The sequence below is a fragment of the Varanus komodoensis genome, unplaced genomic scaffold (genome assembly GCF_004798865.1).
Source record: "Varanus komodoensis strain SLA01 unplaced genomic scaffold, ASM479886v1 scaffold58, whole genome shotgun sequence".
Taxonomy (NCBI): domain Eukaryota; kingdom Metazoa; phylum Chordata; class Lepidosauria; order Squamata; family Varanidae; genus Varanus; species Varanus komodoensis.
This window is the reverse complement of record NW_025336197.1, coordinates 3,558,719-3,847,076: the sequence shown is the minus strand read 5'-3', so window position 1 is coordinate 3,847,076 and position 288,358 is coordinate 3,558,719. Positions and strand designations below refer to the sequence as shown.

The 288,358-nt window shown below is 39.5% G+C and overlaps 4 protein-coding genes across 7 annotated transcripts; 2 read left to right on the top strand and 2 right to left on the bottom strand.

The window, feature by feature from the left end:
- Nucleotides 1–25,755: 25,755 nt before the first annotated feature.
- OXSM (3-oxoacyl-ACP synthase, mitochondrial) lies at nucleotides 25,756–35,233 on the bottom strand. Its single transcript, XM_044449403.1, has 3 exons — nucleotides 34,100–35,233; nucleotides 31,227–32,237; nucleotides 25,756–27,522 (listed from the first exon to the last, which is right to left on the bottom strand). Exons 2-3 carry the CDS (start codon nucleotides 32,210–32,212, stop codon nucleotides 27,120–27,122), a joined length of 1,389 nt encoding a protein of 462 aa, XP_044305338.1. The 5' UTR covers nucleotides 32,213–32,237; nucleotides 34,100–35,233; the 3' UTR covers nucleotides 25,756–27,119.
- NGLY1 (N-glycanase 1) lies at nucleotides 33,751–61,313 on the top strand. Its single transcript, XM_044449402.1, has 12 exons — nucleotides 33,751–34,120; nucleotides 40,669–40,783; nucleotides 41,574–41,783; nucleotides 43,304–43,466; nucleotides 47,806–48,025; nucleotides 48,577–48,698; nucleotides 51,887–52,032; nucleotides 52,555–52,665; nucleotides 54,459–54,623; nucleotides 56,855–57,040; nucleotides 58,553–58,730; nucleotides 60,213–61,313. The coding sequence occupies exons 1-12, from the start codon at nucleotides 33,993–33,995 to the stop codon at nucleotides 60,383–60,385; spliced, it is 1,917 nt and encodes a 638-aa protein (XP_044305337.1). The 5' UTR covers nucleotides 33,751–33,992; the 3' UTR covers nucleotides 60,386–61,313.
- An 11,386-nt stretch (nucleotides 61,314–72,699) lies between these two features.
- TOP2B (DNA topoisomerase II beta) lies at nucleotides 72,700–125,138 on the top strand. Of its 4 annotated transcripts, none has more exons than XM_044449426.1 (36): nucleotides 72,701–73,202; nucleotides 82,567–82,737; nucleotides 82,953–83,043; nucleotides 84,265–84,328; nucleotides 87,998–88,143; nucleotides 88,836–88,933; nucleotides 89,814–90,026; nucleotides 90,108–90,281; nucleotides 92,850–92,951; nucleotides 93,057–93,194; nucleotides 95,377–95,515; nucleotides 96,023–96,180; nucleotides 96,270–96,395; nucleotides 97,518–97,628; nucleotides 98,237–98,342; nucleotides 98,720–98,829; nucleotides 100,270–100,362; nucleotides 100,444–100,558; nucleotides 102,489–102,610; nucleotides 102,979–103,127; nucleotides 104,936–105,167; nucleotides 106,730–106,864; nucleotides 106,952–107,152; nucleotides 108,490–108,685; nucleotides 109,026–109,117; nucleotides 110,499–110,654; nucleotides 111,001–111,084; nucleotides 113,330–113,527; nucleotides 115,215–115,359; nucleotides 117,071–117,232; nucleotides 119,050–119,260; nucleotides 119,710–119,789; nucleotides 120,629–120,739; nucleotides 121,059–121,181; nucleotides 123,451–123,551; nucleotides 124,652–125,138. In XM_044449426.1, exons 1-36 carry the CDS (start codon nucleotides 73,119–73,121, stop codon nucleotides 124,811–124,813), a joined length of 4,899 nt encoding a protein of 1,632 aa, XP_044305361.1. In that variant the 5' UTR covers nucleotides 72,701–73,118; the 3' UTR covers nucleotides 124,814–125,138. The 4 variants fall into 4 exon arrangements, with proteins under 4 accessions (XP_044305363.1, XP_044305361.1, XP_044305360.1 ...); XM_044449425.1 differs by having other exon boundaries at nucleotides 121,056–121,181; XM_044449427.1 differs by lacking the exon at nucleotides 72,701–73,202 and adding an exon at nucleotides 79,414–79,431 and having other exon boundaries at nucleotides 121,056–121,181.
- Nucleotides 125,139–126,443: 1,305 nt separating this feature from the next.
- On the bottom strand, nucleotides 126,444–235,176 carry RARB (retinoic acid receptor beta). Its single transcript, XM_044449429.1, has 8 exons — nucleotides 234,561–235,176; nucleotides 202,307–202,455; nucleotides 181,544–181,685; nucleotides 151,190–151,350; nucleotides 145,539–145,715; nucleotides 136,059–136,263; nucleotides 128,868–129,026; nucleotides 126,444–126,640 (listed from the first exon to the last, which is right to left on the bottom strand). Exons 1-8 carry the CDS (start codon nucleotides 234,715–234,717, stop codon nucleotides 126,444–126,446), a joined length of 1,347 nt encoding a protein of 448 aa, XP_044305364.1. The 5' UTR covers nucleotides 234,718–235,176.
- Between the last annotated feature and the right edge of the window lie 53,182 nt (nucleotides 235,177–288,358).

The window sequence follows — 288,358 nt, the reverse complement described above, 5'->3', positions numbered from 1 at the left end:
GTATGATTCGTTCAGTTGCCCTCTTACACATTCAAGGCCATTGGTCAGGGGCAGAATCTCTGTCTTGGAAGCAGATGATCCCCATTGTCTCTAATTAAAAGCATCAGTTAGCAGTGATGAAAAAGGCCTCTGCCTGAGACCCTGGAGAATCAAAAAATGCTTCCAGGGTCAAGGGTGATGAACCCCTTTCAGCTAAATTCTTTTTCAGAGAAGGAGCTACATGCCATAGCAGACAGGGTCAAGAGCCAAAGGCCAAAGAGGACAGAGACAAAATATGTAACTGCTCTATCATACTGTAAGCTAAATCTCTTATTGTCAGAAATTAAGGAGAGGTATTTTAACCTTTTAAAATAGGAGAAAAACTGCACATAAGCCAGGAAACCACCCAAGCACCAGTGGTTTTAGGAAAGGTGCATGGGACCAGGGGAAGGGATATGGCTATCTTCAGAGCCACACAGGGTAAGATCTGGCCTCCAGGCCTGAATTTCCCCAGACCTAACCTAGATGGACCAACAGTCTGCCCTGGCAGAAAGTAGTTTCCTGATAATGCAAATGTTCTTGTTTCAAAATATCTTATAGCACAGCTTGGAAAAGAGAATACACTAGTCTGAGCATCAGCCCAGTAAACAAGATTTATTTTTGTTCTACAACTTTTTATTCTGGCTCTGAGGTAGTCTGAAGTATGCATATTCCTTTGTGATTAGTTGCTTAGCTGAAATACTGAATTAATTGCCTTTCATTCCCCTTTTTACAAGACTATTAAATAGCAAATAATATCTGAAGATGTATTTGGTCGGCTTTCCCTTAACTATAGGATGCTGCTGGAGTACCAAAAATAACAACACTGCAATCGGTTTAGTTCTGTGACATTAGAAATTGCACAGAAAAGTCAGCTTTGTTTTCCCAAATCAAAAAACCTATGCACTTAATCCAAATAGTAGAAGTAAGAGGTTGGGAGTGCTATGTGTACAGTATAATGTGATTATCTACCAGTGCAAGTCAGCTCGATCAGCTGATAAAGATAACCTTCACATTGCAGAAGGGATGAGAAACTTCAAGTAGATACTTGCATTCCACAGCAAATTTGTGTGAAGAACATCCCTCTCCCTGTTTGGAGAAGCAGCACATGTGTTAAAAATATCACCTACATTGGTTTATATGGGCAACATTGAAATAGGTTTCTGTACTTACCTAATCTGCAATTCCAAAGTAAAACTTACAGTGGCCAGGGACAGTTCAATTTCTATATATGGTCTCCTATCTTAATGTTCCCACAGAATCCAGGTATTCCAAAAGGGATGGGTCATCCTAGACACGTTAACGCCATGAGTCATGCTGATTTTGTGAGTGGAGCCTGGTTCAATTTATTTTTTGAAGAATTTTTTTTTTTTACATTCCTAGGCTATTTCACAGAAAATGCAATAATCTCTGTTAGGGGGATGCAAAGCCCACTCAAATGCATTGGATATAGCATGCATACATTGAGATACCCACTTCTGTGACTTTACTTTGGTAGTAGCGGGACTGTGGAATGTCATATGTCAGTAGCAGGACTGTGGATATACAATGAGTAGACTTGTAACATCATACTGATAGGATTGCACATATTTAACTTCAGCAGGCATGGAGAATATTTGGCCCATGAGAGAAATCTCTGTATCACCCCCTGCCTTTTATCCTTGCCTCATTTCCTGATATAGATGTGATATTGTGGCATTTTGTAGAAGGGGCTCTTCTGGAGGATCGGATACGGCCTAAAACTTAGTTCCACACTTTCAACGTAAGTGCCCATTTTTAGGTTTGACCAACTCCCCTTTCTCAGCATACAGCTATTTAAGGAGGCATGCAAGTAGTGAACAATAGATTATAGAGAGTTAACTAAACAGTGACAACAGATATTGGTATCAAGCCAGAGACACCATCATTCTAAAAGCCATTTCACATGGTAGTTTGATGTAAATATGTATTTGCCCATGTGTAAAACGCCAGTCACTGATTTGGGAAAGTATTGGCTGCCTATGCTCCCTTGCTATTCTGACTATTTCTGCATGCAGTTGCACACTGCCAAACCACCCAGAATTTCTACTTTACTACCATAGAAATGGTAGCATCCTGTGTATAAGGTAAAACTCATTTCTCATACATGGTGAGATCCTATTGGGTGCTGCATGTAGAACAGTATTTTTTGTTATACATTTAAAATTACTGCCCGTCCCGTCTGAGGGGGTATGGACAAATAAGTCCCAGAACAAAGATGGGTTACCAGTGTGTTTTGTTGCTGAAAAACAAGCCACTTGTGGGAATTAACAACCCATAATGGCTATTACCAATGATACATTGTCAGGTCATGTGAACCCAGTTTAGACTGGCAAGACATCATGGTGGGTTGGTTGTTGATAAAACAATGCACTGTGTTCCCAAAAGATGACTGGGCTCACTGTGAGTTGTCGGCCAATTCCCAGCCTCTCTTTACCCTCAGTTCTCCTGAATTACAATTACAGGAAGGTAATTAATCACAAAAGGTAATTACAAAGGACACTGCAGGAGGACTGAATTGTCCCCCCACCCCACCCCTTTTGATTACAAACCATTTTCAGCTCATTGCAGCTTTTATCCTTTTATTCCCCCCCCCTTTTTGGTAGATTGTGAAAGCTGTCTTAACAGTCAGCCTTTGCAATCCCTCTTTTGACATATCATGAACCCTATGGTATATGTCTGTGTTTGACATAACATTATGAACCCTGGGACTGTATATGTCCCAGTCAAAACCTTCTTTTTAAAGTGAACTAGCTGCCAAAACTTCTTTTCCCAAGTTAAAGTGGGTGGTGGGGGGACTATGCTTGCATCTTCCAAAGCAGGTAGAGGCACAGGAGAAAGGACAAAATGTTATCAGTCTGGGTGAGGAAGTGGCTTATCTTCCTGTGGAAGGAATGTAAATCACACTACTCCTTTTCTGTGGGCAAAGGTCTCTTATGCCTTTGGTTTCTCTTGGCAGTTCGCATTTTGGCAGCTGTCAAGAGAAATTAAAGGGGAAATTTGGAACCTTTTCTGGGAAATGTACAGGGTGGATAGCTGCTGAAGACACCTGAAGACACTGCTCCAGCAGAAGTTTCAAGACCCCACCTTTGTACAACAGTGGAGGTTCACAATTGCAGAGGTCTGGTTAAATTAGAAACAGATTAAAGTGCTTTTGAGGGTTTTTTTTTTTTTTTTTTTTTGTTTTTGTTTTTTTGCACTAAATGGAGGTTCCTAAGAGCCACTTGAGCACATTGAAGAGGCTGTCAGTGGCTCTCAAAACAGGGTTTTCAATAGATCTCTGAAAAAGAAAATGGGGGAAAGCTACAGCAATCCACATTAAACTTGGGGCATGGGGGGCAGCAGTGTCAGGCAGGAGGCCCCAGTTCCAACTTGGACATTCTTGAGGTGACTGGTCTTTGCCGTTACCTAGGTGCAGCTTGGCAAGAATAACAAAAGAAAGTTGCTGCTCTTGCCAAGCAGCTCAATATATGATTCCCTGATGGGCTGTTGTCTTGTGCTGTCCCAGTCATGTCAGACCATTGATTTTCTAGCCCAATACTGCTGACACTGACCAACAGCAGCTCTCCAAGGTTTAGGCAGGATTCTTTTCCAGCCTACTTGGAGATGGCAGTGATGGAACCTTGGACCTCTGCATTTGAATGAGCTGCTCTGCCCCTCATGATTCAGCTGTATTATTTCAGATATATGAAGTGCATAAAATGCAGGATTTCCCTCCTCCCCTCTGCAAGTTTGGGTCCACTCCAAATCTAATGCAACTCCCCACACTTCCAAACTAATCCTATTCTGTTTGCTCTGCTTGCTACATTTTTAAAAGGAATTAATCAAGGAATAATGTTAATGTGTTTAATCTATTGCAAATTACAACCAAGAAGTATTTCTTTTTAACCTGAGCATGACAGTTTCCTTATATAAAGTCTATTTTGTTGAAGCCAGCATTTAATCCCCCTGTACCCTCCAAAAATATGATAATACAGGCTTTGCAAATGAAAAGACAACATCTCATGCCAGAATGGGGCTATTATTATGCTCTATTTATTCTACAGTGTATAATGAGATGAACAGGAACCAATTAACAAGATCAATACCATAGTCAAATAATGGAATATTACTGCAACAATTCAAGCAGGAAAAATGCTTTCCTTGGTGACAAATGCCCCCTATCCAAAGCTCTTGAATATCTGTGGGAGCTGTACCATCTTCAGAATCCCATCATCCATTTTAAGTATGTTAGAGTGTTTCTGTTGTGCTCAAGCCCTGACATTGGGTTTTCCCCGAATACAGCTAGCCACTGTTGGGAACAAGATGCTCAATGGGATTTTTTTTTTTCATCCAGAAAATGGGATCCATCCTATGATCTTAAGTTCTCTGCTCCATGAGAATCTTGCAAGTCCTACTAGCAGTGCCCATACTGGCAATTTGTGTGTAATTGGAAAGCTAATCTTCCACTGTCCTGCTGGAAAAAACATACATAACCAGGGAGATATCATGGGAAGTCATCATACTTTTTATCATCTGTGCTAACACTATGATCTTCTAAGGAAGATCATCAGAGAAAACTTCATTAAATTTAAATAAATTCAGCTTTCCTTGAATCTGGTCTCCAGATTACTCAGCAGAGTAGTTTTTTAGTTTTGAGGAGATTTGCACTAAGCCATACTAGTGCTAATCTGCATAAGTTACTATGCCTTAGTGCTAATGTGCCGTGATTAATTTGCATTTGTACAAGTGTGCCTTATTGCTAATTGTCTAATGTAAATTAGTATGAATGCAAATTAGCACAATTAGAATGAAATTTTGGTTAAAATATCCAATTCTGTTTCTGAGCAGATGACAGAATGCAAGATGTCTGACCATCTGTGAAGCACAGATGGAAGGGACTTAACAAAATCCATATACCCCTACTTATATATATATTATGTATCTTTTTATCATTTTCACTAGCATTAAGAACTTATTCAGCACTGAGGCAGGACCACGACTATCGATTTCAAATAAATAAGTTACATTTAGTTCTCATTAAAAATCAGTGGGAGTTAGGCTAAGTCATGGGTACATTTTCACATTTATTTCAGTGAGACATCTGAACATTTTATGGCTAGCAAATGTTTTGGGGGAAGGGGTTGAACCCCGTTTTTGGCTTAAAGATTTGTCATCCATCTGCAAATGCTGAGGGTCCCCTCAGCCTGCTGATGCGCCTTTTTTGTTTCTTAGTCCTATTTTGGCTACAACCACTTCAGTCCTTGAACAGCTGAGATCACTATTAGAGGAAGTGGATGTTGCCCCAGTATTACTTTGCTGAAATAAATTGCTTTCACAGAAACAGGGCCATGGTGGCTTCTTGGCCAGAGAATTCGGTTTTGTAGTAGCAGTGAGGACATTTGTTAAATTCATACAATGTTAATCCCCTCATAGTGATTTATAATCCTCTTCTCATCCATTTCTGTGTCTTAGCCATGGCTCAAATGGCAACAGAGCCACTAAATCAATTAAGAGTCAGCCCTTTGCAATAATAGGCTGTTCTCTGCACAAACAATAGAAGGAGGCTGCCTTTCAGAACCAGGCAAGGCAGCAGTATAGAATCCAAGCTTCACCTGCCACATCGTTAGGCAGCTTTCGAACCTCTGCTGACTTTTCCCTCCTTGAGCATCTGTGGTTGCTGATAAGAAAAAAAGAAAATTGGAGGAAAACAGTATACTTGGAAAGCATACACATTGCTTTCATGTTCTACTGCTGTGGTGTGGACAGATTCTTCAGCGAATTTGGAAATGATGGTTAGCAAATATTGAGTCAAAATGGTAACAGAGTGCTTTATTAAGCAAATCAGACTCCAGTGAATCTCTTCAATATGATGTGCTAATCGGTTGCCCTCCAAGTGTGTTGGGCTACTACTTCCAGCCCACATGCTGGGAATTGTAGTCCAACACATCTGGATGAAATCAGATTGGGGAAAGAAGATTGCACTATTATTCCCAGTATTCCCTTTTATTTTATTAGTAGGAAAAAGTTTTGTAAAAAGACTTTTGGCATCTATTTGTAGGATTATAAATGAACTTAAGATATGGTTGGCTAAGAATCTTGGGCACAAGACACATGTGCTCAAGCCCCACTGGGGAAACTTTTTCATCCCAAGACTGAACTCAGTTTTGGAGCAGCTCTTACAGACTGGATTGCAGTTGTGGGCAGGGCAAAGTGGGGGCAAAACACCAAAAATACCAACATGTTGCAGCTTAAGTCTCTTTGTGCTAGTACCTAAGCCTTTGGAAAGGCCTTTCCAATAGGGGAAATAGACACCAAAAGCTTGCAAAATTCTCAAATGAAGGATGACTGAGGGAAGGGACTGTGACCACATGAACAATCCCTAGTCCTAGTGGATCATAATGGGAACCCGCTTAGACTGGATTTGGTCTATGAGGCTGATATGAGGGATATTTATTTTAAAATTCTGAATAAGCAGGTAAAGGAGGTAGGTTGCATTTAGAATGGCAGATAAGATGTCTTGAGGCTATCCCCATAGTTCCTCCTTTAAATACTCTTCAGAACAATTCAGAGTAAAAGATAGAAGAATCAAAATTATTCGTTGTCTTCTAAAATTAACAGTAACTGCTTTTCTTTTTTACACTTGTTTGGGCATTGTGCAAAAACCCTGAGAGAAAATGTGGAGGCAAAGAGATAACTTGTCCAATAATGAGGATAATAGGAGGGCAATCGAAGGAGCCAGAGGTTGCCAAGAGAGAGAAAATGTATACCTTCTGCACCGGGCAAGAGAGGAAGGACTCAAACATACCTTAACTACAGTTTTGCAAAGGTCTGATTTCCCATTCCTTTGATCTTCCTGAAATGTAAAATCAGGCCTATGTTATGGCAAAGCAACCAGTGAAAGCAAGGCCCCATATGCAGAAAATGTCCGGATCAAGCTGAACAGGATATTCTATTACAGAGAAGATTTTCCTCCTGAACTGTTATCAGCAAACACATTTCTGTTTGTTAATCTGTTGGTAGTTGTTGCTCTTGACAAACATCAGTGATACAATCTCTTTATTTCAAAGATAGATTGGTAGGAAGACTGCTGGTCATACAGACTCCCAAAGAAAGATTTGCCTTAAGTCTGTTTATTAACCTGAAACATTTGTTTTGTTCAGAAAATATACAGCTGGACAACTTATCTTCTGGTCTAACCATTTCCTTGATAATCTGAGTTGCTCCAGCTATCCTACCTGTGTGTGATAATACAATCTGTAAAAGAGGTTTCTAAATATATCTGCACCAGCATATCAGATTCAATTAGGTCTGTTCAGGAAAGTAATCAATACCTATTTCACTAGATTTAAGAAACCTGATATTGCCATTCAGGGAATCCAGACATAGCTTGGAAATCTCTTGATGTTTTCCATTATGTTTCCCATAAACCACCTTCTATTACCTGTCTTCTAAAGGGGGAAAAAACCTTAAAAAGTATGTGTTAGGAATGATGTTTGAATGCCTAATGTGTTTAACTGGCCATTGTGCATGTTCACCACACCTCACAGAGAATGTGCACATAATCATTATTTATGTTTTGCACTCTATATACACACTCCTAAAGGACCCTCTGAAAATGTACTTATTTCAACAATATTTTGGTAATTCTCCGGTCTCTGCGTAATTGCAAAAAAAAAAAAAAAAAGCTCGGGAACCGTACTTAGCTCAGTTGCATCTTGTTCTTTCCTGAGGAATTATGGATAATCTCAACAGGGGAACATGCATGTATCAACATAGTCTCCAGGCAATATTTCTCACCTCAAGCATAAAAGCAAGGATATGTTACCTGGAAACTGTGGGTGCATGCTACTAAGCAAATATGGTTATTGCCCATTGACATTTCTCAGTGATGGAAAACAAGTGATGCTGTGGAAAATTGCTTAACATTTTTCAAGCTCCATGGGGATACATCAGTGGTACGAAAAGTGTGAACCACCAAGGCATTCCTGATGCCAGTAAGCATACAATGTGCATAAAGTATGGCCCCTGGTGCTGACTGATATGGCCTTCTTGGCCTGACACTGGCAGAGCTAATTCCCCACCTCCAAAAACTGATGATCCACCAGGCTGGGGGAAAAAAGGCTTGTTAAACCTGTCCCCAACCTCCTACCTTGTGGGCTTTGTAGGTTATTTGCATGAAGATGATAACCCAGTCCAATAGTTTTGCTACAAGTAATGATGGAGAATAAAAAGTATTGGGTCCCAGAGCAACTTATACAGCACACTGAAATTTGAAGAACTATTTTCCAGGTTTATCCTCGCCCTCTTCTCTCAGAAAACTATTTGAATTCTATCTTGAAAATTCAGATCGTATTTTTAAATGATCTTTGAGTCAGAACCACAATTGTAAAGTATTCAACAACATATCAAGGCTAGTGGTACTGAAGGTAATTGAAATCCTGAAAAGAAGCTACATCATACTCTTGGGAACTATGTGATACCTGTAAAAAAATAGTGACAGTGAAGTCAGGAAAACTTAGTATGATAGATCATCACTGGCTGTAGTTTCAAAAAGTCTGTAGAAAAGGAAATATTTGTCCAAACTTATACGTAGCTACAGAAATCTCAATCTTCTTTTTTGACAAAGAAGGTTGAGATTGTCCAGCCAGTTTGTGCCAATGAGGTGTTGCTGGAAAACACATGGTGTATAAAATTAATTACTACTGTTTAAATCTGTAAGCCATGTGTCTGCTACCCTAAAGCAACCACCTGTGTGACATATGCTTTTCTCTGTGATCACAGACGTAGACCCCAGAGAATGAAACCAATGTCAGTCAAACTCAGAAAGTATGACATTTAGATTACCGATTGCCAGGAACAAAAACCACCTATAAAGTCAGAGTGAGGGAGCCCATAGCTCAGTGGTAGAGCGCATGCTTTGCATGCTGAAGGTCTAATCCTGGGGTTTCCAACATAATGGCCATGAGCTTCACTGTGCCAATGAACACAACTCTTGCTGCTTCCCTGTACTTGTTCAAGTTTTTTTTTTTAATTAAAAAAGTTAACTGGGTGGCTGGCATAGTGCAAAGTGAAAGGCTTATTTTCACTAAAATATTTATTTTGATTTAAAAAGCTGATTTTGTGCTTTAGAACTCAGACCCCTCTTTATTATACTTCAGAATATTACTTTTATTTTAGTTTCACCAATTTCCCCTTGAGGGTGGGGACATTGTTATGGCTGGCCATGTCCAGGCTGACAGCCATCCCCCTCGTGGCAACCATTTTTAGAGCACCCACGATGCTTTCTCAAAATTTCACCACTTTTTGGGCCCACCAACCCAAAAAGTTAAGGGGCTTCTCTGAATGCCAGTTGTCACAAGGAAATAGTGGAAGGAAACTGCTCACCCTCATGTCCATATTGGTGGCCACTCTAGAAAACTAGTTGCTGGATTATATAGGCCTTTGCTTAGATCTACTTCCTATGTTGTTAAATACCCAGGTTCAGTGTTCAGCATCTCCAGCCAAAAAGATCTGGTAGCATATGACCTTAAAAACACCTAGGAATAAAGAGCCTGACCTGGTGTAGGCAGCTTTTTCTATTGGCCTGAAATAGTGGATACACTGGTATCGGTATCACATGCTTGACACTATAAGAGAATGAGGAAGGCAATGCCTTCAGATGTAATCTCCACTAGTATCCTCCAACATGGTGCCTTCAGATTTCTTAGAGTTCAACTCCTTCCATCCAGTGGTGATAAGGATGATGGGGGCTGTAGGGTGTCCAATCTACATCCTCCCCACCTTACCACCCCACAATGTGCCATGCCAACCTTTTGTCAGTTTATACAGATAAGCATCAGATGCAATGCAATCTTTTAAAATGCAATTTTTTAAAATAAAAGCTATATGAAGAAAGTATCTTTCCAGAGCCTTATACAGCACATTATAGAAACATCATTATCCACTGCAGACACCTTTTGTGTCCCATCAGGTATGTACTGTAGAAAAGCTGGAACTAGCCTGAAGAAGTTCAGGCTTCAATAGCAACTGTCAGGATAGGCTCAGTTCAGTCAGATGATCGGCTGGTGTAACTTCAGCTGTGGAATATTCAAACTGAAGTATTCATTTGTTTAAGTGATTCTCAAACAAGAAATAGGTCCTATGTGCAAGACATCTTGTTTCTGTGTCCAGGCTACTTTATCTGATCGGAGTGTTTGAGTGCCTTAAATTGGTTTATGCTATAGCTTCTTTTCATGCATAGATTGAAATCCCCCCCCCCTACACACACACACACACTAGTTCCTGTAGTTGAATGATTGCTATTCCAACCAGGTGAGTGCAGTCAAGCCTTTGAAAAGTCCCCAAAGTCACTCAGTAGGGATTGGCTGGATAAATACATTATGACTATTTGCATACCCAATTTATATCAATAGTGCTGAGGGCTGCACTTTTGAGGGAACTTAGACAAGAAAACATCATTTGGAAGACAGGTTTCAAACAAGAAACATTTTTGTTGCAATTACAATCACCTTGTATTGTTACAAGGTGAAGGCAAAGCAGCAAATCTTACCCACAGATGCAAGTCTTTTAAAATAATTATCAGTGGGGAAAAGTCATAGCTGTCCTATGTATTAGCTGACATTTGGGCCCAAAAGAATCTAAACTTTGTTTAGATTTCCAATCCATCCAATAATCAATGTTCTCTGTGCAGTTCATGATACATGATAATTAGATATTAACTGATTCGATCCTTTGGAGTAGCTTCATGCTTACAGTGAGTTGTGTGCAATATTGGTTTAACTTAAGTCCCAATAAGATGAGATAGATTTGAGCAATACACAAAAAAACGAAAGGTCAGACCAAATGTAATGTTACATGTCTTGATGCATTTAATTTGCACATCTTAAAAACTAGAAATAGCAACTATCCCTGTTCTGCATGCTGCATTCCTGATACTTATTCCCCCATACACATGCACACACTGTACATGAAGTGCTATTTGTATTTTTAAAGCATATACAATAACGCAATAGCACAATGCTGGTTCTAGTTTGGCCCTTCATTTTCTCAGACTCATTGGGTTGGATATTTCTCAGACTCATTGGACAACTGCGTATAAGCATACCCCTAATAGCCAATATGTTTCCTAGAATGTTGTAAATTGTACCTATTTATAAATCTTTTAGATTTGCTCTGAAGAAAAAATGTCTCGGTGTAATGAAGTCTCTTGAAGCTATCGAGATCTTAGTGATCAGAAAGTGAATGACCTAAAATGCTGAAAAAATACCATTAGACAATATTTTTCTACATTTTAAAGCACACAGTTCAGACAACTTTAAAGCATTTTTCCATGATAGTCCTGTGGTTGAAAATTCAAATACTTCCATTAAAAAAATAACCACAACAGCTATTTACATATTCTCAAATATTATTCTGAATGAAACCAGCAAAAGATTTTACAAACACCATTAAAAACATTTATTCAACATTTCAGAATCTCAGAGTTGCTGTTTGAGGCTTAGATTAGAATGAAAGCTGACATTTACCTTTAAGAAATAATCCATGCATATCTTCAAAGTGCATACAGTATATTGCTAATCTAGTGTGTTTGATCCTTCTGAATGTCCCATCAGTTTCCTTCTGTTGGATGTGAGAGTTGCATATGCCATATAACCTTTCCTGACCCCCTAAACTAGCCTGTTGCCTTGGGTGTTGTGGATGACATTATCCCACCCCAGGTTTTCTTCTGGTCTCTAAGCCTCATGGGAGGTGGTTGTTGGGAGAGAGAAGGTTTGGCCATGAAAACAATTTCCCACAATGTCCCTCAGCAATACAATGTCGGGTTCTAATACCTTCAAGGGGTAACTAACCAAAAGAGAAAACTTGAGGTTGTGGTGGAGAACTTGATGAAAATGTTAGATTGATGCGCAGCTGCCGTGAAAAAGGCAAACTCCATGTCAAATATGATTTGGAAAAGAATTGAAAATCAAACTGCTAGAATCATACTTCTCTTATGCAAACCTATGGTGGGACCACTGTTAGGATACTGGTAACTATAGTTAAAAAGGAATATTGTAGAGTTACAGTACAACTCTACAACCTTCCCTTACAAGGAGAAGGTACAACATAGCTTAGGAAAAAGAGGGCATGATAGAGATGTACAAAATTGTGTATGGTGTAGAGAAAGTGGATAGGGAGACATTGTTCACTCATAATACTAGGGCATATCATGGGGTCTTATGAGCCTGGGGCCATCCCATGATCAGTGGGAGATTCAGGACAGATGAAGTAAGTATTTCTTCACACTGTGCATAGTTGAACTATGGAATTCATTTCCACAAGATATAGGGATGGCTTTAAAGGAAACTGGACAAATTAACAGAGGTTAAATCTAACAGTGACTATTAGTTCTGATGGTCATATGCTACCTCCAGTATCAGACACATAAGGCCTTTGTATACCAGTTCCTGAAAAACATGGGCAGGAAGATATTGTTGCACTCATGTCCTTCTGGTAGGTTCCCATGGGCAGTCGGTTTGCCACTGTCTGAGCAGAATCTTGCACTAGATGGATCCTTAATTTGATCCAGCATGAGTCTTCTCATGTTCTTATGTCATTATGAAAAATTAAAATGGTGGTGAGACCTAATCACTAGGCACTGCAGCAGGGGGAAGAGGGCAGATACAGGCTAGTGGTTAGTGATTTTCATGCAGGAACCACTGGAACTGGCCATTCCTATTCTCTGCCAGCTCCTGTTCTCAAGGATTTTTATCATCTTCATCATCATCAATGGCAAACACCACTAATGAATTCTGATGGGAACCATGACATTGAGAGAATGGGATTAGATCTATGTCTTAGTTTATTTGTACAGGGAGGTAACAATAAAGGTTTCCATATGGCAGTTGTATATTTTTCCCTGCATGGAACAAATACCAGTTCCAGAGCATGGGTTTCAGACGGGGAAACGATCTATGAGCAGAAAAACCCTTCCACATGTGGAATTGTACCTTTGAATATAAAGTTAAAGACTTCCCCACTCTGTAATAGATATGAAAATCCTGTAAGACACACAATACATGCAACACGGTTTTCTATTTCTAGCTTTCTGTGACACTGATCATCTAGTATCACAGCATAGGTTTTTAGAAAGGCATAGGACTCTGTTTAATAAGCAGCCCTAAGCATATTGCATCTGCATAATTGCTACACTTCCCAGGAAACAGGTTTGGTGCAAAGTATTTGAATAAATCCATACGATGCATAATGTATATTTCCACTGAGCTAGTGGGATTGCATTCTTCCCAGAAGCAATTTGGAAGCAAGAGGCTCCATGGCCTAAATAGAAGTTCACTGGAAATGCTACACATGTCAACTCTGAAGTGAGTTCAGCAGGGCTTACTCACAGGTAAGTAGGTAGTCTGTTAGAACTAGGGTAGATGTCATTTAACAGATCATATATGAGTGCAGGCTAGCTAATTCATTTCCCTGTTTGAGCATGAGTTAATAAATGAACAGATACACTGTCATTCAAGTGTTTCATGCTTCAGCATCCAATTAATTCCCTTCTGATAATTCAGCAGGCATCTCCATTAATGATCCATAATGGTTTTCTTATTACTAATGAATAACTTCATCTTGATATGAGATGTAATAGCAGAATTCCTTTAAGAGTGTATTTAAAAAAGGTCAAATCAGCCTATTTTATCTCACAGGAGTACTGAGTGTTAGATTCAGATTTAGCCATACTTAGAGTAGACCCGCTGAAATGAATCAGTATTCCATTTTCATGAATAACTCAAGTCTTGTTGATCTCCTTGGATCTGCTCTAGGTATGATGAAGTCTGGATCTAGCCATGGGACAACAGAGAAGAATTGTAAAGTATTCTGTACACAGAAATGTGGCACAGAAAATAGTTGCAATAATACGAATTAGAACAGGATCATCATGTGAATGTTTTGAGCTGAAAATTAGGAAAGAAAAGATATATTAAATTCCAACTTTGGTAGAGAAGTTAATCTAAGGATAAAATGGATGGGGAAGAAGAAAGGATTAAAATGTAATAATAATTCTGCTGATCTTGGAACAGTATATATAAAATTATAGTATAATTCATTGTTATCATGAAATCATTCCATGCCCACCTCCAATCAATGGGTCAGTCTGGCTTAAGTCCCATTCATTTTAAGCATCTTTTCTAAGTAGTATTCACATTGGATAAAACTCCAATGTGGATATTTTTCCACATAGTACGTTCCACATTTTTTTTTTCTACAAAAATACGTCTTACCTTCTTGAAAACTTTTCTTTTTTCCTGCATAAAAGCCAACATTTACAAAGAAATAAAAGCCTTTGAAGAACAGTAGGAAGAGGAAGAATGACAGCCTGGGAAGACTGCAATCTTATGAAGAGTAGAAAAGGAACCTGGACTTTTACTAGCAAATTGCCACAATGAAACAGCAAGAAGGAAGAGGGTGAACAGAAGGAAATGATAGAAGCAATGACGAAGGAAAAATTAGAAACCATGCACATAATTCCTCCAAGGTTTGAATTTTGGGTTAGCTTTCTTTTAAGTTCATAAACCAGTAAAGCAAGATGAGATGAGAAGATAAGCCTCCAAAGGGTGACAGATTTAGAATACATAATCATTTTCTGGCCAGCTGTCATGGTAGGAGGAGGCTAAAGAAGCAGAAAACCCATAGTCCCAATAGGCCAATAGTTACATTTTTTAAAGATTCTTGATTTTTTTTAAAAAAAAATACATATAGTATAACTGAATATTTATCCGATATCTATTGTAATGCTTGTTGAGAAATGCCAAGTTTTTATTTCATATTAGCCATATTGTGTCTGCCTAAGGAAAGATAGAAGAAAGGAAAAACTCTAAATTTTCACATTAGACAAACATATGTCATAGTTCATTTGAGCCTGTTGTACTAGGAAAGTAAGAAATGGCAAAACTAACCTTCTAATACGTAGTCATTAATTTGAACCAAAGTTTAAGAAGGGGTGCATTAGGAATTTTGTCTGCCCCTAGGAAGTTAAAAGAGACCTTATACCACGAACTTCCAGTTCATGAGTTGTTACCATGCTGCTATAGGTACTATTTCCTCAGAAATCAGGTCACACACAATACCAGTGATATTTCTATACAGGAACAGTTGGAACTGGCAGCTTATACAGTTACATTCTTGTGTCATTGCTGGGGCCCAACCACAACAAAGCAACAACATGGAACATGGCAGTAACTCAGAATATGAATAGGCTTTTACTGAACCTATAAATGAAATGTAAGGTGATTACATGTAAAGTGATTACATTCTGATTTTTAAATGCTCATTTTGCCTTTTTTAATTTCAGAACTGTGGTACTTCCAAGCCAGTTTATAATATAAGACAGTGAAATTTAATATTAACTTATAAAAGCACCTCAAGTTTAAATCATTTCCAAATAAGCCAGTTTAAATATACTCTCAAATATCTAGCAGCAGCAAATACCATAAAACCTATTTGATTAAAAAGCAGACAGAGCAAATATGTGTTTAAAGTCCTTTCTGAACCAGCTATGTATGGAGTTAGTCATGTATCTCTTAAGATTATTTCACTGAAAAGCCATCACTGAAAAGGCCCTATTTATGGTAACCCTAGTGGAAAGCCAGTAAGTTGGACCTCTGAAGATGTTCTTTATTAAAGCATGGGCATATCATTCCATATCATGTGGCTATAGGCAGTCTTCCAAAGAACTTGGACCCAAACTGTTTAGGTCTTGAAAAGTCAATGCCAGCACTTTCAGTTGGACATGGAAACACACTGGGAATAGCACAGTTGGTAGAGAATTGGCCTGATCTGATCTGATGTGACCTGACCTGAAACAGTTTAATCTGTATCAGTTGAAGCAGTGCTCTTCTTTCTTTAGCGCATCTAAACAGTTGAATAGCCTGATTACTGAACTAGGACCTTTCCTAGTAATGCTCCTTAAATGCTATCCATTCACAATTCATATGCCAGTCTACTCTGATGTTAAAGGGAAGGGGATTACTTGCAGAGAATATTACTTTTCTGACATTACAGAGAAGTTTGGCAACCTGGAGATAGGAAGCCTACCACTTGAGGACAGTTGGAGTCCTTGTAATTTAATTCAAAAGTCTTTAATCAACTTGTAATAAACTTAACCCTTTAATATCTAGAAGTACAGTGAATAGTTAAATTTCATATAACACCTTGTTGGGCAGAGATCAGTTGGCCACTTCTTAAGTCTTCTACAAAAAGTGCATATTTTATGCTTTGTCTCTACAAATATGTAGAGACAGACAAAGGGGGGTTGTTGTTGTGCTTTAATCTTTACTCTCCATTCTTGATTTTTGTTTTGTCCTTCTTTTCATCTACCTTTATCATTAATTAGTTACATAATTAATTTTCTACTAAAGGGATGTTTAAATGTAGGTAAGAGAAATTTTTTAAAAGGCCTTGACATGTCTACACCTTATCAAGCCACCATACTGCTATGGTTTTGGTGCCATCATGTGGTCATTTTCATTTTGTCTGGTCATGGTTTCATTTTTCAATATTCTTTAAAAACAATAATTATTATCACTCAGACATTATTATTTATTTACATTATTTACATTTCTATACCACCTGTAGCTGAAGCTGTCTGGGTGGTTTGCAACAATCATCATGGAATTATATACTCAACTCACCCATCCAAATTCTAGCCAGGCCTTACCCTGCTTAGCTTCCAAGATTAGGCAGGATCAGGCACTTCAGGCTGTGTGGAAAACACAAATACCTCTTATAAATGTATTCACTTTTCAAAAGTGAATAATTTGGTCAGGCTACAGAAATTATATTGTATCAGGAAGTGACTGCAACTTTTCAACCCATTAATTAGAACCGGCATCTGTTTTTAAGAAAGAGGGAAGATAAAAACATGATTTTTAAAATCCAGATGCCAAACTCTATCTAGCTGAGATGTCCTTCTGGGATTATAAATATAATACATTCAGGGCAAATTTGGAGTCATGAGGTAGGAGTTAGGAAGATGAGACTCTTATGACCTTGTCAGGATTTGGACTTCTAAAGCACAGTGAAAGCAAGCAAGCAAAACTGGGATCAGAAAACTCAGCTTTAGGATTAGATTGTTAGGACTAAGAACATGGATACCAGAATTTATCCAACTGCCTAGCATCAGTGATGCATGCATTGGTTACTTCCTGGCTGGATTTCTGTAATGCGCTCTACGTAGGGCTGCCCTTGAAGACAGTCCGGATACTTCAGATGGTGCAAAATAGAGCGGCCAGGTTGCTGACGAGGACTGGGCATTATTCTCATATAACCGCAGTCCTCTACCAGCTTCACTGGCTCCCCATCGAAGTCTGGCCTCAATTCAAGGTGTTGATAATCACTTATAAAGCCCTTAACGACTTGGGACCCCGATACCTAAAGGTATGCCTGCGGCCATATTTGCCCTCCCGCCCCTTGAGATTGGCAGCAGAGGCTCTCCTCTGGGAGCATTCTGTGAGAGATATCAGGAGGCAAAGTACCCGGAGGAGGGCTTTTTCTGTGGTGGTGCCCCATCTGTAGAATGCCCTCCCCAGAGAGGTCCGCCTGGCACCGTCTTTATTTGTTTTTCGGCGCCAGGCCAAGACTTTTTTATTCAAACAGTATTTTAATCATGTTTAATATTTATATATTTTATTATGCAGCCAGTATGTTTCCGGGTTTTAATTGTAATTGTTTGATTTGTTACTTTTGTGAGCCGTCCCGAGGCTATGTAGCAAGGGGACGGCATATAAAAACTATAAATAAATAAGGTTCAGAGAGGATGCAGAACCATCCGAACCCAAAACCCAGGACTAGTTTGTCAATATTCAGTATGGAGGAAGAAGCATAGGCTGTGAAGGACAAGTAGCAGCTGGAAAGCTGGGACAAGTACTAGCCATCTCCCATTACCAAATAACTTGTCCTTGCTGGTGAGCATCATTTGGAAATAACAAAGGCAAGGGATGGCTCAGGAAGTGCCACGCAGGCACATGGGGCAGTACAAAATGCAGCCACTCTGCCTCTGCTGGGTCCCTTGCACTCACAAGAGTGAGTGTTTGCTCAGTGGATCTTTCACCCTTCCAAAAATAATACTCATTTCCGGATCAGGCTAGGCCAGGCCAGTGAAGCTCCCTCCTGCAATTTCTGTATACGTGCCCCATTCTGGAAATCAATATTCCACCTGCTTAAAGTTATTTTTAGAAGTGTGAAAGCCCCATTGCACAAATTGTCTTTCTTGTGAGAGGATGGGCACAATAGGGTACTACTCTTAGCTTGGAAACAGTGCCATCAGTCAACACTGGACAGCAGCATTTGCTATGGGTATTCATGTGTCATGAATCGTCATTGGATTGCCTGCTTTCCTTTCTGCTGCCACTAAGCAATGTCTGCTCATAACTACAACAGTGGGGATGTAAGAGTAACACCAAGCTGAAATGTGAGAAGAGAATACACTATTCTGTCACTTGTGAGTTGGGGAAGGAAGGGATGGGAATATACATTATCAAAAGAAGAGGACAACTATTTACATAAATGTACATATCATTAGTATATGTAGATACTCATTTAAAGATAATAAGTATACTGTAAATTCTCCTTCATGGATCACTGCCTTGTTGTGGTGAAGGGGCTTGCGTAGCTCAATGAAGCTATGAGCTATGCCATGCAGAGCCACCCAAGATGGACAGGTCATAGCAGAGAGCTCTGACAAAACATGATCCACTGGAGAAGGAAATGGCAACCCACTCCAGTATCTTTGCCATGAAAACCCCATGGACAGTACCAAAAGGCAAAAAGATATGACGCCAGAAGATGAGTCCCTCAGGTCGGAAGGTGTCCAGTATGCTACTGGGGAAGAGCAGAGGGCTAGTACTAGTAGCGCCAGAAAGAATGAAGCGACTGGGTCAAAGCCGAAAGGACACTCAGTTGCGGATGTATCTGGTGGTGAAAGGAAAGTCTGATGCTGCAAAGATCTATACTCCATAGGAACCTGGAATGTAAGATCCATGAATCAAGGCAAGCTGGATGTGGTCAAACAAGAGATGACAAGACTGAACATCGACATCTTAGGAATCAGTGAACTAAAATGGACAGGAATGGGGGAATTTAATTCAGATGACCATCAGGTATACTACTGTGGGCAAGAATCCCTCAGAAGAAATGGACTAGCCTTCATAGTCAATAATAAGAGTAGGAAAAGCAGTACTGGGATACAATCTCCAAAATGACAGAATGATTTCAGTTCGAATCCAAGGCAAACCATTCAACATCACAATAGTCCAACTCTGTGCCCCAACCACTGGTGCTGAAGAGGCTGAAGTTGACCGGTTCTATGAAGGCCTACAACACCTTCTAGAATTAACACCAAAAAATGATGTCCTTATCATTATGGGGGATTGGAATGTTAAAGTAGGAAGCCAAAAGATAACCGGAATAACAGGCAAGTTTGGACTTGGAGTACAAAATGAAGCAAGGCACAGGCTGGTAGAATTTTGTCAAGAGAATACAATGGTCATAGCAAACACTCTTTTCCAACAACCCAACAGACGACTCTACACACAGACATCACCAAAAGGTCAACACAGAAATCAGATTGACTATGTGCTCTGCAGCCAAAGATGGAGAAGCTGTATACAGTCAGTAAAAACTAGACCAGGAGCTGACTGTGGCTCAGATCCTGAGCTTCTTGTTGCAAAGTTCAGGCTTAAATTGAAGAAAGTAGGGAAAAGCACTAGGCCACTCAGGTATGACCTAAATCATATCCCTGATGAATATACAGTAGAAGTGACAAATCGATTTAAGGAATTAGATCTGACAGAGTGCCTGAAGAACTATGGACAAAGGTTCGCAACATTGTACAAGAGGTAGCAACTAAAACTGTCCCAAAGAAAAAGAAATGCAAGAAAGCAAAATGGCTGTCTGAGGAAGCTTTACAAATAGCCGAGGAAAGAAAGGAAGCGAAAGGCAAGGGAGAAAGAGAAAGATGCACCCAATTGAATGCAGAATTCCAGAGAATAGCTAGAAGAGATAAGAATGCCTCCTTAAATGAACAGTGAAAAGAAATAGAATAGGGAGGACCAGAGATCTCTTCAAGAAAAGTGGAGATATAAAGGGAACCTTTCATGCAAAGATGGGCATGATAAAGGACCAAAATGGCAGGGACCTAACAGAGGCAGAAGAGATTAAGAAGAGGTGGCAAGATTACACAGAAGAACTATACCAGAAACAGCTTAACATCCCTCATAACCACGATGGGGTGGTCACTGACCTCGAGCCAGACATCCTGGAATGTGAAGTCAAATGGGCCTTAGGAAGTCTGAGCAACAACAAAGCTAGTGGAGGTGACAGTATTCCAGCTGAGCTACTCAAAATCCTAAAAGACAATTCAGTAAAAGTGCTACTCTCAATATGCCAGCAAATTTGGAAAACTCAGCAGTGGCCACAGGATTGGAAAAGGTCAGTTTACATTCCAATCCCAAAGAAGGGCAGTGCCAAAGAATGTTCAAACTACTGCACCATTGCACTCATTTCACATGAAAGCAAAGTTATGCTCAAAATCCTACAAGATAGGCTCCAGCAGTATGTGGACTGAGAACTACCAGAAGTACAGGCAGGATTTCGAAGAGGGAGAGGAACTAGAGATCAAATTGCCAACATACGCTGGATCATGGAGAAAGCTAGGGAGTTCCAGAAAAACATCTACTTCTGCTTCATTGACTATGCTAAAGCCTTTGATTGTGTGGATAAAAAACAATTGTGGCAAGTTCTTAAAGAGATGGGAATACCAGACCATCTTATTTGTCACTTGAGAAACCTATAGGTGGGCATGGAACCACTGATTGGTTCAAAATTGAGAATGGAGTTTGGCAAGGCTATATACCCCCCTGCCTATTTAACTTATATGCAGAGCACATCATGAGAAAGGTGGGGCTAGATGAATCACCAGTTGGAATTAAGATTGCTGGAAGAAATAACAACCTCAGATATGCAGATGATACCACTCTAATGGCAGAAAGTGAGGAGGAACTAAAGAGCCTCTTGATGCGGGTGAAGGAGGAGAGCGCAAAAGTTGGCCTGATGCTCAACATTAAGAAAACTAAGATCATGCCGTCCGGTCCTCTCACTTTCTGGCAAATAGATTGGGAAGAAATGGAGGTAGTGACAGATTTTATTTTCCTGGGCTCCAAGATCAACGCAGATGGGGACTGCAGCCAAGAAATTAAAAGACGCTTGCTTCTTGGGAGGAAAGCTATAGCAAATCTAGACAGCATACTAAAACACAGAAACATCACCCTGCCAACAAAAGTGTGTATAGTCAAGGCTATGGTTTTCCCAATTGCAATGTATGGCTGTGAAAGCTGGACGATAAGGAAGGCTGAGCACCAAAGGATTGAGGCCTTTGAATTGTGGTGCTGGAGGAGACTCCTGCGAGTCCCTTGGACCACAAGGCGATCAAACTGGTCAGTCCTAGAGGAGATCAACCCTGGCTCTTTAGAAGGCCAGATAGTGAAGATGAAACTCAAATACTTTGGCCACCTAATGAGAAGGAAGGCCTCCCTGGAGAACAATAGATGGCAAAAGAAGAAGGGGTTGGCAAGGATGAGGTGGCTAGATGGAGTCACTGAAGCAGTTGGTGTGAGCTTGAGTGGACTCCGGGGGATGGTGGAGGACAGGAAGACCTGGAGGAATGTTGACCATGGGGCCGCAATGGGTCGGACACGACTTCGCGACTAACAACAAATACTGTAAATTAAGATACAGTACAACTTAATACAGTGTGACAGACAAGTAACCAGGTGACCTGTGTGACTTACTCAGTGTGCAGTGCAAGTGCTGTTGATGGGAAATTTTAAAATCCAGTTTTTCTCATTAGAATATTCTTTTATCTTGAAAGTGGACTGGAGAACATAATAAGAGAACAGCTGTACTAAGCTCAGTCTAGTGTAGCATTCTGTTTGCAGTGGCCAACCAAACCCACATATGCAAAGTATCTGCTGTCTGAAAATCAGCCTCTGGTTCTGCAAAAGAAAGGGAAGGGGAAAAATCATCTTGCTTCTGGATAATTGGAAGGAGAGGGAATCTGAATTGTTCTGAAAGGTTGCTTCTTTAAAATAAGGTATTCTGCTCAGATTCTGTACAACTTAACTTTCGAGACATAAGGTCTTTGCAAATGAAAATTTTATTGGATCATCACCTTTCACAGTATTTTACAGGAGATCCCATTTTTTCAGTAGCTCCTTCCATCTTTTATGTTACTACAGAAAATCTGTTAAGAAAGCTAAGATGGAATGGTTGCATGATACCTTCTGACCGGTGAAGTTTAGAGTCATCTGTCTGGAAACATTCACATTTCCAAAAAGATTAGAAATACTGGAAAACCACCAACACATGAAATGCATAGAAGAAACTTTATCTGCCTACTGGTATTAATGGTTGGTAATATCACTTATTTTATTTATTTATTTATTTATTTATTTATTTATTTATTTATTTATTTAATTTAAACATTTTTATGCCGCCCCATTCGCCGAAGCCTTGAATAAAGAGTATTGCCTACTATTGATGATTAACAATAAGTGTTTTTCCCCATTGACTGACATTTGAGATCCAAATGATTTCACACATGTGCTCACGTGCACAATCACAAACACACAAGCTATACAATAAGAGTAATGAATTCTGGAATGCTCAGCTGCTTAACATCAAATCCTCTTTAAAGAGCTTTTAAGCACTCATAAAATGTGCATTAAATGAACATCTTCTTAGCTACTGTAGTGTCTTCAGATCATGTGGTAAACAGCTGTTTTATGTGTCTATTCAATGCCTCTTTGTTACTGTTTTATTTTACTCAGGGCAGGTCCCAGATGCACAGTTGTTCAGAAATATCTTGTTGCATTAGTTTTCATAGAACTAATGGTATTCCTGATCCCATCCAAATGGCCATACATAAAGATTCATATGTGCAGTTGAGCTTTTCCAGGACCATACCCACTGCAATCCCTTGCACTTTTCAAAAGTTGATCCTGAAGGTTAAGGGAAAGTGCGCCCCAGGTAGGATGAAGTGAGACATAAAAGGCTCATGTTAATCCATGCGGTTCTTGGATCCTGGCCCCTGCATATTATTTGTCTTAATCACGTTCTTTTGCATCCCACTCAAACTGGATGTGGGACAAATCTTCACAAACAGTGCTGCTGGGGTATGCCCACCAACTACAAGTTTCCAACCAATAGACACTGACATGTTTCTTTACTCTTCGTTGTTTTATTTTAAGATATATTGAACCACTGTTTTCAGAAAAGTTGGAATGATGTTGACTGCCTTGCTTACCAGAAATTATTATGCCAAAATTGGCATAGTGTATTTGAAGGGAAGGAGGCAGAACAAAACTTTTTGATAGCTGTTTGTTTGTTTGTTTTTGAATTTGTATGCTGCCCACTAATCCAGATGGATTCTCTAAGCAGCTTATACATGCTTATCTGGGTATCATGAGCATGAGCAGCAGAGACAAGAAGCAGCTGGGTTGGGAGGTGCCTGGATGGGAGCTGCAGGCCTCAGCAGAGACCCTTCTTGCTAGCCAGAAGGAAGCCCCTGGCACGCGCTACTGGGCAGGGTGAGAGTCAGTGGGGTGGCAGTACTTGCTTAACCATCGCATACCTCAGTTGATTCCCCTTTGCTGCCCATCCGGCTTGCCGGAGGAAAGTTGTTACAAGCTAACTTGAACTGATCTGGCACAGAGCCTTTAATAAATTTATCTTTAGACTTTCTGGTTGAAAAAAGAAGAAAAGATTCCTCAAAGATTGTTGTTTGCATATAGTACATACTTCAGCGTCACCCACTTATCAGCAAAGATGAACCGGATTCTCATTTAGAGCAAATAAGCAATGTGTGTTGTTACGTACACAGTTAATGCAGATATATTGCTATATTGTTTTGCTTTGTAATAAATCAGTAAGACCAGGAGGAGGAGGAATGCAGCTGAAAACCCACTGCCACCTCCACATTGTTATATTTTACTTTTTTCTTTCTTTTCCTTGTGGTCATAATTCTTCGAGCTGACCTGTCCCAGACCACTCTGGAAGAAGAAGGAAGGTGCTTCGAACTAAAGGCCACTGGGATAGTTTTTCCTGCTTCTGTATTTCAAGGTGCTAATTGTTCTTTTACTGTGCATTAATTGTTAAGAATTATATATGGACAGAGATAAGTGTATCTTTGATTGTAGCAGTTGTCAGGGAATCCCGGTTTAGCAGCCTGCAAGAATGTATGCTTAGATCCACAGGGAGACATGTATATTTTATTGGTTGGAATACCCAGGAAACCGCTCTGCAGAGACAAATCTTCACAAACAGTGCTGTTGGGTAGGGGTTTTCCTCCAAACTACAAGTTTCCAGAACAAATACGGAGTTGTTTTTTTTTTTTACAGGTTTCTAGTCAGGTACACAGGAATGGAGCAGTTGATGAGGGCATTCAAAACAATATGAGAAAGCTTCAGAGGGGACGTGACACAATAGTACACCAACAGCGGTGATTACAGAATAGTGACATGATAATCAGTAAGGCACATGAATCATAACAGGCCTGGGTGGTGGGTTTTGACATGCAAGAGAACTAGTCAGGGCTGTTTGCTACAGCCCAGCAGATTGACAGAATAAAAGCCTAAATGCAGTGAAATGTGGAAGCAAATAATGTAACAAGTTTAACTTTGCAATTAAATGTAGCAGTCACCTCAAGAAAGCAGAGAGTCTCAGTCTCTTGAAGGGACAACTAAATAATAAAGCTTCAGGGAACAAGGAGATTGGCTGAGAATTCTGGTTCTTTCTGGGCAAGAGGAACAGGCACACTGCAGGTTTGGTTTCATATCACAAAGGCAATTCCTATACTCTGGTTTCTTTTCAGATCATGTAAGCCTTTCTCTATATAAAGATTTATTTGGATTTCCCCAACACAATATACGTTTTATCTTGGTGCTGTTGTTTATAAATCTCTTCCCAATTTCTATTTAAAAATCCTATAACTTACCATGTTAAAGTCTTGTCTGCCAAGGAACATTGAAGAAATACGTATTTGTCTACCAAGGAGCATTGAAGAAATACGTATTTTACTTACCATAAAAAGTAATTAAAAGATGCCTCTTGTGCTTTCCAGAGGGAAGCCCCTTGTACATGAGCAGCAGGGTTGAGAAGCAGCTCAGTTGGAGCCTGCATGCCGCAGCTGATTTCCCCACCACCCCACTTTCTTGCTCCAGCTTGCCAGAGGTGTTCCCAGACTGGCACCTGGATTCTCACCACTCCCACCCACATGGGAGCGGAACTGGGATAAATCAATTGAACGGTGCTGCTCTTCTGCTGCTGCCAACTAGCTGAGCACCAGCTCCTTCCCCAGAGATGATCTTTATGGCAGGAGGAAGGAGGACTGGGGACACCTGTGACAGTTGGGCAAAATGGCAGCTCTTAGTGGTAACAGTCTACCTTTGCCCAGTAGTTTCATGGGTCTGACCTCAGTACCAGGGCAAGTTGTGTCAACACAACAAGCAATCATGGTACTGAGAAACTATGGAACAGACTGTTGTTTCTGCTCATGGTTTTTCAAAACCAATCATACCATGCTGAAATACTACAATGGTTCATACAACATAATGCATTGTGTATATGGGAGTGAGGAATGGGGATGACCTTGCCCTTGTACAGAAACTGTCACTGAAAGCTTACAGGACACACCAATCTGGAAACTTGATGAGAACTTTATTGTCTCTCTTACAGGCAGAACAACAGTAAACTTGTGGCTCCACATGGATACAAGTAAGTACAGTGCTACCTAATGATCACAATATATAATGACACTGTTCTGACAAGAACCCTCCTGACTCAGGAAGCAGCTGTTTGTATGAGCATTTAAAATCCACTTCCCACACTTTCATGCCTTTTAGTCAATAGAAAGAACGGTTGAGGGTTTTGATTCCAGACAACAACACATTATTACAAAAGCTGAGCTACTGTTTAATCACAGATACATTATTTGACTGGAAACACTAAAATTTTCATTGGACTGCCACAAACATTTGATAAACTATTGGAGAAGAGGAAATATGGGATCAGTGGATATCTTTCAATTGAAAATTTTAATTATAAGTTTCATGGAATATTTATGCTTCTTTAAATGAGGGTGGGTTTTCTGCAAATGCATATGATTTACCTTTACTTCTTTTAACACAGCTTTAAGGTAAACATCAGTTGTAGTTGAGGCACACTAACTCAAAATGGCCAAAATAAATTATTAGCCATTCTACTAACACATGCTCCTGCTACAGCAGTTTGCAGCTCAAATTTTAAACAATACCTTTATTGTTGTTTTACCATTGCTGTCAACATTAGAGTGGTGAATACATTTCATGCAACAATCTGTTGAATTACATAGGCTGGGAATGGGCTAGACAATGATACTTTGAAAGTAAAAGCACAATTTCAGTTGCTCAGAAGCCTTTGCTTGTTTTGAGAAGCAAGCACAGACTGCATCCACGGTTTTGAGGGCAACCATGCTGGAAGGAGCCAAAAGCCAGAACAGAGCAAGAAGGAAGTCAAGAATTATAGGTGTCTATCCCTCTTTAGCTGAACCCAATTCACAATACCTATGGATGCGAGAAGAGAACAGCAAGAAGAAATGGCTGCACCTGCTAGGCAGTCATTCTGAAAGAGAAGAATGCATGTACTTCTTCAGCTAAGCTTGCTTGGGCAATTGGCATAACAACTGTGCTACTTTAAGAAACACAGATGTAGGTTTGCCTAATGTAGAGTACCAAAAAAAGTATACAAAACGTTCTGTTATACTAAAGGTTAGTTCTGTAGGTCAGACTCAATGTGTTCATAGGCAAATGGGTCTGCAGAGTAAAACATTAAGCCAGTGCATCTGGATATTCAGCATCTTGAATAAATCAGAAACTACAACATGCCCACCACTTTTGTAACCCACTTGCAAAAATCAGGAACTCTCATGTGAATGAATTAAAAATAGATACAAGACTGCACTGATATACGTTGTTCTGTTCATTAACAGGTCATCTTAGAGTATTTGCATATAGGTTGTGAAACTAAATATTAGCAAAACACAGTGTTGCATTAGTTCCACCAAAGCCAAAAGAGTTACTGAGAGCAATACGGCGTTTTTCAGTTCTCCATTCTTGTGATACTAGGGGAACATAGTTGAGGTCAAATGGTGGCTCTGCCTGATCCAGATTTAGAGTAGGTGGTAGCATTCCATGGTAGCAAGCCAAAGCAGTAAAAGCTGCCTCAATAGCTCCTGCAGCACCCAAGAGATGACCTGTTGCTCCCTTTGTTGAAGAAATGGCAAGAGAATATGCATGTTCTTTAAACAGTCTTTTAATAGCTTCATTCTCCGCGGCATCTCCTAGAGGAGTGGAGGTGGCATGAGCGTTAATATATGTTACATCTTCAGGACAAATTCCAGAATTCCTGATTGCTGCAGACATGCATCTAAGGATAAAAAATAAATTAAAGTTCTTTCCCCTTATGAACATTATACTTAGGTTCTTATGCTGTAAATGAAAATGGTTAAATATCAAAGCCAGAATATTAGCATTCTGTTTAGTATAAGCAACTTCACAAGATGCAAATTAATAAGACTCAATCATCCTTGGGTTACATGTTTAAGGGAGAATTAAATGCATGTATCTTTCATCTTAATCTTCTATGGAATACAAGCCAGGCAATTCTTGGTCCAGAACAAGGAGGTTTGCAGCAGGGCAGGTCTACTCTTGATAACTGCGTAAGTGTGTCACATCTTATTATAACAAACAGGTGAAGGAAGCAAATTCAAAGTTTATGTAGCCTTTATAGATCTAAATGGAGCTTTTAACTCAGTTGACAGGGAGATATTATAGAAGAAACTCCACAATCTAGATATGGACAGAAGACTTCTTCCTAATCAGAATATTGTACTCAAATATGTCCTGTCAAATTCAATCTTCCTGGAGTAGAGAAATAACTGAACAGATCTCAGCAAATAGGAGAGTATTCTGTCCAAGCCTGTTCTAAATGATCTAGCTCCACATCTAAAGGGATTTCATGGCCATTGTGCTAGACTTAGTACTAGATGTGTTTCATTGCTTCTGTATGTGGATGATCCTGCACTTCTCTCTTGGATGCTCATTGGTTTGAAGCACATGATTCACAGAACTATACAGAATGCACCTTCTTTTATCACCTAAAATATCCGCAGGAGCACAGAGTGTTTCCACTCACTAGGTGTAATGTCATGCCCTCAGCATTGTTTTATGGTATAAGGTGATGCTCCTGTGAGATGGGCAGTGTTGAAACACTCAAGCACATGCTGTTCTGCTGCTCCCTACACTGAGATCTTCTTAAGAAATACCTAGGTCCAATTCTAGGAAGGATGCATAGTTGGTTGGATATGGATAAAGTACAGTCTATCTTATCTGCTGAGATGCCTGAGATTCTGGAGAGAGTAGCAGCTTATTTGAACTGGATTATGAAGTCCAGAGAAGAGAGCTATGTTCTCCCTGTTCTTCAGAGAAGACAGTTGGTTTAAGCCTCTATGTTTTAGACTAAGGTTTTATGTTACACACAATATTTATAATTTTTCCTATAAAGGTTTTTACTACTACTACTTGCACCTTAATTGAAACATTCCATTGAATCTATTATCTATTCAACAAAACTAATGTTGAAATAAAGAATTCAGTTCTAATGAGCTAGACGTTAATGATCTTGAATGTTCTACTATGCTACGTGAGGTCTTTAAATTGAAAGAATATTTCAATAAACACTTGTTATTTTCATTGCAACCATGTATTTTTGAAACTGAACAACCTGATTAATGAATACAGGTACAATGGTCATTTTCCTTATGGGTAAATTATATTAAAATGAGTAATGAAGGTTGGTTTTTCTACAGCATTATTAATCATTTCTGTAAAATGTCACTAATACAAAGTGCTTCTGCAACATTTGTTCTCACAACAGTCCTCGGGGCAGGTGAGTAAAAGAGATAAGTATTTCCCCATAATTAACTCAGAAAGCTTTTTTTCCAAGTTTTTTTTGTTTTTTTTTTTGAGGGGAGGGGTTATTGGGGGAGGTTCCCCCCCTTAACTCATTCAGGCTTAGTTTTTTCAAGTCTTCCTACTGCAGCCTAATACAGATTATTGGGGAACTCCACTTACATCCCCTTCACTGACCTGGTTTGCACAATATGGCAGTCCCCCCAATCCCCCACCACAACTATTCAACTATCTGGGACCATTTTTTTAATGATCTCAACTGTGCATTTTTGAGGCTGTGAAATATATATTTTTAAGTAGTCATGAACAAAAAGGGACAGTGATTGAAATGAGGAAAGAGAAACAAGATGAGTTCTGCCATGAAGGATACTGAGATAACCCCTGGAGATCTGAGAGGGAAAAAGCAAGAGAACAAGCTAACGTGGGCCCAAAAATACACCATATACAGAGTGGTTTAGCTTGTTATGCAAAACTGTCCATTGTGGGAACTCAGAAAGTTTGCATGTCATGCTAAGCTACTGATTCCTATTCTCTGCTTTCTGCTCTTTTACTAGTTACTGATCTGTAAGAAGACCTCTCTTCTGATCTTTTGAGTGCTGAGTCTATGCAGGAACATTGAATACAGGACTTTGTCAAGACCTTTTCAAAAAAGGACAGGCAGGCTAGATCACCACTATTCACATTTCTGCTGACACTTATTTAGAACTATAGGAGATCACGGAGATAGGACCTACCTTTGCAGAATACCTTCAGTAGTGCTTGTTCTTATATATGTTTGATAAATTTACCTTTAATAATGTTTCCTAACAATTTATCCAAAGAAACATTAAGTCTAGCAGCCTATCATTTCCAGACTGTCCCTTCTTGATTCTTCCCTTTTAAAAAGGATATTATACTTGCTGGTTTAAAATATTTATATAATGCTTTGTTACTGTAACATAGTATCATTTATATATACTTTGGCATGCTAATTGTACTTAATCTTGCTGGAGTGTATTAGAGACAAGACTTTCTAATCAATCATTTGTATATGTGAGTGCAATATAAAAATTTTAAGTTTTGTTTTATTCTCTCACATTTAAAACACTGTTGTCTTATATAAGGAATACAAGGAATATTTTATAAGGGTTGGTATGTTTAAATTTGTACTATGTATTTAAATACCATCACAGTTTTCTTAAGCTTTGTAAATTAGCTTTTAAATATGGATCACATCATTTCCAGTTTCTGTGGACAAGATCTATTCTCAAAATGCTGTTGGGAAGTACAAACACTGGTGTAACCTTTTTCTTCTTTGCCTTGTCCCGAATCCTACTTCAGGGGTTCCCAACCTGAGGTGCCCGTACCCTCAGGAGATGCAATATGGCATTTCAGGGGGTGCAACAGAGGAAGGTTGCATTGCAATTTGCCAAAAATTATACAATTAATAAAATTATTATTATTTTGTTGTCATTAGGATTAGGTTCTTTTTTGTTAATCAAGACAAAAATCATCTGAATCCACAGGAATTGCAGATCACAATCAGCAAGAAAGTTCCTTGTTTTGACAAAATTTTGAATGAAAAGTGGGAACAAAGAAGTTATTGCATTTCATGTTCAAAACTGTGACTGATGTTACTGTTTACAATTTTTTCCAATTGCTCAATTTATACTTGAATTTTATGCACTGAGTTAAAAGCTTATTTTCTGAGTTCAGTTTCTTACCTGTAGTACTGTATGTGGTTCAACATGGTTCAAAAATTAGAAATTTGACTTCATCTTAAAATATGATATATGTGAACGTATTTCAAAATTTTTATAGAGGTGCAGTGCATAAAAAAGATTGGGAACCACCTTTAACCCCTGCTTGGTGAGGATATTCTACAACCAGGATGTCACCAATGAAAAGGCCCTCTTGTCAGTTACAATCTACCTAATTTCGAAAGGTGGGGCATCCAAAGGAAACCTACCAACATAAATCTTAAGCGTGAAATGCCTTGAATGCTCATTTTTAAAAAAGCCTTGTAACCCATAGCATTCCCCAGCTACCCCAAAATTTGGAGCACACTGCTATTTTCAGATCAGGCTGGAGAATAAAAATAAATAATAAAATATTATGAATAATAATTTATGGCTGTATCGGCAGCCATAAATATTTATTTTACACATTCATACTTTTTACCTGAAGGCACCATCTCCCTGTGGATCAGGTGCTGTTATGTGACAAGCATCACCTGAGAGTCCATATCCTAAAATTTCTGCATAAAGTTTAGCTCCTCTCTGGACAGCATACTCATATTCTTCCAACACCAAGACTGCAGCACCTTCTCCCATGACAAATCCTTCTCGAAGTGAATGGAATGGACGGCAAGCCAGTTTTGGGCTTGAGTTAAAGCTTGTACTCAAAGCCCGTGCTCTAGCAAACCCAGCTAGGGACAAGGGGCTAATGCAAGCTTCTGTTCCTCCAGCCAGCATCACATCTGCATCACCATAGGTTATAAATCGAAAGGAGTCTCCAATAGCATGTGCTCCTGTAGTACATGCAGTCGATACAGCATGATTAGGTCCTTTCAGTTGGTATTTGATACTAATATGGCCAGCTGCCATATTGACCAAGATTTTTGGAACAAAGAATGGACTGACTTTGTTGTAACCCTTCGTTTTGAATATCAAGGCTGTGTCAGAAATATCTTCCAGTGGAACCATTCCCATGCCTATTGCCACACCAGCTTTTAAACAGTCCAGATGAGATTGTGGATACCAGCCAGAGTCTTTTAATGCTAAATCAGCAGCTCCAATGGCCATGATGGTGGCAGAAGACATGGCTTTGCTCTCTGCTTTTGACACAAAGTTTTCGCCATGGAAGTGGCCTTCTCCAACTCCCTTTTTTACACAGGCAGCCACTTTACATGGAACAGCAGAATATTCCTCCCCTTCAAGGGCAACGACTCCACAATTTCCTTGCAGGAGGTTGTTCCACACCTGCTGGGTTCCAACACCAAGGGGAGAGACTAATCCTATGCCTGTGACAACCACTCTCCTTTGGCTGTGAGGAGCAGAACAAGTGCTCATCCTCTTTATATTGATTCTCAAACACTGACATACTTGGGAATGTTTAAGATTGAGGCATGCAGTCTTTGATAAATCTCTTGCGCACTGGAGAAGCATCACTGCAGTAATCTGAAAGGCATTCCTGTAGTACAAAAGGGAAAAAAATCATTGCTTTTGCTTACAGGACTGGTACAATCTAAATTCACAAGAAAAATAATAATCTTTACCTAAGACACCTGGGTAAATGCCACCCAGCCATATGACTGCTTTGGTGCATTTCTAGCATTTGAGAAAATGAAACATTATATATTTCCCAAAACACCCCAAAATGGTGTTTATTTATCAAGCCTTTAATGGAAACCAATGTAAAAAAGGTGATACTGTATATTTAACTTTTAAAAATGCTTCCTAATAGTTTTTCAGATAATTTCTAGTTGCTTTTAGATTCCCCAGGCACAGAAACTTTTTATAGTCTGATGTCCATACAGTCAGTTGCACAATCCTAGGCATGCTTAGACTAATAAATAAATATCCAGCAACTTCCAGCATTCCCAGCCAGCCATGTGTAGGATCGTTCCCTAAAATGCTTCTAAACAAACCTTTCAGGAAGCAATCACTCTGCCTTATTCATAGAACGTTAGCTGCCAGAGCTGGGTGGACAATGCCCTTATCTGGACATTATTTTTCTTTCCACAGCAAGTCTACTAAAAAAAGTAAGTAAATAGCTTTCCAATACATCCATCATGAAGCACCTTAAAGCTGCAATCTTAAATGCATTTAGTATGGAATTAGCCCTATTAAGTATAGTGAAACATCTGAGTAAACATACATAAATTATGTTGCAAGCTGCACTAAATGCAAGAAGGCATTCAGCGTAATGTCATTTAGCCCCAGTGTGGCATGGTGATTAGAGTACTGGACTGGGAACCTGGGATATCCTGATTCTAGTCCCCACTCAGCAATGCAGCGCACTGAGATTTTGGCCCAGTCACTGCCTCTCAGCTTAACCTACCTCATAGGGTGTTGTTGTGAGCTATGTAATGTAAAATGGGGCTATGTAAGCCACCTTGGGTTCCTCACAGGAGAAAAGGAGGAACATAAATACAATATAATAGTAATGTACTAGTACTTGTTATTAAGTACAGTTTGATCCTATGCAGGCTTGGAAAAGAGCTAACAAGACTTGCTTTTAAGGTGATTGAAGAGCCTTTCATGGCTAAATTTAGCTAGATACGGTGAGTTCTGAATTTTCAAAGCAGACTTTTGAGGGAACTACATTTGAACGTCACACGACACCAACTTGGCACTTTTAAAAGTCTTGGAAGAGCTATAATTGCAGTTTCCGGGTAGGAAAATGTGCATTTCGAAGTTCAGTCCACTTGACGCAAAACAAGCAGAAACAGAGGAGCCATTGCTTTAAATCTGTGTTTAAATCGGAGTTGGCACCTTCTTTTTTTTAAAGCTTGTTCTCCGCGCTCCTTTTAAGACTAGCGCCTATTCTAGAGTGAAGAGAGAGAGAGAAAGGGGAAATGTAACTGCTGGACGCTGGTGTCAAGCCATGCCCATTTTGGCTCTCATAAGCAACTTCCCCAAATCTGGGGTTCAGGAACTCTATTATGACGCCAGGGGTGATATTCTCGTACCGCGCATGCTCATAAGCTGCAGAAAAATGGAGCGTTCCAGTCACAACTGCGTCGCCGCCACCCCTTTCTAAGCCACCATAGAACTTTCTAAAAGGCAGAGAAGCAGTGGAAATTCCGCCCGCTCGCTCCACTTTTCTGGAGTCGCTGCCTGAGTCAGCTTTATGCAGAAATAAGCGCGGGCGGGCGCCTAGCGATTTAGAAGTTTCTTGCTCACTGCCAAGGACACCCGGGTGGGCAGAGGCCGCTACAGAGCGATGGCAGCTGCGGGGAATTCCTCCACACCGACCATCTCGCGAGCAGTGAGCGAGCTCTGCCAGAATCCCACAGAAACGGTTTTAGAGGCCTCCCGGTTGCTGCTTACCTATGCGGATAATATCATAAGGTGAGAGGGACGGACGGGCCCGTCAAACAAGAGCCGCGAGGGTGAGAAGGTTTGCGTCTGTTTCGCCGCAGAGGCAGCCGGGAAAGGGCTCGTCTCGAGATATAAAAGCTTCGGGATCACGGTTTTACGGGTTGCTTATAGTGTCTCGGGCGGGCGGGGATAAAAGTCGAGAGGGCTGTTGTGGTTGTATAAATTTCAATAATAGCAGTTGCTGACTTTGTGCTTGGTCGGCCACAACCAACTCGCTCCCAAATGTCAGTCAATAGAGCATGGCGGTTTCTTAGGACTCTTGCATCACATGCGGTACTGTATATGGCCCTACCATTGTGATCTTCCATTCCTTTGGAGTAATATGAAGCTTCGTCGCAGTAGCCCGGTTAGATTTGCAAGGCAGTTGTGTGCCTTATATCACCGTCCTGCTGTGACAGGTGATCTCATCTAGCATGGTTAGCAGAGCTTAAAAATATGAGAAAAGACTCCGACCTGGAAAATATTCTGAGTGGCAGTGCTGTCACACCATATGCAGCTCAGAGAGCTTGGGTTGATCATGAAGAGAGCTTCTGCGCATATGTGGAAGGCAGGTTCTTTATTGAACAGAAGCATTTATTTTGGGGCTTCCTGGTCAGCGGATGTGGTCTTCTGGTAAGCTAGAAGTTGCCATGTCATCCTTTTCAGAAACGGACCAGCCATGTTAGGAAGGTGTAAATGGGGAAAAAAACAACCACAACTGCCAGTTTAGAAACAGAATTGTTGCCATACAAAAAAGAATGATGATGATAAGCCAAAACAGTAGAATATGTAGAAGACTTTTGAGAAACCAGAATGGGTGTACATACTGTTGATGTATCCAAACTACAAAATTGGTATGATGCATAGGACTACAGTTGAATGATGTGACTAGCCACCCATTTAGATGTTCAAGCTCAGTTTCACAGATGCTATCAGGGGCTATATTTTGGTCATGCACAAGCCAGAAGTACACCCCCAAACATGCTGTAACTTAGAGCTGTAGGAGAGGCATTTTGGCATTTCAGAATGGGAAAAGCCAGGAAACCACCCATAGATTCATTACTGGGGGGAAGTGGAGTGGAGCCAAGCCAAGGAAGGGTGTGGCCATCTTGTGTGCTGTTAAGTCATCTTCACCTTATGGCAATCCTATGATAGAAAGTGCACCAAAATGTCCTGTTCTCCACAGCCCTGCCGAACTCTTGTAAATTCAGGGGTGTGATTTCCTTGATGAAGTCAGTCCATCTCATATTTGGCCTTCCTTTTTTCCTTCTGCCTTCATCGATCCCTAACATGATTGTCTTCACCAGAGAGTCTTGCCTTCCCATGATGTGCCCAAAGTATGACAGCCTCAGTTTTGTCATTTTTGCTTCTAGGGAAATTTCTGGCTTGATTTAATATAGGACTACTTTTTTGTATTTCTATCAGTTCAGAGTATTCTTAAAGCTCTCTTCCAGCATCCTCCAGCAGTAAAAGCATCCATTCTTCACTGTCCAGCTTTCACACCATACATAGTGTTGACCAAATGGTTTATGTCCTGGTGTGTGTATGCCCAAATACACAACAGGGAAAGTTTTCTTTAAAAAGATTTATTCTCGAAAATCACCAGCTGCCAACGAATCATTCCCGATGGTGTCCCTGAGCAGCCCTCAGTTGGCCTTTTCATACAATGATCATCAAAAGATTACACGTAACACAGTTAACACTTTCCAATAGATTACAGAAGGAAAAAGTTAAAATGGCGTGAACTTTCCCACTCTTATGCCAAAGAAAATGCTCCAAAAGAGTGGGGAGGATGGGGTGCTATAGAAGAGGAGGAAGATGGGGCTGGGTTGGTGGGAATTGCCCATTGTTTGAGCTGCTGTTATCTGTCAAGTGTCAACTAGCTTTCTTGGAATGGTGCCTGATCAGTGTCAGCTGCATTTCAAGGATGCACACATGCTGATTTCTAGAAAACAGGGTTTTTCTCTGGCCTAGTTATCTGTCATTGATTGCCCAATTATATCTGTGTAAGTTATACCTATTGATTTGTACATCAATAGTGTTCAGGAATATGTAGTGTGGATGATCTTGGCCTTGGTTGCCACTGAAACATCCTTACACTTGATGATCTTTTCTAGTTTCTTCATTGCTGGCCTTCCATGTCTCGGTCTTCTTTTAATTTCAATTCTCCATTTGAATTGATGACTGAGCCAAGGTCTTTCGAAATTTCTATTTTTTCATTGTTGGCATTAAAGTTCTGTAATATTTTTGTAGTCATGATTTTTGACATGCACATGGTAGGCTTGTTGTGAGTGGAACCGGCTAGAGCTGGGGGTCAGACTAGATGGCCCAGGAGGCCCCTTCTGACTCGATCTGTTTCTGTTTCCCATCAGCTGCAGTTCTGATTTTGCACTTTCTTCTTTCACTTTCACCTGGCGTCATTTCAGTTCATTGCAGCTTTCTGCCAGTAATGTAGTATCATCTGCATAACTTTAATTATTTATCTTCTGCCAACTTTCACTCCCTTATCCTAGTCAGTTGTCTGCATTAAGTATTGCCGATAAACATATTGCTCGTTTCACAAAATGATGCGAGTTGGTTTCCTGCTTTATTTCTTAACCCTAGGTCAAATTCTCCCACAACATTTGATTCTGCTTTGTTTCCAACATTTGCATTCTGATGTTGTCTTGTTTTGGTGTGTTATCAGTTTCCTCAGGAACACCTGCATAAAAGCCTTTGATTTCGTCCTCATTTGTTGGAACATAAGACTTGAAGAATGGTTATGATGATAGGTTTCCACAAATTCTGATTGATATGATTCAGTTGCACTTTGCATGATAGCCTCTTATTGCCTGTGCTACATATTGCCTTGGTATTAGAGCCACTCCATTTCTTCTGAGTGTATCATTTCCCAAGTAAAACACTTATGACTGAAAATGTCCTTTTCCAGTCCACTTTAGTTCGCTCATACCAAGTACTGTGATATATAGCCATTCCATTTCTTGCTTTACAATTTCCAGTTTGCCATGATTCATACTTCTCATATTTCCTGTTCCCATTGTATTTGTTGTGTAGTATCAGACTTTCCTTTCTACTTAGTGCATGGCAGCCACCACTAGGCTTCCTTTCCACTTAGATCTACTTGCATCGTTAGTGACACCGCTATTCTTACTTGGACTTTGCTCTTCCTCAGTTTATTCATACTTTATGACCTGGGAGTTACAGCTTCTGCTACTATCTCTTGTTTCATTGTGGTTTACTTCATCATAGGATTTATGAGGTGAGAAATATTCAGAAGTGGTTTACCATTGCCTTTTTCATTGCACAGTACCAGTCATGTTAGCTGGGAAATGCCTGTCTACACATAGAGAGTTGTGCCTTGAGTTATTTTCTTTTTCTCTCTAGAGAAGACATTTTATGTTGCATGTAATGATTATTAAAATTAGTTTGTTTTTTGATATTGTATTTTATTTGTTGCTTAAGACACCCAGGAGTCATGTGTTAGTGGACGCCCATATACATGTATAGAGGGAGCATAGCACAGGAGTGGAACACATGTTTTGCATGCAGCAAGCCCCAGCTTTGATCCCCAAGCATCTCCAGGCAGTTCTGGAAGAATTTTTGCCTAAAACGCTGGAGAGCCACTGCCAGACAATGTCAACAGTGCTGTATTGGATGAACTCAATGGGCCAGTTCCCTAAAACACAAGCTATGGTGTCTAGTTTTTATTCACTAATGTACATTATTCCTGACAAGTAATCAAGCTTTCTGTGGCTTTTTGTAGCTTGTTTCGCTGTTAGTCTTCCCACCTGCTCCCAGCCTTTGTATCACATCCTCAGAAGCCTAATGAGTGCACAAGTGCTCATCAGCAAAGCAACATTTAATTTGGAGATTCCCTGCCCCCTCCCCCACAACACACACACCTTTGGGGAGGTGCACACACATTTTCTAAAGGGCAGTAGTGACTGTATATTAGCAAATTTGCACACATCTCCCTGAAAGGTTTTTTAAATTACATTTGTGCAAATCTTGCCAGATATTGGAAGGGAGGAGTTAAATTTGTGTGTGTGTGGAAAACAGTTAAATTTGCACAAATAATAAAATGCCACAGTTCCAACCAAAACCAAGTCTAAAAAAAGAGGGGAAAATCATATCTTTCATTTTTTCTGTCTGTCTGTCTGTCTGTCTTTCTTTCTTTTTATAGAATTAGTTAATATTTGCAAGCCTTTTGGCCACTTTGGAGGAGATCAAACCTCCCAAATTCTACTCAGACAGAATAGATCTCCCTCCCTCCCTCCCTCCCTCCCTCTCTCTCTCTCTCTCTCTCTCTGCTGACAATTCAGCATCATTTCTTCATCTGTAGTATGGGCATGGTAATACTGATCTGCATTTAGCCTTTACCCTTGTAACCAGGTCCTCAGCTGTTACAAAGCCGTTTATGATGAGAAAAGAAAATGGCTATACAAACAACTCTTGAGGCCTACTTCAAAAAAGTGACTCCAGTGGTAACCTTCCCTCCATCTCCAGCAGCACAAACAAACACTGATTCACCAGCACCAGGTCCATCTCCATCAGTATTCATCAATGCAAGGCTTAAAGTTGCCTCACGGATTAGTTTTATGAATAAAAATAGGAATTCAAGCTTTAAAAGAACAACAACAGAGGAGTAGGGAGAAGTAATCTGGGCACCTCTGCTTCTGCCCTTCCCAGAAACTGTTTTGCTATGGTCCTGCTTCATCCTTGAGGCCCTACATGTGCCCCAAAACACACAGTTTAGGCACTTTTGAGCCGATGCTGTGGAAAGAAAAGCCATGAATACCTCTAGAAAATCTCTATCTCCACAAAAAGCCATGAATATCTCTAGGGGACTACATGCCCACTTGTCATATTTGTTACATATTTTCCTAGAGATATTCACACCTTTTCATTAGAGCTATTAATATAGGGTTTATGGCAGTCCATGTGTTCATAAGTATGAAACCCAGGAACTACTTGTATTGCAACCCCTCCACCCCTGCCCTCTTGTACCTTCCTCCCGCTGCCTTCCTCTTGCCAAAAAGTGACTTGGTCATGAGAACAATAGAAATCTCAAGTCAATTCAGTCACTTGTTGCTGATATGACTTGAGTTGGACTTGGGAGGAAGTCACTTGACTCGAGTCCCCAGCACTGCATTATATATAGAAAAATGCTTTTTTATTCTAGAGTAAAAATCTAGGCTTCCCTGTTTGGCAGAGGCATCTGGTTCAGCAGCTTGTTATCATTCTTTTCCTAAGAAATTTGAAGAGAATGATCATACAGCGTCCTTAGAGAAGAAATGAGAGAGATTCACAGAAATAGGCACCATTTTTATTGGTTCAAACAAGCCTGGGGCCCTCCACTTGTGTTGGACTATAACTTTTCACTTTCCCAGCCTGGAAAGGCTGGCTTAAAAGCAGCTTGGTTATATGCTGGAAGGTCTAGATACAGACTTCATCAGGTGATAAAAGGGCACCAAATTTGGAGCTTGGTGCACTTCCCTAGAGAGGGCTTTTCACACAAGGTATTATCACTGATGATTTCTTGTCTGGTCACCACCTAACTAATCAAGAGGACATCAACACCCAGAAATGTTGTAGTCTTGATTGGGGAATATGGAAGCGACAGGCTGCTAAACTTTTCTCCTCCAGCCATTTGCCCACTTAAAGTCCCTTTCCTTGCCTATTGCTACATTCCAGAAAGGAAAAGAAACAGTGATGAGTGTCTTGCCCTTTTCAGCAGCTGGAGAGGGTGTGATTTTGAGGATGGGGGAGCTAGAGAAGAAAGGGTTAAGTAGTTCCATCAGGTTTCCACTCAAGATTGTGACTGATTCTGATTTCAAGTTATGATGGTGGTGGTGTGGTGTGTGCGCGCGAACATTTTAGTTGCTTTGGGTTGCAAACTCAGAAAGGGACTTACAGACGAGTAATTACAGATTCAAAGACACAATAGCAACATTGCTTATGATTATCTCAGTTAAAGGCAGCATTAAACAGGAAGATCTTCAAAGCTGGCCTGAACATCTATTCAGATTGGAAAGGGCATAAGTCAATATAGAAAAGATATTCCATATTCTTTAGGGAACCACTGGGAAGTATCCTTGGTGTATTCTTCTCTAAAGTATTTTAACAGCAGGTACTCAAGAAGGACCACTGAGGGAGATTTTAACATTTTCCCTTCCCTCCAGCCACATCCCTTTTCTCTCTTGCTACCTGGAGGTTGCTGTTATTTTATGGCTCCTGGAATGCCCTTCCAGGGGCCAGAATATTGATTTGTTACAAGCTTAATATGCTACATAAGTATCATAACTAAATAATTTATGAGAATAAATATAGTAAATAAATAATGTTTCAAAACTAAGCATCCACAGAATGTCATTATAGCCACCAAAATGTCATATTGGGATAAGTTAATGTGCAGCAGGAAGCCCTATTTGGGTATTTTACTAAACATAACAGCTATGTTCCAGATGTCTAAATTGATAAAACACTTTTATGTAAGTATTGCATAAACCTGCCTTCTGTTTTTCTTTTAAATGTGTCAGACACCCACATGAAGAAAAATATCGGTATATTCGGCTTGGAAATCAAGCATTTTCCACAAGATTATTACCTGTCAGAGGAGCTGTTGAATGTCTCTTTGAAATGGGATTTGAAGAGGTGAGTGCATTGAAAAGGTCCAGTTCTTTATAACACATTCTCTCATTGGGCCAATTTATATCTTCAATTGTATTTAGCTTTCATTATACAACTGTATGTCATGGTTTTCTCAGTCTTGTTGAAGTTCAGACTTTATTTTCCAAGGGAAACTTGACATAATTTTCAAGAGTTTTTTTTTAAGCTGCCATCAAGATATATGTGTTTTTCAGTCAACAGAAGTGTTACATATCTCACTTGCAAACTTTATGGCTTATCTTACAAAAATGGAAGTCTACACTGTAAAGGAAACCAAGAATTCTTCTTCCTATTTCCATGCCACTAGACATTCTGCATTTCATGAAATCCATAAATAATGTGTGTTCTTCTCAATATGAAACCAATGTAGAGAGTTGAGAACTATTGTGATGGTGTTCCCTCTGAACCAAATTTCTTATGTATGTGTGTGCTGGGCCTTGAGGACTTGACCTCATGACTAGGTGCCTTCTCTGTGTGTGGTTATAAAGCCTAGAAGGCTCAGGTTTTATCACCTACAATTCTTTGCAATAGTTTAACTAAGTTGTATGCCAAATGCTTTTCTATGGGGTTGAGAAAAATATCTGATAAAGCATGTGTCATGGTGTCCCCATTGTTCGTGCATCATCCTCATGATCTATTTCATTTCTATCCTACCCCATAGCCAAAGTTCTCTGGGTGGTTTATAACAAGGCGATATGTAAAGTCAGGTGATATCATTAAGATTCTACTTTTACATTTTAATACAGAAGACTTTATTTTTGTATTTATAATTTAGGGGGAAACACATCTTGTTTTTCCAAAGGAAGCATCAATTGAGCAGCTACACAAAATTCGTGATCTAATTGCTGGAGAAAGAAATAGCCGGTTAAATAGAACAAATCAAAATGAAAGATCAGGGTCCTCTCAGAAGATAACCAACACTCAGCCTCTTGCGGCTCAACCTCCAGGAGCTACTGCCAGTGTAGAGCCTCAGTCTGCTGTCATGGTAATCACCCCAGAATGCTGTTACACTGAGCAAGGAATATGGTTTGAAAGTGATAATGAATATGAAAAAATCAGAACACAGGGAGTGCCGGACTTTTAATTCACATAATAACTCTTGGGAACAGATAAATAGCCATCTGTGGCAACTGTCCTTGTGTGTATCTTTTTGAGTGTACATATGCTGGTGTTACTTGTCTCTGTAAATGTGGGGTGCTCAGCTTTCCACTCTTATATGGAGGGTGCTAAGATAAGAGAGGGATGGGCACCCAGGGAACAGTCTCGTCCAAGATTTCCTGAAGTACAAGATAAATAGCTGACAGAGTTTCAGGATGTTTCCCAACAATTTTGCTTCCTCTTCCCCTGAATAGTGTTCATAAATAGAACACTATTTATAGACAAGATAAATTCCATAATTTTGAATCAATATGTAACAAAGTAAAGTCACACTGTGAAGGTAGTGGAAAATGTGGTTACACATTATTTTTTCTCTGCAAGATCCTTTAAAATATAGTTTCAGACAATATGTCTCTTCTAGAATCACAAATGGAGCTATTCCATTTTGCTTTTCATTTCAAAATAGGTGCTAACTCATACCAGGAAGATGTGGGTGGCTTCTTCAGAATCTGTATGTCTTTTTCTGTATTGAGAAATGAGTGTATTTTCTCTACTGAGCAGGAAGGTGGGATTGCCACCCAAGGATCATTTGTTTTGAGCAGTCGCAGTGGCTGTCAGGCTTGTTTTGTTCAGACGGCCTAACTAACTTCAGGTTGTAATCCAAAGAAGGGGCACACTAAGAGGACATCTTTTATCACTATGGAAGTATAACTGCCACTAAGTCTCTCATTTCTGATGATCAGCTGATTATCTGCTATTTCACCATAACTGACTGTTCCAGCAGTCCTGAGAATGTGGTTGTGTTTCACTTGGTTCACTAGGTGCCACTTGTTAGTATTTTGACTGCATCCCTGGTTAAATCAATATTTGTGCATTTACAGCCTTGAAGCTCTTACTACTCACACCAAACTTCTTTATATCAACCTGAAGTCAATTTTTAGATGCAAATGCAGTTTTTACATTATTGAAATAGATAAAAATAAATGTACACAGAGACTAAGATCAATAAGAGTGCAACATACCCAGCAGAACATCATGGTCATTCTGCTTCCTCACTGGAAGGCCCTTATGTGAAATACACATTTCTTTTCAACTTCAGAAAGCCCTTCAGATGCTATAAGAATTTGTGTAGCTTGTCTTCATATATCTTACTGATTATGCCTTTCAAATAGCTTTGAACATCACTCTTTAGGCCATTTTGAATCAACTTTCCTCCATCTGATGTTCTCCAGATGTGCTAGACTACAGTTCTCATTATACCTAGTCAGCATTCCTGGCCAGCCAGTAGTTCAGCACATCTGGAGGGCATCAAATTGGGGAAGGCTTATTTAGAACAATTAATGGCCAGATGTTGCTAGAAAATTGGTTTGTGACAACTGAAACAAAACACACTTTTTTCCATTTTAGACAACTGAATCCATTTTTTTGAAGACCCTTCAGTCAAACTTCCTACATGTCATGGTATATGAGAACCCTGTTTTACAAAGGAAAGTATTGGCTTGCATCCCAATCCAACAACTGAGAAAGAAAGCTCAAGAAAAGTTAACAGAAGTCAGAGAAAAGGACAGAGGTAATATTTTTAATACAGCTTAAAAACTTCGGAGATATTAAGCAGAACTTTTCTGCACAAGTGTAGGTATTTCTCTTGACTTGCAAAACATATCCAATGGGATGCATTCCAGAATTGATTTCATGTGTGCTTTTCCATCAAGCATTAAAGAAACCTGATCATCAGAAACCCTCGTCAGGCATCCTAACCACACAAATTCTTTGAAGCAGGTAAGGAAGGGTGGGGAAGAACACATTAGTTCCATAAACTGGAGAGTGAATGTTTGCTTCATGGAATGTTCTGCTTGTGTAGGTAACCCTGATCTAGAACTTCTGTGCAGTTCCCTACTGAACCAGAGCAAACATTTGCACTCTAGCTCATGGTGCTAATGTGCTCAGTCCCTCTCTATGTTGTAGTTGTGTAGGAGATTAGAAGACTCAGAAAGGGCTACAGTAGTAAAAACTGACCTGATCTATGTAGCCATAAATTAGGAATAGACCACATGGTGCTCTCCATATTTTTTTAAAGTGCAGCTCTTACAGGCCTCAGGGGACATGTTGAATGGTCAGGGATTATAGGAGTTGTAAATTAAAACTTCTCGAGGTTGACTGTTCTTACCCTAAATATTTCAAGTAGGTGCATCCAATAATCTTCTTAAAGACTGTTAGCCAACTTGTATAGAATGAAGGAGTTTGTTTTTGTTTCAAGTATTTCTAGGCAGCTTTCCAGGGCCATGCCCTCATAAAGCAGTATACAAAACAGTACATGATAACATAGACACATTAGTCATACTAAGATTGCAGTGACAAATATATAAAGCAGTTCTGAGTCACAGAAATTAGTTACGCTCTCAGGAGAAGGTAGCACTGAAGAAGTCCGGTTTTTTAAATCTATTAGAAAGCCTGAAATGTAATTCATGCAGAAAAGAGTTCTAAGGAGGAGTCTTCCATAACTTATCTTTGGAGTTTTGAGTTTGTTTCTAGAATTCATCTGTGAACTGAGTCAAAACAATTTCACATGTTCTTTAGAGCCAAAAAATATTTTAGTTGTAATTCTGAATTGATTGCAGTTTTGAATATTGTGGTATTTCTATGGTACACAGAGAAAGAACAGAAGACTTTTTGAGATTCTGGAAAAACATTGTCATTTTTTGTTAACCTGTAGCAGGCACAGACTTCAGGCCTTCAGGCCTAAGTAATGCCTTTCACAGCTTTGGATTCATGTGTGAGGTGAAATGTGTGGCACTGTTAAGTTGCATTCTGATGAGGCCACCTGTAATACTCTGAACTTTGAGGATTTCAGGCATCCTATGCAGGGCAAGAAGAGTGCAAAGCTGATTATGGCCATGTAGCTATCGCACTCCAGAAAGGGAGGAAAGAAGTCTGAGGTGCTGCCAGGATATGTTGTATCATGGCGATGCCAGTCTCCTCCCTTCCCTTCCCTTGGAATGCCCGGTGAATCCCTTTCCTAAGGTTATTTTTGAGATCCTGGAGAAGCAGCTGTAATGGTTCTTTCTGCGCCAGCTGTGAATGGGGAGAGAGACCACTCTGAGCATGGAGTTCCTGTTCCTTCATGCAAGCAATTTCTGCCATGAGAGCTGGAACTCTGAAAAATCCCTTTCTTCCGTTAGTTGTTTGTAATTATCTGAGTTACAAAGAAATGTTTTATTATTGGCAATCATCACTGAGGATAAGACACAGACACGCACAGAGAGGCAGTGACAGAGACTAATGTATCCTACTTTATTGATTTAGTTCTTAAAACTGTGCTTCAAAGAGAACTTAATGAAGTTTGATAGCTTACCTTTAAAATAAAGTTGTCTATTCTGTGTCATTCATTTTGTGGAACCAGCATAAGAACAGTGCCTTAGATTAATCTATTACACACAGACACAAAACAGATTTAGTTTCCATCAAACTAGAGGGACCTTGTAGGCTACCTAGATTGATTAGCTGTAATAGAAAGACAGGGAAAGCCTGTGTCTAGCCTGCATACATTTAAATGAAACAATACTTTTGTTCCCATTCTGAATCATTCCAGACTCCCACCAAACATGATGAATGGTATTATTATATGAATTTCAAAACTGTAATTGAATCTCTGCATGTAATATTGCTGCTACTTTTGTGCAGATGGCATTAGGAATATAACAAAAGTGAGCTTTGCCTTGCTGTAAGGACAGGTGTTCAGCAGCTAAGGGGAAAGTACTTTCAGGCTCCCATCAGCCCTGTGTAGAGAAATGTTGTCTAAATAATTCTTTGTTTCATTGTGTCTAAATAGAGTGTGTGGTCTCTGTGAGACTATAATGGGGATCCCAAAAGGCTATAATTGGTCTCCAAACTTATTTTGGGCTGCCGGTCCCTTTCTTCTTGGGCAACAAAAGGATTCCTATGCCTCCTTATCTGTATTAGGTCTGTTGTTCTACTGCAAATTTAAAACAACCAATCACAGTTCCCCTGGATCTTTCCTCTGACCCCAGGGGAGGAAATATCTGCCCACTTTAGAAATCACTAAACATGTTGGCCTGTTTAGTTATGCTATATTGTAAACAGGCAGCATGGAACATTACATGTTACAAAGATGGGAAGTGGGTGGTTCACGTGGTTCAGGTTGTTCAGAACATTAAATGAGAGAAGCTATCTTCTTTTTGATTGGTCAGGTAGATCAACAAACATGATTGACAGTTAAAAGTTCCATAAATAACATGATTGGCATGGACATTTTTTAAAGATCAGGGAAAAGTCTCTTAGAGACTGTTAAAGATAGTTGGAGAGTAGATGATAAGGAGTTGAAGTTAGAGATGGCTGGCTGATGAGAGCTGTACTCAAAGCTAAGCAAAACGAGTGATCTCTTCAGTCTTTTGAGTGAACTTTTTGAGCTAGTTCCTCAAATCCAGAGCTAGTGGCTGTGGAGAGCAGGAACTGAGCTTTGAGTTTGCTATTTCAGGCAGGCAGCATAGCCCAACACCAGAGGGATGCAACCAAAGGTCTGACCAGGGACAACTTCACCACTGTTCTCTGATACATGTGACATGACATGACAGTCCATTCATAAACAAATATGTCCAGATCATTGGTCTCAAAGGCACTCCAACCTGTTACATACTCAATTACCCCTGTGTAAACTAGGAATTAACCCCCCATACTAAGAGAAGCAAAGATGGCACAGCTAAAATTAGTTATAGCCAGACTAAACTGGAGCAAGAACATGCCACTGGAACAATGGGCAGAAGAGAGCGAGTGGGAATAGAATGTTTAATCAGCAGTTATAAAAGTTAGAAACCTGCACAGCTTGACTGGGTGCTGAAGTCACTTCTGCCCACAGGATACCACAAGCAGGATATGAGTTCAAAAGCACCCAGCTGTCCCAAGTTCCCCAGCAACCAGTATTCATAGGTATACTGTGTTTGATACTTGAGGTAGCATATAGCCATCAAGGCTAATAGTTATTCATAGTCTTCTCCTCCATGAATTTTCCACTCCCCTTTTCAAGCCATCCAAACTGGAGGCTATCACTGCTTCCTGTAATTATTTCCATAGTGTAGCTATGAATTGTGTGCAGAAGTGTTTTTTTTTTAATCTGTCCAGAATCTTCCACCAATCAGCTTCATGGGAAGAATCTATGGAAGAGGGAGAAAAATGATTCCCTCTTTCCTTTCTCAATATCTTGCATAATTCTGTACACCTCTTTAATGTTTTCCCTTACTTGCCTTTTTTGTAAACCAAACTCAGTTTTTGTAACCTTTCATGATAGAGGAGTTTTCCCAGCTCCTTGATCATTTTAGTTGGCCTTGTTTGCACTTTTTTCCAACTCGACAATATCTGTTTTTAGGTGCAGTGACCAGATCTGAACACACTGTTCTAAGTGCAATTGCAGTGTAGATTTGTATAAGGGCAGCATGATATTGGCCATTTTATTTTCAATTCTTTTCTTAATTCTGTCTGAATAGCATATGCATTTTTGGATAGCCATGTACTGAGTAGATGCTTTCATTGAGCTGGCCACCATAACACCAAGACTTATTTCTTGGTCATCCACTTGCTCAGACCCTATCAGTTTATGTTTAAAATTGGGAATTTCTGCCCTACCATGCATTTACATTTGCTTACAGTAAATCTTTTTCAGCATTCCAGAGGTCAAACAAGGGACAAAGCAGATACATCTTGGCCTAATTTTTTTAGAAAAATGTAGTAATACTACAGTTTCTATACAAAATTTGATATTAAATTAGTATTTCTCTATGCTCCTTTGGAAATTGGAGCCACCTCAGTTCTGTACACCTTCTGTTAGTACATGTTCCAGTTCACTTTAATTATATACTTGGAGAGTCTGGCTTAATTACTGTGTGTTAATTTTTCAGGCTCCCTTGTGAATGAAGAGGATATTCTGTTGCTAGAGCTCTTGAACTGGTTTAAATATGATTATTTCCAGTGGGTAAATAATCTTCCATGCAGCAAGTGTGGAGGCCACACAGAATCTAGAGATAATTTGTCACCCAGCGACGATGATCTGAGATGGGATGCAAATAGGGTTGAAAATCATTTCTGTACCCAATGCCAGTTCAGCAACAGATTTCCAAGGTGAGTGGAGTATAAAAATGGCTGAAGTCCCATTAGGGCTCAGAAACTCCTCAAGCAGAAACAGGAAATGGGGCTTGGGGATTCCACCAGCACCAAACAGACTAGGGTGTGTCAGGAGGTTCATCCTGACTGGTGGAAGCCTGTCGGAAATTATTTTTCTGGAGTATCTGCATAAAGAAGGGGGTCTACCAGAAGGAAAGGTTATCTTCCCTCCTGGTCTTTTAAGTGTTTGACAATAGGTAGAGATGTTGAGATTTAAAGTGAGGGCTGGATCTCAACTATTTCCTTTCATTGCTTGCATTTGTTGATTGCCTCTCTGCAACACACTCTAACTAGCTTACAGTTTGCAATTATGGTTTGCAGTTTAATAGACATGATGCAGAAGAGACAAGAAGGGAGAACATTCAAGAAGCTTGGACAATCTGGGAGAGTTCTTAGATGAAATGATTCTAATATGATTTTAATCATTTCATATTTTATCTGTTACAAATTCATAACTTTTAGGTTTTTGTGGCAATGATTGCAAAAAGTTGTTTTTTAAATGTGTACAGGTACAACAATCCTGAGAAACTTTTGGAAACTAGACGTGGGCGTTGTGGAGAATGGGCCAACTGTTTTACTCTATGCTGCAGAGCTGTAGGATTTGAAGCAAGATATGTTTGGGATGCAACAGGTATGCCTATTCTTGTACCACTTATATTCATGCTAAGATTGCAAAATTTATGTACCCTGAAGCAGAGTTAATGAAGTTCTACTGAAGTGTGTTGAACACCTGCAAGAAAATTCTTAAGAGCTCAGTCTTATGGGGATGATTGTGACCCTCTGAACTTGGAGAATTACAGGCATCCTATGACATGTGAGAGGATGCAGATCACCTCCCTGCACCTTTCATTCTGCAAAGCACTTATACACCTGATTTTGGCCATCCAAGTTTGGTGCTTTTGAGCAGGAGAAGAGGAGGCTGAGGTGCAGGCAGGATATGTTATATCATAGCAGCACCAGTCTGCTCCCTTTCTTACCCCCAGAATACCCCCAAAGCCCTTTTATGAGATCACTTAGCCTCAGAGGCACAGTTGGTATGTTTTTTCCTGAAACATCTGTGGGTAGGGGAGCACCCCAAGCATGAATCCCAGGCTACATGGTAAGAGTGATTTTCCGACATCATAGCTGAGAATCTGAAAAATTCTATAGTCTATAGATGCTGTCTAGCTGACTGTATGGTTACTTTGTAAGCAGTTTATACATGTGACTAACAATCTTGGTAAAACAAGTGACGTCTAACAGTGCAGGATTCAGGATTGCATAAGTATTTATAAGACATATGAAATTTCCTTTTATAATGGAAGAAAATTACATTTTTGTCTCATTTGTTTGAATAGTCAGAAATGTGTCCAGTGTAGTGATGCTTGTAAAGTAAAAGGGTGTTTTCTCCTTTATCTTGAAGTGTTCTTATTTATTTTTATAAATACCAAGAGTTGCTTTAGACTTGCATAATGACATCTATTAACCACAATGCTAGCATGCATGAATAAAATTATTAGCTTGTACCAGAGTGTACTGCTATAGGATGTGTTCATTTTTGTTCTTAAGTCCTAAGTACTTTCTAACCCCTAAGTACTGACAGGGACTTTTTAAAAAAAGATTATACCATGGCAATATCCTTTCAGAGCATGCTCTGCCATTCTTTTCATATTTCTTTCCATATCAGTTTCGTTGCTCATTCATGCAGATGCTTGTATCTTTGATAATATGTGGGAACAATAAAGGAGGGATGACTCTGAAATATTTTCTTGTGAAACAAGCAGTTCTGTGCAAGCTCAGGAAACCCTGCTTCCCCTCTCCCTTCCCCAAATTTAGCTGGAGATTAAAAATTCAAAAATAAGGACATGGGCATTCATTATGATTTTTTGGGATAGTGGCTAAAAAGTTAGTAAAAATCGACTTTAGCTTTTATTTTAAATAATTTATGCCCCTCTGGAGAGCTCAGCAGGAATAAGAACAAATATCAAGCCATGGACTTACCATTTAAATAACCCTTATAGCATTAAATTGTTAAAATAACAGCAGAAGATGACAATAGAACAGTAACATTGTCCAAAAATGTGAAGTTGTTAGAATGCAAATTCAGTAAAATTAACTGCAGCTCAAATGCCTTCCCAGAAAGGTAGGTTTTAGCTATCTTGTGAAAAAAATTCCCAGTAAAGGGAATTCCAGACTGTAGGTCCTCATGATTAAGCATATTTCTAAAAATGATGGGATACACAGAAAATGATCTCAGTAGTAGAGTAAGCTTATATGGAAGACAGCAGTCCCCAACAGGCATGGTTTTAAAGGTCATTGCCAGGGATTCATATCTACTTCTCTGTTATATTTATTATCATCTTTTAGCTAGGGAGCCCAAGGCAGTGTACAAGTTCTGCTCCTCTCCATTTCATCCTCACAATAAGCCTGTAATATAGAATATAGGTTAGGATGAAAGTCTGTGACTAGCTCAAAGTTATCCAGGGGAGCTACATGGCTGAGTGGGGATAGAACTTGAGTCCCAGTCCAATGTTAACCACTATACTCTGCTGGCTCTCAGTTGTGAGCCAGAAAAAAAAGGAGGCTACTGCAGGTCTTCCAACAAGCTAAAGAGTATCATGTACTCTATATCTAGACCTGTGTTAACAGCCTGGTTGTTACATGCAAACCAACTGTAGTTTCTAAGAACTCTTAGAAGGCAGCCCTATATAAGGAGCTTCTCAGTAATCCAGATGTGATATGAGAAAGGCATGAAACTATGATTTTCTTTAGGCATGAGTTTACTTTATTCCCCTTCACTTCTAGTCCCTTTGTGTGTGTGCATACATCTTGTATTTTAGATTGTAAGTTTACAGACAAGTATACTCTTATTTTTTAGCTTTCCAATGCACTCTAGGAGCTATTTTGGCTAGAGGATGGGAAAATGCTTTGAATGAATGCCCATGATCAGATTTGCATTCTCCAGGAATAGACATAGTGGTATGGTTGAGTTGGGGAACATATATCCAAATTAATTGTGAAGATTTTTGAGAAGAGTGTTCACACAACTACTCTCTAGCAGTAGGGGTGCTTGCCAGAAACAGCTTGTCAGGCTTGGCTTGTAGACTGCACCAGCTCTGTAAGATTTGCCAAAAATCCATGTGCACACTTTCTCACTCTTTTTAGGAGTTTAGGATTGTGCTGATGCCAGATATATCTTGCACATCATGTGCAATGATCCTCATCATAGCTGGAATGCAAGGAATATGGGTGGAAAGGACATATGTCTTGTTTGGGGTCTGGATTTTAAATGACCCTTAACATACATTTACCATCCAGACATGTATATCTTAATTCTTTAGAAGACCAGAGTTGCAATAAGAGATGTACATGTGCATGTCAAAGGTTTGCATAAAGGTACAGCCACTTTAAAATATGTCACCCTAGAACTTTCTAAGGTAACTCAGAAATTACAGCTACTACAAACTGGCTGCAAGATTCTAGGCAGTCAAGTTGTGTGACAGCTGTATTGTACCACTTCCCCTGGCTGCCAGTACATTTTCAGTTTCATTTTTTAAAAAAGGCTGGCACAGACCTTTAAAGCAGTAAACAGTTTAACATATTTAGTCTAACAGTTCACATATTACTTGAAGGAACACCCAGAAGGGTCAAAATTAGCTTGTTTGCAAATTAAATGTGATCCTTTTGGTGCTTCATAGTCACAACAAATGCCTTTTGTTTTAATTGGCATGAATTCCAAGGTGGGGAGCTTTGAAGGCCAGTAAAGTTTGAAGAGTTCAGTTTCCTGAAATGAAGGGCCTCCATTTCCAATATTGGTTTCTTTCCTTTTCCTCTCCACAGATCATGTATGGACTGAAGTGTATTCTTCATCTCAGAAGAGATGGCTCCATTGTGACCCTTGTGAAAATGTTTGTGATAAACCCCTTCTGTATGAAATTGGCTGGGGGAAAAAACTCTCCTACATTATTGCTTTCTCTAAAGATGAGGTAGGAGAAGGCATATTCATTGAAAAAAAGACCAAAATGTACAGAAATAGCTTTGCCTTTAAAGCAGATGTATAGAAGCTCAGATCGATGGGCCAAATCCATCCCTCTGGAGTACCCTACACTGGATACTACTTTCCCCAACAACCAAGCTCTTGGTGTTTTCACAGCTTTTATGTACTTCTGTTCTATTTCAGAAACATGATATATCCCTTTTAAGGCTTAGATTAAGCAGTACAAACTTTATGCTAAATTATTCTGTGGGTTTTGGATCCACACCATTTGCCTTTCCCCTCCCAACTGAAATGTGGACCCTAAGAGTTTCTCTGGAACTGAATGTGGCTCTTAGGCTAAAAGAACACTTTTGAAATGCATTGAACACTTAATAATTGGCTACCATATAAAGCTACTAAATAGATTTATGGCAAGGAATAATTAACTGGAATAATTCTAATATCACAGTGTTTGAAACTAATAACATATTATTGCTAGCATTATTATCCTTTCGCAATTCATGCTTTTCAGGTTGTTGATGTCACTTGGCGCTACTCTTGCAAACACGAAGAACTGCTCTCCAGAAGGACCCTAATCAAAGAGGCAGTGCTACGAGAAACTATCAATAATCTTAACAAAGTGGTACGTACCTTAGCTGATCAGTTAAAATTGCACAAATACTGAAACCAACTGTCCTTGGATCAGAGATTGTGAGCTTGGAATGTTGTTGCAGGAAACACACTTACACTGAACTGCAAGAGCAGGAGAGCTTGTGGGTCTGGTTATGGAATAGAATAAGGCTTGCACTCTACCCCGCCTATCTTTCAGTAGCTGGTGATCTGTCAGCCTAGTCTGGTCAACTAAACTATCTCACAGTGCTGGATATTTATAGCCATACATACTGCAGTTCTGCTATATCATCTTTACATCTTGAGTATGTGTGCTGGCCAAAAAAAGTTGGCCACCACTGTTTTAAAAATTCCACATTTTGTTTTGCTTTTGTTCTATCAGCAGGTGTGAGGTTGTCCTTGGTAAAGTGCCCTTTAGTGCTCCCAGCCCCCTGGCAAACTTTCCAGCAGCAGAGCACTGCTGCAATAGGCAAATGAGCCACTTCCAGTTTGTTATTCCCACAATGCCCTGACATAGTATTTTTCTGGGATAGCTTTCTCCAATCTGGTACGCATCAGCTGTGATGAATTAGTATTTCCCATAATAACCAGCCAGCTCAGAATTACAGGAATTGCAGTCCTATACAACTGGAGGTCACTACGTTTAGAAAATTTGCTCTGAGGCATTATGGAAATGTGAACATAACACTTCGCAACAGCCTGCTGCTGCCACACTATGATGCTTTCAGGGGACACAGGCGGGTGGGAATGACCAGCATAAGGCAGGTAGGCTGGTGGAACCCCTTCTTCCTCACAACAGCCCATCAAGGCCACTGAAAATGCAATGGGAGCAGGGTCCAAAAACAGGCAGTTCTTCCATAGAAAGGCAGATCCTCGATCTAGCCTAATGCTCTGTACAAATATATATTTGTTGTTGGCTCAACAAATCTGTTGTGATTTAGTATGAGCAGGTGCTGATCTAGCTTGATTCAGGGCTTTTTGCTAAAAATGTGGAGCTATATAATGCTATGTAAACAAAGGCATCCCTCACTGGGAATCTAACCTTTTCAGGTTCCAAGTGATTATGCATTGGGTTAATCACCATATAAAGATTGAGACTACTAGGACAGTCAGTGATGTGGAATGAAATAATCAATCTAGCTATTTTGCTTGTTTTAATTTTTTAAAGTCTAGAAATGAAAAGGAGATTACAGTTGAGCAAAGATCAGTAATTTGGAGTACAATTCACAAGCTCTGTAAATCTAAAAGTGAATGTCCAGGTCAATTGTGAAATCTTACTACTCATCAAAGGTAGTGGGTTGGGACCAAACTCAGGGTTCAGTCCTATAACACACTTACCTGGAGGCAAATCCTGTTGAACTCAATGAGAAATATTTCTGAATAGATATGCATAGGAATGCACTGTTAATCATACTTGGCATAAAAATCAATGGGACTTTAAGTTATACATGTCTGACTTTCTCCATCGATTTCAGTGGGTATACTCTATGTTTTATTAAGTCTGAATCCAACCTAGTGTGAAAATGTTCCCAACCTTTTTCTTTCCTATTTAAACTGCACATTAATGTTCACATAATTGTGAAAAATTCTGATTAAGTCAAGCTGATTCTTAAGGAGATCTTCATAAAATAAATGGTAGACATTTATCTTTTTTATTGTTGCAATAGAAAATGAAATTAAGCCTGCAATCATATGCTCAACTTCCTGGAAGAAAGGCCCATTTAACTTAATGGAACCTACTTTTAAGGAGATATGTATAAGATTTTGCTGTAATTTTATTTTTATCACTGATTTCTCTAATCACAGAGACAGCAATCTTTGACTGAAGGAAGAAAAAGAGAGCTCTTAGAAAGAATCATTGTGGAGCTTGTTGAGTTCATTTCTCCTAAAACTCCTAAGCCTGGAGAACTTGGTGGAAGGGTATCTGGATCAATGGCTTGGAGAGTTGCCAGAGGTGAAATTGCTTTAGAGGTATTTAATACATCTATTGGTAATTCTTTCAGAATTCTTAGTTTATGGCCCAATTGTGGGTTATTGCATTTGTGGCCCCAGTCCAGATAAACTTAAATAATGCTTAAAACTTACTTACATTACTCACAAGTGACTTGCCTTATTGGTTTGTTATAAGTATTACTACTAGTAGTAGTGGTAAAGGCTTTCTAAAGTTTGTTTTAGGTATTATCCAAAACCAGGAAAGACCCCAAACAAAAGATGATAGACACCCAATCAACAACATAGCAGATAACTTGTAAATATATACAGTTGTTATTCATTGCAAAATTTGTCCCCAAGGTTCCAATTTATACTCCCCACTACATTCAAATCCAAATCATTTAAGAAATATTGCTGCAGTTCAAGAAAACTCCATATTTTCAATGGCTAAAGCAATCTCAGTTGATTTGCATTTTGACTGGTGCTCATGGTCTGTCAGCAACTGGTATAAAAACAGTTCACATAAAATGTATCCAATAATGGAACAAAACATGCAATGAGAAATATTTTATACTTCATCGTATGTCCAAAAATACAGGCTACAAGAACATTGATACACCAATCATCTAACCTTGCAGAAGGCATTTGTTGGAATTTATAGGATGTTATGTCCTTGGAGAACATATACAGATTAAATGAGTTTCCAGGTAATGCTAGAATTTGATCATTGTACAGTGGAGTATTATTCCACTGGTTCTAATGAGGCCTGAATGTGACTTTCTCAGCATTTAGATTAAGACATGTAGAAAGGCAGTCCCTGGGCTCCAAATGACTGAATCATGAACATCCGTACTTACAAATGAACTGCCATAGAGCCTATTAATTAAAAAATTCAAGTTAAAGACAAATGGTTTGTAGTAACAGATGCAAACTCGTTTCCATGGCGTACTGCAGAAAATCATCATCACCATAGAGAAAGAAGAAATAAAAGGGGAGAGAGGGAGGCCTTCAAAGCATGCCTTCTTGCCCTATCCATGCAGAGAGGGAAATCTCTCTGGAATTTCCTTGGTGCAAAGAGAGAAGGCACTGATGAGTGGGGAATAAGAACATAAGAATGTAATAAATTAAGAAGAGGAGTTTTTCAAAAATTAAAGAGGAGTTCTGCAGGATCAGACCAAGGTCTGAGAGAGAGAGGGAGAGAATATATACATATATGTAACCAATACATGTATGGTCAGCAGTACAGGTAGTCCCCAGGTTAACAACTTCTGTTCCTGAGAATAGCCTTAAGTCGAATTTGTAAGTTGGACCAGATGTGTAATCCAATGTTTGTCTTAATATATGTATATATTTTACTTTTCTATGTGTATAAAGAACTTAAGAAACCCTTGCACTAAAACATCTTAAACACAATACAACATTGTAATAATGATAATACCGTAATAATAAAGTAACTACAGGTGGGGGGAATCTCTGACACTGGTAATATTCAAGCAGACATTGAGCAGCCATATGTCAGGGGTGTATTAAACTGGATTCCTGCACCCAGCTGAAGGTTGGACTGAGTGGTCTAAATGGCCTCTTCCAACTTGTTGATTCTGTAAACATTTTTGTTCTGAGCAAGAACTGTTCTACTGAGATTGCATCAAGAATCAACTGGCCAATAAAGTGATTCTCATGCTACCATCTCATTTTGTCTCTACCATCATTTTGCTGGACGTTAATGGCCCTTAGATAGCTGAGGTAAGTGTGAGGAAAGTACAAGTGAATAAATCCAGAAGGTATAATATAATAGTTAAAACCAGATTCAAAGTATCCTCATTCTTCAGAGATACTTGAGTAAAACTATTCAACATGGAGCCTGAGCTCTCAGGAGAACCAACTGTTACTTTGGATGTCACTCAGCTTCAAAATCTTGCCATATTGATCCTTCCTATTGGGTAGAATCTTATACAGACTAGCCAGGTGCTGTGGCAGTGAAAGTGGCCTGTGGTATTTAGAAAATGGGGAAAATGCCTCAAAATGTGACTGCAGCAAAGACTGGAATGACAGCCATATCTGCAAGGGTTGTGTGTGTGGATGGAGGAAGAAACTTGCATGAACACCTTCCATTTTGAACGATTGCTTCACTTACACAAATACACAGAGCAAGAGGGAGAGAGGGAGAGAGACAGAAAGAGGGGGAGACAGAGAATGAACAGATGCCCTTAGGAATACTAATTAAATACCTAATAAAAACCTGATTTACAATTTTGGGTTTGGTCATTTAGAATAAAGAAGTCATTTTTATTCCAACTGGAAAAGAGAAAGCCTCTAAACTTCTCCACCTCAGATACAATATAGTTGAAGACTGTTACACAAGACTATCAAATAACAATGAAAAGATTCATGGCTGGGAGAAAGGGGTGTGGAAGATGGACTCCATATGGAGAAAGGTTGAGTCAGACTGGGAAATGGTGAGTATCACCTCAAGTTGCAAATATTCATTTTGCTTTTTGTGGTATTTAGAGTGTTCCACTTGTGTTGGTAAATATTAATGTCCTGTTTCAAATAAGATTGCCAGCTGGGAATGAAGGTAGCCTATGGTTTGGAACAGGATAGTGAAGCTGGCTACAGGTAACAAATATCTGTTCAGATATTAAACTGTAAACCTGACATTTCCGTTTCAAAAGTGGACTAATATAAAAGCTGATGGTAATAAAAATTCTGCCTTTCCAGAGAATTAATTTTTCAGCTCTACAGAAGGGTCTTTTTATATTACATCTCCTGTCTTTATTGCACACAAGAAATAGGTAGGATTTTCCTATCCTCAATGTTGCTTCCTCATCTGCAAAGAGTGGAAGAATGTCAGTCACCTTGCATTAATGACGCTCCTATCCGAGTCCATTTCCATTTGTAAAGAGACAAAGTAACAATTGGAACAACCACTCCAAAGAAAAGAGATTCACAGATTATAGCCGAAAGAAGAAAGCATAAATACTGAAATGGATGGTTTGATTGGGTCCTGTGCATGTGATATTCCTTGAAATAGCATAGCATATAGTTTTATATTCTTCGTGCACAGATTCCCATACTGCTTTAGGTCCATTTGTGCAAATGAGTCCCTCAAGAGACCCAGTGGTACAATCCGCTCTTTGGGAGGGAAATAACTAAATCCAGCTCACTTCTTCACTCATCCATTCCCAACTGGTGATCACCATTCTCAGAGCTGATTGTGTCAGATCTTATATTTGGTAGATAGGCATAGGTAGATCTGTATGTATAGCAGCATATATGTACTCCATTTCTGCATGCATAGATCTTAGAATAAGGAACACTATGTTCACATTTGCACTTTATTTGTGCTTCCTTGCATTACTTTGTATAATTAAAATACACTGTCACAGAAAATGGACAGAGAGGATACACCAAGGATCTAAAGCCTTCTCAACTCTTGTCAACATCTCCATTCCCAGGAAACAATTAGAGGCACTTTTAAATGTTTTCCTTTCATTGCTGACAGTGGGAGGGAATTATTTTAGGGAAAGAAAAATTCAGGATATTTGACTTTCCTCTTGGTTCCTATCTTGATAAGAGCTGTCAGGACAAAGAAGAGAATGGAGGAATTCTAACTATACTTACTGAGGAGTAAGTTTACTTGAACTTACTGTGACATACTTTTAGGCTTCCCTTAGGCCCACGACTTCATAACAGTGTCACTATTTGCATGTAGTTCCTAGGAGTAACACCCTCTGAAGATAGTGGGACTTAAGTAGACATGTATTGCACTGTTAATCTCAGTGAGGTATGTGTCTCATCCTGTGCTTGCTTACCCAGATATAAGATCCACCAAGTTAAATGCACTTGCTTATAAATGAGTGTCTGTATGACAGCAGCATTAATCCACCCATGCTTTGTATTGATTGCTGATTTAATGCATGCAAAACGATTTGTTTCATATGTACATTTTTGTCATTGTGTCTGACTAGGTTTATTTAGCTCGAAATGAAGGATCATTGTCTGGCTACATTTGCTGGAAGTTTGAATGTGGCTCTGTTGGTCTAAAAATAGAAAACATTTCAATCAAAACAAGCAGTCAGACATTTCAGAGTGGAAAAGTAAGGTGGATGCTGCACTCTGGAGACACTGTAGCTGATGTGAATGGAGGCAAGTGTGACATTTCTACTTTTTAAAATTTGCACCTGCAAGGAAAGTAGGATTTTTTTAAAATTAAGATTGATTCAATGGTAATAATATATGTTTATTTCATTCATCCTCACAACAGTCATGCAATGTTACCAATTAGTTCCATTATAGAAAGTTAAGACTGAATGATAATGGCTAGTCCGAGGATCCCCCCACAAATCAATGCCTGAATTTGCCTTTTTTGTTTTCCTGATGCGTACAACCCTATGCTTGCTTCCTGAGAAGTAGGCTGTACTGGTTCATTGAAACTTACTGTTAGTTACATGTGCATCTTAAGGCTAACATCCTAGATACAGTCTAGGGAGTATGCTCCATGGGATGTAGTAAGTCTTACTTTAAAGTAAATATGCACAGAATATGCTGCTGTCTAGAGTTTATCAGTTGAAAAGAGAATGTATACAACTCTGAACTGGCTTTTTGTGTAAGGATGGCAGATCTGTTGAAACAGCCTAATTGTCCACTCATCCAAACAATGTGATTACTATTTTAGCTGATTTAGCTCAATTAAATGCCAGTGGAGCTTGGATCAGCTCTCCATTACAGGCTATCTCCTTCCTCTTTTGCAGTTTTAGTTAATGCCATTGCTTGTATTTGGTCATTTGACATGCATTTCTCTTTTGGCTGCAAATATTGGATTATTCTGGGACAGGTGAGCAAGGGCCCTGTTTGAGCCACCTCCTACTGTTCGCAGAACGTCACGGGTAATGGAAGCTGGAACTGCAGTTGCTGAAAGAGCACATGAGTTTTCTGCCATTTTTCTACAGAGTTTTTTCCCCTAAATGGCATATATAAAATACAGCTTCCCTCCTCAGAACCTTCTTTGACCATCTCTTTCCCCTTCCAGCCTCTACTATATTTTCTAGTGCAGCAACATACCTGTCCCTAAGGCTAAAAGGACATTGTACAATTTTTTTCTCTTAAATTTTTTGCATGGTTACATACTAATGCAGCATGTTCTTCTTTTAAATGTGCATGTTTTGCATTTTCTAAATTACCTCTGTCATGGAGATTGTGAGAGCTAATCTAAGCCATCTTCAATCTGGAACAATTTAGCACAGTAATACTTCATAAATACTGATTCCCAGATGTTTGAAATGCAGATCAGATGTTCTTACATTTGCCTGTGACCCAGAGAAAAAGCCCAGAGCAGAGAAAGCCCAAATCAGTTTAAGTAAAAATATTCAAGAAGTTTGTGGCTTGGGCTGTTCATCAGAAGAGGTATCACAAATTCCTGATACACTTCTATGTCTCAAGGATTTTTTATGGACCACATAGGTATCATCTGCAGTATGAATTGCAAACAAATTCTGACAAGGATCTAAACAATAAATAGTTTGCAGTGCTTTACAACATCCTGCTTAATTTTATATTTTATATTATTCTTTCTTTGTTAATATACATTGTTTTAACAGGATTTGCTTTGTTTTGTTTTCCTTCCTGTAGATAAAATACTTCACACTTACCCTGGTATTTGCAATGTAACAGATGTTACCTTGGAAGCTGAACTTAGTGGAGGGGATGGTGATATCGCATGGCAACACACACAGCTATTTAGGCAAGGTTTAAAAGAGGGCGAGGATTGTCTTGAGATCATTATAAAATTCAGTGAGCTTTGAATTTCTCTCAGCAGATATTCAAAAAAGATATCTGTATCAACCAAGGCCTTCTGGCACAAAATAAATGAAAAAGAGACTATGAACTGCTTGTCAGAAGGTCTTGCCTCAAACAGTGTACTTTTCATATTACTACTGAGAAGAAACAGATTTTGTCAATGTGAAACATAAAAAGATCCTGGAATCTTGTAAATGTTCTCTTGAAAATGTGCATCGAATACACATACATACATACACATTTCAAAAGGAAAAAGAGGCAACGTTTTACATTCAAAAAGCAAGAAAAATAATGCTGTGATCCTGTGAATATGTACTTGACAGTAAACTACATTGACAAAGCAGCATTTACTTCTGGGTAAACATGCATAGACTTGGGCTTCAAAGTTAGCATTCATATTTCTAATGTTTCATCTATTGTGGAAGAAGAGTTTTAAAAAGAATGAAGATTTTAACATCTTTTAACTTTGGATTTTGGAATTTGATTTTTAAAAATACATCATAGAATCATAGACTAGAAGAGTTGGAAGGGGCCATGAAGGCCATCAAATCCAACCTCCTGCTGTTGCAGGATACCACATTACACCATCCCACTCTGATGGCTGTCTAGGTTCTTTTTGAATGTCTCCCGTGTGGAGGAGCCCACGACCTCCTTGTGATGTTTGAGCTTTCTCTTTGATCATAATTTTATAATAAGGAATTTATTGTACTCATAATATTAGGGTAAGATTATGGAACTGTGGAATAATTACTAGCTTGTGATTTCATTTTTGTTAAATGTAATAGGCTATTGAAAATGAAATTTCATTGACAAAGTAGCTGATTTTGATGTCTGCTATGTCCTCTATTTCCCAAATTGAATATAAAAAGATCCAGAATGAAATATTTTGGAAGTTGATAATAAGAAAATAAATTTACAGTGTTCTTAAAATCCTGTCATGACTTGTGAAGATATCTGACATTAGCTAGAAATGTAGTGTTTTGATATGCATAATATCTTACACATACTTTGTATTGTATGTGTAAGTTTAGCTTTTTATATAAAGCTACATCTTTTATGCTGCTTATGATTAGCTTATTAATGCAAAGCAGAACTTTGACCCATTCTGGACCCTGGTATGTATGTGTATAGACGGATAGAGATAGAAATTGAAATACCTGTGATGCTATGGACGCAAAAACTTTTCAGTTTCTTTCACTGGAGGGAGGTGTTCAAAACAAATTAGGAAAATGCATAGATTTGGTTCTTCATAGGAATTAATGCAGTAACTCTTGAGATGGCCCTTTGCCTGCCACAAAGTATTGGATGCTTATAGTAATTTGTTAAAATGTTACGCCATAATTTATTATGGGTTTCACCAGTCTAGTACCCTCCAGGTGTGTTGGAATACAACTTTCATCATTCTCTAGCACCATGGCCATGCTGTCTAGTAATAATGGGAGGATGCAGTCAAACATCTGGAGAGCACCATGTTGGAGAAGGTTACTTTCCATTGAATGAAAATGAAGGTTCCATTCAAGTGGTGATAATTTCCAAGTTACCAAGTAGCAGAAAATGATAGTTTGGTGGTATATTAAAGACTAGTACACTTATTGGCATGATATTTTGTAGGCTATAGACCAGGGGTGGCCAGACTTGCTCAATGGAAGAGCCACATATGGTAAATGTCAGATGTTTGTGAGCTCTAAGCAGGTGCCCAGGGGTAAAGCACTGGACAGCGAGTGGCAGCAGTGGGAGGAGCAGGGAGAGGCAAGTGGGTGCCCATAACAGTGAGTGGCGAACTGCAAAATAAACTAAAGAGCTGCATGCAGCTCCAGAGCCTCAGTTTGGCCACCCCTGCTATAGACTTTTTCATGAGATCAATAAAGTGATCTGTAACCTTAGTTCGAGTTAAGGACAGTGAAAGAGAGCAGTAATTCTAGAAGATAACATAAAGAAGCGTTCTCTAATGTCTAATTCCTTTTCAAAAGAGAAAAAATCCCAAGTTTGCTAGTTAATTCTGAAACTACAGCTTCATACTGTGAACAGTCTTTACGTTATTTCTGTTAAAGTATGTTAACTCTAGGAGAGTAAAACGGTCAGGCAGTAGGTCCTGAATATTGTCTTTGTAATGTCTGGGTTGTGTTTGGTTATTTTGTTACGCAGGGCAGGGCTTGGCAATTTGTGGCCTTCCAGCTGTTGTTAGATTAGTTCCCTCCAGCACTAAGCAGCATAGCCATTGGTGAGGCATGATGAGACTTGTGGCCCTTCAGATGTCTTTGGACTACAAGCCACCCATCCTTGATACAGATAGAGACTTTCTTAAACCCAAAACAATCCTTCCACATATCTGGCACTCCAGAAGTGATGTTATGACATTTGTGCCTGTGCTCAGAAAAGTTTAACTAGAACCAATTACTCACACAACTCTTACAGATTTGTAGGCAACATATGAGAGAAATGTACTGTTCATCTCATGGTATCATCCCCAGAAAAGTTAACTGAACTGACATAATGTGGATTCATATATGAGCTACTTTAGGAAACACTTAAAGAAGTAATATGACAGCAAAATGTATGGGAGTCGTCCCTAAGCGGCGTATGCTGTTACATCTCTTATTAATGGGTCTGATTTTCCTCAATACCTGTTCCTCAGTTATCCTGGATTGTATCAAAAAATGCTATTCTACACTAGCACAGGAATGGACACAATGTAGTCCTAACAACAGTGCTACCAAAATCTATAGCAGCACCAAGATTTGGTTTGCTACCAAATTTCACCAACATACACTGTGAAGACCAAAGCAGCAGCCAACATGTAAGCAGCTAAAATATCTCCTAGATTTCCAAAGTAGTTCATCTATATGTTAGTAAAATCTTCTACTGCTTGTGGAAATCCCATTTTCTGCTAGCATTATGTTGGATACAGACCTATGACTTAGCCCTTTAACACGGTTTAAGCAATTAGAAATGCATTAAGCATGTCAAAGAATACAGGTTGTTCCATCAGGCCATTAATCTGATGGACTAATTGAGAAGTATTATCAGTATTTAAATGGTTTGGACAGCAGAGCCAAAATGAAGGAAATGAATGAAATATTTATAAGCATTTCTCCAAGTCAGTGTGGAGATAAGAAGCATGCTTATATTTTGTTACTTTTGCTTCAGAAAGCAGAATTAGGCTAGCTAAGACAGAATAGCCATTTGTTTCTAAATCACATTTAGCCATACTCCAGCTACTTTGTACACAAATACAAACTGTATAAACCATCGTATTAGGAGAGAACTGTAACGTTTTACAAATCAAATTAGTATGCTAATCTCAAATGACTTCAGTAGAACTTAATAGTGTGTAACTAGTTGCAAAATAGTTGAATAAAAAGGGAACATACATTGTGTTTACAAAATACGTATGTTTTAATTGCATCCTGTATTACTGCCTTTTTGGAAAGAAATGGAACTATTTCCTTTATACAGATATCCTAGAGAAAGATGCATATAATGTATTCGGAATAGCCACCCAAAATTATCCACAGGTTAACTGATGCTGCATGTTAATGACTACAGCTGCATATGGGTAAGGCCAGAAGTTCAGTTTTCTAACATTCTAATTAAAATAAATTACATCAGCATATCCCTGCTGTTCTCAGAGATGCTTAAACCTGTAGAACAGCACTTCCTTGGCATGCCCGCAGTGTTGGAAGACAGCCCCCAATTTCAGTTGATCATACTAGCTTCTAAAGGCCAAGAAACTGCCTAGAGCAGCCCAAGCTAAGGACAATACTTTATTCTACAGTATAATTAATATGCTGCATTTGAGAAAACATGTTGAATAAAGTTATCAGAGTATGCTAAATAAAGGCTTGGCAAGGGATCTGTGTTGAGCACTACAGGACCATATTTCTGAAAGCTGTAATACTGGTTTGACAGAGCAAACCTAGAACTTAATTAAATGTGTGCTTGTTTGTGCCTAGAGTAACACAAAATTACCATAGCCTGAACTGGATTCCCATGGCTTCATAAGATTGTCTGATTACATTCCTTTCATGACTTGACATGCATCGCTTTCTTGTCCTGCACAATGATAGACCATTCCTCTTGCCTTATCTGATGACGATAAAATTCGTGAACATGCTAGTGGCTTATTCTGTGGACTGTAATGTCTAAGCAATATGTTGTTGCTCAGGAAGGACTCTTTTTCATTCTTTCCCCTGCATCCTTTTCTCCAGACACTACTCGAATCAACAAGGTAGGCAAGAAGAACTGGGTGTGTGAGCTAATTAGTTTTGCTTCTACTGCAGGGCTGGCCCTTTTGTTGGGCAGAGAGACAGCCAACTCAGGAAACAGATGGTGAGGAGTGAACAGAGCTGTTTGTGCAACAGCCTGCCTTGTGCCTCTAAGCCTGTCAGGTGCCTTTGGGTACAACAGAGGTTGATATCCTTTTGCTAGATATAACTGCTAATCTGGTTGGCTTTGGGGGGGGGGGGGGGGGGGGGGGGGGTAATTTTCTCCTCTGGCTCTCCAGTAAAATGTATTGGGCCAGCTTTACCCTGCTGAAATGTTCTCCACAAGGGTAATTAATGCTGTACTTTTCCCTATTTAAAATGAATGGTACATTTCATGGATATTACTAAATAAATAAATGCAGCCAAACTTTTATGAAAGAGGACATGATGTATGTGATGTGACAGAATTTATAGCTCTATCCTAAACAAGGACCATAGATTAAGCTGCATTGAGTTCAGTGGAATATACTTCCAAGTAATGCATTTTAAGACTAAGATATTAAGGTCACTATCTGTGAAAAGATATAATATTTATTGGAGCCGTTTATATAGAGATAGTGTGGACCTTTCTCACTTAGAAGTATTTCATTCAAGTCAAGGGTTGAAGAAGGATATATTCAAGCTGAAATCTCTCTGCTTTTAAAGGAATCATTATGTGATATGCTACATTTTGTATTACGTATAAAGTCAGATGATATATATAATACAGTTAGAAAGATGGACAGGATATCCAGTCCTTTAGATATCCTGTTATATACATCCAATTAATTTAAAATTTGCAGGTTTGAGGAAAAAAAGTTTTTGAGTGGTACCATCAACCTATACAACAGTGCTAGGAAACCTATGGCCTTCCAGATATTGTTGATCTCCAACACTCATCCGCACCAGCCATAATGGCCAGTGATACGAAATGATTGAAATTTGAGTCTAACATTTTGAAGGTCATGATTTCCCCACTTTTGCTGGGTAGTTGTAGACAGGTAGTTTCAGTTCATCAGCTGTCATGCAACTGGTGGTTCCACAAGAACCTATGGCCCAACTGTAGTGCCTCCAGAGAAAAGTCTTCAGTGTGATGACTGAACTCCCTGCCTTTGGAGGTCAGGCAGGCACCAGTATGTGATCTCTTCAGTGCCTCCTGAAAACATCTTTATTTCAGGAACTGTTGTTGAATGCCCAGTCATATTTTAATTGGTATTTTGTTTTTTAAAAGAAAATTTAATTTATGGTCATTTTATTCTGTTTTATTTTGTTTATTTTTATGGTCTACTGTTCCAGACTCTATTTAGACTTATTAGTGGTCTAATAAATAAATCTTAATAAACCCCTTAGAAATGATATTATATTTGCCAAGCAAGTATATAAGTATATATGCTTAATACTTTAAAAAACAATATTTTTTAAAGAGGCAAGTACATGCATTAATGCACTATTGGGATATTTTCATAGTGGATTTCTATGGTTATATTATAGCATTCACTCTGAAAAAACTTCTGATACCACAAATCCTATGGAGGACACCTAGCAGAGGTTTTCTGTGTGTGTGTGTGTGTGTGTGTATGTGTAAAAAGTGGGGGAGGGGGAGTAGAATCAGTCCACATGTCCTAACACAACTAAGTTTATTTTTAAAATGTACTATATACATGTTTTGAGATATGTGTGTATATAAACCAAAATCTGATTGAAAAGGTGCACAGTTAAAATGGGTGAATCTAGACTCAGTCATGGTCAGAATGGGCAAACTGAAAATAATGAAAATTAAGTTAACGAAACTAACCAGTGCAATGTTATGCATGTCTACTCAGAAGTAAGTCCAGCAGCATTGTAGGCTTAGTAACTTAAGTCTCATTGAATTTAACATTTCTACTCTATGGTAATCAGACTAAGTATGGTTTAATCTGATTCCAGCATATAATGTGTATACTGTAATTACAGCACAGTCCTACAAACGTCCTCAGAGGTCTATAGAATTTAATGAGGCTTAATCCTAGGAATGTAGGAATATGATTGTAGAATATTGTTCATAAGATGCTCCATTATTGTGTAATATGGCTGTGAAAATACTTTCAGAACTTGGGTGAGAACAAAGTACTTGTAGAATATGATCCTCAGATTCCTGCAGAAATTGTTTAGATTGGAAGTGTACTGTTTTGAATATAGCAAATACCCCACACAAAGATTTCTGTTTCTTTACCAGTACATTTCTAAGCATATTTTTCTGAAATCCCTGAGTTCCATTGGATTTATTTGCTGGTAAGTTTATTTATGATTGCAGCATTGTTGAGAACACATCTTTTTGAAAAGACTTGCAAAAGATTTTTAAGAGCAACTGTAACAGAGGCTGTATCTGAATCCTGTTGTTCCCACCCCAGTATATATAAAGGAACGCTTGCACCCATGTATGCCCTCCCGCCCCTTGAGATCAGCAACAGATGCCCTTCTCCGGGAACCCTCTGTGAATGATATTAGGAGGGTGAGTACCCGGAGGAGGGCTTTCTCTGTGGTGGCGGCCCATCTATGGAATGCGCTCCCCAGAGAGGTCCACCTGGTGCCGTCGTGCCAGGCTAAGACCTTTTTATTTAAAACTTATTGTAATTGTTAAATTATTGAATTAATTAGGATTTTAAAATTTTTAGCCGAGAATGCACTGGGGGTTTTTAAATGATTTTTTTACTGTTATATTATCATTATTTATGTATGTATTTATGTACTTTCTTTGTGAGCCGCCCCAAGGCTTTGTTGCGATGGGGGCGGCATAGAAATGTTTTAAATAAATAAATAAATAAATAAATAAATAAATAAATAAATAAATAAATAAAATATTTAATGTTCCACTAGGATAGGGGTGACAGAATATTTATCTTCAAGCTTCTATAATATGGTGGGAGGGAGTATAGGTATTATTTATTGTGTAGTGTATAAACCGATTAAGCCAGAATATTTGGGAATTTAAAATCATGTCAGCCATGATCTCAAACCTGGAAGTAAGATTAGGAGAAATAACCTGATTCAACTAACAGACCATAAATAAGCCATAGTATCAAATAATAAGTGAACACGTAGGGCCTTGACTCCTGCATTGTGATGTTTTCAGCAATTATTTTGGAAGGTTATTGGTGAAGGGGGTTGACTTGGCTAAAATGGAGGGCTCAATATGTGGTACTTCTGCATCTCTGACCTTCTACCCCCCACCCCCACAACTCAAACATTGTCCAGTCATTAATGTTTCAAAGACTGCTGGTGGAATAGCAAGGTTTGTTGCATGTACCTGGCATTAATGCATCTATTCAGAGTGATGTGTGCATCTGCTTAGAGATTAACTATCAAAATATTAAATAAAAATATGCGGAGGGCAAGACAGGTTGTTGAACCAAGAAGCATTCCAGGGGTAAAACAAGTTTCCTTTTCTTAGTTTGGTAGCATTACCCTACATGTTTTGGTAGGTGCAGGAATGTAGGTTCTGCACAGAAGGACTTGCCTAAAAAAGCTAAGCAAGATCCAGGCTTATTTCACGCTTTTTTTTCCCTGAGCAAAAAAATAAATTCATTCTGCCCAGGCCAAGATGGTTGGCTGTCCAGCAAAGCATCTTTCTCAGTGTAGTTATAGTAGTTACTATCTATGCAGAACATCTAGTAGCCCCACACAGGAATGGCTGTGTCTATCTAAATCCAATTATGCATTCAAGTGGCTCAGTGGTACCCAGGTGAGCAATGTACTGTGTTTTTCGCTCTATAAGACGCACTCCCCCCCCCCCCAAAAGGAAGGGGAAATGTCTGTGTGTCTTATAGAGCGAATGTGTGTGTACCCGACGTCCGGGATGCTGCCCGCCCGCCTGCACCACGTGGCACCACCTGGCCGGCATGCGCTCGGTGCGCCCTGCTCCGGGCCCCCCTCCAGCTCAGGTGAGAGCTGTGCCACTCATGGGGAGAGGTGTGGAGGAGGAGCCGCAGGCTTTAACCCACTGGCCGCATGGAGAGACGGACTGCTCACCCCCACCACCTGGGAAGACCTGCCGCTGACGTCGCTGCCGCACCACCCGGAAGACCACCACCGGCATGCAGCCGGCCCCACGTGGCACCACCTGGCCGGCACACTCGGTGCGCCCTGCTCCGCCCCCCCCCCGGCGCAGGTGAGAGCTGTGCTGCTCAGGGGGAGAGATACGGAAGAGGAGGAGGAGGAGCCGCGGGCTTTAACCCGCCGGCCTCATGGAGAGATGGACTGCTCACCCCCACCGCCCGGGAACTGCTCACCCCCACCGCCCGGGAAGACCTGCTGCCTCCACGCCGCCCGGAAAACCATCACCGGCAAACTGCCGGCCGCCTGCAGCACGTGGTACCACCTGGCCGCCACGCGCTCAGCGCGCCCTGCTCCACCCCCCCCCTGGTGCAGGTGAGAGCTGTGCCGCTCAGGGGGAGAGGTGCGGAGGAGGAGCCGCGGCCTTTAACCCACCGGCCGCACAGAGAGACGGACTGCTCACCCCCACCACCCAGGAAGACCTGCCGCCGTGCCGCCCAGAAGACCACTGCTGGTACGCTGTCGGCCCCACATGGCACCACCTGGCCGGCACGTGCTCGGCGCGCCCTGCTCCACCCCCCCTCCTCCGGTGCAGGTGAGAACTGTTAATCACAGGTCGGTGTGTGTTTTCAAATGGCAACCCGTCTTTTAATGAAGCCCATGGGGAAGTGATGGGGAATGTGCCTGTGATTATCAGGAATCCATGGATCAGTTATCTGTTAGTTGATCAGACACATTTTTTTTAGGATCAGTGGATATTTGAACAGCATTACCTTTGTGTATGAAGTTTATTCTTCAAAGGCTATTTAGTCCGCTGTGTGTTTGATTTACCGTACAATATCTCATTTTTTGTCAGAAGTTTTTTTCTATTATTTACTAGTAGGGCAGCGTGGACATTACTGGCTTTTTTAGATTTGTTATTGAATTATCTGCAGCAGCTCTTGTATAACTGGTGTAGATTGTGGATTCCTTCAATAATTCCACTACTAAGAAAGTGATGTCAGTGATTGTGAGCAACAGACCTTCATAAATTCTGACTCTAGTGATGATGAGTTCTATGGGTTCAACGAAAACTAGAAGAGTACTTGAACTTTAAAGTCTCTCTTTTGTTAATGACAGTGATGATGGTTCTTAATGCCACTGTTGACTGCTGTTCACTTTACAAGGTTGACATACGGTATTACTGTATTCTGTTATAGTTTATTAAATAGTTTAGTAAACGATTTGATTCAGAATATTTTTTTTCTTGTTTTCCTCCTCTAAAAACTAGGTGTGTCTTATGGTCAGGTGCATCTTATAGAGCGAAAAATACGGTAATTTAGATGACAGGTAACAACTATATCTGAATTAGGGCAGCACCTCCCAGCTCCTGCCCCAAAGAACATCTCTGGTGAAGGAGGCAGGATGAGCTCCAAACTGTGGCAGCTGTCAAATGCACTTTCTGGCTAGCTCACTTAGCAAAAGTAACAGCTGTTGCTCTTGTTAAGCAGTTCTCTTGGTTCTAGGAGTTTCACCATTGTGGGCTGTGTTGTTTGAGATTGAATGACACAACAAACAATCATGGGAGGGAGAAACCCTAGAATATATTATGTCATATCATGATTGACAACAACTCACAATGGTTGTTCACTTGACTGGGTTTGGGCAGCTGTGAGGTTTTTTATCATTGGTTGTCATGTCATGCAACCCAGTCAAATTGTCCTTGTAGTGATTGCGGAGTATGAAAATGTATAAAGCTTTTATATGGTTTATGTGTACATCCAGGAAAACTGTAATAGATTGTGGCTAGGTGCACATCTCTCCTTTTTGGCCAAGGTATTTTAAAAGGTGTTGGCTGTACAACTCTAGGCACTGATCTGATTTAATACCTATACTCAGCACTGAAACTGGATTTTTGCCCTTTCTGGACAACCTGCAAAGGGGCTGTGAAACTGAGAAGTATCACTTTATTGGTTCTCATAGATCTCTCAGTTGCTTTTGTTACAGTACTATTGATCATACCATATTTTTGTGGACAACTGGGGATCGGAATAGCAGGTACTAACTTCTGATGGTCCTGTTTCTTCTTGGTGGACAGATTATTGAAGGATTGGGAGATTATAGTTTGTCACCATAGCACTCATGTAGCTTTTAGTGAAACTGAAATTTAGAAAGAGGTGTCATCTGTACAATATTAACTCCCAATGATTTCTCCTCTACATCTCAACCAGGTGACACAGTGTACCTAGAAACAGTAATGGATTAGATGAGGGCTAGTAAATTGAAACATAATCCAAATAAAATGCAGTTACTGTTCACTGGTTTTGGAAAGAATTGCTTTGTCAATTCTGCATGAGGTTGAAATCTCCCTGCCTTCCCCAGGGTCAGTTCTCTTGCTTTGGAGTGTCTTAGATGTGACTGACCTTTACTTTAGATGTCTAAGAGGCACCCATGACACAGTGCCTTTCATCAGTTTAGGGTAGTGTACGAGCCATAATCCCTTCTGAACTGAGATAGCCTTTCTACAGCTATCCATGCTCTTGTAATATCCAGCTTGTTTGTGTTATATGTGGGGTTGCTCTTGTATAGGATTCAGAAAAATTCTCTAATTCAGGAGAAACATAACAGGCAGACTTTTGATTAGGAGCTGTCCTCCTGACCATGCAGCAATGATCTATGAAGACCTTCACTGCCTGAAGTTCAGGATCTGGACCAACAGCCTTTCTGCCAGTCTTCTGGCCAAATGAGACCAGGTAGGTGACAACAAGGAAGAAATCTTTCAATGGTAGTGCTGTTGCTGAAAGACCCTCCTGAACAAAGGAGGTGCTAATCCCACAATAATTTAGGATACAAGATACACAACCTGTTTATTTTGAATGACTCTTTGTAGTTTTTAGAATGTTTTGTGATTTTGCTGCTTATTCTAACCTCTTTAATTTATTATGTATGCTTCTGCAATTAAGTTTTAAAAGATAGGATTTATTTTCCTTGTGGCTTCACTGATTTTATTTTACATAAATAACTTTGAATATGAAAAACACCTCCCCCCCCACACACACATGCTTAAAATAAATCAATACATCAACTCGATTTGCGGCTGTTTTATGAAAACCCTATCAATAGAGAAAGTGTGTTCCTAGTAATTATGCACTTGACTCGCCCCTGGTAGGAGGGTCTAAAGTAGGGGAAATCAACGTGTTAATGGTTCTGCGGTGGTGTGTGTGGGTTGACAGTGTAAATACCAAATGCAGAATCGGGCGCAGCTACTTTTCATGGGTTTCGGCGCACTTAATCTTGCGTACGTTCGGCTTCTTTCCCAGACCTGAGCCAGACACCCTCTGAAGCAGCTGAAGGAATCCCTAAGAGTCTCCGGTGGCAGCAGGAGCAGCAGGTCTCCTGCTCTACCTTGGCACCATAGTCTCAATTCACTACAACTGGGAAGCCACACGATTCCAGCAGTGAGCCTGCTCTGCTGTTGCCACATAAGGTGACGTAAGCACGCCAGTTTGAGGGTTTTTTAAATGATTGGTTGAAGACGCGAACTGCGCGGCAGGCCCTGGCTTGTAATTGGCTGGTGGAGAGAGGGGGAGGGGGAGGTTGGAGGCTGCGGTGGTTATGCCGGACGGGGCCAGCGCAGTTATTGTCTGAGGGTTTGGGCCTCGGCGCGGGTAGAGCACCGGTGGGAGGCTGGGCTGGGCAGCCTTTTAAATTTTGGTTCGTTGGGCACTTGCCCGTTTGAACCCACCTCGCGAGGGAGGGACGGCAAGCACCTTCTAAGCCGCTTGCAGACGAGGTCCCTGAGCCGGTTCTGTCTACGCCGCCGCCCAACATTGCCGTCGAGAGCGGCACCGGAACAGGAGCTTTAAAAAAAAAAAAAAACATCTGCGACATATTCTGGGCCCTCACGGGCCGTTTTCCAGTCGCTGTTCTCAGGCGCTGGCCGTTGATTTTTAAGACTGCTTTTAAACCAGCTTAAGCATGAATTAAACGTCTGTGGCCCTAAAGGCGAGCTAGAGACCGGAGGGTGGGTGCGGGGGGGGGGAGGCGTTTTGCGCGCGAGCGCGCGCGAGCGAACAAGCTGTGGTGGCAGCGCGAAGGGAACTGTATGTGTGCGGGTGCGCGCCCGCGCGACGAAGGGAGGCGGTGGGGGCTCGCGCTGTATGGATGCGCGTGCGCCCCCCCACAAGGCAGCGTGAGGATCTGTCTAAGAAGGGGGGGGTCGCCTCGTTCTGTGAATGCGCGCGCGCGCGCATTAGCGTGAGGGGAGCCTTGGAGCTCTCTTGAGTGTGTGTGGGCGCGCGCTGGGTGGGAAGAAATCTTTCTCTGTGTGGAAGGATCCCTCCCACCCGCGCGCCCCCCGAATCTGCGGTGCATGAGTGAAGGGTGTGAGTGTGTTTGCAGTGCTGCGGGTGGCTTTTTAAAAAATCCTTTTCTTTAGTCTTTTGTATTTGCAACTATTTATACTGAGGCGAGGGCCAAAAAAATGGCCAAATCAGGAGGCGGCGGCGGAGGAGGAGGCGGAGGAGGAGGAGGAGGAGGAGGCGGCAGCGGGGGTCTAACCTGGGTGGTAAGTTGCCTGGTATTTCCTTTCTATTTCTTCCCTTCCCGGTACTGGCGCTTTCCTAACAGGCCTAGCCTGAAATGGGAGGTGGAAGGCCTCGGGGGAATAATGGAGGAGCAAAGATGCTTGTTGGAAAGGAAGAGGGGCATAAGGATGCAGGGAGAGACTGAGAGCTTGCTCTCTTGGCGAGGTATGGTTTGAGTTGAGGATGCTTGCTAGGAGATCGAAGCAATGGGATTCATGCCTTTGGTGGCATTGGGGAGCTTACATGATATGTTTTGGGAGTGCGGCCTGCAGGGTTTGTTAGTTCAGAGTGAAATGGGGGCATGAGGTATCCACGTTTTAGTGGAACTTGGTGTTAATAGTGTATTTGTGTCCAAGCCTGTTTTATTCGAATTGCTCACTTTAGAAGAGAGATAAGCTCCCTTCCTCCGGTTATCAAAAAGGGAAGTGTTCAGACAAATTAAAGTCTAGCTATGCACTAGCATATATAAAGGAAGCTATCTCCAGCTGGACAAGTGGAGGGTACATATGGGAAGAAGGATTATCCAGTGTTCTCAAATCTGTTGTGGTTGCATTGTTTTGTATCTCCATTTCTGTCTTCTGCTACAAATTATTCTCTCATGATTTACTTAATCTTAGATCATGATATTAAAGCAACAATAGGGTATGTCTAGAGTTAGTGGGAAGAAGAGAGTTAAGTAATCTTGAACAGGCATGTCTTAAGGGAAAACTGCCTAGGTCAGGGTGTTAAAATTAGAGACTATGAGATATCCCTCTGGCCCAGTTGAAAGAAATCTCTTATCCTCCTGGAGAGACCCCAGCAGGGAGGAGAAAGTTGAATAGATACAGTTCTCCTAGCCAATCACTAATTTGCTTCTATTTCTCTTGTTGAGCTGAGAGTTCAAACTAGGGTCACTTCCTTAATGTAACTGACAAGAAAAGGCAACAGAAACACTATGGGCACTAGCATCTGTTTTGAAAGAAACCTGCTGCTTTTCTTGAGGTTCATATACTAATAAAATATTAGTATCTGAACTTTCTTTGAACTTTTTCTGGAAAAAAAATCTTTGGATTCCAAAAAAATCCACTTATACTGTAAAGGAAAGAGGGTGTTACTGCTTTTTTCATTAATTGAGATAATATATGTGTATCTTAGAATATGCATTTATGAAAAATGATGGCCACATTAAAATAAAGGCACAAGAATATTGGAATTGAGAAGAAGTCTAGATCCATTTCCATATGTGGACTGTGTTTTTCTGTGATAAATGTGAACTGTTCCTCAGTATTGTGGTGTTCTTGGTGAAGGAGCGATTGATGCCCCAGTTTGCTTTTCAAGGAGTCAAGTGGATCACACTAGTAAATCTATGGCTGAAGAAGGACTTGAGCTTGCTACTTTCTGTGGTAGCAAACCCCATCTTCTAAAATGTAGATGAACTCAACTTTAGATATGCTTGGCATTTTCAGCAAAAGGTTGCAAGCAGTTGCAATCAACAGGTCCACTGGAAAGTAAATGGGTAGAATTCAGTGGGGTGGTTAAGCCCCTGCCTATTTTTTTCTACCTTGTCAATTCCATTGTGCAAACAATGATTTTGTGACTCTAAGGCAATCCTAAACAAGCAGAAATGCTAATTTCTGTAAGAAGGAAGGTTGGTAACACTTTCAGTGTAATTGGCAAGACCCACCTTGTGATAAGAAATCCGCAAGGCTGTAAGTGCTCTATTGGACTCTGCCCAGTGCTTTCAGTTTGCCATGCAAGCAATGTTTCCCTAGACTTTTCTCTCTAAGAAATGAAATCTGAAACTGGGGGGAAGAGGGCATTTAGGTGGGTGGTTGGGCAGGCTAGGATACAATTTATCCTGAGCTTTGTCTGGCCTCCATCTCCCTCCCTCTCTGAAGCACTCCCCCTAGGTGAGTTAAAATAAAATAAAATAAGAGGTTCGGAGGAGGGGGGAGAAACTACTACCCCTGCTGCACCAAATACTGCCTCTGGTCATCAGGTCATATGATTCTCAGAAATCTCCACATTCTGGGCCTTCAAGAGCTGCAAGCAGCTATTTGTTGCCTTAAATAGTGCAAGGAAAGTACATGATATTGTCCTTAAACTTTGCAAAGTGTTCCAGTATTTTTTTCTATCTAACACTTATATTAAGTATGCTTTAATTTTTCCCCTAAAACATTTCAGGGAAAATACTCATGGTGTATAGGGATTAAACAAAAACAAAAAATGGTACATTTTTGTTTTTGTTGGAACTTGTATCTAGTAAACAGTAGAGGTATAATTCTATTGACTCCATAATCATGTTTCTAAACCAGGATGCTTATTAAGTATCCTGTATAAAGTGAGAACAGTGATGGAGGCAGTCTTCACCTGTCTGTTCCCCCTGCTTTGTACTTTGGCCTGACAGTTGATTTTGGCTATCTAGCTGTGATGCCTTTAAAGGGCAGAAGATTGGGGGGAAGAAGGCTGGAGTACCATAAGAATACCATGTACTCTCCCCATACCACCTTTTGTACCTCTCCTAGATTGATTCTGCAACCCTGAAGAAGCAGCTGGCATCTTTCCATGCTGGCTGTGAGCGAAGGAAGAGGACTGGAACATGGATGTCCAGCTCCAAGTTCAGAGTTCCATTTGTGGCCACTTTTCCCACTGGACTCTAGTGTTTTCTTATCACAAATGGAAAAATAGAGCCTCTGTGTCTCACAGAAGACACTTCTGATACACAGAAATCATACAACAGACCATTGCTTCTTGTGACAGTTTCTGGGCCTGGAAAGAAAGCATGGGGATATAACATAGTTGGGTCTGGGCAACACAACAAGACCACAGTGATAAAAGAACATGGCCGCGTGTTGTGATGTGTGAACCTAATCACTGCCATTAACTTCTGACTAGACTCCTAACAACCTTTGAACATTCAAAATATGAACTATCAAGATTTAAGATTGTGTTGTATGTGTGTGCATGTATTAATATGTATTTATGTGACCGTTGTGTGTGTGTGTCTATACAAATAAAATACAGTAGAAGTAGATGATTACACTGAAGTACACAAATACCAATACCTTTCACATCAAAATAGATTAACAGTGTAGTCCAGTAATATGTAGCATCAGGGGAGACATAGTGTATAGTGAATACTTGGAAGCATTTTTCCTTCAAACCTTGGATGGGTATGATTGTTCTTTAAGTGACATAAAAAGCACATAATTTACTTGATAATATTATTCCACTTCCAGAGTTATTGTAATTTCCACTTTCAGAGTAGTTTCTCAGTGCTTTCCAAAATTTATATTAAATTATGATTCGAAATAAATAAAAATCAAGGAGGACCATAAATAATAGATCTAGTAACCCCACTGCTGATGGAAGATTTAATGTATGAAAGTACTTTGGCAGTCTTATGAACTGAGCATACATTTCAGAATGTATTTTTTCATTAAAGGCTAAGGATCATAGTATTGCATTCAGGATATTAGTACATACATAGTCTGAAAGTGACACATATTATTGAAAAGGTATAGCCAAGCAAAAGTTAAGCATTCTGAGTAAAATTAATTGCAAAGGGTTAAATACATTTTTAAGTCTCCCACTGAAGTTAAAAGACTGTAATGGCATCAGCTTTGTCTGGGTAATGCCCTGGTTTTCATCTTCAAAGCTGTTTGAAGCATGTGTGAAAATAGGCAAGAGATGTCTGGAGGAGACTTAAGTTTCTTAAGAGATGTCTGAAGAAGACTCTTTCTTCCTCATATTTGTCAGTTGTGATCTTTTACTAATAAATACTTGCTGACCTTTATTGTCTAGTATGTGCTATGTCACAAGATTGTTCCACCTTTGTTTTCCCACCTCCACCTTAGTTTTATAGGAATTGCATTGCTGTATTCAGAATAGTGCATGCTAATGTTGCAGTTTCTGAAAAATCTGAACCATACATATGTTTGACTTGCATATTTTGAAAATAGGACTTCTTGCTTTAGCAGTTCTTCTGAATAATACTTAAAAAGCAGTAGTTCAGTAATAAAGATTTTTTTTTTCTAAATTGTGTATAGTAGCTGAGGATATAATCTTATGCATATTTAGACTGGAAAATATCCTACTGACCTCAGCATTTGCATAAAATAAACTTGCATAGGATCGCACTCTTAGTTGTCTTGATATGAATATAGCTTATCAATACACAAATACTGTGTGTGTGTGTGTGTCTGAAATTTTTTTTTGTCCTGAACTTTTTTGAATACACTGAAAATAGAGTGCACAATTTTTTTTAAATCAAACTAGATTTCTCACTAAGACTACTGTGTATGTATGAATGTGTGATCCACACCACCAGTTGGGCAGGTGCTGATATAATCTCTTTCATAACTTCAGTTTGCCATTTCTAGCATGCTTGAGAGATTGAGCCTAACTGGAGATACTATACTCTTATAGAACATTGAATCATAGAATAGTAGAGTTGGAAGGGGCCATAGGGCCATCAACCAACCCCCTGCTCAGTGCAGGACATCAAGTTAAACCATCCCTCTCAGATTACTCTTTAGTTGCATATTGAATGCCTCTAGCATAGGAGAACTCACAACCCCCCTGTGTAACTGGTCCCATTCTTGTAAAGCTGCTTTTTAGATCTTAAGTTTTAGATCTTAAGTACCTGAGCAGCTTTAACTTTAGCTTTTCTGACAATGCTCTTTTGCTTTGTCATACTGAAAGCATTTAAAGCTAGATTTGTATACAAATAAGGACTTTATTTATTTATTTATTTATTATATTTATACCCTGCCTTTTTTTCCTTCCCAGGAACTCAAGGTGGCTTACATATTTCTTCTCCTCCTCAGTCTTATCCTCACAACCTTGCGAAGTAGGCTGGGTTGAGGGTATGTGACTGGCCCAAAGTCACTAGCTGGCTCCATGGCTGAGTGGGAACCACAATTTGGGTCTCCTGAGTCCTAGTCCTACCCTCTTAACCCCTACATTACACTGGCTCTCTGTGTACAATCACCCTGCCCTCAGCTTCAAAGTTTTCAAGCAGCATGTTAACAGTATGTCTTATATTAAATCAGCTGTCATTGGGTTAGAATAGCATGTACCCAGAATGTAAAAACAGCAAAAATTCCTGTAGACATAGTTGATTTGATGAGTACTGCCTCATCCACAGTTAATTTCTGATAATGTTTTATCAGAAACATTAAGTAATATTTTCCTGCTCTATTGGACAAATGTAAGCAATATATCTGACGAAAGTAAGCAATATATGTGACTTTAAAACTACCTAATTAATCAATTGCAAATTGATAGAACAGAGGCAGCTTCAGTCTTCCATGATCAATGGTAGATGAAGATGTCCTAATAACTTCTTGCATGCTGCAATGAACTGATAATGCCCTGTTCTATGAATGGAAATTAAACAGGACAGTTCTGTTCCTTCACGTATGCATATAGCGTAGTTGATACCTATGCCAAAGATAGACTTATTTAAATGATCCTATTTGTGATTAGTGCATTAATTACAGAGGTAGTAGTGAGAATGTAGAACTTGCAATCCTGATCTGGGTCATCTGTTCCATAGTACTGTGTAATAGGGTGATCATAGGTAGTGGCACCTTTGTTGCAGACTACTGTTGCCATGATTTTTCAAATGAGATAGTGACCTTAACTACGTTTCAATTTATAATGTGATGTTGGTCAGATGCCATATGATACTCACAGCTTTCATTACATGGAATGAAATTAAGTGTCTTCTCTACCTGCAGCTTTGTAAGTGTTTTAGTCATGAACTTAACGGTATAGTAAGCCTGGTTCCTCTTTTGGTTATCCTTAGAGTTAGCATATCAAAAACAGTAGGACTTCAGTTAGTAATAATTGATTAACAACTTAAGTCCTCTTAATTCCGATGGGACTATTTTTATTCATGACTAAAATTGGATCCAACTCAGTATGTTAACATTTCAGTAAAAATAGATTTCTCTAGGATGCTGATTATCTATTAAAATATTATATAATTTAAAAGACATACAAATCTGTACTTCAGAGAAATAATTTTTCACAGTCTTAGAGCAATGGTAGACAATATATCTAATATATCTTGTCACACTTTTCTCTTTCCAGTATATAGGGTGTCTGTGGAAGGGTTTAATGTAGGAAGAGCTGCCTCTTGGAGTCTTTAGGTACCTGGCTATGGAGGACTATAAAGGGAAGAGCTAGCACTACTTTGAATTAGGTTCCAGTTCTAAAAAAAAGGTGAATGCAGAAGTATTAATCCATTCCTGCAACTAATTTAGTTTGTGTGCCATCTTCAGGGATCACTGAGTCAAAAATCCTGTTGAGCAGAATACAGGCAGTCAGTTATATTTGGATATAACTGGTAAAAAGCTGCTTCCGCTGAACAAAAAGCTTGAAAAGCAGTTGTGTACATGTTCTAAGAACCTCTGTTCAATATTTTCGTTTTACAGATGGAGGTGAAATGTTGCAGTTATGCATGGAGTGGCTACATTTGTAGATCTTTCTGTTTTGTGTTTAATAGCTATGCATGAATGTTGAATGAAGTGTGCCATAAACTATATTATGAATAACAAATACAATTACATCACTATGGTGTAGCTGTAGCAGCTAGACAGCTAATAATAATTGTCAATGGATGGTTGTTCCCTAGATTTTTTTTTTGGTTGGGAGAAGGGAGGGGAGGGGATGAGAAACTTTACCTTGGTTGTACTAAGAGAAGAGTAACCAAAAAAAAACCCCACCAACAACAACATTCTAAGGCTGTGTTCACACATACTGCTATACCATGTTGTATGATACCTGTGTGGCATGGTATATTACCTTGGGGCCCTGGGTCAGACAAGTGTATGGTTTCCACCCTCCTAGGTCTTTCCTCCTAATGGTGCCTGGTATCCTATCAGCTCCTGAAGCTCAAAATTAATTCCAGTGTGCACTGCTCCTGCCTACATTGCCTGTCACTTGCTCATTGGCCCACACTCTCCCCAGAGTGCACCTCCACCTTTTTATTTGCCTGTGCTGTGCAGCAAAGCAATTGCTTACTCTCTAGAATAGCACTGCAAGAGCTCTCCCCACTGCTACCCTGCTCTGTGCCAATGTACAAGCACACTGTCTCTCCCTCCTCTGCAGCACATGTATGCACATTTCTCTGTGTGTAGGATTTGTACATGCTACCAAGTGCCCCCCTCCCCCACAGCCAGACACATGGAGACTATCAACATGGACAACTGTGCTGCTGGGCAGACTTTCCCTAGGGAGCATATGTGTGCATCTGCCTGGGAAAGTTTTCCAGCTGGCTGTTTGAACACTGTTAGAGTAGCGAACAAGGACTGTCAGGGACAAGATAGGAGTGGAAGCGAGGGTGAGAGGCAGAGCAGGAGACACAGGCTCCTTGGGATATTTGTCTTGTTGACAATGTCCTGTATGCTGGCCATGTGCTCCTCACATGTAAGGAAGCTTTCTTGAGAGGAGACCGGAGCGTCTGTGTGTAAAATGAGGGAAGTGTGCTAGCTGAGTACTTCTCCAGGACAGTGCAGCAACCATGCAGGAATGCCAGCCACTGCTGTCCCCATGGTCACTGCTGCTAGAGGCAGCACAGCATGATGTCCCACTGCTGCTGGAATTGTGAAGCTGCAGGTGGGTATTTGAAGGCAGTGTGCAAAAAAGAAGAAAGAAAAAGGGCAGAGCAGCCAATCAGAGTGCTGCTGGCTACAAGTCAGCAATTGCTAGACAGACCTGGACAGCAAGGAGTGCAGGCAGGAGCATCTGCTGCGACTGCACTTTGCACAAAACTCTATGGCCTGTGGTTTCTTGGTTCAAATGTAAAAACAAGCTGTACTCAAACATGGAAACCATAGAAAAAGCTGTTCTTTCTCAGGGTGGTTCCATTGAGAACAAATGTACCATGCTTCATCCTGGTTGCTGGAACCATGCCATGGTGGTTTGCACCCTAATTTTTTGTGAACACACCCTAATAGTGTCTTATTGGCACTGTCCAGTGGCATACAGCACTTGTGCACATTTGTTTTGTTAAATGTGGTCCCGAAGATACAGTACTAAAGATATTGTATATAATATAATCAGAATGTGATGATGTAAAGCATGAAAACCAATATATTTCAAGAGTGGAATATTATGAAAAATAGGCATATTGGTTCAAAATCCAGAATGTTTGTTCTTGTGATATGCTGTCAAGTCATCTTTAACTTAAAGTGACCCTATGACTGAAAGCCCTCCAAAATTTCTTGTCCATGACAATCTTGCTCAGCTTCAAGTCTGAGGTTTCCTTTATGGAATCAGTCCATCTCATATTTGGATTTCCTTTTCTTTTTCTGCTTTCAATTTTGCCTAGCATGATTGTCTTCTCAAGTGAGTTTTGCGCATCTCATGACATGTCCAAAGTATAACATCCTCAGTTTTGTAATTTTTGCTTCTAGGAAAAGCTCTGACTTGAGTAGAATTTTAAAAGATGATAAAACTCTGCCATCTAGTCTGGAAATTGTTCAGGTTCTATTTGCTTTTCAGAGTCCTCTATAAGTCAGTTTCAAAATTTTGGCAGTATCCCAGGTCTGGTAATGATGTATTTCTTGTAAAGCTGTTAGCTTATTTTATCTGTCCTGTTGTTAATCTATTTATTGATAGCTAGGGCAGAGGTTAGGATCCCAAAGTCCATGCATTTCATGGTTTTAGACTTGCATGTATTTATTTTCTTTGGGTTTGTTCATAAATAAAGCCAATCCACAGTTTAGTATTATTAGTATTTGAACCATCATATTAAAAAGCCTTGGATTTGAGTCTTCTCCATCTGTAATAATTTCATCCAGTAAATCATGATTTACTGCTTTGGATTCAACAGTGAACTAGTTTTGCTGGGATGCTACAGAAAAAGGAATGCATGAACTCCTTAAGATGCATACAGTGACATAGTGCCAAACTGTCTGTGGTTTGGTGATATCTTTGAACCAGGTCTTTATGACAGCCCTCTTCTGAAACTGCAAGGGTTTAAAGGCTTGTTGTATGGCATGGAAAAAAATCTTTTTTTAAAAAGTGGATCTTGATTGGATTCTGTAATTTTGTGGTATTACCAATAGATAGGGCAATAGGTGAAATATCAATTTCCAGATCATAAAAGTCTCATATTAAACCCAGCGGTACTGGGATATGTCAACTCCACATGAAAAGGGTTCCACTTAGGTTTGTGTTATTTAAAAAAAAAAAAAAGAAAACAAATTACGCTGTCATTTTCAAAAAATTTGACAAGGCAGAACCAGAAAGCTGTATTCCCCCCCCCCAATGGTTTCTTATAGTTATAGAAACTTTTATGTACAGTGGAATGAATCCAAATACTTTCATTATCATTTCATTTTTCTCTTTTAGACACTCTTTGATAATCAGAACAATGCTTCAAAAAAAGAAGAACCTGAACACGTGAATAAGAATGAGTCAAAGAAGATGTCGGTTGAAAGAGTATATCAGAAAAAAACTCAACTTGAGCATATTCTTCTCCGTCCTGACACATACATTGGCTCAGTGGAACCTTTAACTCAGGTAATTTCTATTTTTCTCATTATTAAATGGACATGTATCTGGTGTTGTCAGTGAAAATATTAAGCAATGTTTGTGTTTGTTTATTCCCAGATGTATCTGCATAAGGAAATGGCATACAGTTCAGGGGATTCAAAATAAATATGTTCATTGAAACTTTGAGATAATACCAATTATGTCCTTACAATCCAGTAAACTTTTATTTTCTTTACATACAGCTGATGTGGGTGTTTGATGAAGATATAGGAATGAATTGTAGAGAGGTCACCTTTGTTCCTGGTTTATACAAGATCTTTGATGAAATTCTTGGTAAGTGTGTATACAGGGGTGATACTCTGAAGGGTCTTAGCATTTACAGAGTGCTTAGAAATGGAATAAAGTGGATATATACTGGATTGGCATAAGCATAAACTTACCCAATCATCCAATCATTAATCATAATAAATAGTTGGAACTAGACTGTGGTATTCAATGTTAGTTCTTTCCAGTATGATGTGTTCACATATAAATTCCCTCCTTTCAAACCTAATTAACACTGTGGTTTGGTGTTCTATCTGCACCAGTGTTAACGTGGTTAATTCCAGCCTGTGAGTGTTTCTAATCCAGTATTTGCACAGTTTCAAATGTTAAGAGTTGAGGGATATGCAGAACACATAATTCCACAGTCTGTTCCTGATCCCTTAGTCATAGTTAATAGCAAATTACAGCAATACCAATCCCCAGAATTTTGTCCTAGATGTAAGCAGTGAAGGTTAGATCTAAGACAGAATTTTACATTGGGTTGATTTGCGCAGTCATACAACTCACTGTGGTTTATTAAAGCAAAGATGTGTCATGGATGGCTGTTTTGAATATTTAAGCAGTGGTTGTGGCTTGTTGTATCTTCTAAACCTGGGAAGTTATGTGGGTTATGTGAAGGTTGTAGAGAGTAAAAATTGCACTCTGAATTGTAGGTGGATTAGGATTTCCTTCTTAAGATAGATTTAAAGAGCATGATTTCATTTATGTAGTTTGAAAATCCTACTTTGTTGTCCTAAAAATATGATATTGTTGAGACTAATAGATAAGAGGTCCATGTTTGTGGGGAAGTGAGGTAAAATTGAGAAAATGTTTTAATTTAATAAATTTTTGAAATGATTTATAGGAGGGATTTTGTTTTTAATTTGCATTTTGACTGGACTTCTCAATGCAGAATACAACTTGGAAATGCACAATACAGCCTAACATAATAAAACAACAATTAAAAGAATAAAGTGTCAAATTTAAAACCAATGGTTTTAAATACCATTGGTCTTGCATTATTTGGAAAGTAAAATAATGGTATAAAAATACACCTAAAAAGAATAACTGCTTAAAAGGGTCATACACCTAGATCTGTTGTACTACATCAAAACGATGTTCCTAGGACTTATAGGGGGCCTGTTGGAAAAACTTATTTAGTAGTGTTCATCATCTTAATAAATCATGAAACCAAGAATATTTAGTAGATGAAATAGTTACTACCATTAAGACATGTCAATTTATTTTTAGTAAATGCAGCTGACAATAAACAGAGGGATAAGAATATGACCTGTATTAAAATATCGATTGATCCGTAAGTAATCTCTTTGCTGATTTATTTATTTGTAGCCTACTTGAGAAATGGGAATGCAGTATCCTGCAATACAGTATATTTAATTAATGCCTTCCAGAATCCACAGTCATTATTTACATCTCCCGAGTGGGGAGATGGCCATGATCGCAGTTGCTTTTGTGCAGGGAAGGCATGCGTAATCAGAGGCACGCTCCTACAGAAAAGACAGGTGCAATCTCAGCCATCTCCCCCCCTCAAACCAGCACGATCGCGGCCATCTCCCCACCCCAACCCTGGGTGGGGAGATGGCCACGATTGTGCTGGGGGTGGGAGGGAGATGTCTGAGATCGTGCCCATCTCTCCCTCCCCCAGCGCGCCGTTTGCGCCCGTCTCTTCCTCCCCCAGTGCACTTGCGATCATGCCCAAGACTCCTCCCCACCCCCCAGTGCACGGGGATGATGGGCTCCTGCAGGGATGACAGGCACGATCTCGGTCGTGCTGGGGGGGGGGCGGGGAGATGGCTGCGCTTGTGCTTGGGGGGGGTGGGGGTAGATGGCCGCGATCTTTGTTGTTGTCACTTTGCTTCACATTTTTCTGATTTAAAAAATGGTTACAGAACGGTTTAACCTTATTTACATTGAACCTTATGGGGAAATTTAGCTTGGCCCATGACCAATTTGGGTCATGTCCAGAGTCCTGAAATGGATTAAACTCATGAGCCAAGGTACCACTGTACTTGTTTGAGAGAGTTGGTTGTACAAATGGGACAAATAGCTGTTGATGAAGTACATTGAATTAGAATTTGAAAGCTGTTGTGGGGCAGAAATAAAACAGGAAACTTAACAAATATGGAAAAGGGAGAAAAAATTAAGTTCATGCAGTGATAATGTTGGAGATGATTTTTGCTTTAGTCACTATGGTTTAACCTGTTGCAGTTCCAGGAGTCTAAAATTTGAAGCACTTAGAAAAAGATGTGTTGATCTCTATAGCTATGCTCTCTTGCAGCCCAAGTGAGAGTGGATAGAATTAGTCTTAAAATAGCCTAATCTACCTTCTCTTTTGGGTCAGTCTCCTGTGCTTTGAAAAGTTGTGTGACAGGTGGATATTCAACAGAAGAATGTTTTCCTGGCATAGATATTAGTGATAGGAAACTTTCTGCCTGCATCAAAGGCAGGAGAGAGCATCGATAGTAACCCTACCTGCACCATGTGGACATAGGCACATAGAAAGCATAACTGTATCACATGAAGCTATTTGCTACATGACCTTTCTTTAGAATAGGCTACTTATTATCAAGGAGCCCAACAATGATTTTGTTAGATTTGTGAATGAAGATGACTTTGAGAAAAGTGAAGAATGCATGTGATCTTACCTAAACAATCAAGAACTTTAAAACTTGATCTCAGTGTGAAAGATGAATATGTATTGCTCCTAAATTAACCTCCTTTTTCTGACCATTCCATTCAGTACCTAATACTCAGAATTACATCAGATGGCAGAAAGACTAGTGCTTGGAGACCAGGCAATTTGGACAATTTGTGGCTGGCTTTGCAAGTCTGTCCAACCTAAGCCAAAACTTGATTGTCATGGTCCATCTTTCTTACTGGCTTGATGGAGACATGCATCTCCACCCAAGAGATGAGGAAGGCAGCCTACCTTTCCTGCAGAAAGGAGGGTAGAAAGTGTGTGGGCTTACTGTTTCACTATTGCTCAGCAAACAAACTGTGATCAATTAGTACATGGAGCCCTCCTGTCATGGCCTATTGTGGCAAAGACAGGTGTGAACCTTGTGCTTTATGTCTGCTAGATATACTGCTCAGAACAGTGATCCTCTTCCATTGGGAAGGTATATTATTTGTCTCTCTTGACAGATGATATCATGGCAAGTGTGGCACTCATTAGTGGAGTCTGGTGGAAATCTTTATAAAAGATCTCTATCAGGAATGCATCCAAAACCATTGCCCTAGTATATCTTGAATGTAGGAAACTGACTTAAACTCAGCTAGAGCATTATTTCATTTAGCTCAGTAATGTTCTATTAAGTGGCAGTGATTCTCCAGGACAAGAATCTTTTCCAGATCTCCCTGGATATACCAAGGATTGAACCAGAGATGTTTATTATGCAAAACAGGCACACTACTAGTCAGCTACCATTCTTCATTCCTATCTTCTAAGGGTGTGATGGCCCAGGTTCTGCTTTGGAAAGAGCTATGAGTTAGATTGAGCTGCTTCAGAGGCCACCTGCTCTCAGTCAACTCAAAACCTTGCATTGGAAAATTTGAAACTTCATGTATGTCCCCCATTGAGTAGAATGGGGAAATCAGCAAACACATTTACATTTTATTGAGTTTGTTGAAATTTTCAGGCATAGTAACCCCATCTATGAGGATGAAACCTGCCAAAGTTGAGACAGACAGATAGAGATTTTGTGCAGGTAGCCTTAAATGTAGGTTTTTTTTGAAAGGGAAGCTGTCTCAACTTTTTTTCATATATGGAGTGGTTGGGAGAAAATGAATCAGTTTGAGCACTGTTTGTGTCTCTTTCCCCTCTGAGGCACCCTCAAAGATATGGAAGGAGTCAGGTTCCATTTGGACAAATTCAGAGGTTACCTGTTTTGCTTCAGGCAAGTTCTGGATTTCTCTGAAGTGGCTTGATTTGGTTCAGAATTCATTTGGAGCAAAGTCACACCCCTCATGTATTACATTGTTTGATGAAGTTGACCTGCATGTTGATGACTTCAAGGTAGTAGTCTGAACTGTCCCTTTCACTTTCATGCTTATCGCCTACTGTTATTAATGAACATTAGTTAACTCTTCACTACTGTGATGCTACATGAGAGAACTTACCATGTTACTTGCACATCCCTTACCTTGTCGGTATTCAGCTGGTCCATATAGCAGTATGTTAATGTACATTAAGGAGTATTCTGAAGAACATTTACAAACTTTGGATTAATTTTGTATGAACTTAATTTCCATCAGAGAAAGATCTATATTTTAGAACAAGGGAGGGCAATTTGTGATTCTCCAGATGTTTTGGCCTACAGTTCCCATGAGCTCTCACCATTGGCTATGCTGGCTAGGGCTGTTGTGAGTTATAGGCCCAGACTTCTGGAGAACCCGCAACTGGGGGATGTTGAAGTGGATTTTTTTAAAAGAAGGGAGCAGGACTGTTTCTAACTGATTTTTTTTTAAAGATGTGCTGGAGGCTCTATGAAGAAAAGAAAGTTATGGTCCTTACACTGGCCAGGCTGCCTATGCTTTATACTCATGTTTTTCAGACTTTCTGCTTTCGGGGAGCTCTCTCGTTACTGATTTGTCTACCTCAGAACTCCAGTGCAATATAGAGTGTTCATGCATTTAGTTAATGTGGGACACTGCTAAGAGCTGTGGGTCTTGCCACGTAAATGCATGAAATGAGAATATGCCCTAGGTTATACCCAATACTTCCCTGTTCCAAGGCATACACAGGAAGATGGATAGTGCTGAGTTTTTTGTTCAACATTATTGGTTATCTTGGGATGAATCCTGATGAGCTCTGGAGGAATCCCAAGGTTCCCTGGACTTACCATCCTGTCCTATCCACTAATGTGTGGTAGACTGATATTTTTGGTTTATATTGTTGATATCTGCTTGAAAACTCATTGTAGTTTTTATTTTTGCACAACATATTTATTATTTACATTTCCAGTGAATCAAATATTATAAGTATTTGGAATAATGGAAAAGGTATTCCAGTTGTGGAACACAAGGTGGAAAAGATGTATGTTCCTGCCTTAATCTTTGGACAGCTGTTAACTTCCAGCAATTATGATGATGATGAGAAAAAAGTTACAGGTAGCATAACTTAATAAATATTTCCTTTAGGACAAATTATAGAATTGCTTCTATCTAGAAATGGTGGTTTTGTGATATTGATGTCTTGTTTAATGAAGTGGAAGTATCTTGGTGGGTACTCAAGTTTATGCAAAATTTAACAGGTTACCTAGAAGCAGCAAATACCTGAATGAATTCCTAGTCCAAGGCCGGGTAAAACATGGTTCATGCATGCAGCCTGCCATGCCATTTCTTCAGTTCCCCACTCTCCACCATCCCTGAATTCCCAGCAGAATTGGTCTCCAAACCAACAGCTATTTTCTAGCAGAACTGGGAAAGAGAAACAGGGTACATGGCAATGGTACTTTTTGTATACTCTGAATCTCTGCAGAATACATTTTCCAACAGCTAGGCAAACAGCTGTATGGTGGGGCTATTAGAAACTTCTCTGTGTCCCTCATGCCTTGTCTCCCAGCAGAATTGCTGGAATTTTGGTAATAGTCATGTTGGCTGGCAGCACAGGAACGGAGTCTCCCCCACATAGTTTGGGGAGGCCCAGTGCACCCTCAAAGCCCAATGTTTGCCTATCCTGTTTTAGACCTTTGTTAATTTATATGTATATTCCTTGGAATCCTTTGTTAACAGTTGATGTAATCAGAAAGTTTTCAGAAAGTGTGATAACATTTTGAAATAGAATTGTCTATTTTGTTCAGGTGGTCGTAATGGCTATGGTGCAAAACTCTGTAATATATTCAGTACAAAGTTTACAGTTGAAACTGCTTGCAAGGAATACAAACACAGTTTTAAACAGGTATGCCCACTTACATTTGATTTCTTGTATCTATTTTATTTGATTGAGAAAAGGACCTTTAAAAGATTTATTATGGGAAAATATATCAATTTGTAATTATTTTGAAGACACCAATCGATGAAATAACTTGTTTGGTACATTTGCAGCTTAAGGATATTTCTCTTGTTTTTAAAAGTACAGCCATATAACCATATAACTCTATGTGATTCTCCTTAATTGTCTTAATCCTAGTGGAGAACTAACACAAATTGCTTTCCTGGAGAATCCTGAGTCAACTTATTCAGTGCATTCAGTTTCTGGTCAGTGTGCATGCAAATTGATCTGTCTTCTCACACAGAGGTGGTCACCCTGGTTTAGTTCTGAAGCACTTTGGCAGGGAAATGTTTGGAATCTTCACTGCTGTTGTATCATATCTTTTGGGATGAATAAAGATGATCATTTCCAGCCATGTTAATACAGCATCTGTCATAGACTTTATTTTTACTGCTAAACACTGCTGTCATAATTGTGCTGCAGCATCAGTTCTTCTGTACTGCTTAATGTGTAATGTTTAAAATTTCTGTGTAACACTAGCAGAAAAATAGAAGGGTTGACATTTCACTAGTGTTTGTAAACATTGCTGGTAGTTAGCACAGTATCAGAAGCAGCACCTAGTAATGATACTAAATTATCACAGTATAGTTATCGTGTTGGAGAGATGTTGATTGTATCTTTGAGAGAATAATGCAAAAATGTTGAAAAGTATAAAATTCATATTAGCTGAAAGCTGAAACAAAGAACTGAGTTGTTCACACTTTTTTAAAAAAAGGTAGAAAAAATTCTACTGACATGTATCTTCTTTCTTTCCTTCCCTCTCCCCCAACCTGCCTTTTAAATGAAGACTTGGATGAACAATATGATGAAGACTACTGATTCCAAGATTAAACATTTTGAAGGAGATGACTATACATGTGTGACATTCCAACCAGATCTTGCAAAATTTAAGATGGAAAAACTTGACAAAGATATTGTGGCCCTTATGACAAGAAGAGCTTATGATTTAGCAGGAGCATGCAAAGGGGTTAAAGTTTTGCTTAATGGAAAGAAGTTACCTGTAAGAAGCTTAGTAAAATATTTATGCAATTGAATTTGTATGTTTTAAAAAGAGTAAGTGATTGTTTTTGTTAAATCATAGGTGAATGGCTTTCGTAGTTATGTTGATCTTTATGTTAAAGACAAGTTGGATGAAACTGGAGTTGCTCTGAAAGTTATCCATGAACTTGCAAATGAACGCTGGGATGTGTGTCTCACTTTAAGTGAGAAAGGATTCCAACAAATTAGCTTCGTGAACAGTATTGCTACCACAAAGGTGAATTGCTTTACTTACTTTGGAGTGAGTGAAATGGTAAACAGGTGGATTTAGGCTATTCTTGACTTTCGTATTTATACATAAGTGTATCTTCTGTTAGAAAAGCTGACTGTGCCAATCTGGACTGTGGTCAAGAAAGCTGTACTATTTGTTTTTATTAGCACCATTTGAAACTTTTCAATCTGTTTGCTTTGACCAGGGTTCAAAAATTGGGAAGGGATGACAGCTACAGAGAAAATTCTCAGTATGCAGGGCTTCAATGTCATGTGTATACTCCAATAATTTGCTTGGATATGGAATGTCTTTAACTTTCTTAATATCTCCTTTCTCAGTATGTAACTCTACTAAGAGGAATTTTATTCCAGCCCTATTAATTAACCTCTCCCTCAATATTGTGCCCAAGCTATAAGGATCCTTTATATAAAGGTCCTGAAGATGAGACTCTGATATTCAAACAGTCTATGATGCTGGTTAACAGTGAACAAAATAGAATTTTTATTTGTAAAAGAAGCATATTGGCTTCAAGTTATCCAGTAACTTATTTCCTTAGAGAGTAGAACAATGTATAACAACTTCTGACTGAGATATATCACTCTTTCCCTTCACAAATATTAATGCAAGAAAGTAGGTGAGGCATGGTGGTTGTTTGTGTACTCCTTATTTTAAAGTTTTTATCACATTCTGTCCTTGCAGCCTTTCCAGCACTTTGTGCTTCTCGGAAAGCTTTCCAGAGGACATAATCAGGATTTCCTTCCACGGGGCTTTCCATTTCCTGAGACCTGAGCCAGGCATTTTTTATTTTGTTTTCTTGTTAAATGACCTTTGAAGAACAACAGCAACAACAAGTCCTCACTTAGCTTTCAGGTATTCAGCAGGTGGCAACAGCATTGTAAAGCTCACAGGAGGACATAAACAGGACTGCCTGTTGCTTTCCAGGAAGCACAAGCAACTGGAGAGACTGCAATGACTGAACAGGATGCTAGTTGTAAAGAAAGAGAGCAGATGCAGCTCTCAGTTACCTCCTTATAGTTAAGTAAGCCTTGAATGTACAATGACAGATTTCTCCAAAATACTAAAAAATCCCAATGAAACAGGCAAAAACAACTGCTTCTTTCATAGGGAAACAAAGAGGTGAAAGGGAAGCTTGTATTTTCAGACAACAGTAGTTTATATATTGACTGTTAGCAACTCAGAGCTTTCTCTTATAAGGCAGCATGCAAAGAATAATAATAATGCATTTTAAAGTGTATCACTCTTGGTCACAGGTGTCATAGAATAGTAGAGTAGGAAGGTGCCATGAAGTCCAGCCTTCTGCTGTTCCACTCCCTTGGGTTTTATAATTATACTAATTATATATTATTATAATTATAAAATTATAATTAATTTAGACTTGAATGTCTTTATCTATGATTGTTGCACTGAAGAAAGGAGAGTGACTGTCATTTCTTTGGTATATAGTCAAAAAGTGTTAATCCTTTTGAAGGCCCCAGCTATTGCGGTTAAAACGTCTGGAGTTGTGAGCAAGGAATGTTATGCCAAACTTTGCAGGTGGTTGGTGTGTACTGCCTAATTGGGCACCTTCCACTGACTGGTACAATTTGCTATCAGTGTTGACATTTTCTATGTCACTTGCATTTGGGACCAAAATTATCCCAGAATACATGTTAGCATTATTTATGGAAAAATGATAGCTTTCAAGAAGAAAACAATTTTGTTGGCTTACAGGTAAGTTTTTAACAAAGTAGAAATGCTTTAAATTTTCAGGCTGATTTTTTAAAATAAACCTTGAAAAGATAAACTGTAAACATAAAATGAGTAGAATATGATCTGGATTATTAATCAGTAGACATGATAAGTATCTAGCATGGTTAAATAGCATTTAGTGGAATCATCGTGTCCCCTAGCATATTATGTGTATAGTTTCTCAGTTGTTTGAAAAATTCTACCAGGAGTAAAATTGACATTTTATGTTAAAACTAAAAAAGACTCTTTAAAACATTGATTTTTCACTAAATGAAGGAGGGTGCCTCCTGAAATATCACATGTTAATCCATAGTTTGACAAGGTTGACTACCTGGAATTTTGGCACTTTCAAGTTCCTTCAAGGTGTGATTGATTCCATATGTTGATTAAGGATTAAAGTATCCTAAATTTTCTCCCTACAGATTATGTTACTTCAATTGTATAGCACAATATCTATTGTCTCATCTTTTTTAGCCTCTCTACCAGAATATATGCTGGGTTTATAGATTATTGTCTTTAACTGTGTCAGTAATATGTATTGCGTACCATATTCCAATATACATTCCAAGCATCTACTGTAGATATGAGTACTGTGTGGTTTATTGGATTTTCAGATATTAAAAATGTTCATGCATACATATGGGAATATGCAGATATGCACACACAGATTCATGCACTCCTTAGTAGTTTATAGTAAGAAAGAGCAAATGTTTCTGATGAGGATCTTGGTATTAAAAATATTAATTGCCTGAGAGTAGTCAGGTATCTTTTTGGTTGCTGAGGTTGTTATTTCTTCAATAACTTCTGTTACTTTTTCACCTTAAGGGTGGTAGGCACGTTGATTATGTTGTTGATCAAATTGTTGGAAAATTGATAGAGGTGGTGAAGAAAAAGAACAAAGCTGGAGTTTCAGTGAAACCATTCCAGGCAAGTTGATCCTCACAATTAAAAGTATTTCCAGAGAAGAATATTACTTTGTCGTTTCAGTATCTTTAATTCCGTTTTTGCTTGGGATTTGTTTTTTTGAAACAGGTAAAGAACCACATATGGGTTTTTATTAATTGCCTCATTGAAAACCCAAGTTTTGATTCTCAAACAAAAGAGAACATGACACTCCAGCCTAAAAGCTTTGGATCCAAGTGTCAATTATCAGAAAAGTTTTTCAAAGCAGTAAGTACTGCATATTTCTTTTACAACTGTATGCATTTATGAAAAGTACAGAAAACATTCATTTGATTATACTGTTGTACAATGTACTAAATGGCAGATTTCTGAATGTAATGGTGCTGCTACGTAATGCTAGGTCAGTTCATGATAAAACAGCAACCATTCATGATTGAAACAGTAAATGAGGGGCTGACTTGATGTTAATAACTAAGACTTGATTGCATTAACTGGGTGAAGCTGAGCATTTCTAGCTTTGTCCCCTTTGGTATATACTTCAGTACCAAACCAGGTTGTGGGGTCAATGATGCTGTCATCTTTAAAGAATTTAATTTTCATCACAGACCAATCCACTTGTTTGTGCCTCTTGTTGGTCAGAGAAGTAGGTAAGGTATTCTAATGTTGCACTGACTGCTCCCTTAGTCTTCCTACTTAGTTACTCTCAGACTTGGTGTTGTAAAGCCCATGCAATTGTCCCAAAGGATTTTAATATGGGGCTGATATGGAGAGACCAGCTCAGGACTGCTGTGACAACCATTGGACTGTTTCACAACATCAGTGGTTCAATGCATTATGCAACCATATTCTCTACCACATGGGAGGTTAATAATCTGAAACTGGTCTGGAGAGGTTCTGTAATCCAGTTGTCATGACAAGGCCAGTCTCTGTTGAATTTTAGACTGGCAGTGTCCCTCTAGCATCCATGGACTTTCTCTTGTGCTTGGCCTGGTTCTGTGCTGAGCCAAGAGGAAGTCGACAATGCTTGTAGATCTCTGGTTGTGCAATCAGCACCTTTCACAGCAGCTGCAGGACGCAAAAGGGGATGATGCAAATGGGCACACCAGCTACTATTCCCAGGAACCAACCTTCTTCCCCACCCAGTGCTGTCAGTAGCAGTGTGAAAGAGGGATGCTGCTTGTGCAGTACATGGGGCTCAGTTCCTGGCAAGCATCCCATGTACGCAGGGGTTCCTAGTTATTAGGAAGTAGGGCTCTTGTCTGCTGCAAAGTGGACTGGAGTGTGGGGAGCTGAGCTCAGAGAATCATGGGTTCCCACCCCCAAACAGATTCTTTGCACATTCCTATTGCTAAACTGAAAATACAGTGGTACCTTGGCTCCCAAACTTAATCCGTTCCAGGACCTGGTCATGACCCAAATTGGTCATGAGCCAGGTCAAATTTCCCCATAAGGTACAATGTAAATAAGGTTAATCCAATCTGTAACCATTTTTTTAACCCCAAAAAGTCAACGCAAAGTGACAACAACAAAGATTGCGGCCATCCCCCCCCCCCCCCCAGCACAACCGTGATCGCGCCCGTCATCCCTGCACGAGTACAGCCTTGATCGCAGCCATAGATGGGTGATTGTGGGCGCACTCGGTGGGGGAGATGGGCGCGCTCAGGGGCACGTTCAAGGGGAGACGGGTGTGCTCACGGGCGCGCTTGGCGGGGAGACGGGCGTGATCGTGATTGTCACCTGATGCAGAGTTCACGACCTGAGTCAATTTTTTTCAGAAATTTCCGTTCGCGACCTGATTTGGTCATGAACTGAGGTGTTCGTGAGCCGAGTTACCACTGTACTTATTGAGCGAGGAATACTGTCTCCACGGTGAAGCTTGATAATGGCAGCATGCTTTTCCTTGGCAGTGACTGGGAAACTGGTCAAGTTTAAGGGCCAGGTTCAGATGTGCAAATAAATGGAGACTTTACTCAAGAAAACTTGTAGCTGTGATTATTCCCAAAAGTGCTTTTATCAGAGATTGACCAGTGGGAGAGGAAAATATGTTCTCAACAAACACATGCCACTTTGTTTTTGTTTACTAATTTTGTACCACAATAATTTTTTTGCAGCTTCCCTGTATTGAATATTTTATGTATATCAAATAGAAGCCAAGTTATATCTGTTTTAATTCCCACTTGTAAAGCAGCAGAGATAAGCAAAGGAGGATGAATACTTCTGCAAGGCACTGTGTGTTTGTATGTATGTTTAATTGAACTAATTTGAAGTTTTATTCTGGAGTAAAAGTGTACATACAGCATACATACATGTACTTACAGAGTATGTACACTCTTGAATATGCGTGACACTGCTTTCTCCACAGGAAATAATGGGTTCTGATGTTTGTGTTACATTATCAAAATTAATCCTTTTGGTATTTATAAGCATGACTGATCTTTGATTTTTATAGGCTTCTAACTGTGGTATTGTAGAAAGTATCCTGAACTGGGTGAAATTCAAGGCACAGACACAATTGAACAAAAAATGTTCATCAGTGAAACATAGCAAAATTAAGGGCATTCCAAAACTTGATGATGCTAATGATGCTGGTAAGAATGAACTATCTTCTAGCATGGTTCATCTTATAAAGTCACTTTATTGTATTTTTTGTCAGGTATCTATTAAATTCCTATAAAATTTATACGTGTTTTAACATTTTTGGCTGTTTTCTGATATGTGAAAATGTGTATTTTTGCAGTGTTACTTGCTTCACAATGTGCACACGGTTATGTTAAAACTAGTCTCCTTATTGGATCACAATTTGTTACCATTGGCAATTAAAAGCTAAACAAATTAAAAACAATGCCATTTCTTAGGTAAATATTTAAAATAAGCAAATAATATTAGATATTCATCATTGCCTTTTTACTTAGCAGACTTATTTTTAAAATATGCCCAGAGATCCTTTTGGCTATTGGACAATATGCAAGTGTAATAAATAAAATAATAAAATAAGAATGTGTCATGCTTAATATTGTTTCAGTTTAGTTTGGTTGGAGATTGCACCATCTTGATTTCTTCATCTCTCTTTGCTCCCCTTCCTGACATCTTTGCAGGTGGCAAACATTCCTTGGATTGTACATTGATTTTAACTGAGGGTGATTCAGCCAAATCTTTAGCTGTCTCTGGCTTAGGTGTCATTGGAAGAGACAGATATGGGGTGTTTCCACTTAGGGGTAAAATTCTCAATGTTCGGGAGGCATCTCACAAGCAGGTAAGAAAATGTCATGTAAGAAGATAGTTGATGTTTAGAAAACGTGTGTACTCAGTTGTTGCTTCTATTCATTTGTCTTTTTTCTGCAGATTATGGAAAATGCAGAAATTAACAACATCATAAAAATAGTCGGGCTACAATACAAGAAAAGTTATGAAGATCCAGAGTCTCTGAAAACATTAAGATATGGCAAAATTATGATCATGACTGATCAGGTCAGTTTAAGATCAATGATAGAAGCCTACAAAAATTCCATCTCATGGTTTCTCTTCCTTTTTTATGTCTTTTCCACTTAGTATTTCTGTATTATTTCTCTGTATATTGTCTTCCTTGCTCTCTCTTAAATGTTTTCTTCCCAGAACTGGGCGAATAACATGCTAATGTCTTCTGTGACAACATCCTCACTTATTCCTCATTGATTCCAACACTAAACTTTATTTGTTTTATTGAAATATTTATATCACATACTCTACATTCTGAAGACTTAAAAACATTTCCCCTCTTTTACCTCTACACATGACTATTTCTGGGTAGAAAATATTTCCTTCAGGGGCATTTTGGGGATTTTGAGGTTCAGCTGTTTAAAAATTTTAGTACTTTTCTGCCCTGATTTTATTTATCTTTCTCTGCTCTGTTGTTTTATATGGTAGCAGTACTGTATTTTTAACAATTTACAGTTCTGTGTATGCTTGGAAAGTCTCAGTTATGAGAATCTATAAAAATTTATTCTTGTTATGTGCTATCATTTCTGACTTATGCCAACCCTGTGAATGAAGGCCCTCCAAAATGTCCTATCCATGTTAGCCCTGCTCAGCAATTCCAGATTTGAGGCTGTGCCTTCCCTAAGGGAGTTGATCCTCATATTTAGTCTTACTTTTCTTCTTTTTCCTTCAACTTTCCCTAGAATGATTGCTTTCACCAGGGATTTGCCTTCTCAAAGTGTGACAGCCTCAGTTTTGTCATTTTGGCTTTAAGGGAAAACTCTGCCCTGATTTGAACTAGGACCCTTTAAAATACCATTAAATAATAAATAATTATTTATACTTGCAACAGTGGTGAACATAGGAACATAGAAACAGAATGAGGCCAGAAGAGGTCTCCTGGGTCATCTAGTCTGACCGTGGTTCCAGTAGCTCCACTCATTACATGCCTATCATGTGCATGTCCAATTATTATATTAACTTGTCAATCTGTATTATTATATTAACTTGTCAATCTGTACATCCTTTATTGTTTCCACAGCACTCATTTCCATTTCATTTTTAAATAACATTGACAGCAGTGTTCCCTGATTTGCATCTATTCAACCTTCACCAAATGTTAATTTTTAATTTCAGGATCAGGATGGATCCCACATTAAAGGCTTGCTCATCAACTTTATTCATCACAATTGGCCTTCTCTTTTGAAACATGGATTTCTTGAAGAGTTCATTACTCCAATTGTAAAGGTAACAAACATCTTCCTTATAACTTTTTCTGATATCAACTATGAAATATAAAGCACATGGCAAACATCTTCTTGTATTCATTCCTGAAGTCAAGATATTGTATAACTTCTTCCCATGCTAAAAAAATGAATTCAAAGACTGGATAGAGAACTCTCAGAGATTACTAGGTTGCTAAAGGAAAAAGTGGGCAAAAGAAAGTAAATAATCTCACCTTCATAAAAAAGTAAACACTTAGAAAAGAGATGGCAGGATTAACTTACATTTTAAATTTAGTTTTGAGCAAATGTGTTTGAATTGAAAAGGGAGGGATCTGGATTCATTTTTATGCCCAATAGAATCAAGGGCTTTGTAGAACATGTTATCCTAATTATCCCAGTTAATATACATGATTGGAGCTGTGATTACATGAGTGCAGTCCTTCATGGCACAAAAACAAAATCCTAGAGAGTTCATTACTGCTGTGCTGTACCTCTGGACAATGTCACCTGTAAGAACTAGTAGTTCTTGAAACAAGCCTAGAAAGTGCTCATTTCCAGAACAGTGGTACTTTTCATAAAATTTAGTGAAATTGGGTTGCAATATCTAACTGGTGTATCTCTGTCTTTAAGGCAAGCAAAAATAAGCAGGAACTTTCCTTCTATAGTATTCCTGAATTTGATGAATGGAAAAAACATATGGAGAACCATAAGGCATGGAAAATAAAATACTACAAAGGTTTGTATTCCAGTCCTGCCTTTCTCCCTACTCCCAGCCAAGGACCAATGTATTTCAGAACCAGTCCAGCTAAAGTTATTATGTCTGTAACAGTGCAGTGCTTTGCTTGTTTACTCAAAAATAGGCTAAGTCACTTAAACTAGTTTAATACTCCACTGATTTTTAATTTTCATTCCCTTCAATGGGACTTCCTTATGACTAACTAGTTGAATTAGGATCATTGAATTATTAATGTAGTAATTGACTGGTAGCAAGCTTTCCCCCTCTTTTGCTTCTAAGTTGGTTTGTAAAAGAATTAGTGGTAAAATATTGAATTAGTTTGTGAAAAAATGACAAGGTAGATTGGTTAAATCTGCTTTTTTGTATTACTGAAATAGGTTTGGGTACCAGCACTGCTAAAGAAGCAAAAGAATATTTTGCAGATATGGAGAGACATCGGATTTTATTTCGATATGCTGGCCCGGAAGATGATGCTGCCATTACATTGGTAAATACTTGCCCTTAGTTTTGGCTGTCTACTCTCTGTGTGCTATTGTACTACTAGTCTGCACTCTCTTAGATGTTTTATTTCTATAATAAAACATTTCTATAAGCTCCAAATAATTGAGCTGAAAGTTTTCTAGCCCCTTGATCATTTTAGTGAACCATTTTTACAGCCTTTTCTAGCAAAGCTCTATAGCACAGGGGCTGGCACTGGAAGATGGATTATGACAACACATTCTCTTTATTAATTTATTTACTGCTCCAGTGCATTTGATCAGCATTTCACTGTGTTCTCTTATATGTCCAATATCTGTTTATTGAATATTCACTGCTGATTTAATTATATCATCTTGCATATAAAGTTTACATGGTTGTACCCAGATTTAGTCATCTGCTGGCTAATAGAATTGAACCATTGAAATCAGCAGGATTTTTGATAGTAGTGATTAAGTCTCATTGATTTCAATGGCTCTACCTTACACATACATCAGTGCCAATTTTTAGTGGCAGTACCAAATCTGAATTAGTAAAGGTAATTGTTCACTAAACTGGGATGAACGCATGCATATTCTGGCTGCCTAATTCTGGGAAAGATAATACACCTGTTATCAGATATCCTGCAGTCTTGTGAAAATAAAATAGAAGGTGGTCAGATTAAGCCCCTGCCTGCCTCCCCTGCAACTGCTCTGAATAAAAGGTATGCTTGTGTGTAGGTGTGGGAAAGGAATTTTGGTGACTGACTAGAAGCAAGTGAAGTAGGGTCTGTGGTGGGGAGGGGGCAGATAAATATAATAGGGTGTGCAAGAAGCAAGTGCAGCTTGCTTCAAGTGCAACCAGTGCAAAGAATCAGTTTGTGGAAAAATTCTGGAAAGGAGTATTTTCAGGCTGCAGTACCAGTTCTCTAGTCAAATCACCAATTCATTTGTCTTGCTTGTTCCAATTTGTAAAATCATTTGAGAGAGGAATTCTTATTGCTTAGAATTAGAGAGTTTAAAAAAAAACCTACAATAGATGCTGAGCGGACAGAAATCTTCCATATGCATGTTGTATTATTTGTTAGTTTGGGAAGATCACAGAATCCAGTCTTACATGCTTCTGCATTATCTCACTATTTCTATGACTGTATATTGCCATTTCCTCACTTTGGCAGGAAAAAAAGGGAATACTGCAGAAACTTAATGCTGTTTCTGTACTTAGTCACACATAGAATAGAATCACTGATAAACATAAGTCTTTTAAAAATATTACTAAGTCTTTAATGCACAGAGATATTAAAATGTGACAAAGGAGCTCATATGGAATCTCTATTGGTGTAGGCCCATCAGCCCTGCATTTAAAAATCTGTATCATTTTGGAAAATCCTGGCTAAAATGATTTTTTTTTTTGGTCATGTACTAGTCTTGTTTTTTTCTAATTATAATGAGACTATCTAAAAACTTTGTAGGCTTTTAGCAAGAAAAAAATTGATGACCGGAAAGAGTGGCTGACAAATTTCATGGAAGATAGAAGACAGCGTCGGTTGCATGGATTACCAGAGGTAAAGTTGAAGTATTAATAGGGAGTGGCAAATGTTGTTATTTGTCGATGTCACAATAGTAATCACTTTTATTTATTTTAGCAATTTCTATATGGTACAGCAACAAAGCATCTCACTTACAATGACTTTATCAACAAGGAGTTGATTCTTTTCTCCAACTCAGATAATGAGCGATCAATTCCATCCCTTGTTGATGGTGAGTGAACTTTCATAGAGATGTACAATATCATCTTTATATCATTTTGAAAGTGTAATTATTTTGAAAAGTGAGGGACCTTTTGCCATTCTCATTTGTATTTTCATCATCAGCCATTTTCTTAGAGTGTTCTAAAATATCACTATTCCACTCTTTTCAATAGTCTGGTTTTCACATAACAGTAACTGATTGTATGTGTAGTTGAATTCTGGGTTTTTGTGATGTATGAATGCGAACCTACTATCAAACCAAGGTTAGTTCACCACAGACAGCCCAGGAAGAGAATTCAAGGTTACAGCATTAAAATGTTAGGTAGTTGAAACTATGGGTTGGTGTGATTAGATTAGTTAATTGTCCACCAGACAACCCCCTGATAGGGCAACACACCAAGAGTTAAATAAAGTGCTGCTGCTGCCGCCATGGCGGCCTCTTCCTCATTACTACATTAAATTTCTATACTGCCCATAGCCAAAGCTTTCTGGGCAATTCACAACATTTTAAGTCACCCGTCCAGATTTCATCCAGGCCCAACCCTGCTTAGCTTTCAAGATTAGGCAGAATCAGGCACTTAGGGCTATACAGAGGCTGCTGAATCAAACCTTAGTTGCTTTTGGTTTGCATTAGTTTAACTTGTACAATACAAACACAATCATGATTTGGAAATCATGATTTGGAAATCAGAAATGTGTTCATTCCATCTTTCTCTCTCATGAAAAGACTCTTCCTTTGTGAACTAGGAGTTGCTTCCATACCATGGTTAACTACAGTTTTGGACAATATTTTGGAGATACAATTGGTCAGCTATAACTATATTTTGTGTAACTCAGTTGCAAATTATGGGTATTAAAAGGCAGGAAAGGGAGGAGTCAGTCAGGCATCCGGTTCTCTAAACAATGGTTGGCAATTGGGCAGAGTGACATCAGAACCTGGCCACACTGTTCCCCTCTTTGTCTTATTAGCTTGGGCACCAAAATCAGGGGAGCAATTAAATTATGACCATTTATTAGAGATTCAGTTGAATAGTATTTTGTCTCAATGTTGTTGCTTGAGTTTGCCATTTGAATTAGATTCTAATGCTTCTTGGTATCATTCAGTTGCCTTCCTTCCAAATGGAATCCTGATCAGGTTAACCTTAAACTTGCTTTGAGTCTCTTAAAATTGCTTCATGTTCAGTACTCATTAATCAAAGACCAGGAATTACTCTGAAGATAATCATGGGATTAAGAGTCTAATAATTGCAGTCCTTGTCTGAAGATTCTGGAGAACAGGAATTAGATTTTACTTGGAAGATCAAAAAATATTAATTTACAATTATCTCTGGTATTTATCAGATAAATCATATTTAACTCACATACCTATTCAACTTTATGTATTAAATAAGATATGTGTTTTTATTCAATATGGTTTAAATCCTAGCAAATGTCTGCTAGTACAATTAGATGTTCTCCCTCTTTCATCTTCTCATGCAGCACTCCATGTAGCCCAAAAATCTACTTCAGATGATTTAACAGCTTTCTGGAGTAGATTTTGAAAGTGCAAGCAGGGAGGGGAAATTGTCCTACCGCAGTTCTTCTGATGGAGCTGCTTCTGTGAGCAGAACAGTATCATTCAATATAACCTTATGTGTCTATTCACATGTCATGATAGCTCATGGGTTAAATACACCATGAAGTGCTGGGGATAAACAGGAGGGAAGTATTACAAAGGAGTTGATCAAGGGTAAAAGTGGAAGTGGCAAGTATTTGCCCTCTTCTACTTGTGAGTGACAGTAAATTTATTATTTAACCAATTATTTGTTATTTATTGACTATTTAACCAATGGATTGTTATGTACAAGCCAAGTCTAGGTCTTTAAATGTATGATTAGCAAAATATTGGCATGGCTAGAGAATACACTTTCAAAACTTTCAAAAAATATTCTTTGATACAGGCTTTAAACCAGGGCAGCGCAAGGTTTTGTACACTTGCTTTAAGAGAAATGATAAACGTGAAGTTAAAGTTGCTCAGCTGGCTGGTTCTGTTGCTGAGATGTCAGCCTACCATCATGGAGAGGTGCGTATTAAAGGGACAAAGACGAAGAGAACAAAATGCAAGCATCTTCCCATATTGACTGATTGATTGGGATAAAGTAAGCAAGCTTAGGATAAAGTGGAAAAAGGCTTCAGCCTGATCTTTACTTCATTTGCAGTAATTTTGTATAATGAATGGTTTAGGGGTGAAAAGTTTGTTCCTCACCCATCATGAGGATGTGTTGACACTGGTGGTGAGTGCTGTTGGAAAATAAGTGGGAGTCTAATTTGCCCAAACTTGATGGACTATTAGTTACCCTAAATTTTATTCCATGGTAGCTTTAGGATTTCTTGAGACTAAAGTTATCTATACAATTTTAACAATTTTAACATTTTAACATTTTTTTCTAGCAAGCTTTAATGATGACCATTGTCAACTTGGCTCAGAACTTTGTTGGAAGTAACAATGTCAGTTTGCTGCAGCCTATTGGTCAGTTTGGTACTAGGCTTCATGGTGGCAAGGATGCTGCTAGTCCTCGTTACATCTTCACTATGCTAAGGTAAAAACGTTAAAAACAAAGTAAAACAATACAGAATTGGCAAATATGTGTTTGTGATTGAGAGTGATGACTAAATTTCAAGGTGCTAGTGGTTTACATTTAATGGAGAGCTGTCCAAACTACAGTGAGCCTAACTGTAAACTTGTCTTGATTTTACTTTCAGTTAATTAATCTTTTCACTCACTATGCTACAAACATGTATCCTTATTTCTGTGTAAGTGCATTTCAAACCTACATATATGAAATTGCCTACTATGATGTAAATGCTTGACAACAGACCCTTTAATTTAGCCTTTCTCAGCCTTGCCACTGCCCACTCCCATGTTGTTCAGCTACAACTCTAATCATACTTGATCATTGGTCACATTGGCTGGGGATGATGGTAAGTGTTATCTAGCAACATCTGGGTGGCAAAGGTTTGGAAATGCTCTTTTAAATAGTTTATTGTTAGATAGTACATAAAGTCCACTTAGTTTCCTGGAGAGGAGAGCTGCTGTTCGTTTTTTTTTTTTTTTTTTTCTTAGGCCTTAAGCATATAACTTTACAACTAAATCACTTTAGGGAAAAAGTGCAGCTGACTTGGTCTGAATCTCTCCCTATATGTTTATATCTATTTCCTCTGTATATGCAGCAATTTTGCTAATACTTTTATGAACATTTGTTCCTTAAGTCTATGAGTTCAGGTCTGTAGTATAAAGCTAATGACACCCATAATTTTTTACTTTGTAGAGTGAGGCTTTGACTAAAAGAAAAAGAGGTGAAATGTGTACAAATAAGAAGTACTAAAATGATTTCAGTTTCAATGAGGAACATTCCTGAAAGTGCTAGGGGCTAGGATTTAAAGAGTACTTCTTCATACGTCACAGGATGTTTGCATGAATCTTCAGACAGATGTTTAGTAGCAATAAGGGTACTAAGCTTCTAAAATTAAAGGAGGGTTGCTGCTAGAAAGCAACAGAAAACTCCAGAGCTCTGAGTTGATCACATGCAGATGGCTTTTGAAAATGCGTTATGAGACACATGAAACTAAGACTAAGGCAAGGCCTACATTTGCCTAATGCTATAAACAGACACAAACGTGTCAGGTCTGATTAGCTGGAGAGCTGTTGTCAGACAGTGTGGACAATACTGAACTAAGTGGTACAAAGTAGCTTCCAAAAATGTGCTTGCCACTCATGGAATTTGGTGAGACACAAAGCACCCTTTATTGTTCCTTGGCTTATGTCCAGAGGCCTGATTAAGAGGCATCTTCATGTATAGGAGTACTGGCTCTTGCACCCTTATAGGCATTCCGTTCAGAGCTCTACATATTTATCCCCATTGCATATAAATAACACTTCTAGAGTTACAATGGATAATGAAATATTTGAGTGAAAGTCTGTGCATGTTAGTCCTATGATCTGAAAGTTCTGTGACTCTCTGAATTGGTACAATTCGTTTTCAGGAAGATAAAAATCATGTAACCATGAGAGCCAGTGTGGTGTAATGGGTAGAGTATTGGACTGGGACTTATGAGATCTGGGTTTTAGTTCCCAGTCACCATGAAGCTCACCAAGTGACCTTAGAACAATCACTGGCCCTTATCCTAAGCTGCCTTACAAGATTGTTTTTGTGAGGCTAAAACTGAGAGGAGAAGAACCTTGTAAACTGCTTTGCGTTCCTTGAAAGAGGAAAAAAGGATGGTTATACATGTATGGTGGTGGTGGTGGTGGTGATTGGTTTATTAAATGTGCTTAGTGAATCTTAGCCGTAGGCTTGCTTATAATTTTTGATCTGATAGGCTTTGTTCACTTTTCTTATCTTTAAAGTCCTTTGGCCAGACTGCTTTTTCCTGCAGTGGATGATAATTTGCTTAAGTTCCTTTATGATGATAACCAGCGTGTGGAGCCTGAATGGTACATTCCCATAATTCCTATGGTTTTGGTAAATGGAGCTGAAGGCATTGGCACAGGATGGGCATGTAAAATTCCGAACTATGATACCAGGGAGATTGTGAACAATGTCAGACGAATGTTGGATGGATTAGACCCTTATCCTATGGTAATTTAACTTTTTCATAAAGGATACTAAATAATAACTTGATCTGTGCAGAAATAAAGGGTTTTTTTTTGTTTTTACACTGTGATTATGTGATGTGAATGATTAAGAAAAGAGTTTTATTGTGATTTTGATTGTCCAAGAAAAGAAAATTGGTTATAGACTAAGTGTTTTTATGCACTTTCTTTCATTTTGACAAAATATAGCATGGTTATGACTGAACACATTTTTTGAAAGAAACTATTTTTGGGGGACTTGGGAAGATGAAAATGCTTCACAGATTGAAGGGAGTCTAAAATTTCACAGGATGCTGCAGATCTCCTCCATGCCCATAGATGGTGCTGTAATGTAGAGGAAAGGTATAATCATTGATATACTCAACCCTTCTCCAGATTGCCTACTCATGCAAGATCCAGAAGCTTCCTGTTTATTACTTGTCCCTGTCTTGCTTGAAGATAGGATAGCTCGATGGCCTCAGTAGTCTGACTCAAAAAAACAAACAAACAGGAAGTTGCAAAAGGCCTTTTCCTTCCCTGCCTGCCCTCTATCAACAGGGCTGTACTCTTAATGTTGTGACTCTGTATACTTTGTATTTAAATACCTTTGTTTCACAGAGATTCTCATGCTTCCATAAAAGTAACAATATATCACTTGAACTTCTGTTAAGTTATTAGTTTTGTAAATGTGCTTAGAGATTGCTCCAGTTTTCATGTTTGTGACTACTGGGGAATGGTGGCTGGGTTCAGACATAATGATGAACCATTGTGTAAACTGCAGTTGCGTGACTTTTCAGTATGTGTGAACTCAGTGACCATGGTGAAGTGTGGTAAGGATGATCTCTGTGAAACCACACAGAGAAACAACATTTTGTTCTGTAGTTTCCCTCTTCTCCATCAGTAGTGATTGTGCGGATGCCTGGCACTTCTGCTTGGTCAATGCAGTGTACTGGATGCAGGAATCACACAGGCAGCATGCAGAACATCACCAACAGGGCAAGTGACCCAAGGAGCCTATGTTTCTCACTCTGCCTCCCACCTGGCTTGTCCTCGACAGTACTTGAGACTTTCAGGAAGCCCTGCATTTCCCTCCCCGCATTGCCAGAGTGGTGAAACAAACAGCGTTCAAACAGCCAGATGAAAAATTCTCCCAGACAGTTAGTCACATGCACTCCCTTGGGAAAGACTGCCCAGCAGGATACGCTCCCTCCACCCCCTGTACAGGTGCCCTCTCTGTGTTTGGCTGCAGGGGGATGCAGCTCCTGGCATCATGTGCAAGTCATGAGGGGAGACATGGGTGAGTGAGTGTGCTTGTGTGTTGGCACAGAGCAAAACAGCAGTGGGGAATGCTACTCTAGAGTAACAGTGCTACTCTACTGAGGAAGTAGTAGCATAGCATTGCTTAGCAGTAGGAATAAAGGGAAACTGGCTGGAGCCATGCCTAGGGGAGTGTCATATTGGAAGTGGATGTACTCTAATTATGATTAACTGGCTCCAGCCCATACAAAACATATATTTGACCTTGCTGGAAAGTATATTATTAATATGTCAATCTTCCTTATGTTTCAGCTTCCAAACTACAAAAACTTTAAAGGCACAATCCAGGAGCTTGGTCAGAACCAATATGTAGTGAGTGGAGAAATATACGTGGTTGACAGGAATACAGTAGAGATTACAGAGCTTCCAGTTAGGACATGGACTCAGGTGAATATTTTAAAGATAATTTTAGACTTCGACTATTTTACAGTTTTCCTTAAGCTTTATTTATTTTTATTTTTTATGTCTTTCTAGGTTTACAAAGAACAAGTGTTAGAACCAATGTTGAATGGGACTGAAAAAACACCAGCATTAATTTCTGATTACAAGGAATATCACACTGATACAACTGTGAAATTTGTTGTAAAAATGACAGAAGAAAAACTTGCTCAGGCTGAGGCTGCTGGACTTCATAAAGTCTTTAAACTTCAAACAAGTCTAACTTGTAATTCTATGGTAACTTTTCTATATGTTTGACTACCAGACTAATATCACTTGACAGTTTTTCTGTGTTGCCACGGTAATAATGTACAATGTACAGCACACAACTAAATGACACTTTTTAATGTTTACCTCTGTAGAAAATAGAATAGTAGCTTATCTGTGTTTTAACTTATAAGAGTTGGTAAACCTTAATTTCAAAAATTTATCAGAGAAATTTGGTGAAATAGAAAAAACTAGTATGATTAATTTCCCCCCATTTAATAGAGAGCATCTGATCTCTGATCTTTAAACATTTAGTCCAACTCAGAGAATGCTTTTTCAATTGATCTTTGAATAAAAACTAATTGGCTAACTTCAACCTCTTTCTTTCATAAATAAAAGATCATTTAGCAACTTTTTATCTGGTATAAAGAGACTTAGCTCTGGATGGTTTGCAGAAGTGTGTTGCCATATATTGCAATACTTTGTGTGTTTATCTAGAAGTATGCTGTACTATGCTAACTGAGGGTTTATTCTCATGTAAATATTGCAGCCGCAGTGCTATAAGAGACTATAGTGAATATACCCTTGTCCTTGCAGGTACAGGTTGATTTCTCATCTTAACAGCTCTTATACAAAACATGCACCTCTGATTCCTTGTATTAACAGTGTAAGACAAAATAGTTTGTCATTTTTTGGCTAGGATATATTTCAGGGAGAATGACAACTGTTGTCCAAGTTGTGTAAGAGACCAAGGATAAATTATTAATGGATAAAAAGAAACTTCAGTTGTTAGCTTTATTAACTTTTTTGTGCTTTGCCTTCCTTTATTACACTAGTTCTTTATATTTCTTATTTTGTGTGTATGCTTTGGTAATTGTGTTCACACATTGTAAATAATATTTTGATCACAGAATAGGGAGCTAGATGTGAAAATGCGTATTTGCTATATGTACAAATGCACAGTTATATAACTGGGAAATAGCTGATGAAGCAAAGTATTTGAGATGTCTCATGTCACAATAAGCTCAACTGCAGTACATTTTGGGATTTCTGTTCCTTTTGAAAATGGATACCAGAGGTAAAGCAGGACAAATATGCAGTATTCTGCAAGGGAGTTACTGTCATTGTTTTACATATTTTCTGGCTTCCCTGGATCTTCCAAATGGGAGGTATTGGTATTATGTTGCATTTTACTAACCTATTTAAAACTGGGTGTAGGACCTGAGCTGATATATGAATTTGAAATCTGTGTCAAATCTGCATACCAAACTATGTTAATAATCTTTATAGGCTATAAATATTCACAATTCTTGCACCTATTTAACTGCATGCATTATCTTTTAATCCGATATTTTTTATTTGTGCAGGTGCTGTTTGATCATATGGGATGCCTGAAGAAGTACGAAACTGTGCAAGATATTCTGAAGGAATTCTTTGATTTAAGATTAAATTATTATGGCTTGCGCAAGGAGTGGCTTGTAGGAATGTTGGGAGCAGAATCAACCAAGCTTAACAATCAAGCCCGCTTTATTTTAGAGAAAATTCAAGGGAAAATTACCATAGGTAAATATAGAGAGCGAGTCAGTATGGTGTAGTGGTTAAGAGTGCGGGACTGGCACTGGGACATTCTGGTTCTAGTCCCCACTCAGCTCAGCCATAAAGTCAACTGGGAGGTTTTGGGCCACAGACCCTTAGCCCCACCTACCTTACAGGGTTATTGTAGTGGGGATAAAACTGAGAGTAGGAGGAGGAGAATGATGTAAGCCACTTTGAGTTCTTTGTCAGAGAAAGGCGGGATATGTACCTAATCAATAAATAAATACAGAATGCTTACTATGAAAGTTAGGATTGATTTAACCGGACCATATACAGAATCACCATCTCTTGTTTTTGTTTCACATAGAAAATAAATCAAAAAGAGATTTGATTCAGATGTTAGTCCAGAGAGGCTATGAATCTGACCCTGTAAAAGCCTGGAAAGAAGCACAAGAAAAGGTAAGATACAGGAATAATAATAAGAGGAGAACCTTGTAAGCTATCTTGGGTTCCTTGCAAGAGAGAAAAAAAGCACAGTATATAATGCTGATGTTGAAGAAGGAAAAATAAACATCTCTAACAGCATTTGTTACAGACTGGGCAAAGGGTTGCTGCATTCAAGCTTCTCTAAAGGTTTGGCTGTGCTTTTACTTTACCCATTCATGGCAGTCTTTGGAACAACTTGTTTTGTTCCAATAATACCCTCTTTTTATTGCTAGCAAGCCAAGAAGTTTGCCTTTTCCTGGAGATTGACTTGTATGTCAGAACATCCTTGAATTTTTGCATCTTGATATATCTAAAAGTATGATTTTTAATTATGTGTAATTATTTGGATGATTAGGTAATATTTTAAATTATTTGCTTCTCCTAGAACAGGGGTTGGCAACCTTTAACACTCAAAGAGCCATTTGGACCCGTTTCCCACACAAAAGAAAACACCTGAAGCTGCAAAACCCTTTTGACATCAGACATGAAGATAACACTGCATATATCGTTTTTTACGTTAATGCTATGTATATCTGCATTGTGATTTAGCTGCAGCTCTTGTTCAGTCACTAAAAACTGTTATTTTTAATCTTGCATTATAAACTAGTAGGACTCCTTTCATATATTTTGAATAGGAGAACAGCTTCCTGAAGAGTCAAAGTCAGTGCTAAAGGGCTGCATGCATTAAACAGCAAACCCCATAAGTTCCTCAGCAGTAAAAGCAAATGAATCTACCCAGTATCATTAAACGTTTGGTTTTCTTCAGAAACTTTTCTTCGATTTATCCATGGTTGGCCTAGGGGGGACAGGTGGGAGCTCAGTAAATGGGCACGGGTCCGCAGATTGGCGGCTGTGCAGGAGATATAGGTGTGTTTAGTGACTGCTTAGCAGATAAACAGTCAAGTGCTGTGAATTGTGACAGGTCCCCAGCGCAGCTTTTAACATTCAGATGAAGGAGATTACATTGGGACAAAGAAAATCTTTTCAGCAGGGTTTGAGTAACATGAGAGCCTGCAGGAAGCTTGTTTAGCAGAGGAATGTAGCAATTTACTTAACTAGATGATTTACTTAACTAGCTGATTTACTTAACTAGCTAGCGCTGTGTGAGCAGATCAGTGGCTGTGCCAGCACGTGTTTTGAGCGACGGAGCCACAGCAAAGGGGTTCAAGAGCCACGTGCAGCTCTGGAGCCGCAGTTTGCCAACCCTGTCCTAGAAGAATTCATTTAAATCAATGTGTCTCCCTCTTTACATCTCCACCAAAATTGCAATATAATCTAACAAAATACCAAGTTTTATTTCTTGTATAGTTCTAGAATATATGTATAAAAATATAACAAATTTGATTTTTTATAGGCAGCAGAAGAGGAGGAAACACAGAATCTAAATGATGACAGCTCCTCTTCCTCAGGATCTACCTCAGGACCAGATTTCAACTACATCTTAAATATGTCTTTATGGTGTCTTACTAAAGAGAAAGTCGAAGAGATAATAAAGCAGAGAGATGGAAAGGTGGGTATATGTCAGGTTTTGAATTTTATGATCCCTTGTGGATGAGGCTCCTTTATATTAACAAAAGATATTACTTAGTAATACGTTCAAATACCAACATTTACTTGTTTATTTTACTATTAAAATGCTGTTGTTCAAACATATATTGTTTGTTTGTTGTTGTTCAACAACAAGAAAAGTTGTTCAAACTTTTCTTATATATGTTATATATGCAGTCCCTTGCATAAGCAGCCATATTTATAGTCAATGACCAATTTCATTTTCATAACAGCTATCTTGAATTCACAGAATAATTTCTTACTGTATTCATAACTACTTGATGTATTTGTTCTCTCTCATCTTTTAGGGAAAGGAACTTACTGACCTCAAGAGGAAATCCTCTTCAGACCTTTGGAAAGAAGATTTAGCAGCTTTTATAGAAGAGCTTGATGTATGCTGTCCTATTTTTATACCTCTGTTCATCATCAAGAATTGTCTCAATTTTGGTTCAGAAGGGTAGTTTGGGGCAACTGATCATCTTCTATGAAAAAGGTTATTGGGGAAAAAATGAAGAAACAAACTGTGTAGTTGCATACTTCATACTCAAGTTTCATACTTGAGCTATGTTATCGAAGCATATGTTTGCCGCATGTGTTACATTGTAGGAAAACCTCTAATCCTCCATGCTTCAGCAGCATCTTGGCTGTGCAAGGTTTTTGTTTGTGTCTGAGTAACAGTGTTTTGCTTATATGCCTACAAGTTTCGTACTTCCTGCCAAGGCTTTCTACATATTTGGATACATGCTCAGTAACCTGTGGATCTAATAGTGGTTCCTGGCAAACACGTTACTTGCATGCTTTTTCTCTTTTAAATAGCACTTGGCTGGCTCCCAAGCCAAAGGCATGGTAGTAATTAAATTAAATAGATTGTAGAATAGTTAATTTTTTATCTTCCTTCTTAGAAGTTATAACCAAACACATGCTGACCAAAGGATGATGAGATAAATATATATTTGTGATCCTTTTTTCAAGATGATAATACAGAGCCAAAATTCCTGCATATTTAGAACAGAAGCTTTTGAAAGCATCAGTTTTACCAGTTTTTTAGGTATAAAAGGAACTAGAAGGGAGCATGTTCCAAAATGTGCATTAGCAAAGAGTCGTGGAAACTTAGCCTTAAATTTACATTGATTCGTTGGAAAAGCACTTATTTAAAGCAGAATTCTTCTGGTGCTCTTAACTTGTGCAAACATCACTGCTGTGGCAAGAGTGTCATGCTGGTTATATCTATATTTTGTTCTACTATCCATAATAGTAGATAGTACTATTATCTACTATTATCTACAGTTTAGACCCAGCATGCCCTTGGAACTGCTTAAGGTAGCTGCAGTCTGTGAAATTCTTGCCACTACTAATTTTAATAATTATTAATATGATTATGTTGCATTTTAATTGTAACCCAATGGTGTTGCAGTGAACCCTGCAGCTGTCTGAAATATATGTAAACTTTCTTTGGTTTAACAATCCCAAAATATTTCATTCTTTTAGTATTCCTCAGCAATTATAGGGTTCTGTAGCATTTCATCCCCAACTTCTTATTTTTTGTAAAAAAAAATAATGTATGCTACCAAGGTTCTGATTTACTGTTATTGATATTAATAGTAAAGTGAAATGACCAAATAGTTAAATTAGTTTTTGTGTTTGTAGCACAGTCAAAAAACATAATCTAATTGTGTGATAACCTGAAGTCATTTTGAAATCAATTACTAATCCTTATACCTCCAATTTTAAAAAGGGTCAGTAGGATGCCAGGAGCAGATGCTGTCAAATCAAATGTTGAATGGATTAAATTACACCTACAATTTAGGGAACAATCCTATGGCCACTAGCCATTGTTTGAGGGTCATAGGCTAGTCCAGATTGCCAGCTTGGAGGCTGGCGACAGTGCACCAGCCTTGGAACTGGGAACTGGAGCTCTGCTCTGTGCTTCTTTCCTCATAGCTGGCACAGAAAGCTACACTGGCTGCTCTCCAAGACTGGGAAAATGAACTTGGAGAAGGATTAAAGGGGGCAGTTCAGGGGTGGGGCAAGGAGGGCAGGAACCAGGAAGCATCCTTCTACCTTAGAAACACTGACAATGGCCACCTAGTGGGTGGAATAGGGAAATGAGGATCATCTCTGCAGCTGCTACTGTTCCGCATTGGGTGAGCATGAACCTCCAAGTTAGGTGCTTACACTCATCTCTGTAAGATTACCTCTTTAAGTATTTTTTCACTTGAAATAACACGTTTTATCTCTGTCTTTGTCTAGAATGAGTCTTATATGTTGTTAGAATTAGTTTCTTAAGTGATGTTTTCTAGTTGGATAAAGTGAAGCAGTTACCCTGTGGTGCTGTTTTACTGGTAGAAATGGGGAGTTGATTCCTGTTTCTTTTATCCTTTGTGCATCTTTAAAATCTGCTCCTGCATGCATCGAAATAATTTGGAATAGAAGTTTGGCTGTTGTGGAGTACTGTAGAATGGAGGAAATAGGGAGAAAGTCCAGTTGCAATAGTGGATGTTTGTCTGCACCAGTGGATGTGTAACCCCCAGTTACATGAACTATTTAAGGGCACACAATTTCTATATTTAGTTGATATAAGTACCACAGTTTTTAGAAGCTGTTTATATTTTTCCTTTCATCTTCTTTTATTGGTAGAAAGTAGAAGCTCAGGAAAGAGACGATGTCCTAGCTGGGATGACTGGCAAACCCATAAAAGGCAAAGTTGGTAAGCCCAAAATGAAGAAACTTCATTTAGAAGAGACCATGCCATCACCATTTGGTAGGAGAATAGTTCCACAAATTACATCTGCTATGAAAGCTGATGCCAGTAAGAAACTGCTTAAAAAAAAGAAGGTAACGCACTCTCTTTTGTTTTTATCTCATTTGCTTGTTTAATATATTTTACATTTATTCATGCAATGTATACTCTGCCATTTTATATTAAACATACTCAAGGCAGTTTACAACCCTTTTTATATGACCATAAAAGTTATTCAAGCACAAAAGTTCTTTAATTACACTAATTATTCCAATCAGTTTACTGCTAAAGATCAGATTTCTAGGGATTTCCTATTTATCCTTGATCAGGTCCAGATCCATTATACGTCAGCTAAGTTAGAACATCATTTTCTCCCAAACCATTTCTGTGGCTCAGATAACACTCTTAGATAAGTGCATCATGTATATATAACTTTAAGCCTTGATAAACTCTTTACAGGAGCTGATGGCTTTATTCTTGAGTCTTGTGTGCTTACAGTTTTGTGGTGGTGGTGGGGATGATGATTTATATGCCACCCAATAGTCAAAGCTCTCTATGAGTTTACAGCAGCACATAAAATACAACAAACTTAAAAGATAAAATAACAATAACAATAAATACATCATAAAAATTACAGTGCAGAATTTAAAAGCATATTTAAAACCAGATTTTAAAAAGCTACACTAGCTTAGACTAGTAAGTCTTTATAATAGGAATCTTTTAAAATAAACATGTCATAGCACATTGGCTGAAATAATGACTAGGGAGGGCTCATTTCGGTTAACTACTGTATTTTATGCAGCCATTGCTGATGGATGTATCAGAAGCTGCAGGCTACATTCATATCAGGCAATGTTTCTCCTGCTCCAGTGGGTCTCAGAGACCTCTGAGGGTAGAGCCCAATGTTCCCAGTACCTCCAATGGGTGAAGGGATGACATACACTGGCAGTATGGGAGATAGTTATACATTAAAAGTGAAGGGACAAAGTAATGAGGAAAGACTAAAAGTAAGACTGTGAGAGGTAAGAGGAGAAAGACAGTATAAAATAAAAAGACTTTTGATTGCCATTTCTGGATAGCAAATTATATCTGAAATGAGGAGGCTGATTCATGATGATTTTAGACCCAGTGGCCATACCTAACTAAAGGAAAGCTTACTGATACATCTTCCTGCAATAAGGAAACCAGTATGGAAAAGAATTTAGCAATTTCCAAAGAAGAATGAGATGTCAATGTAAAATTATATTAAGAATTGACAGATGATCATACTAAATTCTGTCTCCATTTGCTGCCATTTTGTTACTGGCTTTATCTTACACTACCATTTTGTGACTGGTAAGCTTTCAGCTCACTCAAGGAAGCCTTTGGAGTAGAAGGCTTGAAAAACCTTGATTTGAGTATTGTGTATTTTATTTTTGTGAATATATCTGGCATTGAAAATATTATGTCAGTTTTTTCCCCACCCTCAAAAATTTGCTTGAATTTTCTGTTTCAGTTTGACATATTTATCTCTCTCCTGTCATAGTAAGCAAATACTCTGAAATGTTGCCCAAGATGGTGTAGACTTAAAAACCAAGATATATTGACATTTAATATTTATGTGCTTCTTTCCAAAGTGTTACATATGTATTATCTCAGTAATATTTCTAACATTCTGTATAAATTAGTAGCACTAGTGGCATTAGGGTTAGGATCTAAGGCTGTCTATTGTGTTTACTTCCCAGTTTGTGACCTACTCTTAGCCTCTATTTTGGTCTGTCTTGTTTGGTCTTGAATGTGTAGGGTGATCTTGATACTATAGCAATAAAACTGGAATTTGATGAGGAATTTGGTGGCACACCAGTAGAAGGTGCAGGAGAAGATTTACTTAATATCTCTGGTCCAGTGACAAAGACACCTAAGCCCAAGAGAGAGAAGAAGGAGCCTGGTAAGTAGATAGAAAGTGACCTTTTGTGTTCCAAAATAGTACCTCCAGCTGAATATGTGCACACATGAGAAGGGAAACTCATGTGGAGAAATCGAGCAGGTTCTAGATTTAAAGTACCTTATTTAAGCTTTGCCGTGAAACCAAGCTCACATTCTATGTACAATGTAATCTCTGGAGAGATACTAGCTTTTTCACAAATGTATTGGTGATTAGATAGAAACATACAAAGCTACTGAGTCCTTCTAGCTAAGTATTCTCAACACTGATTGACAACAGCTCTCTCAAGCTTTCAGGGATTTTTCCAGCCCCACCTGGAAATGCTGGGGAGCAAGACCTATGCTACACCTGTGAGCTTCAGCTATTCTTGCCTTTGTTCTTAAATGAGCAATAAGTTAGCGCTGTAAATCTTGGGATTTCCTATATGCAAACCTTCATATATAGCTATTCAAAAAATAATATCTGGGTAACCAGAACTTTCGTGTTGGAATGGCTGTCAAAGATCTTTAGATTAAAAAGAAATGTCACTTCTAAAATACCTTTAGAAGTGAAAATATTGAGCAAACTTTCTGGTTTTCATGAAATCATAGATATCAGTTGTCATGATTGCTATACTGTTTTGCACTCTACTTGATGGACTTGTGAAATGCATGAAGTTGGCATGTGTAATCAGTTCCCTGAATGTAGAATATGAAAGGTGTCTCTTGGAATTATGCAATTTAGGACGGATCAGGTATCTAGATTTGCCTCTTTCTGTTTGTCCAAAACAGAGCAGATCCAAGATAATAATGATCTATGAACAGATTGGGGATCTGTCTGATTTTGAGGGAGTTCAGCAGGGTTTCCTGACTTTGGGTATAGCATTTTGAGAGGGTTGAGGGGCAGCTCTCACCACAGTTGACTCTGTGTAAAGCTGGATTCACCCCAGAGGTTGTAGCAAATGAGGGAAGGAGTAAATCACAGCCCACAAGATGAGAGTGGATTTCATTGACTCATTTTTTACATCTGTATAAAACTCAATAGCCAAAGCTCTGTGGGCAGTTTGCAAAGATTAAAACCTTAATAACAAACATGGCAACATAATTTTATGTGAATCTTGAAAATATTTGTTTTGTATGCTTCCTGTTCTCTTCTACATTTTCATTTATATATTGGTTTATTAAGCTGCGATGGAATCATATAAATGTTGCTTTATTTTTTAATTTGTAATTCTGTACTCACTTTCATGGCATTAGACTCCATTGTCCTGGGTCAATTTTTGAAATGTCTTCTATGTGGGGCAACCTTTGGGCTAGGTCCAGAAGCTGCTGTTGGTGCAAAATGTAGCAGCAAAGGCTGCTAAGTGGGGCCTTGTTCTGACAGCAAAACTACACCCTTGCTAAAAGAACTGCACTGGCTGGGCCATGTTCGGGGAGTTGTTCTCTCTGCCCCTGCCAGAGCCAGGCAGTGAAGTTGATGCTGCAGCTTGGCCTTCCATTCAAAGGGTAGCCTGGACCCTTTTAGGCCATTCATCGACTTTTGCAAGGGCAGGAGGCAGATGAATGCATCATGATCAGAATGTTTATATTTTGATGAGCATCAGCTTAATGATGTGATTCACTTCTATGTATAATTTGGAAAAGTGAAAATGTATCAATATGTTTTAATTAAGAAAATCATAGGGAAGTATGTGTAATGACAGATTTGCGTTACAGCACTCAAAATTTCATTTCAGGTACTAGAGTGAGAAGAACACCATCTGCCACAAAGGCTGGTAGTGCAAAGAAGGTGAAGAAGCGAAATCCATGGTCAGATGATGAATCCAAGTCTGAAAGTGACTTAGAGGAAAATGAACCTGTCATTATTCCAAGAGACTCATTACTTAGGAGAGCTGCAGGTAATAAAAGGAATTTGGGGCTGGGGGGCAATTTATAAAATGCTTTTAACTTAATGTTCTGATTGAATAAGATTTATTCCGTACATTCTTAAAGGCATGACTCATGCCTGTGCATCCAATTTCATGCAAGGAAATGAAGGGCTCAAAATAAATGAAGTTACAATCTTCTGATTCTAAATATTACTTGTACATTACTGAACCATGAGGTCTTGCTAGATTTTAAATAGCGGGTTCCACCTTTAAGAACATGCAACTAGACTAGCAGAAAAAGACCTTCTCGCCCCCTTTCCCCAGTGGTAGTACCTCCAACACCCTGCAACTGTTGCAAATTACCCCGCTGAATGGGATTTGCTGTGGTGTATGTGGAGAAGGGAGTTCTGCAAGGATTGGGCAGAAGTACTTTCCATCAAACAGACCAAGCCCTCAAATAGCCTACTTGGCCCTAGGATCCAAGAAAAGGATGGCTCATAGAATGGGATCAGTACTGAATCTAAACCTGCTCTGGCTGTGTTCCAGCCATCCTGCACAACAGAGGTGCCTAGTAGTCACCAGGATTGATCACTGACTAGCTGCAGTTACTGATGGATTGTAATTCTCCAGATCATATCCAGTGCTTTGGCTCAGTGTCAGAAAATGGGCCCTGGAGTGTTTATGAGGTCTCTAAACTGCCCATCTTCCCGTCATGTCTACTTTCTATTTTCTTATGTTTTCTTCCTTTTACTATTTAAGTTTTATTTTATTTATGTCCCTCACATCTGTGATTTCCTATGGATGTATGACCATGATGGTCTCAATTTGGAAGCATTTCCATTGTGGGAGTAAATTGCCTCCTACTGATAGGTTTTCCTTAGTCTTGTTTTTTGAGATGCCTTAACATATAATCAACCATATCCATAAACATTTTAAAACTACAATGATAGACAGCAGCTCAGTCATCAACACTTTTAATCACTAAGACACTAAGAGCAAATACCCTCTAGAGATTTTAAACCCCATTAAAGGGTTGCATTAGTAATAATGGTTTCAACCAGCACATATTTGAAAAACAGTAAATAAGAATGGTTTCAACCAGCTGTGCAGATGTTTGATCTGGTTACCACCAGTTTCATCAAAATAAATGGCAAATCTGGCACAATGTAAGAAAACTAATCACAGTTTCATGTGAGTTTTATTTTTCTTCACATGTGTGGCCTGGGTTTTGAATTTGAATTTGATTTTTTTTCAAAATTTTTGAAAGTGGCAAATTGATCATTAATCAAGTTATGAAATATGATAGCTTATGCTAATATTTGATTGGCTAGCCAGAAAATGCTTTCACTGTGAACTGGGAAGCAGTTAAATACTCCATAGGTTAGGGTAAAAGAGGACAAACTGATCCACCAAATATGCCAGTGCTGTGTCCACCCCTCTTGATCGAAGGCACCGAAGCAGAAGCTAAAATGGGGGCTAGGTGCATCATCCTACATTACCTTTAATCATCCACTCCACATAGTTGTTTGCAAATGGATGCAATAACCTTTATGTGGCTGGCATGATTCCATCAAGATAGATTTATTTGGTTTTGTATGTGCACTTACCAGAAAGCACCTTACTGAAGAATAGGTAGTAGTGTAATTTATGCCTTCAGTGTTTAAACAGCATTAACATTTCCTCATGACTGGGCAGCTAGTCTTTTATATTTATAAAGATGTTACTTTCACATCTTTGCCTAAAATGTCCCATTGTCCAGGATTGTCATTTTGTGTCATTTTCCTAGACTTATATGTGCAGTATGAAATGTAATGCACAAATATCAATGGTAGTGTCTGTCTTCACAGCTGAAAGGCCTAAGTACACCTTCGATTTCTCAGAAGAGGAAGATGATGCTGATGATGATGACGAGGAAGCCAACAATAATAATGATCTGGATGAACTGAAAGTAAAAGCATCTCCAGTCATCAATGACAGAGAGGATGAATTTATGCCCTCAGATGGTCTAGAAAAGGATGAATATGATTTCTCCCCAGTTAAATCAAAACCTTCTCCAGAGTAAGTGTAGAAATTGCATTGATAACAAAAGAGAAAATGATAACAGCAAAAAGTTAAGTCCCACATATTTATGTAGTGGATCACACATGTGGGCTCCCTTAAAGTATTAAGTGCCAAGAAATGCTAAAAGTTTCTGAGTTATTGGGAGAATATGTATATTTGCCATTTTAAACAAATGGTCAGTCTCACTTGGATTGCATGCAGTTCTAGCATACCTTTTGGTTCAAGTGTAAGAGTGCAGAGCTCTGAAATACTTCTTTCTTGAGTAAAAGCTCTAGTTCTTTGGCCTCTCATCCGAATGCATTGTCATAAGGGCCACTTTTCATAACTGGTGACCTGCATTTGGCTTGGGTTGATGTGATTAGAAGTTGTGTGGCATGTCTGTCTTTCTAAGCCTAGCTAATGGCTTCAAGCATGTAGCAAACAAATCCGTTTCATTTCTACAACAGGAAGATTTCTCAAGACAAAGCTAATCAAGACTTTGGCAGCTTGTTTACCTTTCCTTCTTATTCTCGGAAAGCCAATATTGGTATGTATGCATGTTAAAATGTTTACAATTTCAGCTGGAGTGCCAAGGGGGGCTGGGCATTAAATATACGGATTCTTTGGATTTAACTTGTTCTCCTTAAACAGAACCAGACTTGTAAGAATGCCTCAAATACTGATTGCCTCTAGGTAGGCCCTCAGTGGTTAAGAAGACCTAAGGATTTCAGAAATGAAGTAAAAGACCACTGCCTTAGTGGCAGCCACTTACCAGGCACAGTTTCACATTTTGGGTGGCCAGAGTTGTGCATTTGCAGAATCCAAACTACTGGCCACCCCTCCCCTCAACAAAAATATTTGCACAGGTTTCTTCTGCATTTGTAGTTTGTTTTTTAAAAGGTGGTAGACAAGTGAAGGCCACTACATTGTATTATTTCAGCACTTTTAAAGAGTTGCCATTTTGAAGTTCATGAAAAGTGACCTTTGCAGGGAGGAAAAAAAGAGGGGAACTCACATATTGACTATCCTGAATTATGCTGACTGGTCACAAGGCAGAAAAACTTGCAGTGTAATGCAGCAGGCAGTTGTACATGCTAAGCGAAGTACTAACAGCTGCACTGCACAAGTACTGATTTTGCATCTGCCATCTATGCTAGGCACAAAGAGATTGTCCATGAAAGCTGTAAACTATATATACTTACATTTAAATGGATGCTGGCAAACTTTGGACTATAGCACAGTTCAGTTGTTTTTTTTAGCATCCTTGTGGTTTGATGTAGGCTTTTATTGTTTCATGTGGGAACTGAAAAGTATAGGTTTCAAAAAAACTGTGAGAAAGATGTTCTGTGGGTATGTGTAACGTGTTAAAATTTTTGTGCTGAATAGATACATCAAAATTTGACAGTGATGAGGAAGATTCTGCTCCAGTTTTCTCATCCACATTTACCCAGAAACAAACAGAGAAGCTTTCAAGTAAAACAGTAGTCAGTAAAAAAGGCAAGTATCTGAATTTGCTGATTTAAAATGTCAACTAAAGCAAATGTCATTGGAAATGGTAGGTCTGTTTGTACCTTCCATGTCACAATTGAGACCTTTGTTTCCTTGTAAGATGAAAAAGCAGGATATAAATATAGTCAGTATCTACTCTACAGTAGAATATGGGAGACAGACATTGGTCTCTTACTCTCCATTATATTTAAATTTCCTAAGATGTAGGGCATGAAAGAGTGATTCCTGTGGGGATCCCTGTGTGTGGGTGTTGCATTTTGTCAGGAGAATTGTATCCGTGATAATTTAATATCGATTTAATTAGCAGCAAAACTGCCATCAGAGGCTTCGTCTAAGCCGAAAAGACCTCCTAAGCCCAAGAAGATGCAAATAATAAACTCTGATTCAGAATCAGAGTTTGGCATTCCAAAGAAGGCTGTAACTCCCAAAGGTAAAAAGAAAATCCATTCTTGTACGTCTCTTGAGTTAGCAGTATCAATATAGAAGTTTCTGGGGTTTTTTCTTTTTCTCACATTTAATTGGGTTGGCTTTGCATGTCAGGTGGAAAGTGGCAGGGGGTTGCAAGTTAGTAGCACTTGTTTTATCTGGTACAGGTGTGTGTTTATTTTCAGTATCTATATACAGTTCAATAACAAATATTTTGACTGTGGTTTTCAAGTAAAATTTATAATTGTATAATGTTAAATATATTATTAAAATAAAATATAGCAAAATTATAACAACAACAAAATAAAACCACAGTAGACAATAGAGTTAGTATGACAGATCTAAAAATACTAAAATATAATTAAGATTGGAAAGCCTGGAAGAAACTAAAAATTGGCACCCCCCCCCCCAATAACTTAGATAAAACACTCTGGGGTGTTTCATAAATGAGTGTTAGCACTAAGGCCCTCTCTTTATTAGCCACCCCACCTTTGTTAGGGGTACCTATATGAGCCTCAGAAAATGATTGCAGTGTCTAAGTGGGAGGAGGCAGTTCTTCAGATAACCTGGCTTTTGGAATCCTTTATGGTTGTAAGGCAGCCCTTCCCTGCCCTGGTGCACTTCCCAGTGTTAAAATTTGATACTGGCAAAAAATACTTTTTACAGCAAGCTGCTTAAGGATGTCATCCTATGTTAGTGGACTCCAACGTTAGTGGACCCTCCCTTCACTTCTGTGGTTGGCATGGTTCTTTTCAAAACTGGAAGATGATCTTTGGAGCTGCAGGGGGACAGCAACAGGAGGAGTGAAACACCACTGCTCTCCAAAGAATCGCAGTGATGCCTCAACATCTGCTCATTGTCAGGAGGGGGAAAAATATTTAGATGACTGAAATCAGCCGTCTGTACCGCTGCTGCTGGGCTGGTTGGTCGAAAGGTCGCCAGTTCAAATATGCACAACAGAGTGAGTTCCCATTGCTCCGTCCCAGCTCCTGCCAACCTTGCAGTTGGAAAGCATGCAGATGCAAGTAGATAAAAAGGTACCACTTTGGTGGGCAGGAAACTGTGTTCTGTACACTTCGGTGTTTAGTCATGCTGGCCACATGATCATGGAGACTGTCTGTGGACAAACGCTGGCTCCCTCGGCTAGGAAACGGAGATGAGCACCGCCCCCTAGAGTCAGGCACAACTGGACTTAATGTCAAGGGGAAACCTTTACCTTTTACCTTTATTGTACCCCAGGAAAGGCCTTGGGCAGTTGGACAGGTTGAGATAGACTGGTGGATATAGAAAGAGATGGACAGGTTGATACAGAAAGAGATGCTTTTTCAGGTATTTGGGTTCCAAGCCATGCAGGGCTTTTAAGTATCAGTACCTTGAACTGGGCAATAGGCAACTAGTGGATCCTTTAACCCAGTCGTAATATGCATAAATCTGACGATACTTCTCAGTATTGACTCTAGTATTCCACCACAGCTTGAATTCTGTCGTCTTCTTAAGGGCAGCTGCCCATCTAAGAAAGTTGGATCTAAGAATGCCCCCAAAGTACAGTATGATCCGTAACAGGGATTATCAGCACGGCAACTATCCACTCTCATTGCTGCTATTTTACCATCTTAACATGGTAACAAGGACTCCAGAACGAGGTTGGCTGTGTTTGCAGTAACCCAGTTGGATCCCTGAGAACCTCCCATACTGTAAACCTTCAAAATAAGGTGATCCACACTAAGCTGGTTAGGCAAGCCCAGTACTCATGTCTTGTTCAGATTGGCTCTTTTTTATTGGCCCTTATTTACTCCAGCATCAAGACCATGCACTGGTTCTGATCAAAAACAAAACAAAACCTTGGACATTGCAGCTTGGGAATATTTATGTTCCCTGGTTGAAATTAAATTTTGGTTGTAAAATATTTTGATTATACTTGCTATCAAGCATTCACTTTCATTTTGCAAATAAATATGGAAGGCTGAGTATGTAGTAGAAATTTCTGCCTGAGTTTTTCTAGTAGGATAAAACAAGTTAATAGGCAGCATTTTACTGATATTAGGTTGGTGCCTGATAACAAGTAGTTGCCCTGATTATCAGGGAACCTTGATTCTAATGGGACTTTATTATTGCATGTATATAAATAGAATTCCTGTAAAGGATTATATAAGTCAAATATTTCCACTGTGAAATTTCAGCATTCTATTAAAACTATTAAAAAAAAACCTTTCAGATACTCAATATTCTGGAACATGTAAGAATGACTGATAGTATTTTCTTAAATATTTTAGTAGGAAAAGGCAGGGGAGCGAAGAAAAGGAAAGCGTCTGGTTCTGAAAATGAAGGTGAATATAACCCAGTGAAGAAATCATCCAAGTCAACAACAAATAAGGTAATTTCTGTTAATTATTGTTAATGGTTACTGCTATCATTGCAGCAATATGAAATAATAATCTGCCTGGACAGCGTAATCTTAGTTTTGCAAGAGTGGGTGGGTGTTAGGAATGTGCATCAGAGCTAGGCTTGGGGGTCAAAACTGGCCAGAATCCATCCCTGTAGCCTTTGTGGACTTTCTCTTGTTCTTGTCCCATTTTTGCAAAGCAGCTGAGCAAAGAGGAAGTCTGTGAATACTGAGGGAGCAAAGGTGGTACGACCAGCAACCTCCTTCCATATCACGTGCGGCAGTGTTGCTGAGCATGGCATGGAAGAGGGATGCTGCTTGGGCCGTGGTCATGTGGGCCTCCATTCCTGGGGAGCCTGTGCAGACCACCTTTTTCCATGTGAGGCGCAGCAGTAGAAACAGGCTGCTGCATCTGCATGGAGAAGGAAGGTGCTTGTGCATGTGGGGACTGATTTCTGTCAAGTGGCCTGCAAACACTGGGCATACTCACCAGAGGGCACCAGACACAGGGCTATGACAAAGTAGCGCAGACTCCGGGGAGTTGAGCCCCAGGAATTTCTCAAATCAAAGTTATTCAAAATTCAAGTTTGGCGAAACTCTCTGAATTCCATCTGCAATTTCTTTGATTCAGCTACCTATCAAATTATAAGATTTTTTTTTCATTTTACATGGGCATTCGTGTGTTGTGTGCATCTTTGAACTCCAGTTGTGTGCATCTTTGAACTATATACATTCTTCCATTGACTAACTGAATTTGTGCATTGTTCAAAGCTGTATTTTCAAATGTACACATGCTATCAAATGTATTATTTTGGTTTGTGAATTACAGTCTGCACTTGGAAATATACAGATTTTGACCAGATTGTGTCAGCATTCAGTCCAGAAGCTGTGAATTGGGTAAATTCTGACTTAGAATGAACTGAATTTCTCATACATCCCTAGAGTTAGGGTTAAGTGCAGTGTAGTAGTTTTAAATAGGCATTTTTAAAAATTACTTGGGCTTTTATAAAACAGATAAAGCAATTCTAAAATAAAATTGTGCATGTGCCATTTTTGTTATCAAAAACTTTTTTAAAAATCTTTAAAAACAGAAGCTGAAGAAGGCCTCCTTTGACCAGGACTCGGATGTAGACATCTTCCCATCAGACTTTACCTCTGAGACAGCCTCCAGGCCACGAACTGGTCGGGCTAGAAAAGAAGTAAAATATTTTGCAGAATCTGATGAAGATGATGACTTTGCTATGTTTAATTAAGTGCCCAACGAGCACACAAAGTTCCAACAAATATCTTATGTTGTCCTTTTGTCCCTTTCTGTCGCAAACTTTTTGTACATTTGACTTATTTTATGTGATGATGTAAGTGATGGTTTTTATTATTGTGTGTAGGCATTTTAACATTTTGTTCTTACACCTACAGTTTTATGCTCTTTTTTACTCATGAAATGTCATGTATTTGTCTGACCGGCTTGTAGAAATGTTCTAGAAAGCTGTGCAAAAGCACACATTTTAACTGTCATGGTTGCAAACTGCAAACCTGCTTTTTGAAATGAAGTTTAAACATTAAAAAAGTACAAAACAATGTCATTGTGTGTGGAGGCTTAGACTTAAAAACTTTTTTTACACATGGTTAAAATAAATATATTTTATTCTTTGCCAGGAGATTCCATGGAAAAAGGTAAACAGTATATGAACATAGAAAGCATTGTTAAACAATCTCAATGTACAAAGAGCCAGTGAAAGTACATCACAGACTTGCTAGAATATATAAAAAAAACCACTAGTGCTTTTAAATGAAACCTAAGAAACTGACACTTTTAAAAAAATTGTAACCACTCTACCACATTTTTCACTCTGTTTTATGTTGATTAACAAAGCCATAGAGGCAGATTCTCTCCTCTGCTTTTGGATATTCTAGTGACAGCCCCTTGGTGTCAGAGAGGAGGATTGTGGGGCCGGGACAGTTTCTCAAGATTTGTTTTTCACTAGTGTCACCAATTCAGAGGTAGTGAGTATGCCTGGTCATTATCCTATGAAGTTTCCTAAACTCTGTGAACAAGTAAACAAAAAAACATTGTAACGCTGGAAAGTGTTTCTGCCTTGAAGGCTATAATTGAAGTAAAAATTTAGTATTTCTAAATGGAGAGAATCAACCAAGTAATAAACCCATTTGTAAGTTTTAAAGTGACATCAATAGTGGAACAAATTACATCCAACTAACTGATCTGGCAGTTACACTTACACAGAAGTTTTTCTGCTAGTGCAGTGAATTTCTTTGTATCTTTTTCTGCTGGGGGAAAAAAGGGAAATACAAACTCAGGCCATAAAAAAGAGCAATGACACAATTTTGTCCTAACTAATTAGAATGTCTCTTTCAGAACTTTATCTGGACATGTAAGTAGTCCATTTTATAGGTCTGATGTCTGTATCATTTCATGTATGCAAGAAAAAAAAAAGGAAAGCACTGAACATCCAGTATAGAAAGTACAGGCCCATATATTTGTATGTACAAATTCATCTGAAATGGTATAACCATAATTTTAACCTCTGCCTTGAGATCTACCTTCTCACCTTGCAGTCTTGGACATTCAGAGGAAATAACTGAGGCTTAACTAGTTTCTCATTTCATAAAGTAGCTGATTTATCATTTCAAAAGTTTATGCAGGTTTCTAAGCTGCAAGGCATCTGTCTCTCTGTGTGAACATGTATGTGTGTGCATATAAATACACAAGCACATGTACATGTATATCCATATGAACAGTTCTTGGTCCTGGTTGGATTTCAGTGTAGGTGTATTTGTATCAGTCCAGAAAATAATCAGCCGTAAAGACAATTCTTGCATCTCATCCTTGTATATAAAGTGTTAAGGACATAGTTGGATAATGTCTTATTGCATCAGTGGGGATTGGCTGACACTGCTGTTATCCACTGAGCTTGGGGAGATGCTAGGACTGTGTTCTGCTGTAGTCCCAGTTGAGCTTGGTGTCAGTGGTTCATGTCCTTCAGAATTCTCCAACATTTCCTGGATAAGAGGTGGCATAGATCCAGGAATTTCCATTTTCAGTGTAATAACACGTTCAGCACCTTTAAAGAGACCAATAGAAACGGGAATTTAATACTTTTTAAATTTGTCCAGTACGGCTTTCTTGAGGTAAGAAAATCATCTATGAGAAAAAAACAGAACCCAGAAAATACATTCTCTTGGCCTGGAGTAGCTCTGGATCTGGCTAGAAGGATAAAAAAGTAGCAATGTTTATCCCACAGGGACCTCCTCCTGTCCAGCCACAGCTGTCAATCAGCACCTACTTGCTACAACAGGACAGGCTTTTTAAAGAGTGCAATCATGAGACAGTTACTGTGTTGGTAATTTTAAAGCTGAAAATTTGGTAATTTTGGAAGCACGTCTTCTATATCCTTCAGACATACATTAAGTTGGGTTACTGTACCCCTTGCTTCTCTGGACATCCAAAAGGTAATATTGGGCTGACTACAAGTGAGCCAGGCCCTAAGTGTAGGCATTATTTATCTTAATTCTACTCTACAATACAGCACTATGTCTGTTAATAGTCCCACTACATGAAATGGCTCATGCTCCCAGGTAAGTAGCACTGCAGCCTAAATCTGCAAAAATTAAAGCTGTATACACATAATGTGGTCATGCCAAGTGTTTGCTGTGTACTTTATTGAAAGGAAGTAAGCACAGGCATAAAATTGTAAGAAGGGAAGTCATATCCTTTACTACTTAAGCTATTTCTTTGTTTTCAGTGCTTGAAGCCAGACAATAATGGAGAATTCAGCTAAAGATCAGTCACAGAGCAATCCAAGGTTGGCAGTGGAAGAATTTTGTCACTGAAGAAGCCAGTGATTCTTACGTTTTGTTTCTTTTCATAGAGCTGTCAGCAAATGCCAAAGTTAGCAACACAGACAAAATTTCCCGTTGAGTAGACAATGGTGTGAGGGACCTGTAATACTCTGAACACAATCCAATATGGAGTTAGGAGTGCTTAAGCTGATTAAGCACTTGGTTGCTATAATATTTGGGTAAACGGGACTGCTGTTCAAATAATACCATACAAAACATTAAAAGTAGCTTAACTATAGTGAAATGATTACTGGTGCAGAACTATCTGTACAGTTAATTGGGAAGTAGGAACTTTGCACACAGCGTTTTTGAGTATACAGTTATGGCATCCTCTAAGGAGCTGCTATAGAAGATCAAGAGCCCATAAGAGAAGATGAAACCCACGGTGACACACTGCAGGCACACTGAACAGTTACTGTGGGTTTGGCAAATACTACTCTCTAGTAGTAGCCTATGGCAAATTTCTCAAACTGGTGAAACGCTTAAGGTGACTTCTATATTAACGAGAGACCGACCCCTGCAAACTGGCAGGCATTCCCTATTACACAGCACACAGCTGGACCACTGGCACACGTTAGAATTACTTCCCTTGTAATAAAGCAAAATAATATATGAAGCCTGAAAAAAACATGTTAGCATGAAAATACAAACTGTTAGCCCTGTGTACTTATGTGGAACTCAATGTGATCAAACAATACCATATCTGAACAAATCAAGAATAATTTTTAAGTGCTATAGAGAACTCAACAAGGGTAACAGGACACTGGCGCTGAGATCTCTGAAACAGATTAGCTTTGGAAATGAAGGTACTTACTGGTTGTGGCTTAAGCATTCTTGTCAAGCAAGTGTGAACACTCAGCATTTATTGAGGGCATATGAGAGGGAACAATATTTGCTACAGCTAAGGCATGCCAGGGTCTATAATAGCCCTCCATCCCTGGGGAACTATTACACTGTTATGTGCTGAATAGTGTGTTTGCTTAGCTGCACACTGGTAATTTAGGCAAGACTGGAGTGTTAGCAAATAAAGAATTGGAAATAATGGTAGATCAGAATCAAGTGGAAAGTTATTTTTAAGATAGTGTGTCTATGTTTAAAGGGACTTATTTGGGATATGTATTCCCAGGGATATATGCATATTTCTATTTGTATATCTACTTTGCACTAAAAATATGACAAATACATCAGTGCCTGAACTGCAAAGCAAAACAGTGTATTCATGGGTAGGTCAAGGGACTTAATTGTTGCGTATAGGAGCCAAAGGACAACTCTACGGAGGTTAGACTGGGGAATTAAACTTGGCATCAACTTTTTCCTACTTATGAAGAATTCTAACATTGAGTTCTCAGCCCTTCATTATTTCAAGCATATATGATTCCCTTCTATTTGTTCTTGTCAGAACACACACAGAAATAGAAACACACAGGGTATAGTGGAGGTGCAGCTTACCTTTTGCACTGATACTGCGTAGATCTGTGATTTTCATTAAGATCTTTGGAAACATATGAGGTTTGTTGGGTCTTCTCTTTCTGATGTATATTTTGAGAGCTTCAAGCAATGGCTCCTGTAGTTCATCTACTTTTGATGGTTCTTCAAGGTCCTGGCGATCTGTACAAAGTACACAAACAATGAGAGTGCTTTAAGAAGGTGTGTGTTAGCCAGAACCTTCACATTTTCGAGACCAAATGCATCTTTCTCCTTAGTCTAATCCCAACTTTTTTCCAAGTTCATAATAATGGTATACTGTAAGCTTGTGCCACTTAGTAAGCTGACAAGGTTGCAATGCTTTGTCCAATTAAAGAGAATTTATTTAACAGACCAAGCGCAAAGCATTACTTAGACAATTTTATTTGCAAAATAATAACCAAATAATCCTTAGATCTTTGAGCAACAGTATTGCCTTCATATGCCAGCAGGTGTCAGCAAAACATTAAAATAAAACAGGCTGTTCTAATTTTGTAGTCTCTGTATGAGACAGACTTTGAAACATGTAATTATTTCCTGTTTAATACATCTGTTATCTATCCCTAAAATAATAAGTGGCGTGACAATCTCATGTTGTTCAAACCAAACTTCTGTACAAATGTTGACTAAAGAATTTTTACAATAAAATTACAGCTATTATCAATTTTTTAAAATGATCTGTAGCTATTAGGAATAATTTTATAATCCCAGTCCAGAAATAGATTTCTAAATTAAAATAATGAACTTTTGCCCAGAATTTAGCATTGTTTGGGTGGCAAAACTTGCTGCTTGCTTTTCACTAGCAATAGTAAATCAGCAGAGCTCAGTCTGGGCATGGTAAATCATACATAGAGATACTTCTGGGAAAATGTCCCTTTACTGTTGAGCACTATTTCCCCCCAGTATGTGGTGGATGTATCAGAAAACAAAATGGCAGCTTGCACCTAATGGCCATTAAGAAAGGACAACATGATCATGAGTAATTTGGCTCATGCTCCAATTCTAAATTAACTGAAATGTGTTTGCCCATGTAATATTTTCAAATTTTCCATTTCATAACTGCAAGCCCATACATTCATGTCTAGTTTTGCAAGCAAGCAGTTCCATCCATTCTCATTGATTTCTAATGACTGATTGTGTCATCTTGGAGATTATTAATGCCTCCAAGAAAGAGGGCTGCCCCCTTAAAGAGGCAGCTAATGTTGCTGCAGAAATCAACTCTGACCCCAATGATCTATGACAATTATTGCAAAGTCAAACTTCTCTCAAAAGGCACTGGAGAAGGCAGTGGCCTCTAAATTGTCAATGGCAACAGAGGATACTGATTATGTTGATGTATAATCTAATAAATACAATTTTATAATCTAATTTATATAGATTATCTATTCCAGCCTGTTTTTGAAACAGAAACAGGCTGGTGGATAACATATCATGAAAACAAGATGGGACCAGTAGGAATGCAACCCTCCAGGTTTTCCACTGCCAATATTATTCTTCTGGACTGCATTGCTGCATTGGGTCAGGGGAACATGATGCTGCATTTTCTCCCCATGCTACGCCAACATCTAAGTAAAATCTCTGAGGAAGAAGTAGTCATCTGGAAACTTGGAGTAGGATGTAATCAATATGCAGATAACATGCAGCAATTTCTGCCTCTTCCATCTGCCCTAGTACTCCTGAACAAATGCTAGCAACAATTTTGAGATGAATGAACCAACCGAACTTAATCTAGCCAAGACATTAGCAAGTACTGCTCAGCAGGGGGGATATGACCAGTCTTATACTCTCATTAAAGACCACATCTGTGGCTTGGGGTTTCTTTTGGACTTTGCACTATACTCAAAAGTGCCATTTGGCAGCTTAGGATGGTACGTAACTATGATCCTGACTAGAAAAATTGTACCTTGCCACAGTTAAGCATGCAGGTTAGACTAATTTAACACAGACATGGTTCTGCCCTTGAAAACAGCCTGGGCACCTTTACTAGTGCACACCTAATTATTGGTGGAATTAAATAAGTTTATTTGTAAGGAGTGATGTGGTGCTCTATGTTTTCATGGAAACTTTTCCACACCTTCTATGCTTGTATTTATTCCATAGTTTTGTCTGAGCTATTGTTCTGCAATCTGCATGTTAGATGGGTTAACCATGGGCTAAGGTGAGCACTGACAAACCCTTGAGCTAAGTTGCCCACTGGGACACTGAACAATGAGCTATGGCAACCCTTTCCTGTGCAGGATGCAGCTGACTCCTGGCTGAATCTGAACCAGACCTATTCATGGCCTATTTGCCCTCTATTGCTATCATCCTTGCCCTGCTGAAGGAAAATGGAAGTAAGGATCATAATCACTGTTAAAATCATAAACAATTCTGAGCAGGTTCAGACCCGCTAACTAGTTTCCCATGGGATCCCACAAGCAGGATATGAGTTCAACAGCAACCTGTGGCCCATCTACTCACATCCATCTTTTAATGAACTAGAAAGCTCAACTACTTACTCTGAGTCAGATTTTTCTCAACTTGAAATAGAACTGATAAGCAGCGCAGGAAGCGAGTGAAGCTCCAGGTGTTGCTTCAGCAAAAGAAAATTCAGGTGTCGGCACATCAGCTTTCTGGGTATATACACTAAATATAATTTTACCAAATATTGCATATGAGAGAGACAGAGACCAAGACCATTTACATGGAAGTCTCTCTATTGGCTGCCAAGAGGTTTCCAGATGGACTGCAAGGTTTTAGTAATTACTTTTAATGGCTGAAGCCCAAAATACCTTCAGAAGTGTCCTTGCCTTTGTGGATAATCTTCTGAACTTTGTTTCTGAGAGATTAAATGTCGGCCACCCAGAAGACTTTCTCAGTGGTCACCCCTAAACTGAAACATTCTTCAGATATCCCATATTGCTACCTTCAAGAGAGAGTTAAAGACATATCTCTTCCAACCGCCCTTCCCACAGTTAGTTTTATTTAATAGGCTTGTTCTTAATCTAAATTTTTGTTTAAGTTGTTACAAACTGTCCAGAGCTTATGGGAATGGGGCAGTATATTTAAACCAAAACCAAAACAAGTACAGAAAGCAATATTCTTCAGAAGTAGTCATTTTATGTTAAATATAAACATATTTGTTTCATTTTTATACTTCCCAAAAGCTGAGGCTCTCTCAGAAAGTATATGCTAATGTAAGTATATACTAAGTATGTGCTAACATTAGGAAGTATATGCTACTGCCTTTACATTTTACTCATATTCCAATAAAATAATGTCCCCATAAAGCTATGAATATGTTTGAATATAACATTTCAACAATACTGTTGAATTTAATGTTAATTTAATTTCCCCTCTAAGCAAATATTTCAGTTCAAATATGTTGTAGCTATTGGTAAAAAAATGGAAATATTTATACTGCACATAAAATGGATATGGTTTACACTCTAAGTTCTGTTAAAATCTATGATATTTTGTGTGAGGAAATGTGTGTGCTGGGAAGTAAAAATGAGTTAAACAGGCTAAATCAGATAACATTTAGAACACTGGGAATTTTTCCCATTTGACTTTTTTGGAAAATCCCCATCACTCTTTTGAAATAACACCTAAAGAGGTCAATCAAAATTATGTAGAACATGAACATTTGTTTTGGATTGTAGCCCTGGCATGTCTTTAGGTTTAGACATGGCAAGGATAACTAACATTTAAAACTGTTTGTCTTTAATATGAATTAGAATATGGATTCATCAATATCCATCACAAACAGTGAGCCTATAAGAACACTGAAAAACGTGGCTGGACCAGGCCAAAGGTTCCCCACACAAGCTGTCCAGAAGCTAATGGGAAAGCCACAAGCAGAAAAGAAGGCAGCGGCTGCCCTGCTATTGTGCTCCAGCCAGCAGCATTCAACACCTAGCAGGAAGATATAGCCATTGAGACTATAGGGGTGGTCTCAATGTTTCATTACATGGACATATGAGCATAGATTGTTCCTTTGCTCTCTCGTGCAGTTATTCACACATAGCATTCAATATGAGTGTGCATCCTATACACAGATTTCACTCCTACATTATTCACTTATAGTAGATGAGCTCTTCTATGGTTGATAGTGATAATTCTATAAGCTTTTGTCTGTCTAAGGGCATTCCTTCTAGAAAAACATGTGACAATAATTAATTCTTTAATTGCTGTTGTCGTGCCCGCACTTCTTAGGACACAATCCTATGCCCACTGGACAGAATCTAGAAGGTCACAGGAAAATTCAGAATTTTTGTTCTGACCTCAGAAAAGAACAGAACTTTGGAGCACTGTCCCTCCACCTCCACAGCTGGTGTGGAAAGAATTGCATTGGAAAGACTACCTTTGGAGCTGGTGTTTGGGGGATGTTCTAATGGACTGGGAAGGTAGGAGTGAGGCTTTATATAATACAATGTATCTTTATGGGTACTCAACCTCTCCTGCAGGCCATCAAAAGCTACAGACCTTTAGTCGTTCAGGCAAAGCATGGAGGTGATCTTCACCCTCAACAGCATGCCTGGAATCCTCAGACTGAAGGTCACAGGCAGCCACACTGGGTGCTAACCAATTGGGCTACAATGGTTTTGGGTTCTCGAGTATACTAGTTTTTAAAAAAATATATATGATATAGGCAGTGTTTCACTACACAAAAATAGATAAGTTCAAGGCAGCTTGCATAAGATTGTGTTCTCTGAAAAAGCTATTAGCTTAACCTAAACTATTATTAATATAAATTATCCTTACCTGCCAAAAACACTATGAAATTTTAAAACTGAATGAATATGTTAAAGAAAGTAAAATAAAATGGCTGACAATGATATATTTAATAAGGAGGTGGAAAGTGGACAGGAGGCCACAGTAATAATTCAGGTCTCTATAAAAGCAAAGCAAAACAAAAAGCAGGAAGGGATGGGATTTTAGAATTTTCCTATGGCGGCTCATCAGAGTCAAAAAGCCTTGTGCTTCAGGAAACATATAGTTGCACAAAGGGAACTTGTGTTCATCAGTTCACACACAAGCATGTCTATTTAAGTAAGATGCAGTTGGATATTTAGGGTTGGATCCAGCTTTAAGCTTCAGCAATGAGGCCGGTAGAAGCAGGTGCCCTTTCTTCTCCTTCCTAAGGTCCCCTAGAAATGCCACACCCTGCTGAATTAGGCATGTTGTGGTGTGTGTGGAGGAGGAGGGGGACCCCCCCCCAAAAAAAAAAACTGGACAGAGAGACTTGGCACAAACAAAGCCCTTGCTGCACAGTATGCTCCATTTTCTTGTGGAAAACAATTCCATCTCTGATTTGTACACTTGGATGAACAAAGATTCTAGTACCTGGGTACAAATCAGGTATGAATGCAGATAGGCAGATTCTCACAACTATCTGAACAAGTGTACATACAGTATGAACACATGTTCAGCACAAAATGTGAACACCCTTTAAAGCCATCTAAGGGCACTCTCCCATGTGGCTGCCCATATTCCTCCAAATGGTGAAGCTTATAGGCCTCAGTCACAAGAGTGAAGAGGCCAGCTGATTTTAGCTATCCATGCCTTCCTCTCTTCTCACAAGGAGGGGAGGTGAAGGCTCTGGCTGGATTCTGCACAGAATGGCAGTGCTGCTCCTTCCTGCCCCTCTTAGTGCCTGGTCTGAAGATATTCTGTCTTTGAGCTGCAGCTGAAGAAAGAACCGTGCCAGTTGGAAGAATCAAGACAGGGTCCTCAGAAGACGGGGTGTCTACTGCAACCTTGGGGGGGGGGGGGTTGTGAATAGGGGCCCTTGATTTCTCTATGACCAGCCAGCCAATGTCTGCTTGTGCCCTCAACTGGTGGAAGCCAATTCCATAGTTTAATTACATGCTGCAGTGTAGGGAAATACCACTTTAATATACAGCTTTGTTGGCTGACCATGGTTTCTAGTACTATGAGAAAAGGAGAAAAAAATTGTTCTATCCTCACCATGCATGATTGTGCACTCCTCTACCAAACCTCTCAATCATCACCCTTTTTTCTCATCTATATAATATAAATACTGTAATTTTCATTGTGGGAAGTAGCTCTAGCCCCCTGATAATTTTGGTTCCCCTTTTCTACTCCATAGATCAATTGGTTTATTCACTCCATTTCTATATTGCCAAGGTTCTTTGCCAGGTTTAAAAAACAACCCTAAAATACAACAGGATAAAATATAATATAGAGGCATTTATTTTATGATGCATTTAATAAATTAAACAAACATAAAACCTTTAAACCAATAAAACCAAAGTAAAAAATCAATGCAAAAGCCTTTCCCAGTTCTGCAATATTCTTTAAGGTGCAGGAAGCAAAACTGTACAGGCGTTCCAAATATGGTCATTTTGTGGAGTTATAGTTGATATTTGCAGTTTTATTTTTGATCACATCTTTTGTAATCCCAGTCACAGAAATTTGCCATTTTCACAGCCTCACACACCAAAAAGGCTTCACTGAATTATTCACCATGACCCCACACTCCTTTTCCTGGTCAGCCATCATCAGGTTCATCTACAGTGTCCTCTATTATTTCAGCTATTTGTGGATCACCCCTCCACACAAATAGGCTTGAGAGAATGTACAATAAAAATGCAAAAATTAGAATACATAAAAGGCCTTCCTCAAAGCCCCATCAGTGCTGAAGACTGTCTTGTTTATTCTGGCTTTCCCCTGATTAAGTTTCACCGGACTGTTCTCCTCTATAGCAGCAGTTATGCAGTAGGTTTTTAGTGAACTTTTATTGCTGCTGTTGGATTTTTTTATGTTTTCTGCTTTATCACTATATTTTTATTATATGAATTTTAATATTGTAAGCTGCCTTGGAAGGGCTTCTGCCCTGTGAGGTGGCCTAGAGATATTTTAAGTATACACATTAGATAAATAAAATATATGCATTTTATACCCCTTGAGCCCTGGGCATAGAAAGGACAATACATACAGTTTTTCAAAAGGACCATATTGCTGGCTTTTGGCCTAAGCAAATTCAGTAGAAATATTTTACTGGGAACAACTTTACACTTGAACAAACTAGTCAATCCTGAAGATACTGTACTTGCTTACCTTGACCACACTGTTCTGTGCCCATGTCAAAAGCCAAAGTCCTGGAAAATTTGGTGAAATGCAAACCTATTCTTCTCACTCCAGTTCCCAAGCCTACATGGCTCGCCCACATACCTCCACATATCAAGCAGATGGCACTGAGCAGGCCAGTTTCTGTGTCATCCATTTCCAACGGCAGGAGCTGATTGGCAAACGTGAAGACAAGGTCCGTCAAGGGACCAAAGCCAGCGTTATGCATCTGAGTTCGATTCAGTGTAAGGCCGTCAGAAAATGTCATTGTGTCTTGTTCCGGGGTGTATCTTGTGCAAATTCTAAGAATCTGGGGGAAATAGAAAGAACACTTATCTAGGCATTAAAAAATATTAACTTAGGAAGAGTGCAGGTATTTGCACTATCCTTTTCAGGATGTGGAGAGCCCTCTGGGCTACTAGGGTGGTATATAAAATGCAAATAATAAATTATATTCCAGTGACAAGTAAATTGGGCATATGCCTATGCAAGATCCATTATCTTTTTTTAACCCTTCGACAATCACTGACTACTAATTTGGTTTTCTCATGTGAGGCAAACAGCGTATTTTATGCTTGCTTCCATGTGAATAGCACACAACCAAACCCTAAAAGAACTATCCACAATGATAAGTCATAAGATGGGGACTGAGATGGAATTATCCCCATTTAATAGCAAAATAAAATAAATATATAAACCAGAATGCTCAATGAGCATATTAGCTGGCAATATTCCTGACCACATGCAGGTCGCTCCCATCTGGGCTTCTCTGTGTGTTCTCTCTCTCTCAATCCCTCTCTCTCTTTCTCAGTGCAGGCCACTGGCTTTGTTTTAAATATGTGAATAAAAGAAAGGAGGTTTCTAGAATTCAGCTCACCCAAGAGAAAGAAATGGTGATTTGTAAGGTAACTTTCAGTTCCTCACATACTTGGGAGATGATATTTGGTGGCTGGCCTAACCTCAGGGCTATCTCTGTTGCTTTAATCTTTGCCTGACAACAGATACCTGGCAAAGCCCAAGAAGAGTATTGAAGGGATTGTGGTTGCAGTTCTTTTTCTGATTGCTTTCCTTTTGAAAGAGCTGTTAAAATGTGTAAAATATTACACTCAGCAACAGTCCTATTCATCTTTGACTAATGTGTTTTTTCATTCACTAAGTTTAAATGTTTAGCCTGCAATGCTCTGCATACCTAAGTAAGTCTCACTGAAGTCTCACTGAACTATTTATTAGTAATATTTAAATATGACTTAATATTGTAAGATCCCCAAGCTGTACAGACAGACATATTAAAATGACATTTAAAAGACATTATTAAAACAATTATGAAATCAGTACAAAGCAATGTTTTGTTCTGAGTAGACAGGGGCTGGACTATAGCTCTCAGACTGACACATCTGAAGGATCCCCACATGGGGGACAAGACCGATCCTGGAGGAACTCTGTATGGGAGGAGACCAGGAGGCTGAGCAACATCACCCAAGCACAAGCTTCTGGAGCCAGCCAGCCAAGCTGGAGCAGCACTCCTGATTTCCCAAATCAGCTAGCCAACTCAGAAAGATACTCTGGTCGATGATACTGAAAGCTGCTGAGAGATTCAGGATTACCAACAGGGTGAGGCTTCCTCTGTTCTTTTCTGTATAATAGGTCATTATACAGAGTGACTAAAGCTGCTTCTGGGCCCAAACCTGGCCAGAAACTCACCTGAAACGGATCCAGAGAATGTCTCATCCAAGACTCCTAGAGCTGCTTGACTGCCACCCCTTTGAGAACCTTGCTCAAGAAGGGGATATTTGCCAGCACCATAAGATTATTGAGATATTTTTGGTCTGGAGATGGTTCTTCAGGAGTGGCCCTGTTTCAGGTGATATGGGACTACTCTTTCTCATAAAGAGGCATTAATTAGTAGCCCAGCCAACGGTTCCCTCCTTGCTGGGCTTGTATTAGTCAAGAGGGGCAGGGATCCAGTGTGGATGTGGTTGCACAAACCTGTCCAAGCACCTTGTCAAGATCCTTCAGCTGTACTAACTGGAACTCATCTGGGCTGTATTCTGGGTACTAAGCCTGATTCAACTGCTATAATACTGCAGTCTGAGTCCTGACAGATACCAGAGATTTTATCCTGGAACTGCCTAGCAAGTATATTGAAGCAGTCCTCAGAAAGCTTTAAGATGGATAAAGGGTCAGCAGTAGGAGGCTCTGGATGACTCTAGAGAGCTCTGCTGGGCTGCACAGAAAGGACTGAACAGAGGCAGGAAGATATTCTTTGCTGTCCTCACTGCCTCCAAATATATTTGACTACAGGCGTATCTCGGGGCTTGACTTCATTAACAAAGGGCTTTCCTCCATCAGTACCCAAGCTGTCTCCTGTTTTGTTTCATCACCTTCAGCTCCAGGGTAGACCACAGACCTATGCAAGCTCTACTACAGAGAGGGCACTCGTGTCAACTTCCTGCTCATCTCTGCATTCCAGAGACGGACCAGGGATTTGTCACTTGCTGAAGGGAAAAGTCTAGATCTCAGCAAACAATGATCTGACTATGACAAAGGGTCATATTTCCATGCCTTGCTGAAAAAACCATGCACAGAGTATGCTTGGATACACGCATTGGGCCAATGGCATGTTGCTAAAATCCCATGGTTGTCATGGAGTCCATGGCATGGATGCGAACATCACCCAGGACCAGCAACCTTGGGACCTCCCTATCACGCATTAGGCAACCTCTGTCAGCTCAGTGTTGGGTTGCAGGATGGACAATGCATCAGTAGAAGCTCTCATCTCTCCTGCTAGCCTAGGGCAAGGTACATATACTCCAGACTTAAGAGTCACATGGGGAGGGAGCATGGAGAGATTGGGGAAGGGAGGGGGAATGAGAAAGGACACACACACACACACATACAGAAAGACAGACAGTCTACTCCTAGAGTATGGCAAGTCCCTCCCCAGCCTTTCAAACTTCCCTGATGCTACACCAAGTGCCCCAGTAGGCAGAACCAGGAGCCACTAACCTCTCCCTGTTCAGCTCCCAGGTCTTGGTCACAAATGCCAGGTTGGGTTCCATTAAGTCATGGGTGAAGGAGGTCTTACTGTGCACTGATCTGCCATTTAAAAGCAGCATCTGGAAACTTGAGGGCGGGCTGATAGGCAACTACCAATACTGCAGGACTGGAAAACTGCACAGTAGTTAATTACCTGGGCCAGGTTCTCCTTACCTGGCTAGGTCTCCATTCAACATCGTATTTCCCTCTACCCATCACTACATTAATTTTAATACCCCTCCCCCTCCATCAGGACCTGGTGTTTGGTCCCTTAACTTCCTCCTGCTGCACATACGTAGGGCATGTGAAAAAGGAGTACGACCATCCCCAGGATTATTAAAGCAGACCAGCGAACAAGAAACAAAATTGGCTTCAGAGTTAGAAGGGTGGCAGTTGCATCTGCCTAAAATAGTGACTTCATTTGGTGTTGTTCTCTTGGCATCATCCCTGCGGAATCATTGCTACCACTTTGGGCCAGCAAATATAGGCTTGCCTCGTGTCTACTTCAGGTGGCAAATTTATTCAGTCAAGCAGGAAGGCCTCAGGGAGTTTCCTCCTTCTACCCAGCACTGGAGAGTCTGGAACTTCTCTCAGGCACAGCTCCAATCTAGTCCCCAGTGTTAGCCACAAGAGAAAGGATGACAAGAGAGGCAAGGTAGGAGAGGCTCAATCAGGTGGAAAAAAAGATGGTAAACTAGCATTCTTACCTTACCTGAGAATATCCAGATCCATCTGTTTATCTGCAGGTTTCAGAACTACCATGCTTTATACCTCTGAATTTACTGTGGTTTGGTGTGTTACTGTACACTTTACAGTAACACACCAGAACGGAAACAGTTCAGAGGTAGTAGATATATCATCACATAACTATTGGCATGGATTTCAACCAGCTCTGTCCGTTTCAAGTTGTTGATCACATTCACTTATGAATGTATACATTCAACATGCTGCCATATAAAACATGTAACAAGAAAAAGCACCACAGATATGGGGTCCAAATGAGAGAGCAGCAGTTCTGTGTTTACATGTGGAATTGCATCAGTCTTCTAAAGAGACAGGGCTGGATCCACAAGTATAAAGTGCAGCCTCACACATACACAACTTAATTTCTTTAGGTACTCTGTAATACTAAAGATGTTGCTGGATGCTAGAAAAACCCTTTGGCAGAGAAGTCATGGGGCAACTGAAGGAAGAAGCACCCATATATGTGTGATGCACAGAGACCACGACGGAGGAGGAAGGGTTTGGTGCCCCTTACCTGTGCACTCTTCTTTCTTTCTATATGATTAGGGATATGATCCTAAACACAAAACTGCTACTGTAATGATTACTTTGACCTTCACCCTTAGAACTAAACTAACTGTTAGCCTGGATACAAGCATACTTTTTTTTTAATCGCATTTGATGCATGAAGGAGGAAGCCACTGCTTGTTCTTGGCCTTACTGATTAATCAGGAGGAAGTTTTAATCTGTGATTAAAGCTTTACTTAATTAATCACACTGCTTAAAGCTTCCAGTCCTAGAAAATGTGGTATGAATAAATGCCATGATTTCTCTGCTGTTCTCACTCTTATTAAAATATTTGTTTTTTAAAGTGTTCATCTTTAGGCGTCTAATGCAAACAAAGTTTCATGACAATGGCTCACAATTGTACTTTTAAAGGTTAGCGGCTAAAGAGAATAGTCCAGGGTAATAGCCAAAATAGCAGTTTCAACTGCTGTCCGTTTCAGTCCATTCAGTGGTTCCTGGTGCAAAAGTTCTAACATGCTCAGACAGCTGAAAACTCTAAGTGCCTGACTGGATTCATACTGGAGGTCCATGCACTCAGCAGGATGATGACTGAATCAGCAAAAGTCTGCAGCCCTCAGGAGAAGTGGGTGCTCTCTCTGATGCCTTGGAGGCAGACTCTTCCTTGCTTTCTGAGAGTCTCTGAGAATCGACACAACAGGGAGGAGCCCCCATCCCCTCTTTCCAGCTCAAGCTGGAGAGAGAAAGCAGATTATTTCTCTGCAGGATGGGCTGAGGCATGACAAACACAATTTCTGGATGCTTACCAAGACTGCTCCTAATGTACAGAACCCTGGTAGGCAAGGATCACTTGATTCAAATAACTTGGCTTAAATGAAGAGAAGGCAAAGCTGCAGAGGCTTGAAAAACTCAATCTTAGTAAATTCCTAAATGTCTTGATCTTCATCTTTTGGACTAATGTGTGGATCTGAACTTAATTATCCAAGAAATATTGAGCTTGTCTGAATGTTACAATGAAGTTCTTGGTAGATTAAACATATTACTGTAAGGACTGGAATACGTGTTTTTGGAGAAAATACACAAATACTTATTTTGAGAGAATGGGATGAGATACCCATCTATACAGTCAAAAATGGGTGTCTAGCAAAAATGCAGAGCAGGGGGAGGGAGGAGATTGCTTCTGCTACTGTAAGACTCCCTGTTAAGGATCGTGGCTTTAGTCTTTTTGAAATCATTGGTTTTGCCTTCTCTTCACTCTACTCGATAGGGTGCATTTCCTCTTGACTGCACTTCAAAAATTTCTTATGGCACAGTAAAGACTATCAGACTATCTATTGTAGCATAAGCCTTTCTTCAGTTCATTTTTTGGGTTCACTGTAACATACTTGCATAGTTGATTTTTCCTTTAAAAAAAAAGCAATTTCAGCTCTCAAACTCTTCTTCCAATGACCTCAAGAAAATCCTATGTATAGGCTCAGTGTTCTTGATATCAGTCATAATCCAAACAAGGGATATGCATGCATGGGAGAAAGCGGCACATATTGCCAGACCGTGTTGCATGTTTTCACTGTTGTCACTTCCCCAGTGTCAGTCAGAAGCCACAGTAAGCTACAGTGGCCTTAGTTTCTCGTGGATCCTGACAAGTACTTTCATGGATTCTGACAAAATCAAAATATAAAATCTTTAATGCGGTCTCAGCTGGCTTTCTTTAATTTTACCTATGAACTTATATTGTTTTATACTGTGCTTATTTATTTATTATTGCGAGCCGCCCCCAAAGCTTTCTAAATAAATAAACTTATATTAAAAATTGTAGACTACTTTTCCGCCCAAGTATGATTTTTCAAAGTGGTAAACAAATACACAAAAAGGTAAATTTTACTTTAAACCAAATTCAAAAAGTCAAAATAAATGAAATACTTGAACATGAATGAAACCAACAGCAAACACAAGCAGCTTCTTAAAAACCAAACAAATAGGGTTGGGGGGAATTAATATTGAAATTGCAAAACCAATCATTGTGCAAATAACTGACAGAAGGACAGCTAAGATGGCATTAGCCCTTCTCTCTTGCCAGAGAGTTCCAGAGGGTAGGAGCTGCCACTCAGAATGCCTTCTTATATTGCTGCCGAAGTGTCGCCACCAGTGATGGTGGGGAAAAAAGAAAATAGTTCTTAAAAAATGAAAAAGCCTCTTTTAAATCTGAGATTTACATTACAAATGTACATTACATTTATACCTGTACATTACGAACAAGAGATCCTGCTAATGTTCCAACAAGACTTCAAAAATGCAAACCAACCATGAACCCAAGCCTTGACCAGTCCACACAACAAGCTTACTTTGTAGGCACAGCTGTACAAGGATGTAATAGACATATACTTTTATCAGAAGCATGTTTCATTTTCTACCCAGAAAACATCAACTCTGTCTATTGCTAATAAAATTATATCTATTCAAATTTGTCAGATGTACTTACAACTTAAGGATTTAAATTAGGCATTCTTCAAACTACAGTACCCACCTAATGAAGAGAAAAAAATAAACTGATAAGGCCAGACTGTTACCCAGGCAATTGGCTACAGGAGAGAGGCTATAGAGAAAACAAGGGAACACCACTTGTCATCACCCACAGTCCTCCATGTAAGCTACTCAGTAATCCATAGCCCATCCTAGTCAGAGACATCAGCCTTGGATGGAAGGCTTGTACTTGCTTACAGAGAGTCCAAAAGCAACCCAAAAACATTACTAGCAACAACAGACCACACAAATGCAAACGCTGCAACAAACCTAGATGTCAGAAACACTATTATGGAGCTAAATAATGACATTCACAACTCCCTCCCTCCCTCCCTCCCTAAATCACCTGCTTATCTTTCACTGTGGTATATGCCATCTTCAATGAACAATGCATTCCTGCATTCTGTATAGGGCAAACAGGTCAGTCTCCACAAAAATGAATACTCCAACACAAATTTGACCTCAGAAATGGCAGGGTTCAGAAAAGTTGTGGGAAAACACTCTCAGGACAAAACTGCAGTTCTTCAAGTGCACACTGTGAAACCAAGGGACTTCAAAGTTGAGGAGAGGGAGAAGTTGCTGAATTAGAATTCGTCAACAGGTTCCATTCTGCAGTATCTGACAGAGTGCCTCTCCCTAGCAGAATCTACCCAAACACTGCAATCAATACCTCAGGCTTTCCTCTGAGTGCCATCTTCATGAAGGGCTCAGAGGCTGACAAGGGAAGAGGGCCTTCACAGTGGTGGTCCCCTCTGATTATGGAATGAGGTCCCTTGGGGCCAATTTTGGTACCTGTTTAGCAGTGCATTAGGATGACCCACTATGCCAGAGAATCCAACAATATTTAATGGCTTGACAGGGGTATCCCGGTCAGGAGCTTTTCAAGTATTCTCTGTATCCAATATTGTTTTAGTTGTTAAATTGTTCTTACATTGCATTTTTAATTTTTTTTATATTTTGGAGATATTGTGTGTTATTGTATTATGGTCCTGCTTTAGGAACAGCTATAAATTGCACAACAACAATGACAACATATTAAGCATTTCTCAAACTGCCCTCTCTAACACAGTTCAGCTCCCTTCTCATAAATCCCAAGGTCTAACTGAACTCTGGTCTGCACTTGAATTCCAAAGAGAACAGAATGAAATATGCTTGAAACCACTTCATAGTTTACACATTTCAGGGTTAAGAAGACCACACTGAAAGACTACTTGCAACAGCAGGCATTCGATTGTCAATAAATAGCTCATTCTTGCAGAGAGACCACACACAAACATGAGAAAACAAGCCAAGATGTGGGAAAGGAAAAGGGACCATGAGAAGGGAATCTTGGAAGCTGCATGTTAGCCTTCACTTTTCCTTCTCCTTCTCTGCTGCACTCTCCTCCCACCCTGTCACCCAGACATCAAGTGTCATACAGGAGGGACTGTTCACAACAGCTTGTGAAAAAATGAGAAGAAAGAGGAGCTCATGTTATTCTCCTGAGGATTTTGCCCAACATTTTCTGGGTTAATGGGATTCCATGATTAATTCCATTACTGGGACTTTTTTAAAAAACAAACTCTAGCCTGAACCAAGCATTATTTATTCATGTCCAAATCTGCCACTCAATATCTCGACAGGACTCTCTAAGTGGCTAACAATATACAACAAACACTACAAATAAAGGGGAAAAGGGAAAGGAATCTGTTGGACTGGAGCAGGCACTTATAATCAGTTTTGGAATTAAAGTTTCATAAAATCTTTGCTTGGCACCGAAATGAAAGTAGAGAAGGCACCAGGCAAATTTCTTTAGGAAGCCCATTCCAAAGGTTGAGGTCAGCCACCAAGGAGACCCTCCTTCTAAATGTCATCCCTTTTGCTTCTTTTAGGGATAGCTCTCTCAGAAGGACCTCATTCCCAGATCTCAATGGGCAGGTAGGAGTATATTGGAAAAGGTGGTCCTTCAAGTAACCAGGTCCCAAACCGTTTAGGGCTTTGTATGTTAAAACAAGCACTTTAAATTGGGCCCAGGCTTCTACTGGCAACCCATGTTTGTTTGTTTGGAAAACTTATACAGAATAGGGAACATAATGCATACACTTAGAAGATGGAGGCACCCAATAAGGATATCCTGGGATAAGGAGTCATCCTTGGGTACCCAGAATCCTGTTCCACTCAGAAAAGTCAGCTTCATTCTTCCACTTTGCATTATGTACTTTATCCTAAAAATAGTTATTCATTTGCAAATCACATTTCATAGCACTTCTCTAAGGATAACAAGGCCAGATTTACCATACATCAAAATTCTGTATCAAGACAACACAATGCTCAGAAGAAAAAGTAAATTATGTTACCTGCATGAAGCCTGCAAATTGAACAGATTTTCATAGATTTACATAATTTAGCTTGCTTCTTCTAATCAAAGAGACACATGCAGCTATACAGAGAACTCTGATCCTATCCTCTGAGGAGCTGAAATCCTACTGGGCTTTTCTCCAAATCTAGAGATTATACTATACATTGTCTGAAATTTGGCCATTAAGACGGTAGCTGAGTCAGAATCACGCATCTTGAGGATTTCATATGCACTTATGAGTCCATATGATTGTGCTTTCATTCATGCAATATTATAGGAACTCACTCTGAATTAAATGACTACTGCCACAGATGGGGCTTCAAAGTGGATTATGCCTGCAGCCACTCTGCCAGAAGTATCAATCACAAACAGTTCACAGTTTTTGTACAACATTTATAAAAAGTAAAATAAAAACAAATTTTGCAAAAGAGAAACATACATACCAAGATGTCCAAGCAAGCTGCTTTAAGTAGTGTGATCTGGTCTGCAATTGTCAAACTTGTGAAACCAGGCAATCGTTTTGCAAATTCCACTATTTTAATAATGCACTTTGTAGCCAGTTCACTGAATTTGTCCCAAAGCCCAAGGTCCAGTCGAACTCTGTGGTCTGCACTAGAGTTCTAGAAAGAACAGAATGGATAATAAATCAACCAAATTCTGTGGCAGAATGTAGCTGAATCCACAAATAGTAATAAATGTTGGGGAAGACCTTCCAGAAGCATTTTTTATTAACAGTTTCAACTTCAGTAAGATTTGCTGCTGGAATGTTTTTGTTCTCAAGTTCATCTAGCCTTCCAAACATTCCTTGCATGCTTTTCTCTTGCTTATGATTAAAGGCGCCATCTGTACATGGGTAAAAATGAATGTCAGCATTTCTAAACACCAGTGACAACTTCTTTGCCTTCGGTGATACAATGCCTATATTGAGAAACATCCTCTTTGCACTCACAAGTCAAGAATTAAAACAAGAAGAACTGGAATATTAGCTTCCATGTCTGGTAAAAGGAGTCTTGTACTGTGGAGCAGTTTCCACACAACACAAACCATAATATAATTGACTGACAAACTTAGAATACATTGGCTTACCCTCCACACCTAGCTTGGCAAGAATTTTGCACCTCTGTTTAAAAGCAATGTTATGATCAGGACATGGGTCATCTGCTATGCAGTGCCAAAATTAGGTGTGAGATCACCTCCACACACATGCACATGATTGAATCCAGGAGTTGCCATCCTTGAGATCAAGTTCTTCCACCTGATTTTGGGAATTGCCTTTTTTTCTCTTCCCATCATACCTCATTCCATTCAGCAGGGTCTCCAGACTCTCTGTGTAGCATTTTTAAGAAACTGGAGGTGCTGCTGCGGTGAGACAGGGGAGGGGATGTCCACGTCTGTCAGTACAACTGGTCCAATTTACTCTTGATATCTCTCTTAGCACTAGAGAATGATCACTTCATCTCAAGATACAAAGTTCATCAGTTACAAAGCACCTGTTCACCAAAACAAGGTGCATTCTGACATTTAATTAATACCTGACCTTTAATTGATTACTTATTTAATTAACAATTATGGAACACTATTTTGTATAACACATCTCATCCAGTCTAGATTCAAATTATGCAAAAGTAAGGCACATTTCTTCCAGCAATCCCTGCTCAGTCTCTAATAAGGGATACAATGGTTTTTTGATGTTTCTGCCACTTTATATTACTTTCACGTATGAAACTGAAAAAATGAATAGCTCCTAAAATCCCCCCACTGTACTGCAAATTTTATTTATTTTGTGGGTTTTCCCAATCACTGTGGATGTACAATAAACTGAAATTGTTTTGAAGGAAGAAGACTGAATACGGAAATGAACCTTCAGTGTACAGCAAACCCTAAGGAAATGTGTTGAAGAGGAAAGCGTGCATAAAGACCCAGCAACTGTGGGCAATGTAGAAGAGCAGTGAGAGGACCTCTCATCAGGCTGCCAATATGCTGAGCAGTCAACATACTGAACAATTATAAATATTGCAAGAGTTGCTGCTGGATCCAAACTCAGGAAATCTAGAATGGACCTGGATGAAGATTAACTAGGCCTGGCACAGATGTGTGGCAGAAACAATTATCTGAAAGAAGGAAAAAAGGCATCACTCTTGGGATTGGGATAACTGGAAATGAGGAAGAAAAATGTAAATTTCTGTCACACAGCAGAGGCAAATACGAACTATCATGGCAAAGGAGAATAGTTTCAAAAGCAGGGAGTGGAGTAATGCACACATTTTCTCTCAAGAGTCAAATCTGCATCAATTTTGTGAGAAACCCTAAGCACTGTAGGACATGTGTAGGAAGTGCAAATAATTTGCTTGGGTCAAATTGCACTGGCAGGCAAATGGAAACAGTCATGGAAACATTTCCTTCGGAAGGCACAATACTTTGGGAATGTTTCCTACATATGCTGTCTTGAGATGAATTCCAACACTGAAATTTTTCTGGTGGACTGTGTTCTAGACATACTGGGGTTAACAGTCTCTGTTTTGCTCATTGAAACATTTTCTGTTCTTCTCAGTGAGTGCACACCCCTATGATTTATATCATTCTCAAGGACCTTGGCAGAATACTGTGTGGGTGAGGGTGGGGAATATGTGCAGTCATTCAGGTTGTAATTAAATTTAATAGGCAGTTTATCCAGGCCCACAGAAAAATGGCAGTGCACAGGGCTGCACAAAGCAGAGCCTAGAGCAGGAAATCATTCTACAATGGAGTATCCATCTGGAAAGAAGACACTGCATGAAACCAGTTAGTATGAACAAAATCTTGACTAGGGTCTTATGAGTTCGCTTAATCATACTCCCTGCCACCTGCGCAAAGAGAAGTTCAACATGGCTGCTTTGGAGCCCATGCCCGGCAGCCTTAAGAAAAGGCAAACCTAATCTGAGTATTATGCAAACTGAAGAGAAGAGAGAGTTAATAAAGCACAGAGTTAACCTGTTGTTTTATTGCACTGCTTGCTACATCTATAGAGACTCAATGAAAATGGTTATGAGAACTGCATACAACAAGAAAGCATTTTATACTGTATTTGGTAATGAACTGTTAAAGGTACTGCTGGAAACAAGCACATTTTCAGCCATTTCCCTCGATATGGACAAATAAAGTTGAGTTATCATTGACATGCGGGCCAAAATATGAAATATGGGCTTAATATAAAAGGGTAGGTTAGAAGTGGGAACTCCAGGATTCACTTTCCCTGGATTCTGAAAGGTATCAAACTGGAGGAGTTTAGCTGAATGTTTTACTATGGCATAATTTCTCAGTGCCTTTTCTAAGAGCATTCAGGCATGAAGCTTAAGGACCATGTTACCCATTATGCTGCAGTAGAATACATATGGTGGAATACTACTATAAGGCACCCTAGTGACATTTTTATCAGCCAAAAAGCCCAACTGTGCTGTAAAATCCAATTACAAAGCCATTTTTAAATTTTATTTATTTTTATTTTTCATCTAAATTGATCCCCTTTGGTTCTTTGTTGCAATCTGCTGCATCTCTTACTAAGAATACTGAATAAGATATTCATGGAACAACTGACAGAGTAAAATAATACTTTTTTTGTCTTTGAATTTTACTTTATCCACTCAACAAGATTTCTAAGCATTTGTTGCTTAAGAAAGAGCCACACAACTTGTAATCCTTGAAGTTGAATGGAGCTGTGAATGGAGCTGTCAAGCTGTGAACTGAAGTCTACCAAGGGCTCAGCAACCCTGTTTTCCAGCCTGCCTTGGACTACAAAGTAGAAATTATCCATCACCACAAAGTAGACTCCTGGGCTGGTTGGTGGGGTAATGTAGCTTGGAAGAACACAAGGTGTGCAGGTCTGGCTTAGGAGTCTGGTGTTTCCTTCTTTGCAAAAGCAACAATGTTATCTTCTAGTTAACATTAACCAAAACATTGAGGACATATGCCTACACTGGATTTGTCAGAAACCCCAGCCACTAGATACAACCCAATATAATGATAGGTCTGTTCAAGTCCAAGTCAACAGTTGTGTCTCTTATTTAATACCATTAATTAAGTTACACTTTGTTGCGCTCCTGGCAAGACATTTCAGCTGTAACACAGTAATAAAATAGGTAAAAATGGTTCAAGCTTGCTAAGTTCACTTTGAACAACATGTTTATAATTCCACTGCTCAGACAAATGCTTCAGCGACTTGAAATTTTAAATTGTTCAGTTGTTATTACATTGCATTTATATATTATGGAAGGCTTTAAAATAATATTTTAATAACTGTTTATGTCTTCATAACTCTGCTTTTACTTGGCTTTACAATTCCTGTTGTTCTCCTAATATGCTCTCTTTGTTCAATCTGGTTTTTTGTTTGTTTGTTTTGTCATTACAATTGTTAGCTTTTTGGCACTGAGAACAGCAGGGTATAAACTTTTGTACACCACTCAATAAACAAACACAAATAACACCGTACCAAACTCTTGCTATGAGTTTAAGACAATGAGGACATAAAATAATGTCTGAAAGTATTTGAATAAATATATTTATATAGATTTATAACTATGCCTAGCTATGTAAAGCTTGACAACTGGATACAAGTTCAGGCACTGAAGCAACTGGATAATATATCCCACAATATAGCAGGCTATTACATATTTAGTCTAATAGGATGAGTCCTGGAATATAGGCAGTCCCCGGGTTATGAACAACTTCCATTCCTGAGAAAACAGAAATTTGTCTTTAAGTCAAATCTGTATCTAAGTCAGATCACATACAGCCAACTCTCCCTATTCGCAGGGGTTTGGAATGCAGGACCCCCATAAAAGTGGAAAAACTGTGAATATTTCTAAGCCCCCTCCTCCACCCAAACTCACCAGTACCTTCTCTTTGCAGCAAGGAAATGACAGAGGAATTTCCCTCTCTGGATGGGTCGGGCAGGAAAGCACACTTTGAAGGCATGCCTCTCTACCCCTTCACTTCATCTCTCTCTATGGTAATGCCTTGGAGGCCCTCCCTCTCTATGGTAGTAATGATTTTCTGCTATAATTTTAAAAAATTAATAGTCTTTTATGGCAGTTCATTCCTAACTACAGATTGTTCATTAACTTGGATGTTGGCAACTTGGGACTGTCTGTACGTGACTACCCCATCAGGAAGTTGGCTATTTATCAATCACCCTGTGAACACTGAATAATGTATTAAGGCTTCAATAATATACATGCTGAAATGAACTCACATACTAGACTTACTTCCCACCAGCAGACATGTAAAGCTCATCATTTCACTCTTTTAATCATCTTTTTTGCACTTTCAGAATTGTCTTCAAAGGGGAAACATGCTCATTCTCCATGCTCAAACATGCTCTTTGGGGAGAGGCATGTACTCACAACATTATAACTCTATGCATGAGTTTAGCTGCAGACTAGTAGAACTTAGCAGGGGACATGAGTCTGCATGTAAGGCAAAGCCCCAATGTCTCTATGAGCTTAGCTGCCTTCTAGATCTTCCTGTATTTGCAGTGAAGATGCAGAATGAGTTCTGTAAGTGGATACAATGGAACATGTTTACAGAGATCTGGAAATTGGAAATCCTGCCTTATCAGTGTCCCTAGTTGCACAAAAAGTCCAAGAGCATTCAGCTGAACATGCTTGCAGTGCACTTTGCTAATCTTTATACATTCAACTTTTGTGCATGCATGAAAACACCTGCCTTGGACTTTCCAGTATCTCCTGTACTTTTCCTTTTGCTCTTACTTGGAAAAATATACTGTTAGATTCTGTCTACCCCTCCACTATGTGTGTCTTGTATCCACAAGAGAAATATATGTAAGATTCTGCTATTGTCATTGCATTGCAGCAAATTCAGAGTTTGTTTCATTAACCTCATCTTTAGCCCATTGGCCTTGCTTTCTCTAGCTTTCATTATGAAACTACTTTACCTAAATCCTTTTGGCTAATCTTTCAAGAAGGTTTTGATTTAAAGGTATCCTGCTTTACTGCATGGAATTGTACTAAGGAATTCCAGGTCCCATCCAGATTAACTAAATTCCCTTTCTCAAAACCTCATTATACATCTCCAAACATATTACTCAAATAGCTCTTACCGTAGTGTATTTGCCCAGTTGGCAGAGTGAAGGAAATGTTTCCTGGTGAGATTTTCTGATTTTTTCTGTGAGATCATCCAACTCTGCTGTCATTTCATAGTTCTCCATAAACTCCTGCTTTAAAGGCTCCTTCTTCTTTTTGTTCCTGTCATTTCTAACAGCTGAAGGCAAGAAGGGAGGCAGTTCAGATATGGTTATTTAGAGTAACCTACACTAAATTCAATAGTTTTTGATTACAGCAATAAACATTAAGCAAGTCAAACATACGGAGAACACAGGGAGGAAATTAGTAATTTTGTTCAATAGCCATTAACAAAATTTGAACACATGGGATTAATTGAGGCTACAAATCTCTTTGCAAGTAGCAAAAGGAACTGTACAAGATCAGAGACTTTCTAGAGGCGCATTTTGGGTAACTATTCATTAACATTAGAATGCATCATACTTAGACAAACCCATGGAAAAATTTGCTCACAAATTCTTGTAAGCATAGAAAGTTGTCTTTATACCAAGACAGATCATTGGCCTTTATCATGCCATGGTTATCTACACAGCCAATAAGCAACTGCTCTGGGCTTCTGAGAGGGGCCTTTCCCAGCCCTATCTGAAAATGCTGGGGACTGAAGTGGGTACCTTTTGCATGTAATGTACATGTTCTGCCAGTGAGTTACAGCATTTTCCCATCCACAAATAATAGGCATAAAAAACATTCCTTATTGGTAATCTTCAACAAACCCACTAGGTGGTGGGATGAGCTGGTCTTTGATTCTGGCAAGCAAGAATACTCAATGAGAAAAGCTGCATTACAGCAACTAAACTGAGCTGTAAGAAAAACCTGGAGCAGATACATGGTCATCTGTTCTCTAGTTTTGGATGGCATAATCAAGGGTCTCCCCCTCCTTTCTTATAGAATACTGATTGCTGGCTCAAGGCAGGAACAGGCATGGCCACACCATTTTCAATTTCTCCCTGGTGCTGTTCACTCATTTCTCCGATTCTCCAAGTGCAACAGAGGCGCTTATGCTCGCCTCCCATAATGCTACCTTTCTCCTGGAACTATTAGCAACAGCTAATATATTAACCTATGAATGAATGATGCTAATGAATAATGCTCCACTGTTTCCCTCCAAAAAGAGGAGTCATTCAACAGTTTTTAAAATATATTAAGAAGCAATACTTAATAATAAAAAATTAAGGGTGCAAAAAGTCCAGTAACTTCAAGAATGCAGAATTTTCTGTCTAAACATGGAAAGGGCTGCATCCTAAAACCCTTTTATAATAGGTAAAAGCAGCAGCAAAGTCAAAAACGCAAAGAAGCCACACCAGCAGACCAGTAGAGGCAGTATCCCCTAGAAAGCCCCTTCACACATTGCCATCACAGGTACCCACACAAGAGGGGCTCAACAGTTGATCTTAAGGGATGGGAATTCCCACATGGGAGATGATGGTCCTTAAAAATAGCTAGTTCACAACCCAATTGTGGCCTTTAAAAGTGAAACCCAACATCTTGAATTGTCTTCAGAAATGAACCGGGCCTTCAGCCAGTGCAACTAATGCAATGCAGGAATAATTTGATCCCAGTGCTTTACTCCTGTCCTAATGTTAGCAGCATCATTTTGCACTGCTGAAATTTTAAAGTGCTTTCCAGAGAAAGCCCCGTGTAAAATGTACACTGTTGTCTGATCAAGATGTAACTGTTGCATGCAGGAAGAAGGGCCAGGTCTCAAGATTAGGCTGGGGAAAGACAGTTTAAAGGGAATGCAACCCCACCCAGACCAAGCCAATATTCCTTCTAAATGCTTCCCCATAAACTAACTCCACTCCTAATACAGGTAGATATATTTTAAAGAACAAAAGAACAGAAAGCTTTGCTTGTAAATTAACTGAATGACTGAATGAAAAAAGACAAAGCACCATTTCAAATCTCCTTTACCTCCTTCAATTAGTGACTGCCACTTTCCCCTCTACACCTCTACTTCTGAGGCATAAATATCCTTGCACTTACCACAATACATCTTTGGCCCTGCCTATGGAAACCTTTCATGCTGTAAACCATTTGTACTTTAAGTAGTCTCCCCTCCTGGAAATTGCATTTCAGTATGTATGTCTCCATTGCTGTAATTTCCACTTCTATATAGGATTACACCCCTTGGTGGCCAATTATCAATGTATTAATATGAAGATGTCAAACTTTGTGGTACCTCAGAGACCAAAAACTTCTTTAGGCAACATGCTATGAACATGCTAGTCTCAAAATGTGGTGTGGATAATACTTGCATAGGCTGAGGCACTCTGGGTGATAAACAAAATTAACCAGGTGAGAACTAAAGGAATAGCAATATTTCAAAGCACAGTCTGACAGAGCACAAAGTCTATTGTTACTACAATCCATAACCAAAGGGAGTCAGCTGCAAAGACAGCTTTCCACAATCCACAACAAACCCAAAACGTAATGTCACAGAAATACCACTGGGTCAAATTATCAATGTTTTGCAATAAGGCAAATATGACATCTTAATCAGTTCCAAGGAATCAGTTCCAAGTTTCATTATATGGGGTCATCAGTGAGCAGGGCTCAGCAGGTTCCAGCAATAAAAGCCATCAGTGTCTGCCTAGCCATGGCTAAAAACAGTTCCATACTTTCAGCTCCAATGTCTTCCACCTTGTCTTCACAGACCATGCTCTGTGGCTGGTGATCTGTGCTCTTGACCTTTGGATTCCTGGTTCTAGACTAGACTGTGTAATGTATCTGGATGCCTGTGTTTTGACTTCTACCTGCTACCTTGATCACCACTCCTGCCTTACACTGACTGCCCCCCATCCCACCTCAGAATGAAAGCACTGTGCTTGAGCATTTGCCTGTTTTGTTACCTTGCCCTTTGGACAGCCCCTTCACTCTGCTTCAGCCGAAAGAGGGCACCTGCTGAAGGTCTCATGCTCCACTATGGGATTTTGAAAAAATGGCAGTGTTATGACAGGGGCAGGCAGAATGCAGATTAAGACCTGCTAGCAGAGCTTGTGTGGGCTTGCAGTAACTAGTTCTTAAAAATTTCTGATTCCCATTAGCTTTAAAACAAGTAAAATGGAAAGTTAAAAAAATCTTTGTCATAGTTGGCCTTGTGCTAATTCACTTGTGTGGATTGAGTGGTTACCTTTGACCAAATGATCCAGTATCAAAGGCATTCTACATAATTAAAAGCCTGGTGACCCTTTGCATAGCTAGAGCTGACCCTAATAAGGCCCAACCAGTTTGCTCTCCTTATTGCCATTGCTGGACAAATACCCAAGATGCATTATTGTTTACTTTCCAGAATAATTAAAAAAACAGCAGATAAAGTTCAAGACTAATTTCCTGCAATAGATGATTGAAAACTCTTGCAACTATCACATATTCCTGAACAGGAAATGCTCTATACATAGACATCTGGAGGTGGGGCTGCCAATGGGGGAATGTTTTGCTGAGGTATACGGAATGGAAGTCTAGACAATAGAAAACCATCTTTTTACTTCACAGACCCCTAATGAGCACCTAATCACTACACCCGGTGTAAAAAATATATTCCTTCAGATGTTGATTTCAGATCCAATCAACTCCAGAAAGAAGGGCACACTGTCAGGGATAATGGGAGCTGTAATCCAGCAACATCAGGAGGGCCCACATGTTTCCCCTGGCCTGCTTTAGATGTACCTATTTCACGTTATCTTTCTGTTGTAGGTTCTACTTGCTGTTCATCAACATCCCTTTGTTTCATGGGCGGGCACTACACCTGCACGGCAAAAGGTTGTTTTCCACCCACAGACCCAAATGACAAACTACACGCTAACTCACCTCAACATCAGTAACATTTTAGGTTTTCATATTCTTGGTCTAGAAGAGCTTTTGTGCCTTTCCACAGTGTATGAAGGACACTGTAACTAGTTGTCAATAGTAGGTCACAAACTGCTGAGTCATCTGCTGCTTGAACATACCATTAAGGCTGCTTATATTGATATTCCCATAAGTGCAGCAGGCACGTGTTTTCTAGGATCACGGACATGCCCTGATCACTTATATAAACTCTTTCTCCTCTGTAAGGAGCACAAGTCTCTTGCAATCAAGCTCTATTTGCATCTACTTCTATGACCTGACCACACATTTGCTAAACAGAAGGCCTCAGCTGCCACTTAGCTCAATAGCTCTAAACAGCTTGCAGAACACAAACACCTTATTTAGGGCACTCTTAGGAACTGTTGCCAAGTGCTCTAGCTACAAGATTATTCATATGGGCATTTTTTTGTTCCTTTTGCTATTGGGAGATATAATTGGCCTTGGTCCTGGGTTTATCTTGCCACAGAGTCCACATCTCTTTAAGAAGAGCATTTCAGATGGTGTGTGCTGGATTTGTGTCTGATACTATCATGAGGAATCTCAGCTGAGGGGGGTTAAATATTAGGACAGCTCAAGTACTAAGTGATTCCTTTCAAACACTGAAAAGTCATGTTGGGTCAGACCAATGCTAGCCCAGCATTCTGTACAGACAGCGGCAAGCAGCTGCTCACAGGACTGCTAAAGCAGGATGGATGCAATACCTTTGCCTGCTCAGCAACTGTTGTATCCAGGCATGTCACCTCTGGTGAAAGAGGTCACACATAATCAGTACCGTTAGTAGCCACAGATAGTCCCTACTTCCATGGACTTGTCCAATCTATCTTGAAGCCTTTTAGATCTGTGGCCATCACTACTTCCTGTGGCAGTGCATTCCATAATTTAACTATGCATGGTGTGAAGAAGTACTTTCTCTTATCTGTCCTAACCCTTTCCCCAATCAGGTTCATAGGATGACTCTTTGTTTGAGTGTTGTGGGAGAGAGAGAAAGTCTCCTCCACCATTTTCACTACTCCATGCATAACTGTAAACACTGCGAGGATGCAACCTTACTCTCCTTTTTCTAAGCTGAATATTCACACTTTTTGCAGCTGTTCCTCACAGGGGAAATGCTCTATCCCTTTAATCATTTTTGTTGCCCTTTTCTGTATCTTTTTCAATTCAATAATGCTTTTATTCAGATGAGGTGACCAGAACTCAACACAATACAGCAAGTGCAATCACACCACATCGAGGATTTGTATAAGAAGAGTAATAGCTTGAAAGTTCTATTATCTCTTCTGTTCTAATTATGTATATCATGGAATGTGTTTGCTTTACAGTGGCCATGCATTGGGCCGACATTTTCTTCAAGGTGTCCACTACCACACCAAGATCTCATTCTTGCTCTGTCACTGCTAGTTCTGATCCTATCAGTGTGTACTTGTAATTAGGATTTTTTGCCCCCACATGCATCATTTGACACATAATTATACTGAACCCCATTTGCCATTTAGATGCCTATTCTCACAGCTTTGTGAGATCCCTTTGAAGTTCCTCACAATCCCTTATGGCTTTGGTCATTCTAAGTAGTTTAGTGTCATCAGCAAACTTGGCCCCTTGTCTATGTGCTCCTAATTCCAGAACATTTACCAATAGGTTAAAAAGAATTTGGTCATAATACTGAACCCTGCAAGACTCCGCTAGTGACTTCTCTTCACTGGGAGAAAATACCATTCATTCCCACCCTCTGACCGTTTTTTAACCAGTTAGTGACTACCCCTTTTATTCTGTGACCCATTTAGTTTGTGCTGGAAGCTTTGGTGAAGGACTTTGTCAAAAGCCTTTTGGATGTCCAGGTAAAAAATGTCTACTGGATTGCCCCTGTCTATGTGCTTGCTGACCCTCTCAAAAACTCAGGTATGTCAGACAAGACTTTCCTTTGCACAAACCATGCTGACTTTTTCTCATCAGGGTTTGTCCCTCTATATGTTTACCGATCCTATCTTTAATGATGCTTTCAAGCAGCTTACCCAAAATGGATGTTAAGCTAACTGGCCTGTCATGTTTGGTTTTACATTGTCCATTTTAAATGTAATTGTGCTACCATTTAAAAGGGCACATACTGGTCTTTTCTACGAGCCTCCCTTTAATGTTGATTAAACTTAATCAACTACAATCCTATGCTCATTTGCCTGGGAGCAAGCCCAGCTGAATTCACCACTGCACTGTAAGAAAGTCACATCTCACAAAGCAATCATTCAACAGCCTGCACAATTTATTGAAAACAATGCAGTGAATCTAGGCATGATGTAAAGATCTCCTGGATTACAAGAGCATTACACATATTCAGCGCAGTCATGATTCAGTGTAAAAGTCAATGATAAGACTCTTTTACAGACCAGGGAATTAAATAAACATACAAAAATCAGTAAATCCTAAGCTAGTGTTCCCAAAGTGACTGTAACTGCCGTGCTTTGCAAATACAGAATATGTGATTATGCTGTATATATTGTATTTTATATAAGTTATATCTTCCCAAGATAGTTATCTCTGCACAAATCCCTAGTGCGAGATCATAGGCTTTAATGAAGTCACTCCAACTATGAATCTAACTATTGTATTTAACATGCTTGGAGTAATGTTGATATAAGGATTCGTTAGCCATTAAATACTTAGGATTCAAGTGTTGCTATATTTCATAGTTCTCACTTTGTGTGCTGAATGGGAAGTGGAATGCTTTATATATAGACATAAGCCATTAATGGAGAAATGCTGGCATGGATTCATATCATATTTTAGTATGTGTATATACAAATGGATATATATTGTTTTAAACAGTGACACATTGAATTCTTAGTCCTGCTACTAGTCATAACACTACATTAACAAGCACAGATGAATCATGCATTAGTTGATGTAATGATATCCCACCCTTTTACCAGGAAAGCCATGCTGGGGTTGGGATAATGTTGTATCATCATATTTATTTATATGATACCTATTCCCAGCACTGGGACTCAAGGTGGAAAACACATACCATTAAAGCATCAATACGAATATATAAAATGCAGAAGGGGAGACCCCAGAGCACAGGTTGCCAGGGAGGGAGCCAGTCACAAATGGACAAATTCTGGCTTGTTTCCTCTTCTTTAAGATGGATTTCTTGTTGTTCCCTCCTAAGACTCCTCCCTATCCTGCTTTCTTTAATTACTATTGATGGGCTGTTTTTTGAGATGAAGCGAGTCTGATGCTGAATTTGCATTTTTTTAAAGGAAGATAATTAGCTTTCCTTAGTGACAATTGGCTGGAACCCAGTAATTGTTATAGGTCCTCTGCAAAGCAGAGTTCATTTCATTTATAATTTACAGATTCCTCTGCTGAAAAGGACACTTCCTATGAAAATTTCTAGGATGTGAAAACAGATAAAATCTCTCGCTTCTTATTCCTTCTCCCTGCCTTTTCTCCCACTGCACTGTGGTTTCCAAAATGGCCATACCTGAGTGAGGGAGAAGTAACTTGAGATCCTGTTGTACTGGGGACCTGAACAGATGATGCTCTCTGTTACAAAGAATACTCCCTTTAAGCATTCTCTTATTTAGGTAAAGCAGCTGGACAGTTTACAATCCATATCATTATAGATTTTTTGCTCTGCCTGATATAAAATTACAGTAAGGAGAGGATCACAACTAGTATTTAAACTCAAAGTGTGCAGGATACCTGCTGAAATAGTAAGAATTCTTTGAAAGCATATTGGGTTTGATCCACATTCAAGTATGTTCAAAATGGAATGACAGAGATGGCCATTCCTGGGCCCTCCAGCCCCCTGACTGCTACAAAAAGGGGTGTCCACCTGCTAAATGGAATAGCCCAGGGTGCGGGGGCTGAGGAAAAAATTAAGGATTTTTGAAACCTAGTCTAAGAGATGCCTCTGCCCATGTTTCAGGGATCCTCCCTACACAATAGCCTACTTCGTTCAGTTCAGGGCCCCTACCCCTTTTGCAGTTGGGGGAGCGGGGGATAAATGCTTGAGAGGTTGCTTTGGAAGGGAAGGGGAAAATCTGCTTCTATCAAACCTGTTGCATGTGATTAAAGCTGGATTCAGCCCATTCTGTTTAAAAAAATTAAATGGCTTAACTAGTATACATAGATGAGAAGACATCTATAAATGATCAGCTTTTCAAAAGTTAACTCTCATGCACTCTAAAATGCAAACACTCTAACTGAATGTATACACTGTTATTTAAAATGTATATAATTTGATAGAATTTTGATAGAATTTGACTTCTGATTGCTCATAAATAAGTAAATATTCATGAAGATCAATGTATATAGCCATGTTGTATTAATTTAAGAAAAGCACACAGCAAACTTTCAAAAATATTATGGTTTTTATTCGATTTCCTATGGCAAAATCTCTACTTCTGTGATGCCAACAACACTCAGGATTAAGTTAATCAACGTTTGTCCTAGTACAAATTAAGTAAGAAAATAAACAGAACAGTGATAAATAGGCCCACATGTTACTTTTCTCTAGACTGGAACAAATTTCAAAGAGGTAAAGTGACTAAGTGTTCTGCATTTAATATACTACTTCAGAATCCAACATCATCTAGGGCTATTCTGTTCAACCTAAAAAATCACACATAATTCTAGGAGACTAGCACAACAAATGCAACATTTTTATACCATGCCAACAATATAGTTGAGCCTGAACTCTGTCTGGTTTCAGCATGCTTATACATTACCTAACTGTTGTGTATCACTATAAACCTGATCTATTATAACCTTTGGTACCGTACATTAAATGACATTGAAAATTAGATTATTCTGATTATCAGAGTAGTAAAAAAAGGTACTAAACATCTGTAAGCCTCCTAATCAATCACTGTATCCATCTGAGTGCAATAAAAATCAATCAGGAGGTAGTGCATTTAAATCTAATTTTTTAAGCATGACATTTCCCTCTGAGTTTCTTTCTTTAAATGTCACCCTTTTCTACTACAGTGATTGATTCTATCCCTAGGGATGATCCATGAACACGAGCGGCTTCATCTACTCTATGGACCAGATTTTTATCCCCCAAATATAAAACTAACAGCAAACATATATTTACATTTCTTAAATAAAGAGATATTAGTACTAATTCCAAGACACAGAACTATCTGAATTATGAACTTAAAACATACTTCAGGTATCTTCACTGTCCACATGCTATGCATTTTTGTAGGCAGAAAAAAGACTAATATGTTCCAATGGGATTTTCCCAATAGAGGAATACAGACAATTGTTTAAAATTCACACTGACGCTTATTGCAGGAATCATAGCACTACGTATCTGTGAACACTCGTATGAACTTAAGAGAGGCCTGTAATAACTATGGCTATGGGGGAATCTATCACTCATCTGGTGCTGGGTTATCCAAGTGTCTCTTATTAAAATGAGTGTCATGTATTTTAATATCCTCTGCAAATACTTTAAACTGAGTTAAGAGAAACTCAGAGATGTTTGGAGTGGAAAAGAAAAATCTGAAATTTCTATGCACATTCAGCTGAGCAGCTTAGGAGCTGCCATAGGTTTGGGAGCCCTGATAATGCAGATTTATATATGGGCTCAGAGGAAGACAAGGAGGAGTGCCCTTTGCAGTGGCCTGAAGGCCTAAAGTTCCCTCACACAGGGACAGGTGTATTGGAAATGGGCTTGAGTGCACCTACAGACTAAAGCATAGAAACATGCATTTTAGGGGGAGTTGTATGGTTTTGGCTTATTTGTACAACTGTGTAAATGTTGGGCCTTTTCAGTTGTGGCACATAAACTATGGAATCGACTTTCTAGGTATATTAATCAATTGCTGTCCTTATACATATTCTAGTGCCAGACTAAGACATTTTTATTCAAGGAGCACTTTAACTGTTGGTGATTTTAGTTGGAATTTGATTTTAATTATATTTTCATGCAAATTTTAGTTTTCTTAATTATGACATTTAAAGCAATTCCAGTCTGTTAAACTATTTTTGCTGTTCCTGCTATGAAGTTATTTATTATTGTGATTTTAATTGTGTTATTTATGACATTTTATGTTGTTGGTTTTTATTATGTAAGCCATTAAGAAAGCCATATGGCTTTGAGACAGTATACAAAAGTGCTAAATAAATAAATACATAAATAAATAAATGTGAATCTATGCAAAAATTCATTTGCGCATATTCCGAGTCCCCCAGTCAGCGGCTAAGAATGAAAGGTGCCCCAAATCTGCAAAAGGTGCCAAGAGTGCTTTTTACTCCTTTTGCACATCCCTAGTTGGAAGTTGAGTGAACTTCAGGCCCCTAAAGCAAATGCTTCTGAGTTTATTAGTATCTTTTATCACAATCTCCCTCTATGAAGTTTAGAGCAGCAAAATGATTGTCTCTTCTCCTTCTGTTATCCTCGCAACAATCCTAGCAGGGTAGAAGTCTCAGGTGCCCCAGTGAGCTTTGTGATTGAGTAATTGTGACCCTGCTTTTTCTGGTCTTAGTCAAATATGAACTCAAATATAGGCAACCTAGTCTGTAGGGAACCACATTGCCCCCCCCCCGCAGCCCCACACACATCCATACTGGTTCACAGTGGATCTTCATGTGGAAAAAGTGTGCCACTTCAGCCACAGTTTAGATTGTGTCTTTCTCATTATCCTTAAAAAATACTTTAGTCCCAACTTTCCTTCATGGATCTTATCATTCATTCCTCCCACAGTTTACTGGCACAACAACCATGTGAGGCAGGTCAAATTGAGTGTGAGTGATTGGCCTAAAAGTCTCTCCATGAACTTCATGCCTATGAGTTAGAACTCAGGTATACCAAGTCTTATCCCAATATTCTAACCACTACATGAATGGCTGCTATGTCCTACCTTCTAGTTAAACTGAATTGGCCTAAGTGCTAACATGGGATTGTAAACTAAACATAACAACATTGCTGTCGGGAAATGCTGTCAGCTGTAACTTGCAGCACTGAAAAAAGTGGTTAGAGGACTAAATTCATCACTACCGAAGGTTCTAGACATCGATTCCTTATGAGTATTCCTGCACTCTATGACTTTTTTCCAAAATGTACCCTTAATGAAATAATGGGTATCAACACAGCTAAATACTTGAGAAGATCTAGAGTATGCCACAGAGCAGTGTGCACTGAAGAAAGTCAATGCAAAAGTAATGAGAAGAATATGAAGGGCCATCATGCAGCAACACTGAGCTTCCTTCTGCCAACTGTGGACTGCAGTATGTGTTTATTCCCAGGAAGTCTTCTAATTAGGGTCTGTGTACATGACAACAGTGTGTTTTAGAGACTGTTAATCTATTGGAGTAATGGGCAGAGTTCCAACTTCCAAGATGTACTTTGATTTCTTAAGACCCTCAGATTCACCAACTGCAGTTTTGTGCAAAAGACACATACTTAAAGAATTCTGAGCCCAGGAATTTCTTTTGAGTATTGGAAACAGAATGGTGCTCACAGTCCAACCACACAAAAGTCTATTCCTCATTACCTTAAGCCTGCTTTATTTCTGCATATTATTGAACAACTGGATGTTGAAATCTTTAACAACTTACTGCTAATTGTCCAGAGACTGACCAGTAGATCTAGATCTACCCTGCACTGGTCTACTGCTTTTGTCTACACAGGCAGGGATTCCCAGGATACTGTAATAATACAGCCCTTCAGTAGACAATGCTTGTATTATATTGAGGAGGCTACCCACTTCTCAATGTCCAAGGTGATGCTCTGGTTATTATGTAACATGCAGCCTATCTTGAATTGAGATAGGACCTACAGTCTAAGGCATGTATTTACTGAGGAGCTTTACCTCCAACATCCAAATTGCTTTAGTCTCTGGTTAATCACTTAGTTATGGAAATAATAAGCTGGCACATTGCAGGATTGTTATCACAAGATTAATTATTTCAAAGAGAATTATTGGAAATTAGCAAAAGTACAGCAATGCTTGCATGAAGCAAGGAATTTAGGTGTTCCCACCAGTACCGTCCTCAACCATGGCTGACTCCAGTTTGGAGGGAACTATGTTTCAATTGTCTTTTGGTGGGCTCTGGAAAGCTTATAGCAGAGAGCAGTGCATCAAATGGAAGTGCAGAGTTGACTCTAGCTCCAGTTTGAATTTTTCACAGGTCCTAGAAAGATACTGCATCAGGACCTGTGGGAAAATTAGAGCCAAACAGATAATACTTAGAGTGGTCAAATCCAGCTGCTGAGACTGCACAGAGAGTCCTAATGCAAGCACAAAGCTATGTCTATTTCACACAGGTCAATAAGAGGAACATTCTGAGGGTGTACACAATTGTTGGAGCTGCTGGATTGGAGTAAAATTGCTGAATATGGGTTCACATTTAATAGCAGCGTCTGCATGCACACATATTTATGCACAAGCTTCTCTGCTTACCTTACAAAACTGAGACCCTTAAAGAAATCTTAGTGCCTTCAAACAATCTTTTAATGTTTTTATTGCAAAATTTGGAAAAAATCCAAAGTATTAACTTTAAACTGCCAGAGATCACTAAAAGGTCATTAGTAAGTTGCCTCATCTCATTCCAGCTGTTCAAATGCCCTTTGAAACTAACTTTTTGAAGCCAGTGCCCTTTGGAGCCTTCAGTGTTGAAATTTGGAATAGCAATTTCCTTGGACAGCTGATATAAAAATAAATACCCTAAATCTGACCTTTCTATCATGTATCACTAAAAGGTTGATCATCGAAGAATGAATATTACATTAACATGCCCTCTAAGTCAGGAGAGTGGCTCTTAATTTGGAGAAATGAAGGTCTTCAGAGGTCAGCAGATCTGTTTATTGGATTTTTGAAAAGAAAAATGCTGATAGTGATTGAGTGCACTGCTTGTAAGGCAGAGAATCACCATCCATTGATACCAATTTATGTCATTTTACCTGTTCAACCTTGTCCAGGTAAGAGTTGCTTATAGTATTTCATGACATTTAACACACAGCTTCTTTCAGCTGTATTTAACTTATCAACTCCAGTTCTACCCAGACAGGTAGAGCCTAGCCACAGTCACACATCTCCTGACTCGACTGTTGTAATGCACTCTACATGGGGCTGCCTTTGAAGACAGTACGGAGACTTCAACTAGTACAGAATAGGGTGGCATGACTGGTGCAACCAAGTCTGCATGGCTGCATTACCCCAACATTGCACCACTTGCACTGGATACCAGTGGAGCTCCAGGCCCAATTTAAGGTTCTAACATATAAAGCCCTAAATGGCTTGGGACCAGGATACCCGAAGGACTATCTGCTCCCATATGCACCTATCTAAGATCAGGTGAGGAGGTCCTTCTGACCGAGCCATCCTCCAAGGAGGTAAGGATGATGGCAAATAGAAGAGGGGCCTTCTCAGTGGTTACATCCCATTTATGGAACAGCCTTCCAAGAGCAGCTTGTCTGGTGCCATCATTACAATCTTTCCAGTCCCAGGAAACAACAACTCTATTATATTGTCCAATTTTAAGATATATCGCTTTATATTGTTTTTTAGTTTTAACATACTATTTTAACCTATTTACACCTGATCCCTCAGTTTCATATTGCATATTTTAATTGTATATTGTTATTAAACATTTATACATTATACATTTCTTATTGTGTAATGCTGATTTTATTGCTTCTTTGTAATCTGCTGAGAGAGACTTTTGGACTAATTAATGCAGAATAAACAAATCCAATTAAATCAAAAACAAAAATAATAACAATCACCAGACAATACATGTTTAAAGTGCAGCACATCATTCTTCATTCACATAAAGAGAGATGCAAATAGTTCAGAGAAAAGAAAGTGAGGCAATTAATATTTTCCATTGAACTTCCAAGAGAGTTTTTACACAGAAAGTCGGATTCATCAGCCATGGTCAAATGCCACACTAAAATTTTACTTAACCGTGGTTTGCTGTATCATCTGAAGCAACAGCAAACTATAGTTAGCTTTGAAAAGGAAATACAAATCACTGATTGTTCAAAATGACCATAGACAATGTAAAACACAGATCCTGGTTTAGAAGATATTGTAATCTAAGCAAACTTAAAGCAAAAGTTTCTTAAGAAGAAAAAAAGGGGAGAGGGAAATGCTTTAACTCAATGCTCACTGCAGCTTGCTCCCATTTGTACACATTGTACTAAACCATGGTTTACCATGACATGCAAATACAGCCATCTTGTCAGGAAGTTATGAAACTATTACACTTAATGTATTTGTATAATTTTTGTATGTTTGGAGACTGGGTAATATGTAATAGACTCTGAAACCAAGTGTTGATTGTGTGCCCATGCAATAAATAAATACCCCTCCCCAAGTTCTAACGTGCAAATCATCTCCAAAAAGCTCCCATAAATGGATGCAGTGATCTTCAAAACAAGAAAGTCCCTGGTTCAAACTGCATCTTGGCCCTCTTTTAAAAAACAAGAACAAACCAAAACATCCACACCAAACCATGAATAAATTGTTCAAAGGACAGCAACTTTTGCAGAAATTGTCCTGCTAAATGCCTCTCTGTTGAACAGAACTCCCAGAGTTCTGCCTGGGAGATAGTATTGCCAGTCTGGTTAAGTTTTCCAGAAATTTACTGGGAATTTGATTTAGGAAAAGTAAATGTTATACCTGAAAATTACAAAACCAAATCGAACATTTCTTGAATGTCTGCTGCTATTCTAGAACTTGGCATTTCTTCTTCTAGAAAGTTGGATGCACCCAGGCACATTGCATGATATAATTGCTTTGGCAAATATTTATGCATTGCATACAGTTTTTATAGTAGCAGCATCACAGATGTGCAGTTGAAATCTGATATAAATAGACTCCTGTGAAAATAAATCATTGCATCATTTCAAATATTCCTTTTCTGCACATTGCAGAGTAGGCATTGCAACTTCAGTGGTTTTGGGATGCAGAAACACTCTAATCTTCCAGCAAAGAAAATGGAAGTAGCAGCTTTGTTTAAGCACTGCCTCACATTTCACGCCTCACATACAGAAGTGCAGAATCAGAAGAATGCAACTTGGTTGATACTTCTGAGTCTCTCAGATGCATTTGATCCTATTAACCACCATATCCTTCCGGGCTTTCTAAAGACAATGGTGATTGGTGGTCCTAACAGGTTCCATTCATTCCTGGCCAATGGGAGCCAGAAGATGGCTTCACCCCTTAGCCAGTGGCCTCTGGGTTTCTTCAGGGTCTCATTTGTACAGCCACTGTAGATCCCTAGCCTCGTAAAACTGGGATTCATATGCTAAACTTAATAGAAAACAAAGGCATACAAGACAGTGCATTAGATCCAGAATCTGCCTTCCAAAGAGGAAGGGCTCAGCATGTGACAAGTCTGTATGTCAGATTTTTGGGGATCTCTCCCAAAGCACAGCTCACCTCATGCACAAAGGTCTTTTGATTTTGTGGGCAACGTTTTCAGGTCGCTGGACCGGCTGCTCTGGAAAGGAAGGGAAAGGGCAGTCTGCTTCTGCCAGCGTGGTTGATTCAGCAGAAATCTGGATCTAACATAGTGTCACACCCTCCTCTCTCCTGCAAATGTAGAACATTTTGCACCATTTCCATTTTTATAAGAAATATGTATGCCTTCAACTGCTCTAACCTAGCTTTGCAAATAGCTTACTGTCAATGAAGATTTCTCAAGCTTTTTAAATAGCCCATTTTATTTCAGCATTGTAAACATTTTTCCTGCATACCTGATACTTTGATTCTCCTCCTAACACAGAGTTTTGTAAACGTTGAGGGTTTGAATACTCCTATACCAAATTAACTTGCTGCAACAGACAGCTAAACAGTGTAATCCTATACATGTTTAGTCTCACGATCTCTGATTAGCTATGCTGGTTCTGACATTCTGGGAATCATAGAACCTTTTCTTGTCTAATCAAGCATAGGATCCCACTGAAAGCTTTTCTTACTTATGCTATCATGTCCAACATGACAACTGTAAGTCCAGTGTAATACAATTGCATTTTGTCCAAAATCTTCTACAATTCTATCTGATAACCAGAAATATTAATGCAGACTGATGTCTCTAGAATTTAAATGACACTCTTATCTAGGTGATGCCAAAAATGCTTGACTCCAACAATTTATTATTTAAAACCCATTCAGTGTTCTTCCAGTCTGCCCATTCAGTTACGGCCCTAAAGAAATAATTCAAGCCTGTTAGTATCAAATGGATTTAAAAGTTGCAGTTGGTCAAATGGGGGGGGGGGGTCTCCAAAACTGCTATTTGATCACTCATCTCTTCTTTTTATATTATTTTCCAGTATACTGCTGAACTCAAATGCTTTAAATGAACTATTTTGAGTCATAATAGCCAATGTAATTCAGTGATCAATGAGTGGCAAATGCCAAGGAGAAATACTTTTTCATTGGAAATGCTGCACTCTAAAAGAAGAGAGGATTTTTTTAAATTGTTGATTTCAAATCAAACAGATTACTGGAGATCCTGGATAACTCTCATGGCAAGAATTATTGTACACTGGGAGAGTTTGCTTCAATAAGGCAAAAAGGCAGCAGTTCATCACAGAGTTAACTCAATAATATGATGCTTTCTACTTGGATTAACTGACCCAGTTTTTCCAGGCTCTTGCGTGGAAAACAAAAGATGAAACTTGGATATTATTTGGAATGGGAAGCAAAGGACTGGGTGTTCCAGCTCACTGAAGACAGTTCCTTTCACCTCTGGTCCAGTGTCTGGTTTAACAAGTGGTCTCTCATTAGAGACTGATGGTGATCCACAAAGAGGCCCAAGCTGGTCAAAATTTACATCACAAACAACTGCGTTTAGTATGGTGTAATTTGGCATAGCTGATTTCTGCTCCCACGACCGAAGAATGCCTAGCTGATCCTGCTCTCAGGGCCAAAACAAACATTACTTGAAATCTTTGTCTAGCCAGTAAGTCTTTTGTTCATCCTTACCTTAGAGCAGGCCCAAGGGTCCCAATCCAGGTCTTCAAAACAACAGCAACCACTACCTAGCCCTAAGGTTCTGATTAGAACTATGTGCCTACTACCCTGGAGTAACCTGCTACAGGTGTTAAGACACAGATTTCAGCTTTGGCCCCAAGGGAAGTCTGGTCTTTGGAAACAGCAGCCATAACATGGCTGTCAAACAGCCCCTTTAACAACAGCTAAGGGATGGGAACAGGGCATAGGATTTCCTATTGCTTTCCAGGTATGAATTCTGCTGTTGCAGTTTGCCTGTTTAAGGATTTGTATACCTCCATCTTTCAAATAAGAAATGCACAACAGTTTGCACAAAATACAAACATAGAATCATCAGCCATATAGGATACATTTTTTTCTTTTATAGAAACTGCAAAATAAAATAAAAACAGCATCAAATCAATCTATTCATGATAAGAATACTTAATACCCTGGAAAATGGGATTTCCATGGAACCAAAAAGGAAATAATGTGAGCTCCATAAAACCCTTTCCTGGGGAAAGCATGTCATAAATGGGAAGTCACTAAAAAGAAGACCCCCACCCCAACTGGCATCTGCCACACTGTAGCTGATACAGTTACCCAAGGGTGAGCCTCTAATGATGGCATCAGTATCTAGTCAGGCTGATACAGAGGAAGAAGATCCTTTAGTTAAGCCCTACTTCAGCAGAAAGACTAAGCAGGCTCAAGGCTAATCACAGCTTTACTTTGGCCTGGTTGTAAGCCAACCTGCAATCCTATTTCCAAATCCTAATAAAGCAGAGGTCTTCAGGCAGGGACTACATTTGCACACGGAGTTCTACTCATGTACAAGCATAAGCAAGAACTCCCTTTCAGAATCTGCCAGTTCAGCATGGCAAGGTCTGAACTGAGGGGAGTGGGATAGCATGAATGGCCCCATCTCAGAAGCTCATGGATACCTAAGCCTCTAGGGCTCTAACCATTCATGAAAGTATAATGGGCAACAGTTTGCACAATGAAACAATTAGCAAGAGCTCTGCTAGCAGTATTTGAACTGCCAACTCCTTTTGCAGTCTCACTGACTGACTTTTGGGATTCCATGATAATGCCTGTTTATTTTCAAAGCTTATGAGTCAAGAGTGGTCGTGATGGCTTAGAAGAAAATACCACCACCACCTTCTTTCCAAGTTCAGCACTGGGAACAGTCCCTATGTGCAATTACACTACATGCTCAACACATGGGATAATTCATGAATAATTTATCTAACTGGCCATTTTAATACAACCCTAGTGATTCTGGCTTCCACAGCTTTAAGTGGTGCATGTGCCAGTAACAACTGCATAGCCATGCTTTTTTCATTTGAAACTTTTCCATATGTGAAGAGGCCATTTATCTAAATGCTTATTTTTATTGAATCACAAATAAACATTGATTCATTCAGTTTTAAAAGGGAAATAATTTAAAGAAAGGATGCCTTAATATCATCAGTGCATTCTTATGATCACACTGTTCTTCTTCACCATGTATTAGGCTACAATACTTCTGCCACTATAGCTAATGAGATCTATGGAATGATGCGGACTTAACCATTTTTCTAAGGGTCATTTTCTTGCATGTAAAATGGGAATTGTAAGAAAAATGCGTAAGAACAGTAAAGCACAATGTACATTAAAAGTAATATGTGTGTTGTACCACAATAGGCAGACTTCAGGCTTCTGGGATCTACTTTATATTTTCTAGGACCTTGAGGTCCACTAATCACAACCTGATGCAAGAGAGTGGATAGTGGTCAATGGAGCCAATTACCTGCTGTATCTCATGAACCATACACTATATATAAAAACAACTATAAAAACATATAAAACTACATCTGCATTATGGCAGAATAGGGAGTCCAATGGAAAGCACTCAAAGTAGCCCATAAAGCTGCACAAAGGCCTGGTCAAAGGCCTGAGTGCTGATAATAAAACTAGATGTGAAACTAAATATCTCACCTAATTAGTGATTACTGCACTAGTATATTTGCATTTGTTTCAGGATAACTGTTGCTTTTCCTTCAATGGAGAATCAGGGCAGTATTCAATTGATCTATGAGCTGAGCCCACTTCTGCTTTTCTTCCATGCTCTATCAATTTGATTGTTCAAGTAGTCCCTATCTCTTGAACAATGGTGATTTAAATCTCCCAGGGGCAAGCCCAACATGAAAAGAAGAGGACAAGGCAATGGAGTGCTTCATGTGATTTTACCAAGCAGCCCCTTTCCAGAAATGAGCATTTCCCTCATTTCACGTTGTCCCCAGAAGTAGTAAATCACTACTATGCAAGCGATGGAGACCTCTTGCAAAACAGAATTGGCAGAATTTACCTCATGTGTATAGTCATTGCTGGATACTGCTCCCAAAGCTTGCAAACATCATAATGAGCTTTTCCACAAATGGTATTCACTGACCTCCCCCTCAAAGACTAATTTCAATTTACTTTCTGTCAATCCCTGTGCTACACAAATGTTCCCAAACACCTCTTTTCCTTTCCTCCACCTGTGTTAGTGAGGCATGTATAGTATTTTGAAGAAAGTTTTGAAAGTGCCCTCTGTCCAAAACATTGTCTGACCCAAATTAAGCTTAAAGTTCTGTAAGACAGAGCAGTAGTCTTTAAGTTGCCATCACAATGGACAGCAAATAAAGTGTACACACAAGTCAACTTTTCATAGTTTTCCCCTCTGTGGTGAGGCATATTGTACTCCTATGTTATTTTAATTGCTTCCTAATATAAACAGCATATGAAAATGTGTGTCCTTTGTTTGCAGGGGGGGAACATTTCTTCTTTGGGCAAATTAAAAGTCACTACTCCGTTATGATCTCTATGATCAACACAGAAAGGACTTTTGGCAATGCCCTTTTTATGCTGACTCTGAATCAAGAGGGCATTCACAGAGGCATTCCAGTGACTACTCCAATTTAATAACTTTCAGTTTAGGCATTCTCTAAACGCATTATCTTTGAGTAAGAAGAAAGCATTTTGTAGCCAGAACAAAGGAGGTTTGAAAATTTTGTTCAGTTTGCATCTGGAAGTGGCCAATATGATGTGCACGACTCAAATTAATAAGTGCATCAGAAAATAGTTTTCTCACTCCACTTTCACACTTCTTCAAATGTTGCAGTTCAGTTTGCAGCTTCAAAAACATGGCGACATGCATATAAAATGTGGGAAATTATTTCATGTGCATTAAAAGAACCACCACAAATTAATATGGAAACATAAGAGAATGGACCTGTAACCTGAACCTAATGCAGGCTGATCTGTCCATCTCTAGCCAGTCCTGAGCCAGAGATGAGGAATGCCTAGCTTTTAGAACTATTTTATATTTTATATAAATAAGCATATATTTTATTTAATACATTTTTATCCTGACCAACTTCTCACATGTTTCTTTGCGATACTCTGATCTTTCAGGAATAGGCTCAGCTGAAAATCCCCAGAACCAGAAACATTAAAAGATCTGTCTCAATTCTTTATTATAAATAAAAGGAGACCAAACAGAAAAGGGAAGGTACCAGCAAACCTGCTAAAAGCCGCAAAAACCACAAAAATACATTTAGCTGATGGAATATATTATTTGTCTCCTAAAGTCTTTCCCTTAGGAGAATTCTCACTAAATCGTTTAAGTAAACTTGAACCAGTTCAGTCTGGTCATGAAAGTTGTTGAAGCATTTGAGAGAGTGGGACATGGTTCTCAAAAGCAACTCCATTTCCCAGAGAGAATAAACATTTGGATTATCTTTAAATTCCAGTGCTACACCCAGAAAACCATGGAATATATAAAGACTCCCTGAGGTTGCACTTTATTTTCCCATGAGTTTTTATAGTTAACATTTTATTTGCTTACAACAGTGGTTAGAAAGAGCAAAGAATGAAGGAAGGAAGGAAGGAAGGAAGGAAGGAAGGAAGGAAGGAAGGAAGGAAGGACGGACGGAAGGAAAGTAGGTCAGTGTGTTTCCCTTGTATATCTTCCTGACTCCATTAAAAGTGCCCATCAGATGACTAGCCAAGCCTATAATCCACAGTAAAAGCATGTTTGCATTCAGTTGCACTTTTTGCCAGGGGACATGTGGAATTCCATTTAGCTTCAACTCCTAAATTTAGGCATGTGCCTCAAAATGCAAAGAATCTCTTCATAGATGTTAAGGGAAACCATTTACGTGTCTGCAATAAGCAACCTGATACAGATTTAAGACAATGAGATGGAACCCCAGAGATAATTAAATGCTTACCAGCCTTAGGCAATGCCTGTAGGAATTTAAGGGACAACTGTTAAAAGTCAGTTTCAGACTCCTTTTTGTGCCCCACTACTATACTTTTTCCGCCAGAACTAGAGTAAACAAACACACCCAGTCTCTTTTATCTATGCTATTGTGAAGTGCAGAGAAGGAAAGGAAGGCATACAGAGACATGATTCCAATGGCAAAGAGCAGAAAAGAATCTAAGTGTGCTGCAGGTGCAGCCACACAGCTTTTCGCCCCAACAACTATGCTGTTGCTTTGGGCTCACAACTCTTTTGTCTTTGGCCCCAGCCACCACTGCAATTCAACCTAAGAGCTTCTCTGAAATGCATAGTATTATTCTAATTTATTAACAAATCAATCTATTATTAATTTCTATCCTGCCCAATAGCTAAAGCTCTCTGGTCCTTGGTCTGAAAGACAGTCTACATCCTTGTGGTATGGTACACTCTAGGCCAAACTAAAAGCAACGTTAAATGCACCTTTGCATTTAATGTACATTTAATGTAATTAATACCTACTTGTGGTCTGATCATTTTGGGATCTAAGTAGGTGGGAAGAATTTAAAATTTTAATCCCCTGTTGCAGCCCTAAGAAAAACTGGAAAGTGGGTATTTGCATAAGCTAGAAGCTCTGATTGGCATAAAAATGTGTCACTTTAGCCAATCTGATTAGTACAAGACTTTAACAGCATATCAAGTTCTTAAAATCAGGAATTAACTAAAATTGCACCCAAGGCAAAAACAAGAAAATATACAGGATATATGTGGGTAGAGCACAGATTACAACTAAATGCAGTTTAGTCATGACAAACATTCCATATCACTTGAGTTCCACACATAAAATGCCATCAGTCTGAAAGGACCTTCCAGTAGCATCCCTCAAGAAAGTGGTTCAGTTCAGATGCTGTGCTAAACATACTTTAGTGCAAAGCTAGGCAACCAGTGGTCCTCCAGATGTATTGGACAATAACTCCCATACCCACGATGGCTACAGATGATGGAAATTAGAGTCCCAAACACTTTATTATATTTTTGATGTGTACCATGCCTTTCTACCAAGAGCAAGGCAAAAAGCCTTTTTGTGTTTTGGCTCCTCTGGCATTATCATGAGTAGGATACTGGAAGCATCAATTTTTACACTAAGTGGAGTTCCATTCTATATCAGAACTCAGAGAACTTGAATATCCTCACATGTCTACATCTTCTGTCAGCCGCAGCCAGTATGGCAAACAATCAGGGATGACAGGAGTTGTACTCCAAAGTATTTAGAGTGCCTCCAGTTGGGGATGACCAGCTTAAACTATGGCTTGACAACCAACCTAAATCATGAAGCCGGTATGATCCTGACCTATTTAACCATAGTTTATACTAACCAGAATTTCCTGAGTTTGCATGTGGTGGAGAACTATAATCAGATGCTTCATAGCAGTACTTGAGGGGGGAGGAAACAAGGCAAGGAAGAATGCGAATGGGGTGGCATATAAGTTCTCCAAATTTATTTATTTTATTTATTTTTATTTTTCAATTTATATCCTGCCTTTTTCCTACAAAGGGCTCAAGGCAGCTTACATCATTCTCCTCCTCCATCTTATCCCCATAACAACCCTGTGAGGTAGGTTGGGCTGAGAGTCTGTGACTGGCCCAAAGTCACCCAGTTGGCTCCATGGCTGAGCCGGGACTAGAAAGAAAAAGAAAGAAAGGAAGGAAGGAAGGAAGGAAGGAAGGAAGGAAGGAGGAAGAAAGGAAGGAAAGAAGGCCATGGGTGGGGTATAGAGGACTACTGACATAGAGCTAAGCAATGCCTTAATGTCATGTCCAAAAGGGTCTATTGAATATGTATACAATAGAGAGACCCTATGCAGGGAAAAGATGCTATTGTTGTTTTACCTATACAGTGCCTAAAATTTTCGTAACTATTAGAAGATAGGACAATTATTGACTTTGTACAGCAGACTTTCAGGCAGAATTCTTTCTGAGTCCCAGAATTCTGGAAGGACCAGAGATCAAACTTTGGACCATTAGCATGCAAAGCAGGTGTACTACCAAGGGGCTTCTCCCCTCTGTAGCTTGTACATATTTTAAGAGGTTTTTCCCCATAGAAGATGCAGGTGCTGAAGCTAAGCCAAATAATCAACTGTTTCAGCTTTAATAAAACATACAGCAAGTGGAAAAATGTGAGAGGAGCCTATTTACAGCTGGCAAGGGATAGCATGATTGACATATACAAAGCAAATTTGGCCAAGCTGCATGTAGATGGCAAGAATTCTAACAAAATGGATGCTGCAGTAGAAGAGCAGGGAAAGGCTTGCTGCTGCAGATGTTATACCTCAGAGAATAAGGCTTAGTGTAACTTTCAGCTGAGGACACGTAATCAATCTTTATGCAAGCATATTAACTTCATCTCCCTTATGTTACTTTGTCGCAACAAGAGAAAACACACACACACACACAAAATGGGGAAACATCAGTGGTACTGTATTGCTTCAGCTAAAATACTGCAACCCAGGGCTTGTGTTTCTGCTACAGTAGGTCTCACAATTGTGCTTGGCATGAAAAACCGACAACAATGCTAAAAATAAATTCTTCTGTTCCACATAGCCTGTAAAAAAGTGAAACAAGCAGTTCCAGAGCTAAACTAACCTTGATCTGCAGGAAAAACTAACCCCTTTCCCAGGGGCAACAGTATATTATTCATCCCTTTCAGGAACCTCAGCACTCATCTGCTTTCCACTAGGAATGACACCCCGCCCCACCCCCCACCAACTCTGATCTGTCCAGCAGTCATTCAGGAAATCCCCTCTTCCTGATTCTGCTGTGTGGGAACAGCTATTTTTCTTTTGCCAACCTTGCCTGATATTGCTCTTCTGCTCTTTCTAGTTCAAAACAGTTCTTTCCAATTCTACTTATTCTTTACTTATGACATCTCATTAAAAATGCTAGGTCAATGCTCAGCTGGAAGCTTCAGGTAGTTGGTGTTGTTGTTTTTCATAAATGGGCACAATTCTCCACCCATTAAAAGACAAATGAATGCCTTCAGAAAGAGTGGGGTGCTAAGAGACACCCCATAGAGCACTCTGGGCCCTGGCAGGTCAACCCCGGTGTTGTGTGGATACTCTGCAGCTCCTCCTTCCATTCACAGGGAAGTATTCCAACTCAAGCATCACCTTACCACAGGCAATGGCTAGTTCATCTGCAGATATACCTGCACAGGAGTGGCTTGATGGGAACAGCAACTTAGTTCTCATCAAACGCTGCAGGCTGCCCCTCAATGTACAGCTGCACACATGCATGGAAAGCAAGGCTCAACATGCACCGTTATTCCTTCAGCTGTCTGTTCAATTGTCTGGAATACCTTTCCAAAAAAAAAAAAAAAGACTGGCAAATGAATTCATGGACTATTAATCTGCTGTACATGGCACAGGAGGGAAAGCTCATTAGATGAGTAGATGCAATTATGGCTATTACATAACCATCTCCACTGAACATAGATCTCATTTTGTTATTCATAATTTACTTTTAAGTTGCTGCTATAAACTCTTAAAAGTAGAGCAAAAGGGCAGCGCAAACCTGGGAAGGGAGGTTGAAGGAGGAGGAAGAGGACTAGAAAGATCCCTGCAGGAGAAACAAATCTATTTGCCTACCGAAGGTCAATAAACACTACCCTTCAAAGAAATTGTGTTTAATCACAGGGGGAAATGCATGGGCAAATTTCAAATTAATCTCCATTCTGCTATTATGGGATATGACTTATAGCATACTGTCTATGTCGTAAGACTAGAGGCTCTTGTTCAAGGAACATAGGGAATTGCCTTACGCTGAGGTCGGACCACTGATTCATCTAACCTTGCATTGCTTGACAGCAGCTCTCCAAAATTTCCAGCAGAATTTATTCTCAACCTTACCTGGAGTGGTCAGAGATTGAACCCAGAACCTTCTGCATGCAGAGCAGGTGCTCTACTACTGAGCCACAGTCCCATATTGACTCATGTGTGACCAGTGTGTGGAAAAAACAGCGCATTTCCAGTTTATACAATGACATTCAGCTTGTGGGCATGTAAGCCTTTTTACCTACAGTCCTCAGGTAAAGGCCTCCATTTGAACATAACCAGGTAAATCTGCAGAGTTTGGGGTATATGAAGTCAGCAGCAAGGCTGGCTGGCACAGCTCTGCTCCAGCTCATGATGCTCCTCAGTGTGTGAGCTCAAGGTCTGAAGAGAGCTTTCCGTTTTCACTGTACCTCCAGGCCCAGAAAAAGCTAACCTGTTGCATCTCTAGCTGGCATGCCAATGAGCCTTGTCAAAGAGGGTAATGGGGAACCCTACCTATAGCACACAAACAAGCTCTTTGATGTGTTGGATCAGGGCTGTTTGCTTTTTCCTAGTACAGTGCAGTTCCTATCTCAGTTTGGACTTCTGGACACTAATCAAAAGGGAAAATACAAATCTGTATGTACCATCAGCCTCGGTTCATTAGCTCTGCAGAGAAAGAGAGAAGGGGAAAAATCACAGTAAAAGGGGCCATAAAATCCCTGGATATGTTCAAAGAGAATAATTATTCTGCTACAAATCTCTGAATTAATTGCATTTCACCATTTACCTAGCTGAAAGTAAATCACTAGATAGTATAATAAATGGATTCTGCGGCTCCTTCCAATCATATAATACTCAGTGGTGCCTTTAAAATTCCATCAATGGCAGGGACTGGGTACTGATTTTGCACACATAGCTGCTTTCTATAGAAATTGCCTGAAAGGGTAGGAGTTTGGCCTCAGGGACATATGCACCTTGTTTTGCTTTTTCATAAGACGTCCACAGAACCAAACAGTAATGTGGATGCAGAAAATTTCACACAAGTTCAAGTTGGACATTCATTCTGCCTTTGCCCTCAGGAGCAGGCATTTTGATTGCTATTTCAGTTGTCTACCATGATTAAGTTTTCTGTTGGGGGCTGGTTAAGCAGTGTAGTCTTGTTTTTCAATATGGCCTTGGAAATACCTTTTTGCCCTTTGTTTGTGGCATTTGAGCTCTAAGACACAATGGGATGACAGCCAATCAGGCACAGAACAGTAGCGATGGAAGTGGGCAAGAACCAACACAATCATGCACACAAGTCAGCTTCCTAAAAACAGAATGTAAGAGAATTCTGCTTCTGTTCACAAATCATGCCCTATTCACAATATCAAGAGTGCTTTTCTTCCCCTGAAATATTAGCAAATTGCTGAATTGGAGACTGCATGTTTAAAAAAACACTTTAGAAACAGAAATACATTTTCCTGTTTTAGTCAATGGGGGAACAGTGCATGCTTTTGAAAAATACACACCAAAACCATACTTTTCATGTTTAAAATGTGTACTTTGCCCATTTAAACCAGAAAAGTGGTAGAAAATGAAAATGGGAACAGGTCAAAATGTGCTTCAAAGTGTTTTTTGGAGAATTTAGATAAGCTCACTCATGCCTAGTTTAAGCACACATATCTAAAGAAACATATTGAAAAATGTCAGAATAGAATGTATCTTAAAACATTACTCTTTCTGGAAGGTGCCTATTTTCAAAGAGAACACAATGGCCAATTTGGACTTAACACTGAACTCAATATTATGTGCCATGAGTTTCAACAAGCATTTCACCTTGTACACTCTCACTTTTTATTTATTTGTTACATAAATACCCGTTATTTCTATGACATTTCTTCCTTTGTTCTAGAATTTTCTACAGCAAGCTAGCAATACTAAACAGTAACTACTGTGGAAAAGGACAACTAAAAAACAAGCAAAGTACATGATTTTCATCTCATAGCGAAGCAATAAGCAAATTCTACAGCTCTGCAGGATGCTGTGGAAATATAAATGGGATGGCTTGTATTTTACTCAACGCATAATTTAATTTGCTCAAATACAATGGCACCAGGTCACATCTAAGGAACATGCTGCCTTCCTTGAAAACATCTGAGCAATCCCTCCAAAAGTTTTGGTTCTCATTCACACAGTATGCTTCAGAAACATCATCTTTTACTCAAACTATGTTCATTATTGATAAACAGTATGTTCAGGAAAATAAGAGGAAAGTCAATCTGTGCATTTTGAAGGGAACAATGTAAAGAAATTGCATTTTGAGCATATTTTCCACAAAACTTTATCATGCCTGTGTCTTCCACAAGGGAAATTACTCAGCAATTTCTAGAAAACAGTAATTTTACTTGGTATTTTACAGTTGAGAATAAAAATAAAATGAACACACATGCTCACCACTTCATGAAATCATTGCAACTGGTGCTTTATTCTTTCTGATAAATTTTACTGATCCCACACAAAGAACCCAGCTTTTCTTATGCACCTCAATACCACTCACCTGGGTTTGTAATACAGATTGGCTGTACTGCCAGACACATCTCTCCAGGTGTTCATCCTGAACTTTAATTTCTTTTAAATTAATGATGTGATGATGATTAACTTTGGGTGGCTGGAAAGTGAAGAATCAACTTCCATCCACCCTCCTTTTCCCTTTCCTTTCCTTTTGTGGGTCAAGAGGCAATCCCAGCAAGCCAGCTAAGGTTTGGTTTCTGTTGTGGTTTCCATTTTTTTTTTTTTTTTTAAGTGAAGGGATGCTTCCACTTCCTGGTCTACTTGGGAGTAAGGTGTCCTTGTGTGTCTGTTGGGGCAGGGCATGGTAGGATTCCCTAAGCACGTTCCTTCTTTGAAAAAGGAATTCTGTTGTGGTTTATTGGGGCTATTATATGGTATGCCATTTAGGGCTCAGAGATCTTTACTCAGATTTTAGGCAGTGACCTACCTACCCCATCAGTTCTCTGTTTTCCTCCTGCAGATACATATTTTGTTCTGCTATATGGAGTGAAATATGTGGTTTGTGATTTCATGCTCAACTGTGCATGAAACTGTGCCTTGTACTCTTGCATCTTGTTTCTCCTTTGTGATTAGGCAGATGGTTGCGGTCTTATGACTAGGCTAGCCCCCACGGCATCCATTTTGTGGTGGTGCCCATGATAGATTTTCAGATTTCTAAACATGTTCACGGGCCCAAAGAAGTTAGTATCTGCTGTTCTAGCTGGACTAGAGCAATCCTATATACTTTTAACTTGGCAGTAAGTCCAACTGAATTGAATAGTACATATGCATGGGTATGAAGCCTAATAATAAAAATAGCCTTGTGCTTCATTTTTTACTAAAGCCCAGTGCCACATCACCCTTATTTAACCCAGAAGATATCAATAAGTGTACTTTTATTACTCCACTCCCCTGCCAACTCTGGTTACTGAAACATATCAACTGAATATTTTATACTGACTCCAAGTTGATACCCTCAATCCAAAATTTTGCTCTCAGACTGCTAAGAGTTCAATAAGTAATTTATACAGCAGTGGCGGCACTCCTGCTCTAGCATTGTTTCCTAACGCAGGTGCATAGTAGATCTTATTACACTCGGGGCATCTTGCTTTTCAGATTCCTTATGCTACTGATGCTTGTTAACACAAGGAAGAGTTTAGGATCTGCTTTGCTTTCACATCGTAGTTTGCCGCCATGTATTCTAACTGAGGAGTTTCAGGTAATTGAAGAAACACAGATGCTTAGATTAGTTTTCTGGTGTATGTTACAATGTGATCAAAAATCCTGCTTCTTACTGTCAGTACAGAAGAAGGCAGACTTAGGAGCATGCATTTAAGAGCAAAATTAAAATGTGATTTATTACTAAATATTCTGAATCTGACCTGCTGAGGGACAGAAGATACAAACGGCCTGAAGAAGGCATTTTCTGAAATTCACTAGTAAAACTGTGCAAATATGCCAAGATAAATATACAAAACAAAGTTGGCTTGTAGCAAAACATTACAATATATTCTCACCCTTAAAAAGGATGCTCCTGGTCAGGGTTCCAGTCATCTGGGCATTCCTCCAGGATGTTGTAAGTTGCCAGGGGCTAAAGCAAACAAATTCACTGCCCTTTTGCTATCCCATTTTTCTTTTTCAACAGAATACTCCATGAGCCCTAGAGGCCAGTGAATATGCTCGGTGCTTATTATTATTAAGACTTTCTTCCTCTAGGAAGTAAGCCATGGTAGCTTACATGGTTCTCCTCCTCTCCATACTGACTTCCTGTGAGGAGGGTTAAGCTGAGAGGCAGTAATTGGCCAGAAGTCACCCAATGAGCTTTATGGTCAAGTGGGACTGAGTTCCAGGCCAGTCCTCTTAACCACTATACCTCACCAGCTCTCTTAGTGGGTAATTTGTCATGTGTGAGGGCGTCATCCCAGATTTAATTTATTTTGGGAGTACTTTTGTATTCTGTATTCATTCTAAATGTCAATAGCACCTTCTTGTTTCCTAGTGATTTTTTGTGACACCAATCCTGCTGGCTGGGGGAGGGGGCTGAATTTGTTTTTTTCATTAAACTAAGAGCTTATTTACATGGCTGCTGTGTAGCACTGAGCTTGAGAAACGAAGAAGCTGTATTCTGTCAGTTTTATTCTGCAGTACTATCAAAGGTCCTTTGGACAAATGTTTCCCGACTCATCCCAGCCACTGTCCATGTTTATTTTTAAATCTGCCTGTGCACATGTTGGCTTGCCCACCAATCTTCACTAACAGACACCCCATTTTCAAAGCTGTCCTCTTTCATTCTGATTTTGCACATGCCCACTTTACTTCACAGCCTGAGAGATGCCTCTGTAACCTCCCCTTCAATCTTTTCCTGATTATCCACATGCTTCTCTCACACCATTGGACCTAAACAACAAACTTTAACACTTGGCATTTGGATGGCAGTGTGTGTGCATCACCGTGTTTATATATGCACACATTTGTACAGGTATACAAGTCTACAGAAAAAAACTTAATGTGCAGAAGAGTAAATATGTTAGCACTAAAAGTATAGAAAGCAGTAACCACAAAAAGTAGGAGCTGGTACGTGTGAAAGACCATGTATCTTTCCTTCAAGTAAAGTATACTATCCATTCTCACCCTATCTGGAGACGCTGCTTCTATCCTCACCAACCTAGTTGTGTCACCTGTGAGCATTCTATACATCCAAGTCCTGCAGGAAAACTCCCTATGTTTTCCTACCTGGACGTGCCCTGTGTGATATTAAGAATACTTTCTTTAAAAAAATAATAAAAAGTGGCATCTGAGTTGTTATAAAATAGCTGCCACACTCCTTTCTGACCCAAATATGTCTGATTAGGTAGCCATTTTCTCACAACCATCACCATAACCCAAACAGATAGACAGATAAGGCAAACAAGACCATTTCTACGATCAACTCACATTCTTTGGACATTCCCACTTCAAAGCACTTCTGTAGTCTGCAGTACTGGCAGCGATTCCTAGTGACTTTATTAATAACACAGTTCTTATCTCGGTGACATGTATAAACCATGTTCTTCTGAATGCTTCTGCGGAAAAAACCCTGCAATCAAACAGAAAAAAGGGGAATGAAATCTCTCATTGTGTTACCATTTGTTCTGTGAAGTTGCTGAAGGAGCTGCAACATTATGACTGTATTTGACAACCCTCATGCCTTTATGAAATATTAAAGATCTAATAATGCTCCTTTGAAAACATAGGTCGTTTACTCAAAAATAAACAATGGTATACGAGCAGGGTACAGGCACGCAGTATATAGAAAAAGCATTCAGAAAAGAAAGGTCAAAGCCCTGGTCCATACATTCAGCTGGGGAAAGTCTGACATCTCCAGGCAGGGCTGGAAAAACTTCTGCTGAACCCCCGATAGGGACCAACGGTCTTGCTCAGTATAATGCTGTTTCCTATGTTGCAACCTGGCAGAGGAACAACATGGCTGCTTTGTTAAGGCTTCTGCAGGAGCAGTCATTCATCAAGACTGCAGGAGGAGCTCAGTCTCTGCTACCCCACTGGAAGTTGTAATACCAATGCACTTTGTACCGGAGTACTTTTTAAATATGTCCTGCTATAGATAGCTTCTCTCACATCATATATCTATTTCTTTGAAATTAAAGCATGGTCATCACAAATGGATTTTCCGTGCCATTTTGACAGCTTAAAGGCTGATACCGTAACACTGGAAAAATAAAAGCTCACTGCAAATAACATAATGGCTTGAAGACCTAACAACGCTTTAAATATTTGAGCAGATGACATATAGGCGTCAGTCTTAAATGGGTATATATACAGATATTTGGTCTGCCTTTGTTGAAGCTTATGTAATAACAGATACACTTCCTTTCAGACGGTTAGCTATTTGCATCTGTGTGTGTGTGTGTGTGTGTGTATCTTTTCTTTCCTTTGTTTAGACTTGTCTTGTTTTGAAGAAATTAAAAGTAAAAATGAATTGTAAAAACTAGGACAAGGTCATTTTATAACATCCATGTTTATTTAAAAATAAAATGCCATTCTGGATACAGCTAAACACTCTATAAACAGACAATCTTGATTGACTTTCAAAGCAATCAAAACACTTCAGTTCAATAGCATGTACTTATGGATTATAATTATACAACTGACATTTCCTATTTACTTTCATAATGCCAGAATTTTAAAACTATGAGTTAGTTCGAGATTAGTCATACCTTCACTAGATCTATTGAAAACAATGAGATTTATTAACTATGACAAATTTTATTAACTCAGACAAGTAAATACTGTTTTTACTCTGTTTTTGAGCTTTTAATTGATTTTAATTTAATTCTAATTATATTCTCATTGTTGGTTTTATCAGTGATTATAAGATATGCTGAGTTCGTGTAGAAGGGGAGAATAGAAAGCAACGTAAGCAAATAAATAAATGAATGAATAAATAACCCTAAGTCAGAATTCATACCAATATATCTATGAAACCAGAATGGAAAAAAATCATCAAATTAAAAGAGAAAAAAAATCCAATTTAAATAAATCTAATTTAAACCAAACAGCTGATTTTTATTTTTTAAAAAATCATTGTTTACTCACCCTGATTCATTCTATATTTTAAACACATCTGGGGGAAACAAACAACACAAAATACCTTAATGTTAGCCCCATGGCAAGTCCATTCAGTAATCATTTTGGTAATTTAAGAACCCAGAAATACTCATTTTCGGTCCTTCATAAAATTGCAACATGGTGTCACATAATTTCAGTTAGATTCTCAGTCCTTTCTTGATTGGAGGAAAGCAATTCTCCCCCTCCCCAACAGAGAATTGCAGGGCCACTCTACCATTAGGCAGCAAACGGTAGGGAGCAGGGAGGAATGGCAGGGTGTTGTGAAAGAGCTACATGTTCCATGTGGCTTAACCTAAGCCTCCTAAACTAGTCTGCAGCATTCAGGAGTGACAGATAAAGCTATAGCAATGTCAGGAATGAAGTAAGATTCAACTAGCTCGTCGGTCATTTGTGTGGAAGGGGTCAGGGCATGTCACCTTGTCTTTTGCCAGGGGAAAACTTATAAGCCAGCTGGGAGATTTGGTCTTGAGCAAATGTATCCGAAGTATCACAGGCAGGGGTCAGATTCTGCAATTAGGTTTTCCTGTTGTTCCTCCTCCTGCAATTCTTTGCAGTCCTGGAAAACATGCTCCTGAAAACTTGAGGACCAAAATCACAAGCAAGTCTACTCACCTTTCCTCTAAGCAGATCAAGACAAAACACTTTTTTAACTAATGTCTTTGTTGTGTTAAACCTGACCAGTCAGGCTGGCTTTTTGGTATAAAAGAACTATTGCAGAGTCAGTGACAAAAAGCACAAGCAAAGTTAGAAGACTGGCAATTAGGGAAATGCAACTTTACAATAAGAAGTTGATTACAAATTGAATACCTCTTCTCCCTTTCAAATGAAATGGAACTGTCTCTACCTTCCAGGTGGATCATGCCGCTTATGGACCAATGGCTGGAAATGGTGAATGTTTCTCAAATGGTCCACGTTCTTAACCTGATGTAGTATGATTGGACTACTCCCATCCATCTCAGTTTGATCCCTAGAACACATTGCCACCCCACCCTTGAAATTGTCTGGCTCTCAGTGTCTGGCTTGTGCCTAGTTCGACCTCTTCATTGGCCTTGGAATTTCAGCCCATCTCTTCCTCTTCTGAATCCAAGTCAACAACTTTTGAAATCCTTAGCTGTAGAATCTTCAGAACATATGCAGAATCCTTATGTGCAATGCATGGACACAGTGAAAAAGAATCTGTATTATAGGTGAAGTTGGCCCAATCCCTACTCTGGAAAGGTATACAACAAGATGTTGGGGCCTGGAGCTGGTGCATGTGGGTACATAATAAATTGAAACTGGAGACAACTATCTTGCATGGACAGAAATGCCTTCAGTTTGTGGAATAGGCTCTTTGGAACTAAGTTCATGTATCTGCTTGTATGACGGGAAACCAAAACAACAATGCATTTTTAAAAATGAGCTACCCAATCCACAGAACATGAGAAACAAAACCCACACTATAATCATTACAAGAAAGGATATCTAAGCCATTTGACTTGCATTTATAGGTCACCTGTTTGACAGTTGTCCTTTTAGGCTACCAGACCTAGCCAATCCTTTTAAGCAAAGGGATTAATTACAATTGCTCAAGGAGGAAAATGAAACTCCTCCTCTCTTTTACAGGAAGTGCATGAACTGGTAACCAGAACAGGAAGGTCTCACTGCTCACTTACCCATGAGCAGCAGAGGACAAGATGTATTTAATACATTAAGTTGCCCCTCACAGCAAAATGTTGAGATACAATTTATGCACAAGATGTTCAGACTGACAGCATTCTTCACAGTAGGTGTTTATTTATTATGCTGGTTCTGACCATGTTGATGGAGTCTGAGAAAGTCACTGCAGTCTACAAGCAACTGCAAACTGCACAAACTCCACGATATGTGAGCCTTAAGTGACAAAACTGAGGACATGCTGTCAAGCTCCTAGTAGAGCTGCATAATGTATACAGATGGGACTGAGCATGTAGGCAAGCTTGATACAACTGCCTTATTAGGCTATTAAAGAACTGACAACATATGGAAAAGCTAAAGAAACTATTTATAAAAACTTGTATACTTGATTACAAAATGTTATTGCTAAATCAGGCCCTCCTTGGGGTCCCAATATGGCCATTCAGGGTTCCTCAGATCACTCACTCTTTACTTTAGGGTCCATCTCTTTTCTTCCAAATGCCTCATCATTTGCTGGTTTCTTACAGATTTGGGAAGGCTGTTCCATGTTATCTCAGTGGTGTGACTACTAATGAAAAATATGTGTAATCCTGTGTAATCAGGCTCTTTGTCACACTGGCACATACGTAGATCACTTGAACTGGATATGCCTAATTCCCATCCAAGCAGTAGCAGTGCCCTGTAAGGCTGGTGTTTGTGTACATTATTTCTGCAATGAGGACTTACAGCATTCATGTTAGGCAGGGTTGGGCAGCTGCTACGGGCCAGCACTCTACTAGGAGACGACTAACAAGGCTTCCCTTGTTCCTCCTCTTCACCACTGCACCTGATTGTTCACCTGACTCTCCCACAGGCAACAATGGCAGAGCAGTAGATGCCTCTGTCCACTCGCTCATTGGCTCTCCGCCTGTCAAGCAAGCAAGTAGTAGTAATGATAAGAAAGGGGATAAGAAGCAATAGCAGGTGGAGACAATGGCTGTGAGAAGGTAAACTCACTGAGGGAGTCCTCCAAAAACTGGAACTGGCAAATGTCAGAGGGGACCAGGAGGTAGTGTTCAAGACTTCCTATGTCTCCAATGCTTCTCTCCTGCAAATCCTCTCCCCTGTGCATCTCCTTTTGGATGTTCTTCTGGTCTTAGAGACTACCTGGGAAGGAAGGAAATAGGCTAGAAAAATCTAGCTGAGGGAGGCAGGGGGATTTCTATAGCAGAATCATCAGGTGAAATGAGCAGATGCCTAGCTCATTTATCCTTCCAGCTGAGACTTCCCTGAACATGAGTTTGGGAGCCTTATTCTTGCTTCATGGCATTTAGTTCTTCCCTGATTGGTCATTGTACACATGGTGAGCTCCAAGCTGGTGCTTGCTATCTCAGATTAGACCAGATACCATTCAGAATCTGCCTGGAACAGAAGAAAAATTCACGCTGTGTTGTTCACCAGCAGCATGAAGGCAGGAAATGGACCTGAAATTTCACACTATGACAGGCTCCAATCTTGGCTTGTATATTTGGCATTTCCAAGAAAACTACACGTGTAGTAAAATGGAAACATATAATTTATAATCTGTAATAACAATAATAGTAATGACATAATGTTTTTAAATTAATAGCCAGTGGGGTATGAAGTCACTTGAGTATTTTTTTAAGTAATCCATTTGCCCACATTTTGGTCTATTTATTAGTGTTGAGCATTCTTACGAGGGATGTATTATGTCGAGAGGCATAAGGAATTTACATGACCAATTCTCATTAGTGTTAATGGGTACTGCAGAACCCACATCAATTCTCCACGATAGGCGCATGGGAGCATCAGTGACAAAAATAAGCAGGAAGGTTATTAGCCTTGCATAGAAAATATAATATACTTGGAGAGTAATATGTTCAAACTTGCATCTCTTATATTTGCTATTTGAATATAGCGTGAAGAAGAGTGGGAAAAGCCAGAGACGTGCTTTCTTCTAACATGTTGTGCATAATAACAATTGACGGAAAGAACATGGATGGTTTTAATTTAGTAAATGAAAAAATGAATGCAGGAGCAGCACAGAACATGAACTAATTTGGTTTTTTGAAATATCTAATTTGCTCTTCTCTCTCTCTCTCCCCCGCCATAAATGTAGACCCTTATGAACAGCTACTGCTTCTCACATTAGTTCTACCCTTCCCTGCTTCCCTTATTTCCAAATTATGAAGACTGAAATACATACTCCTCCCCATTCTGCTTTCTCCCCCCACCCCCACCCCACGCAGCATCTTCTTATCTTAACGGGAGATGGATAGAGTATCATCCTGGCCATGTCGCATTAGGTGTCCTCATTTACAGATTGCAAGGGGGGAAGAAAAAATACGCCTTGTATAAATTATTCAGAATCTATTGTATCAGTGTGTGTTCTCTGAGCATTCACCACTGGCAAAGCAGACAGATTATTTTTCACTTTTAATTGTGTTGATACCTTATCTGTCCCACTGAAAGCAGAGATGGTATGTGAAACCACATGTGCCCGGGAAGCAAATAAAGCCAGTTACCAGGTCCATTATTTAAAGCCAAAATAACCCATTTAGACAATGTTACTTTAACACAATGCCAAAAAAATAAAAGGCCAACCTTGTTGCTATTTACTTTTGTAATGCGTGTCTTTTACTATGTCAGACATGAAAGAGTTTAGTTCAGGGATAGGTTGCTTAAAGAAGATCTGAACAGATTTAATAACCAGTGTCACAAAGAACTTCAGAGTGCCATCTGGGTACAAAGGAAGCCATTGTTTGCATCACATCCTTGCTGATGCTAAGCCAAATGCCCCCTTGCTCAAAATTCAAGGGCATTTGACTACCCATCCAATGGAATGTATGTCATAATAACAAACCCCATTAAAATGTCTGATTAATCTATCCCAAATCATGCTGTCCCTTCTCCTTAGGCATATATATCATGTGAGTAATTCATATGATTTAAAATCCATAATTATGACTATTCTGTGTCTCAAAAGGGTGTGGAGGAAGGAGGAAATTGCCTGACCTGGCACAATATATTTGTTCTTAAATCACTAGAATGATTTCCAGTATGTGGCATGCCTTGTCTTATTTAGAGGGGCAGATGAATTCCAAGTAGAAATTTTGAGTTGTAAGTTAACTGCATGATGTGCAAGCTTCTGTTCATTAAGAAAGTGGCTCAGCAGAGACACAGAACTTTGAAGCAATCCACTAATCACGTTTGTGTAGACTGAATATCTGTCCTTCCAGAAAGGCATTTGCTGATTTGGCTTTTCTGCAAAAAATGGGCCAGGATGACTATCATGAAGCTAGAATAGCAGTATAAAGCACTCAAATACTCATACAGATCTACACAAGCTTATTTTCCAAGCACTGTGCTAACGTAAAGGTGATCAACAGGGTCTGCTCAAAGGTATGGTAAAATGATCCAAGGCAAAGGCAGATTAGGACAAAGCTCTCTCTAAATTCAGATGAGCTAACACATGCTCAATGAAATTTTGATTATGGTTGCCAGGTACCAATCTGAAAATGCCTCTTGCACTTTTAAGAGTTGCACACAAAGCAGATTTTCCCTAGATGTGGCCTCTCTTATCATAAAATTCAGTGACATTCTGCATTTTATGGAATGATACTCACAGAACAGCCTAGTTTATTCTGTACTTTAGGAAAAAGTAAAAATTGGAATGCCTGTACTTTGGGTTTCCAGTCACATTGAAATGCAACGAAGCCACGTAGTTATCTTTTTTACCCTCTTAATGCTCCAAGAAATTTTACTTTTGTCTCTTTTCCGAACCAGTCTTACTCAGAAGTTAGAGTCACTGAAATCAATTCCAGCACCAACTATATTTGTGGGAATCATCTGGTCCCTGGGGCTACTTATTGCTAACATATTCTTGGGAGGTCATTTGGCATGACATTCAGCCCTAATTTGGTGTGATTGCAGTCCCACTGCAAATATGAGTCATTTTTTTTTTACAAGGATACGAAAAATAAGGCTCTGTCTTTTCTGTTTCTTTTGGCCAGTTGGCAGAAAGACAATTACAAGTGCATTAACCAGCTCTAAGCAGCAGGGAATAAAACTTAATTGTATCATAGATATTGGTGAGGTTGGATTTTGAACTGTCAATACTGTATCAGTAACAAACAACTTCCAGTGAAATCCACATGCCTTTGTCCTAAAGTGTATCTTCTGACTGGAGTGATTTAATTTATACTTTGGTGCACATTCAGTAGATGACAACCATAGTCACATGAGGAATACATGTGTTTTATTACTTTTTTGAGCTTGCACTAGATTTTTATCATACCAAATTTACCTACAACCTTTTCTTTGATTGATTGATTGACTGACTGATTATTAAACTTCTCTACTGCTATTTTGGTCTGGAGGCTCTTTAAACAGATTACAGCAGAATAAAAACACATTATAGCAACAAAAACAATCAATTAAATACACAATAATAAACAAAAGACAGTAAAACAAAATAATATGCTTCAGAGTGTTCAGAATGATACATGATAGGTTTTAGATGCTAGACGTATTCTATGGAAAGTTTCTACCCCACCACTCTAGACCATAATAGGCCTATAAAGTAACCCATGATTATAAAGCATACATGATACATAACAGATTCCACTAAAACCAGGTAAAAATCTAAATTGTCAGTATCCAAGATTTAACAGCATCTGAAAAAATAAGTATATTTCTGGAATGAATTGTGGTGAATGAGGCAGAGAACCTCAGCTTCTGGATGGCATAGAAGCAAAATAATAATCCTAATACAATGTAAGGTTCCAATATATACACATTTCTGTATATTTTCCAGACCAAATCAATGTTTGAACCAAGAAGCCTTATAAGGGTCAGGACCACAATACCTGCAGGAGACCCTTTCTGGTGATAGTCTGACATCTGAGATCCATCTCCAAGCACCTTTGCTTAGGGAGATTCAGAGGATCACAACAAGATGGAAGGCCTTTTCAGTCGTGACCTAGTAAGGCTCACCTGATGCCAGCATTGACAGGTGGGAAGGAACACCTGAACCCATCCCTTTGCATGGGCGTCTTTCTGCAAATATAAATAATCTACATCATAAACCCTTATGTGGCAGACTTCATCATGCCACTGGGCTGTTATCCCAGTATATACTACTCTTTCATAATGTAAATAAAGTTTCTACATCTTAATCTGGCCATAAATCCCCTTCAATCAATCATTTTAAAATTAAAAACACTGTGTTCTATCAAAAAATATTTTGCCCTTTTCATGTCATTCCCACTTCCATTTTGTAAGGAAAAAAGCAGGATATAGCTCTCTGGGCTATGGGGCATTCTATAAATGTTAAAGTTGAATAAAAGAAATATAAATTTAACCAATCTTGTTTCCACAGTCTCCATTTAGAATACTAATAGTAGTGATACATATATCATTCATTTCTTATGTAGTGCCTACCATTTTCTACATGCTGTGGAAAGATTAGAAGGTACAGCACATGCCTGCCAAGAGGTCACCATTTAATGCAAGTGATACAAAAGGAAAATAGGCTGGAAAGGGAAGAGGAAAGCAAAGAAATTCAGATACAAATTCTGAAAATTCAGCTTACATATACTAGCTTTCTAGAGCCTGAAGCAAAGCTTGAAGTATTTATAGACTCCAATGAATCAATAATCTAGGCAGATGATATTGGCACAATGCTTTATTCAAAAGGAAAGTTTCAAAGTTAGAATCCAGACAGAGTCAAAGTCAAGAGTTCAAATCTAGTCAAGATCTCTCCAAGATTCAAGGCAAGCAAGAGCACAAGCTTTAAGAAAAGTTGGGGCAGGGAAGGGTTTTTTTAAATGTTTTTTTGGAGGGCACTTTGGATACAGTTCCCAGAAAATATTCTTTAGTCTCTGCACTGGCTTAAATACAGAGGGAGTTCCCCTGCAGGAGTTCCCCTTCTGCAGGAGTTCCCCTTCTGATGATCCAGCCTGACAGGAGAATCCAGCCTCCAGCCTCTAAGCGACCACTGTGTCCAAGAGGAAAGTCTCTGTTCTGCGTTCCTTAGTTGATGGCTTAACTTGAGAGACAATCCCTAAAGCCTGCTCTGCTTCACAATCTTTCTGTTCAGTTCAAACAATCCCAGCCAGTAAACCACTCGGGACTAAATCTTGTGCTTTGCCTGTTAGGGCGTATCACTGAATCAGTATTCCAAATTAGACTGTTGCTCCAAAGCTACAGGGCCAACAGCAGCACATTCTTTCACTGAAGAAGAACTGAAGAACCTTCAAGTCCTGTGGAAGTCCACCAGGAGTTCTGTGGACTGGTAGGACATACCTCACTGGCCAACATTAAGCAGGTGCACATCCTAACATCTTCAACATTAGCAGGGCATCAGAAACGGGCAGTAATCCCCCACCAAAAGCCCTCAGCCCAACCTCCAGGTAGTCCAGCCCTCTAGGTAAGCACAGAAATCTTCTCCATTCGAACTTGCCAATCAGGGCTCACGGTGGGAATTTCAATCTAGTGAGTGTCTGTCATTGCAACCTGGTCATCCAAGGTATAAAAGGGCAGATTACCTTCTGCCTTCTGGGTCAACTGCCATTTTGCTGATGATTGAACTTATTGTTGAAAACAAAAATACAGTTTTTCTTTTCTCTCACTCATGTTTAATAGGGCAAAACACGCCCGGCCCGAACCCATTGTGTCCTCCAGACTGAACATCAAAAGCAGATTCTCTGCATAGCCAATTTTATCCACCATGTCTAACTGCAGGAGAGAATTGCATGTGGCAAGTCCTGAACACAAGATGAGAGTTCACTCTAGAAAACTTATCCAGGAATTCTTGGAGATAAATGGTAGAAGAGGGATCCACATAGAAAAATTTACTATGTATAAGAGGTTTAGATTCATTTGAGTTAATGAGTGTTTTAGGAAAGATCACTGGAATTTTTAGACACTTATAAATCCTAATTAGAAGACTGAAAGTAAACCTGGGTGCACTGAGTACAACAGATACCTCTGTACAATAACACTACATTAATTTTAGCCTCTTTGGGAAGTCTGATTAAAATAATTCCATAGCAGTAAAAGTGCTTTTGATCTGAGAAAGAACTGAGTCCCTTAACATGGCTGAATGCCAAATACAGGGGGTGAATGATCACTTTTTTTAATATATATATATTCAATGCACTCTAACCTAATTTAGGTAGGCCCAGACCTCTAACCCACTGAACTCGTAAACTGTCACAATCTCCAATTGTGCTTCAACCAGCTCAGGCTTATCCAAAAGGCCATCCACTCTTAACTACTCTTCGTTTTTCTTCCTCCAGGGCCTCAGGATTTATGCCACCAATTAAGACAATAATGAGTGCCCCAGGCTGACCTCCCAGGAGCAAGAATTAATTAAGCACAGTATTTCTTACTAAAGAATGACACTTTCCCAAAGCATTTATGCAGTTGCTCTTTTTTTTCCAGATATTATCGTATTTCCATTCCACATTCCCAAATTATTAACCCAAACTGGTACAACACTGCTTCAGTGCGCATTTATCCAATGCAGCATAAAATGTTTTAGATATGTTGGGTAGAGTTCATCATTCAAGATGATTGAAAATGAAGTCATTTAACATCTATTGCAAACCCATACATTTTTAGAGCTGTAAAAAAACCCAGTAATGCAAAATTTCATGAATATAATCAGTTTAAGTACAGATGAAACAACAGCTTTGTATCAAAAGTATTTTTCTTATTATAGGATTTGTTAAACCAAATCAGAGCATACAAGTCTCCAAAAATTCATTGAGTTGTTTTAAAATGAAATGACCTGTTTTTTGTTTTTGCACCCTGCCTTTGTTTTTCCATTATTTCAGGCTCAAAGCTAAGCAAGTATAGATTGCACATTCTTTAAAGACTTGAAAAGCTCTTTCCTCCACAGTACAATCCTGTTTTCAACTCTGCTTCTTAGAAAAGGGAATATGAAATATAATGGGACACAAAAAGATCAAATATCTCTTACACACCCAGAGTCCTGGTTTGTTCTGGACAAAATCCTGCCTTCTAACCATTTAGATTTTAACTAATTTGAGGAATAATTTAATTCTTTATATTAAATAATTCCAGAGATCATTTATTGCATTTAAAAAAAATCTAAGCACTCTAACCTAACAGGTGGATTAGTGCTACTTCAGGCTAGGGAACCTGTGATTATCCAAACTGATGGACTCCAAAAGCCCTGACCATTGTGCATGCTAGATAGGATTGATGGAAGCTGGAGCACAACAAAACGGCTGGTCTCCTACTCCTGCACTAGAGTATTAGTCTTTTGGCTACAAAAGGCTAATACAGAAGCTTTGGCCATCTTATAGAAAAATGGGATATTAGAGATGTTAAACTTACTTATTATCCTTCAGGAAACTATTTTTAGAACTATGCAAGACACGAAGAAGAAAAATAATTAATGGCAGTGATACAGAATTATGCTAAAAAAGAATGAACTAAATTTTACGTACTTTTGTGCTGAAGATTAACTGGAACTGTTCATCTTTGTTAACAATAACCCCTCAATCCCATCTGGCAAATGTCAGGACAAACTGACACTATAAGAAGAGCTTTATACTTAAGTAAGTCATTTCCCCTACATACACCTTATATATGCTAATATTCCTGTCCTGAAAGGTTTTTCCTTTAGGGACTCACCTTAGACATGGTTATGTTTGCCTGTCCTAAAGGTTCTTCTTTTTGTGTTGTGTTGCCTTAATCCATTCAACTCTACTGTTTTATTCTCATGTGCCTAGGGCAAATTGCCTACATGATTCCACCCACCACCCCCACAACTGTGTATGTAACTGATAGGTATTAAAAGTATCTTGTAGAGACTTCATCTTGGCAGTCCCTTTGGGACTACCTACATGCTGCATGCATTTCCTGTATGTCCGAATAAACTGGATATGTTCTTTTGATTGTACATGCCCAGCATACCTGCTCTCGCTGCTTTTCCTTGTCATAAGGCTGTAATACAGTGTGATTTACTTCTGTGTAGACATGTGTAGGATTGTTTTGCCAGCTTTGGAGATTAGCCTTGGTTGTTCAAAATCAGATTTTAATGGGTCGTGTAGTAGGGTACTCCTTTTCAGTTCAAAATATTTAAAGCCCTATTGTGCATGTAATCATTCATTTTTATTTTTATTTTGCTTTTGCAGAAGTTATTTGTTTTCATTTACTTTTGCAAAAATGACTTACATTTTGTGTTTAGTAAATTGTATATTACAAGGTGAGAAATGACAGGTTATAAAAATCTTCAGCTTGGATCACTCATGGAATTCATTTAATTAAGAAGATGGTTCTAGAACCCAAGATGCTACTTTTTTGGAGATGTTTTCCAAAGACCCATTTAATTTGGTGTGTCATGCTTGCCTTCTTACCAACCAGCATTTCCACCGACATTACCAGTCAAACAAGGTCATGTTCTTTGCATACATGCTGTGAAGCCTGCTGTGTTCATTGATTGTAAAGGAACTAATGATATATATTCAAGATCAATAGGCAAATAAGCATGTTAGACTTTCCTTTTTTCCCAAAATAACATGCTCCAACAATTTAAAAGGGTCTGTTACACTTTGCATGGAATAATCTCTTCTTGTATAGGTCTTAAGCAACTCCAGGACTATCCTTGGACTAAGTTTTGGGTTTACAGGTACTTTTAAGGCATCTTTTTATTAGCTGAGTCTGAATATTACCATGGTAAAGAAGTTGTGTGACCGCTCAGATATGCTTCTGGAAAACCATTCACAATGATGAAGTAAATGGAACCTAGAAAACTTATTGGATGCTTGCTTCAACAATTGTAACAAATAAAAACAGTGAAGAGTTAACAGTTGTGTTCTTCAGAGGAACAGAAGCAGGTCTATACATGTAGCCATCATCCCCACATTCTAACAAGGAAGTGAACAGGTCCATCTACTGCATTTGCTTATGATCTACTGGCATCTGGACATACCTGAAGATCTCAAACCAGTGACCAGATCTGTAGCAAGAAAGCATGAAAGAATGTGCTTGAGAATGCATTTGTTCAGAGCAACACATTCTATCTTTACTGTTGATACTATCCTACCACTTAAAACAGCCTCCCCTAACCTGGTACCCTCCAGAGGTTTTGGTCTAAGTCCTACAGGTCTCTGCTATGGTTGCCAATGATCAGTAATGCTGGGAGTCATAGTCCAAAACAATGGAGACCACCAGGTTGTGAAAGGCTCACCTAAAAGAAGGGATGGAGGAAAAGGTAATATCTCTGAAATATGCTGCTATGGTCCCTGCTATTAGTCAAAGTGATGGGGGGATCATGAAATGGCAGCAAATTGTTATTTATCATTTTTGCATGTTTAATACCAGGAATTTGCAGCCTCAGGCGCCAAAATAATTTGGCTTGCCCTTAATACTATGCTTCTTGACCGGATGTGGGGTTGCTTCTATTTCTCTGCCTCAAGCAGTAAATTGTCTTAGAGCACCCATGCTCTAAACAGGTACAAAACAAGAGCCATGTGTTTGGACCTCTTTGGAGGAAGAATGGAATACAACTGTAATAGATGAAAATGGAAGTGCATTCAACTTTATCACTTAATGTTTATATGTTATTTTCCTGCTCTGTTTTCTAAGGAAAAAACTTAAGCAAGTTGATATATATACTGTGATTGTCACTTAACAATTCTTTTTCATTTATTCCATAGAAAGATACCAAATATAGTTCCAACATTTAGATTTGTAGCTATTTAAGATGGATTTCAAACCCAAACAAATTTGCCATGTCTGTTCATGAGGGAAGCTATTTATGTTAACAGCCTCACTCCTCAAAGTGCTGTACTGTCACAAGTCCCATTAAAACTAATGGGGCTTGCACTATCACAGGGACTTGAGAATTGCAGCCTATGGCTTTTTCTAAACTAATTGGTAGTAGGAAATGACACAAATGACATCCACTCCTACTTTAAGGGCCCTTTTCAGTTCCAGAGAAAGTAAGCTGTAAATGTACATCTATCCCAATAAGATTTAGATTCAAAAGCAAAAAGAACCCATCTTTACTGATCAGAAAAAAATAATGTTTCTTGAATAAAGATTTTGCTATTTTTTAGCTATTAGCCCACCATGGTATACAATACATGTGAAACAAACTGAATCTGTGAAAACAAAACTAAAATCTCGTGCTCAGGTCAGTCGTGACAATCCCAGGCCAATAAACCATGTACTCCCTCCCCTCTCCTTCTCTCACATGCCCAGCTACAAATTAAACTGTGATTTAATCCTTCTTACAAAGCAGATATGAAACCAGGATTCCGCAAGTAGAAATCATGGTATGAAACCCAAATGTAATTGCAGGAAACTAGTTTAAGCAATGGTGGCATCAACTGTAAGGGGAAAGGTGAAGCTCAGCATGCAGGCAAACAGCGAAGTCTTGGTCTTTTTTTTAACACTGTCTTTAGTTCCTAGGGCTGATTATATGAAAGATTTCTGCTCAGCAGAAGATCATACAAAAGAGTTGGGCACAGTTGGTTAAATTATAGGTGACATGAAAGGACCATGTCATAGACTTCCTTTGTCTTTTCAAAGTACTATCCAAGTATCCAGTTAAACAAATAACACTTATATGTTATAGTCAGTGTAGACCAGGGAGGCAGGTTAAGCCTTGCCAAAGCATGACAGGTAAGCCAACCAGCCAGTCTGTTCTGATTGCTTGTTCATGCAGCACACAATGTCTCAAAGCAAAAGTAATCAAAGCCAATAGTACACTAGTTAAAGTGGGACTCAGAAGATCCAGGTTCTAGTCCCCTGAAGCTCAAAGGCTCCCACAAGGTTCTTGTGAGAACAAAATGGAGAAAGCTACCTTGGGTTCCTTACCAGAAAAAAACCCAAGGAATTACTAAGATTATTAGAACTGTAACTGGGTTTTTAAAAACTTGTTCTACATGAGTGATGCTTCAATAAAACTTCCAGTTGGGGATCACACACTTTGTTTCAGATGGACAGTGACATGGAAAACAGTCATGGTTTAAATTTATGGGTACTTTGTCCTGTAGCATTCCCAAGAGACAGACAGGCACCTCTGCTGTACAAACAAATTTGCTGGCTCCCACTATGAAAGAGAGGTTGTCCTTTGTGCATTTTACAGTTTTCTTCCCTCTTTTTGGTCTTAAATAGCTCTAGGCAATTTTGCTACATACACAGCTTGTGCCAGAAATCCTAACCATGTGTTGCTACCAAAGGAATGTCTCCTCCTAAATGCTTAGAACAAGGGACAAGGCTCTAACAGACAGCTGAATCTGCCAGAGCATTGGTTTGTCCTATTCACCAGCACAATGTTGGCATTATTTGGGAAAGCAGCCCACCATACCCAACCCCCACCCCGTCTTTTGCAAGCTGTGTTAGAATGAAGAATAAAGTCAGTACTGAAGAGTGGGGCTTTCAGTAGGAATCTTACAATTACTGATAATAGCATTTTAAAGTACTACAAGATGAAGTTCAAGAAACAGACCAGAAGAAAGCAGCCTCTGAAAGAAATCATGTATATATTGGGTAAATACCAATATTCTTTCCACATTACATTTCTACGCTTCTATTTTTCTATAATAGCTTTTGTTAATAAATGCAGCTACTTTCATTTAAAAATGGAATAGATATTATTTGTGTTAATCACCATTTGGAAGTTAAAATATGGTTGGAGCTTTGAAATGTACACAGGCAAACCATTGTTTAGAGTTACTTGTTTCTTTTTGTTATCTGGTCTTGAGGCACCCATCTTCATACATGTGCAAGTTCTCTCATTTCTATATAGTGTAGGGAACAGAAGAAGAATGTTGGCCCTAATTAGGTCAACTGAGATACCATGCCAAACCATGGTTTGCGCCATTAGTCAAATCTAGGTTTCTGATTCTGGTGTGCCAATATATGGTTTTTTAGCCAAGTCACACAGTTTAGCTTTCTTAGCTATGATATGACATGATTTATATGCTGAGAAATTGTATGAGGCCCAGTATATGCTATACTGGACTATCAGTCAGAAATTCCCAGGGGAGTCATTCATTTTCATCTTCAATTCCTTTCCTCAGTTCCTTTTCTGCAAAACTGGAACAATATATATCTAATAACTAACATCTAAGATTTCCTATGAAGATGAACAACACAATGGTGCTGAACAGCACTGCTCAAAGGCAGTATGCCTTCAAGACCTTTATAGGTATTTTTTCTGCATTAATTCCAGTGAAAATAAAAGGAACTAGCACACAGGTTGCCTGCTGGTCACTGAAAAGAATCCTGGAATTGTTGTCAATGATAAGCTGAGTGAACAATGTGATGTGGCTGCAAAAAGGACAAGTACTTGAAAGGTTGACACAAAGAAGAAGGCCAGGATCTCTTCTCTATGGTCCCAGAGTGCAGGACACAGAATAGTAGGCTCAAGTTACAATAAGCCAGGTTCCAGCTGAACATCAGGAAGAATTTCCTAACTATTAGAGCAGTACAACAATAGTACCAATTACCTAAGAGAGGTTCTCTTTCACACTAGAGGCATTCAAGATGCAGCTGGACAGCCATCTGAGAGGAATGGTTTAACCTAAGTCCTGCACTGAGCAACAGGTAGGACACAATGGCCCTCTGGCCTCATCCATCCTGATTATCTAAAGGAGCACTTGCGTCCATATATGCCCTCCCGCCCCCTGAGATCCGCGGACGAGGCCCTTCTCCAGGAGCCCTCTGTGAAGGATATTAGGAGGGTGAGTACCCAGAGGAGGGTCTTCTCTGTGGTGGCGCCCCACCTGTGGAATGGGCTCCCCAGAGAGGTCCGCCTGGCGCCGTCCTTATTTGTTTTTCAGCGCCAGGCCAAGACCTTTTTATTTAAACGATATTTTAATTATTAATTGGTTGTTGCTATTTATTGGTTTTAAATTATGGCCGAGAATCTCCGAATTTTTAATGTTGTTCTATTCTATTTTTATTTTCCTTGTGAGCCGCCCCGAGGCTTCTGCGATGGGTATGGCATAGAAATGTTATAAATAAATAATAATAAATAATAAATAAAATAAATCCAGCTCTATCATTCTATGATTCTCAGAGCACAGCTTTACTGGGTAGCTAGCAATAAGCACAATGACACAACTCTCAAAAATCTTTAGTACTCTTGAGAATCCTAATTTAAATACAGCCTTTAGGCAGGCTTTACTTTGAAGAAGAACTGCTTAATCAGCAATTCACTTATTTTCAGATGACGTACATTGGATATTTAAACCACCCAGTGTCCAACATTTTCTATACATCCCAGCAGAGCATATGTAGAGGAATTTAAAGAAGTATCTCACATACACACATGATGCTTTATTCTTTGAAGACCTACACAGAAAAAAATCAGATTGCAATGGGGTTGTAGGGAAAAGCTGAGAAAGAATATTGGGTTATATATTGGGTTAAAAAATGCCAAAGGGAAATGCATTTTGTACAGAGAAAGGAAGACATTTTCATCTCTGAGGGACCACTGAGAGACAAAGACTCTTAGTAAAAGATCTGGTGGGGGGAAACCAATATGTAAGAGGTTAAGTTAATCAAGATGAGAGATGACCAATTTGCTGACAAGTGCTTTTGCGAAGAAAATGAGCTAAAGAGGATTTGGGTAGTGATAAAGAGGAAGAAGGTACGCATATCCTTATCTGAAGTCAATGAGAGTATTTCAATTGACTTCTCTAGGCACTGGACTATGTTTCTGAGAATGATTACAGGTGAATGTCAATGAAACATCAAGGCTGCCAAGAAGAAAAGTTAATAGAATTGTCTGCAGAAATCAAAGCCAAGGAAGAGTCTACATTTTCAGTTTAAGAGAGTTTAGCTCTCTTAAATGGCAATGGAATAGCAAATGGAAGAACTACTACAGATCATGTTCTTGAAGAGCATTAAAGAATTTTTTTAAAATTCAGCTGGGAAATAAGGCAGAATGCACTAAAAACAGAACAGTGCCAAAGTTTCGCAAAATGTATATCTGTATGTAGCACTTACGCATGGAAAAAATAAGAAAGGAATGCAGAGTCAAGGCGTGTAAAACATACTTAAGGGACTAGCAGAATGCTATAAATTGTGCAGGTCAAGAGGGAAAAGGAGATCTCTGAGAAATTTTAGCTAGACTTGGACATACAAGACATTTGTTATGGGATGGGCAGAAAACCCAAATGCATAAAAATAAACAAATTATTAATATACTCTATTTCGGTGTTATAAGGTTTGATATTTTAACCCATGCTTCTATAAATCTGGAAATATGCCCTACTGAACTCCATGGGATTTATTTCTGAAAAGAGATATGCAAGACTGCACTGATAGGTAGTTTGGGATTCACAAACTGAGATAAGATCAGTAATGGACTAATGCCAGTCCTATCACTAGTTGGAGTGAAGCAGCTGCCGAAGGCAGAAGATGCTGAGGGAAGTGGGGATGCAGCAGTAAGAGCCAAGCAGTGGCTGCAAAATGTTTGAGGACAGCTGCGTACCATATGGCCTCCTTTGCAACCCCTAAGCTGGGCTGCTACCCTCCGATGTGACTAAAGATGCTATCTGGTCACTAGACTGAAATGAGATCCAAGAGCTAGTCCAGTTGCCTTCTGTACGCAGAACTAAAGGAAATGGTTGCTATCTTGTCATTTAGCTCAGGCAGCAAAATGACTTATCCTGGCCCAGGACATATCAGACCACAGGATTTATACTGGATCAGCTATGCTGAGAGAAGTAGACTTTTGTGTCTCCTGCATCCCATAGCATCCCATTCCTGACCTCACCAGCTCCCTTGAAAAAGCTACACACAGTCTGGAGACCCTGATGAGTGAGAGAAGCTGTCATGTTACAGGGAGACGGCAATCCACTCCCCAACCCCCATCCCGAGTTGGCTGGAGACATGGAGACATTACAGTCAGTGAGAGAAACTCTTCCTTTCACAGGAGGCAGGTTCTGGATCCAACATGGTATTACCATGTCTTTAAAAAAAACAATGAAATCACCATCTCACAAACTCTTAACTTGATAGAAGTATCACTCTATCAATTTTTTTTTAAAAAGTGAATCAAGACGGTGATATAATCAAGCCCAACTGGACATCAATGGGTAACTGTGAGTCAACACACACTTCAAATAGCACAAGTATACAAACACAGAGGCACATATGCTTACACAAAAGACACAATTTAGCATAAGAAAAATTATGTGGAAAGCCAGTATCCTTAACTTAGTTTCCATAAACACATCATCCAATGATGAAAGCACCATCTTAAAAACAATGTATTTGAAAAGAACACAACTGTTTTAATATGAAGGATTCATGCTTAGCTTCTACTGCGATTCGAAGCTTTCAGAACAGAATTTTACTTTAGCTGTGCTGAGCCCCTAGCTTGCCACTATTACATTTAAGTGCTTCTTTTCCAGCTGGTACAGTGCTTGAAGTTGTGGTTTTATTAATGTGCCCTGTCAAATTCTGTGTAAAGCGCAAATTAAAAACTAAAGGAGCCTGTGGGTTTGCATAATGACAACACTAGGTCTACAACAATTCAACACTGCTTCAATGAAGTGATTCACAAGAAGCAGCATGGAAGTAACATGCCTTAAGGGGGAGCAGAAGGCAATACAAAGTTGAACACCGACAAGAGCTAGTAAGAACTAAATTATGGGAATATATGCCCTCTTGAAGTTTTGCTAACCACAGAAGGAAGTAGAATGAGATGGGGAAACAACCTGCTAATCATACAATGGAGATTCTGGAGAGAAAATACCTTCTGCCTCAGGCTTCTTTCCATGTGTCCAACCCCCATTTAGAACAAACAACAATGCTATTTCTGCTCATCCCTTCTTTTGTTGCCACAAACCCTAGCCAAATAGTGTCCCCAATGCCTACACCATGCCTAACCCATACCCACAGGGCTAATTCTTCATGTCAAATGCCTCCACATAGTGATGTACATAACTTACTGGAGCTAGTTTGTACATGATTGCATATACACAAATCAAGAGCTTTTTTCCAGAACTGTCATTGCACTTTGTCCACCAGTCATAGTAAAGAAAGAAGGTAACTGGTTCCCAAAATATATCTTAACTTCTATGTATACTACTCTTTCTCTATATGCAGAACAGACCATTGTGTGGAGGAAACCAAATTTGACTGTGCAAATTGGTCCATGGAATCTCACATTACCATTCTTCAGATTATAATTCCTGTTTCATACTCCTCTACCTTTTCAAATGATCACAATATCTCTCATGAAAGCCCTAAACCTTCCTTGCCCTAGAAAGTATACCAAACAGGCTAAAAAGTTCAGTGTGTACAAGTAGACAGAATAAATGACAGAACAAATGTGTAATTTTGTTACCACACTTTCATCCCTGTGAAGGAATGCAAAAAAGCAAAATTTACCACAGATATTTGGGCACTCACCTTACATCCCTCACAAGCACTGACACCATAGTGATAGCCAGAAGATTTGTCCTGACAAACAAAACAGGGCTTGTAAACACGAGGAGGAGGAAGTGGAGAAGGAGGGCTGGGAACCAGTTCTTCAGAACTGGTGCTCTGTGTTTCAATTGCTACAAAGAAAAAAAAGGAGAAAAAGACTGTTTTAGTTCAGCTATTGACTTCACTATACCTCACTGCTAGAAGCAGACGTGTTAACTCCAGCAACTCATTCATGCAATGGATCTCCCAATTTAATTTCTCCCCACTTTCTTCTGGGAATCACTACATCCAAAATCTGTAATAACTTGAGGTCAGTTAAGTCATTTGAAATCCTCACTGTTGATGTAGCCACCTTGTAAGTCACGTGGAGAATACATCAAATGTTCTGGGCTGTTTGTGAGCTAAACTTTATATACCCACTTTGCAAAATGTCGCCAAGTTCAGCAAAGTGCTTGCAAAGAGGACATTATGTAGTATTTTTTAGTCTTAAAATCTCATGTATTTAAGAAAAAGTTGCAATCTGATACCTTGTCTATGCAAACACTGTTTTATATGGTGTAATTATTATTTTTTTACTGTCCTGCTTCCAAACAGAGTGGAGGATGCCAACTGCTGCTGCTACTGGCTAGGACAAACAAACAAGCAATCATTCATTTTCCTGCATGTGCACACAAAAAAGCTAATCACAGGATACACTAGATAAATCTAGACTAAAATCTTTCTCCTGGACACCTACTTTTCTGTGTGCATATGGCACTTTCTAAAAAAAAGATACTGAGGGGAATTCAATCATATAACCTAGGCACTTGGAAGAGAAGCAGCTACTTTCTTATCCTGTCTGCCATGTTTGTGAAAACTGAGCTTTTAGTTAGTCCGTCCTAAAAAATACAGAAAAGTCTCTTCACAATATGTTGTTGTTTCCCTGACACCCCCCTCCCCGCCCCCAAATCCCTGGAATGTACATATTACCCCACTCAATTCATACAACATACAATAAAAGATTGTAAGTTCTCAGGATGCTGTGTTCATGGATGGACCAAGGCAATGTCACAGAATGCCATACAACAGAGGGATCAACAATATGAAGGTATCACAGACCTACACTCTGGTACACATTTGGTTGTATCTCATGTTATCCATCTGCCAGCAGAACAGAAACTGTTAGCAGAAGGGATTTCTTTTTCCCATGAAGTTCACTGCACCCCTACAACATATGGATGGGACTTCTGGTCCAGATTTGGGGGGCACAAAATGGCTACAGGGTAGAAGGGCAAGTCCTGCTGCACAAATGGAAGCTTTCTCGTGTTGACCACAGATTTAATAAATAATTGGGATTTCGGCGTTTGATATCAATATTTTTTTTCATTTTCTGCAGATATGAAATGCATTTTCTAGAGTTACTATTTCATTGGGTTTTTTCATGCATGACACTAAAAGATGTCTTTCAGCTTCCCCAGAACCAAGGGAGAATGATGTAAATGTGGAAGAGAAACTGAATATACCTTCTAGTCCTATTTTCATTATAGACTGACTGAAATACAAATGGATGAAAAACTTAAATGTGAAAGAAGAACCAACAACCACCAGTTTTGGCTGAAAAATCAGGGGAAAGCCTTTGAAGCAGTAAAAAAATATAGAAAAATCTCCACAGTAACTCAGGTACTAGTCACATAGAATGCCCTTCCATTAAAAAAAAAAAAGCACAGTTTCAGATTTACAGAATATGGTATTTGCCATGTTTCTTAAATTCTACCTTTTTACTGACACTGTGTTTCATCAGGCACTACTGTTCATCAGAACTATCTGATCTAAACTCCAGAATGTCAGGGTGATTTTTATTATTCTTTCTAGAACTGGAAAAACTGCCCTTTTCTGAATGAAGGTATAATCAATTTTGAAGGCATGTACTTACCTGTGGGCGGGATGATGAATAAGGTTCAGTGCTAAGACAGTGAGGGCAACTGAAACTACTGTTTAGGAAAGTAGTTGCCAGCCTACAACCCTCAACCAAATTTCAAATAACCTGCTCCAAACCAGCAGTTCTGATCTATCACCTTCTACTCATGGGGCAGAGAAAAAAATGCGTCATGTGGAGAGCAAAGAGTGTGTAGCAGAAAGAAGAAAGGAGGTTGTCCAAAGAAAGATATACAAGTAAAAGTGGCCACACCCATTGCTAATTCTGGACCTACCACAATGAGCTCCATTCTTGCCTACCACTGGTATGTGGTCCCTGGGAGACTACATACTATGTTACCAAAGGAAGATAGCCCCTGACAGAAGAAAATGTCTGCATTTCTGGTTAAGTACATGGCTAACTTCTTTCTAGGAAACAAAATGCCTGTGGAAGATGTCACAGACAATTCCCTTTGAGCACTAAGGGTGACTCTTGAAGGTACAGCAGGAAGATTTCGGGGGGGGGGGGCACGAAAAATAGCAGTTACTGGTTCAAAGGTTCAATTCAAATTTCCACAAGGATAAGTCAAGCTGACCAGAATAAGGAAGTATTTGGCACAGTGGTTCTGTGGAGGCACTGATACAAATTGGGTCAGAATCCAAAAGAACGCATGAGGACCTTCCACACATGCAAAAGAGAGACTGAGATCCTCTTCGTACCAAACTATTGGCTTGAAAATTTAACGTCCAAATGTGTGGGGAATTTGGGAATGATTGTTGATGCACTGCCAAATGTTGCAGATAGATTACAACAATGGGAAAATGCCATTGTGTGTGCACTCTGGTATATCTAAGGCAATCCTTGGGTATTCACCTGTATGCACATAAACCCCAAATTAATTTCAAAGGAGATTAGGCATGCTAAATTATTTAAAAAGCGATATTCAGCTCATAATGAAGACATGGAACATATCAAAAAATCAAACACGGGATTTGTAATCACTGTGCACCTTTCCTTATTCTTTTTACTAGAGATGCAAAGTCAATATGCTTGTATCTTTCATTGACCTAATATTTATAAATGGGAAAATATGGGAGGTTGGGGGGGTATAGAGAATCCTTATTAGACCATTGGTAATGGTACAAAAGTATGTATACCAAACAACAAATTCAAAATAATAATGTATAAGGCCAACTTTGCAAGTACAGCTCCTCCAGAAAAAAGGCAGAAGCATTATATTCTCAACAGTAATTTTTGTTGCTATTTAGGATAGACATAGAATGCTCTGGGAATTGATTGGTGCATAGTCTTCCCGCTTAAATCAATAATCTATTAGTCCTTTTGAATTAAAATTAGATTTGTCAAATGCCCTTGAGAAAGCTCAAACATTCCACACTTATCTCATGCATGCTAGTTCATTGTTTCCAATCAGTCCAGGAGATCAAAATTTTAGTTACAAAACTGAGGTCATTCAGTGATATTCATCTAAAAAAATTGCTTTCGTTGTGGTGCTGGTGAGGAAATACAGTCAGTAAAATAAATTCAACTGCACTCCACGTTTTTAATGGTTGCCCTGCAAATGAAGACCAACATCTCCCAGTGACAGTGGTTAAACTACTAATTATAAATGACATAGAATTCAGACTCACTAGGCTAATGTACCATAGAATGGTGTCACAAGATAGTAGAAGAGATACGGAAAACATATGGTTTCTGGCTGTGTGTTCTTCCAAACACAGAAGCAGTCAAGCTGAAGGTACTGCTGCATCAAGATTCTCAAGAAGGTTCTATACTGATTTATTGTTGTTGCTGCTGTTGGTATGTGCTATCATATTGTTTCCAAATGAAATGACCCTATAAATAAATGCCCTCCAAACTTTCCTATCCTTGACAGCCCTGGTCAGGTCTTGTAAATTCAAGGCTTCCTTTATGGAGTCAATATATCTCATATTGGGTCTTCCTTTTCTTCTGCCTTCAACTTTTCTTAGTATGATTGTCTTCTCCAATGAGGCTTGCCTTCTCATGGTGTGCCCAAAGTAGGACAGATTCAGTTTTGTCATTTTTGCTTCTAGGAAATGTTCTGGCTTGATTTATTTTTGCTTAAGGGGAAGGAGATCAGGTTTTAAGACCAAAACAAGTCCTACAAGCACAAGTTCTGGGAAATTTCCTGAACATGTACAAGGCAGTCGTCATAGTAAAGCTAAGCAGGTCTGGGTCTAGCCAATGTTTGGAAGGGACACCACACATCAGAAAAGCAGGTTGCTTACCTGTAACTGATGTTCTTCGAGTGGCCATCTGTGCATTCACACATATGGGTGCTGCGCCTGCACAGTGCCTAGTCTGGAAGATCAGAAAGCTAACGGTTTTTGGCAGGAAAAATGCTCCGCTCCCCTCCCCCCCATAGTATAAATAGAGCGGAGCATCCGCCATTTTACTCAGTCTTGAAGACCGACATTCGCCCCCTTGCAGTTAAAGACAGTATTACAATAAGCATCATCGATACCGTAAGATCAGTGCGGAACCGACGAAAAAGCAAGTCCACTCACCGACACCATGTGGGGCTGGTGGGTGGGTTGTGTGAATGCACAGATGGCCACTCGAAGAACATCAGTTATAGGTAAGCAACCTGCTCTTCTTTGTCGTGGCCTCTGTGCATCACACATATGGGAGATTAGCAAGCTTACCATACTTGGAGGAGGGAGGTGTCGTCAATGAAGAATGGTGGAGAGAACTGCTCAACCAAAGGAACAATCCTGTCTTGTACGTACATCAAGCCAATAATGCTTGGTGAAAGTACATGGAGCAGCCCAGGTTGTGGCTCTGCAAATATCCTGGATCGGAACACCTGCTGCAAAAGCCAACAAAGTCACTACTGTTCGCGTAGAATGGCCTCTTGGAAGCGTAGGTAAGTCCATCTTTGCTAGTTGATATGCCAGAACTATGGTCTGGACAATCCATTTAGACAGTCTTTGAGATGTGACTGGAGAGCCCTTGTCATGATCAGCATATTTAACAAAGAGTCTATTAGAATTCCTGTGCAAGACCTGTAGAAAGCTAGGCAGCATCAAACATCGAGAGTGTGGAGAGAGTGTTCAATCGGAGTCAATGGGGATGGAAAGAACGCGGGCAAGACAATGTCCTGATTCAACTGAAACGATGTAGCCACTTTAGGAAGAAACGTTGAATCCATGTGAAGGACAACCTTTTCCTTATGAAAATTCAAAAATGGTGGATCTATGCGAAGAGCACAAAGCTCACTAGCCCTTCTGGCTGAAGTGACCGCAACAAGAAAAGCAGTCTTCCACGATACTAAGCGTAGATTCACAGTCGCCAAAGGTTCAAATGGGGGCTTTGTAAGCGCTGGGAGTACAACAGAAAGACTCCAAGTTGGCATGACAGGACAGACTGATGGGTGAAGGTTCTGTAGTCCTTTTAGAAAACAGCGGATCAGAGGTTGAGAAAAAAACGATGAGCCCTGTATGCTGCCATGGTGATGTGAAATGGCAGCGGCGTAAACTTTTACAAATGATGGTTTAAGTCCTGAACGGTGTAATTCAAATAGAAATTGTAAAATGTTCTCAATAGAGGCCAATCCCAGAGAAAAAGAATGGCAGTCGGCAAAGGATGAGAATCATCTCCATTTTGCCGTGTAAGATCGACTCACAGACAGTCTTAGTGCAGATTCAAGAATCGCTTGGATATCAGAATGTAAGACTGTCGGTCCCGAAGCGATTCCTGATGGTCCCGAAGGGAGATTTGGCTGCATAGTCTGTTGAACTGAGTATTCCGTTTGTCGAGATGCCATCGGGATCGATGGAGCAGCTAAGTCCAGCGGATGTTCCATGCTGTCACTTCAGAGAAGCCAGGTCCGGGTGTCGGATCGCTCCATTGTGCTGTGTTAACAAGCGAGGAATCGCTGGAAGCCGACGAAATACACCTTTGGACCGGATGAGGAGAGTGGTAAACAAAGGTTGTCTCGGCCACCATGGGGTTATTAATATTTCCATAGCGTTGTCTTGAACAATCTTGGATACAACCCTCATCAAAAGGGGAATTGGGGGAAACGCATACAAAATCAAATTGTTCCAAGTGATCATGAGGGCATCTCCCATCGAGTCCTGTCCGATACCCGCTTGGAACAAAACAGGTTGCATACACTATTCTCTCGGGTAGCGAACAAGTCTATGTCCGGGTATCCCCACAGACGGAACAGTTCGTCTCAAATTAGCCAATCCAATTCCCACTCGTGGGTTGTTGACATCTGTCTGCTCAGTGCATCTGCTTCCATGTTGTTGGTCCCTGCAAGGTGGACCGCCAGCAGCATTATGTCCCTTGGGATACACCAATCCCAATTTTGCATCAACAATCGAGCCAAGACGGGTGACTTTGTCCAGCCCTGCTTGTTGATGTAAAAGACAGCAGTGATGTTGTCAGACGCAATCTGGACAACTTGGCGGTGTAGGATGGTCTCGAAGGATTTGAGAGCGTTGAAAATCGCCAGAAGCTCGAGGAAGTTGATGTGTTTCCTCATTTCTTGTCGGTTCCAAGTCCCTTTGACCCAAAGTGCTGCACATGCCACACCCCATCCGAAGAGGGACGCATCAGTGTACAATGTCACTGTCAGTTGAGGAGGTCAGAATGGAATGCTGATAGATAAATTGTCTACAGTAGTCCACCATGTCAAGGTATGAAGGATCGAAAGCGGAATCCGAATAAACTTGCTTTGCAGGTCCCGCTACGGGTGAAACGACTTGTTGAGAAACAATTGCAGCGGCTGAAGTCTGAGTCTGGTGTGTAGTACAATGGCAACTGAGGCAGCCATGTGTCCCAGAAGCCTCTGTATAATGACAGCCTGTACTGTCCTGTGTTGTCGAATTCAATGAATATGAGCACAAAGAGTGGCTCGACAGGACGGAGGAAGAAATGCCCTCTGTAGGACGGAGTCGATATGTGCTCCGATGAAATCGATGACCTGCGTAGGGATAAATGATGATTTGTCATGGTTAATACAAAGTCCAAGGTCATCAAGTAAAGTACAAATCTTATGTACAGCCGAAAGGAGGCTGTCTCTAGTCTGGGACACAATCAGTCAATCATCTAAGTATGGGTAGACTTGTATACCCTGAAGTCGCAGGTGTGCACACACCAGGGCCATACATTTTGTGAAAACCCTCAGGGCCGTGGCGAGACTGAATGGCAGAACTTTGAATTCAAATATATCGGGTCCTACAGTAAAACGCAGGAAATGTCTATGAGAAGGATGAATGGAGATATGAAAATAAGCATCCTTCAAGTCCAGTGAGGAAAACCAATCCCCTCTCCTCAGCAACGGAAGGTGGTCATCCGGAACTTTTTTGGCTTGATGTACTTATTGACATCTCTTAGGTCTGGGATGGGACGAAGCCCACCATCCCATTTAGGGACTGTAAAATATCGAGAATAGAATCCGTGTAGCCCATCAGACTGAGAGAGTTGTCGAATTGCTCCTTTACGAAATAGCTGGTAGTCACATAGTACTGAAGATGGCGGTGTAAATTGGATAGGGCTCGATGATGGAACGATGTCAAGTTCTATTCTGTATCAGAGCTGAATGATGGACAACACCCACCTATCAGATGTAATGGACTCCCAAATGGGGAGTCGGCTTTGAAGCCGGTCCCCAAAAGGGAGAGGGGAAGGTGGGAGGTGGAGAGATGGAGTGGCCCACTGGGACCGTCAACAAGGACACTTTTCAGTATTGAAGCGTCAATGGCCCTGAGAGAAACATTGTTGAGGCTGTTGCCTTCTGCGTTGCTGCCTTTGTTGATATTGCTGGCGGGGTTGGTATTGTTGATGTCCATAAGGTCTGGACCATGGCCACTTACGTTTGTGTTGCGGAAGCTCCATGTGACGTGCTGTCATACGTGATTCATAAATTGCCTTGAGCTTATGATCGGTCTTCGCATGAAAAAGCCCAGTACCATTGAATGGCATTTCTTCTATCCTCCTCTTCATTTCTTCAGGGAAGTTACAATTCCTCATCCATGCATGCCGTTGAAGGGAAATAGCACTGACCATGGCCTGAGAGTCAGTGTCCACATGGTGTCTTGCGGTGGACAACTGCTGTATGGCCACTTGCATTGCTTCTTTTATGAAGACCCTGGCTAGGTCGGCTTGGTGGTCCGGAAGGGAGGAGGTGACATTATCCAGCTTCTGCATTATGAAGCACTGGTAACGTGCCAGCGTACCTTCATAATTTGATATGCGTAGGCCGAGTCCCGAGGCAGCATAGACCTGACGTGCAAGCATGTCTATCTTCTTCCCTTCCTTATTGCGGGGTGTTGTATGTCCGCGAGCCTCCCTGCCCTGGGACGACTCAACCACCACCGAATTCAGCTTGGGGTGACATAGCAGAAACGGTATGTCTTCCTCTCTATCCCGGTACATAGACTCGTACCGGCGAGACGTCACTTGTGGTTGAGCCGGTTCATCCCAGGGCTGGACCATCGCCTGGCAGAGCGTAGTGATGAGAGGCAATGCTATGGTTGCGGATTGTTCTCCCTGGACGATGTCATAAAATCTATCGGTGCTGGGACCGGGGCGATGATGGGCCTTGATCTCCAGTGATTGAACCAAATGGGAGATGAGCTCCAAGAAGGAGACATGGGGCTCATCCGGGGATCCAGGGTTCTGGGAAAAGATGGCCACATCAGGGGATGTGCAGTCTACTTCGACTCGTCCAAGTCCTGGTGGTAGCGGTATTATTCACTGAAAGAGGAGGTCTCCAGAGATGGTGGAGGTCTCCTCTCTGCACGCCCAGAAGTGGACGGCACCTTCCTCGGGATCCATGCTGAGTGACGGTTCCGTGGATAATAAGTGTAGGGTTGGTATCCACTCCAGCCAGGGAAGCCACCATAACCAGGCACAGGCCAGTAATCCAACTGGCAGTCAGCTGAACGGCTTCTGCGCCTCGGTGGCAATACAGGTTCCGCAGGTGGCCCAGCGGTAGGCATCAGGGTTGGAGAGTGTTCCCCCCGTGGGGAGTCTGTGATCTCTCCATCTGAGATCGGTTCCCTAAGCGGTGGCTCCGGTTGTGGAGGAGACGTGCTCTCAGGCCGGACAATTTGCCTGGGGGATCCTGGCGGAGTCACCTGCATTGCTGAATGCAGGGCCGGTCCCGAGGGAGTCAGTACCGTGGCAGCAGTTGGTACTGAGAACCCCGACGAACCCAAGCCTTGATATTTGGGGCGATCAAGCTTCTTGCCCTTATGGGCCGCCTTGGCCATTTTATCTTTCCTTGGTTTTTTGTGCCCGGAGGATTTATCAGATTCCGAATGCTTACGCTTCTCCTTTTGCTTCGTCGGGGGAGAAGGTAGCTGTTGCGCTTCCATTGAGGCAGCGCCTTCATCCGAAGGACGCTGTGGAGGTGCGGCCGATGTTGAAGCAGGAGGATGCTTGGAGGGCACGGCCGCTGTAGTGGCGCAGCACTGAGAAGGCACAGTCGAGGAAAAGGTAGGCCTTGAGACCAATTGGTCTGATAGTAACAAGGCCTGGTCCCAATGTAACTTGCGGAGACGATTCTCCCTATTCTTCCTGGCCTGTTTGGTAAAGGCCAAGCAATGACCGCATTATCGGTCCTATGCCCCTCACCAAGGCAGAGGAGGCATAGATCATGCAGGTCGGTGGGAGACATTTTGGAGCTGCACTCGCTACATTTGCGAAATGCTGCCCACTGCGCCATTGCGAAAAGGAAAAAAGGAGATGATAGTGCAGAGGGTAAAGAATAATATTTCTGGGGTTTTCTGTTTTTTGTTTAGAAAGAAGAAAGAGAAGAAAACTACAACACGGGTAAGAGAAAAACTGGGAGTATAACAAGGTGAGTATAACAAGGTATAAGAACTGTAACAAACACGAGGCAAGAATCTAAGTGAGAGACGAACAGGCATGAGGCACAGCGAACAGCGGTCGCAAAGACTGAATAAAATGGCGGACACTCCGTTCTATATATACTATGAGGGGGAGGGGAGCAGAGCTTTTTCCCGCCAAAAACCGTTAGCTTTCTAATCTTCCGGCCTAGGCACTGTGCAGGCAAAGCACCCATATGCGTGATGCACAGAGGCCAAGACGAAGAACCACATGTAGCAACCCTTAATAAAAGAATAGCCTTTTTCTTTTAAAGGAGCTGAGCTTGCTTCTGAAGCATGGAAGAAACCAGCGTCTTCAGAATCCAAGTATGGCAACATGCCTTCTTCAGAAACAGGGAAGGTAGTCCAGAGGGGTCACATGGGGCCCAGAGAACAGAGGAACATTGAGGAGTACAGCAGTAGTCACATCGTCCTCCAGGTATGAGACTTCTGTATCAGAGGCTTTTCCTTCTGAGGTGAGAGTAATCAGAATGATGGATCATAACAACTGCTGAGTAGAGAGGAACCTTTCAGTGACATTCGTGGCCCATGCTGGGTACCACTTTCCATTTAGCAGACATGTGCTTTCATGTACTGAAGTACCAGCTCTGTCTCTTCAAGTGCTGGATGACCCACCCTGTTCAGTTATCTTCAGTGGCAAGAGCTGGTAGTCTGCCAGCTAACTATTGTATGAGCTATCATTTGACTATATGATCTGGTGCAGAGTACCTTGTTGTAGGCCTGTGCAATATTACAGGCCTAGGCTGTCAGCTTCCATATAGAGCACAAGTGTGGAATTGCTAAATCTGCCCTCCCAGAGTCTCCCAAACTCCCGCAGACCTTCCCCTGAGGCCACCTCCTTTACCCAGTCTGCCAATTGTTTTATGGTATCCCAGTGGACATGTTCTTCCCCATTCTAAATGGTTGGCATGCCTTGCTGAAGACTTAAATAGTACAGAGATCTCAGGGAAAATACATTTGTATTTATTATTACTGTTATTACATTTCATTTATATCCTGCCTTTCGTCCTCCTACAAGGAGCCCCAGGTGGCCTACATAGATCCAGTTTATCCTCAAAAAACAACTCTGTGAGTCTAAGAGTGACTAACCCAAAGTCACCCAGTGAGCTTCCTGTCCTAGTGGGGACTAGAATCCAGAACCCCTAGGTCTCCAGTCCATAACTCTAATTCCCACACCACATTCAATTGTTGGTATATTGGTCCCACCCTTTTGATTTTTGGTCCCCATCACAACATTTAGTTCTCCCCGTCACTGGAATACACCTTCCAAGTACTGAAACTGAATTTGGTCCTTTGGCTGAAAGAGTTGCAACACCCCAATACAAAACCTGGAGAAATTGGGCATCTATGAAAGATTATATTCTCTAATTCTAGTATAGTGGCCTACCTATTTTAAGGCTTACATAAATAAATAAATAAATAAATAAATAAATAAATCAAAGCATTTGGCAAGTTAAAATGACAGGAATCAAAAACAGTTCTGTTATATGTTGATCATATTTAATTCAGTGACTAAAACCTTATAAAACCAGGTCCTAGTAAATAAGTAAGAGGCTTAGCAATGTGGTTTACCCAGAAAGAAAGTAGTTACTACTGTCTGAACAAAGCAAGAGGAAAAATAACGTTTTCTGCATTCATGTTGTGTGTATGCATGTCTGATTGAAACAAAGGGAAATCTTCCAACACAGTGCTGAAGAAATCTTATAGTTCTAGGCTGAGTAAACAATGTTTATGTTAGCTGCTATTATTCTGCAATCTTGACTCCCCAAGAACCACCTGAGAGCTACTCCAGCATTCTTCAAACAATAGCTTAAGTCACAAGTCTTCACCTTTGATTATTTGTTTTATAAAGTTTAGCTAAACCAGCAGATAAGATCTTCAAGGAAGTGAAGTGTGCTTTACAAGAGAGAATTTACTGTTAGTGAAACCATGTTGACAGATAGAAGGATTTTAATGTGGTGCCTGATTAAAAACAGGGCGAGCGTTTATGAAATCTCTTTCATTTTTTACTACAAACGTAGATTATTAAATGCTGGATTTTAATGCACTTTCTTCAGACAGCTGAGCCTCAAAAGAATAAGAAGTTGTAAAGCAAATGGCATTTCCTGGATAGCCCCAAGGGAAGCGGGAACATTGAGCTCCATGTCCCTGGTGGGAAGAAGCAATTTGAGCTAATTAGGGTGAATGGCAAAGTGTTGCATTTGGTCAAAACATTCCCTTAACCCTCATTTTTATTGGCACCAGAAAGATACAGACTGGATGTGTGTGTGCACGCGTGTGTGCAAGCGTGCAGGCATGAATTCATTGCAGAAGTGCAAAGCACACAGCTCATATACATTAGGCAGAAAGTCAAAGGAAACGCCAAAGTTCAACTAGAGTACAAGTAATTAGAAACAGATTCTTTGCTGCTTGTATGTGTGCTTCATTGTGGAAGTTATTTATAAGCCTCCAAACCAAAAAAGCCAAAAAAGAAAAGTCCAACCTCAGTATCATTTAATTTTCATGTCTAGTCTGGAGGAAAAAAACCCCCCTGCTTTTAATAACCTTCCAGGAAAAGAAAAAAGAAACATCCATGCATGGAAAAAGTGGCTTTTGGCTATTTTATTTTACTTTATTTATTCCATGAGCTGTTCAAAGCTATACTATAAATGCCAGCTCCAACGTTGTATGTAGTTACCCCATCTTGCAGTAGTCGTTTAAACAATTTATGCTGCTTTTCAAAATCTGCACTGTTGTCTTAGAGTACAATTTGACATGGAGAAGGTAGACACAAAAAGTGAGGTGAGCAAAAGAGAAATAAACATAATTGCAGAGGATTTGCCAGTCTCAATTTGGTAACCTGGCCATGACCCTGGAGTGCGTGTGTGTTTGACCCGGTCATGGCTGAGTCCTGTTGCTGGGTTATGATGACTCCCTGCTATTCTTTCCATACATCTACAACAGGTGCAGATCACAGACAACATTCAGAATGAAACAAAAAGGCATGTGATAGGTAAGGGCTCTGATCCCTTTCTTAAAAATACACACACCCACACACAATTTTATCTCCAAGAAAAATAGCTTTAAAATGATCCGTGCAGCCCATAATTTTGTCTCAGGCACTTCCAGCATAACTGTTCTAGATGTGCAAACTTGGTAAGAAATATCCAGGAATGTACAGAGCAACAGGACCGAAAAAGGGCACCCTACAATGCTTTTCAGTGGAGATACCGGAATATAACACTTTGATCTGAGTGGATTATCAGTGACAGAAATATATGGTTCTTATTTTTATTTAAGAAATTAATCTTTTTAGTTGTTGACTTTTTATTGGCTCCTTATCTGTACCATAGCCTAATTTCAAGTTTTGAAAGCTAGGCAGAAAAATTTGTGCAATGCCAATTAGGTTATGGCTGGGAAATTACTACCCAGCGACTTAGAAAAAAAAAACACAAGACTATTTATTATCTCATTGTAGTAAGTTCATGCTTTTTCAGCAATTACACTCATCTTTGTCTTTAAAACTATTACTTTGTGAAACATATCATTTTAATCTGTGGCCATAATTTTACAAGTATTGATTTTACTTAAGCTATAGTTCAACTTCTTGAGACAGCCTGGATTTTAAAAAAGGATCAGAATCAGCTAATTGTTCTACACGGCAGTTATATGATGGGCCAAAAGCCAAAAGGGTTGGAGGAAGCCTTCCTTAGACTGACAATTAAATATAAATATCCATTTCTCTTCAGTTAGGCTCATTCATTTTTTCCTTTTATTTTAGGCAGGAAAGGGGAAAAATAGACTCTTTGAAATGTCATAGATTCCTGTAGCAACTCAGAGGGTGACATGTTACTGGGACATAGCATTTCGTTGACTATTGCCCACTTCATAATTCATGTGACAAAGCACCCCCTAGCTCTTGAAATCTTATGCACCTATAGTTGTAGTCCTACTTTTGGGCTAGCAACTGATGCAGGAAAGGTGGTGTTCCTCAAGAGTTTAGATCTGGCCACTTCAGTTGCTGAAGTATTCACATTAAACCATGGTATTTAACAAATCTGAAAATCTCCTTATTTAATTAGAGAAAAGTTAGAAAGACCCCAAGCTGTTAGGCAGTAAAGCTGTGGATGATGTCCAAACTTCCACAACTATGTCCTGATTGGCAATGGATGGCACCACTTGCTTGAAACACTTCCAATTGACATAGACCACCTTAAAAATCTAACTCCCTATTTCGCCTGCTCTGCTTAGAAAGCAGTACAAGTATGAGTAAGACCCTCTTCCCCTATGCCTTTCATCTAGAAATGGCCCTATTCCAATTGCAATACTGTAACATTAACCACTAGAATCATGTGTCAGCAGCCACTAGAGTTAATGTGAATATTGACCCTGGCCCTGTGACAAGAGTATATCGTTTTGTACTGTTGGCTTATATCATCTTTTTTTTAGTCAGAAGATAAAGATGAGTGCCTTATCACCATGCTGATATGCAGAAGATGTGTGCTTTATATAATAAATGTGGATGCAAACCCATCAAAACCATTGCATTTGTTTTCTTGTCCAGGTTTAAAGGTTTAACACATTTCAAGTAAAGCACTTCAGCTTGCCTGCTGGCTGTAAATATGTTCACTGAAATAAGATTTAAGGACATCTATAAGTAAGATTGTGTAGAACGTCCTCTGATTCTGGCATTTGCTTTGATGCATGCAGCCAAGTGTGTATTTCTGTTCTTTCAATGATGCTTGGAACTCTTTTATTCCTCTGGTGATTACTTCTATCACATAATTTATCCTGTATTATTGGATTACAACTCCCATCATTCCCCACCAGCATACTGCAGTTCAGTACATTTGAGGGCACCATTTGGGGAAGGCTCTATATCTTGAGCTTCATCTGATCATGCTGGCTTTTAATCCCGTTAACTGCTATGGGGCCAGGATTCCAGTCAATTCACTGTCTCTTATTGGACTGCGAATACTGTCAAACTTTCCATATTGTCAAAAATTCCTATTTGCAAAGGGAGGCTTATTCCCACCCACCGCCAGCCACCAATTGCATCACAGTGTCATTACTCAAGAGGCAGGAGTAAGTTCTCCTTGTTCTCCAGACCTGAAAATTCAGTCTTATGTACTTCCTCGTGTAGGATTACTGTTAAGGAGGCTATTTCTGCCTTGCAACTGCTTCAAGAGAGCTCCTGTCCTCTTCCCAGGTAGGCTGCATGGTCAAGATTCCTCTACTGGTCATGTGCTACACTAACAAGCATCTATGCACGGAAACAGAAGCATGGGATTCAGCATGGAACCCACTCACATCAAGGGTTACAAGCTAGCCAGATTATGCCTGGCCTGGCCAGGATTTTATCTTATTGGCTAGTCTGCTATCATGCAAAGCTAGAAAAATGACAGGACCATGCCACAAATTCATGACATGTGCCTATGCCGTAAATTCAAAGGCCTGGACAAAGCAGTGTCCCATGAAAAGCAAGAAAGTGGCTGGGGTCATTTTACAGGGAGGACAGCTGTGCTGGCATCCAACAAGGCCAGAATAGAAACAATGGTTTCTTCCCCCATCAGATGACTGTCCATCATCTCACCCTTATATTACCAGTTATGCAAGCCATTATCACTGAGTATGGACAGAGGGTGAGAACATATGATCTAATGTGAAAACCACTAAAATGGCATTTTCTGGAGTATGTTTAACTGATTTCTGATGTTGATGTTTACTTTTAGTACATCAATTAAATATCTTTCAACACTTGTTCAACAGTGGATGACAAACATTAGGACCTATGACTAGAAGAAGAGGGTGGGAATGGCTGCCTTTCAAAGAGTTAGGTCATTGGTCCTTTCAAAACAGTACGGTTGACACTGTCTGGCAACGGATCTCCAGGGTTTCAGACTAGTGGTTTTCTAGCCCAATCTGAAGGAGATTGAACCTGGGTCCATCACCACATGGAATATGAGCTCTACCTGACCTATGGGCCTTCTTTAAATAAGTGGTACAACTGGCACTCTTTGCAAAAGCTTTATGCTGAAAAAGAGCCTCATGTTATTTCTAATGATGAACATTCTTCTAATTCAGAGACAATCTTACACCAAACGTAATTTTTCTTTACTTCTGTGCAAGTGACCTTATGGTTTTAGTTTAATGTTCTGTGGAAACTGATAAGTAACCCTAAATTGCAAGAGAAATGGACTTTCAACATTGATCATACAGTCTTACTTTATATGTTTTGCAGATTTGTTTTTTATCAGCTCTGCATCTGAAAGACTGAAATCCTTGAAAAATTTGAAGCAAATGAAAAGCAAACCATGGCATATTGCTTGAAAGTGCAATATAATATATAAAGAGATTATAGTTCCCCTTTAAAAAAGGTTTATTTATAAATGTGTATTAGTTTTGATTGCTAACACATCTGCCAGAAATGTGTTTTACATTCTTTCATAAGAAGTCTTCCTATAAAATTATTTATCACACTTCACATCCTGGCTTACAGCCAGAAAAAATATGGGAGGTTTAATACCTTTAATCCATTATGTAGTTGTTCAATATCATACAGACAGACTAAAATGTCAGTTTGCTAATCACGCGTAGTAAAACTGACCTATCAAGTGATATTTCACGGGGCATTTTACTTCTCAATTTTTGTGACTGTTTAATTAAAGAAACTTAAAATTTCAGAGCATGGTTAAAACCTGAAATTAATGCACTGGCTTAATGATCAGAGATATTTCAAGGTTAGTATCACATTCTCTGAAAATTACAGATCATCCCAATTAATTGGGATTCCAGATGCACTGATGTGTGACATTAATTGATTTACATACTTTCCTTTGCATATCTGCTGTAAAGGGTGATTAGAAAATCCAGCAGAGATATTTGAGTAAGTTATATTTGAATTATACTAAAAATGCAGCAGGCAGCATCTTTCTCCTTGGATTAAACCATCTAACACAGTATACTCATTACACTCAATGATATTGATATGCCACATTTAGCAATTAGAGTTACTACCATTTTATTTTAAGAGGCTTTTTCCTCACAGAGGCTTTTTCTTTCAGTGATGATGATGTCTAAGTTTCAGTTTACTGTATTATATGGTCAGTTTCAACTTTACAAATTGTTTATGTGCTAGCAAATAGTTTTAATTTACAAAGGTGCCAATGGTTCAGAGTAAGTTTTTTATTGTTCTCTGTAGAATTTATGGAAAATAGCCAACAGTGCAATTTTACAAATTCAATAGCACTAATGGAACTCTGCCAAATCTTTCCAATGTGCAAACTGGGCGACTGCTTAACTACTTGTCCTATCTGTTCTTAAGAACAGACAATTTGTGCAGATGTAAAGGGAAAATCTACACAGCAAAGACCTTCCCAAGTGTGTTTTACTTTTCTCTGAATTTGCAAAGCAACTTTCCTGACTGTGGTTGGGTTGACTCCTATGTTCCACCCTATGATCAAGACATTACCTCTGAAGAGTATACGTAATATACCTGTGCTTCCTATATCAAGTGAGAGGGAAATATTTAAAAAGTAACTCATTGTCAGGGCACATATTTCTCATGCAAAGAACTGCTCCCAGGTTTAACTCACAAGGCCTCCCCCCACCACTGGTGTACCCACCTGTTCAACTCAATTTACTTCTTGTTCCTTATGATTCAAAGAAAAAGTTCATCTATTTATCAATCTGTTTACAATAAGTATCAGAACCCAATGTGAAAGCAAGTCCACTTCCAATTCAGTAGCATGCTGTATCTAAAGCACCTTTCCATGTTTTGGGTACAGAAGAATATTTCTTGGATTAAAAAGGTAAACAGAATGATTTCTTGGTACATTCTATTCTTACAAATCCTGATTATTCTGCAAAGCAGAGTAGGCTTCACAATGTAGAAGCCAGAATGCTCACAGGAACACAATTATGTAAGCCAACTCATCCAACTCATTTTTAATAGAGTTGGAATTACCTGGGAAGTCTACATTAATAGCCTATTTGTATGCTAAGATCTGCTGTTGAGCCCTCTTCTTGACCTCATATTATGGACTGATGTTAGGTTAGTAGTTACAGAATTCTGTGGGATGTCCAACAACCACCAACCTTCTTTCACTTCTGTCCTCTAGTGAATGTTGTTTGCTTAGATACCTTGGCATTTATGATAACCCTGAAAGTCTTAATTTAATTTATTCTTTTTTGTCTTACAAATTGTTGTTTTATTGCAATTATTTAATGTTATTAATTACCATGAGCCATGCTTTATAGTAGAAGGGCAGTACAGAATTTAAATAATTAACTAAAGAAACAGATCCTTCTAAAACGATGAAACAGTCACCTTGGGTGTGAAAATATCACATTTGTATTGGTTTCCAAGTAAACTTAATTTGTCAAGGGTAAAAAAATAGAAGTGTTTGAATAACAATGATAACTCACAGATTTGGACATCCTAACATTTCTTAGTCCATCTTCTCATGTTTAACATTCATTTCTATAGCAAGCCTATGAGCATGACTTATCTTGATTTCATGTCCTATGTCCAGTATTCCTCCTCATGAAATAATGAGGGTGGGAACAAGAAGGGCCTTTTCAAGAGTGGCAACTCAACTCTGGAATGAGCTCCCCAGGAAGGTTCACCTGGCACCATCTTTATACTCTTTTCAGTGCTAGGCAAAGATCTTTTTATTCTGTCAGTATATTAACTGTCAAATCAGTTTCTAATGGTATTTTAACAGAAAGGGATATGTCTTTTATATAATCTGGCATTCTGGTAGTGTGCTTGTATTGTTAATGTTTTATTGATTGTGGTGCTTTTATATTGTTCTTATATGGTTTTTACTGTTGCAACCCACTCAGGGAGCCGTGTTGCTAATGGGGCAGGTTATAAATCAAATCAAATCAAATCAAAAATGTGTTTAAAGTGCCAAGTGTTTTCACAAAATTTCATCAGAAGTTACCTATGCAATTCATTTCCCCAACATATCCTGGGCTTAGTCTATAGGAAGCCCTAACAATTGGTTGTTCCAGATGTTGGCCAAGATTTGCTTAGGCAAGTAAGGTGCTGGCATCGCAGAACAGAAAACCCTGAACCTTAAGTGTCTAGCAATGCCCCTGCTGCCATGCAGTGCTTTGGTTCCTTACCAAGCCTAGCAGACTAACCTCTGTGTAGTAAAGGCATTACCTAGTCCTCACTCAAGCCATGAAAGCTCACTGAGTGACTTTTGTCAGTCAGAGACTCTCAGCCTTATCTACCTCATGGGGTTGTTGTTGTGAGGATAGACTAAGAGGAGCAGAACTATGTAAGCCACCTTGGGTTCCTCACAAGAAGAAAAAAGAGTAAGATATAAATGCAATATAACAACAACTAAGCTGTGGTATGCTACTAGGCATCAGTGCTAGCTGCTCACTCAGGAATTTGTTGCTAAATAAACTCCTTTTCTCTTGTCTTGCCTGGAACCTCCCTCTGGCCCCTTGCTAACTTCCTTGTATTTATAACCAATATCCTATACCGGTGGTGGCGAACCTATGGCCCGCGTGCCACAGCGGGCACACAGAGCCCTCTCTGTCAGGACACGAGCCAATTCGCCGCAACATTTCCACAGCAGCTGAGCATCGGATAACAGCACACACAGGGGTCATGTGCATGCTCAGAAAGGAGTAGCGGCACCAGGCGACAACGTCACGAGCTGACACTCATTCGTCGTGACTTGTCTGAGCTTTCGCAAGGCTGGTCAGTGCGTTGCCAAGATATATATCCATTTGTATCATTTAAAGCTCTGTTATTGTGTTTTTCTTTTAAGACAAAAGATGTTAATTTATGAGTTGTTTTTTCTAAATTAAAACCTCAGTATTCGGGTTTTATTGCAGTGTTGGCACTTTGCAATAAATAAGTGGGTTTTGGGTTGCAGTTTGGGCACTCGGTCTCTAAAAGGTTCGCCATCACTGTCCTATACTATGGTATAGGAATACTATATAGGAAACTTCCTATAGTATGTAACAATATAGTATGCAACAATATAGTATGCATTCTATTTGGATAATTTTTAAAGTTATATAACAGAATGGCTATATTATATTGTACATATAGTATAAGACCTGTACTAGTATGTGTTGCTGCTAAGCAAAAACAATTTTCAAATATAATGTAATACATTATATAAGTATAAATATAAGTAACTAAATAAATCTAATTTGGATTGTATTTTGATTTTAGCAGCTTTGATTTCACCTCTAATAAGAACATTCTGGATAAGTATTAAATACAAGAATGGAGACTCCATACAGCGGTTTAGAAAATGGGTGGACTTACGAAAGGACCACCTTCTCCCACAGTATAAAACATTTCATACCACAGCCATTGCCACCTCCATGACCTAGTGAGTTGAAGTTTTACAGGACTGGTTTACAGGATATACTCTTTTTGTTTCAGCAAGTGATGAGTTTATACAGCTCCTTATGCCAAGAAAGACCAATGATCCATCCAGCTTAGTTGGGGTCTTTCTCAACTCTATTTGGAGATACTATGGAGTTAATTCTGATGTGAAGCATGTGTACACTTATTGTGTTGGTTAGAGACATGCATGACAGGTTTAGTATTTACAAACCAGTTTGTCCAATCACTGCACTCTATTGTTTCCTCAGATAAGCAGGACCCTAGTGAACAATTAAAGCTTTCAATAAATAATCTGTAAGCACATTTACTTGATTTACTGTTATTTGATACAGCAGTTAGTTTCAATGGGGCAGTTAATATTGATCACTCAAAGTACTACAGACAAACACGAAACACTTCCAGAACTCCACGGATTATTACTTTTTATCTGCCACTCATCACATTTACTTGTAATTGTACTGAGATTGAAAATCAATAATAATTAGTATGTTTGAAGGAATGAATAATGCACATTATGTTTTGGGTTGGCTTATGTTTTGAGAAAAATGGCACATAACCAAGCAGACAAGCATAAATGTACTTACTAGTACTTAGACAATTTTAGGACAAATGACTTCCTGGATAAATATTTATTTATTACACTTTTATACTGCCCAATAGCCAAAGCTCTCCCAGTGGTTCACAATATTGTTATGTTACAGTACAGAGTAAAGTATTTTCTGAAAAATACCATCTATGCAACCAAATAAGAAAGAAAATTGCCATGTTATGATGTGTTTAATTTTTGAGCCATGTAGGGCTAAATCTGGAAGCAAAGATGAGAAGGGATGTGGGGGGGGGGGTGGAGAAGGAACAGGGAAAACGCATGTTGCCAAACCACATGGGCTTCCAAAATATTTTCTGAAAAGGAAGCAGATTTTGATCTGTCCAAATACAAGTTCTACTGCCATTTCTTGCTGTGTGCTTCTATTTTAAACAATAGATAAGCTCCTTATTAAATGAATTTTAGCTCAACACTTAACATAGAAAATAAGCTCTGTATGGTTTGATTGAAAAGTGAAAACATTCTGGAAGTGGAAACCTTGTTCCTAGGCAATCCTGTTTGGTCTATGTGCATATACTGGTTCCTAGCTCTCAGAACTGGCACTAGCACCAATAGTTAAAGATCTCCCTTTCAGCCCATGCCTTACACTGCAGTTTTGGCAAGTGAAAGCTGCTCTCTATTCTCACCACACACAGAGAGAAAGCTGGGTTTGTTTTTCTTTTTTTCTTGCCAGAGATAACAAGAAGTTCACTCAGTTGATGCTTTTTATTTTCCTCTTCAAAATGAGCAGAAATTCTGCCACTGACAATACAAGAAAAAGCCAACACAACTTTCTTCCAATTAAGAGACTTAACAAAACTGTTCTGTGAGATATGTTGGTACTTGTCTCTGGCTTTCAGTACATGTAAGCCAATATGAATTTAAGGAAATGCATAGAAACAATGGTATTTTAGTTGTTTTGCTACAGTGATAAATTTAGATAATTAAAATGCGGAGTGGTATGAAAAAGATTTCATTATTAAAATGTAACCAGAACTCTGAGTGAAAACAGCCATTTGGAAGCATTTTTCTTCATCAGTTATTAGTTATTTCCTGATACAAATATAAGGCAATTAAAATGTGCATAGTTTGTTTCTTGTCAATGAAGGCATTTTGAGGATCATAATGAAATAATCACTTTACTTTTAAGAAAAGTGATAAAAGATTTTTTTCTTTTCCTAACTTAGCTGTATGGCAGGAAATTAAAACATTAGGAACTAAATTTTACTTCCATCTATTTCCATTTTAAGTAATTATATCCCCAAGCTTTCCTGCAGACCAAACCCTAAAAATCATTTGAAGTTGAAATGGCCCAAAGAAAGGCAGCCTTCTATAGTTCTGTAGCTATGCTTTTATGGAAGCCTTAATATTTCAAGAAGATTGAAATACAGTTAGGAGGAAAGAGAGGAAAAAATTAGGGAACTATTTAAAATATTCAGGTTTATTTGCTCAACTACTCACATAAATGGTGATTCTGACACCATCTTTGCCACCTCAGCATCCCTGCTCAGAACCATGCTTAAAAATCTACATTCACTTCTCATTAAGGTCCACTGACCTTATTTTGCTGTCCTTTAGATCCTTAACTCATAGGTCAGCCACTACAAACCATTCCTGAACCAGTCTGGATATATTTAATATAGATTATGGTAGGCCTTCCCAAAAGCAGCTGGCTGGTCACAGTATAAAGAGGATGCTGGACTGGATTTACCTTCACTCTAATTCAGTATGGCTCTTACAGTCTTATGATAGGAACAGCTGTCTCTATTGAATGCTGCCCAGTGCAGAAGGGTGAGATTTCTGGTTAGTCCATTTTGAGTAAGAATTCACAAATCTTGCATTTTTAGGACAAAGGAATGCGAGATGGGAGAAACTAAATCAACCGATTAACCCATCCCTGATGGGCTATTGTAGATTGGCAAGCTAAGGCACGTAATAGGGATGGACTTTATTTCAGTGATACAGGGCACACATTTTGCATACAGGAAGACCCAAATTCAATTAGTAGAATTAAATAGTACTAGCAATGTGCCTGTGCAAAATCCCAAAGAACCACTGCTTGTCAGTGGCCATGTTTCCAGAGAATCCTGTCTTACTGTAAACAAGAGGTGTGATGGTTCAAATTTCCAATTTATTTTCATTTATATGCCACCCACTATCATACTCTCAAGGTGGCTTTACCCCTTTTACCCCAACCCTATTTCATGGATAGAAAAATGATCTCTGAGACATCAAAGGGAGTGGTGTAGAGTCAAGGTATCCTGAGGATGCTCTAGTCTTTTTCCCTCCCACTACAAAGCACAGCTGGAAATGGTCATCCAGTGAAAATGCAAGGCAGAGGAGTAGAGAGATGAAGATCAGCTCTATTCCTTTTCCCACTCTGTACAGTATGCCTCTAAACCTAAAGGCATCCTCAAAGAAGTGCTTCTGAAATGGCACACAACAACAAGGACATCCTTCGAGGTTTGCTCAGGAACAGAGAAATTTAACTAACTAGCAGTTAGAAAAAGAAAGCTGAATTTGAATCAATTTGACCAGATCCAACAAGCCAATTTTCCCATTTTTCTTTTCTTCTTAAAAATTTTCCTAATATGAAGTTCACCAATAAAGGATTCATTTAGGCACTAATAATGGCTGTGAACTTTGCCTTGACCATCTTTCTCATTTTATTCTAAATATAACACCGCTAACCCGATATTTCTGCTTGAGAAATCAGTCCTGTTCAGTGTGCCTTTTGAATACTTGTTCTAAACTAGCCCATTGTTTAGGTCAGGGGAGCAACTGGTGGCCTTCCAAATTTTGTTGCATTCACATTCTCAACAGCCCCAGCCAGCATGGGCAGTGATCTAGGTTGACAGGTTTGCAGTCCAACAAAGGTAGGCTAACTTCTTTTTTGTCCTTATCTGGGAGGAGCAATTTGTATTTGAGGTCAAGGCACATAAAAGAAATGGGAAATACATTGTGGGCTCCTCACCTACTCCTCTTTTTCTAGTACTTTCCAGAGAAACATGGCGCCATATGATACTGGTCCTTTGAAAGGCTAATGTGTAAATAGGGATGAAGAAGGCCACGCTACTGGTCCCACTTCCATGTCACACACTCTCAACTGAATCTGCCCGTGTTGCGAAAATATTTGCTCACCTGTTTGCTGGCTAAGAGGACTTGATCTCTAAGTTACATATTTGGTACAGCACCTGTGCTTCACACATGCAGAAAAGCTCTGAGAGAGCTGGCCATATCTATGTGAATTTATTACTGTGATTTCTTCAAAAGTCAGCTTCTGCACCCCATTATTCAGATGACTAACAAATAAATAATGTGATGGTTTCTTCTGCTTGCCTTTCATGGAATGAAATAGCTTAATGGTCTTCTCATTATTGCGCTACTTGTTTGGAATGGGTTACTGCTATTGTGTCTAAGGGCTCAGTTCTATTTCAAGATGAGGACAACTGCAATTTTGGCCTCAGATTCAGTTCTCATTTGCTGGAGGAGGGAACCCCTCTCTAAACTAATGTTAGAGTTCTCATTGATTCCCTAATCTTCCCATTTATTTTTCAAAATTTTGCATGTTCATGTGCAAAATTAGAATTCGTAAGAGTATTAAGGGAAAACTCAGCAACAATTCATGGAACAGTGTATTTAATTTATGTTGCACATGGGGCCACAAAAGTCCATTTGAAACAGTATCATACTGAGTAGAGAGGCCCTGTGCATTCTAGGTAGTATTTCCTCCATGAAACAAAACACACACACATCCCTCTATGTGTTTTGTTAACAGATAAATATATACAAATAATTCTGCGGAGGAACTTTGTGGAATTTTGCACATTTTTTTTGCAGAGAAATGCAATGCATGCAAGAATGCTTTTTAAAGGTCAAGTACACACTGTCCTGCATTCTGGATTAGATGCTCCAATAAAACCACTGTTCTTTGTTTTGAAACCTGATTGCAATCCATTCACAAACATGCACTGCAAGAATGGGGAAAGCTCGCCCATTTAGCAGCCTGACTGTGGACATGTCAAAGCATGGTGAAAATGGATTGTGTGTAACAAATTTTGTACTGAGCATGCATAGGAAATTAACAAATCAAAGCCAAAAGATAAGGATTTTCTCACCAGGTTATTCAAGTCAATCCAACGGCTTAAAATTTAATCTTTACCTTAAAACCACAGCTGTATTTTGAAAACTATTCAGCACAAGGTAACATTAATACTGCTCGCTAACATAGTTTCTCTGCTGCATCCATTGTTTGTAATGGTCATAGTTCATCTGCTATACTATGAAAATGCTTAAAGAGGAATTCAATTCGGAGAACATGAAAGCAGAAGGTTCAGGTTCAATCTCTGGTATCTCCACTCAAGTAGCAGGTGATGGGAAAGATCTCCGACACTGAATATCTCCTGTCATCCAGGAAGAAGGAGGCAAAGACACTGACCTGCTATCATACAGCTTCTTATGCTTCCACACCATAAAAAAGTGTATAAATGATTAAGAGGTTACAGGAGACAACAGCAATGTCAAGTATCTCTATAGCAGCCTGTGCCTCCAGGTGTTTCAGACTTCAATTGCTCCAGCTGGTAACATCAATGATCCAGAAAACTTGGAATTATAGTCCAAAATATCTGGATACACCAGGGAAACCTGCTGTAGTGTACAACCACACATGCCTTCAATTACCAGTGGAGTTCTGAAGTAATATATACAATTTTTTTCTTTTTCTATTATACTTCCGTAATTTCTGAGGAAAGGACCTCTAGGCTCTAATCCTGTACCAACTTACTCAGGCTCAAGAATCCCTGGTAGATGGAACCTAAATGTCCAGAAAGGTTAATTAAGTTTGATAAAATGATGAACACAGCAAGACTCCAAACTTCTACCACAGAAAGCATTTAATACCACTGCAGTGCGAGGCAAAATAATTAAATATGAGCTGAATTTACAACTCAAGTTCAAAATCAAAGGGAGTGTTGTGAGCCTTGAATGGCCATTCTCGGCAATACCTACTGGAGAGTGCACACAAGGCAACTTGGTTCTACGTAAGTAAACACTCACAGGACCAAGCCACGAAGTACCTGTCTTCCAGTCAAAGGCAATTATTATCTAAAGACTATTATACTGTATGAGATTAAAGGAAAGGGGTACATTCATGGTTGTAATAGTGTTACTGTTTAAAATAATTCGTGTTCATGAATAAACATTATGGTCAAGATATTGAGTGGTCATTCAGCTGCTAATTACAAACTGGATATGTGGAAGTATAGCAGTATAATTATTTTTGAACTGTACCCTGCCTTCCTAACATAAATGGTACTGAAGACAGCTTGATTAGAGGCCACTGATTTTACTGTACAGTCTTTTCTTGTTAACAATAGATAGGAAGCAAGAAAAATCTAAAGAAAAATCAGGAAGGCGAAACACTTCACAATGATACAGACGGACTTGTTGATAAACCTTTTCCTCTCGTGTAAGCTGTATTCAAACACCAAAACTCAAACCAGAAAAATAAAACAAAGCAAACGGAAGTATCCGCATAAATATGAATAGCATCTGTTGATCTTTTATTTCCATGTCTACTTTGAAAATAGTTTTCTTTAAATCTTTGAAGCTATTTTGCATGTGACAAGATTGCCTTTGGAAAGCATTAGGAAAATATGACTGTAAAAACACAATAACTGGTAGGGAAGCATTATGTAAAACCTTAGTTTTATTTCAAGTGATTAATTTTTACTTAAACCCTTTAGGGTTTTTTTTTTGATTGCTGGCTTGACTAGATAATTGAAAATATTTTTCTAATAGAATTTCTCACTTGGAAAAATAAATAAAACCTTGGATTAGCAGATGTAGGACAAGATTATCACAAATATATCCTGTGCCAAATAATCCTATCAAGTGCCAGTTTTGTCAGAGTTTTGCCTTATGCCACTCAAAAATCCGTATCCCATTTCTGAATATGCTTGTTGCAGTTCCCACTCTTACCTTCCTTTCAATTCTGCAATTCAGCATGCTTTGGCTAAAGATGTGTGGCCTGAGAATAAATTTTAAGAAGACAGCTGCTTCTTACAGGGCTTCAGGTTTGTGTAGCAGCTCCACATGGAACACTATCTTCAGGCCTATGGTAAGCAAAGGAAATTTGGCTTTGCATCCTAGGCATGTTATGTGCAGACTCATTTAGGTCTCCAAGGTACTAAGTCAGCGATCTCCAGCCCTTAAATGTACAGGATGCAACTCCTAATTTAGCCGGGAATGATGGGAGTTATAGTCCAACACACCTGGAAGATGCTAGCTTAACTGTATGCCTGTTTGCTTGAAAATGCTGGCATACCTCAGGTTCTGTGAGGACCATAAAGAAGCACATCTCCAGAGAACAAAAGGACTTCAAAAGCAGCTTCATTTGGCCAAAATGGAAACAGAACCTTAAGCTGGGTTCTCAAAATAAAGATGCATTCATTTGGGCCCTTGAAATATTTCATTTCCTGAAACTTATACTTGCTTGCCATTTCCAGTCCATGCACCTGTTTTCAGGCTGCCATTCTGCTAAAACGAAGTAAATGAACTGTCCAGTGCCAGGTGACCAGGTACCAGACAATTACTAGAGGCTTTCAGAGAACACAAGATACTCCTTGTAAATACTCTGCATAATTTGTGCTGTCCTGATAGTAGGCATTTATATAGATAGGAAAAAGGTGTTGACTGACTTCCTGTGATAACAGGGTGCTATAGAAGAAAAAATACAACTCAGAGTGTAGGATGTACTCCTGAACCACTAAGTACAGTGTCTGTGCATCCCTATGAGTTTCATAAATGGCTGATCTTTCTCAGAAAGCTGGACTGCACAAATGTATACCCAATAAGAAGGGAGGTGGTGCTTTATTCTTTACAATTGAACTGTACCTTTCTCTGGCACTTGCATTTTCAAGGCAAACCCATACAACATTTCTAGCTTCCTGCACCCCTTACTTTAAGCTTATCCTTTCAAATAATGTCTATCAGGGTTGAAAATCCTCTTTGAAAAATGTGTATTTGTATGCATACTTTCAGTCCTTCCTATTTTGAAGTGAACCACGCAGGGTCAGAGAAAGACCTTTGTATAAAGCAGTGTTATTTCTTGGGCCAATACAATTCTTACCAATATCATCCTGTGAGCAAAGTTGCCACCGAACTTTTACACTAAGCCAGGGGTGCAAAAGAGGCGCTCCTCCATCCATTTTTGAACTCCATCTGCACCTAAAGATGGCAAGGTTGGGGATAACTGGTGTTTTATTCTACCAACCTCTGGGGATCCACCGGTTGTACTGGATGGCATCTTTTTCCAAAACAAAACACAATTCTAAGTGACAGGAGGTATCAAACATTTTGCATGGGATTAAACACACTGATGTTACAGTGGATTCAATTTCCCAGCTGTGTTAGATAGCAACATAGGAAACTTAAGAGAGACAATAGTTACATTTTTAGGCTGGGACAGTTCATTATTAGGGAAAGCTGATAGCCTTTCAACAGAAAGCGTTGCAGGCTGAGAATGTGCTCTGGAGACAACGGTGCATGAACAGCTTGGGAAACAGACTTTGTTTTGCTTGGATTATGTAAGGATGATTTATCTCAGAGTCTCAAATGGACTCTCCTTTCCTGCACCTTTTTAACTTGCCTGTAATGTTACCTGCCAGAAACTGCTATGCTAAAATTCAGAAGTCCCTTGTATATTTTTTCCTATGTAACAGGAGTGTTCTCTGCCACAGTTTACAAATAAATTATGAATTTATATGGCCATATCAAATTTGAAGTCCAGAAATATGAACTTTAGGCTTCAACTAAAGCTTATTTTGAATAGAAAAAGGAATCTGGAATAGAGGAATGCAAAACAAACAAGTTATATTGTGACACAGGAAAATCCAATATACTCTGATCTTGTTGCTTTCCAAAAGTGTATTAAATTAGTTTGGATCGAGATTAAACAACAGGTGATCTGGTATTCTTAAAACACATTTCTTATTATTTACTACATGGGGATTTTTAAAGAAACTTAAAGTAAAGGTGCATATAAATAAACTCTTCTGTAGCTGAAATGCAGAGCTTGCCAGCAACACCTGCTGCAATTCAATACATAGGAATGTAGATTTCAAGTCATTCTTTTCATTGTGTTTGTTTTTATATTCTGAGTGGAGATATGAAAGATAAAGTACTGAGTTGTATATTAAGACAGATGTTGTGGAGGGGGCGTTCCAATCCACATTGCAAGAAAAGGTATACGGGTTTTAAACATAACAAGCAACTGGTAGTTCAGCAGTTAGTTTTACGATTATAGATTTTGCTCATAACAGGTTTTATATAGGCATGCCACCTATTATTGCCACATAACATAAAATCTCACTTGAAAGCTCTGAATAAATGAGGCACTATTATGTTCCATTATTCTGGTTGGAAGAGAGATTTTAGGCTGCAATTCCATATATACTGACCTGAAAGTAAGTTCCAGTTAACTTACTTCAAAGAACATATATATGATTGTCCAGTTAAACATATACTTCACTATCTTACTGAAAGACAACAGTATTTAAAAAGCATAAGATTGACTGGTTCATGCCCTTTATTTTCTGTGAAAATATAGTATACTATTTACACCTTAAAATATGCAGTATCTGTTGAAAAATTCTTATAATTAGCATAACTACACTTTTCTCTACAACAGCAGCATAAGTCAGAAAGAACTTGACCATTAGTCATTTATGGTCTGCTAATCTCTGATCAGACTGCAATAAATTCATGCTTCTAGCCTAATAATGAACTACCTGAACTTTTTACCAAAGTTGGATTTAACCCCTTCATGTTTTGATGTCACTATTTTAGTATCTGTGAAACAGGAATTTATATTTTCCTTTAAGATAAAATAGGCATTTTGCATCTTAACTTTATTACCTACTTTAAATATGTTTATTCATTTGATTTTGCTGCACTGATCCCAATTTCTTAGGAGATAAGAGAAGAGCTTATTGGTAATACTTTAAACTCCAATCAATCACAACTCTTATCTGTTTAAGGCCACTGTTTCCTTTGGATTGAGACCATCCTCTAAGCACGGTTTGAAGCCATGAATATATGAGCTATGAAAAAAAATTCTGGACAATTTTCTTTTCAAAACTTTAAATGCTTAAGAATGAAAGGGAGAAAGATATGGATATATATCACTTTAGATATAACATTTTAGTGATGGAGGCATTCTACATTGTGAGAAAAGCACTGATACTATTTATGGGGAATTCCTGTGCATGTTTTGGAATAAATGTAATCAAGACATCTATTCTCTTATCATTTTCCTACAATATTCATTTTTTCTTCATCATAAGGTAAGCATACATTACTACAAAGGTATAAAACTGCTATTTCAGATAGGACGCTTCTATAGCCAAGCTAAAATCAGGTCAACTGATGCTTTTCATAGCTTTCTTCTCAATGTTTTAATCAGAAATATATTGGATTTTGTACACATACAGAATATGGAAACACTTGTCCGTGGAGTTTCGAATTATAATCTCTTCACTGGGAAATGCACATGGAGCAGATTTAAAGAAAGAAAAGTCCTTTAAAACTCTGCTTGAAGTTACAACATGCAAGTACTTTTTTAAATTACAGATATTATTGAAGTTTGCAGTTTATTTAGCTAAATTAAAATCTATTTCAGACTGTTTTTAAATTTTAGCAACAGCACAATTTAGCTGCAGTCATTACAAAATTGTGAAAGTGAACTTCTGAAAACATTTTGCTGTATCTTCATTCATTCTAGTTAATATTTGCTTTGATTAGCTTCTCTTCCACTATAATCAACCTCATTTCTTATCACCAGCCTGAGGCAAATGACATATTTAACACTTGCTGCACATTGATAAGGTTGACCCTATGTTTAACATGCTCAGGAGCAAAGTCAACATATTTTTCAAAAAATTGGTTCCAGTTAATCACAATAGACTATGAATGACTTAGAATGTTCTGCATTCATTTATATTATCAGCAGCAAAATGAAAAACTATTTTTTAGAATTATGATATTGCCAAAAGGAGGGGTGGAGGGCAAAAACAAGAAAACTGTTTGTCCAGGCAACAATTTGAGCTTTAAAATAATTCTGTTTTACTATTGCTAAGTATACTGGTAAGGAATACTTGCTGAAAACAGAACACAAGTTTCAAAGACATGCTGGCAGACTTCAGTAAACTTGTTTCTCAAGTTGCTTACACTATACTAATACAGTCTTTGAATCCTTTAAAGTATGGAAGTACTGGACTGTTTTAATCATCTGATTTTTATTTTTAACTTTACTTTTTTTTTAAAGCAGCAAAATGTTAAATGCATGGATTCAGAGACAAGCCCTGTAAGCTTGTCCTATTTTTAATAAGGACATAAATGTGAAATATACATTTTTGCCTGCAGCATTAACTACCATCACACAACTGAAGAAAATGCACATCTCGGTTTCTTCTTCTGTGCATTAAGCATTCTGAAGAACGGACACTATGTATTTTAGAGCAACTCAGATGCCTAGGAATCACAATGATATCAAGCATACTTCTAGAGTTAATGCTCCATTGAAGTGTCAAAGAGTATGTTAAAACAATTTGATAGATAGCCATCATTTATCTAAATCAGTGTCAGAGCAATGAAGCATCCTTCAAGTTTTTTTCTTAATGCAGAGAATGTGGTGGTAGAACTTTGCTACTTCATGCTGTTTCTCAAGACTTGAGAAACTGTTAAGGCATGTCACTGTCATCTATATTCTAAAATATCTTGTAACAAAACAGCATTTTTAAAAAATCTGCTCCCTTCCCTGCAAATCTTGAGCTCTTAACAGGTCCAGAGAGTGAGGAGATAATTGATGGCAAAACACAAGGGGTGTTCACAGTTAGTTTTCTAGCAAAAACAGGCACTTCTTAGAGCAACAAAGTAAAAAAAGATAGGTGGCAGCAAGGTCAGAGCAAAGAAATATTGCTGCTCCCCCCCCCCACTTTTTTTTTCTTCCAGAGAAAGAGAAACAGTTATGCTAGGCTACAATTTTAAATGGTGACTACCCTAAAAAGTCTAAAGACACTGCACAGCACTCTACCAGTTTAAATAGTGGTTCGATTCTAAAATACACATGCACAAAAATATTAAAAATGGGAAAGGGGCATTAAAAAACCAACGGACACATACAGAAAGGAAAATTTGCCCTTCCCACTATACTGAATGAACATAATAATAGCAGCCTATGTAACTGTACGGCTATTTACAGAAGGCATGAGACCAATACTGCAAGTGGAAAAGTGCAACACAGCCATGATTGTGCTCTTTTTAAAATGTTGCAATAAATCTGTATTCTGAAAATATACCTTTTTTTATCTGCATTCTTATATATTGACTGATTTTGGCAGCAGTTTTTTTATTTCGTTTCTCCTCCTTTTTGCATGCAAACAAATAGAAACGGGGAGGGGAGGGGGTTGAAAGAAAATAGTAGAGGGACCTACATTGCGCAGTGTGCCGGTGTTGCCACTCTGTTTGTGCCAATCCACTGAAGCATGCTTTCAGAGCCTTCTCCTGGAGCATGCAGGAAGACGGACTTGCAGTGTAGAAATCCAGCATTTGACCAGGGCTTACTGCTAGAACATCCATACAGTCAAACATGATTCCCCCTCTACAGTATGCCTGCAAAAGTGCCTTCCTCTAGGTGTGGTGGAAAATGGCATATAAAAGTACATCCAACTCCATCAAACTCTGCCCCTTTTTTGGCACGGAGGCTGTTGGTCTTTTTCCCAGACCAGAATCATGAATTATGACAGACAACACAGCTAAAAGCCTGTAATTGATCCAAATGATCATTTACCATTTTCCAGGCTGTTCAGCCAATCCAGCAGGGCAGGGGGGGAAACAAACAGCATTCCTAGTTCCAGTTGTCCTTCGTCTGTTCCCAAATCTGTAAAGGAGCCTTCTTGCCTCTTAGGCTCGCCTTGTTTCAATTATATTTTTTGTATCCTGTCTGGCGTCGAAGTTTTGCTGATAAAACAGGCTTTGCTAGGAGCTCTGGATCCCCCCTTTGCCAGTGAATAGATCCTTCTGCCTTCGAACAGCTCACTTCCTACTACTTGTGTCACACAGAATGAGAGATTGAATTGCTTAATATATGCGAGTGAACTTTCTATGAACCCTTCCCAGGCTGCTAACCTTCAAATGACCCAACCAGTCTGACATCACCAACTCCCAGGATTCTCACACAGCTTAAAAACTCCCAGCAGCCTTGCAAAATAATACAGGCAGGCACAGAGGCAGGGAAGCATTAGCTGCCGTACATATAATAGGGTGCCTTTGGATGGGAAAACAAATACTTAAAGAGGAATCTAAAAGCATATAAAATAGAAATAAGGGTTGCCTCAGGATTCTAAGCAACACGCTTTTCTTCGGCTCCTTCAATGTACACTGCTTAAAGTTTCTATGTTCGTTTTCTTCCCTCACACTCCTAATCCTTTCCTACAGAGATTCTTTGCCTCTTCTAGGGAAAAAAATATCAAACACCCTCAATTCCCTGTACAGGCGTCTGCCAGCTTCCCCACTATGCTGTCGAGAAGAGACAAAAAATGCGACATGCTTGCATTCTCCCTATTGCAAACATTAATTTTCTTGTCTGATACACAGGGGGAAAAGACTCCCAGCCCAGAATTAACGCTCACACATCCAGGCTTCACAAAGCAGTGAAATTCCCTGTAGCCTAAAATAGGGTTAGCTGTGCTTCCTAATTCAGCCTTCCAAGTTTCCCTATATACAGGGCCATGATTATTTTACGCTGGGAAACTGAAAGACACACACACGACAATATCGATATACATACACCCTTTCCCTTAATTTAGACATATTTATCTCAACTTACGAAAAAATACTATGTGAGAAAAATCCCTCTATGCACAAAGATGCTTTGCAATTCAGTATCATACATACACACACACCAGCATATTCAGCAGGACCCTGTGTCCTTGCTCTGAAACAAGGACTGTGTAACTAAGGGAAATGGAGCAAAGATACTGATGGTGGCAAAAACACAGATTTCTAAGGGCAACTGCAGCTCTACTTCCCTTGATAACATTTTAAAGCAACAGTGTCCATCCTGCTTTCATCTGTTAACACAAATGGTGTTGGTTTGTGAATGCAGGTTGTGTGCACTGCACCTGCCAGCAATTCCCAATAAAGCTCAATTTCTTAATTTTTTTTTGTAAGTAATAAGATGTACCAAATGATGCAAGCACAATTCTATATACATTCTGTTTAAATATGTTTGGTGCATATTTGAGAGAGGTAGAACAAGAGAAAATTATCTAACTGTATTATTCCCCACTACCAATGGCATTGCACTAGTGGGAACTCAGTTATGAGCCATGTGAAAGAGAATTCAGCTAAAACTATGGCTACACAAGCAGTTGCACATACACAATGTACAATTGCTTGCACAATAGAAAAATCTCAAGGAGCTCCACTATTTGAGTTTGCAGAACTACCAGTGGATGCCACTCATAGATACTATACATTGGATTGGATTCAGATTTATTCATACCATTATTTCAAGATCCTCAATTGAAATCAATAGGACTTGCTTTACTTGTCCTTTTGATTTCAAGGCTATCTATTCTAAGCATAATGAAGTCTGGATCCAACCCACTGTATTTTAATGTATTTTCTGTGACCTGTCCAAATACTTATGTTTTCAGGTGGGTTTATAAAGACAGTTTAAAAAACTCAATTCACCTTTTTAATACTAATAGGCGATGTGAGAATGCTAGAGGATACAATTGCTTTAACTTCTGTGACTACACAGGAGAGAAGTTCAATGTTGTGTAACTTCTCCAACAGTGCTAGTTCAATGAGAGAGGACACTAGCTGAAAACTCTCTACTGTGGCAAAGAACGAACTGATTGAGAACAGTGTTTCAAACAATGATACCCAAGTCTGCCCTATTGAAATCTCATGCCCCAGATTTGAATAAGGAGTATCATGTCCCTTCCTTCTAGCAACTGATCTTTCCACAAGAAGAAGGGATACAAGTTCTTAACAGAGAATGAAAAGAGGTAGCTGCAATTACAACTTGCCAAGTACAACAGCAGGCTAGATACCTTCCCATCAAGTAATGATAATTGTGCATAAGCAACTCAACAAGGTGCTTATTCACAGACAATGTCTTTGCTGCATCTTGCTATAAATTACAGATGTGAACATACACATGATTGATATAATTGCTGAATATCACCAGCTGCTTTGCCTAATGAGATTTTTGAACACCAGAATGGTTGCAAGAAGCAGTTAGGATTCAAAGTGGACCAGTAAAACCTATGATGAAATACCTGCTTAGAGACAAAACTAATTGCCTGACCTTAAGCCTGGCACAATCTCATGACTACCAACCTTTGCTATGAGATTGCAAATGGGGAAAAACACTGTGGCGACTGCGAAGGCTGCTCAGAGTTCCTTTGGCAACAGAACAGGATATACATGAACATATCATTCACCATGCAAAAGCCACTCATTTTGTGATGCTATGTATTCATCCAGTTGGCTCAGGTCTACCTTCCGTTTCAGTTTTCCTTGCAGTTCATGCCAGCAGATTGTGACTGGATTGAGACAACATGATAACCTGAACTTAAATGTTGAACATGGATTGAGTGTGGGTTGCTGTAGAACCATGGGTTGTCACTGAACACTGAGTTATCATGTTGTCTGAATCTAGGGAAGATGATCGTGCTGAGAAAGCAACAACAAACCATGGGTTCTCTTAGTGGGCTGTTTCTGGTTAACCAACCAATTGCTTATTAGCACCAATTACACGTTAGTTGTATTACGAGAACATAACCCACCTTTCAGCAACAACCAACAGTCCAACAACACACAGTCATTCCATCTTTGAACACAGTCTGAAATATTTTTTTAATTCTACAATTTACAAAGAAGCCGCCACCACACATTTCACTGAAGTGCCAGCTTCTTTCTTCTGTTTTCCCTTTCTCCTTTCAGAATGTGGCAGCAGCAAAGCATTTGCAAATATTTACAGGGCACATGCACATGTATGGGTATCCATCACAGAGTGTGATGTAGGATAATCTATATTAATTATGATTGTGGGAGATCACCTTGGCTATTGATTACTTTTAATAGTTCTGATATTATGGTGATGGAGCAACTATACGTGCTGACATCTCTCTGCTATGAAAAAAATAAAGGCATAGAAATCCTTCAGAGGATGGTAATTGTCTTTTTGGTAGTTGTTTAAATACTGTATCACCATCCAACCCAAGCTAATATAACTCCTATTTGTTACATTCAACTTTATGCTAGCAGAAGAACCAGCACAACTAGCATAAGTAACACCAAGTCTATTGAAGTAATAATGAATTATAAAACAACTTGTGGAATGCCAAATTTGCAGAAGCATTTGTGCGAAGTCTTATGTAATGCATTGTGCATTAGCTTGTCCAAGTAGAATGAAAGTATTGGAAATTATCTGTGTGTGAGAATAATAGGATTTAAGCAAGTGGGAAAAAGGAAGAGAGTCTGATGGTACAGAAATGGCATAAATGGAATGAAATGCAAATGAAGAAGGTTTTTATTGGATCTAGTTCAATGCTGTTAGTGTTCTGGGATCCTGATTCACAACATTTGTAACCAAAAAATATGGCATTCCCCCTGCTGTGATTTTAATTAAATTAAATGCTTTATCACATATGTTGATATGACTTAAGAATTTTTGTGAGTTGTTACACTGGACTTTGAATAGCATTTGAATCAACCAAAGTCGAGCACTGCTCTCTATTAAGATGAAAGCAAGCTTTTCATGCACAGTGGCTATCACAGCTCCAAGAGCTGAGTATTCTCACAAGAACACATGGTCCCATATCCCATCACAGAAGAGGCCTGTGATTCATTAAAAGCTCAATGACACTTACTTGCTGACTGGGGTTAGCAAAACTTGAATAGGAGAAGATTCAAAGAACATCTAAAAAAAGTTCTTTTGAAATGGATATATCTAAATTGAAAACAAACATCTTTAACAACTACAAAAAAAGAAAAAGAAGAGAAAAACCAGATGTAATCTGAAGGGCAGAGAACAATCTGGTAGAGGGAAAGAAATCTAAAGGCTTTTTAAAAGCTTCTTTAAATTGATTTTACTCATAAGCCACCTTGAAAGGCTCTGTATTCTTAAAAGATGGGATGTAAAGGAGTATAATATATAACCAATAATAAATAACTGATTTTCAGTCAGTTGATGAAACGAAGGCATTTTGAGCAAAGAAACAGGTGCTACATGTAAACAAAATAGCAGAATATCCATCCTGGTTTTGCTCTGCTTGTAACATTCTAGATGACTGTAGACTCCACTGGATGCAGGGATACCCAATAGTACAGTGCTAGAACACCTGCTGGGCTGTAGATTTACTCAGGTTCAATCTCCAGCATGTCCAGTAGGGGGGGTTGTAATATTTACTTAGAGAAGACCAATTGAAATGAATTGGACAAGTTAGACTAACATTGGATAGGATGCAGGGCTGGGAAAGACCCATGCATGGGACCTTGAAGAGCCACTGTGTAGACCAAGGCTAGAGAGAAGGTGTCTTCCAAATGATCAGGACTACAGCTTTCACATTCCTGTCCACTGGCCATTCTGACAGGGATTTATGGGAAAGTGAAAACATCAGGAGAGTGACTTTCTGCCCACGCTGATGTAGCAAATATTGCTCTAGATGAACCAATGACATGACTCAGTACAAGGCTATTTTATGCATTTATGGTCAGATGAAGTATTTTGAAAGGGGTGTATGAACTGGCTAATCAAGATAATTTTTCAATTAAAGGGATATACTTTGTCCTGTTGTTTTTATCTCGTTTATTTGAAAGCATGGGCAGAGACCTTTTCTGTAAAGGCCTATGTACCATTTTAATGGCTCTCCAAGGCAATTATTCAATTCTGAAGCTCCAATTGCACTTAACTGAAAGAAATATAGGAGAGCAGGTTGCTTACCTGTAACTGATGTTCTTCAAGTGGCCATCTGTGCATTCACACATATGGGCGCTGCACCTGTGCAGTGCCTAGGCCGAAAGATTAGAAAGCTAACGGTTTTTGGCGGGAAAATGCTCCGCTCCCCTCCCTGCTGCAGTATAAATAGAGTGGAGCATCTGCCATTTCACTCAGTCTTGAAGACCGACGTTCACCCCCTAACATTTGAAAAACAGCATCACAGCAAGAAAAAAATCGGTACCTTAGGAATAACACGGAACCGACAGTAAGAAAAAACAGTCCACTCACCTACACCGTGCGGGGCCAGTGCGTGGGTTGTGTGAATGCACAGATGGCCACTCGAAGAACATCAGTTACAGGTAAGCAACCTGCTCTTCTTCGTCGTGGCCTCTGTGCATCACACATAGGGGTAATTAGCAAGCTTACCAGACTTGGAGGAGGGAAGGTATCGTCAGTGAAGAATGGCAGAGAGCACAGCTCTACCAAAGGAACAATCCCTTCTGGCGCGTACATCAAGCCGATAATGCTTGGTGAAAGTACATGGAGCAGCCCAAGTTGCAGCCTTGCAAGTATCCTGAATTGGAACCCCTGCTGTAAAGGCCGACGAAGTCGCTACAGCTCGCGTAGTAGGAAGTGAGGGTAAGTCAAGTTTTGCCAATTGATATGCTAGGACTATGGTCTGCACAATCCATTTGGACAGTCGCTGAGATGAGACTGGAGAGCCCTTGTCAGGAGCAGCATACTTGACAAAAAGTCTATTGGAATTCCTGAACGCTTCTGTGCCAGACCTGTAAAAGGCTAGACAGCGCCTAATATCCAGCGTATAGAGAAAGCGCTCAACCGGAGTCGATGGAGATGGAAAAAACGCAGGGAGGACAATGTCTTGGTTCAAATGAAACGGTGTGGCCACCTTGGGAAGAAACTTGGAGTCCATTCGGAGAATGACTTTTTCCTTGTGAAAGTTCAAGAACGGTGGGTCTATGCGTAGAGCACACAGTTCACTGGTTCTTCTGGCTGAAATAACTGCAACAAGGCAGGCAGTTTTCCATGAAACTAGGCGTAAATCCACTGTTGCCAAAGGTTCAAATGGAGGTTTTGTAAGGGCCTGAAGTACAACAGAAATACTCCACGTCGGCATAACAGGTTGAACCGATGGGTGCAAATTTTGTAGCCCTTTAAGGAAATGGCGAATCAGGGGTTGAGAAAAAACAGATGACCCCTGGATACTGCCACGAAAATGTGAGATAGCAGCCATATAGGTCTTTATAGATGAAGGCTTGAGTCCCGAGCGATGAAGGTCAAATAGAAATTGCAAAATATTCTCGATCGAAGCCGACTCCGGAGAGAAGGAACGGGCATTGGCAAAGGAAGAGAATCTTCTCCACTTTGCTGAATACGATTTGCGTGTGGAAGGTCGTAGTGCAGATTCGAGAATTGCCTGGATATCCGAGGATAACACTATCGGTCCCGAAATTGACCCTGACAGTTCCGAGGGAGGAGTTGGTCACGTCGATCAGGACGGCAACGGAGCCGACGGAAAATTCAAATCTATCAGAAGCACCACACTGTTAGTCTCAGCGAGGGTAGGTCCGGGTGTCGGACTGTCCCATTGTGTTGTGTTAACAGATGAGGAACGAGTGGAAGTCATCGAAAAACTCCTCTGGACTGAGTGAGAAGAGTGGTGAACCAGGGTCGCCTTGGCCACCATGGGGTTATCAGAATTCCTGTGGCGTTGTCGTGCACGAGCTTCGACACTACCTTCATGAGGAGTGGGATTGGAGGGAATGTGTAGAATAACAGGTTGTTCCAGTCGATCATTAGGGCAGAACAGTTCGCACACCCTGTTCGACCGGGTCGCGAACAAGTCTATATCCGGTTGTCCCCATAACTGGAATAGCTGGTTGCAAACCACTCGATCCAACTCCCATTCGTGGGTAGTTGACATCTGTCGGCTCAGTGCGTCGGCTTCTACGTTGTCAGTTCCCGCAAGATGTACCGCCAGCATCATGATGTCCCGAGGAATGCACCAGTCCCAGATTTGCATTGACAAACGGGCCAGGAGAGGTGACTTTGTCCCGCCCTGTTTGTTGACGTAGAAAACAGCAGCTATGCTGTCGGACGCAATCTGTACAACTTGGCGGTGTAAGACGGTTACAAAAGATTTGAGAGCATTGAAAATCGCTAGAAGCTCGAGGAAATTGATATGCCTCGCTGCTTCCCGTTGGGTCCATGCCCCTTGGACCCGAAGTCCTGCACATGTCGCACCCCATCCGATGAGAGATGCATCGGTGTACACTGTCACTGTCGGTTGGGGTGGGCGGAACGGAACACCTACAGATAGGTTGTGTGAAATAGTCCACCACATCAGGGTGTGAAGGATCGAAGATGGAATCTGCAGAAGCTTGGTTTGTAGATCCCGCTGCAGATGGAACGAGTTGTTGAAAAATAATTGAAGCGGGCAGAGCCTGAGTCTTGCGTGCGGCACAATGGCCACTGAGGCTGCCATGTGTCCCAACAATCTTTGTATAGTGATGGCTTGAACTGTCCTTTGTCATTGAATCCGATGGATGTGCGTACACAGGGTGGCCCTGCGGGACGGAAGAAGGAACGCTCTTTGCAGGGTGGAGTCGATACGTGCTTCGATGAAATCGATGACCTGCGTGGGAATAGGTGACGATTTCCTAAGGTTAATACAATGTCCGAGGTCATCAAGCAAAGCACAAGTCAAGCAGACAGCCGCTAAAAGGTTCTCTTTAGTCCATGACATAATTAGTCAATCATCTAAATAGGGGTAGACTTGTATACCCTGGAGTCGTAGGTGGGCGCAAACTGGGGCCATGCACTTTGAAAAGACTCTCGGTGCCGTAGCCACTCCGAATGGTAGAACATTGAATTCGAAAATATCGGATCCGACAGTAAAACGAAGGAAGCATCTATGGGAAGGATGGATAGAAATATGAAAATATGCATCCTTCAAGTCCAATGAGGCAAACCAATCCCCTTCCCTCAGCAACGGAAGAATATTCTGTAAAGTGGTCATCTGGAACTTCCTCGGTTTGATATATCTATTGACTCCTCTTAGATCCAGTATAGGTCGAAGACCACACTCCAATTTGGGGACTGTAAAATATCTAGAATAGAATCCGTGTAGTCCATCAGTGTGAGAGAGTTGTCAAATTGCTCCCTTATGAAGAAGGTGAAGGACTTCATCGCACAGAACCGAAGATGGTGGTGTAAATCAGATAGGGCTCGACGGTGGAACGATGTCGAATTCTATTCTATATCCAAGCTGAATGATGGACAGCACCCACCTATCAGATGTAATGGCCTCCCAAATGGGAAGTTGGCTTTGGATCCGACTCCCAAAGGGGAAAGGGGACGGTAGGAGTTGAAGAGATGAATTGGTTCACCAGGACCATCAACAGGGACGTTTTTCGGTGTCGAACCACCTACGGCCCTGGGAGAAGCGCTGTTGAGGCTGTTGCCTTCTATGTTGCTGGCGCTGGTGGAACTGCTGGCAAGGCTGATATTGCTGGCGCCCATAGGGTCTGGACCACGGCCACTTACGTTTCGCTTGTGGGAGTTCCATTCGACGCGCTGTCATACAGGACTCATGGTTGGCTTTGAGTTTCTGGTAGGTCTTCGCATGGAAGAGGCCGGAGCCATCGAATGGCATTTCTTCTATCCTCTTCATTTCCTCAGGGAAATTGCAGTTCCTGAGCCACGCATGTCGTCGGTGGGAGATAGCGTTGACCATGGCCTGAGAATCAGTGTCTATGTGATGTCTCGCGGTAGACAACTGTTGAATGGCCACCTTCTTCGCTTTGTTTAAGAAGACCTTGGCTAGGTCTGCCTGCTGGTCCCGGAGAGAGGAGACGACGTTTTCCAGCTTCTGCATAATAAAGTACTGGTAACGTGCCAGTGTAGCCTCATAATTTGAAATACACAAACTGAGTCCTGCAGCCGCATAGACCCGGTACGCAATCATGTCGACCTTCCTCCCTTCCTTATCTCGAGGTGTTGTATGTCCCTGAGCCTCCCTGCCCTGGGACGACTCGACCACCACCGAATTAGGCTTCGGGAGACGCAGCAGGAACGGGATGTCGTCTTCTCGGACCCGGTACACAGATTCGTACCGGCAAGACGTCGCCTGCGACTGAGCTGGTTGGTCCCAGGGCTGAACCATTGCCTGGCAAAGCATGGTAATCAACAGTAAGGCAACGGTGGCAGATTGCTCCCCTCAGACGATGTCGTAAAACCGGTCTGTGCTGGGCCCAGGGCAGTGGTAGGCCTCTATCTCCAGCGACCGGACTTGATGAGAAACCAGCTCCAAAAAAGAAACATGGGGCTCATCCGGGGATCCCGAGTCTTGGGAAGTAATAGCCATGTCCGGAGACGTGGAGTCTACTTTTGACTCGTCCGAGTCTTTATGGTAGTGGTAATGCCCACTGGACAAAGAGCTTTCAGGAGATGGTGGAGGTCTGCATTCCGCACGGCCAGAAGTGGACGGTGTCTCTCTCGGGATCGACAGTGAGCGATGGTCTAGAGGAAAAAAGGCATATGAATGGAGTTCACTCCAGGCAGGATAGCCACCATAGCCGTGCATAGCCCAGTCATCTGCATGGCGCTCCGACAAACGGCTCCTACGCCTAGGAGGAGAGTCTGGTCCCTCAGGTGCCCCAGCAGCAGGCACTGGCATCGGGGAGCGTTGCCTTGGCGAGGAATCTCTAATTTCGCCATCAGAGATGGACTCCCTAAGCGGTGGCGCCTGTGGAGGAGACACGCTCTCAAGCCGAAGAACAGGCCTGGGGGATCCCAGCGGTGTCACCTCCATTGCGGACTGCAGGGCCAGTCCTGAGGGAGTCGGTACCGTGGCGGGAGTCAGTACCGAGAACCCCGACGAACCCGAGCCTCAGTGTTTGGGGCAATCAGGTTTCTTGCCCTTGTGGGCTGCCTTAGCCGCTTTTTCCTTCCTCGGCTTCTTATGGCCAGAGGGCCTTTCCAGCTCTGAATGCTTACGCTTCTCCTTTTGTTTGGTTGGAGGAGAAGGTAGCTGTTGCACTTCCATTGGAGCAGCGCCTTCATCTGAAGGGTGCTGCGGCGGCGCAGCTGAAGTTGAGGCGGGGCGCTTAGGGGGCGCGGCCAGGGTAGAGGTGAAGCGCTGAGGCGGCACAGCCGAGGAGGGGGTAGGCCTTGAGACTAGCTGGTCAGACTGAAGCAAGGTCTGGTCCCAAAGTAACTTGCCGAGACGATTCTCTCTATTCTTCCTGGCCTGTTTGGTAAAGGTCAGGCAATGCCCGCACTTATTGGTCCTATGCCCCTTGCCGAGACAGAGGAGGCATAAGTCGTGCGGGTCCGCGGGAGACATTTTGGAGCCGCACTCACTACACTTGCGGAATGCTGCCCGCTGTGCCATTGTGAAAAGGAAAAAAGAGATGATAGTACAGAGGGTAAGTAATATTTTTGGTTGTTTTTTTTTTTTTTAGAAAAAGAATGAACAGAGGAACTACATCAAAGGAAAGAGAAACTGGGATATATAAAAAGGAAAAGGTAAGTTGAGCAAGATAACCGTAAAGGAGCCCATGGCGAGATCTAAGCGAGAGATGAGCAGACACGAGGCACAGCGAACGGTGGTCGCAGAGACTGAGTAAAATGGCGGACGCTCCGCTTTATGTATACTGCAGGGGGGAAGAGAGCGGAGCGTTTTCCTGCCAAAAACCGTTAGCTTTCTAATCTTCCGGCCTAGGCACTGCGCAGACGCAGCACCCATATGTGTGATGCACAGAGGCCATGATGAAGAACATACTACGAACCCAAGCAACAGAAAGCCAATACTCCTGTATTAGACACTATTCTATAATACTGACAGAATGCAGCTATCATCTGGGGATAAATACCATCATTTGGGGATCACTCAGTGCCATTAATGCACAGTATTAGGACACAAATCCTGCTTCCATGTCCTTAACAACATGTGCAAAATTGACAGCCAGCAGAATTAACAGCACAGCATACTATTTTGCCAAGCTAGAATGGAAAAATCTACTTCTTTTGCAGTCAGAATGGTAGATTTAGGGCAGAATTTCATGAGGATGTTCATATGAGGAGAGCCAGTGTGGTGCAGTGGTTAAGAGTGCAGGGATAAGACTCAGGAGATATGGATGCAAGTCCCCACTCAACCATGGACCTTACTGGGTTACTTTGGGCCAGTCACAGACTCTCAGCCAAACCTACTTCATAGGGTTATTGAGATAAGCTCTTTTGGGTTGCTTAAAAAAGGGGAGAGGCAGGATCTGATACAATAAATAAATAACCTTCTGAACTCACAAGATTACAGACATCCCATGGAAGTCAGGAACAGTGCAGAGTCAAAGCTCATCTCCATGGTCTTCCTGCCCAATACACTTCAATGCAGGAGTTGATGATGAGGTATAAGTGGTACCACTTACATCTTGGTGGTGCCTTCCTCTTCCCATCCCTGCCCCCTTGCCTAACCTCTTCCAGCAAACTTGAAGGAGGAGCCACACAATTCTAAAATAACTACAGGGATGGGGAAGGCACTCCAAGAATTCCAGCTCTATCAACAGAGCTAATTCCATATTTGGAGCTGGGACTCCAAAATTTTCTATGGTATTCAAAACTCTGCCTAGGGAACACAGGATTGAGTGATGTTAAGTACACAGGGTGATGAAGAGGAGAAGCAGCCCTCACACCATGTGGCTTCTATGAAGACACATTTGACATGGGCATGGTTAGGCCAATTGCGGTCCTCCAGATGTTTGGGCCTACAACTATGCTTGGCATGTTTTGGCTATGCTGGCTAGCACTGATGAGACTTCTTCGCCAAGTAAGTTTGAGGATCCCTGCTTGCCCATCCTAGAATATGGGGAGGTATCTCTGCTACCTTCCCAACTCTGATCTAGGAATCAGATGATCAAGGCATCCTAAATAAACAAGGTAGTCTTGTCTTCCATTTCCTATTTTGATCTGTGCTTAGCATGTGCCACCATTACAATATTGCAGCTACATGGAGGAAGTGAACAATGCAATACATGAAAGAAGTCTTAGCAAGCTGGAGTCTGATTCCATTCAAGATACAATATAGCTAGTTCAGGCAGGAAGAGAAAGCACTGAGAATACAGGCTAGAGGAAAATACCATGTTGCACTATGCAAGGACAACCAGGTGGAACTGCCTACAGTAATCAGGGAGAAAGAGTGTTGCATTATCTAACTTAACTAAGGTTGAAATTACTTAATAAGCACAGTCACCTGGCTGGTCAGCCTACTGAATTCAGTGGGACTTTCTAGTGAGTAGGCATGCACTGGATTGCACTAGAACTGTGATAATTGTGAAAAAAAAGTTTTGAGGAAAGTTATCACATTTTCAGAAAGAAAATAATATCTTTGCAATGCTGACTCAGGCAGTAATTGCAAGAGAATCAAGTGGGAAGATGTTCACCTCCTAGTGTGACTAGTTCTCAGAGGAGGGATGAGAGACTAACAGCCTAAGAGTCAGCTCTTGCTAAGAGAATGTGATTGGCCCAAGGTCACCCAGTGATTTTTGTGACTAATTAAAGATTTGAACCCAGATCTCACCAGTCCCATTCTACTACTCTAACCACTATACCACATTGGCTTTTACAGCAACAGGCCAGTGTTTTCTGTCAAGTGCATACTCAACAAGAAACCTTTCTTGTTTTGCTGGAATGTATACCCACAGGATGCATGTGTTCATAGCTTTTACATCTTACATTTTCTAATACAGTGGTACCTTGGCTCACAAACACCTTGGCTCACAAACAAAAATTTCATGAAAATTTTGACTTGGGTCATGAACTCCGCTTTGGGTGGCAACCAGGATCATAGCCACCTCCCCACCCCCGAGTGGGGAGATGACCACGATTGCAGTCACGTTCGTGCAGGGAACACATGCGTGATCACGGCTGTGCTGCGCCCATCTTTCCTGCAGGAGTGTGTCCGTGATCACGCATGTCTTCCCTGCACAAACGCAACGGCAATCCTGGCCATCTCCCCACTTGGGAGGGTGGGGAGATGGCCGAGATCGTGCTGGTTGGGGGGGGGAGATGGCCGAGACTGCACCTGTCTTTCCTGCAGGAGCGCGCCCATGCCAGGGTTTCTTTGAGAAGCACCACCCCAACATAAATGTAACGAACTGAGTCTTGAATCTGCTGAACAATAACGTGGTCTCTCATTTCTGGAGGGTTATGCAGCGCAGGAAAAAACAAGTATAGACAGATTTTTCACCAAAATTGACCCTGCAGCTAAGAGACAAAGAGAGGAAACCCCTGAAAGAGATCTCCCCAGTGTCCTTATGGAGGGGGACTCTCCCTCAAAACAAGAACCTCCCCCCCCCGCACCTAGGTTAGTGTTCTCCACTGTACTGTACAGTACTTTGTTGTTCTTCGTCACTTTGTTTCAAAATTTCTGATAAAAATAAAAGTTACAGAATGGATTAACCTTATTTACATTGAATCTTATGGGGAAAATTGACTTGGGTCACAATTTGGGTCACAACCAGAGTCGTGGAACGGATTAAGTTCGTGAGCCAAGGTACCACTGTATGTTAAAAAATAAACACCTTATGTATGCACTTCAAAATGCAAACGTGTGAAATGCCTCAAAGCTTTAACCTCAAACCATGTGTACACTCACAGAGGTTGTGCCACAAGTCAGTTGTATTTATTTTATATGCTACCCAATTAGCCATAGGCTCTCTGGGAAGCTTACATATGTCGTAGGATGCTATTAGGAATGATCATTTTCTGGTGCAGCCATCTCAGGATGCTGGTATTGGAATCTGGTGTTCAGTGCTATGGAAAATATCCCTTGATTTCTTGCAACTAATGGAAAAATATGCAGTGGCTAAGAGAACTCTTCTTGACAATCATAATAAAAGTAGATAAAATAATGCCAGAAATATATATTAGTATGTCTAGTTTGTATATTGGCTCCGTTAAGGATTACATGAGGTATTTTAAAATTCATACAGATTTGTGTAATGTCTGAAAATAAATTTAGTAATTCTTGTTAAATTGCCTCTGAATTGAATAAGATAGCCTTTTCCATAATATATTTAAATTAGCTGGGTAGTTCATCATGTTTCATAATGAATTATGCGTATGTTAATGCTTGGTTATTACTGAGCCTGTGTGTAATTAACTAACATTAATTCTTTAGATAATCCAGATGCCCATTCTTACTATTTCTTCCCATTTTTGTAATAAGTTAATTAGCTTCATTATCTCAGAAAATTATATCTGGCAGATATTTATGTGTTTTGTGTGTATGTATGTATTAAAAAGAAACTTACACATGGGGTAAGATGGGGAAATATTTCACATGAAGCCAACAATCATTTTAAAATACAGCTTACTATTCATTATAATTAGCAGAAATATACACTGAAACAGTAATTAATTTCTTAGTTAATTTAAATGTAATGAGGTGTGAATATTTTACACTCTCATCCATAGTTTTTGAAAGATGCTAATAGGAGGGAAGACACTGAAATTTTCCAGCAGGCCACATGAAAAGAATGTTCTTATTTCACGGCACCTATGTGATCTGATTTTTGGGGTTTTTTTCTCCTTCTTCAATTGCAAAAAACTTTACATTAAACATATTTTTTGTCATAAATGTAATAAAAGCAAAAGTCAAAGTAAAAATCTATTTCCTTTGGTATTACTACACATATTTTTGTCTGGGTGACATAGTAGTTTTGAAACCCATAATCATAAAACAATAATTTACAGCCAACACTCACATTCTGAACCAGTGTCTCTGGTTCTTGTTGAGCAATTACCAGCTAGTCCACTCAGGCTCATGAATCATAGCCTGCAAATCAAGTAGACTTGTGCTGGTCACCTTATGCAAAGAACAGGAGTCTAAAGACCTTACAATAATCCTTCATAGATAGAGTACCAGAAACTATATTTTACATTATATTCTCAACTACCTACACAAAAACATATGGACCATGCCTTCCCTATCCCTGAACTACACTAGTTGCCAGTCCATTTCCAAGTACAATTCCAAGTACTGGTGATTGCCCTTAGTAGGGATGTGGAATTTTCAGCTTGCCAACCATCACCCTACATGCTGCATTTAAACTTTATAAAGCATCTCCTAGCAAAGAGATTTTTCTAAAGCATGCAGGGGCATATTTACATGGGGGCTTCTGGGAATGGAAAAGCTAATCTTACGCAACACTGCAAGACACTTTTGAAAAATAAGCTCTCCTCTGTTGAAATCAGGATCTCAAAGAACCTAATTGGTAGCTGGAGACATTATTTAGAAGACTCACTGTAGCAGCAGAGGAACAAAGTGTGGTGTAGCGGTTAAGAGTGTGTGACTGGGACTCAGGAGATCTGGATTCTTAAGCTTTAGTCAGCCATCAAGCTCACTGGATGACTTTGGGCCAGTCACAGCCTGGCCTACCTCACAAGGTGGTTGTTGTGAGGGTAAGATTGAGGACGTAAATTTTGTAAGCTCTCTTAAGTTCCTTGATATGAAAAAGGATAGAATATAACTAAAACAATAACAGCAACAACATCCTTTAGTATGGTTTTGTGTACAGGAGGCTATTAGTTTGCTCCAGTCAATCACGTTATGGGTCAGCGTAACAGCAGTAGATTGTCTTCACCAAATTTTTGGTTTCAGACTCAGCCACTACTGGTATGCAGTTCCATAGATGTTTGCCAAGAATCAGTTTGGTCTGTAATCCCAGAAAAGTTCCTCTCTCTCTAAATGGTTCGGGTCCATGGTAGCTGAATAACATCCTTCTGCCAAATGAGTCTGCAGTCCATACCAGATATGCTTGTCCATATCTGGTATGGATATGGATATGCTTGTCCATATCCTCCAGCTACCTCAGGTTAGCTGAACAGGGATGAAGAAAAGAGTGTCCTGTCATGGTGTTTTGTATATAGAATCCTGATACCTGGTGCAAATGCTACTGTAGTTTCAATGCCAGGCAAAAGTTATCTTACTTGCATGCAATGAAATATTAAAATCGGAGAGTTGGAAGGCATTATTTAGACCGTAAGTCCAACCACTGTGCTCAGTGCAGGAAGTATTTAAAGCACCCTTGACACCTGCCTTGCCAGTTGACTCCATGGTCTAACTTCTGTGACCATTAGGAAGCTTGTACTGGTATTTAAAAGCAATCTGCCTTCCTGGAACTTAAGTAAAGACAGAAGGACTTATTTTACCAAATTTGTATTCCTGAACATAAGTTCTGAAACAATGCATTTCTAACAATTAATTGTTTCCTGATCAAAAACAAAATTTCCCACACAGACCAAAGAATAAAAACACAGAATTTGGGGGGATGCGTGCAATTGTGCACTTTCAAATAAAAATGCTGATAACTGAAAATTCCCAAGTATTGCATTAGTGGTTGCCTACAAAGTAGTGCTTGGGGAAGTCTGCATAAATTATGAGCAGGAACAAAATTTTCATACGTCCCAAAACAAGTCCATTTTTTCCCAAGTCCTATAGTCTTAGATGTTACAAAACAGGTTACAAATCTCTTCTGTTTAACAGACTTTTAGAAATTTGAAAAGTGTTATCCCCACTCAAGACTAAAAACATTCAGTTCATTCAACCTTTCTTCACAGGACTTCATCTAGTTTCTTGATGATCTTTGTTTCCATTCGCTGACCTTGCTCCAATTTTCTGAATCCTTCTTAAAATGGGATTTCCAGAATGTGACATAATATTCAAGGAAAGCTCAGACTTTACACAGAAGAGAGTAGTATTATCACTTCCTGTGATTTTAAAAGTAAACGTTTATTGTTGCAAGCTAATATTGTATTTGTTTTTGTTTGCAACCACATCCTGCTGTTGACTTTTTCAGTTGGTGATCAAGTATAGCTCCAAGATTCTTTTCACATACACTCTTGACAGGTTAGGTATTCCTCAACTTATATGTCTGCATTGCTTCTTCCTAATGAAGAAACTACTGTCTGTTCCATTTCCTTCTGTTAATTTCTGCCAAGTTTTCTAACCCAGCTATAATTTTGAATGCTGTTTCTTTATTTTAAGGTTTTAGCTTTTCTACCCTGCATTGTGTCATCTGCATAAGTGATAAGCATTTCTTATGCTTCTTCGTCCATTAATAAAAATGCTAAAGATCACAGGGCCCTGTAGCACCTCACTTGATAGCTCCTATTCTGTCTGATTGGGAATCCCTGAGAAGCATTCTTTGAATATGGCTCTCCAGTCACCTGCAAATCCACTGAGGAGCAATACCATCCAATCACATTTAACTAACTTCTGTATCAGAATAACCAGAATAATTGTTCTGATTATGGTTTTATCTGTTCTGTTGAGTTTTACTGCTTTAACTATCATTGTTTATTATTGTGGTTTTTAAAGATTCCTTGCTCTTATTATTTTATTGTATGCCTCCATGGGAGAGTTTTTTGTTTGTTTTTGAGAAGTAAGCAGTGAAATCCTCAAAACAAACATGCTTACTGTGGCATCCTAATAAATACTTGGAGCCTTGACAATTAGAAGAGTGATAGGAAGGAAGAACAGCAGTAAGAAACCTAATGCTATCCAAATAATATGGACCACACCTTCCACTGGCCCTGCCTATTTATGCTGGCTTGAAGCTTATGGGAGCCACACTCCAAAACACTGGGTGGGGGCACCAAATCACCTAGCCTCTTCTGTAGACAATGCAATAATGACAGAAATGAAGAAACATTAATTAACAACACTTATACTTTATTTCCCTTAAGAAAAACCTAAGTACGTTTCACCTAAATTGACTGAGATGCCATTTAAACAATTACAGTAAGCAAAATGACAACAACTCACCTCCTTTCCCACCCACAGAGTTATACTGAAAAAGAAATACTGGGAAAGTTAATCTTTAATCTGCCCACTGCATGGGCATACTGCCTAACCATACAAAGTAAAGTTTACTTCAGCCCACCTTCCTGTTTAGAAGTGCAGGAAGACAAAGCCAGGACTTTCCAAGTCTTCTTGCATTCATCTGCATTGAGTCAGCCCACCATACAGCTTATCAAGATTGTCTTTGTGTGTGGTGGCTTTGTACAATTTCTGTAGTGCACTGATTGTGTACTAATCCTTTGGAATATGGTGATCTTGCGAAACTTGATGTAAAAACGTATGTCAGAAAAGCTTTATTGATCTTTTGTAGAAGTGGTACATTCCAGAACTCTTTAACACAAAGCATTCTTTTGGTAGGAGGGGAAATAATACAGTCGGGCACTACAATGGGGAGAGGTGGCCAGTTTCCCATCTCCCACTATCACAGATAAACCTACTTCCCATATTTCTTTTATCTTCTAGCACATGACACGGAGTGGCTTGAGTTGTTCCACAGTGGCAATATGAGTGGCTTGTCCTTCACCTCTCAGTGCCTTCAGTTCTTATTTAAAGCGGAAAAATCCCTGTGAGGCGATGCATGTTCCGTCTCTAGGCTTGGGAGGAAAGCACATCTCTAGCCTTCAGATGTGACTGGGAAACAGCAATGACTGGGAAACTTGGGGAGGAAACGACCACTGCACTTGTGGAACAGCAGTAACAGCAGCAATCATGAAAAAGCATCTATATTCTTTTCTTTTTCTTTCTTTCTTTCTTTTTCTTTTTCTTTTTTTTTTTTTTTTGAGAAGCAGAAGAAAACAACCCTTTCAAAAATCCACTCTGGTCCCACTCTAGCTTACAACCAGCCAAATTTACATAATTCAGAGAGTCGGAATTGTGGTTCTGTTACTGAGAATGTTAATCTTGCTGGCCTCAATATGATCAGTTTTAGTGAACAAGTGGTGCCAAGTCAAGGTCTTATACATCACACTTCTACTGAAACTTAACTTAGATATACCTAATCTGTCCCATTTTCATGGATCATTGCCTTGGCATGGTGAAGGGGCTTACGTAGCTCAATAAAGCTATGAGCTATGCCATGCAGGGCCACCCAAGATGGACAGGTCATAGCAGAGAGCTCTGACAAAACGTGATCCACTGGAGAAGGAAATGGCAACCCACTCCAGTATCTTTGCCATGAAAACCCCATGGACAGTACCAAAAAGCAAAAAGATATGACGCCGGAAGATGAGCCCCTCAGGCGGAAGGTGTCCAATATGCTACTAGGGAAGAGCAGAGGGCTAGTACTAGTAGCGCCAGAAAAAATGAAGCGACTGGGTCAAAGCCGAAAGGACACTTAGTTGTGGATGCGTCTGGTGGCAAAAGGAAAGTCCAATACAGTAAAGATCTATACTCCATAGGAACCTGGAATGTAAGATCCATGAATCAAGGCAAGCTGGACATGGTCAAACAAGAGATGACAAGACTGAACATTGACATCTTAGGAATCAGTGAACTAAAATGGATAGGAATGGGTGAATTTAATTCAGATGACCATCAGGTATACTATTGCGGGCAAGAATCCCTCAGAAGAAATGGAGTATCCTTTATAGTCAATAAAAGAGTAGGAAAAGCAGTACTGGGATACAATCTCCAAAGTGACAGAATGATCTCAGTTTGAATCCAAGCCAAACCATTCAACATCATAGTAGTCCAAGTCTATGCCCCAACCACTGGTGCTGAAGAGGCTGAAGTTGACCGGTTCTATGAAGGCCTACAACACCTTCTAGAATTAACACCAAAAAATGATGCCTTTATCATCATGGGGGATTGGAATGCTAAGTAGGAAGCCACAATGGGGTGGTCATTGACCTCGAGCCAGACATCCTGGAATGTGAAGTCAAATGGGCCTTAGGTATGAGCAACAACAAAGCTAATGGAGATGACAGTATTCCAGCTGAGCTATTCAAAATCTTAAAAGACGATGCAGTAAAAGTGCTACACTCAATATGCCAACAAACTTGGAAAACTCAACAGTGGCCACAGGATTGGAAGAGGTCAGTTTACATTCCGATCCCAAAGAAGGACAATGCCAAAGAATGTTCAAACTACCGCACCATTGCACTCATTTCACATGCTAGCAAAGTGATGCTCAAAATCCTACAGGCTAGGATCCAGCAGTATGTCGACCGAGAACTACCAGAAGTACAGGCAGGATTTTGAAGAGGGAGAGGAACTAGAGATCAAATTGCCAACATACGCAGGGTCATGGAGAAAGCTAGGGAGTTCCAGAAAAACATCTACTTCTGCTTCATTGACTAAGCTAAAGCCTTTGATTGTGTGGATCACAACAAATTGTGGCAAGTTCTTAAAGAGATAGGAGTACCAGACCATCTTATTTGTCTCTTGAGAAAGCTACAGGTGGGTCAAGAAGCAATAGTGAGAACTGGACACAGAACCACTGATTGGTTCAAAATTGAGAAAGGAGTTCGGCAAGGCTGTATACTGTCGCCCTGCCTATTTAACTTATATGCAGAGCACATCATGAAAAAGGCGGGGCTAGATGAATCCCAAATTGGAATTAAGATTGTTGATATTTGGGAGAAATATCAACAACCTCAGATATGCAGATGATACCACTCTAATGGCAGAAAGTGAAGAGGAACTAAAGAGCCTCTTGATGCAGGTGAAGGAGGAGAGTGCAAAAGTTGGTTTGAAACTCAACATTAAGAAAACTAAGGTCATGGCATCCGATTCTCTCACTTCCCGGCAAATAGATGGGGAAGAAATGGAGGTAGTGACAGATTTTATTTTCCTGGGCTCCAAGATCACCGCAGATGAGGACTGCAGTCAAGAAATTAAAAGACACTTGCTCCTGGGGAGGAAAGCTATGGCAAATCTAGACAGCATACTAAAAAGCAGAGACATCACCCTGCTAACAAAAGTGCATATAGTCAAGGCTTTGTTTTTCCCAGTTGCAATGTATGGCTGTGAAAGCTGGACCATAAGGAAGGCTGAGCGCCAAAGGATTGACGCCTTTGAATTGTGGTGCTGGAGGAGACTCCTGCAAGTCCCTTGGACAGCAAGGTGATCAAACCGGTCAGTCCTAGAGGAAATCAACCCTGACTGCTCTTTAGAAGGCCAGATACTGAAGATGAAACTCAAATACTTTGGCCACCTAATGAAAAGGAAGGACTCCCTGGAGAAGAGCCCAATGCTGGGAACAATTGACGGCAAAAGAAGAAGAGGATGGCAGAGGATGAGGTGGCTAGGTGGAGTCACTGAAGCAGTCAGTGTGAGCTTAAGTGGACTCTGGGGGATGGTGGAGGACAGGAAGGATTGGAGAAATGTTGTCCAGGGGGTCGCGAGGGGTCAGACACAACTTCACAACTAACAACAACACCTAGACTGTGTAAATTCCAGTTCCCTCTGTTAAACTGAAATTTCCAAGCATAATGCAGAAATAGCTAAAAATGTAAGTATAATCTAATGTTTTGGAATTAAGACAGACATACAAAAATAAATTTGCTATTGTATCATTCAATCAATCTTATATATTTCTTCATCAGTACTACAACCATATTTAACTTGCTATAGGTCACATTATTAATAGATCTCCTGAAATTAACTGAATAATTTGTCAAAACCTTTCCAAATTGATTAGGCAGAATTCAGAAGCTTTTTAATTAGGGAGAAATTTATGAAATGCTGTATGTTCAAATTACAAAGCAGCTCTTCTACAGTATTTTTGAACATCAGCAAAAATTAAAATATTGGAAAACATTACTGGGTCACTGCACTACATCAATGTCAAAATCAACACATAACTAAAACTAAGAGGTTAAAGATATCTTATATCTTATATAATGTTATGATCTCAGAGCTGGAATCATTAACCAAATACAAAATCAATGAGTAAAAAGGCCTAATTTAACCATTTTGGGAGTATGTGTTCAGTAACTGATTTATACCACAGTAACACTTTTGTCTTGTTCTACAGTTTTAAGGCACAGTCAGTGGCTCAAATGTTGCATGATTAATTAATCTATTATAGTTCTACCTAAGTTCTCTCTCTAGGGCAGGGGTCTCAAACTCAACTTAGCTGGGAGCCGCTGGAAGTAGAGTCTGGGTGAGGCTGGGCCGCATCAAGTATTCCACCACCGCAGTGGTGGTGGGCCGCTCATCCAGCATCGCTCCTGGAGGCCAGCCCGGGTGCCGCCGGCGCTTTGAAGGCCGCAGGGCCCCTCCCCCGTGCCCCACCTGTCCCGGCAATTGGCCCACGGGCCACGAGTTTGAGACCCCTGCTCTAGGGCTTGAGGGAAGAGTTGAAGGGGTTCAGAGCCTAACTTCAATGCCAAAAGGGGCATGCAAATGAAGGAATCTTCCCCTTAGCCTTTTGCCCCAGGAACATTTCTTCCATCTTCATTTTCAACCCCAAAAGTTGAAGTTGGGGTTCAAAGCCTAATTTCAATGCCAAAAGGGGCATGCAAATGAAGGAATCTTCCCCTTAGCCTTTTGCCCCAGGAACATTTCTCCCATCTTCATTTTCTCCAGCATTACACACAAATTCAACAGATTGTGGGGAAATTGAGCAGGGAAGGGTTTGGTGTCCCACAATGCCCAATTTGCACTTGAATTTAAGCAGCTGTTGTACTTACTACCACATTGCCCACACTGGATTCTAGTAATCATACAGCAAAAGGCTTTAATAAAGCAATCTGTGCCTTCTCAAATAAAAAGAAACAACAAAGGATCAGAGATGGCTATATGATTTTTGAAGGGCAAGTGTGAATATTGCACTGAGTCTTTGGAAAAGCAAGAGCAAACTAGCAGGTATTCAAATATTAAGCCTGCATCAGCAGGTACATGTGAAGGAGCTTATTCAAGTGACTACAATTTATTTATATATGTTCCAATCTTCAGGCTGAGAATGCTCTGTAACTTTCAGTAATGCTTTAGCCAGCATTTTCTGTTACTGTGCAGTCTCCTTCTATGGCAGGAAACAACATATTTCCAACAATTCTTACTTGCAAAGTTTTATCTACTTGACTATACAGATTGTCCCACTGCAGTGTTAAAGGAACGGTATATGTAATCCAGTCCCTGTTTTAGTGCCAAACTATACAAAGCAATTCACATTCTTAGAATAGAAAGAATGTCTACCACTTATGGCTCTATTATTACACAAGAGCAAGAGGACACAGAAATTTGAAGTATGAGTTGATACCTCTTCGCTTCATTACAGAGTTATTCTTGGCAACGAAAAATCTCACGTGCCTCAGCACTATAGATTAAACTGAAGTGTAAGATTTCTGTTGTCTACATGAACAGTAGTCAATTTCTGCATCTCCTGGTTGAATACAGATGCAATTTCATTTAGGAAGATGCAACCCAAATCACCCAAAAGTTCTCATGTGAAAACTAGAGTTGTACGAAAACTCTCTTCCCCCTCCATTTTTTGCCATAAAAGGACACATTTATTCTGTATTTTATTCATGTTATCATTCATTAGTTCTTAATCTCATGGGGTGGAGGGAGAAGTGTATCTGCCAGTAGTGACAGCAATCAAGTTGTGGCCAAGTTCTGACTATAGATGAAGATTCACAGTTGTGCCGTAGAAAGGTCCAGGTAAAGACAACATGGACAATAATGATCTGAGTAGTCAAATTCTGGATCAACCTGGTAAACAATGAAGTTCAAAAGCTGGAAAATACCCCTCTCCTGGAATCTACCATCCAAATCAATAGCTTTCTCATATTCAAGATAAACCCAACCCAAAAATCTTCCACTCTTCCAAACATTTCATTGCTAGATGCTGCAACTAGGACATCAAATTCAGCTTTAAAATTAAGGAGTTTTTCTGTTGCTATTCACATGCCACAATTCATTTCTCTGGAAGTTCCCCCCACCCTAATCACCACCTTATTCATTCATTTTTCCATCCCAAATTATCACCTTGCAATCAAGGGCTTGTTAATTAAATTTCTGTTGTAATAAAAGTCACACATATTTAATCACAATTGTACATACAAAAAATAGTATGTATTTTTTCTTTAACAGATGATGAAAACCTTATCTCAGACATTAATGGAACTGCTTCTCTGGTATTGTTTCCCTGTTCAATGCATCAACGTCTACCAGGTTCCTTCCCGATCTCCATATGTCCACAGAATAGCTAAAGATGGGCTTTGCATGCATTCTTGCCCATCCTCCTACGTCTCCAGCTACTTTTCTTGATGCTGAAGTAAGGTTCCGTCATTTTCTATTGGAGTCAACTAGACAATTTCTTGCATTTGAAAAGATGGATTGATATATCTTACCCCTGCTTGGCCAAACTTTGAAAAAAGGGCTTTTTTCCTCTTTTGAAAGACTGACCCATTTCCCCCCTTTTATTTACTTCCTTTCATTTAAGTGAATCTAATTTTAAAATCAGGGATAAGTTGTACTTACATATAAAGATGTGGAAATAAACAAGTTCTGTACATGGATGAATCACATTTATTTCATTATTTTAATTCCTTGACTTGCTCTGACCCCAAGGAGGCATATATGAAACTACACTTTTAAGTCTTAGCATTCCCATGGTAATGTTCTCCCTTCTAGTTCTAATGTCACCTACGTGGGAGAAAGTGAGTTTCCTCGTCCAGAGGCCACCAATGATGTGGAACAGATGCAAGAAAAATTCATCGTGCACGAATTTTGAACTCCAAGCAAGTGATGCTTGATATTATGGCTAGGGTGGAAAAGTTGCTATGGTGATACTAAAGCCCATGGCAAATTTAATGCAAGTCAGAAATCGCTATGCAAAGAACAAACAGTGGAGATGGGAATCCACATCCATACCCTGATATACTTGTATACAACTACAGCAGCGTTCCTTACCTAGTGCCCTCCAAATCTGTCAGTCTGAATGTTTTTGTTTCTAATCAAAGACCATTACTACAACAATAGTTATGGCCACTGGCTAGAAACAAAAGGCGATTCTGTGTATTGTATAATCAAGATATAACCTGAGATGACCCTACAGTTAAACATCCTGATGTTCTTCAGCCCATGGTTCTGGGTCATCTAACAGATATGGTGCCTTGTTTTGGCAAGGACATCTAGAAGGATTATTAGACAGTAATTTCAGTGATGGTCATACTGGCTGGGAATGATGGAGGTTGTACCCAGTTGGGAAAGGCTGGACTTAAAAGCTTTCTCTTTTCCATAGTGACTGTTACCTTAATCTGCATATAAGCTTCAGGTTTGCACATGGCACACTGAATGGACTGGAAATGGGTGAACACTTTCGGTACCAACCACAGCATCAGCTCTGGAGTCCACCAGAAATTCAGTTCCACATCCAGCTTGGAGAAGTTCAGGAAAAGTTTATACTTCCATAGAGAGTCCACACAGTATTTCAGAACCATGCAAAATGATCATGCAAAACAGACTTATTCCAGGAATTGGACGTTATGTAATACTCTCAAAATTTGATGATTTTGATAATACGCAGTATATTATCATAGCATTCTAAAGCAGGAGAAATATAAGCATGGTAATTTAAAGAAAAGGCTCCTTACTGTTTTAAAGTGTTATATGCGGTTACTGGGATGGTTATTACTAAAGTCCATAGCAAAAGAAACCACTACCAGTTTATACATGTGATTTACTATCCCAGTCTCTGTTGCATGCTTTTTTCTTTCCTTGGAAAGGGGAAGGGGAGGAGGCTTCCCTGTAGCTTTTCTATTTCATGGATACTGCAGTAACAGAATACAAGACACATGCTAATATATTAAGGATCCAATCCTATGCATGTTTGGACAGCAAAAGGTCTTACAGTTCCCAGCATTTCAGTGGGAGCTTTTTCCATCTTAATATGCATAGGATTGTGTCCTTCATGATTATGGAATTTACAAAGAATAGACTAACTATAAGGACTATCATCATTACAGAAACATGAGGCAAATTTTTCCTATCTCTGCCAAAATTATGAATGCAAATTACAGAAGAATAAATTCACTGAAGTTCAAAAATATGTATTTATGCTTTTGTAGATGTTTGCATTGCAGCTGAGTTCCATCTCAGTTACTGCTTTGGTTTTATTCTGTTTTAAAGTTATGGTTTTATATTATGTTTTACTATGTTACTGGGTTTTATGGTTTTAAACTTTGTCTTGTAAACTGCCCAGAAAGCATTAACAAAAGGGCAGTATAAAAATGCAATAAAGAAATAAGCACGTTAAAAATAAAATATTCTGGTAGATTTCTTTTGGCCCAGGCCTTTTTGCCTTTGGCTCAGACAACCCCTAGAATGTAGTCATGAAAGCTTCTCTGAAATTATATCCAATCCTCTGGCTGAAAGAGATTCAGCACTCCTGCCATAGGGGGAACAATCATACCATAACCAATTATTGCAGCATAAGCCTTTAAACAAAATGAACGACTTTGTCAATGCATAAAATGGACAGTATTGTGCTGGATGCTTGATACAGTCATATGTCTGAGGTTGGCATAAGTCTGTCCTACAAAGGAAGATAAGAAGATAAATTGATGCATTACAAATGCTTCTTTTCCTTTCTACAAAATGTTTCCTGTCTTACTTCTATTACAACTCATGTTCAAAATTACTTGCTATAAATGCTGCTAACTTGTAGTAGAAGGCTTATTGCTTTGGTTTACTTGTGTGTTGACCAATCAAAAAAGAACAAGACACAAAGCAATAAAAGAGATCCATGTCTTTCTTTTTCTCTAGCTGTCTAAGAAATCCTTACTTTAGATTAAAAAGTAAGTAATGATTGTGTATCCCTGTATGATTTGGAGTGGACTCCCCTATTTTATCTACATGGCAGCTACCTGTCAACATACAGTCATTGGAGTAGTGTACTGGGACTTCATACACACCAAGACTATCTAAACAGACCATTAAGTGCTAGTAAAGTAACACATGTGAACGACCAGTCAATAAATTTTGTTCAACTTATGCTCACTGCAAAGACCTGGCAGCTTTAGAACAAACTGTGTTTACATAAAATCAATTTTTACAAGCATCTAAATAATTCGGAAGAACACCTCAATAATAATTATATTTAGAACTCAATATAATCACTTTCATTCATGTTTCTGTTTCCTTTTGCTGTATGTTCCCATATTTCAAGATAATGAGAAATTATGTCTTTGCAGGAAGTATATTAGTTTTTAGTTGTGGCTACATGAGCAGCTATTGTTGCTCAATAAGCTGATTAATATACTAGCAAATATATTCTGATATAACTATAGCTGATACTCATAGAATGAGAATCAATGATCTCATTCTGGACACATGGCATTATTTCAGTTTCTTCAGAGATATCCAAAATTCCCCAGCACAGATGGGAAATCAAATGCACCTGAGAAATATACATATATGAATAGAAATTTAAAATGACACATTTACAATGCAGTAGATTCAGTAGATCTCTTAACCTTCTGACTCATTCTTGACATATCAAACTATTATACAAGAAAGTGTAGCTCTACCAGAACATTTACAGCAGATAACCTGAACCTACGAAGACACAAATATGACAGTGAAGGCTAAAATGATTTTTATTTCATTTCCATGTGGCACTTAAGCACTAACCTAAATGATTTGCAAAGTAGTCTTTCCAAATAGTCTTTCCAAAGTAGTCCTTTGTTGAGTTTTACCTAAGGCAAAATACTTTAGTACAGTGTGTGGGAAGTATAAATTCACTTCTGCCATGGGGATCCATGATGCCATCTGTTCCCCAAAGCAAATGCATAAACTATGCCAGTATAAGCCATCTGAAGCGGTTCTCATCTGTGAATGGCAAATACAATGTGGAATTTCAGCAATTTCAAGTCAAGAGCCCTTGAGTTTCTTTGTCATTGCTCTAGGCACAGATGTGCTACAGAACATCAGTATACTTTGAAAGGTCTTCAAATATCATCTTATCTTCATTTTCAGTCACTGGGTAGCTTGTAGTCATTAAGTTTTTTTGGACAATAACTAGCCAAGGTAGTTGGTTAGAGTAGTGAAGGACTCTAGTAGATTGTAGAGTTGTAGGTCAAAAATCTTCAAGGCCACAAGTTACTCACCAAATATATAAGCAGATTAACAATGAGTAAAGGAAAGGCAACGAAACTAAGGCAAGTTTAGTAATATTAGATGTAACAGATCTTCAGCCCAGTCATTTACAGCTCCTGAAGGTGAGCTATGGGATGGTGCCATACAATGTTATCTATTTCCTCTTCAAAGGCCTTACAATTGAGAAAAGGACTGCAACTTTCCATACACATTATTTGTAGCAAAGCAAATAAATGGAAAGTTAGGTCATCTGAGCCTGCTTGAACATGATGCTATTTCACTGGTGTGACACAAGCTGCCTCTGCTGCAGTAGCTAACAAGCCCGGGCCATAAAACTATGATATAACATAGGACTTTAGAATGTGGCTCGTCAGGCTGGTAGATACAAAGGATAGGGGTAAGCAGATAATCTCAGAGCGGCATCTAAGCCATACCACTTATATATTTAATCAGACTTGCCCAATATTGTGCTCTTTGGATATGTAGGACTACAAGGTCCATACCTGCTGGCAATGATGGGAACTGTAGTCCAAGCTCATCTGAAGGGCATAAGGTTGGGGAAGACAGCTCTATGGTTCAAATTCAGTTGTAGCCAATACCACCCATATATCCTATTCTGAATGTCTTAAGAAATACTGAGATCTGGTTGCTCTATTTTTATAAAGCCTGCAGGAAGGAAAAGTCTTATATCTTGTTTTAATAAACCGCTATGGGAACCTCTTTTGCTGAAGGGCTGGATAAAAATGATACACATAATTAAATATTTGTCACATGGTCTCTTATCTAAGTTAGTTTTTGCTATTAATTTTGCAATGCCTATACCTTATACTTCAGTACAATAATTTAAAGTTGAAAAACCTAGCCAAAACCCTCAAGGAAATGTCTTCAGGCTGAGAAGTGATTCTAAAGTTGTATTAAGAAGGGCAGCAATAAAGGAACTACGTAGAGAAGGCAATCAAGTATAAGGATGTTTTACTGGAGCCCAAGGTCAAGATCATCCAAACTTGATGATTCTCAGTCACAATGTATGTGTGTGAAGTGGGAAGTGAAGAAAACTGATAGGAAGAAAATGGATGCATTCAAAACATGGTGCTGGATAAGAGGTTTGTGAATACCCTGGACTGACAGAAAGACAGTCCATAAGTGGGTCCTAGACCAAATCAAGCCAGAGCTTTCCCTAGAACCAAACTGAGGTTGTCATACTTTGGACACATCATGCAAAGCAAGACTCCCTGAAGAAGACAATCATGTTAGGAAAGGTCAAAGGCAGAAGGCAAAAGGGAAGACCCAATATGAAATGGACTGAATTTGTAAAGGAAGCCACAGCTTTGAACTTGGAATAGCTGAATGGAGCTGCCACAGACAGGACATGCTGGAGGGCTTTCAGTTATAGGACCAGGTCGCCATGGACCAGAGGTGACTTGATGGCAAACAACATTAAGAAAATGCCTGAATTCACTCTGCATGTGGTCAACTGCTCTCTGCTTTACCTCATATACTCTTCTTCTATGTATTCATCCTTGAGCCCCAAGTGCAGTCTGGTGCCTCTCAGACTGCATAGGAAAAGAGCACCTATCCCATGATGTATGGAAACAGATTTTTATTAATATTTATTTTTGAGCATAACACATTGTAGGTTTAGCCAAAAATAAGTTCTATTGTTCCCAGCATGGCTGTCTGTGGGCTGCCAGGAATTATTTATTTATGTGTAAATATGCACAGAATTTTGCCCATAGCTGTTCTTCTTCTTAAAAAGAGTTCACTTAAACAAAAAACATACACCTTATGAAATAGATGAAAGGACTTCCATTAAAGTACCAAAACATAGTTGTTGCTTTATTAATGAGAATTGAGGTTCTTAGTGGCCATGTTCAAATATAATGCTAAACCAAGAGAAAAAGAAATGACCATGCTTTACAAACTCACATTGAAAGCAGCACAGCTGAGATAAAATTCTTGTTAATAATTGTGAAGGGTTAACAAATCCATATTATATATATTGCAAATACCTAGAAAGAACCAAGAGCAGATTAATGGTGGTACAATAAAATCTGGACTCTCAATGGATCATTTTCCTTTTTCCAGCTACATGGTGAGCTGATTTGGTTCATCATGAGGCCAAAGCTGGCATAACTTGATGGAACAAACAGCCTTCCATGCTATTCTAAACGTGAGAATCAGCCCTTGTTCAATGGAAATGATTACCATGAACCAGAGAAAAAAGAGATTTGCAGCTTTAAGTCCACTGCTGAACTTCCACTCCTATTTATAGATTTGTGACTGCAGATCAAAGACAGTGGAATGGTAATGCAAGTAACTATACGGAAGTGCACACTATTAAATATGCATTCTCACTGGCTAGGCATCATTTTCATTATCTTTTGCTTTTCATCAATCATACTAAGGATCATTCTTCCTGAGCTATTCCTAACAAGTTTGTAGCAGGAATTTTATGCAATTAATGTCACATCTCGTTTGGCCCTTACTGGAACTTTCTTCAGAGTAAATGATTGTACTGTTAAGCTATTTAATGTATCTCAGCCCATAGATACTGGCCTGTACGACAGTCAATTTGTTCTAAGAATAGGAATATGTATAAATAGGAAATAGAATACTGATTTTGTTTTTGAAACTAGTTTTGTGGCTGACCTTATATACTTTGTGAGCCGTCCCGAGATTCTGAGGCATGTGGTGACAGCATATAAAAGTTTTAAATCAATCAATCAATCAATCAACACACTCCAAAATTACCACAATTTCCATTCAATCAATGCATTAACTTCCAAGTTACTCTTAGGTAGAAAACTCTAAAGCAAAGGAACACATCCTAAAATATACATGTAAAGGCTTAAAGACTTAAAGAAGGATCCATAAAAACTGGCATGACTTCGGAGAGGAGAGGAGAGGAGAGGAGAGGAGAGGAGAATGAGATATGATAGGCCTTGCAATCACCTAACAGTTTGTCATTCAAGAATGTATGACACAAAATAATGGACTTAAATTACAGGAAGGCAGATTTCTGTTGAACATCAGGAAAGACTTCAAAACACTCCAAACAGACAAACTACTGCCCAGGGAGGTGGTGAACTTTCTGTTACAAGATGTATCCAAGCAGAGACTGGACAGCCAGCAATATTTAAACAGGTTTCCTGCACTTGAGTGGGAGGCTGGATTTAATGACCTAAATGAATTCTGTGACTCCAGAATTGCATTACAGGTAAATAAAATGCCCTTCGTTTGGATCTGATATGGTGTTAAGAGTTAGCATCAGGTAAGCCTCTTTGAGGAAGGTATTGCATAGATGGGACTCCAAGACAAAAAGGGAATGAGAGAGGAAGTGCTTGTACGCAATGTTGAACTTTTCTATTAAATTAGCTTCTGATTTCATCAGACCTGAATTCAAATTGACTTTCATGCCCATATACAGTATTTATTTATTTATTATATTCACATCCCACCATTATTCCTGCAAGGAATCCAAGGTTTACTTACACTTCCAATTCCTCCTCTCCATTTTACCCGCACAACAACCCTGTGAGATTCATTACTATATGAATTGCTGCTCAAGTAGAGTTGCAGCACACTCAGAACTCAAACCAAAAGTAAGGATCAAAGTGCAACACCCCCCCCTCACCTTTTTTTTGTTTCTGCTATGGCTGATAAGCAGACTTTCACAGAACATGTTCCAACAGTAGCTCTCATTAATGAAATGTATTGGTTTCTCTAAACATCTGCAGGTCACATTATTTCTTGACAAGGCAGAAAGAGGGAAAGTAATACTTAGGCAGGTTATTAATCACCTACTTGCAACTTTCTCTGAGACATAAAGTAAGTAAGTGTTTTAGCCAGCTATAAAAGAAAATAAGGAATAATTAACATGAATGTCAGTAATATTAAACTACCGAGGTGGGGAGAAAAATCATATCAATATCTCTACCAGGCCACTTCAATAATTTGAATATATATAGCTGAATTTTCAGTGGAAATATGACTAGCTACACAGCAACTCCACCCTAGGTATGGGCAGGAAATCATAAATATATAGGGCTATGACCAGTCATGCAATCTCAGGGGCTTTACATTAATTCACCCTTTGTCATTTTGATGCAATGTGAACATATTGCCTTTATGCAAAGGTGATATATACTGAGTTTCTGCTCAAGGATCACTGACAACTATTTCAAGACTGTTGCATCAGACCTTAACACATGTCAAGAACAACATGGGTAAAAGCCTAAAATAAATTTAATATTATCTTTAAGGCAAGATATATATAATAAGGCAGGAATATAACTGATTTGTGATGTAATGGCAGCATTTCATGCCATCCTAAGTAAAAAAAAAAACAGTGGGCGTGGTGGTCCTGCTTTTGCTGACTTCAAACCAGAACAGAGCTGATTTTCAACTCAGGGCTGCAGCAATATGTTTAGCCTGGATAAAGCAGGTATTCCCCTCCAACAACTAGGTATTTAAATACATGCACACAGTCAAAATGCCTGACATAGTGTGGATTTGCTGAGTTCCTTTCTTTATTGGAAGACACTGAATCTGATAGCAGTCAGCATTACCAGATGATTAGTCAGTCAGGCTTTCCGAGGTTATCTGTTGAAACCTCCGCTAAATAATACGGTCCAATGACAGAAGAGAAGGAACAGATCCCTTATGGTTGACCCTCAGGCCAGTATTGTATAACACTAGGCAGCTTTCATTTATAATGTAGAGAACACACCTGGAAATCTGCTTGTAATTAGGAGGTGATAACGAATCCATCTATCAAGCAGGGGCCTGTTTGTCATCATCTCTGGATGGAAAACCAAGCTGTTTTTTTCATATAAGCCAATACTGTGAAGGGAGTTTCACAAAGTTAGGCAAGACATTCTTATTTTGGAACAGGCTGCTTTTTTGTCATCCTTGCTTTCCATCGTCAACAGTGGGATTCAGCACTTTCTGTGTTTCTTTGGAATGCAGCCATAATCTTTAGCGTCATTCTGATAAAGGATGAAAGCTGAATGTGATGGATTCTGAAAATGTCTTATTTCACACCACTGAATTCTCTAGGTACAGAAGCAAAGGTGTTTAGAGGATTTGCTTATAAGCAGCATTCAGGCAAGAAAGTCAAACACAAACCACAGATAACAGTAGGGAATTGGGAAAACTGTGAACAATAAATTATAGTTACCAGAATAGATAAGTCTCTCTCTCTGTGTCTCTCTCTCTGTGTGTGTACATGCATAAAATCACAATTCAGCTTCCTGACATGACAGTATAGGTCACATAAAGATTACTGAGGTGATACTAAGTCTGTTTCATAAATAATCTGATTAACATAGGTTTCTAAAGGAGGCTCAGACTGAAAGAAGACTGGGAGATTATGAGCTTTGGAAACTGGGAAAATAGAACTACCATCAAAGGAATCTGTCAAGGTGAATAAAAAGGAAAAGGAGAAGGCATGAAAAGGAAGAGGCATGACAGTAACTGCTGAGATTCATCCACTTTCCACTGACAATATGTGCAGCTAGCAAAACCTTATTTTCAAAATTTCATTCATGCACCTGCAAATTTGGACATTACTCTCCACTGGTGAAGGCAATTGAATTCTGACCTGCACTTCTGGCCTGCTACCCTCAGTGCTACTTCTAAAACTGCCCCTCCCAGAATATCCCACGGTTACATGAACATTACTGTGATACTCCTTTACTGTGAGTATTGTTCCCACCTAATCTTCTCTAAGGGAAAATCAGGCATTCAAGGGTTAGGTATGCAATTTTCTGGTTCAGATGTTGCTTTTGACAAATAGTGGGTTAGCTATGAAGCTAAAACACAACCAAATCTAACTCCCTTTCCAATGCAGAATCTGCATGCAGGTTACAACTGCAGTACCCCTGAGATGTTACCAGGATTTTCCATGATCCCAGGCAACTTCCCCTGAAAAAAGTCATGAGTGCCTTTGGAGTACAACTGAGATCTTGGAAGAACAAGCAATGGTCTCAAAGCAGCCTTATCTGATATTTATCTTGCCCAGGGGCCCTGATCATATTTTGTGCCATTTTGATTCTTTTCCTTTGCCCATTGTGTCAACCAAAGAAGACAGAAGACCTGACTCACCGTAGGAATGCAGAAAGCTCCATTGCCAGGGTTATCCTTGCACAAGAGAGAGAACGAGAGGTCCAGATCCAAATCAGGACCAAACACATAAGCAGGAATATGATAAAAGCCTCTATACCTTTTTCCTACCTTTCAAGCTGCAGAAGTGGGAGGGGATCATCCAGGTCACAAAGCCTGACTGCTCCAACAGTCAGAGCCTACCTTCCAACTCTGGAACTAGGGAGCAGGCAAGGATACTTGCAAGGACAATGCTTGCACCCTCCTGAGATCCAAAAACGGAAGGAAGGTTCTCACTGCTCTGCATTGGCATCAACTTGAAGTCTGATGTTTTTCAAATCTCTTTCCTGCAGCTAAGAGAAGACAGCTTCTTCAGCAGCTGAAGCTGGAATGGTCCCCATTCCTCTTCTCCATGGACAGGACTGATACCATTGCTTTTGCTTTTGTGCATTGGTGGGGGACATCTGACTCAAAACTAACTGGGAAGGAGAAGGTGAACTCCATTATTAAAAATTTTTGTTTAGTTAGTATTGCAGCCAAAAAATTTATAACACTGATTAAGTGGCAATCAAATATAATAAATAACTAAATAAATGGGGCTTTCCTATAGATCATCTGAATGCTGTGTTGCATGTCAAACAGGAAGGGTTCTGCTGGCATCTTTCCATATAACTACTGGGCTTTGTCATATGATCATTAAGCTAGAAGTGCACTTGCCTTTCAGGACTTGAGCCCACAGTGTGCCCTGCCTGCTAACCTACAGGGTGTCTGATAGACTTTGGCCTATTGTTACCACTCTAGGAGAAGGAAGGAAATGCACGACAATCTATCATACACACAATGGAAGCCACCATTTCCAGGCTATATTTCAATGCTTGTGCATGTATGGTATTTATACTTTGGTAATCAACACTGATGGTACATTTTCAAGGATCCTAAGTTATATAAACAAAAGTGTTAGGGTAACATGATGTGCTTCATATGAATTGTTGCTATTTTATGCGCATTCTGTAAACAGCTAGAATGACACTTTTGCTTCTTGAATAAGAAAACAATGATAAATAACAAGCAGCTATTAACATATCTCTCACAAATGTTTCTATGATAATGCCTAGTGCTCTGTCTTAATGTTCATCTCTGGTTGCTCCAAGCGATGAAGAAATTTCTTTTTTGATAACTACAAACCATGTTTTACTCTTCCTTAGTCTTTCCCCAGCACTCTGACTTTCTCCTTATTCCTTCTCAAAATTCAGGTGCTGGATCTGATGACATGCAGGCAAAATAACTCTACATTTCCTGTCCATTCCACTAAAAATCATGTTCCCTTAAATGCTGTTAGCTAGTAATCCAAGATATGAGAAACCAGGCATACATTCACTATTATCAAAGAATACAACATAAAAGCCAGTGTAGGAAAGGCATTAATAAAACTATGGGGCTAAGTTGATATACAGAAGCAATTAACCAACTCAGATGGCAAAATGTACAATTAGAGGGGAAAGCCGTTTCAACAACAGCATTGCTCACAAAGCTAGCCTCTTTTAGAATTGCCAGTCTACTCAATTGTGTCTGCTAGAATACTCCATTACAAAAACAGTGAAATGTAGATAATTGGAGAAAATGACAGATGCTGGATTATGGGCTAATTGAAGCACAGCTAAGTGCGGGCATTACACAATTATCTTGGTGATGGTATAAACATGCCGAGGCCCCTTGTTTCAAAGACATTTTGATTACTTGTTTCCCAGAGATCAATTACTATGTAGAATCATCTGAATAATTTCATGGTTGGGGCAATTTTTAGAGTATGTTATGGATATAGCACAAACTGCCCCAAACATTTGGCTGGTGGCCTTGGCACAAATTTGAAGAAGACAGTGGATGGCTATGGATGACCATATGCCTTGTGGTTGTTAAACATGGCGTGCATGTAACCACATGGGAAGCCAGTGGTCTGTAACATTCAGCCAAATGGTGGGTATTTTTTCTTTCCTTTTGACCATGCCCATGCTCCAAATCAGAAAAGTAGGGAGACAAGGGGATGGTAAAATGCCTCTCATTGTGGGCCCAACCACAACAGATGGCAAGATTCTCTGTGTATTTACATGGGCATTGTGATAAACAAACACAGGTTAAACTGTCAGCTGCAACCACTCCATACAGCTGTTCGTCTCTCAGAAGCAAAATCAAACCAAATAAAAAACTCCAGAGAAGCCAAGAAATGTGTAATCCCTCTTATTTTCAAATAAAGTCAACCCAAGAAGTAGCCCACACAGTGCATATACAAACTTCAGTAGTCTCTACCCAGCCTAATGGAAGATCAAAATGGAAGATTTTTCAGGTGTCAGAACATCTGATTTAACACATTTTACACCAGTAAGTCACACAGCAATTGTGGCCTGCCGATCCCCTTTAGCAGGTCCAGTGCCAGGATGCTTCATCATCAAGTAGCCACCTTAGTGCCAAAATCAATTAGGACCCACTAATACTCACCTTAGCCTTGCCCCCTACAATGGGATGTTTGGAGCCACCATTTTAATTCTCATAATACTCTCAAAACAGCAGCATTCTGAGATATTCCTACTGCTCGAAGTGAGAAATGGTTCCTTTGGGCACATGTTCTCAAGGACTTTCAGCTGGACTTCACAGGAATCAGAATCAGGATGTGAAGCAAACTGGGGGTACAAGCCAGGAATGTGGGCCATGCCAAGACACTGAGATGAAAGAAACAGAAATGTTTATCTCAAGGCCAGTTGAGTTGTATAGTTGTTGGGAGGGGAACTTCAGCAGGGGAGCTTCTCAGACTCAGACGAGGCAGGCACAGCTCTGGATTCCATGATGTTTTGCCAGCGGAGAAGGCTGGTCCAATTAGATGGCTGGCTGAAGAGTGGAGGCGTGCTTGTTTTCAGAAGGCCTTCCAGAAGGAATGGAGCCCAAGCATGTTCATAAGGACAGTATTTCTGGAGGCGAGTACTACCTTAGGTTCAACAAATCGCTCTGCATGTTCAGAGATTCATTCTGGCTGTTTTGTGTTTTTTGGTCAATAAATAGTGCCTTGCATGGAAAAATCTTTGTGGCTTTTGAATGTGCAAAAAAAGAACTAGTCTGAATAGCAGACTAGGAATTAACTGGGATAATGCAAGCAAATTGCAGGATGTATGAACACTTCTGCAACTCCATGCCTCTTTTGCTCTGGCTACTGCTTCACGTGCTTCTGGTCTCAGCTGCTCAACAAACTGCATGCTGGATCATAATATTATCCCTTCAATGTAGCATTATGGCAGACAGTTTTCAATACAAACCATCTTGAGTGCCACTGACTTGGCAGAAGGTTGGGGTACAAATCAAATCAAATCAAATCAATCAATAAAAGTAAATTCCCATGACCTTTTTGCATGTGTTCAGCTGCAGTTGTGTAGGTTGGTAGAGTAGCCCGTGAACACGCGGACTCTGGGGAAATGGCTAGCAGACAAAGATCTATTCCCCCTCATGCATTCTGTGAATTAAGAAAAAAGGATCTTGTATTTTATGGAGACAATCTGCCCCATTGTTTACATTTTTTTTCTTTGAGCCTCTTTATGCCTTTGTTTGCATCTCTATTTCCTAAGGAAAACACTTCATGCAACTGATGTAGTGATGTCCAGACCATGAATGGGCTAGTTTAGATATCACAATGTACCATGGTTTATAATGAAAGATTTGAGCCTGTGAAATTTCCATGGTTAACCACAGTTTAATGTTGTATCCACACTCTCAAATGTGGTTAATTTTAAGTGTGGTTTGTTGAAAAGAGTAATTTCATAACCTATTTTGTGAAAAGGATGAAAAGGATGAATCTTAGACAAAACTTATTTCCACAGCTGGTGAGAAGAAAGGAGTGTGCAAGCAGGAGGGTCACTATGGCTCATTCTTGTCACAATCAACCAGCTCAATAAATATACTTGTCTTAATGGTGCCACACGACTCTTGTTGTTTTCACTATAAGTTAACATTGCTATCCTATAAAATTGTATTGCTATTTATAAAACTTGTATCTATGTGCTCTCCTTTTCTTTTTCTTGGAGTCACAAGAGGACACTTTTCTGTGTGCTACTGAAGACTTCTATGAATACATACATAGAGAAATCTGCCACAGAACTGCTAAATGTTTAGATTTATGAAAGAGGAATTACAAAATATGCAAGCAATATTTTGTAGCATGATCTACCAAAAAGAAGTCATTCCAAGTCCCACTGAAAGTCTCTGGAAAGCTCACAAATCAAATGTAGCATTAAAATACAATACAATGCTATTTTTCAAAAAACTATTCACATTAAAGCTTATATTTTAAGCTGAATATGTCATTTAGAAGACCTCACTCTACAGTATATTCTTTCCACGCACTAGAATAATGCCAAAAATTTGTTCCTTAGTCTAAATGCTGTTACCAAAAGGTGCACTGCACCAGCATGGCACACCTTGCTTCGTTTGTCAAAGGTATTCAGAGCAATCCAAGTTTAATCTTTGGGTAGATGCACTGGAGAAAATATGTTGTCAGGTAACCTGGTCCTAAGCTGTTTCAAAAATTAGAATGAGCTCCTTCAAATGCACCCAGAAATAGACTGCAACTTCTAAAGGACAATGTAATATTGTCAAAAACCCAGTTTCAGTTAATGATCCTGTTTGGTCCTGTTATGGAGCAAAAATGTACTTTCTGGAAAATTGTTAGACATACTTATGTACAATGCAACAGAATAGTCTAGGCCAGGGTGATCCAACTCTTCATATCTCAAGGGCCATATAAGGACTTCAACATGGAACCTGGGATTCACACAGTTCTGCAGAGGTCACAGGCAGGCCCTTCTCTGACCACAGCCCAAGCACAATGACCACTCCTCTGGGGTGGGTCATCGCTTTCTTCCCTGTTTTTCCTGCTCAGAAACCCTCCCATGTGACCTCCCCGGCCCCTCCTTCCTTTTTGGAAATTGGTGCACTGACCCTCTTTTGCCTGAGCCAACAAACTCTCCTCAGCATGCCTCGCTTGCTCCTGTAGATGAGTGCAAAGGCATTCAGCTCCTGAGCACCTTTGTGCTCATCAACTGGAGTGCTGCAGAGCATGCTGAGCTGAGCTCTCACAAGGCTGCCAGCCAACCCCCTCTCTTTCTGAGCCTTAGGAGAACTTGCTCATGCCCATGCCACCACTGGGATCAAAACGGGGAGTGGTGGGGGGCTCTGAGTGGCAAGGGGGCCACATGCTGCTCACCGGCTGTGTGTTGGACCACCCTGGTCTAGACAGAGGGTTACAATAGCATGAGAAATTTTGGCACACTGTCACCACCCAGGTACAGTTGCAGCAGGTTTATCAACCGAAGCTTATTAAAGACACTTTAAACCACAAAGGTCACTTAAGCCTCTAACAACAATGGTAAATTAGTAAAGAAAAGAGGGAAACAACTACCTCAAATACATTAGAGAATCAGGAATAATACAAGAAACTACATTTTAAAGCAAGCTTGACTTTTAAAGCAATTTCATGTTTTAAAAACAGGGATGAGCTCCAGGATAAAGCTAATCAAGCATCAAAATTAAATTCACTAGGATTAAATTCAGCTGACATTGAAACCTAATCAGATACAACCAAACTGCAGTCATTATGATAATCTAATTTGTTTTGCTGAGATTGGTTGACGATCAAAAGAGGAAGCGAACAGATGACGAGCAGAAAAAGAGATGAGGTGCTGAAGTTAAAACACAAAGAAAAGAAATCCAGCAACAGGTGCTGTAATGCTAACCAACCAATCTAAGATGTAATTTGCGGGGAAATGATGAAACTATGCCCAGGGCTTCAGAGAAACCATGCCAGACCTTGCACAGAAGGTTTTTAAGACCCTCTTGTGTGTGATTAAAGCAATCCATAGCAGGTTGAAAAGAAACAGAGGATTCCTGCCACTGATGGGTAGTAACAATATTAGTTGGTCTGGATTACATAGAACGTATTAAAATTGGTTTGCCTGTCCCTAATGAAATCCACACACGGAAAGGCAAATGGTATGTATGCTACCTACCTATTACTTATAAGGCCATTTCCCTAAATCAACCTCTAAAAGGTAAGCAATTAGCCTTCCTTCCTGCTATACCCAAATGCTGATTATATGAAGTCCCTTTATACTGAATAAGGACATTAGCTCATCTTGCATAGTATGACTTCATCTTGCACAAGCTACATTAGCCTTCCCTAGTATAGTATCCTTCAAAGGTATTGGATTACAACTTCCATCATCATCAACCAAAATGGTCTTCCTTTCTGTTTTGTATCAACTTAGAAATATTCTACCTTTGGGAAATGTTTAATTTCAGGATGAATTAAATAATTATGTGGAAAAACTGACTTGGTTTGCCTGACATGGCAGGCTTATCAAGGGTTGTTTAAACCAGGATGAGCTGTGGTGCATCCAGGGCAACATTTTGAATAAGCAATCCCTATTCATGGGCTCTCATGCCAAGCATGCCTAGCCACTGACTAAGGGTTATTTGAGAGTCAAGCAACTCTTGCATAATCTTTGGTTTGTTGTAGGATTAACCAAACCTTTAAATAGCTTTCAGTGGCCAGGTTCCCATGACATGGGCAACCTCCCAATGGGACTGCATATTCATAATGTTGCCTGGCATACATCACAGCTCACTATTTTTATTCATTACATTTCCATACCATCCACAGCTGGGAGTTCATAACATTAAGCCACCCATGCAGATTTCAACCAGGCCTGACCCTGCTTAGCTTTGAAGATTAGGCAGGATCAGGAACTTTGGGCTGTCTGGAAGCATGTTGCACAACCCTTGATAAGCCTTCCATGTCATGCGACAAACCCATTCCATACTGTCCTTACTTTCAGCAAGCAGGGCTGCAGGATATCTGGCATGTGGGGCTTCCTTTTGTTGCCCTATATCTCATACTAGAAATAATAATGGGGAACGCAGGGAGTGGAGAAGCTTGCCTGGGACAGCCCCTATTTTGAGTATCAGGTGAGGGGCAAAATCATGGGAATTGGCACTGGGCATGAACGACATTAACCCATGGATTCAAACAGTGCCAGGAAGAGCTGCTCTTCTCAGTGCCACCCAAGTACACTTTTTCATATAGCAAAAAGTAGTGAACTCCATGGAAAAAAGCAAAATGGGTGGGATGATGACATCAGAGGAAGTGGACCATCAGTGTACACTTCATAGAGGTCATCTGTCCATGGAAGCAATTCACTAGCCCACCCAAAACATGTTCTATACCTCTGGTGATAAATTGGCCCATACTGGCTTTTTTCAACAGAGCAAGTGTACATTCATCTTCTGTATCTGCATCACTTTTAAGAGCTAGTTTCCACATGCGGTATTCCTATAGAGAGAGATTCGTGGCATCTTCAGGTGGTTTCCTGTTGTAGGCTAGTAAGAAGCATGAGGCCGCATGTTGAAATCCTCCAACATTCTTAGGTGGCAGAACTGAGTATTTGCTCTTAAATATCCTTAATCAGCACTGACTCAGCTAGATTATTCTTTGACAAACTCAAAGTGCTACGTATACCTATGTAAGTATTCTACATAGATGCCTATCTTAATAGGTTAAGGAGAAGAAACATTCAAAGCTGAAATGTTGCCCCACTTTTTGAGAAAAAAGACTAATAAAATATGGAAAGATTTCTGATCTAGTCCTTCCTATAAAATTTTAAAAAGCCTAGCACAAAGTTGAGAAGGAAGGGGCAGTGTTTAATGATAGAGTTAGCCCCACATTGCCAACATTGTAAAGGAGCTTTCACATTTGACCAGAGGGGGCAGGGACTGTGGAAATGCAAGGTAAAAACTGAACTGTGCTGATTCAAAGATGCATGGAAAATAGCACAAACAGCATGAAGTCTTCCAAAGTGAAGGACTGAAACCTCTTAAACATACAGGATGGATTATAGCTCCCACAGTTCATACACAAAAGGTCCCAGGTTCAGTTCTAGCATCAAGTAAATCCTGCCTGAAATTCTAAAAAGTTGCTGTCCATCACTGCTGACTGGGCTAGATGGACCATTGGTCTGACTGTACAGAAGGGAGCGTCTTATATTCCACTGTAACTGTACTAAAAACATACGGTTCTGGAAATGTGACAGATCTTGTGCCAGTCATAGACACAGCTGTTAATATATAAAGCAGACTGTAACAGAGAAATATAAACAGATAACTTCAATAAATACAAAACAAATTTACAAATGACACCAAATTATAGGTAAGGAAATGTGATCAGTAGAAACTTGACTGAGGAGTAAGAGAAATTGCTCCTTTAATTATTTTATTAAAGAGGTATTTACACAAAAACAAGACTTGGTTTATTTATTAAGATTTAAAGCAACTGGTATGTTTTATGCCAGATCTTGCCATTTCCAGGCTTTTTTTAAAATGAACATAATACTAACCTAACTTGCACATTTGCAACCTATAGGCACTCTGAAAGGCCATTGCCTGAAAACCTAGAGTGCTGTTGCATTACTGACACTGGGGCTAGGTCAACACACAGTGTGATGATGGCAGCCTCTCTAGTTTTGCCAGGTGGAGGAGTAGCAGCAGCCATTGAGTCTCTTTTGTACCATATAGCTAGACCCCATCTCTCCCTCTCTCTGAGCCCCACTTAGTAATTTAGAGAAAGAGGCTTACTGATTACTGTTGATCTATCTATCCTAGTGCAGTCTGTGCTGAAAGCAATGGTGAAGCAAGATATCCTGTTGCCTGAGGTGAAAGGATGCATACTGAAGACTTAAGAGCAAGAGACCAGGCAGATGGCTCTCTGGAAAGCCAGCCAGACCCCAAATGCCCCAAAGCAAGTACTATGAATGAGGTAGCCTGAAACCCAATTTGCTACTCTTTCTGTTCCACTGCCTGAGGCAGATTTACCCTGCCTAATGTGAGAGCTAACCCCATCTGATTGGCAGCAATCTAATGCAAGAGGCTTTTCCTCTCTGTGTTTCAAATGAAGATACCAGAGATTGAACCACAGACCTTCCACATCTGAAGCACATGCTCTGCCGCTAAGTGATGGTCCTTCCTTGAACCAAGGATGTTGGCTGTCATTACATGTCTCTTCTATCCCACCTGCAAAAGAGTCACATTTCTGAAGTTTGGGCTTCTATATCCTTCCATTCAATCCATCTTGGCTTGGCAGGAGGGCCACACAACTTGAGATGAAAAATATGCCTCATGACAGTTTCAGTTCAGTATCTGTGCTAATTATCTACCTCAGGTAGAAAAATTTAACCAGGCTGATGCTCCTTGGTGAAGGAGTCATTGGAAATTCTGGATTTAAACATGTTCACCATTAGCCATTTTATGCGGGGGGCGGGGGGGGGGGAGGAAATAGTTGTTATTATGTACCTGCCTCTAATCTTCAAAGCCAGGCATAGATGTTAAGCAGGGCAAGGTGCACATTCAGATATAATTATACTGGGCTTTCGATGATTTAAAAATGAAGTGCAGAGACATTTACATTAAAGGTCCATGTAGCTTATGGGTAATAAAGGTCTGTAAAAGAGGATGCACTTTGGAATCATCATATGCAAAGCATTAGCAGAGAGAAAAATTATCTCCATCGGTAAAAGCCTTATCAGCAACATATGAGCTATCTAGTGATCTATATGTATACATTTTCAAATTGCAGCATGCTAACTCCTGCTATAGTCACTGCAGCAAAAATGTAACGTAGCAGAAAAACAGACAGTCCACAGAGATCAAAGTGTGATGCTTTCCCTTTTAAGCAAAGCTGTTTCTTTAATAAGCACTTCAGCTGATCACTGTCATTGTTCTCAATAATGAATCACCTACACATACATTTTCAAGTGTAATGACACACTCGCTTATTAAGGACCTTTCAGCTGAAGGGGCAGAATATTATGAACTGGCCGATCCATTCATTTTCTTGAATAAGTTATTCAGTATTTTATGCTAAAGCAGCAATATACCATCCATTTTAGTACAATGATCCTTATGTTCAATAAAACTGAAGTGCTGCATCATAAATCATTATAGTCATTTATTCTACATTAGACATATTAGACACTCTATTCCATAATCTATTACAATAAGGTGGATTTAAATATACCCCAAGGAACTGCAATAATAACTCGGGAACCAAATATAGCAACTGTGGATAAAATATGGTTAACCTAAAATTGCACTAGCTGAAAGGACAGTGGTGAACTTGAAATGAAATTCTAAAAAGGTTATAATTTAAATCAAATAAGCAGAAGAGAAATGATCTAACCTACTGAATGAAATTTGCTTAGAAGATTCCTAAACCCTTAGATTTTGCAAGAGCTTCTTTAACTTATTTAGGTATAAATAAATCCCCACACAAAGTCCTTTGGAAAACAAGAATCTCTCTCTCTGTTTTAATATCTCTTCTTATTTTCTTGTGGTTTTTATATAGTGTTAGATAAGCTCCAGTTTGCTGAAGTTACACATTTTTGTGTCCTAATGGTTTACCTTTTATTTTGCCATTTTTAAAAATCCATGCATTCATGCAGCAAAATTATAGCTGGTTTTAACAGAACCAGGATCAAGCCTTTGGGTTTGTATTCAGCATTATTCTTTCATAAAATAGCTGAGGTACTGAGACAGATAAGTTTATCTCTGACGGTTCTGCCATCTAAGTAGCTTGAAACAGCACCCAGATGCACATGAGCAGGGCCATCCCAAAATGTTTTGCTGCCTGAAACAAAGCAACAAATGGCACCATTCCCTCTTTTGTCAGTCAGATATGCTATTTTTGCATCTGAGGTAGAAAACCCAAGCTGACAGTAAAAATTAAAAAAGGATTTGTTTGCTGCCCTTTCAGCTGTGCCCCGAATCAACTGCCTAAAGCAGCTTTCTTACTTTACCCATAGAAAGGGTCATCTGTGCACTTCAGTCATACACATGCATGCTACTTATGCTACCCGCATAAGATGCTTGCAATGATTACCAATGAATGACTGAAGAGATTATCTTGGCAGTTCATAAAAGCCAAAACCCTAAAATACAATAGCATATATGTAACATAAAGCAAACTTTAAAAAATATTAAGTAAACTACAGAACCAGAGTACAGCAGTAATTGAAGGAACTAAAGATATAGCAACACATTTTTTAAAAAATGCTAAAGGACTAAAATGTGTATAAGAATAAAGATTTCTTTACCTGGTGCTGAAAACACCACATCACAAACACCAGGTGAGTCTCTCAGGGGAAGAGATTGTGATCCTGGAAGCAAATAAGCCCCAAGGCTTCATAAATGAAGAGCAGAACAGGGAATTGTTCTTTATTCCACTTATTTATGTAAATATGACATTTCTATCCTGCTCATGAACAAAGTCCTCTGGGTGGTTTACAAAACTTATAGATCAATAAAACACAACATTAAACAAAATATCAAACTAGATTTAAATAGTATTCATGCATAAAACATAAAACCTGCAGAATTCAATATACAACTATATATCCAGTATACAACTATACATAACAGCAGAAAACCAAACATATAAAACCAGCCAGCTGTCCCCCAAAGTGAGAAGAATTATTACTATTAAAAATATTAAATGCATTAATAATACAGAGAGAGGGGGAGAGATTTAAAAGCCTATGGAAATGTAAACAAATAGATCACTTCTTTGGGGATGCTTTTTCATAACTGGGCCACCACTGAAAAGGCCCTCTTCCTAGTGGCCATCCACCTCAGCTTGCTGGGTGGAGGAACCTAAAGAAGGGACTCTGTTGAAAAATGCAAAGATGAAACAGGTACATATGAACCACTTACATATTATGTGCCTAGCACAGTAAGCTAGGGTACTATGTAAATGTCATGGGACACAGCAGACTATATCCAAGAAAATTTTATTTACATGTATGGGGTTGAAAATGAGGGTCCCTATACAAAGGCAAAACTCCACTTATAGCTCTCCTTACAAAAAATTGTGGCAATCACTTATGTACATACACACTCACATGAATGGAGGCAAAGGAAAACAGATGAGCAGTGAACTGCAAAAGATACAGTTAAGGAAACATCTAAATGAACAGGTGGTCTTAAATGTGAGATTAACGTCACCAGTTGCAAGAAGACACATAATACAAAGGGAAGAAGCTGCTGTGTTCTCCACCGGTTTGTCTAGCACTAGCCACAATGGTCACACAGATGAAACCTAGAATTGTTAAATTAAATGTGTTGGGACTGAGATATCTTTCTTAGCTGAAAACAGAAGTAGAGAACTCACTTGAGAGAGCCCCACAAAATAATATTCCATTGGCCTCACGACAGCTGGACTTGATTACTATAAAGGAAAAGGAAAGGATGTGTGTTTCTTTATGATCTAAGAGCATACTTGCTTTGACAGGCTCCAACTAGTTTACTGTAACAGACCTATGTTACTGTGGGTCTACTTAGGCAGTGATAGCACAAACCAACCAATATGGAAATGGTTATTCAACTAAAATCATGCATTTTGGATCCAAAGTATGAGCCACATTTATACACTGACTTCTGCAAAGCCTTTTTATCTCTCTTTATGTAGACCACAGTAACTGATAAACATGTTACTCTGTCTTAAAATTCACAATTTTATTACTGTGTTACTTCTAAGATATCATCATCATGATAAAACACAAACAGAAACTGAACTTATGAGGTATTTAATAAATGTTTATATTTTTAAATAAACACAAACTGACCAGGACACAAATTATTACCATACACAAAAAATAATGCTGACTGTGGTTACACATCTCCACATGAGAAGGTCAGAAGGCCCACAAACAGATAAAAAACAGGCGACAGAGCTGCATAATGTAAGACTGAGGATGCAGGACAGAATAAAAAACCCAGAGTGCTTTGCAGGAAATGGATGCCAACTGTAAATGCAATATTAGGCAAGTATGGTCATTTCAAAATTGTAATAGATGTCTTTCAGGTCATTATTCCTATCAAGCATTTTAGAGAATGTAGATATTGTAAGTCACTTAAATAGCTATACATGTCAAGGTGAAGCAGAAATAATATTATGAACGTGTCCCAGCAACCTCAGTAAAAGAGAACAGAACTCTGCTGAAATAGATGAGTGGTTGTCATGTACGGTTCTATGAACTGCTAAGATTAATTAGCACACTGTTCCTCGGCCTAGTGCTCTCTAGCTGAGTTGAGGAACAACTCTGAGCTTCCACAGTTAGCCCAGCTGCCTGAAGGATGCTGGTGGTTGTAACCCAAAATATGTGTGTTGTGTAACACAAAATTCTGGACAGCCATCTGCGTGGGATGATGTTAATAGGTGTCCGCAACAGCAGGGGGTTGGGCCTGATGGACTTCATGGCCCCTTCCAACTCTATTATATGATTCTATGATATGAAATATGCCATGATACTAATGTACCAACAGTGTCTGTCTGTCTGTCTGTCTGTCTGTCTGTCTATAAGAAAAATACATGCTATCTTTTATTTATTAGATTTGTTTGAAAGCTGTCTATTAGTATCACGTATTTTGAGAAGCAGTTACAATAAAATATAGATAATAACAATGGTAAAATAATACAGTTTAAATCATGATAAATAGAATAAAATCACAATAAACATAACTAAATAAAAATAAAACATGGGCACACCGAAAAAGAAACATTTTTGTCAGGCAACTGAAACTCAACAAGGTGAAGCGCCTGGTGACTCTCCAGTGGTAGAGCATTCCATAATTGGGCTGTCACAACAAAGAAGGCCCTCCTCTTTTCAGACTCACACTTAACCTCCTTAGAGAGAAGGACTGGTAGGAAGGCCACAGTTGGTGATCTTAGGCATGCTATTATCTTTTCTACAAGCATCCTAAGAAAACACTGTGTGTGTGCGTTTCTGTGTGTGTGAAGTTTCTTAAATATTTCAGGTCACATACCAGTGGTATATTGGGACAAAAATGAACATAAGATACTTCTTTACTTTGTTGTTTACCCACATTGACTAAATATGCTGAATTAAATGACTACTGATTTTCTAATACAAACAGAAAATATTCTGATATAAACGGAACAATTTCTGAAGCAAGTTAGCCTAATTCGCATTGGAAAATCCACATCACTAACCCACATCCAGTTCAGCAACATCTCAGAGTTGCTACAGCACTGGTTCTATCCCAACGCTTTGGGTGCTCAACACTGTCAATCATACTACTATCATGCCCAAAATAGCCAAAATTTGAACGAATAAATAGAGACTTGTGTGTGCATAGTATGTATGGGAATGGTGAGCCTCAGAATTAACCTTAAGCCACTCAAACCTCATCTATGCAAACCTCCAAGAGATTGACCACATGCTACATGTTACTGGGGCATAAGATGTTATCAAGTATAGCACTGACATGTTAATAATACTTGGGAGTATGTGGAAATAATTACACAATGTCAAATGTGCATCCAACAATAAACTTTGAGCCATCTCAAACAATATACCCAACCCTTTCTGGAAGGGTATTCTATGAATGGCATACCAACATCTGGTCCACCTCTTCAACCATAGAAAACTGTGAAAGGCAGGATGGACATACTTATTTGATGTTTCTATTATCTTTGGAATATAGTTCCAGAAACCACAGGTGATACTCTAATCCCCAACACTGGAGCTTCCACTGACTGTCAGTACTTAAGTACTACATCAAAATTTTGGAATCCTTTTGCATGACAGGGCCTCTGGATTGTGCAGATTCAGTTAGGCAAAGCAACTTGTGTTTCTAAGTAGTTCCAAGCCCTGGAAATGCTACACGTTAATAGGAACAACTCCCTGTTTGCACCACTGAGGAGCCCATGTATGAGGAAAGCACCCCAAAGATACAAAGTTACAACTGTTGCAAACTGGAGGGGGCCAGTGGAAAAGTAGATCATAACCACTGTTAACAAATCGTGGTCAAGAACAGGAAAAGTGTTATAAACTGATAGGCTGTAATTGTAAGCTGGTGTGCAAAAGCCTATGCACAAACTACAGGACGACCCTTAATTTTACTGCTCTTTACTGCCAGGAGGAAACTGTTTTCATAAATGATGTAATTTGAATACCAGTGGTGATGCTGAGTGCTTCATAGAGTAAGGCTTTTAGTGGAACAAATATCAAAGTTTCCAGTTAAAGTGAATCTATAAAGTACGTACATATCGTGGGCTTGGGACCAGGATACCTAAAGGAATGCCTTTTTCCCTATATGCCCTCCCTCCCCCTGAGATCGGCAGAAGTTAGGAGACAGAGTACTCAGGGGAAAGCTTTCTCTGTGGTGGCGCCCCGATTATGGATACGCTCCCTAGAGAGGTCCGCCTGGCGCCGTCATTATATGCTTTTTGGCGCCAGGTCAAGACCTTTTTATTTAACCAATATTTTAAAGCTAATTAATTTTAATGGTATATTTATTTAATTTTAACTATGTTATTTTATACTGTCGTGGTATAGCCAATTTATTTATTTGTTTAGCATTGGAGGGTTTTAATGTTTGTAAACCATCCAGAGAGCCCTCTGGGCTATTAGGGTGGTATATAAATGCAAATAATAAATAAATAAATATCTAAGATCATACTTAAATCACAGAAATTAGTTCATGTCCCATACAGTATCAATTTGCACACATAAGCAAGAAATTTTCAAGTTTACTTGGGATTATTAATGTTGGTCATTGGGGCATATACAATCATTTTTAGAGATAGCATCTTTCATTTCTTAGATAATTACTTGCATACATACCAATTTAAAAATATGTTATAGAGTGATGAAGGTACACATTCCTTGTTTTATGTGCATTAAATTTTAATTCACAGCCTAATTCTGTGCAGGTCTTATAATCACCACTGGAAATTTTTTCAATGTAGAGAATATTGGTTCCTAAGGAAAAAGTTTAAAAATTAAAACTCACATATTTCAAAAAAGGAGAAGGTGTGAGTGTGTTGGTGGTGTGGGGAGGGGTGGTATTTCAGGAAAATTTAGGCTTCAACATTGTTTGTCCATAGCATGTTTGATGCTTTCAACCCAACATACATGTTTTGGGCAAAAGCCCTGGCTTAACTCCTTTATCACAATCTGTGAAATCTGAATGAAATCTAGAAATGTATATGTAGCATCATATACTTAACTATAAAGAATAAACTTCAGATATCTTTCTTGTCTACCCTTCAAAGTTCATAATTTTTATTTATTTTTCCTCTTCTTTTGAGCTGTTATATTAAACGTCTTCTCAATAATCTGAATGTACTATTTTCACCAGTTTGTCCTTCACTACTAATTAGATAAACAATCAAGCATGTTGTTGTGGGTGTGTGTTCTGCCAAACCATAGGTGCATTTGTGGGAGGCTAACTATGGTATTCTTAATTATTCAAATCTGGAGGATGAAATTGCTTCTGAGACTGTGCAACCAAAAGCTGCAGCTCAAGATCCTGGGACTCAGCCAGGGGAGGCAGTAGAAGAGATTAGCCCAAGAGCAGATGGGGACGCAGATCATACCAACCATTGGAACAATGAGGAGTTACAGCCTGTGGGAGGGACACTGAAATGGGGGATCTCTCCAATGGAGAGAATACCTATCTTTCAGAGGTGGATCTGCTGGTTCATTGCCAACACTGGTGACAAGACCAACTAGGAGCACAGCGGGTGGAGCAGAGGCAGGCCCATTTCCACTGTCAGGGCAGGCCCATTTCCACTGTCCCATTTCCATGCAGAGGCATGCCCATTTCCACTGTCCTCCAGGGTCAGGGCACAGATGGGTTCATAAGGAGAGCATGGTGAAATAAGCAGTGGATAGGGCTGTTGTGAACCATGATCCTCTCTCTGATTAGCACCCATTTCAAACCATTTCTTTGCTTAATCATCTTTATTGGTTCACATATGTCTCTGAGCATACCCAAAGTAGCATGTTGACTGCTATCTATAGCTCATTTTCCAGTTAGCCTCCTGCAAACACACCAGAGGTTCGACAGTACATGCACACACAAGACATGTTTTGTTTGCTAGATTGCTGCATTGAATATGAGTTATGGCCCATTAATCCCATTTTTTCTGTCACATTAATTTGCAAATGGCAGATATTAGTTTAACAGCTGACTGGCAATTGACAGAATTGCTCAGTTCCTTTTTGGAGGTACTACTTTGATTAGTGTCAGTCTTCTGAGTATTCAAATAATCACTACAACTGATTGGTTATGTTTATTAGTCAAGTCACCTAAGACCTTAAATACACATTATTTCAAAGAAGATTCTGATCTTTTTGTCCATCATTTTTATATTAAGAAAATACATCTTATTTATTTCTATACTGCCTAATAGCCAATGCTCTCTGGGTGGTTCACAAAAAGCACTGAAGCTCCATGGTAATCCTTAATACAGAATGATATTTAATAGAACCAGGTTTGTTCCATCAGCAGTGGAAGTCAGTTCCAGAAACACCATGCAAGAAACTATGCTAAGAATTATACCTGGAACAAAAATATGGTTCAGTTATTTTACCATATTAATATGTAACATTATGAGGATAGGTCTAGCAAGCCAAAGGTTCACGTACACCCCAACTTTTATGCAGCTGTGATGAGTTTATAAGCTTTCTGTTTGATTAACCATCACTTGTTGTTTTGCTGAAAATATAAACTGTGACTAAAAGTAACTATAGCTAGTGGAAACAAGCCAACTGCAAACATTGGTTTCAGAAGTAGCTTGTCATCACTAAAGATAGTTATAATTAACTGCAGTTTAAGATTTGAATAATATTTTATACTGTGGTTACTCTAAAATGGAAGTGGATGCTTTTACTTTCTTCATGGCCACACCAGAAGGGAGGAGTATTTGAGTCTAAGGTTTACTGTAGTCTATCTTCTTAATGCTGAACCATAGTTTCGTGTTAATTAAGAACTGAAGTGCTTCTTTTGAGGATAAATACAAAAGGGAAAGTTCTGTAATGTTTTTGTAGTGGAGGGGTATGAAACTTTTAAGTTTACAGATCAATATCTCTCTCAAATACCTCCAAGTTCATGAAGCACTCATGCTTGTTTCTTTGTTTTTCATATTTCTAGGCTACTTTTTGTCCACAAAGTATTTCAAGCAGCTCACAGTATACAACATAAAATAAAAGAATCTACTAAAAAGCAATATAGTAATCTTCAAAGTACAAAAACAGAGCTGTAGAAAAGCAAAGAACGTATAACAAAGTTCAAGTAGAACCATATGAACCAGAAGCATATCTAAACTAAAAGACTGGTTGACACAACTAAATACTTTTAAGGGAACACTGAAATGCCTGGAGCTTATGGAGCCACACAGTTCAACAGGGCCTGGGAGGGAGAGAGCTTTCCTTTTTATTACTCAGAGTAATGGGCAGGTAGCAATTTTCAACAGATGCACTCTGCTATACACACATTTTTAAGAACCACAAAACCTTATTGCAAGAACTGTATTTCTTCTCAATGGGTTACAGGGAGTGTAATTTCAGGAAGAAAGCTGTAGTTTCCTACACATCTCTAATTTAGGGGTGGATAGGAATTAGAGGTGGTTATTGCAAAAGTTCATATTTAATTAAATATGTGTGCACAATTCACACATCTTTATTTATTCCTGAATTGTACTGTTCTTCCATCTAAACAATGAAATGCTACTTGGAATATGCCTTGTCTATACCAAAATTACCTTCTGCACTGCAACATTGGCTGGGGAGTGCTAAAGGACTTTTATCATCATCATCGTTAATTTCATCTCTATTGTTTGCAATAGCAGAAGCTCTCTGGATAGCTTACAGCAATTTGAAAATTACAGCATAAAATTCCAATACTAAATGTAAAACAGTAGAAAAAACTTAAAACAATATCAATAAAAACTAGACCTGTTACAGAGTCTGGGATCTTCCACCACATACTATTTCCTATGTAAATATGTACAGGACAGCACCCTTATTTGTAGACTGATAGTCTCTTAGGACTTTCTGAGAATTAGGTAAGTTCTACCTGACACAGTAAATATTTTGTGTTCAACAGATACAAGTTAACACAAAAAGCATAAAACTGTAAACAGAGGAAATCCAACCATGTTTTCAATGGAGACTTTGCAAATACAGTAAAATGAGGCATGTTCCCACTGATACGAACCTTTTCCTTTACTAAAAACATTCTGACACATACGCAAACATGTTTGTAGACATAGATAACATGTGCACAGGCAATCCATGGAATTTCCAGCTGAGAGCCAAGACTGTGGAAAATGTGTTTCCTCAGTAGCTTTGATTTTT

Coding starts and splice junctions, on each gene's coding strand:
- OXSM (XM_044449403.1), bottom strand. CDS start 32,212: ATGCTTCTCCAGTGCGCAAGAGATTTATCAAAGACTGCATGCCTCAAT. Junction 27,523..31,226: donor CAGGGAGATGGTGCCTTCAG/GTAAAAAGTATG, acceptor TTTTATCCTTAG/ATGCATGTCTGCAGCAATCA.
- NGLY1 (XM_044449402.1), top strand. CDS start 33,993: ATGGCAGCTGCGGGGAATTCCTCCACACCGACCATCTCGCGAGCAGTG. Junction 48,026..48,576: donor TTCAGCAACAGATTTCCAAG/GTGAGTGGAGTA, acceptor AAATGTGTACAG/GTACAACAATCCTGAGAAAC. Junction 58,731..60,212: donor TGTAGCTGATGTGAATGGAG/GCAAGTGTGACA, acceptor TCCTTCCTGTAG/ATAAAATACTTCACACTTAC.
- TOP2B (XM_044449425.1), top strand. CDS start 73,119: ATGGCCAAATCAGGAGGCGGCGGCGGAGGAGGAGGCGGAGGAGGAGGA. Junction 100,363..100,443: donor GGTTGCATGGATTACCAGAG/GTAAAGTTGAAG, acceptor TATTTATTTTAG/CAATTTCTATATGGTACAGC. Junction 117,233..119,049: donor ATTACTTAGGAGAGCTGCAG/GTAATAAAAGGA, acceptor CTGTCTTCACAG/CTGAAAGGCCTAAGTACACC.
- RARB (XM_044449429.1), bottom strand. CDS start 234,717: ATGTTTGACTGTATGGATGTTCTAGCAGTAAGCCCTGGTCAAATGCTG. Junction 151,351..181,543: donor AGTGGGAATGTCCAAAGAAT/GTGAGTTGATCG, acceptor TCTTGCCTTCAG/CTGTTAGAAATGACAGGAAC. Junction 126,641..128,867: donor ACGCAGTATCAGTGCAAAAG/GTAAGCTGCACC, acceptor GTCTCTTTAAAG/GTGCTGAACGTGTTATTACA.